Consider the following 221286-nt stretch of genomic DNA (forward strand, 5'->3'; position numbering starts at 1 on the left):
AAAATACCTGCCCTTGGACGACTGGTGACTTAATCTTCGCACGGAGGGAGACTTAATAGTTGATGAGAGCGAGAAAATGCAAACTGGCAAGCTGCAGAGCCATTTACAGTAGTGGTTTAGGGTATTAAGGAGGTGCTGGAAAAGGGATTGAGAGGGGATAATGGTAATGGCTTTATGAGCCGTAACCCCCTCAGTGGGACAATGCAGGCTGTATGGATGCCTTCATAGGTACTTTGTTATTTGGGAGATCAAAGTGTGGGTTCTCCCGCACCATTCATGCAGCCTCCACTCACAGCCCTATGCAGGTGCAGTGTCTATTATCGGGATAGACGGTATCTTCATTCACAAGTGAAATTGATTCCATGGCCAATTGTGCCTTTGAGTTGTGAAAAAAAAATCTGTTGGGGCACCTGAAGTGACACTAAATGGGTGTTTAATTTGAGATGCCACGGTTTTGACTGCATGCTTGACTTCTGTCAAGGAGTAAATACATTTCATCTAGTGGTGGATTGCAATTTTTTTCTAGAAGCGATATGTCAAGGAAAATGAGTGGACTTTAAATGTCACTCCAGTTCGCTGGCTTCCTTCCATCTTTCTCAATAGGGAAGTCATTACAGTTGTGTGTGTGTTTTCAATGGTCACCGAGGTCATCAGAGTCATTCCCCTCACTTGTGTGCAGGCTACATCATTCAGGGCAGTTATCAGCAGTGTAAACTTCACTTCCCCTCCAGATCAGATAATCGGTCCGCGGGGAACGGAAAGCTTGAATGAAGTGGCCAAACCCGGACTGGGATTTCAAAGAGATACACTTTAATTGTGGAGCTCTCCAAATCTCTTTTTACTCTCTCTCAGCCCCACCCAAGCTGACGCTCTTGCCCCAGTGAACTTGTCCTTAGGACAAGTCAATCTCTCTGTGCAACGAGTAATATAAAACTATAACCTTTTTAAAAAAAATAAAATAAAAACAAACACCCCAGCACTTAAAACAAACTGAATAAAAGCAAAATAAAAACAAACTTGTCCCTGTCGCAGACAATTCTATTTATTATCCGTCTCAAGCATGCATGCTTGTCTGCTGTAGCTCTATGTGTGTTAAAGCATTAGTAACGTGACCGCTCACTTAATAAATCTCATCTCAACATGGCAGCAATTAGTTTCAATCCCAGCGATACAGACACATATGGCTCCCCAAAAACCCTGCAGGCATCAGAGTACAACCACAGTCAAACACATACAGATGGGTACGAGCATGTTCCGCCATCAAGCTCTGACACATGTCCTCACTGTTTTAATAAGCCCGCCGGCGCTTCTCTGTTGGCCTTGGATAGTTCGACACGTGAAGAGCAATTACTGTATTTGAAAAGCTCCGCAAAAGAAGGTCCTGAACACTGCTCAAGTGGTACAACAGCTGTCAGCGGCTCCCACCCATGTCAGAACAATCTCCAGATTCTTTATGTCTTTCTGCAGATAGTGAATGACATGTAACTAATCAGCTCAAGAGAAAACGTCAACGATGCAGCGTGGCACGGCTTGGATGTGACGCTCATACGAGCCGCTTGATCCCGGAGTTCCAGCAGCCCTTCGGTACTTCCAAGAACGACTTTGTTTACAGCAGTAAAAGGCTCAGTGAGTCATTGGCTTCACTTGTAAAACGGCATGGCTTTCTTCATAACACATAGACGTTGAGTGCAAGATGATGGCGAGCTGATTAGGTTACAGCGATGAGAGCGCATTAGAGGTGAAAGTGCCCGTTTGGTTCAGTGATATGACCGAGGCCAGCCAAATTCTCTCTTGCTGGCGTTTGGACCTAGCAGGCTACTTACTTTACATCGTTGACCATACGCTATTGTACTTTGAGATGAGTCCTTCTTCATCTTGTTGAATTCTGAAAAACAGGGAAAATAAACAAGTAAGAAAGGTTCTTTGCGGCGACAGAGCGGAGTCACGCTTTCAAAGCAATCGTGGCTAACTAGCATGAAAATTCATCACAACCATGTGTGGTACCTCATTGTTAATCACACCCTTTCAGCACTGCACTGGAAAAACATCTGTACAAGAACGTTTTAATATTACAGGAATGCAAACTTTGACACAAAACACAGTGCTAAAACGTGAGAAGCAGCATGTGATTCGACTGAGTCCGAAGCAGCACAAAGCTACATTCTTCGGGCATGTGTGGGAGGCTCTGCTTTTGACATTAGTCCGTAAAAAAGTAACCGGTTTTGTCGGGTATCTCACCCTCATGTCACTATGGTATGTTGAACAATATTACAGCAGGCTACAAAGACGGCAATCCACTCCAAATCCGACTCCCTTTTAATCAGCGAGGAACAACCCTTTGGTTGATCTCAACGCAGATGTGCCCGTCACAAACAACTGGATTGAGTTTTTGGAAGCTCACGAACAGTGAATTGAAGTTCTTACAGACAGACTTTAATAATACGAAGCAGGAATGCTTATTTGAATGAGAAAACCCCACCCCACTTTAGAGCTGTAAACTTAAACAGCTGCCTCTTTTAACAAAAATGAATTGTGTTTTGGGAGGGGGAAAAAAGGTCTGGGAAAACAATTCTGATCATGCTGCAAACATCAAACAAAAAACTCAATCAGCTGGCAGACACGCTGCTCGAGGGCACGGGAAGCAAACAGCACAACTACAAGAAATTGACAGTTTTTACATTATGGGCCACAAAGGTAACAAATCAAGAGAGGCTCCTCAAACCAAAATGTATACCTATGAAAAGAAGACAAATCCATCATTGCTGTATCTAACCATTAATTCATAAATATTCCTAACTATATTACCAATACGATTATTAACAATGATGATGATTATTATAATAATAATAATCAATTGAGCTTTTCACACAAAAAAAGAACTATTAATAAAAAGAAAAGCCATCCAAAAGAAATGTTGACAAAATTAACAAATTGTAACAAATTTTAGCCAATAACTGCATTTTCTGCTCAGTCTGAAAACATGACATTTTCATGAAAGTAATGCAGCATACTAGATTGCTAAACATATAATACATTGCAACCAAACTGATTTCTTCCTTCAGTTTGGGGAAATTTTGATATTTACACCAGAATTTCCCTTGCTCAGACATTACTGATTTAACGGAATGTTTAGCGACGGAAAAATTAATCTTGAATCAATTGAGCCTACTTCAAACCACTCGGCGGCTCCTGGCCATCCGTGCCGGTCTCTGTTATGCTCTCTCCACTGCTCGCTCGCAGTCTGTTGGACATCCTGCTGACACTATTTTAGCCCCTTTCACAAGGGTGTGCTGACCGCAGGCTGCCTTTGTAGTTTGTACACTAAATGCACAGCAGAGAGGGATCCCTTTTGGGCTCGTGGTTTCATGAACCAAGCCATCTGCAACTGCTCCACTCGCTATACATGGCCCGGGGAAAGTAGGATAGACCCAAATGAATTGTAATCATGAACTGAATGGGTCGCAACAAAGAAAAGATTGTATTTGGACTTTTTTTTTCCCTTCATCCTTTTTAGGGGCTCCACTGGTAGTTCGGACCAAGGTCAAATCTATTTAAAACTTTAAACTCATTTTTTGTCTTTTTTTTTTTCGGTATTACGGGAGGCCTGTTAAGGAATGAGCTCCTAACACTTGGATTATGGTTCACAAAAAGTTTGAAGATCAGATGACCAAACTACAGCATGCTGGTGGATTTAAGATCACATTTAGATTTACTTTCACCACTTATGACATGTCTTTTGATATGGATTGCACAAATTATGTCTTCAAATCCCCCACAGGGCATTACAAAACAAAAAGCATCCCCAGCGTAGCTCGTGTGATTGGGTTTTAAATGACTTTCAAATCTATTCTACTCTTATTCCTTGAGCCTGTCAAATTGCATGGTTGTTTATTGAAGAGAATACTTTGAATTGTGAAGGATATCCTGTCATTTTGTCCCGCTCTAAATGAGATTTTGTTGGAACCTGCAGAAAACACGCAATAAGATGCGTGCGATGTAAAACACGATTCTTGATCCAGCATTAAGGAAAAAAATCGGACTGTCTTCCACGAAGCCAACATTGATCTCTATCACGTTATTAAAATGACGGAAACAATGGCATCCTAAGAGACAGCTATCGTGAGTTTTTTTTGCTAAGTCAGGCGTGCTATATTGGGACAGTTTCGGTGTCACAATTCTAAAATAATAACTACAATGTTTAAATTCTGTAAGTTGGGATGATTTGAGGTCACTTGCATCACAGTTTGAACGCCGCAGGCATTACGCCGCACATGGCCCCAATGGGTGCAAGCCATTTTGGCCTTCTGATAGAACACAGATGAACCTAATTACATCATTTCCTACTCATCAGTTCGGGGCTTTTAAAACTTCAGTTTCTGTTTTTTATCTGCTCGGAGAGCGAACTAAGTGCCCTGTAAGAGTCAAGGGTATTAAAAGCTGGCTCACCACCCAAGATTAAACATCACATTTCTGTCTGACGAGAGTGAACGAAAAACTCAGTTCTTCTGATGTTGATCCAAGCCGTGAATCTCGAAGTGACCACACAGCTTTGTGAAGGCCACTTTCAATTTGCGCTCGTTCATTTGAAATGGATAACTAATCATGGCACTTAAAGTGTCGTTTCAGTTAAATAGCGTGTAAATTGGGTGTTGGTTGAGAAACTGCCGTTAATGTAGGGCAGCTGTCGTAGATGTAAAGCTTACATTAGGTGGTGGTTTGATACATTTGTTAAGCTCTACATACAGAGCACATGTTTCGGAACGATGTGAGGAGCCGCAGTTACCAGAGAAAACCACACGAGCACGAGAACGTACAAACGACACAGAAAGGCTTAAAAAGCTACGATTAGAATCGAAAACCGTGTTGGTGAGAGGAGACCCTGCAAACCATCAGACCACCATATTATACACATTGTCAAAAGTATTTAAAATTCGGAGCAATTCTTTGATATGTGTCCATTGTAGCCTTCAAGAATGGATTTCTTGTGGCTTTCTTTTTAAGGGACCCAACTTTGAAAGTATTCTGTCGATTAACAGGAAAATACAAACGATGCCAGATGTAACCACACATCATTATTATTATTATTATCTCATGCTTTGATTATCATGCGCCTTACACAGCAAGCTTAATTTTTATTTTACGAACACAAATCGCTTTTTGACTGACTTTGCACTGTAAAGAAACTAATTGTAACAATAAATTGCCTCAAATGTTTAAGCGGTGCAGCCATTCAATGTGTCCTCAAATAATGACGTCAAACCTAGTAGCATCATCTTCACACCAAAAGTCACCTGGGGTCAATTTGAGCTCTGAGTACAAGCAGAGTAGAAAATGGATGGATGGATGCATGTGTGAGCAGCAAATAACAAAAGCATACAGTCATTGATGGGAAAAAGTAAAACGTGTCGATTACTACAACTGACCAGCCAATGTTAAAAGCCAGATGAACTCCGTGCACTCAGCCTACCCTTCCACAGGAATCATCACCTCCCTCGCCATGATCCCACCCCCGTTCCTTTTGGCAGCAGTGACAGCACTGCTGGTGAACAAATCGCTTCCAGCTCAGGTCATATTCAGGATGTTTAATCTTGGGGGGGACCAGATGTGCTCTGTGAAGATGTACACAAGCAAAAAGCATTTCTTGTCTTTAATGACTGCTATCATTTTCCCCGTGACAATCAACAACAATAAACGGTACACGGGCTTTCATTTTCAGTCTTATTTGTTGCTTATGAGCACACGTAAACAAATAAATCAAGCACAATTGCTCAAAAGAAATCTCAGACACATCAGCAGTGCTGTCACTTAACAACACAAACTACCTCAAAGGAAAGAAAAAAATGGTAGCGCTTGTTATGGAGAAAAACTAACCACAATGCTTCGGCATTTACAGTCAAAATTAATCCTTTGGTTTTATTTTAAAAGCATTTTAATCTCTTTTTATCTAGGACGGCCTGTGTAGGTCTACAAAAACATTGTAGAAGCAGTAGGTAAGCTCGCAGTTAACTATTATTGAAATGGCTGCTGTGTGGGGAAAAAAAAAAAAGACCTGGCGGACACATTCTACCAACACATTTGTTTCTTAGAAAGGGGCTAATGAGGTCACAAGCAGCACAGAGCTGAGCCATATGTGTCATCAAGTTTGGACAGTTCTTGTGGGAGCAGCAGTGTGTCCTCCATGCAGCACAACTTGTGCCCCAGAAGAGTTGTGGATCTGCTGAGCACATTCTTGCTCGGTATGTACACCCACACCACACGCATAAGCATATCTAGTAAATGTTTTTTCCCGAAGAAGAAAACAAAATCGTTGACTTTTTTTTCTTCTCTGACAAAAAAACAAACAAACCTGACCAACCATCAGAGCACTGGCGGTTTAAAAACAGAAAGTCTCTTCAGACCATCATTTCCTGAAAGATGTTTTCCTGTCATTCTTCGGCTTGGAATCCTGTCGACACACAATGTACAAGAAACCTAAAAGGCTTTTAGATCCTGATGCATCCTTACTGAGGTTTCATACATTTATTTTGAGAGATGGTATATTGTGTTTCTTGAAATATTTGTATGCAGCTTGCCTCCATTTTGTGGATTTTGCTGTGTGTGCCCTCTGTGCTTGTGAGACAATAGCTGGGAGTGGATAAACAAGTCTTGAGTGATGACAAAAGAAAAGGCCTCAAGGAAAGCATGCAGTTGGAGTAAAAAATAAAACGATGATCGCAAAATTCAATAGTATATAATAAGCCAGCGCAAGTAGAAGTGTTATGAAATGAAAATGTACTTATTTGCAAACAGGACTGTTTCGTGAATCAGTCAGATTTCAAATTTGCCTTACAGGGCCAGATTGGTTGCTGATCGGGCTATTTTTTATTTTTTTTGCAAGCTCGATTGCACTTTCTGAATTACAAATTTGAACTAAATGTAGGCGAGCTCAATTTCACTTTGCTTGTGTATCTGCAGAGAATAAATCTGATAGATGGGTGACACTTGCAGTTTCTGATGGGAGGCACCTGGGACGATGTGTCATATAATTTCTTTGGGATGCTGTGGGAGTGACGGCCAATGCATAGACATTGGGTACGAATGACACTATTCTGTCAAGATTCTGATGTACTGCACCTTTCACAACAATGAGACAGAAAGACACTACACATGGAAAGGAAATAACTATGTATTGGGCATATTTGGGAGGACAATTTGAGGAAAATGTCAGATTTCACTTATCGGGTCCTTTAAACACAAATTCTCAGTTGTAGTTTGTAGACTATTATCAGAAAGCAGCACAATGAAGAAAAAGTTAGAAAGTTTGCCTCACAGTTAAGAGGTTATGTTCAAACGTCCCAAAACCGTCAGCTATCTAGATGCGGAACCGAGGACCAGTCCCACAAAGATATTATCACCGTGGCCACGGACTTCCCTGGTTGTCGCCTCCGCTCCTGGAAACATCGAGTATCTTGCGATCCGGCTCGAAGAACCAATTTATGTTAGGTTTATTTTCCTAAACAACTCACAAATAATGAAGTGAGAACGTTTTCTTGCAAGGAGAATAGGAAAGCTTATTGGTTCTCACAATTCTAATCAGCTTCTCCCATCCACCCCACTTTTATTCATTTAGAGGTCCCAAGTTACATAATAGGCGAGGCCCCTAAAAGTATGGGAAATCAACAAGATCAGCAAAATGGCCTCCGCCCCTGAAAGGTGTTTTTTATGTATTTCGGCAGCGTAAACACAAGCAGACATTGGCAGATAAGCTCTTTCACACCTCATGTCATCATAGAAAAACACTTCATTTCTTCATATCACAAAATAGCAGAAAGGTCGTCCTCAGCCGTTCCTCATCTCTTCGGTCAGCTTGGGGTCGACAGCTTTCGATTGCTCATCTCCTTCTGACCTTTACTCTACAGCAAAACACTCTTTCCACAATAATCATAGTATATTGTTAAGCCACTGCATTAATAAATGTATAATCAAACATAATGAAATCATTACTCCATCAAAAGGTTTTAACCAAACAAAGATGAGTAGTATTGAATTCAATTCTAATTGAAGACACAATTGAACGGCACCTTTACAGAAACGTCAAAAGAACATTTGGTCAACACATGACATGAATGGCATGAAAACAAACATGCACTGACAGTGGATCAGTCAACACAAGACAAGACAAGCATTCACCACAGTGAATCCGTTTGAATCCGTCTCATCAGGAATTATGTGCTTTCTCTAGCAGCTCTCAAACTAATAGACTAGTCTGCTGAGTAACATTTCTCTCAGAAAGTGATTTTAAACTTAATCATCAGATCCCACACTTATATGCAAGCCTAACTTTATTCTCCCCATCTGCTGACAACTTATCAGACACAACAGGAGGAAGACGTATTCCCAGAGAAAGAGTAATGAGCTGATAAGAGGGCAACGATAAACCTGTGAAGTGTGAGGAGAGACAGGAGCTGTACTTACAGAGCATCTGCGCCTTGTGTGGAGAATAAAACCTGGAGGATGACGAAGGGAACACAGATCAGAGATCATCGCTCACTCCACACAATTTTGCTTCAAAATTTTGCAAAGGAAGCAGTGAGGGGAAAGTCAGAAAAATACACAGAGGAATGGAGACAGATCAAACAATAGCAAGTAAACAAAGTTGAGCCATTGTCTTCCCGCACCGTTGCTCTCAGGAGCTGAGAATACTTTTCAAAGTCATTGTAAAGTGGCTTATTACATCCACTGTACACTTAACATGCAACTTTGCGTTATTTAGGTCACACATTTGATCAATTGCTGTCAAAACACAACAAAAAAAACAGATGAGGTTGTTTGGCTTTCCGAAGCTGGATTCAAAACTTGCAGGAAGCACATCCCCCCCCCCCCCCCCTTCAGCCCTCAAGCAATATTCCCACAGTGTATTGTTATTGATTTTTTTTTTTCCTTTTACATTCCGCAAAGGTATTGTCTTATTTGTGTGCTGAGATTTCTCAGTAAGTGGTGTAATGAGCAGGGGCTGACAGGGGAGAATTACTGCCTGTGGTGTCTCAGCCGGGAGCCAATGAAGGCCAAAGCTTTTTGTCTCCGCCAGCAGGCCCAAGTTTTGAAGAGAATCTCAGACATCCTCACGTTGGCTGGGGTCAAACACAAGGCCCAGGGGCCAGATCCGGCTTGCTTCATCATTTTATTTGGCCCGCAATAGCAACTCGTGTGTCAACTTAATGTCTTGTTAAAATACACAACCTGTAAATTGTCTCCCATTTTAATAACAGTAAGATATTGCAACATTTCTTTTGGGCTACAATTGCATTTTCAAAATAGAATATTCTTGTACTTTTTTTGTTGCGTGTATGTGATAATATGAGCCCATCCTTTTCCATTTCAGTCATTAAAAGCCCACGAGGGGGACCTTTAGCAAAAATGAGTTTGACAAACCTACCTTACAATGTCAGGACAATAATGCCTGCACAAAGCATCGCCTTGAGTCTGCATCACATCACTCAACACGTTCCTCTAATGGAGAGGGGCGATGAAGCGGGTGCAAAACACTTATGCAAATTCTAACGCTAAACATAAAATCATTTTGTTAGGTCACTCATGAAAAATTACACTGGAAAGCAGGCAATACAACAAACAAATCAACCAGGATTTAAAAAGAAAAATGAGCTGATGGTTACTCACCATTAGATATCGCTTCCACCTTGATGAAATCTTTTAAACATCTTTTCTGGGGTGGGAGGTAGAAAAGAAACAGGTGGTGTGACTGAGGACCAGAGAGGCAGATTAAAAGCTTTGTCGGTTGAAAAGGAGTTCAAGCAGATTGTGTAATAAGAAACTACTATTCAGGTGAGCTGGTCGCCAATGGAGAAATATTCATTTAGAGTCTAGTGTTTTTTTTGTTTTACATGCATTAAAAAAAAAAAAACATGAAACGCATATTTCAATGGACCAACGACATATTTCAGTTTCATGTCATTCAAGAAAAATATAACAACGCCACAAAGTTAATTCAACCCAAGCTTTTATTCTTTACTCTGCTATGCGTGGCATACTGTAAGCTACTTTTGTTTGCGGAGGGGGGTTGCCAAAACATCTGAGGGCTCCTGGCAAACGTCAAAACTGTGGCTTACATCTAAAAGCCCTTTGCACTGGAGTGACTGACATCAAGGTCAAAGGTGACCTGAAAAAGCCCTGTGGAGCAAAAACACAAAAAAACGCACACACATCACATTACAGTTAAGTCTGAAGGTAAGGGGTCTGTTCGTACTCAAGAGGGGGGAACTTCGTCCAAGCCGTGTAGGCGCGTGTGTGTGGGGGGGGGTGCTGAGTCAGCCTGGGACGGCTTATTTGACTACTCTCAGTCTGATGGGGTCGCCCATTCGGTCAAGGCTTAAGCTGTGCGTTGTGATAACCTCTGACGACCTCTGTCTGACATTACTAAAGAAAGGTCAGATAGCGGGTCAGGGCCGGGGAGACGACTGTGTGTACAAGAACGAACGCTAATGCATGTACGGGAGGGGGGACATGCTTTGGTTTTTACACGCATGTGACTTGACTTTATTTGAAAACGACTGAGCATAACAACAGCAATATGCGGAGTGCACTTGGGCTGACGTCATTGCACTCCAGCGCCTTCGCGAGTCGGTCACGTCAGCAGATTGAAGCAGGAGCGGGAAAGCCCGCACGGACGTAGTCTCCTGTGCGCACTTTGTCAACATGCGATTCACTATGAGAAGTTTGGTAAGTTTCTCGGGAGATTTACGACTCCTCGTGTACAGGACACAATGCTCTCATGCAACAAGGCTTACTTCCATAAAAATTAGAAAAGGGCACGTAACATACGCCACAAAGTGATCCGCTCCTAAATCATGTACAAATTTCAGACAAAATGAGAGGGACTATTTTCTGCAGAGGGTCCTCTGGGGTCCCTCCCTGGAGCACGCCGCAGGGGTCGCAGTGCACGCTCAATGCCATTTTCCCACAGAACTGGTGCGGTTTGCTTCATGTTCCTACTGTGTGACCCAAACTGTTGTCCCAGTGACATGCAATCTAGTTTGACCTGCTTCTCTTTTATGATCCCGTAGGCTGGCGATTCCCAACCAGCATGATTGAACCAGATTGAACTGGACAAATCTGAGGAAATTAACGTTGGCAACTGACCCTCGCAGAACTCAGTGATGCAAAATAATGTGACTGCTGGTGCAACAGGGTGCAATGGTCTGAAGGAAAAAAAGAGGAGATTGCCCTGGCTACTGCAAATATACTTTGCTATCAGGGAAGAATACTAAAGAGGAATTCCGGTGAGAAGAAAAGGGAGACATTTGAGAGGTTGTTACTAATCCATCCATCCATCCATCCATCCATCCATCCATCCATCCATCCATCCATCCATCCATCCATCCATCCATCCATTCCTGTGGAAGTGCAAAATGTGCCACATTTCACCCCACCCTTTTTAGGTAATATCCGAACCCAGCCCATCGTCTCCACCCGCATACGAGCTCTGCATTGTCCTCCTCAGGATGGGGGTCACCTTTCCGCTCTGAGGCAACTTACACACCCACGCGCTCACACCCTTGATTAGGTATTTAGTCAAAAGTTTGATCGCATTCTACCTCACATGCTTCCTCACTGTGCCTCTCAAGAGGATGCCGTGAAGAATTCATGGAAGGAACACACACACCCCTACTACTCACTACAGCGTTTGGTTAGCTATATTGCACAAGAAAAGTTACAAATCAACTCTTGGCACAAACTAATGCAGGAAATGCTACCGGTTGTTCTTCCTGTTCTTGTACATGTACGATAGTTTCTGATGTTCCCAACTGAGGAAGCTTGCGCACCATTTACGCTCAGTCCCGCCCCACTTCCAGTTATATTCCAGTCCTTTTATACGTACAAGTAGTTCTTCCTAGGCAAATGTTGTAATTATCGAATACGGCTACAGAATATTCAAAGTACGAAGACACAGGGAAATATTCTTACTTTATTCACATCCGTTTTTTTTATGAGTTAGGAATAACTTTCTAAAAGACAATATGGGCTCATACTGTTAATCTTTGACATCCATATAGATAGAGGATTTTGTTTCAAGGCAGCTATGTACATTCAAACAAAGCTTGAGCACACTGACCTGCGCTGCCCACAATGTGACATCAGCTACAGCTTCGGTGGGCTCAATCAATATGTTAAACAATGGAACCAGTGCCTATCATTCTGAAATGACCCTGAGCACGACCCTCCCCAGACACACAGACAGACCACTGCACACATTCCCATCATTTGGCATATTGATCCTGATTCCTTGGCCTTATTTGACACTCTGGCTTCTCATTTAGTAGCATCACTCACTCTCTTGGCTGTGAGTTATCACTGGGACGTGACATAAGGTGTGACAGAGGAAAGAGTGAGATGACTCACAGCTTCAAGGCCATTGCATTCTGTCACACGGCGGATTTGAGGGCTGGGAGAGGAAGGGAGGGGGCCGTGGCTACGAATCACCACTGGACGGCACTGTGGGACATGATGCAGATATTAGGGATGACTCAAACCATAGATCTGATTTCATCAAATAGTCTGCCTTTATGAATGCAGTGAGAGGTACAGACGGTATATTTCTGGAAGTCAAATGTTTCTGTGACTTTGGTTGGCACATCAGAGGTCGAATAAAAATTCATAATTATATATATATATTTATATAAAATAATTAATTAATGAAGTTCAGCAAACACTTTGATGACATTTATTCCGTGTCCATTTCTACTCTTTAATAGTGTCAAATACATTATACTTGCATCTTTGCTTTTCAAATAAAAAATATATATCAACATTCCAGGCATATACTGTATCATCATGCATAAAGGCTTCAGGTGAATGTGATATTGATTTTTACACTGTATTTAATCCTTCATCACATTCTTGTCAGATAGGTGATGGAAAGCGGCGGAACTTTATCAAAAGCAAATTCATTCAAGGGGCTGTTTACGACTGATAACTTGGATTACAAGCACGGCTATTCAAGGTGACTTTTTTTGGACAGTTTATATATATTTACACCTTAAGCTGTATTTTTGCATTTTGCAACCTGGGGGAGCAACACATAGGAAATATTTCACATTCTTCTATCGCCACAAAATTTAACTGAGAATTGTTTCTGTCAAAATTGGAGCTCTTATACTGTAATGTAACAAAATGGAATTGTTTTGATCCGTTTTGGAAAAAAAATATATACTTACTGCCCCATATTTAGTGTCAATGTTCTTGTTTGTTGTTAAAAAATAAAAGCCAGTCTGCTTTCCTTGCCTCCTTTGAGCAACTTCAGAGCATCAATATTTAACTTGACACTGGCATATCTAAAAAAAGAAACGCTGCTGACAAAGAAGACTGTTTGCCTCCTAACCTAAGCTAACGTTCGACTGATGTTCACCCAGAATTTGACACACACAACTAATTAGTGAGTATGTTCTCCCTCTTATTTCTTATCTATGTTCAATTTGGCTTTAAACATGGCAAACCTATAAAATCCATTTCAATCATCATCACTCGATTTTTCATGATGATTACACACATAAAATACTATAAAGACAAAAATATGGGCTCACTAGAGAGTCTTCCGAGAAGAGAGGAAGCAGTTAATGCCTCAATACTTTTATCCATGCAGTGTTTTTTTTCCCCCTAATGAAACATGGCTGCAGGCAGTTGAGAGATCAGGTCTTCCCAAGGACACACCATGACCGGTTGGAAATGAATCATTCAACATTGCCACAGAAAAAAAAAAAAAAGGAAGCGGACATTTCTGCAAGCATTTCCTCCTTCCTCTGGCTATTACTATTTCACTGGCCCGCTGCACTAAGACGGCTTTTAAAAAGGCTATTTCTTCTCTAAGAGAGGACAAGTCACTTTTCAAAAAACATCGTTTTGACTCGGGAGTTGACGATACCAAGAGCAGCCGAAGCGTGACACAAGATAAGAAGCTGACCCTGCTAAGGTTATGGATTTTGGACAAGGGATCATTTGCATATTTCAACAGGGGGGGGCACATTGTGGTGAATAAACCTCTCAAGCACTTCTGGGTCAATGCTTGAAATACATCTGTGGAAGTCAAAAAAGAAACAAGACTAATTTCTTAAAAGGCAAGACTGCTGAGCTGGATTGCCAATCCCCTCCCGTTTTTTTTTTTATACTTGAGTGCTTGAAAATAATTACTACATGTTGTCCAAGAGAAAGCATTATTGATCCCTGAGCCACGTGGGAGCAGAACAGAACAAACACTTAACTAATGTTAACACTTATTTACTCTTGTGTTTCCGACCAATTGACGCACGTCAGACTCAGTAAATTTGATTCCATTTCTTTTAATCTCTCAAGGCGCCAAACAACCCTCTGCTGTTGTCAGGCGTCTGCCTACAATTCACTTTGCGCACAAACCTCCTTCAGGACTAAACAAAGCCGATTTTAAACAACTTGACTTTCATTAACACTCACCTCCTGCGTGCTTCCTTTTGCTACATGATTTTTATAGACCAATGGCAACAATAGGAGGCAGGATACTGACGGCCCCCTCCATCATTTAATGTTGCCTCGGACCAATTGGCTGCTGCATAACACGTGGCAGTCCCATGTGGCTCGTGTGCCAGCCGTTACTGAATCTGGATGACACAATCCATCTGCGGAAAACACTTTCCATTCCCGCCACTGCCGAACATTTCTGCAGGTCACGAGGAGGGCACACAGAATAAGTGAAGAAGCGTACTCACGTACCATGCACTGGTCACACTACTGCCATTCAGAACAGGAATGAGAAAGCCACAATTACTGCATTCCACCTGTTGTTGAATCTAAATCTTGATGCATAAATATTACTGTATATATTGTTATATCATCGTGGTTTGTTAGTATTGTTGACACTTGACCCCTGGTCCTTGGTGTTCTGTGATGAGGACTGTAAAAAGAGGAGTTTTGCACAGCCTGACCCTGAAGCATCAGCACAAAGGTGGTCCTCAAATGTGATTTGAAGCAGTGTTAACATCCCCAGCATGTACGCCTTCCTTTTTTTTTTTTCCCTCACTCTGTCCTCGTTGACACATCTGCAACTCCACTCTGGCCCTCTGAAAAACGACCCTGCCGCATCGGCGTTTCCATGGCAACACAAGGGTCTCCAAGGTTGATGCGAGAGCTCCTGGAGCCGAGCCGAGAGGAAAATGGAAGCTTAACCCGGCGGGCCGGTGCCTCTTCGGGGTCGGAATTTTGTTGCTAGCAGATATTTCATTAGAGTTTCTGGCTCCTGCCAGATGCCCTGGTGATAAATTGTCACCAGATTCTGGTTGTTAATCATCTCTGGGGTCAAACGAGTAATAAAAAATAGGTGTCTGCATTTGATGACGAGGAGGGGCAGTGTGTTCTGATCAAGAGGGAAGGTGAGATTTAAAGAGGAGGGCGGAGAGTGTTTTTGCGTTTTTACTACATCCATTATTTAAGTCTTACTTCCTCTTCTGCGTATTTGTGTGTTGTGTGAAAAGAGATAGAAAGAAATGATTTGCACAATTCAAAATGTCCTTCACTTGCTTTTCTGGAACCATATTGAGATTGAATTCATTACAGTAAAAGAAAATGAAAATAATAATCCAATCGTCCAAAAGGAGTGACTAGGCCAGAAAAAATTCAGAAATGTTTATGTTTGAACTTTTCATCATCTGGACCACCATTTCCTCTCAAAAGACCCGCACAGATTGTGCCCGCAGGGAAAAACGGATGCTTGCGCGCGCGTGGTACTAATAAACTTCATTCAAGTCGCCTCGGCACAAAAACTGCAGTTGCATTAAGTATCAAAACTTCTAATTCTATTTGAGATGGGTTTGCTGAAGTGTCAAAATGAAAGGAGGAGTAGGAGGAGGGGGGAGTTCTGTTTCATTTTTGCACCATAAAGATGAATAACAATGAGGCAGACATTGAGACAGAGCCACATGATGATGAGAGAAGATGAAGAGAAACAAAGCGCCACAGAGAAAGAGCCACGCTGCTTCTCAGAGAGAGGATGGCAATCACGGACATGTCTTTTCATTTTAAACAAGAGACAAAAAGAAATGGGGTGCAGTATTACGTAACGGTTCGACAACCATTAGCATAAAAGGCAACTGTTGCGGGCTTGCTTAGTATTATCATTCATTAAATTAGCTACAGTCTGTGTACTAATTCATTGACAAGTCTTGAGAGAGTGAAACAAATGAGAGGTGAAGAGGTCAACCTTTTGCGGAAGTCGGAGCACGCTTGATTATTTGAACAAAGCTTTGGAAAGGATGGAAGAGGGAGAGGGTCAGGGGGCCCAAAGTGAGCGGGGAGATGTTGAGTCCGTCGGCACATACGGGAGCTTTGGTGTTTGATGAAGATGGAAGGAAGCGCTTTGCTTCAAAGAATTCATCTCTACAAACACGTTGGGCTAACAATGTCGTCATCCTCATTCCTTTGTCTTAGGGGGCTCAAATAATACAAAGCTCAGAGTCCACCGAGTCGATACGCAATCGTCACACCGCTCCACCACAAAATTACCGATATCATACTATTTGATATGAAATGTCTTTTTGAGGTTACATTTATAGGCACACTGCAAAAATAGCTTTCTTTTGAAGTAAAAATAGAAATTGTTTGGGCAAATCATTTCCTCTTCTCAGACAAGGTTTGTACCAAAAATGTTGTTGAATTGGGACAGACAGAAGAAAAGGAAAATAAATCAACGTTGTCAAAGATTGTGGAATATATTATTTTATTTTAACATCACCATCATTATAGTTTAACTTTTAATTTCCCCTTCATTCATTTAAAATGATCAGCTCTGAATGTACACATACTGCAAACTGTCAAAAAATATACAAATAAATGCAGGCTTGTGCTATAGTCTGGTCAAATGTATATAAAACAGTGGCAATGGAGAGAAAGAGAGACTGAAAGAAGGTGCAAGATAGCAAGAGAGTGAACGAGAGAAAGAGAGAGACCAGTAAAGACATGCACACCATAGGAACCTTGTGGAAATCTACAGACTTTTCTTTTTTCCCTTTTTCATCATGTGCAGCACAAAACACCTGCCAAGTATCAAATCAAAACAAACAAATGGTTGTTAATGGAACTGTTAGGCACATCATTGTTTTTATGGTTTTACATTTTATGGAAAAGTCTGGAGTATTCTAAATGTAGAATATCAATCCAAATCAAAGGGGGGGAAATAATACAATAAAAAAACAAGAGGAACCACCGTCTTGGTTGTAGTAACTGAATATTGTTACATCAATTTATCAAATCTGCGTGCAAGAGTGTGTGTGTGTGTGTGTGTGTGTGTGTGTGTGTGTGTGTGTGTGTGTGTGTGTGTGTGTGTGTGTGTGTGTGTGAGAACACAACCAGTGTTGACTTTGTAACATCTTGATGGGCACGGACACTTGAGGTGAATTATGTGTAGTGGCCGTGATTGGGTGGCTGCTGTCCAATCAGATGCTCAGGTCTCTGGGGTTATCCTTGTAGGTCTTCTTGGGCTCTGGAAGCAGCGGTCTGGTGGAGCGACTGTTTTCACTTTCCAACGTGGTGTAGTACTCTCTCACCCTAGCCGCCACAAAGTTGTCGTCATCCTCTTCGTCCTCAGAGTCTTCACGTCTGGGACTTTGGATAAGGGAGATGTCCCGTCCGAGGCTGCGCGTTCGGTACGGTTCTGGGGTAGATCCTCTGCTAGGGTAGTTTCTGTCCCGGTCCCTGTTGGCCCTCTCGGGCGATCGTCCCCTCAGGAGCGAGCTGTACCGGTTGTAAGCCAAGTCGGAGTCAGGCGTACGTACTCTGGGCAGGGAGCCGTTCCCGAAGGTGTCTCTCTGGTTGCGGGAAATGTCCCTCAGCAGGCTGTCCCCGCCGAAGGCTCTCTCCATGGTAGAAGCTCTGGTCAGGAGACTGTCATTCATAAAGGGCCGCTCCTCCCCGGCCACCCTATTGAGGCGGACCAGGGCGGGGGCCTCGCGCAGGACGCTGTCCTCAAAAGTGAGGCTCGGTTCGGTAAACCTCGACGGCGCCTTCGGTACCGCCTCGACGACGGCGGGCTTCTCGTTCCCGCGCTGCCTCGCTCCTTGCGGGGAGCCGTATCTGCGGTAGGGGTCGGCGGAGCGATCCTGGCGTCTGTTGGGGGAGCGCTGGCGAGAGCGTTGGGGCGATTTGTAGGGGGGAGGTGAGCGGTACGGCGAGCGTCTAGGAGAGCGGTACGGTGACCGTCGAGGCGAGTGGTAAGGCGAGCGTCGAGGTGAGCGGTAAGGCGAGCGTTGAGGTGAGCGGTGACGATGGTGGTGCCTGTCGGGGGAGCGTCCGTGGCGGTGTCCCCCGTGACGTCCGTCCAGGGCATTCTCTGCACTGCGCGAGCGTTTGTACCCCTTGTCAGGAGAGCGGTGGCGGCTGCGGTGGTGCCCACCGGAATGGTGGCGCTGCTCGGATTTTCCCTTTTCATCCTTCTTCTTCTTCAACAGATTGATCTTTCCGGGAGATTTTGTCCTTTTGTGTTTACCTGTGCTGGTTTTCTTATGAGGAGAGCGACGGCGGTGACGTGAACGGTGCTTGCCAGTGCCCGATGAGTGATGGGTCGTCTCCTTCTTGGTCCGAGATGAGCTTTGGGGTTCCGGGTTGTAACTTTGCTCCGACGGCTCATTGAAGGGCACGGAGCTCACTTCCGCAGCGTTTTGTAACCCTGAGGCTGCGCTGCTGTCGTTTGGGGTGCCGTCTGCAACACAGTGCAACATTCAGACCGGGCCGGATCGGGATGGTCAAACATGCTTGCAACCAACAGCTCATAACGCCCATGCTGAATGAAAGCCATTCGAATGAAGTTACCGGCAAGGATGGCGAGCTGTTAAATGGCAAAGCGGCAGCTTGACAGAAAGGATAGAAAAGCAGCTGACAAATCCAAAAACACCGTCACATCTGTGAAGCCAACGTTAGTAAGTACAAACCTGCTCGCGGGTCTATTTGGGTCACCTCGGAAAACACACATGGCTGACTGGTGGACACCAGTACCAGTTTGTTGCTTGTTGATGACTCAGCTTGTCTTCAGCCATTAGCCATGCTCTGACATGCACTATCATGATGCCCAAGACGCTATTCAAAGCAAGTTGAAAGTCTGAAAACGCAATGATTTTAAGGACCTAATGATTGAGATGGCAAGGTTAACCCGTTACCTCTGTCCAAGGTAAAAAAACGTGTTCTCACGAGAATGAGGAAGTCTTTTGAGATGTCATCACTGTATTGAAAACATGCAACGTGAGCTAAAATAAACGAGCTAATAATTCTTAAAAATTTAAATGACTACTTTTTTCATCAACCCAAACATGCCTAATCCTTGCAGTCATTTTTTTTTACATAAAATCCTTCACGATTCTTGTGAGAACAGGTTTCCTTTGCCCAAAACATATTATTGATAGTATGGAGGTAAAATTTTCGTATTCGGCACCGTTGCACGGACGTAGAAGGCTTCGAGTGCAGCGTGACCATATCAAATAACGTGGCGGCCGTGCTGGCAATATGGAGGATGGCGCTCGAGCACAGGCAGGTGATGCCACAGCACACACGCACACATATCAGGAAGAGGGGGGGGGGGGGGGCACTGGAGTGGAGGACTTTTACAAACCGTGGTCTGATTTTGGAGGACAGAGGCCTCCCCCATCTTGTCATTTCTCAAACATGCAGTGAGATGGGGAGCCACCACCCCTGAAGGAAGAACACAGCCCAGCGCAATACCACACCAAGGAGGATAGAAACAGATAAAAGACAAAGAGAATTGGTTTTAGATCACTCAGAAGGAAAACAGAAGAAACTGAAAGAAAGGAGCATTATTGTCGATATTGATTTTCAATGGAAAAAAATTGTTTATTTCACCACTGAGTCATTCAGTTTAAAGAGACAGTCCAGGAAGTTGCCCAAACCCTTCAGTGGATACCAGAATTTACAGAGAAAAGGCCCGCCAACAAGTTCACACATAACCCCCCCCTCTCCACACACACACATGCGCACACACACACACACACACACACATACACACACACACACACACACACACATGCGCACACACACACACACACACACACACACACACACACACACACACACACACACACACACACACACACAAAGCCACGAGCAAATATTTGGACATACAAGCAGCACAGATGCCACTCCTCTGCAAAAAAAGTGACACTCGCACACACACAGCGACAGCATATGAAGCAGTTATACATCACTGACAGGAATCAACAGAAACGTAAGCAAGGCTGTCAAAGATTGTGCCGATGAAAAATATCAAAATAAAAAAAAAACAAATACAAGGTCACATGATGCCATAGTTGTGCACGGAAAGACGAGCACATTTGTAGCGCAAATCACACGTCAAGACAGGCCAAGGTAGCGAAAGCCAACAAAAACAAAAAAAACCTGTACATTGAACATGACTATCAATCAAGACTGCTCAAACAATTTGAAAAAGAAAAAACTTCCATAAATATTATGGAAAATAGACAAAAGGAATTAGATCCAATTTACACTGTTGACAGATTCATGCAGAAATAGACTTTTATCCATTTATACGTGGTTTTGCTTCATGGCTCTGTACACACAACAAAAATACTTGTAAAAATGCCTCTATCTGTTATCTCTGTACAAAACTCTATATAGTGGGAGTAAGTTACTTTTCAATGTGGATGGGTGGAGTTCCTATCGTCACAGCTTTTCAATGATATTAACAGTGGGTGCAAAAAAGGTGGAATTTGTGAGAGTCATGTCAAGCATGGATGCGAGGTTCGCTCTTTAGCCTTGCACTTGGAATCCTTAGTTCAGTAGCTTACATTCACCTTCAATAAATATCATAAATATTTTATTGTGACACATCCCGACAAAAGCTGTGTTTAAGAGTAACTTCCATTTTTTTACGGGATGCAAGTATGATGATGTTTTTTTCTTTTTCTTCAAGCTCAGTTAGGGTTTGCTGAGGAGCCACCACAAGAAAACATATTTTTCATCATAAGCTCATTGAAATCTTGTAAACAGTTTGTCTGGTCACAGACCCCACCACTGATGTGTAAAGTCCCAATAGAGAGTTTCTGCTTGAAGGTGAAAGGTGACAGTGGAATGACATGGAAAGTGGGTGACAGCAGGGCGGGCGACAACAAATCCCAAAGCGCAATGCAAGCGTGACCTCCACCAGAAAGACACCAGACAACACCAACCCTGTCACTCCCTGGGAGGGGGGGGGGGGGACTGTCCCATGAGGTGGGCGAAGGATCCCAGGGAGGCGGATTGAGTTCTCTTCCCCTCAACCCACCACCGTCCGCTGGCTCAGGGTGTGAAGATGGGGGAAAATGGAATGTTTTCATAGATTGACCCACCATATTCGGGGACCGAGCCATCGCCCCTCTTGAGCACCAGATGAACACGTCGCCCTCCGCTCTTAATGAGCTCGATGGCTCGGGAGTGCTTCATGCCCTTGGTGCTCTCTCCGTTGATTTCCAAGATTTCATCGCCGACCTGGGCGAGCGGAAAGAGAATTGAATGAGAATACGAGTGAGTGGGAGGGGATGCGGTGTGACAAGGCGGCGAGGTGTGAATCAGAGGAAGAGGAGGCAGCGACGGAATAACGAGGAGAGCTGCTGTAAAATACGCGAGAATAAAGCCGACAAGAAAGATGTGCCGACGGTGGGAAGTGCGAACCGGTGGAAAAACACTGAGCCTATAACATGCAATCGTCTAAACAGGTTTTGATTTTCTCTCCGGAAAACGGTACTTTCAAGGAAGCTAATGTGATGCGGCGAGAGGAGCATGTGAAAAAAAAGGTCATAAAAACACACAAGATAACACTTGCTTCCTGCCAACTTCCTTCCCATGCCCTTATCTCACAATGCTAAAAGGCCCGAGGGAATTCCTCAGAGGCACAATATGGAATATGGATTTTGGTGATGTTTCTGTGCCTCAACGCAAAATAAGTCTTGGATCAGATTAACGTACCATACATTCAAAATCCAACAAGCAAGAACGGAATTGAAATAAAAGCTTTCACATCTCGTTTTAAATTCAAGATAGCAGCTACAGGTCGTATGAGACCAGTTATTAAATATATATGAATATTTTCTGGAGCTTGAGCCATCAACTGACAGCATAAATCGAATTTCGACGCCGCGCTCACACAGGAAGTGTTCAGTCGAGTTTGCTGTAATTGGAGGCAACGCTGCTACGCACAAGTAATTATATTCACGAATAACTGTCGTCGCATGGCTGGAAAATTGATCAAGCCATTTCAGTAACCGTTTGATGACCAACATCAATTCATCATTGCTGGTAAATATGATATCTTTGCACTTGTGATTATTTGTGCTTTATATGACAATCCATACCCTCATTTTCCCGTTGCGGACGGCTGCTCCATCTTCAGCTAGCCTCAGTACGTATAGGTCCATGTTGTATTCCCTGCCGCCCCGCAGACTGAAGCCAAAGCCTTTGCTATCCCGCTCCAGGTCTGCCGAGTAAAACTCAGAATCCTAATGGAGGCAGAGCAACACAAGAAAGAGGGGAAAAACAAAGTTGCATCAAGGTCACTTTTGTGAATCAAATACAAAGGCATTGTTGTTTTTTTCAGGTGGGCTCCAATTTCAGCTGCACGAAACAAAGAGCAGCCTCCGTCGGGTCACACCTGTACACACGCTGGCGTACGTGTATACATCAGATGTAAGAATTCTGAATAATTGATGCACCGAGCGAGCTCAAGGCGGAGCGCGCAAGTGGTGTCGCAGTGCAACGCAAGGACAGCCCGCCAGCTCCTCTCGTCCTCACACCATTCTAATCTTCTCTGCCGAGCGATCAATGCTATCTGGAGGAGCCATCTCCACATAGCACCGCATTAATTCAGTAGGGGACACGGCAGAGTGAGAGGTTACGTTAAAAGCATGCAGGATTTTCTTAATGCCCGAATCAAATGAAAATAAATCAAATGTGATAATGCTGCCTGGAGAAATACATCAGTAAATAAAGAAAACGCAGTTGCTCGTCCTTGAGTCGGGAAGTTGAGGGATTAGTCGACCAACTGAGGGTTGGTGGACAAATGAGTTGTGTGGGTTCTATGCAGAGCAGGAATGTGATACATGGAGTGGACACTATGTTGCATCCAGATGGATGGACGGACAGACGGATAGTCAAGTGGCTTCATTTTTATTACCTGGGCGGACACTTGCGTCGGAAGCTGCGGGGGAGGCGCTTGAGGGGCTTTAAAGTCAAATGATTCCTGTTTTGGTTTGGTATTGTTTCTGAAACAGAAACACGCATTTTTATTTACACAAAAGAATTTTTTTTTTCTTATATCGAGATTAAACAGCCAAAGTTGACATTTACCTGGCTTCTGGTGCTGCCTGTTGCTGGGCTGTGTGAGTGGTGGTAATAGTGGCAATCTTTTCGGCGTTGGTCAATAAAGACGCATTTGATGACTCTGAAGGTGAAAGATGACGGCAATCATTTTCAAAATATGTAGTATATTAGTCTAAACTGTTGCGAAAAGATTTGTTTTCAAGCCATTTGCATCCAACATGGAAGAGAGTTCTCGATTCTAGTAAGCAAAGTACTACAGCATGTGCTCATTTATTCTGTTGAACAGCATTTGATCTGCAAGAGGAACACGTCTCCATCTCTTTCTGCCAAGCTGAGATTGATCAAACAACAAAACATGCACTCGTAGCCTTAGGAGACACGGAAGCTCTCGAATATTCAGCCTGTTATCGTCGCACGGCTTCAATCAAAGCACGTTATCAGTGAAACTCAAAAAACATGGGGCACCGCCATCATTATTCTTGCTCCGAGAACAATGTAATCTTTATCAGGTGTCTACAGGTAGCCTGTGATTGGAATTCTTCCCCGCTCCTCTCATTTCTTTTCTCGGCTTCAGTATTCATCTCCACATCACGACCCGTTGGTTGAACTTGTCACCACATCCAAAATGTATAAGGGAGGAGGATGAATGGCTCTGTTTGCTCTGTTCCTGCTGAAACCGCCTGATTTACCATTTTCGGGCATGTACGGCAAAATCGGCCACACTCATAAAATAGCCGTTTGTCTGTGTTGGTCAATTTATCCCCAACGCCACCTTCTGTGCTGCTGCCTCTTTCCATTTAGCTCCCCCCCAGCTGCCCAGCTGCTTTCCCTCCACAAATTAATTGAATATACTCCCCCCCTCCATATTTTTCCACTCTTTTGTCCGACTACATTTCATACTCTTTGAGCTGCCTCTTTTCAGATGTCTTCTACCTTGACAGCTTGGACAGAGTAAAATGAAATAGGAGAGTAAAAATGAGAAATGTGAGCAAAAAAAGGCGGTTAGCGGTCACTGTGCACGAGAAGATGCCCCAAACCGGATAGTCATAAGTCAGTGTCGTGGAAAAACAATCCCAACCTCGCTTATCTCGACGAAGTCTCTTTGCTCTGCTATTTATTTACGTTAGAAAGTTATAACAAAAAAAAAAGTATAGGGATGATCAGCCATGTGGAAACACCGACTAGAGAATTTAGACACACAGGGCACAATTTTCTCCCCGATACTCTTTACGTTTCTGTCTCGGTCTCCCCATAAATACTAACTTTTCCACACTATTCCCCGCTTTGTCTCCTTGGCAGAGCAATTTTGGCTCACTGTTCTCGTGAGCGGGCCAAAAATCTTCACCCATTAGAAATGAGCTGGAAGTGAGTGAGTGACGGGCGAGTAGACAAATAGCTTCAATTTCTACCCGCGAGCAGATTGACAGGGACTATTGGCTTCGCTGCGCACACAAACGCGCTTAAACAATATTTGTATAGCATTCCAGATTCAGCTGTCAGTGCAAAGCGAAGAGAACAACACCAACAAAAAACATCAACTTTCACCACAGAAGAGAAATGCAGGAAGGATGAAGGTCATGTCCATCACATGCATTACGAGATGTTCTTCTAAAACTGCTGAGCGGCAGTTTCTACTCACCGTCTCCAGGAATGATGCGTAGTGTAACAGTATTCCCGGCCTCCTTGATGAGGTTGACAATGTCCGAGTGGGACTTGTTGGTGATGGAGCACGAGTTCACTGCCAGGATGCGATCTCCCACCTTCAGCTTCCCGCACCGGTCGGCGGGGCTTCCCTCGATGATTCGTCCTATTTTGTGAGGCATGGCCACACAAGCATTGCTGGCTATCGTCACCAAAGACGTGATGTGATGCACATATCAAGAGTGTGCGTGCGTGTGAATGTGTGTTGTGGTGGAATTTGGTGGGGGAGGTGGGGGGATAGGTGGGAAATAGGGAAGGGAGCAGAGACAGAGAATCAGAAGGTTAAGCGTTAATATCACCAGCAGCCAAAGGTAAAGCCAAAGTCACAGAAGAGCTGATCAGAAAACTAGCAAAGCAGAAATTGGCAAAGAGAGGAAAATGTGCGTGCACTGCCAATAAATCTATCCCATTGTAGTTTCCCTTATTGTCTATGAAATAAGTCACAAAACAAAAACATCTTCTTCGTGTCCTTGCACCAAAATTTTCAAATGTGTTTTTTTTTTCCATAAACCTCTGCAGTGAAAATCTGATCTTGAAAATAAAACTGTGCTGTGTCTGCATCGCAGAGTCTCACTTACTCGACGCAGGTGACAAACATACATCTAAGGGGAAAATCTCTGCAGCTGCCTTAAGGGCTCACCAAGGTTTGACAGCTGTCACCGTCAAGTGCACTAACTCTACTCCATCGCGAAACTTGCTTTTCATCAATGCCACTTCAAGCACCATCTACGTTTTTAGCCTGTTAAACAACCCAACTTGGGTTGCAAAATGTCAAGTCGTGTCAACACAAAAAAGAAGCTGCATGTAAATTTAGGTTCAGAAAGATTTGCATCTGCAGGAACATTTTGCTGTTATCCCCAACACCAGGGGCACAGCAAAGTTTGCTCCCACTGCTTTCCATTATATTTTACACGTCTTTTAAAATGAAATAAAGCTTTTCAACTGGCCAGTGAAAGGGAGCCTTTCTGCTTTGTGAGCCAAATATGAAGAGTTGTGCAGTTTCCATTCCACCCACACAGAGACAAGGTAAGCATGGAGAGGAGTAAAATACTTAAGTGGTGAAAACAGGAAATCACAAGAATAGGGCCAAGAGTGTAATGCATACACAAAGATACAACTAGCTTACAAAAAAATTTTGAAAAGATTCATGCAGCTTATAACAAGTAAAAACTTGTCAAGGTAATCATGTATTCATTAACAGTGGATAGTGCTGTTCATTATGTTGCTAGCAAGGATCTATTTAAGTTCGGATGAATAATACAGGTGTCTCATCTAAGGCGCATTTTGCTCGTGATCAATTATGAAGGCCGTGTGTGGATAAAGCAGCAACTGCAAGTAAAGAAAAGCTTTACAAGTTGGGACGAATACAAGATTGAAAGATGAAGATGAAACATTTCTTTGAGCCCTGGTTGTATTTCTCTTGCTAAAACACGGTGTTTTATGGATGACAACTGCCCATAAAGATAATAGGAAGATAAAAGACCTCGGTGAGAAAGAAAAGCTGACAAGTGTGTTTCATATTTCATATACAAAAAAAAAAAAAGAATCAGGTGCACTTACCGAAGGTGGTACCCGCCTCAGGACGGGAAACAGATGACACGATGACAAATCCAAAGCCTTCGTTCTCCCCGCGGCGGATCTCCACGTCATAAGGCTGCAAGGCGGAGGAGACAGGGATGCTGGAGTTCACGTTGGGAGGCTGCGATGAGGTGGTGGCCGCTGCGACGGCAGCGATGTTGGCGCTGCCCCCGGCCCCTCCGCTGCCGATGCCAGAGGTGGAGCCGCTGCCGGAGCTGACGGTGTTGAGGGAATTCTGACTGCCCTGTGGAGTTCGCTTTCCAATCTCCTCAGTCAGGCTGGGCGCCTGGGTGCTGCTGTGTTGGGACGAGGCGGGCGACGGGGGCACGTCTCCTTCAGCTTTAACTGCACATGACAGAAGAGGAAAAATGTGGATGGGTGAGGACACAGACGAGACGCGGATAACAAGATCAAGAGGTGGATGAAACAAACCAAAGGCAATCAGGCTGTGTTCAGTTATGCAAGAAGTTCAAGTGAGTGGAAGACTTTTTTCCCAGCCAAAAATCGGCATCGGCCTTATAAAAAAAAATAAAAAATCTGTTACCATCGTAGCACAACTGCTTTTAACTGAAAGTTGGCCTCTCCAGCAACCTCTCAACAACTAATCTGTTTTTTTTTTTTAAAAGAAAAGAGTGCGCCTGCTTGATCTATCTTGACATTTCATTCCACATTTCATTTCCTGTGCAGCTACCAAAGGAGGGCATTTCATATTCTTTACGCTAGAAGGCAGCCGCTGTCGTCAGGTCAAAGGTTAACCGGCCACTCCATCATATTGTGTTTATGTTTTCTTTTTCGATGTTCCGGGTACCGTACCCTGACACACATCTGGCCAATAAAAAAAAGAGACATGTGCTGCTTCCACTCTTCATGGTCTCAGAGAGCCAAAGTTGGACAATAATTGTCAGCATCTCCACTGGATTTGTTACTTGGTTAGAGAAGAGAAGCAGGGCTCCATACCGGCGTAACTGGTTTTGCGTCGCACGGTGAGGTTGACATGGCCCTGCTTGGCCGCCTGCTGCATCAGTTGCACCACCAGCTGGTGCGACTTGCCCACCACGGCGGTGCCATCCACACATATGAGCTCATCGCCGGACCTCAGTCGTCCATCCTCATCTGCCGCGCCGTACTTCACGATGTGGCCGATGTAGATCTGAAAGACAAACGGATGCCTTGAAACACTGATACAAGAAAATAAAAAAAATATTTATCACAGAAAGTGGGACACTTACTGGCTCTCCTTCCTCATTCCCTCCAAGAATTCTGAAGCCAAACCCTGTGTCCTTCCTCCACAGGAAAATATCCTGCTCCTGGAAGTCTGGAACTGAATAAAATCAACATATTTTCATCAGCAACACATAATTCAGCCAAGAGATGGATTTGACACCTGCAAGCTTAATACAAATGCAATATGAATCTCAAGAGGCTTCCCATAATAATAACAACAAAGACCGATATTGATATGGCCATAAGGTAAGCAAGCAGTGCTCATGGAATTGCAAAGCAGCTCGTTGTTAATTTAGATGAAAAGAAGTGGCCACCTCGGAGTGTGTACATCTTTGTGCGTTGTCAACGCTGCATAAATGCACATCAAATGTAAAATTTTTAATTTTTATACACATAAATTTTAATGCTTGCAGCTGTGCAGATCTCTGAGCAAACGGGCAAGGAGATTTCCATGCCAAAGTCACAACGAGTGGTGGGCGACAGAAGGCTGAAGAGTCTGCTTACAATCCTTTGGACGACAGCTAAAATCCCAGCGGAGGGCGACTATCTCTTTCAATCTATCACAATGCAACAGTGGAGGAGAGGCAGATTCTGACTAGCTTGATAAATGATCCACCACACAGGCGGTTTGGATCAGATTAGATTTTACGGTGACTGGTGAATATTTGCAGTTTATGGCTCGCATACAGAATATGGTAAAAAAAAAAAAAAAATGTTCCTTTCAAAGAGCAAGTCAAACTTCAATAACAGACAATAATGTTAAAGAAGTTTCTGTGTGTTGGCTTCAACCTTGACGTCAAGGGATAAATAAAAAAAGGTTTTCTTGGAGGGAACCTTGCGCTCAGAAATGTATTTGCCTCAGCGAATGTCTGAGCGTGACGGGATTTTCAGGCACCAAAGCTCAATGCAGCGTGAGAAAAGTGAGGATTTTACCCTACCGGTACATCCAGGTCAACTTCCTTCCATATGCAAGCTGCTTTTCTCAGGCGTCTCTGCTATCACCAATTTTCTTTTCCTCATCTTTTCTAAGCCCCACACTTTCTCCTGGGTTTTTCCCGTAGTTAATTGTCATCCTTTTTTCTGATTCCTTCATGGCCCTTTTTAAATTTTAAAATACTAGCATATTTTATATACATTTTGGATATATTTATATTTTATAAATATTTAATATTTTCATATTTCATATATATTTTTCTAGATTACATATATTTTTACATTTTATATATATATATATATATATATATATGTGTATAGATTTTTTTTTATTCCTGATTGTTTATATTTATATAAAATATTAGATTAGAATGTACATATGTAGCTATCGGTTTATTGTTAATTCAAATAAAAAAAGGGTCTACTTGCAACTGGACTTGCATGTGCACCACTAGCCCATGGCCTTCTCCTCTTTTCATATTCTTCTTCATCTAAATATTGGAAGGCTTTGACAAGTGATGCCTGCCAAAGCGATTAGATGTTAACGTAACTCACTCCTTGAAGAATGTTGCTTTTTCTCCTCCCCCCATTTTTTTGGGACACTAGATCTGAGAGCTTTTTAATTAAAAGTTTCTTCATGCTTTGGTAAGACAAGAGAGGGAGGCACGCAATCCGCTGACATCCACCCCGCCATTGAAACTAATTATACATCTGTAGAAAGACGTCTGCTGCATCAGAGCAACTGACGGCAATCGAGTCACAGTGACTATATGCGAAAGAATGTTTGAAATATTGGCCTCTTATGATGGTGAAAAACTATAATAAGGCGGAATGTATGGCATTTCTTGTTCTGGAAATTAAGTGCAAAGGCAAGACTGTGACCCGAAAGTCATAATAATCACCAGCATGTGGGAAAGAGCACAATAGGTCCCTCCAGAAAGGTACTTACATACATCAGCATAAATCCTCACCCCCTTTCAAAGCCAGCGCAGGCCTCCACCAAGCCACAGACCTGCATGCAGCATTCATCCAAACCGCCACCAAAAATATTATACTTACGCCTACTTTCATACATGCTCCTGGACTGGGCCCAAATCTTAAAGGGATCTGGTTTTCTCTGGATGGTCCCGTCGGCTGTGAAGTCCTGGGGTGGAAGGCCCGGTAGGGGCTGAGATGGTACCGGGGGAGCGGCGCTCTCGCTGTGCGGAGGTGCAAGCGACGAGTACAAGGGCGAGTCGGTGTGGGCACTCCGGTGGCTGGAAACGCTGAGCTGGGAGCTGTTCTGGCTGTCCTTTCTTGACAATGGCTGTTGGGGAAACACATTGATTGGATTGGGCGACTCGAAAGCAGGCATTGTGGAGCACAAAGAAGCATGGCGGCAATGCTGACAGACAGGTGAGAGAGAGAAAAAATGTCGGTGTGGCCGTGGTTTGTAAAAGATACATCAGCGTAATGAAGAAAAAAAAGACAGCAGCATGGTAAAGGTCAAAAAGGGGATAAAAATGGATGCTTTGAAATTAAGGTCCAAAGTTTCTGTTCAATTCAGAACACAGTTATGAGCATATATAATATTAAAGCTGTTATATTCCCAGAAATATTTCAGGAGATATTGTGTTGGGAGAAATGGTTTTTCCATTATTGAAATTATTCAGCTCTAGGTCAAAACATTATTATGGCATTCCCTTCCATTGTTGTTTTTCTGCAATGCAATCACAGCTGCTTCCTTTGCAGCTTAGGGGAAAGATTTACAAAAAGCGGGGCTAAAAAAAAATAAACTCATTAAATTGCCACTGGCCACTCTCAATAACATCAGGTTACCTGCTCAAAGATTTGAAGAAGAAAACAATCTTCTTGATTTTCCTCTCACATTATTTTCATAACGCAACCAAAATGTCAACGCAGAAGGCAAGACATAGCACGAGAGCAAATGGCAAATCAGACAAAGATTGCAAGTGACAGCAATTGCATCTCACTTAGCATGACCGTGGAGGGCCAAAACACAGCAGAAAGACATAGAGGCAGCCAGCCTCTCGAGATAAACCATTTTTAGGACCCTTACCTTCTGATAATACCTTCTACACCTTGATAATTAAAGGGAGAGAAGATTAAGAGGAAGAGGGCTGGCTGGATGAAAGCAAATTCTGATGACTGATTCAGCCTCAGTCCTACTTTCCATCATCAAGGTCCAGTATAGTTGGCTTGAATTTCAATACAGCCCATGGACACATTAGGCAGCTGGTAACTACACTGCACTCCAAATGATATTTTTCTCAGATATTTCCTAAATAGCCCATGCAAATGATAGTCAGCATAACTTTGGACGCAATTTGACAATTCTAGCACCCATTAAGATTGTTTCTGCTTGAATGTCTTCGTAAGACTTCCGCTTAACGTCCCGGAGCTGCCGTTTGGAGGAGAACCAACTCTCGCTTGAGGATGCTCCACTGGTTCTCAATAGTGTTGAGGTCAAAGGAGGACAAAGCTCACACAGTTGAGTTTTTCTCCTTTTTCAATCTCCAGCAGCCAATGATGCGGAGGTATTCCATGCAGCATGAATTTGCGCATTGATGAGTTGTTGGATGGCACAGATGGGTGGCCGCCATCATCTCTTCAACGAGGGATACTGTTACCACTGGGAGTTTGGTTCAAAAACATTCCACTTGATGATTTTGATGAAATTACGCGGGCTGTCATTTGCACAGATTATCTGGATAATCCAGGAAAAATATCATTTGCACAAAAAATTGCAACACAGTAATAGAACACAAACCCATCACCATCATCATCTTTACCCAACACCATTACTCCCTCCCCCCCACCCCCACCCAAATGACATGACATACCCTCCTACTGTAATCTCGGTATGGAGGAGCCAGCTCAAAATCATCCTGCAAAACAAAATTGACAAACACGTCCAGTCAGGCTAAATCAACGGGGCTCTCTTGCTTAATGCGGCACACATCACAGGATGAGGTCGCCTCTCCGCCGTGATCATATATTCAACACTCACACGGCGCACTTGGAACCAGGCGCTCGAGCATCAACAGAGTGTTAGCAACCCAGCTCACGGCGCATCAAAGCCCCTCACCCGAGCCACCCCCCCATCTTCTCCCCCTGATGGGGAGGAGGAGGAGGGGTGGCAGCTGCGAAGCTACAGGGACTCCACCCCCGCACTACATAGCATGTCTATAAACAGACAGCTGACACCAGCACAGGTTGTACCTTGCACAATTCACTTAAATGCTGGAATGAAAAGTGATCAAAGTTCAGAAAAATGTCCCTCAACCAGACAACAGCACACAGGATGGAGAACAAAAGACAAATACAGAAATCGTGAGACAGAGGATTCAAATATAAAAGGGAGGAGAAAAAAAAACTTACCAGTTTTGGGCTCTTCTTTGCAGGTGCCACTCCTGTGAAGACCAGAAAGAGGAGAATATGATATTCTTCAAATTGCCATAAAACGACTTCAAAACAATGTCAGAATGTTCGTATAGCTTGTGCACTTGTCTCTTCCCCCTGATCTGCCTGACTGGCATTTAGTGAGCTTGTGTGTAGTGGGGAGGGCAGGCGGCACAATCTATCTGCATCACTGCCGCGGACAGCGCTTGCCTTGACTGCTGCAGCGCAAGAGTGGGGCCAGCCCGGGGGGCTAACCCTGCGCTCTCTAGTTCCTGGCTATTTCATGCATGCATGTGCGTGTGTGTGCGTGTGTGTGTGCGTGTCAAAAGGAAATTCTGAGTTAAGATGAGAGGACAGAATCCTGGAGAGCAACTAAGCTGGAGGAAGAAAAGAAAAAAAAAAGAGCAAGTGCAAGTGAGGAGCAGAGCGGGCTGTGCTCTGGATTTCCTGGCCGTAGCATTACCCATGGAGAAGGAATCCAAGATACTGAACATTAAATTATAGGCAACCGTCAGTTCCCCTCTTACTGAGACCATCTTCGCGCGTCCGCTGAGCGCCACGCTCCACTGTCGAAGGCTCCAGCATCTATAGGCAGTTGCCGCGTCTTCTTCGGCTCTCCCTTTCCAGCTGCCTTTTCCTTTTTTCACCCACTTTCTCTCACTCGCTCGCTCACTCACTTCCTTGCACACGGTCCTCCCTCCCTCTTCTTTCCTCAGCATCATCAGCCTCCCTCTCTCACGCCCCTCTATCCAAGTCCCCCCTCCCTCTCCAACCCATTCCGACATTCTGGTAAACATCCATGCAGTCGCACACACCCAACAGACAGTTTCATACTGACTGCACAAATCAAAGCGTGCTTAAAATACAACAAAGGGGGCCGTCCGTGATTGATCAGCGACCAGAAATATCATGATCGCAGACAAGCCCACAAAGACACAAAGTCGAGCGTATAAATGAGCTCCCGGTCTTGGTGCGGCGGAAAAATAGCAAGAAGTTGTGGAAATGACAACAAGAGAAGGAATGTCAAAACTACCGACAATGTGCTATCGTGTGAGTCGAAAATGCGTCAAGCCTGGCAGATTTATTGTACAAAAAAAAGGTCAATATTGTTTTTACGTTCTTTAGATAGATCTGAAGTGTTCATACGCCATCTCCTAGACATTTAGGCTCATTCATGAATACAAATGTCTACACCCCCCCAACACTTCCTCTCTTTCCATTATTTCCCTCTGCCCCACTGTTCACTTATGCTCAATCGATAACAAGCCTTGCTTTTGGAGTAACAGTACACAACAATCTCATATAAATCAGATGTATATATAGATCTGTGAAGCATGGCGTCAAAGCACCACACTGGCTTTGGATTACACACCACTTTACCATAGGACCTGCTGTCCATCAACCCTTTACAATTACGTAATTGGTCTTTACCTGAATCCTCAGGACATGTGATGTCATTTTCAGACAATATCAAGTGGCAAAATGTTTTTAAAGGTATAAAATGAAAGACAATGAAGTTATCAATTTTAAAGACAAACTATAAATATATATATGAAAGCAGGCCATTCGCTGTTTGCATTTTTAATGCTCTGACCAGCTCTAAAACCAGAATAAAATGTCTCAAAGAGGTTGTTTGACATAAAATCAACAAGCTCTAGAGAGAGAATGCTACCTAAAGGGTGAAGCTCGACGCAATGTTGTCCATTGGTTGGCTGACTCAGGAGATCAAGAGTGATGTGGAGGAAACCACAAATGCTGAATGTCCTCCATTGTTTCCCTTTCTTAATTGCTATTGTTGTTCCAACTGTTGGTTGAATTTATTGGTAGATAACAACATCTCTTTCTCTCGCTCTGTCTTTCTTTTTCTCTCAGAATGACGTCATGCTATTACTGATGCAGCTATCATCACTTAGCACTTGCTGGAAAAACTCAAAATACTGTATATCAGTTGACATGGGAGAGATTTAAAGGAGAGGATATATTACCATTGATAGTGCGTCAGCTCGCTTAAACAACTTTTGAGAAACGGGTAGAGAGAAAAGATATACTAAGTTGTATAATTTCACACTCGATGGGTGGTCAGGCACTCCAGGGACCCACACATTTGCATGCAAGCATTAAAAAGTCCATTTTCCTTCAGATGTGCCTTTTAAAGCCTTTGCCCTGAATTATAAAACCCTATTTTGCCAGCCAAATCTTAATGCAATATTTACAGTTAATAATGGACTCCTCAAAATGTGGACCCCTTTAGGCACCACATTTCATACATTTCATTTTTTGGAATTAATGACCCATCAGATATCAGATCATAATGAATTTTACTATGGGCCAAACCATTACTTTTGCGGTATATTATCCGCCTGGAGAACAAGCTTGCTTTCATAGGCAGGGGAATAAGTGCATGAGCAGTGAAAACATGTCAGTGTGACAGTCCCACTCATGGTTAAAAATAGCATTTGGATGTATTTACAAACTGGACTATGTAAAAACATAGCTACTGTGGCTTACTATTAAAAAGGCTTCATTTTTGGTGAGCTGATGAAAGTTGTATTTTCCTGATCCCAGTAAATGTTAAAGATCAGCCATGCAGTTAAGTGTTACACTGTTTTGTCAAAGCCAAACTGGCAGTGAGTAATAAGCAGATTAAGATGTAAGATGTGTGCACACAGTATGGGCACATATTGGCAAAATTTGCACTGGTCTCCAACAGCCAGCTCCATCTGTCACCATAGCAATGAGAGCCCAGTTACCGTGGCAGGCAGGCAGACAGACAGACAGACAGACAGACAGACAGACAGACAGACAGACAGACAGAATGTCGCCCAGCAACAGTTGTTTTGTGAGTTGCTCAATGCACAGTAAAGGAGTCACAGGCTCTCATTAACATGCTTGAAGTCAGGATATGACATTTCACCTTTTGGAAATTCGTGACCAATTATACCCAAATGACATTATGAAATCGTCTTGCATTTTCCTTGAGGTTGATTTATCATGCTTAATGCTTGAATTTAGTTTTCTATGGGTGATATATAGCTTCCTGCATGGTCTTCTTTATTTATTATTATTATTATTATTATTATTATTATTATTATTATATTATCTACATATTTTACAAATATTTCTTTTTTTTTAAGTGGGTAAAATCCCCTCCTCCCACACGCATCTCTCTCCACCCGGGAGACCCCGCAGGAGATTAGCAGTAGAGCATTGTCATGGAAACAAAAGATTTACGATTCAACCAGTAGCTGCGGAGGTGTGACGACAGAGCGAGATCGGCTGGGCTGAGGAAGACTCACCTTGCCCTGCGCAATAAGCAATGATTCACCAGCTCAAGCCCCCTGGCATCCCAAATGAGCAGAGGTGAATTGTGAGCGTACAGCGGCTTGCCTACCGTTGGCTTTTCACAACCGCATTGCTGTTGGTTATGGTGCCACTGGAAGGTGCAGTCAGCAGAATTTTTAATGCAAAGTGGGCAAGAACAATGCTTCCTGCCCGTACAGTGAATTGATTTCCCGCTTTGGTCTGCACGGGGACTCATCATCCACATTTATCTCTTGTGAGTGCTCTCCACTGTCTGCATTACACGGCGCTTGTGAATGGGCATGCCAGTAACTGAAAGTTGTTTTTTTTTTATATGCGGGTCACGTCAAGTTCACATCGGTGAACACGCCGACGCTCGTTGTTAATAACTTGCTTTTCATTATAATAGTAAGAGTACACAGGTAAAGACCCACTCGTGTGTGTCTGTGTGTGTGTGGGGGGGGGGGGGGGTCTTATTTAATGCACACCTCCCAGACAGACAAAGAAAACACACATTGCTTTCTTCAAAGGTGCAATCAATCCCTTAAACTGCACTTGAGGGCAAAGGGAGGAAAATAATCACACGTAAGCATCAGGAAATACACCTTCTGGTGTTATGTTGTAAGAATGAGCATGCCCGAGTGTATCCTACGTCTGACTTTTTTTTCCGGCAATTGACTCTTCATTTACTGAAGACCTGTTTGAATGTAATTCTTTTTACTTTGCTCTTTATCTTCTCCTGCATTTCTCCATGACAGTGCACGGCCACAGGCAGCTGCCCAAGCCGAGGAAAAAATATCTTCCATTCATTGGAGGGCCGTAACCCCCCACAAAGAAAAGCAGAAACAACGAGGCTTCACGTTAATGACTAATGACAAGCTGCTGGGGTACTGAGAGGCTATATTTCAAGAAAACCCAAACTAGGTTTTGCTGACAAAGGACTTTTTAGTAGAGGTGTGCATCACTAATGGACCCGCTAACTTAAACACGCAACTTCGGGTGCTGGAATTTACATTTTGTACAATGGAGGCACAGCGAGGCTAAATATCACACGGGCGGCGTTTAATTAATAACAAATCACTTTAAAGACATTCTCAAACATTGTGATCATGAGTAGTTCTCAGACATATTACTGCGACACAGAGGCCAGCGGAGAAGGGAAAAATCAATAAGATGAGCTGATGCGTGGATGGCGAGATGCTAGCAAGAAAGTCAAAGAGAGGAGCGCTTTTGTGCAGCACTGCCATAATAAGCATGTGCGTCCCTGGCGGCCCACGGCCACTGGCTTATACATAACAGCAGGGGTTACAGAGTAAAGGAACAAAAAAAAAAAGCAGAAATTGATGGAAGAATGATTGTTCTCCACCAATTAAGTTATTACAGTTTAACATCTAACGTTAAAAGCGTGACTTGGCACACATGCTGCAAGTGTTGCTTCATGGAGAAGAAACCTTTGATGGATGGAAGCAAAGTGTGCAAAACAGAATGGGAAGAAGATGTATGTATTTAATAAGCAACGTTGACATCGGGACCCCAATTAAAGGCCAGCGTGCTACGTGTTGTTTGCTGCTGCTGCTGGACTATAAAGTGTTGGAATAATCTCGGGGGAAGCCTTGGCCTGCCAGACCAGGAGGCCTTATCTTTATGAGTTTACGACTCTCCTTTAAACTAAATGCTTTCTATTTGGTTCAAGGAATGTCTTTTGATCCCCGTCAGCCTTATGTTTCCTTCCTGTCCTTATGTTACTTTTGTGTTTGTTTTGTAAGAAGTCTTCAATGACAATGAGCAGGTCTTCTTTGCTTGCGAGATGTTCCTTGTTTAGGGACTTCATTCCTTTTAGTTAACTGTAGCTTTGATTCATAGATTGTAGATGATAGAAACTGGATATATACAGTTTCTAGTAGTCACATTAAAGTTATCCCATATTTACTCAATGTTCGTTTAAGGAACTGTATACCAGTTACCTTACATTTACTTAATATGTGTTGAAATGTTTAAGTAGGGTTAGATATTATTATTATTATGTGTTGTGTTAGTTTACTAAGAAGATAAACTTAGCAAGGGTTTAGTTGCATTGTTCCACAGGTAAGCGACATTCAACGTGCTTCAAGTTATCTGATCACAGTCAGGAGGAGTCGGCCACTCATGGAGAGGACAACTGGTTGGGGGAAGAAAGCAGACTCTGCAGTCCCAATGCGGGGGTCAAAGGCCGACGAGTGCTAGATCACACTACACTACATTCCTTAGCTAATCAGCGTTGCTACAGCCACTATCTCCCCTCCCTTTAGTGTAGCAACGCCTCTGTAACCAGGGCAACCAAGACATTAAAAAGAGGAGCACGTGGAGGAGGAACTCAGAACTGGTGGAGATTGTAACTGAGCTTCCTTTCTCTATCGTTCTCCTCGCGAGTAAACTCATCCTGGTTGTCTTCTCCTCTTCGTTCCAGCATGTGATTTAATGTCTGATCATATTCAGACCCAACATAAAGGCAGACAGTGGAAAGCGGGAAGGTAATTAAGGCACCGTGATGTTTTCACCTAAATGCTAGTGTGCCTATCTGCAAAATATACGGTTAAGATAAAAAAATATTTATAGCCTAGCAAAATGTGACTGAAAAATGGTTGCGACTTAAAAATTGTAACACATATTCTTATGGATTTAAAACATTAGGAAATGCTTTTATTGAAAAGGGTTTTCAATCATTGACTTGTTGAATAAAAATTTGCCAAGATATTTAAACTAGATTAGCCTCTGGACTTTAAACTTTTCTTTAAACAATCAGATTTTGAACTCGATCTGATGAGTGACAATGACGTCAGTATTTGTCTCTCAATTCCAAAGAGCTAGCAAAGGAAGTAGTTAATTTTTTTTAAATAATTATTTTTTATTGTGGATCCAAATACTAATTTTGCCATTATGTGTTCGTTCATTGGACCATTCCCTCAGAATGTTACTAAAATGTTTTTTTTTAAAGTAATTCAACCACAAACTGCAAGGCTGATAAAGACAAAGCAATGCAAAAAATATATATCTGTAGTGAGTCATCTGCAATAAATCCGATGTAAGCTGCAGTCATGTTTTGCCTCATTTTGAAAAACGTCACCGTCGTGCATGAAGCGATGCTGATGAATGCTCCATTGACTTCCTGCATTCTAACACTATTTCATTCCCTAATTGCAGGACATAAAAAGATACGAATGCAGTGTTTACACAAGGCCATAAAAAAGGCTCCCTCTTTTAGCACATAACGAGAAGTCTCGTTTACATCATGGGATCGTGTACTCCTGCGTGTTGAAGCATATAGCACTCGGGAGGAAAAGTCAGAGCATCAAAGAAAATGATGGGGGGAAAAAAGCAAGCAAACAACATGCCAGGCGGCAGCGTTATTTGGCTGCCTTTCATCTGACAAGCTCCTTTTGACATTTTTGGCCATGACCAAAGAAATCAACCAAACACATTCGCACACATTTGCCCGCACAAAAACACACAGCCAAAATGGTTCAGTTGTCTTAAGTAGCCCCAAAGCAAAGTATGGACAGTTTGACACAGAAAGTGGTCCAATTTGTATCAAACAACATTTTAGGCCACTGGAGGTTTGAGAGGAGAATGAAGGTAAAAGTTATAGAATTTTACTTTTACCTTCTGCTACCCCTTAGCGAGACAAAAAGCTGAAATATTCAAATTAATCTGCTAATAACGTTTTACGTGTTGACAAAAAAGTGAGAATATGTCTGGACTCACCTCTCTGCACCAGCATGGTGACCTCGCTCCCCTTCGGACATTTGCTGAGCAAGTCAACCACCTGGTTGTGCGACATACTCTGCACGTTCCTTTTGTTCACCTCCACGATGATGTCACCCTCTCTGAGACCGCGACAGCGCGGATAGTCCACAATCTGTTTTACTCTCTGCCCGCCGCCGCCGAGGCTGTCGGCGATGGTGAAGCCGAAGCCCTTGTCGCCTTTCTCCATGTGTACGGTGATGAGCTCCGGTTGTGTTGCGATGGATGAGGCCAGGGTGACCACGTCACTGGGGTAGCCGTGTTGGGATGCGAGGTCAGAGGTCGCCTCCGCGGAGGGGCTGTGAGGTCGCGGGAGGCCATTGAGGGCTGCCCCGCCGCCGTTGGTGGAGCCGCTGTTACTGTTCTGACTGCTGTGACTGGGCGGCAAATCGTAAGTATTGTTGGAGGCCTCTTGACCGTTGACTATGATGGGATCTTTGTTGTCAAGAATGGCCACTGAGGTAACCAGGCTTGTGTTGGGGTCATCGGGATCAAAGGGCAAAGGGTAACCTCGGCACAGCTCCAAATTGACCATAGAGCCAATTGGGATCGACTGGAAGATCTTCACAACTTGTGCGTGGGTGTAGCCGAGCACGCAAGTGTCGTTGACACTCACTATGACATCACCTTGGGGAGGGAAAACAACAAAGACGTGAGAAGAAATTAGAACGTTGCATTTGTAGCAAACAGTAGCCAGGGAATGTAATTAAGAAGTGTTTGTGATCTTCGATCAATAGAGCGCCCAAACCTGTCTCCATCTTGCCGTCGAGGGCGGCCGGTCCGTCAAGGACCAGACTTTTGATTTGCAGGAACTCATCTGGCTCGTCGCCTCCCACGACAGTGAAACCAAAACCTCTGCGGCTCTTTTTCAGCTTGGTATTGATGAAAGTCCCCTTTAGTTCAGATCGGTTCCGGGTAAAGAAAGGCTTTCCTCCTGAAAAGAAAACATTGAGTTCCCGGTAATTACATTTCAATGCAACAGATGCACCAGTGCAAAAGCCAAAAGGGAATGACTCAGTTTGGGATTCTATTTGTGTCATCCGAGCAATCCAAAATAGTATTTTGTACAGGCCGTGTTAGTGGGTAGCCTAATTGATGAAAATTTGAAATACAGTACATACATCCTATATGAACATACACACAAAAACACAAAACAGTGAACTAACTAGCCTCAATTTCATTCAAAATCCCAAATTGAAACATTTCGACACAGCCTCTTACTGTATTTAGACGAAGACGTATGGAAACTAGAAATGAACCCAGTTACTCTACCTCTGAGGGAATATCTCGGACAAAACAGCAAGCTGTCAAAATCCCCTTTCACACTCTGCCAGCTTTTCCCCAGCTTGCTGTGCTACTTTCAAAGCAGCAGCGCAAGGCGGAAGGGTTGAAGCCAGTTTGCAATTTTCAATGTCTTATTAGAGGCGCCGTAACCTGTCTACAGCCGTGAACACTGTGTGACATTTAACGCCCAAGAATGGCTGCTCCTAACACTTAGCTTCCAGACATCTGGTCCTAACTTTAGAACATCAAAACATTTCTAAGCAACAAGCCCCAATTTCACAAAAACAAATCAAATTGAAAGGAGGCAACCAAGATCTGTTCCACTTACAAATGCATATATGACATTAAAAAAAAAACCTCTACAATGGAATTCGCAAATTAAAAAACACATCAACCCACGCCACTTGAAACGTGTCGATTAATTGAACGAAAAACGTACGTTTTTGTCCCATTGGCACTGTGGGCCCAGGTTGAGGGTCCCTGTAAGTCTCTTGGTGGTTGGCAGTATAACTTGTTAGAGGGGCCCCGGCAAACGTTGAGTCTTCGATCCATTCTGCAATAGAGAAAGGCATACAGTGTGTTTTCTCGTAGAGGCCCGGAAAGACACATTGGGTGCCCTCCATCATCAAAACAAAAAAAGTTATGTTTATAAAACAGGAACAAAGGCTGAAATATGAAGAAAAGCTGCTTTAAATAGAGGATATTAATTATACAAACCTAAAAACTACACGTTGATTTCACATCTCTCCACTGAGCAACATTTAAGCGTGTATACCCAGATTAAAATAAATTGTGCAAACATCATGAAACTTTTAACACTTGACGTCTCGCTGTTGAATAACAATGTAAGTGCACCAAAATCTGGCATGCCCCGTTTTCTTCATAGCATCTCTGATTAATGACCTTGCAACTGTATCAAGGCACAGACCACACTACCATCTTCATTAATATTCCAAGAGCAGGCGACTGTATAATCAATGCCTGGGTGAAAAAGTGGTTGAAAGAGCTGCTCAAAGGTAGTGAGGAGGAGGGGGGGGACTCAGATGGGAGAAAAGCCAGCTGGTTATCGAGTGGAATCGAAGAATTTCTGCTGAACGGGCAAAGGTTGGAGCTTGACAGGAACATTGTAATGCATATAAAATAACTCTGACTATAAGGCAAGGAACTTTGGTTAAATATTGGCAGAATTGCTACATCATTAATGTTATCAATATTTTAATCATTAAGAAACAAATTATGAAAGGCGCCAGATTGAAAGTTTTCAAAGACACCTCCTACGAATCCCAACAGAATCCTTGCATCACAAATTTGAAGTCCAAATGGCTACAGAATCTCTCACATATGCTTCCAGACGAAGAAGCAAGAAAGGAAATGATGCCCATATAAGTTGGTGCTCACCTTCAGGTGGCTGCTGGCTTTGCACTTGCGGCTGTTGCTGTTCCACTTGTCTGCGCCGCTTAGCCTCCAAAACGGGATTCTCGTACTGAGTCTTCCTGTTGATATGACTTCAACCCAAAAGGAACGGTACGAGGAAATTGGAATTGGAGATGAGGGCAAAGGTCAGAGAGGAGAAATGATTACAATGAGAGCATGAAGGTGATGTATGTAATTATGGAGAGAGTTAATGATGGCGTAGTCCCGAGAGCTATTATGAGCAACCACAAAAAACAATAAAACATATTTGAATTCATGTTTAGTCTCACACAAGGGAAGCATGCACGTGCACACACACACACACTTCGACACCGCATGTAATTCAAACCACGTAAAGTAAATGGCCTACATTAAAGAAAACGACCAAGTGTGGCTGCGCATGTAATGACTGAAGCCATTATCAATTCTCTTGTTTGGCAGCCAGTGCATCCATTCATTGCGTGTGCTTGGTGAATTGATACACGACAGTCACTTACTCAACATAGTAGACGCCATAGACTGGATCATCTATTTTCTCCCATCCAGGTGGAAGTTCTGAAAGGGAAGAAAACACGGCCATCCGGGTAAGATTAAGGAAGCTAACACGGCTTCCAGTAGAGAAGCTTTTGCCTCTGCATCGTCTGTCAGTGGCTCTCCAGGGCCAGAGTGACCCCTCAACTCCCTATGCTGTCTGCTTGTCCTCTTGTCCCTGCACACTGCTGACATTTCCACACATCAGATAACTACTGAACAAGTCCCCTTGGGCAGATGGACAAATGGCACAGGAGGTGGGTACATGAACGGTTCACAGCAAAAATAGCCCTGATTTTTTTTTTCTTTTTTTGGTTAGTGTTGTTTTAAGTGAATAAAGCTGCTTGCCAACAGTAATTGTTATGGATTTCCTCCATAATGTCGGAGACAAATGTTTACCCACCAGTCAAATTCTATGAATGCGCGTCGTTGCGCATTCCGATAGTCTTAATGTGAAAAGTCGTGCTGTGCTTTTCAATGAGGACGATGGAGTCAACCGCAGATGCTAATAAAAGGTCAAATGCGATCAACATCATGACTGATTATGTCGTCACATCAATTTGTAATAATTTCTGATACGTGATTATTTTAGTTTGCGGAAGCCAAAGTAATCCCTGCACCTTTAGATCTGCTTCGTTTTTCATGTAAAAAAAAAAAAGTGATTCCTATAAATTGCATCCAATATAAAGGCCGCACAGAAGGTCAGAAATTCAAGACTGGAGTGATGCGCAGGAGGCGAGCAAGGCGAATCATAATCCAAATGTATTCAAATGGAACATTAAACGGAAAGCCGCTACGCATCACGCTGTGAAAAATTGTAATCACCCGTGTGATTTCACACCGTGCCAGCTCCACTCCACGACGAGTATACGTGCCCGTCCAGCGTTTGCTCGCCTTTGTCCTTCAGCGCACCCCACGCCATCTACTCGATCCAGTAGTGATGAATTACATGTTTTCGTTGCCTCTCATTCTCTGGATACACCCCTTTGATTGATTTCTCTCAAGAAAACACCCGCCTCAGCGAGTGAATTTGTGCACGCGTGAGCTGCTGACATTCATAAAGTGCCAAAGACTGCTCATCCTCATAGAACTGCACTTAATTGCATTCCTTTTGCCCACCTGTATTGAATTGCGCTGATCGATAAATATCGAGCACGTCTTACAGGAAGGAGCTTCATCTGATCTGATGATTTTAATATGGTCGCCGCCTAAGATGCTTAACAAAAGAAGCTGCTAAGAAGACAAAAGTTAACTGTCAGAGTTGCGTCTCCACTTTTGCAGCTTCTGGAAGCTATAGACTGCTTCAACCCACTCGTGATTAAATGTCAAATCATGAGGGATTTTGTGTTCTGTATTATGCCACTTCAAGGGATGATGACAACAAAAAAATCCTGCAGTAATGTCTTTTTAAAGGGAAAGAATCATTCTTAATTTCACAGCTGGGTAATGGAACGTTTCTTAAGCCTACTGCTTATTAAAATTGCATTTCTGTCATTCTAGGTCCAGAAAAAGCATGACAGCCACATCAAGTGCTGCTATTATAATTCATCAGAGCTCACCTAACATGTTTCATGTAGAGTGTCTTCAGACACTTCCTATCACAAGTAGATGATAGGCTACTATGTGCTGCCAACATGTTCCCGTTTGCCTCAAACAAACATCCGTTAAGAGATGCTAATTATAACGGTCTCTCCCAGATAAATTATCATCTGTGATGAATGAATTCATGTGCGTCGGCGTGTGTGAACATGACTGGGATGTGTCACACTAGCTTAATGGTCATATTTGTAAGTGCAAACTGTTTGTGAAAAGTCAAAATCCCAAAGAGTGGGCCGTATAAGGTCAAGTTCGTGTTTGGCAAAATGTCTCAATCCGAGATGACAAACGAGTGGCACTGTCATTAAAATCTTTCATTTTCTGAATGGGGTTTTTTCAGGTGATGTTTTTATTAGTTATGACTGGAGACATTTAAAAAAAAATGCTTAATGATGACTGAAAAAGAAAAACTTAAATATTGACGAGCGGATGAGGAACTTAACATGTGACTAAATATTCAATCATGGCTTAAGACTTAGAACTGGAGGCAAATAGTAGCGAAAACTAATTTGATGGAAATTCACATTTAAGTCACCATCCAAACTGCATTCTTAAGCCACTACCTTTGTAAAAAATATATATATATATATATATATATACGTATGGAACTTCACAGGCTAAAATTCAGATTTTGCGATTATGGATTTAATGCGTATATATGAGCAAAATGCAAATAAAGTGGTGACAAGTGGAAGTGGTTTGGGGGGCTACCCACCAAGAAGATCGTTGTCCAGCTCCTCTGTGTGAACCCCTTCTACTCAGCAGGTGGACAGACGCCACAGCATCACAGGTCCGAGTGAAGAAGATAGAGGGCACAAATGCATAAATGCATTAGTCAAATGTAATAGTCAAATCTGACCACTAGGTGGCAAGAGTTAATCAAATCCAATACTGTACAGTGAAAACCACACAATGCACGTGCTTTGAGTTGTGCTACAATCACAAAATAAGCATTACCATACAAAGTGTTACCAGAAGAAACGGAATTCCTGCATACATCGCAAAGTTTCGTGCACAAATATAGCATATGTATGAGCTATTTCGTCTAAGAAACTCATATTTTGTTTTGACATAAACACATTAAAATTGAAAATGTGTCATTGGCGACTGCTGCTGTGATCGTGGAACGAAGCCTTTGCTCTACATTCCGAGTCTTACATTGAACTTAAGGCACAGTCCCATAACCAAAACATGAAAACACGCAAGCACAAAACACAAACAGAGATTTATACCATCATCTTCACATTCTTCCAGGGGTTTCTGAGGCTTGTCCAGGCAGCGAGGGTCTATCCAAGAGGTGGTCTTTGTATTGTGGCTGAAAAGAACACAGAGGAACGCCAGAATGGTTTTGTTGTTCCTTTATATGATGCATATTTATAGAGAGACTTTGTTGTATGCAGTTTGTTGAGAGTCCTTACTCTATAAAATAGACCTCTCCGTTCTCAGTGTAGGCCATTTCCCAATTATCGGGCAGAGGTCCCTGAGGGTCCTCCAGGGGAGGATGGCTCAGGTTAGGGTGAGTCTGCTGAGTGCTCTCCGTGGTGGCCGGTGGTAAGGGGGTCGTCCCAAAGTAGGATGGGTCACTCCGGCGAGGGGTGAAGGGTCTCACCGAGCGATGAATCTCGTCGAGTTCGCTTGATTCTCCTGGTAGAGACAAGAAACGTGAGACATTCAGGTTCAACTGTCTTCCGGTTTAAGGACGGGTGAGGTTTTTGCATTTGTGATGCCGCAAACCAAAATAAAGCAACTTGCTGAGTCAAGTTTGCACTCTTTAGCAGACAACAGCTTGCTAGGGCCACATAGCCAGTCCACTTAAATAAAGACAGCTGAGTGGGCAGTTCACACGTAGCGGGCCCGTGGGGTGCTATCACCTTGCTTCCTGTTATCTCGTTCTCACACTTGACTGGCACCTTCGCAGCTCACACAGGCACAGACGGAAAATAAATAACTTTTGGTGCCACCTACCGAGAACACAAACAGCTTTCTGACATTTGACCGACTAATCGCAGAAATTATCACAACACTTGAGCACTAAAATAACTAAAGAGAAAGGATGGAAATATTGTGCACGCAAGCATTTTAAATAATACAAAGCTAACTTAGTCACTCTTGAAATGAACCACCAAGTATTCATTCATCCTCTGCTGCTTGCAGCCAGATGGCACTATTTCATATTTTTGGTTGGACGGATAAAGAGCGACTTAGTCAAACCCAGAGAAATCCTCTACTCACCAAAGAAGCTCTTCTGTCTTCAAGTGCTCTGCCACAATTCCTTGATTCTTTTTTTTTTTTTTGGGCTTATCCTTCCTCGCTGCCTGCGTGCGTCTCTATAGTCACTTGCTTGCCTTCACATGTGCCCCCATTTACACCTTCCCAACCACTCCCTCTTTGGCTTTCATTTCCTGCCACTTTTCATGATCGCCTCCCACTTTAGCCATCACCACTCAAAACCTCCCGCTGATTCCTTCTAAACGGAGCGGCAAGAGGATAAATCCCACTCTAGTGTTACAGTCTACACTAAATAGACCGTGACTTTTTTTGTCAGGTTGCTGTTGAAGGAGGTTTTATATTTCTTCAAAGTTTGTGCACTCACAGGATTAAAGTATTTTCTATTTAAAGGTGCCAGCCCAAACTCAGATGTGGAATATGTTTACGGTGATTATGAAAGTTGTTTAGACGAGAGAGGGTGTTTGAAATCCTTTTTACATGAATTATAAGAGCCTAATATTTTTGCAGGTGTTGAATTGCAGGTGTTGAATGCGATTGGGTGGATTGGACAAATACATGATTGACCTTTGCCCCATGAGATAAATAAGATTTGTCCAGCAAACATATCTAGAAAGAGACTAAACTTTTAAGATTTGACATTCCTACCAGACATGCATACCTGTGTAGCTACTGTTCATGTCAGGGAGGTCCTCGTCGTCCTCCAGCGGCAGTTCTCCAGGCACTATTCCAGCATTGTGCATGTCATTGTAGGACTTGCTGCGTCGGGGAGTGGATTCTTGCGAGCCCGGCAGGCTATCGCTGAGCCCGTCTGGCCGTGGGGCATCACCGCCGCTGCTATTGGTAATCACTTTCCCACCGGGGGGCTGCACCGGCGGCTTGGGTGTCCCATAATAGTTTCCTAGGCAACCAAGGAGGGGGGGAGGAAGGGAACAGGATTAAAAAAAAAAGAGAGAAGAGAGAGAAATAAGGGTATTTTAGTCAGCGGACAACAGGGGAGGGGTCAACGTTTTTGTTAGGCTGTGTGTCGGTGTGTGCATGTGTGTGTGTATGTGTGTGTTGGGGGATTTGCCAAAGCCTTTGTATGCAAATAGAGAGTTTTGAGTTTGTCTGGTGGAATGTGACGGACTTCTTTCAGAGTATTATGTCAAACAAATCAACGGGGTTGGGTTGCTGGAGGAATTTTGGACGACATGTAAAGCGCTTGTCGGAGTCTTGAGGCTAACGCAAACGTCATAGTGACCACGCCAAATCTTGCCTTGCAACTGAACTGAACAATTGGATAGAAATGTTTCCTCTTCAAAAGCATTCAAATTATTTTGAATTTACCTTCATATGTTCCGATTTCCAACAAGGTTCCACTTTTTTCTAATTCCAGAAAGTCCTGAACTGAAAGGAAGTTGTAGTCGACACCAGAAACTTCTCCTTCACGAGGGGGTCGGGTTGTACCTGAAGAAAAGAGTAGGAAGTAAATAAACAAAGCAAACAAACAAAAAGGACTGCCGCTTCAAAGATCTTCACAAAGAAGACAAAAATATGGAGACACTTTTACATTGCGGTTGTCGTTGTTGGAATGTGTCTCGAAAAAGATTCCCAAATTTAACTAAGCCGACGTACCAATTTTTCATTACAAAAATCACATGGCATACCACCAAACAAAAATATATAAAAACTAAAATAATAAAGACCATCTCATCTTAAAAACTTATTCTGCTATCTACCGGATGAGCATCACTTACACATTGCTGACATACACAGCAAAAGTAACAAAAACACTGTTCGGCAGTACAGTACATCAATGTTGCGCAATGTCTGTTTACATTATTCCTTTACACCGGCTTCGAAGGTGAAGAATGAATGTAGAGCTCCCATGAAGGTGCAACATTTGCCATATGTGATGCGGTGCGAGTACAGCTTGGCATGTAAAGACTGAGACCTGGCACTTGCCTTTAATGAGATAGCTGGCCAGTGTGGTGTCAATGGTAAACATGTTTACTGCGAGGCCACTTCAGAAAACAAAACAAACCACACACTACCAATCGCGCCCTCTTGAAATGTCAGATACAACTTTCAAATTTGCTCCACAAAGCTCGGTTTTCCCGTTTGTTTCATTTCTGTTAACTATACCGTAGTTAGCAATACATAAAAAGGCAACCCCGACCTCTGATTCAGTTGTTATATCCCACAATCACTCTGTTACAAGTGTGTTGGTAATAAACCGGTAAAAATAGATGTGTGGGGATTTTGGGACAACCTCCCACTGCAGCCACGTTAGGTGAGACAAGCGATTAATCACAGATGTGAGGTTGCAAACGCTACGTTGGGCTAAAGCATGCGGCACATGCAAAAGGCTTGCCGAATCTTTTGAATGCAGCAGTTCTCATTTGTCACAATAATAGATTGATTGTTTGTTATATATTTGATTAAAGCTGCAATATTGGGCCTTTTCAAAAGAACAATAAATTGGTTAATTGGTTTGGCCAATTAAGAGCTGCGATAAATCATATCAAAGGTGACAAGTCTTGGCAATAAAGGTGTCTTGTTGTTGTTTTTTTCTTGAAGTCATCGCTTCATGGCAGCAAAAATAATGGTTGATGAAATGTGATTTTGTCATTTCATCAGTTTTCGATTTTCTTACCCCCTGCCAAAGGTCGGAATTTAGGTCAGCCTATAGAAAATAACTCAAATAAATATTTAATACAAACTATGTGATTGAATTGGTAATGCTAAGATACTAATTCAATGGCACACACAGAAAAGAAAACCAAACAGAAAGCGGAAATGTGGTCAGTGTTTCAAATGAGATTTAGAAGAAAAAAAAGTGGAACCTTGGCTCAAACTCAGGAGGTTAGACACTATCATCTCTATAGACTTAATCAATTCAATGCCTCCAACAAAAGCTCCTTTGACCAAGCTGTTAAATGAAGGCTAGCCAAAAGACAGCCATGCGAGCCACGTATAGAGAGACTGAGATGGGTCCTGATAAGTTTTGAAAAATAAATAACATCTTCAGAAAAGGAACACTTCTGAAGAAGGAAGAATTTGAGAAGCTAGCGCTGAAATGAACATCTCACCACAAAGCAAACCCTGCAAGAACAGAGAAACAGGTATGGAGGTCACCACAGTCTGAAATAAGTGGGACAATGTAACAAATCGTGTCATCTGTAGCAGAAGCAGTGTTAAGAGTCTTTTGCTGGTAAAGAGCCCATTCTTTAAAAGGCGACACAGCATGACACGGGGCACTTGTTAATGGCCATGTTGTAAAATATGGGTGTAAAACAAGCTCATGTGCCTTGTCCTTCTTTTTGGAGCAGATGACAAAATACAGTCGAAGAGTGTTGGCAATCAAATGAGTCATTTTAAAAGTATACGCTGAAACGGCAATTTTTGATTTGGCTGCTTCAATTTGCAGCAAATAAAACATAGTCTGTTGTTTTCTTACATGATGGTTAAAGAAGGCGGAAGGTTGTTGAGTTAGACCAGAATTGCTTGCGGCTTTGCAACTTTAACATCATGGCTAACGGGTGGGTGGCGTTAAAATGCATTTCCATTTCAAAAGGTGGATCAGAGAATCCAGTAGTGAGATCTTAGGGGTCATGCTGTGGCACATCAAAATACACTCAACATGCACAAAATATTAGCATTCAGTAAGATGCTGTGCATTTTTACACCACAGCAAACAACAAGTCGACAAAAAAAAAAAATTCTAGCCAGACAATTGACAATCTTCAATCATAGATAACTGAGCAATCAGCATGGCTTGTCCGTTTATCTCCTGTTACTAATTCCCCATCCTCTCTTTGTGCAAACAATACTCAGAAGAATTTCAGACAAACCAATTTGCTCCATGGGCAAACTCAAGTCTTTACAATTTTCTGCACAATAGATTTTACCAAGCTACAAAGTTATACAAGTGGAAAGCATGCATACTAGTTCCTGTTCTATGCTGGCTAAACGACCGTACATTTATGATTCCATGCATAGAAATGAGAAAGATTTAGACGCATAACTCAAAGACTTGATATCCCCAGGAGAAAACATACACGATGCATACATATAAAAATGAGAGAGAAGAGGCTGAAAGGAAATGTCAGTTGAGGAGCTAATCAAACCAGCATGCCATAAAAAGAAACAACAACAAAAACCATTGAGCATAATCTTTTTCAGTCCTCAATGCTTCACCTTGAGATGCATGACAACAACTTTTATCCTGCTCATTTAAAGAAAAACAGCTAGTCTGCCATCTGGTAGGTTGGAAGAATCTACAATCTTATGAACTCACTGACTTCCCGACTTGAGAGGATAGTTAGATTCATCTGAACTAATAGATACGTGCGCAGCCTTGTATTTTTTAACAAAATCAGCAGTAAAATACAGGAAAACACAAAAAGTAAATAGATTCCTCTTTGGCAACATGTTCTATTCATATTATAACATGTGGGACTTGACATTTTAGTTGACTCGAGTCATTCTCCTCAAAACCTGCTCGTGGTAAACAAAGACCTTCATTGCTTCTTTTTTCAAGCACTGTGTGCGTTGGAAAACAAATCCAAGCATCTCATCTATATTTAAAGGCCCAGGGACTATTTTAGGGGCGTGTATGGCCTCTTATTGTAGATGTGACAAGTAAAATTCCTTCCAATTGTGAAGGAACGGAATGACTAGATAGTATTACAATTATCAGTTTATTTTCCATTCATTAAAAATCTCCAAAGCAAAAAAAAAAAAAAAAAGGCACCCTGTGCCCTCAGACACGACATTGCAATTTAGCGCTGACCTACATTGTATGTTTCGCAGAAGAACGATGTTGGCCTTGGCTACTCGGATTTTGCGTTCATGGCTGTGGGCTGGCAAATTTCGCGAGGTAACCTTCGAAGATCTCGCTTGAAACCGCAAAGCAGCCTTGCTCCCAATCTTGTCTTCTTTTTGTCTAATTTCAAAACATGCAAGGGAACCTGACTCATACACCTTCCTAAAATTAGTTCCAGGCTTCTTTCTCCTTTTGCGAACTCCAAAGCAACCACAAGGCGACAGAGAAGAAAGACTAAACATGTCCATATGTTACTAATTCAAAGGAAAACACAGCTCCAGGTCAGTGTGTCCAAACATTCTCGAATTTGATGACCACATGAAGCAGGGAAAATAGGAAGCCCACACTTGAAGAGATTACTTTCCATGAAAACACATGCTGCAACATGTTGGTGTGAATTCAAAAAACAATAAATAAAACTCTGACTAATAATGGGGAGGCAGATTGTCAGTCTGTTTACTAAACTTGGAGGAGGACCTCACTATACCCCAAGGCTCCAAAAATAATTGCGTATTAATGGCTGATAGATGACTCCACCCAAAGTAGGCTTTTTCAATTCTTTATACAAAATCATTTGAGAGCGACATTGTGATGAAAATCAAAATTAAAAGCACTTAATTTATGTATCTTTTCCTCACACTCATTTTTTCAAAAAGTATTGGTTGTAACAAAACAAAATTGTAAGGTCTCATCAGCCTACTCTGCAGTCTTGCCATTATTACACAAACTATTAAATTTCACTTAATCCAGATCATCCTAAAATAGTGTGATAGCATTTTAGTTGGCATGGACCAAATCCTCTTGATTTACATCATCACAGGGGGAATGCATTTCAACATAAAATGTATTTATTCAAAAAATTAAAAAAAAATAAGGATGGAATTTGGAGCAGAAGGGTTAAAGTTCAATTTGCTGCAGATAAAAACAATGCAAAATATGTCAGTTGTTGGAACTGCATGACAGTTGTCTGACGCTAACGACTTAAGAAGCTCAAATGAATGTCAAAGCTTTAAAAAAAAGCTACCTTTCTAAATTTAAAATCCCTCGGTTGTATGATGTAAAATGGCACTGCGATATTCTAGTGTGGTGTGAAGTCTAATATTTTGATTCTGCAAAACCGACGATTTTACTCAAACATTCATACTGCAACTTGCAAATCTGTCCTTTTTCTATTTCCTACATCTAAGACTCACTTATGTGTATCCAACATAGTTGGAATGTTTTTCCTCAGTGACTCGGGTAAGTTGATTTGGAACTACAAATGATGTCTGTCAAGGCAAAACTGCATAAACCGGATTTGGACGATCCAATTAAGATTAGGTACTAAAACATTTCAACAGGAGGAAGGCTAACCAGCTCGTCTAGCTTTAAGATAAACACACCAATCCAAACATTGAGTCATGTAGGAGAAGCCTGAACACTTGATATTTTCAGAGACTATCATGTTCATAGGTTTTGGTGCAAAATCTTTTTTTTTTTATAAATCTACACAATATAATTTTTATATTTTATAACCAAACTTTTGGATTTTTCAACCATCAAAGACTTTCCATAATAATGCACACTAATAGACCCCAAAAAAAGCCACCACGGCAATGATTAGTAAGTAGGACATCATAAATGCGTTTGGCAATGGTTCATTATCATAATTGTTCTAAAAATAGATGCCTCTATTCTTATTGGGGCTTGTGTGTAGGCTTGCGGGTCATTCAGGACATGACTTGATGAAAGAGTGCATTTTAAGCAGTTTGGCATACAGATGGCAGTGCTCATAAATTTGCATGGAATACAAAATATAATTGATTGTATACATTAAGGTTTTGTGCAACACTTTAAGATGGTACAGGACTGTGGTACTAACTCGAGCTATTTGAGTGTCAACTGATGACGTGCATTTTCTTGGCTTCCGTAACAATAAAAAACGTCCCTGCTTTCATCTTTTGACTGTTCTGCGATCAGGTTTTGCCTCAAGCCGCCAATTTTTATATGTAATTCAATCTCAACGTAGTGTTTCACTGAACAGATGAGAACTGATTGCAGAGCTTTCAAATATATCTACAGGTGAGAACAAGAAAGGTGCGATGAGTTGCATATCCAAAGCAACATGAATCATGTCTGCAAAATGAACCTAGAAAGATTTTCTCGAAGGCTCAACACAAGCAGAGATTATCATAATTTTGCATTAAGGTGGAATCAGTCGGCACATTTTTTGGGGAGGGTTAAATAGTCAAGGAAGTTATCTTTCACTATATTCCACCATGAGTAGGTGAGCAGATTTGAGTCAAATCCTTTACCCAAATCCTCCTACAATGTATCTGACAGACTGAAAAGCAATATACTGTGCTAAAATAAAGGAAAAATTGACGTTTATCACAGGCACTTGTAAATATCTATTCATATCTCTAAATAGAGGAGATGAGAGAAAATTCAGAGACTTCAGACTCTGCCTTAAAAAGATGCAAACCGTCAGAGACCTCAACTGTTGTGCAGAAGCTTTTACAGAATCAATTTGCTAAATAACCACAACAAATATGCTCTACCGATAAGACACACATTTCCCAGGAGAGGCATGGATCCAGAAATATACACATAAACACACAGAGTATACAGGGGAAGGCCAGCAGACTGTCGTCATTCCGCAGAGCCAAAACAGATCCGTCCACCATCTTGGCCACAGCTCGTCTGCCAGTTATTTTGGTTGCTGTTTTTGTGTGTGCGTGTTACAAATACACACGCATAGCCATGATGACAAACTGACTGGGGTTTGTTTGCTCGCCGGGGGGTTGCGGCCATCTGTCCCAATAAAGGGTTAATCCAAGCAAAATTACCGGCCACAGAATCCAACAATTTCCAGTCTTCGCATGGCCTTGCTTAGGGGTCAGAGAGTGATGGTGGCGGTGGGGTGGGGGGTTGTAAACACCATCACCATCAAATCTTCCCTCCCACCATGCGAGGCTCTCAAGAGAACCCCCTTCGTGGCAGTTGTGGAGAATGAAATATCAAAGTGGCTTTGGCTTTTCGGACATTGGTGCGGACACCTTTCATGCAGGACGGAGTGTTTTGAGTAGGGGGAGGGTGTTTTCAGTGCTCCGGTTGACTGACACGGAGGGGCTCGTGGTGATGAGAACATGCACACGACCACCGATTGGGGATCAAAACAGGCCTTTTGCCTCATTTTCCTCTTGGCAGCGGCCAATGCTTTGTTTTCAGCTGTGAATGATTTCTTCACGAGGTGAATAAATAAGGTTCTGAGACCAGGGAAAAGAAAAAGGTTGAGAGATTACAGAAAGAATAACCTGAAGGGCCAGTAGTGCAGAGTAAAGCTAAATCGGCCAGAAAGCTGCCTGAAAATGCTCCCCCACCATCAACATGCACACATGGCCTTTTGTCTCATGATTGCACCCAGTAAAAAAAAAAAAACGCACCGTGGGCTAGCGGATACCTACAGCAACATGGAAAATGGAAAAGAAGGGCTCTAAAATGATCCATTTAGAGGGGCGTGGAGGGAGCGGGGATGGATGGATGGATAAAAACGGGGAGGGGGAGGTCATGCAGGCAAAAGACAGATTGAGTGGAGAAAAGACGAAAAGAAAGACTTAATAAGAAAACGGGAGGGTGAAGGAGTGGAAAGGCTCCAGACAGACAAATATGCAGATGCTGGACTGGCTTCCTATAATACGAAGCATGTCAACAGATCACATTTAACACAACCTTCCCAGAGGTGGAGTGTTTCCACCCAAAACATATACATGTGGGAAGTGGCACTTTCTTCTCAGGCGTCTACCTGTGAGACATGCAGAGATAGGCGATACCTGAGAGACAGGCAAGCGCACACGCACACACACACACACACACAAATACACACACACATACACACACACATACACACGCGGCTTCAGTTTGACCACAAAACATCAGCCTCCATTACTGCCAGCAATGTGCCGCCACTGCCGCCACCGTCTCCCACTGCTCACTCCTGATGCCTTCCGCCTAATGCACAGCCATCCTCGCCGCCTGGCTCCCCAGCTCTCCATCCCAACCCCCAACCATTAAATCGCAGCATCCCCTATTCCGATGAAGCACAAAGCGACATACCTCCGTCAGTCCTTCTCTCCTCCTTCCCCCTATCGTCCAAGGAGCGCCGACAAGAGACAGAAGGAAAGAAAATCCATTCAGGTGGGGAAGAAAAAGCAGTGCAGATTCGCAGCCCCTTCGACGCGTCACCCTCCCCGTCCTCCTCGCCAGCGTCTGTCCTCTGTCCAGCTTTGTGATGCTAAGCTAAAGTGAGCCAAGCTAGGCAGTGTCCGCACATTGGCTCTGAATGCACTCCGTCTCATTCCCAAACACACGCACGCACAAACAGCAATGCTAGGCTTTTGTCTGTCTGTCTCTCTCTCTCTCACTGACTGATCCCCGCTGTCTCCCGTCTCACGGGCACCCACATGCACCCGCCCACCACCCCTCTTTTTCTCCCTCTTTCTGTCCCACCCTCCCCTTTTCCTGGTTATGCACCCCCATTATTTCCTCTTTTTGGGTCCCACCTCCCTCTCTCTCCCATGCAAACTCAAACTCCCATCAAGGTGCACTGGTCAATTGGTCAGCTCAGACCGACTGACCCAAGAAAAGATGCAGGTTGTACTACAGAGTGCCACTGTACAGTATATACAGTGTGCATATCAGGGGTCCCACTTTATTGGCTAGAATCACAAATGAAGCATTAAAGTGCTACAGCTGTTTAAAGACAAAAGTCTAGTCAAAACATTTCTATAATAGTTCCCCACGAGTCACAACCCTCTATTCTGATTAATACTGCGTTTGTGAAATAGGAGTTAGGCAGAAAAAGCTGCACCCATTTTCATTTCAGGCAGAATGGCATTGTAGACTCAAAATGACATCCCAGTGCCCAATTACAATCCCTGACGTTTAAAACAGACTTGTTACCTGAAGACTTGAGCACTGCGACACCATTTTCAGTCGATCGCAAAAGGAGGCAAAATGAATCAGAACACTGTGTTTACACTGGTAGGGCCACAACATATTTGGACTTCCCCTTTAAATATCAGTCCAACGCCATGTTTTGTCTAACTATAGATTGCAAAATATCAGAGCGAGCCCACCATTGTTCTGAAAATAAACATGGGTCAAAGTGACCTTTCAACACACTCCGCATAAAGAACCTTAGTTAAGGTTCTGCCGCAGCAGCAATTTTTTGGTTCGTACTTAGGAGTAGGTCCGATACAATGTACAGCTCTATTTGCTGTAATATATTAACTAGTGTAGGTTTTTTTCAGTATCACACTTTGTACGACTTTTTGTCGGGGAAATCGTACTTTGCGTCAGTGGGTGTAACGCTCAGCAGCAGGCACGCCGCCCGTTTGCTGATGCTCACAAGCCAAGTCCAAGTGTTTACCTCAGCTTTGCTAGCTCACTGAAGCCAACATGCATTGGAGTGTGTGAGAGTGTTGTTGCATCTCTCCATCTGTCTTTCCTTCTTCATCTCCAGTTTACTGCCCCCCCACCCCCTTCACACACCCGAACACCACCCAACCCCCATCTCCATCCTTGCCCCCCCCCCCCCGTCCTCGCTGTCCTCTTAGCCTATATACGGACCGCCCAATCGTCTGCGCTGTTAGCGCCGCGAATCCTCACTCAGAAAAGCACAAGCAGCACAATGTCTGCAAACATCCCTCATTTAAGACGCTCAAGCTGCCTGCATCTTTTCGACCACAGACCACCCAACGTTTTTTTTTTTTAATGGTACAACTTGATGACTGGCAAACAAAAACGAGATTAAGGAATGCAACTACCCCAAGGGGGAGAGGGGGGACGAGAAGCAATGATGTCATGAGTTTGGGTCGGGGTCAGCATTGAGAGCGAGAGGGAGTGGAGGGTCGGCAAAGAGAATGGGTGTGCTGAATGTGCATTTGGGGAGACCACAAGGGATGGTCGCCTTGGATAATGGGGGAGGGTGGGAGACCCGTGGTTTTCACATGATGGAAACAACTGCACTGAAAAACTTATACTACTAGCTAGTGGTTAGCCGACATTATAACTTCATAGCATTAAGGTGTCACTATTCTGTAAATGGGTTTTATTTTTTTAATCTGGGTAAATGTTGTTGTTGTTCGACTAACTTATGTTTTAAGAGAAAGTTAAACTTTCTACTTCTAATGTCCAGCTTAGAAGTAGAAAGCTGGACATTAGACTACGCTGGACTACTTCTAATGTCCAGCGTGAGATTTTTGGCCCTTTTTTTGTCTCCGTAGTCAATCAAGTACTGCATCGTTTTCTCAAGACACCTAACGTGCGATGAATGCCAGCACGTTCCACAGGCAGCATGAGAGAATATGTGAAGGCCACAGCAGACTTGAATGAAACTCCCTTGGAGTTTTATAACCCCTTCGAGGTCACACACGTCGCCTCAGAACATAGCACACAATGCTTTGTTTACGGCAAGCCCGTAAAGCATCACACGCTGGAACGTGCCGTAATGACGGTAACAAAACGGCTCCCGGACACATTTGCTCTTCAAATAAGACCCTTAAAAAGTAAAGGCAAGATAGAACTGCGCAAAAGACTGAGAAAATGCTTTTATTTTTTTCTCACGCGACAATTCATGGCAACAAGGCAATATGGGCCAGGGTACGCTTTAGTTCGAACCAACGACGGCGAGCTTTTTTACGAGAGGGCCATAGAACACTCAGTGATTAAAATGGCCATTAGAACAAGACCCCCACCCGCTACCAGCAGTGTCTGCCTGACATATGGCAGAGGAGGTAGTAAGGCAGATAAAGTCTCCTAAACAAGCCAACAGAAAACATTGAGTAATTTATGAGGCGGGCTTTGAATAAACTCATCGCAAAGCCATCAGATAATGAAAAACTGTGTATAAGCTCCTTTGACTGTAAAATGACTTTGTAATGTAATTTAAAACTTTGTAACAAGTTGTGATCGGGTACCACCAGTCTTCTATTTGCCATATCACAATGTCTCCTTTGAATCAGAGCAAGAAGTCATTGTGAAGAATAAGACGAAAGAAAAGGTGTCGGGTGCTCGCAAACTCACAAGGCACGGCGTGGCGGTAGAGGTTGTCTCGGATAATTTGCTGCAGCTCATGGTCAGGCGAAGATTTCTGGAAGCGCTGGCTGAGATAGTGTTTCAGGTCCTTGTTCAGCTTATTTCCTGTCATTGTGGACACAAACAGGAAAACGTATGGTCACGGCATCAATGTAAAACCCTTGGTTGAACGTTTGGCTTTGATTCGGGCGGCTGGATAAAATAAACGGGTTGATTTTGGAATATGCATCGTACGCTTTCCATTGCCACTTGAAGGGATGCAGCTGCTTGCAAAATCACCCTCTGCAGCTTGCCTGTTAGCCAGAACACTCACTGCTAGCATTAGGGCTAGCAACTGCAAATCCGTCATCCTACCGATTGACCATCTGGACCCCTGAAATGCATTTAGCCTTCTGAATGTGCACATACACGCATATTCTCTTTCCAAGTGTCCACATTACAATGACAGAGTGACCATCTACCTTGCTAAACATGTGCCAAAGACACAACAAACAATGACAACATGCATAATCGAATGGACATGATTCATGTAATTATGATGCAGAATCTTTCATAGATGAAGTCAGTGGCTTCGGAAACCCTTTTCCAAATCAAATTTCTTTGCATTGCTGCTGAGGCCATCGTTGGTTTTCCTGGGCAAACAGCTAGTCATAAAGGCCCTGGATTCTGTTTCCATGGAAACTGTGTATGTGCTTGAGTGTTTAATAACATGATTGATATTGTAAGCATAGTACAGGGAAGTGTCATGCACTGGTTGGAAGAATAGCGCGAGGTTTATGCAAGCTAATACAGTTGAATCTTGCATGTACAGTCCAAGTTGCGGGTATGATATTTTACAGAACAGCCTCATGTATTACGTATGTTTGACTTCTTACTTTTATTTTGAGACCATCACACTGGTAAGCCATAATCGATTTCATTTCATTCATTGTTTCAATTCCGACCATTCTGAGCGGTGGAAAAAGGTCGACACTCAGCCCCCACGGGCAAAACGACTCCTGAGAGGAATCCCTGCTCCTGGCGCCGTCCCATCCAGACAAATCTCGCAGTGTTGTAATCCTCACCACAGGTCACAGGCAAGCACTCGGGCCAACAGAGAGTGCGTAACACACACGGACAGCAGCATGCTCTCGGAGACACACACCCGTTACTGGAGAGCGATGGATATTGAACCACCGATAAAATGTGGCCCAGAATGAACGCGGGGGAATCTGTAACTTGACTAAATGAACATCAGCTCTTTGGACTACAGTGCCTTCTTATTCTTTTATGCCTACTGAACCGGTATGTGGAATATCTGTACATATGTTTTATGGCCTAACTTGTCTCTTTGACGTTTATAATAGTTAACATGCATCTCATGAACAAAAGGCACGGGTCATGTCCTCCTAAGCCTTTAGCGCAACTAGTCAGTTCGTTCAAATGGCTGCCAAGTACGTTAAGGCTGTCGTATAAGCCCATTAACTACGACTACAATGACCACGATTACTGTGTGACAGCAACCTTTTGTGCCTTGGTCTGTTTTGGTGCACATTTGGAAATGTCAGGGAACCGTTGGACTCATTTATTCCATCATGGCTGCACAATTTCAGGTTTTGAAATCAATGCCGGCTTTATTTTACTTACATTGAATTAGAGAGACCTGGCTAGGAGAACATTAGTAACGCTTCAAAACCAACCCACCCCCAATTCTTTTTGTTGGATGATAATTAAATAAGACATGTCTTTCAAATGCGGCACACCTGTTTTACATTTTCCATAGGCGTCGAGGAGGGGGGTTTCTAATCCATGAGCAAATTTAAGTGAAAGAGGGATAGAAATCGCCACAGAGAACAGAACAGCCAGTCAAGCAAAACATGAGCATTTTTTTTGACAAAGATGAAATGTGAAAAGTTTTGTACGTCACAGGAATGTCCGAATGCAACTGCCAAGAAGCCCCTGCTCTGCTCCCACACCCACCAAGCCAAGGCCAGACATGGGACCAGTTCTTCATTGTAATTGGTCACACTTAAGCAAACCATCGACTGGAAGTTGACATCTGTATTTATACCATTTGGTGTGTGTGTGCGGGGGTGGGGGTACTCTGAACTGAAACTCTATCCGTTGATGGTGGGGGTGGTTTGAAACCAGAGTTTGAGTGATTTCTTCAAGTTAGGAAGAGGCAGTTAACGTTTGAAAATAATTCTGTTGAACCACAGAAATCAATAGCTGATTTGCAGTACATGTTTATTTATTTTGTCAGTTTTAAGAAAACAAGTTTCAATGGCAATTGGATTTCTGCCATCCTGTACAATCCCTCTCTAATTTGAGTTTGGTTTAACCATGAATTATGCCAAGCTACATCAAGACGAATCAATCTCCTAAGTGAAGACTTCGTCCTTGGCCGCAGTTAATCAGATAATCGCAGCTAATCACCACTTAATTGATTCAACCAGTGGTGACTATGTACTGCACTGTTAACATTCTGCATCATTCTGATCGGGGGCTTAACCATATGTTCTCCTTGTCGGGGAACAGGTGGAGAGAACTCGTGTGACTCTTAACAGTAGAAAATCTTGTATTTTATTACTACTTGTAATGGATTACAGATGCTGAAAGTATGATGTGCAAAACCACAAAGACCCCACCCTGTAGAATTCTGAGGAGAGGGCACATGGCTGTACACTTCCAGATTCCTTACACTAGGCACAAGCAGTTCCACAAACACACGACAAGTATGCAAGAATGCCAGTATCTGATCTTAACACCTCTATACAAGTCCCTCCAATGTGTCTTATATTACAGAGATGGCTGCGCTCTGTATCCATGGCAACAGCTGCCAGATGAGTAAAAACACTGGTGTATTTATCAGTAGTCCGTCATAGTCTGCTGCCTCCTTCTGGACTAACAAGGTATTACAAAAACAAAAGACAAAGAAGGCACATGACGGAACTGATTTTTTGGTGAGATGATGTCATCATTGTGAACAAACCTTGATTTGTAAAAAAACGAATCTAGGACAGTCCCAAAATTGTGAGGAAACATCCACTACAGTCTGTCACGTCATCAAAACCGGTTGCCTTGATGATCCCCTTGAGCTTGTGGAAGGGTGGGTATCGCACTAAGCCAGGTCAGATGAGTAGGGATGCTTCAGCATATCTATTTCTCGGGTGAGCCCAGTCCTGAAACTTATCTGACGCACAGTATGCCACCAAAATGGCTGTCAAATTTGGCCAATCATCAAACAATCTGTAGTGTACCTCTGAGAATCAATCAACAATCATCTAAATTTCAATTCATGTCAGAAAAGCCGAAGGGATACGGCAAGCCACAACGATATTTTACACTTAGCGCCCAAAAATCTCCACAGAGCACTAAAAGCCAGAGCGAAGCATGATTAACCTCCTTGATGCAAACTTACCGTCAGCACCAGCTAATGATGTGATTGTCGGGCTGATGTATAAGCTAGTTGGAAGGCAGTACTTAAAAGGTTAATTATGGCTCCATCGAGGGCTCTCCCTATTGACAGACAGCATTTCAACGGCAACATATTAGTCTCACGTGACAAGCCATCTGATTGACTGCAAGACTTAATGTAGGCCTGCAGCTAATAACCTAGTTCAGCACTTTTACACACAGAAAGACGTCATAACCAGTGAATACTAATCAATACCAAACTAGTCACAAATCTGAAAAACAAATGATGTGGAGGGATTGTTAATGGTTTGGCACTACAGATAAAATGTTTTGTTGGGAGGCAAACAGTGATTCTAAATGGCTGGGCATGTATAAAATAAATACACTGGAGAAAATAAGTGTCGTGATATCAGGCTGGCAACCGATACACGCCACGCTCCGCTCCCACCCAAAGTGGGCTGGCTTGACCACCCCTCCGGGCACCTTTATGAGGAAAAGCGGGGATGCAAACGGTGCAAGTGATTCATTAACACTGCCACCAGAGGGTGCATGTTGCTCAGGAAGTGAGGGACGGTGGGCATTGTAGCCCTGTTTGACCTATTGTTGCCCTGTCAAGCTGCATACTATTTATTGGTTATACAGTAGGTTATAATAGGCATGAAAGACCCCCTGAAAATTTACATTTTCTTTCAAAATATATACTATATTTTTTTGGACTCAACATATGTATACAAGTATATGCCAAAGTAAACACATCGGGAGGGTAATTAAAATCAATCGTTTGAAAATTGCCAATTTGTATGAGGATCAGTATTTTGCTAACAAAAGTCCTATTTTACCGTTTCACATATTCCCCTCAAAATAGAGCTGCAATTGAAATTGACTCCACTTAGTAGCCAGGAGAAATTAAGAATGGGTGGGGTGGGTGGGGGGGGGGTTACCTAATATCTTCACGATATATCTTTAGTTATTCCCAACCTAATTTTCTCATCCCATACATTGTAAATTCTTTGACCAACTACCTTAAGCAGATAAAGTTAAAACTAATTTAGAACACATAAACAAGTTTTGGCCCTGCAGGTACAGTCTCATTAATATTTGTAGCTGCAAACTACTAGCATGGCTTTGAGTCTGCGGGGAAATTAACTCTGATGTTTATTATGAGCTCCCACGGTTTAAAATGTCACCCCAGTTTTATTTTTTCCCCCTGAATTTAAAATGCAGCCTAATCGCACTACTTGAGTCCAAGCTTCTCTTGCCTCTTCTCCGTTTATGTAATCCCCCAACTAATGACCCCCTAAACTATTTATTTTCCCTCAGCAGCACCCTTTGAACCACCTCAAGTCATCATCCTACACATATCCACCTCCCTCATGCCATCAAAGGGCACAACTGACCCAGTTTTGAATCGTCCGTCACCCCGTCACACTGCTGACTCAAGACTGGTTCAAGCTGTTGTGTGAACACACAAACACACTCACATGCCGAGCTTTGTCCCCACGCATGAGTACATTTGGCAACACTTCCATACAAAAGGGACTCAACTCTCCACATCTGCTCACTGATCTAATTTTAGAAAGAGGATGGGAGCCCAAACGTATACTCACATGATCAAGCAGAAATGGGGATTAAAGGGAAGAAAGTATATCCCAAAAATGCATCGTTTCCTCATGCACCGCTCACATGTGACATTAACTTCATATAATATTCACATTATATTAACACTTATGTCTTTCATCTGAAAAGAAGGCAGCCATTAATTTGTACACATGAAGCTGTGGGTTATTACAGTGTTGTGGGCTAATGTGAGAGCAGTCACTGCTGATTACATCCACAGTCCTTTCTGGGTCAGCATCAGGCAACACTCATCCAGCGCTAGCATCCCTTCACAGCCGACTCCAGGCCAGACATGGCCACATACACACAATGAGGTTGCTATAGTAACACAAGTTGATATGGACTGATGGTTTTAATCAAAATACTATATGCAAACTCAAGCATTCACTGTTTATGATGTGAAATTGTAAAGTAGATATAAAGTTACAGTCCCTCCAGTGGATTTAAACTGTCATGACATGCTTGTCATTGGCTTCATTTCATGCCATGTGCGCTTAGTCAGAGGCTCATCAGCATAGAACACACGAGAAGATTGATACTTTATATAAAAAAATAAAAACTCTTGGCGTTGACCCAGGTTAATGCCGTCGGTCTGATGAGCTTTAATCTCTTAAAGAGGCCTCCACTCCACGGTGACGACAGAGTGACGCAGAGACACACCCACATCTCTTCGTCACTGAAAATTTGCTCACCATCTTGTGGGAGTATCATCTCTAAGTACGACAGAAATTGTCAAGCATCAGTAGCAGCCCAGAATTCGGACCGCATTAGTTATGATGACCTTTTTTGGATTATTTGTTTTGACTGTAAAAATGCAGAAAAATATGATTTATCCTTGCAAACAAATATGATTTATCCCTGCCAACCAGAATAGGAAAAAATAACTTTTCAGAAGCAGTTGTCACTTTTAACTCCAAAACTTTTTTGACATTAATCTTAAAAAACAAAATTCTTGTTGAGACAAAGACGCAGAATAAAAAAAAGGCTTTACACAAGACAATTGAACCGCTGCTTCTTCATTCAGTCAAATCCATTTGCATGCTTTTTTGATTTTGCGTGGTAGCTTCACTTGGCGACGGCATTTTAGTCAGAAGCGAATCTCGTGTTCCTTGTCATGCTCCCAACTTGTGTCACTTTATCACAAACCACAGCACTTATAATTGTAAGCCAGCTCGACACAACCACATTTTGGGGGAGCCTGACAAAATAGTAACATTTTGACTTCTGTTTCAAAAAAAGCCTGTTCATTTTGCTCACATGCTCGTCAACACAAATATGACTGAGTTCAACTACACCCAAGGAGAGAGGGGGAAAAAAAGAAAAAAAAAGGAACAAGTAAGGTTGAGAGGCTTGGGCTGATGCCAGCTCACTGCAGATGTGCCTCAACTGCTGTACCTGAGGGGAAATGAGCTTAGTGGACAGAAACTACACACATGAAAAATTACCCAAAGCCAAGTTTTCCATCATTCAGCTTGTCATGGGGTAAACACGTGATCCCTGTTTCCTCTTGAAGGTTTGTAACCTGACGCCAATAGTTACGTCAGCTACATACGGTAAGAAAGTCCAATCTGACTAACTTAGCTTTCAACGAAGCTTTCATTGCAAGAATACAGTGAACCCCCCCCATTGTCACAGTGGATACATTCCACCCCCACCTGCAATAGTTTATATCCCCTCTCGTGAGCTTTAAACACATTAAAACTTTATAAAGTATTCCTTAGTGCCCCTTGTCCTGACACCTGAAAGTGAAATTGGATAATTCCTTGCAGAGTTCGTCAAAATCCGCTACTTGCTGAGAGCCAAATGTGTGATGTCAAGTTTAAAGTTGTATTGACAAAAGATCCAACAAAGAAAGAATCATAATAAATGGAATATCAAAGAAAGACAGAAGCTCAGTAGCCAATCCAGGATCAATACAGCGGACATTGTGTCCACCGCTGAAGTGCTGACTGGATCTAATCACATTCATATATTGATTCAAACTGCTTGGATCTCCTTCAGATCTAGTAAAGTCTAGTGAAAAAAAAGAGCAGATTTAGCCCACACAAAAAAAAAGTCAAGACAAACAAAACTTGACAGGCCAAGCCACAAATGGAGATGATGTATGCATGCAACACTCATAAAAGGTAATTTCATGACATAAGATTTATCAGACTACAAAAGTGTCAGAAAGCTTCACAGATGAAAATGTGGGTCACGGTGGAGACAGAGTTGTTTTAATTCTCTAGTGAGGGCTTATGGTGTTAATGTTAGCAGTCGAGCAAAGTCCTGGGACCAGTCAGAAGCCATAGCATTAACTTCAGCAATATCCAACCCAAAGACCCAAAGAGCGAGGTTGCTGTGGCTTACAGGGGTGTTTACCTTGGAAGCTGCAGAGAGGTGGAACAAAGCCACACTCAACTTCTAAAAGAGGAAGACAAACATCAGGCCTGGAGAACATTGACACCACATGAAAGGCCTTCGTGCAAACATGTAACCACACTCGGAGGTTCTACTGTACTGTCTGGAAGAAATGACAAATGATGTAACACAGAAGAGAGGAAATGTGAGAGGCAAAATGCAGCAAGAGCCAATATATAAAAAATATCAAGATTGGTGTTGAAATAAACATCTATTAAAACATGGTTCTGTGTCAATTTATATGCAAATGACTTTCAATCACTTAAGTGCAGTGAGGTGTGCCTAACTCCTCAATCCTCTGGACATTTTTTAAATATATAAATATATATTTAAAGGAGGGTGAGGATCATGTCTGGAATGTCTACTAAAGTCGTCCCAACCTTTTATGTCTTGCGTGTCCCTGAAACTTTTTTGTCATTCCCCGAGTACCACTTTTTTCTCCAAATATCGAACGTAACAACTGACTCTTCTAAAGTTAAACATTGAATCCTCAATGCATTGTCTTCTTTTTAACTCAAACATGAAAATTAATCATATGTTGTCTTGAAAACAAATATTTGTTGCAAAAAAATGAGCTCTTTTGAAAAAGTGCCCCTTGAGCAGGCATATCAGTTTTAAATATTAAAAAAAAAAAACACTTCACAAAAATAATATTCTGACTCACTTCGGGCTGTCATAATTGAATCTTTTCAAAATCAATTATCCCGGCTGTGCCGCGGGTTATTTACTCCACGGGGGAAACAAGTTGTAGTGCACCAATATCGTTTTATTGACATGCTTCTGAAATGCCTAAGAATATTTTCTTATGATGGAAATAAGTGATTAGAAACAGTCTATGGAATGTGCTCGCATACCCTTAAGGTTATTTTCTTTTACAGTCTTTGTATGATCACTATTCAATTCGGTCAATGAGAAGACATCTCAAATATATTTACACATTCTGTCTCATGGGTCAAAAGAATGACAAATATTCTGGGAAGAATAGCAGCATTGTTAGAACAGTACCTCATGCAGAGAAGCACATTTATTTATGACCACAAAAAAGCCCCCTCCCTCCCTTAATTTTTTACTGAACCATACAGAATCACAAGCATGGACACTGCCCAAAGCTGAAATTAAAGTCAGCACGAGTTGAAGAATGCAGGGAATTCCAATTGGGAAAATGTAGAAATACAAACACTACGAAAGTGAGTAAAGCTTTTGATTCCGGTTTTGAAATAACACAAAAAGGTTGCTTGGATGCCGCTCATTTGTGCATGCGTGCATGATCAAGCGTGCATTCCAGTCGACTGAGGACAGAAGCACTCAAAGGTAAGTTGATGCGGAATGGCATAAAAGAGTCGGAGCCGTGCACGCTTAGACCACATTACAACAATTAGTGAGTTGCACCCCCCCTGCCCTCCAATCTCCTCCCTTCCCGAGCTCCCACAATACCCCCAACCTAGCCTGCAGCGAGCAGAAGGCTGCTGAAACTAGAATTTGGTCTCCAAACAGCCTCCCTGACCATCACACTTCAGCGAATGTTGTCCATTTGTAAAGAGTTGCATACTCCATGCGGTTATAAACGGAAGCATCGATGATGGATGAGCTTTTCCGCATTACATATACGTATGGACGGAATAAGGACAAGAATGTAGCCAATCTTGTGCCAAACAAAACATCTTATTGTGCACCACAGCTGAGAAAACACATTGGAATTAGCTTCAAAGTCAGCCTCAAGGCACCTTCCTTATCCCTTCTGCAACATTCTGTCTCCAATTGGCGCAGCATTTTATTTTTTTTGCTCTGTCCACCGTTCCAAACTGCAAAGGGTCAACATGATCTAAAACTGCAGATGGCCATGAGCGTCAGACAATGCTTGAGGACCAATGAGTCTGGCTCCATCTAAATCTTAAACAAAAAGAAATGAGCACACAATTGAGTAAATCTTAACAGAAAAGGAAACTATATCTGCTGCACAACCGTCTGCATTTTAAATAAACTAATTACCCTTTTGCTGCCGATTTGAACAGGCAGCATTTGTGTTGCAAATAACGATGGCGGACAGTTTGGAAAAATACACTCTGGCAACTGACCAATCATACACGCTCGCCTTCGGACAACACAAAAGTCCACTACGACACAATTCAGCATGCATCTGCATCACTTCTCCGTCATTCTGGGACAAAAACTGAACTCGCAGAGCTCCACTTCGGGAGGCACAACTCGGGCAAACAATCATCTCTGTGCCCTCCTAATGAAGCTCTTTAATTATTTGTTAAACACACCTACCAGCCAGCGATGTTTATCCTCTGCTCCCTCTGATCGATAGTTCTGTTTTTAACTCTTCTAATCATGTTTAAGGGAAGAACAGGGGACGGTTCTGGCGGATTTGTTTACGGTGACTATGCCCCCTGGTTGTGCACTAACTTTACTTTAATGAGCAGTTTTGACTGTCGCTTAATGTATGCATACATACAGTATGCCATCAAGTTGAAAAGCTTCCACATACACTAGTAAAACGAGGACAGACAGAAATTGATTGGTGTAGTTGCAGCGTGACATGTTTTCCTATAGATTCTCCTCTCACCCTGTATACGAGCTTGTTGACAGCATTTAGTGGCCGGTGACTGAAGCGTCTCCCATGTGATCAATTAAGCGTATTCCAGCATTGTTCTACGTTCGCAGAGATACATGTTCAAATAAAAAAAAAAAAACAGGACCAATCAGATTTGATATTCTTCAATTTACTAAAGCTAGAGTAAAGAATATTAATGGAAATTATTTCACACAGTGATGAACCATAATTTAGTTACAAGTACATCACTGCTCATCTGCAATAAATAAATAGATAGAAATAGATAAACAAATATTTAAAAAAAAAAAAAAAGAAAAAAAAATTATATAATAATAAATGAAAAGTAAAAAATGCTCCACAAAATCAAATAAAAAATTGCCGCTTAGGTCATGCTTGCAAAATTGGAACTATTCCAGTTTGTCATGTACAGTGAACTTTCCTGCTCGGCTGACCAAGCCCTCAAGAAATGACCACAACGTGACCACAATCAGTCTTTACTCAGTATATTACATCACTTCACTTTTGAAGTGACCACGTCTCAAAAAAGCAAAGCAGAGGGATTAGTGGCCGTCTCATGTTGCACCACCACCTCTGGCTTTTTAACATGTAACCTATACGTGACCTTGACTTTCCTGAAAGCACTGCTGCAATAATAAACAAATAGCAAGGCAGGCACTACAAAAAAAAGCACGATGACAGAAAAAACTCAATCAAACAAGTAACTTGTCATCACTAGATTCATAATACGTTTCTTGGTATCATTAAATTCGCTAGGATTCAAATAAATTCAAGTAAGGGATGATGTATCATAAGGATAATGTCTCCTTCCACTGTACCTAAAGCAAACTTTTGAAGCACTGATCATTCACAGATGGCAAACACTGCTAATGAAAGTTTTTATTTACCTCAGCTTAAGCCCGGGGAAAATGTCAAAAGGATGACCTCACCCTCGGTCAGCATAAAAAAAACGGATTCTTTGTGTCTCAGTAGTGTGGGAATTCACAAAGAGATCAGATGACTTTCCTGTATCCTCAGCCAAGCAGCGAGTGAATACGTGAAGGTGGTGTAAAAAAAAAAAATACAATGGACGCATAAACATAGTCCTTTTAACATGAAGGGCAGTTTAGGTATGAAAACATTGCTCGGGTTTAAAAGACTCAAGACAAACATGTCAGTTGCAATATGACTAGCCATGGGTGGAGTTTTGTTTTGATTTTGAATTTAAAAAAAAGTTCTCTCAGGATATGTTTCTTGTTAAGTAATGTCAAGGGGTTGAGAACATAGCATTCTTTTGAAAATATAAGTGGTGGTCTGGGAACAGAGCACATCTGTTGTTTGTGCAGATACCCCCCCAAAAAAAAAAAAACTAATGTTCATAGGAGTCGAATAGACAAAGGCCTTGAAAGCAGCCTAAATGCCTGAAAACTTGATATGATGGAAGATCAAAGCCGGTGCAGGCGGAGAATTCAGCACATGCATGTGCAATTGTGCACTGAAACCCAAGCTGGCCTGTGTAGCGTGAAGACAGAAACAAGCTGCATGTGACATCAGAGCACTCTCGAAAAACAGGTCCCACAACATACAGTATCAAGTCATCATGTGTGTCCTTTGAACACGTATTTTTAGATGGCGTGTTTCAATTTCACCTTTGCTAAATTGACACTGCAGGTCCAAAATGCTTCATTCTGACTGAGGGAGGATTTTAGATTTTATGATTTCCATGTGCCACGAGACACATACAACTGCATTTTCCTGATTTAATGATCCCCACACTTAATATTTATTTTTAGACTTTATTTAATTGTGTATAGCAGCAGTATAGCTTTAGAGCTGTGTTTTTTGTGCAGTCGATGGTGTGCATACATCACTCGTGCACGGTTATCACATCTGGTTCTTTACGCTGTATCACATTGTCAGATATGCTATATGCAATTTTCATCAACATACCATATGCCAAGTTTTCATTTTCCTCCGAACGCTGCCGTGACGAAGAAAATGAATATACGTCACTATTTTGTCACATGAACCATGCCGTATAAATACAACTTTTGTGTTCTTTTTATACCTTGGGCAAGTGATGATTCTCTGTTGAATCAATGAACAGACTAAAGTGTGACCATCACTCCACCACTGTGGATGGCTGTACTTATAGTAAAAACAACCACAAAAATGTTATATACCGTAATTTTCTGACTATAAGCCAGCGGCACTATAAGCCGCACCAGCTAAAACTCGTGATTCCCGGTTCAAAATTTGTGAAAAAAGTCTTGGCTTATAGTCCAAAATTTACTTTATCTATAATATTTTCATGTTTGTGTTTTCAGTTCAAAATGCTCTCGCAGATGTAGTCCCTTAAGTGGCAGCTCGGTCCTTTTTCAAAATCGAGTATCCCCTGAGGGAAATAAATACAGTACTGTCTTCTGAAGAAATACTACACAGTACACAGGTGCATTCAATCGTCAACTAAATCCTATTTTGAAATGCCAAGTCAAGTTTATTGATGAGGAGTCCTCGTTTTTCAAATCTATCCGCAGGGGGGTGATAAATGTGAAGCTATTAGCTTACTAAAAGCAATCAATCAAAACCAGTGAAGACACAGCAGGGGGGAGAATAAAGTATCAGACAGACATGAGCGATGAAGAGAGTAGAGGGATGACCCCCCCCCCCCCACACACACACACACACACACAAACACACTCGCACCATCCCGGATCAAACTAGTGAATTGTTGCTAGTTGTGAGGGCGAGAGGTGGAAGACCCAGGTGGCCCGAAATGGGACAAACACACACAGTTACCATCTGTTGGCTGCAGTGGTCCGCTGTGCTGTCCTCAAACAACCTTCCTCTCTAATTAAGCTATGAGAGGAGACCTCGTAGTGAAGCCATGCTGTTAACAAGGCAGGGCAGAATAGCCCTAATTAAAAAGTCATACACAATACGAGTTGTAGGATTGATTCCTTTTCATAAAATACGTTAAAAAAATTTTTGCTAGCTATCCTGTTGTCCATCTAGCTGTAAATGCTAAATAAAAAGTTAAAAAAAGAGCTCAATCTTCTCCCACACTGTCACCTTTGTTTGACCTTTCCACAATTAAGCTTTGCCTGATGTGTGAGGGGGAAAAAAAGTGACGGGGTCCACAAGAAAAATGTCAACATGGCCACTGTTTGGTTTGGGAACACAAAGAAATTTGAACATCTATGCCAGGGAGGCGGGGCCTTGAGGTGACACTGACCCAAGATGAAGGCCAAAATGAGTATGTTCCTTTACTTTAATGCTGGAATTTACAGCTTTGAAGCCAACATTCTTTCAGAGCTACTTTGCCCTCATTAGACAACAGCCACGAGTGAACATGGGATGATCGGTCAAGGATGAAAGATCCAACTGTGGGAGTCACGGATAAAAAGAGGTGGAGGAGCACAACGTGACAAGGAGTGATTTCAGTTTGAATGGTGGAATGAGTCCCGGGGGAAGAGGGCGGTTTTGGTTTGAGAGGTAGGGAAACCCCGATCACAGTTGATTTGTTTCGGGTGTGCGGCCCAACTTCGGCTAAAAACGTTTGCCATCTCATCTTGTACGCTCGGCTCTATTTCACCTCATTGTCAGTCCCATGGCAATCGTGTGTATTTATTGTGCAGCAAAACACTTTATGGTCGAATGTGGGGTGCGCCCCCTAGGGGGCACACAGCTATTGCAGGAGGCCATAACTCAGCACACACACCGGCCGGGCCAGCCAACGGTTGAGTAAAGATTAACCAAGTTGAACAAAGCTTTCTTTGACAATGGAGAGCAAAGATATCATTTATTTGGAGCCCTCTTGAATTATTCAACTATTTTATTTGAAATTAAAAGTACTACTAGGAGCATTTGGTGTTTTTTTATAATCAAAACATTGGTGCTATTGCAAGCAGTCAAAGAGTGTTATCCTCACTGTGGTGTCTTTGCGCTTATTGGAAACATTTGTTACATTGACGCGTTCCTGAATTCTACAAAGTCACTCTCACATCAAAGTTACACTCCATTCTAAGCAGATGTGGACAACAAGTTTGTTGTACCTCTCTGTCTGTGCAAAGCAATGACAGGAATGTGGTCTGTCCATACTCACACAACTAAACAAAGTTATCTAGCTGCAACATCACGGGACTGAAAGCTTCTGCTTTGGCCACCAATGTTTATCTACTGGTTCCCAACGTCATGCGCATGGGAGTGCACACGCATCCCGGAAGATTTTATTTAGTTATCGGCCAAGCCCTTGGAGATGACCGGCGCCTGTGGATTTAAGACCTTGTTGCCATGGAAACTAAAATGTCACCTGACACCAGTCGAGGACATGTTTGCACTCACTTGATCCTATTGCCACATGTATATGTCAAGTTTTGGAACCAGGGTAGGGAACATATCTACTACATGTGTGGAGTCTAATCTCCAGCTCAGGTATTGCCATGATAATATAAATCATGTTGTGGAGCACCGAAGATTTTTTATTTATTTTTTTAGTTGGGTGGCGGCAGTTTCCTTCTACATTGCTTTCAGCGCAGTCGCTGACAGGTGCAGCACAAGTATGCTGCAGTTTCACTCCAACCTGCCAGACTGGCTTTTCCACATGAGGAGATATAGAACACTTTAACCAAACGGACAAGACTATTGAAAACTTGGCTACTCAGCAATAGTAACAAAGAAACAAGCTGAATACATCTTAATGTTATTCACTGTAAATTAACTTGCAAAAAAAAATGTAAGGAAGGCTACAACCTTTTTTTTTTACATATAGTAGAAATGTGCAAACAAAGAGCCAAATTGACAATTTTCCTCAAAATTTACTTGGCCCAGTGTTGGGTAAATAACACCTGAATGATAACTGTATCTAAAACAAAAACCCAAACTGGTTGACCAGGATTCCAACAGTGTCCTCCAAAGGGACATCCAATTGGGACACTGACTTCACTCCTGTGAAAGCAAAGTGGAGTCATTCCTCACCCCTCTGCGACAGTGAGAATTTGTGTGTGAATGTATGTCTGCAATCCTCCTTTGCTACCTCACAACAACAATTGAGTACAGTCTAAGCTACAACTCATCTTTGACAGAACATCTTTTTTGGGACGGCGTGATGCCAGAAGTGATTTGAAGTTGTGAAAATGAGAGGCATTTTGTTGGTGCCACTGAATCACTCCTTGTATAATTAACCAAACAGCACAAGAATGACGACTGATTTAAGGAGTCACAATTTTGTAAGACATCACATGATGTTGATCTTGAAACACACCCGCCGGATAAATCCAAATGTGTTCAAACGCACCATGTCCCAACTGTGTGAAAAACCTCCGCCCTACCATGCAGGAAATACCAGGAGTACCTCAGTGTAGAAAGGCAACACAATGGTTTGAGGAAGCAAAGCAGGAATTAGGGGCGGGGGATTAAAAAAAAAAGCCCTTAGGAGAGAAGAGAAAAAAAAAGACGAGAGGCTTGGTAAAACGACAATGCTTGACACGACTCGTCTTATCACCTCTCCAGTTGTTTTCCAGCTGTTGTCTCTGATAGCATTGTTCGAGGCGGAGTTGGAGGGAGGGGGGGGACACACAATTCAACACCTAATAAACCAATCCTCCCCCAAAATCCACTTTTCTCCACTTGTAAGGAGACACCGGCAGACAGTCCTGTCATGCACTGGTTAATCCCCAGAGCGGCTGTGACAGAGAGTAGAACTACCACACGCATGGTGACTTAGCACGCAAGAACACACCAAGCCAGTTCCAGCCATATTCTTATAAAGCTATCACCATCAAGATGAATACAAATCAAGTGCCCCTGAAAAGAAACAGCGCATCCCTGTGCCTAATTGGATTTCTTCTCCAATTTATGAGTTTCAACGCCTCGTAGGGCTTGAGGACATGACAACACATCTTGGCTTTGAAAACAGGTGGCTGTTAAATAGATTGAAGCGATACATCTCAGGTATCTAAGATTTAAAGAGAAAAATGATTTATTTTTACATTTCTTGTATACTGATGGATCACATTGCATTGACATCACAAGAGATTCAATTCTAGCAGGAAAGATACGAGATGAGTCTCCGCCGCCATCAGGATTCCCAGCCCAGTCCCTTTTGATAAGCTATCGCAAAGAACACAAGTGGCAGATGTATGAAAACTGTTCTTATCTCCAAATCATGTCAAGTGGGGAAGTATAGACTGGGTCACTATGACATCATTTCAGACTCACTCAAAGCAAATCAGAGAAAATATTAAAACTTTAAAATGGGATTGTTTTTTCTATTTTACGCATCTTTAGATCCACTGGCAAAACGGCAATGGTGGCTTGATAGCATAATAGATGTCAGTGACACCCGGCAGACACCTTAAACAGTAAAATACTGACGTAGGATGGTGCCGGCTGTGTAAACAGTGCATTCCTGAACAGTGGTGAGCAAGGGAGGGAGGGGGGGGGTCACTTTTTCATACGTGTGCCTGAGCTTGTGTTCTTGCTTCTACGTTTGCGGCTACTTAAGTTGAAGACCAGAGATGTAATTTGTGTGGATATTAGCAGCTTCACAAGAAGACCCGCTTCAGTCTGTCAATGTGCTCCCGATTAATGAAGAGATGGTGGAGGGGGGATGATGATGAGTACTAGTAGCTATGTGACAAGTCATAATAGTGCTTGGCACCGTTTCCATTTGGGTATCAGACTGGACTTGTCATGGTTGCAAGCGGTGACACACAACCCCCTCCCCCCCCCCCCCCCATTTAGTCGACACCACATTTGTTGCAGCTGTCACTTAATATTGTCTGTAAAGGCAAGAGCAGGCAACAATGGCAGCAGAGCAGCTATGTGTCTGAACGGAAACAAATAACCAACCTAAAGCAGCTTACACGAGAGATTTTTTCAACAACAAAACATTTTGAAAACAGGAGCCTGAATTAAAAAATATTAGAAAGTGAGATTGTGATTTTTTTTCTTTATGCAAACTGTATCTGACATGACAAATGTTTGTTTGATTGGCCGTATTTATGATTGAGTCAAATTATTATGTAACGTACTATTTTAAAATATATATATTTTGTTGCTTTAAAGCATTTTGTTACTGCTGCAACCATTGTGAAATGTGCTATAGTATAAATAAAGCTGGATTATGTCAACAAAATGCCGCTTTGAGATACCACCAGCACAGAGACAAGATGGCTACCAGTGACCTCCTAATCAAGATTCAATTAAGACGCCATCATTTTCCTGTCTTGGCAAATTAGAAGCTACTCATCTAATTAAAATTCTATCACTAAGCTGTCACGCTTAACGCATCCTGCGTAGGTATAACCTGACGCTTATTTCAAGCGAGGGCTTCTGAAATAATAACGGGGAGTATTTCAATCGTGGTAATGGGTGACAGTTTGATGTCCGCGGTTAGGTTGCCTCCATCTATGGGCACCTATGCCTGGGCAGGTAATGAGGGGTGTTCTGAAACTCTGCACCGACCTAAAATGTCAACTTCTGCAGCCTACATTTGAAAATCACAGAGAACCGTCAGAGAGATGAAAATGTCTCTGGTGATAGTTCTGCATGAATTCAGCAAAGTCTCAATAAGGTGCTTAAAACCGTCATAGGAATTCTATTTCTTGTTTGTTTCATTTTTGAAATTCAGATTACAGTAACAGATGACTTTATCAAGTTCCCCTTCCCTCATCTCGACGGTGTAGCTGATATGTAACATATGGTGGACCTGTCTTTCTTCCCTGCTTCAGATCTTTCTCGACTTATTTATTTTACTCCTGACCTAACAAAGTCTCTCTTTCACAGCCACCCACAGAAAGATGCATTACGCATGGTGCTGTTCACCATCAAGCAGAACCATTACAACGTGACACTTGACATTTTTCTGGGTGTATCGAAAAGGGAAATTTCCCATCAATATTACAAAAATAAAGCATTTCTCGCCAAGCCCTATGAAAGCATCACCGTATTGTCAACTGTTGTTTTTTTTCCCCAGTAGCTGAGCTAACACAAATTCTTGGTCACATTAGCCTGGGCTGCCATGCACACATTTCAAACGAGAGCAGACCCGTATGATCCCATTCCTGGACACGGTACAAAGAACACAGGAATGCTCAACCCATGTGACGGTGGACAATAAGAGGAGCTTGTGAAGCATCCGCCTGCTGCTTCATATGTAAATCCCTTTTTGAATGTCTCCATAAAGTGTTTGGTGTCCGCCGCATACGTTTTCATGACTCATGATATAAGAGTAGAACATTTGTCATGAGTTTCGGGATTGAAATATTGCACATGTGAGAACTGTGAGATTACGCAACATAGAAACCAGAGGAACCCCCTGGGATAGATTTGTTTAACTCATGTTGAAGCTCATGACTTTAATTAACCCAAGTGTTTCAAAGATGAGATTGGGAGACTTGACTTTTTCATCCCATGAGTTTTTTTTAAATAAAGAAACTATTTACTATGTCAAAATATGGCTTGCTGGTCTAAAGGGCTAAAATTATTAAATAGATTTTAAGGGCAACAGACAAAAGCAGTTTCCAGAAAGTCAACTCAGTGTTCTCACCATGGCAAATTAGTTTGGCATTCTCCACCTCTGACATCGCGTGGAAGTGCCATGCATGACCAACTCATCCGCTCGCACAATACAGTTGCCTCTAATTGAGCTAATTAGGAAAAGAAAGTCAATTCTTCAGCAAACAGCGGCTTTGCAAATGTAAGTCTTATGAAAATACGCAGCATATTAGTCAAAGAAAATAGCTGGAAGGTTTGCTAGGTTTCAATGGAGAGCTTAAAATGAAGCGACGACAATTTCACCCTGAGCTAGGTAAGGTGCTTATACTTAACACATCTTACATTTCTCACTGCTGTCCACATGCTCATATATGGGGAAAAGGAAAAAAATAAAAATTACGTGGGGAAATTAAAGCCAGCTCAGATCAGAATAAGAAACTAGGAGTCCCTGAACCGCGGTTAGAGGATACAAAGGCGGAGGAATTGTTGAGGGAAAGAAGTGGTGTCGAACTTCCGCCTGAGAGAAAAGGAAATAAGCACTTCCACAATCAAACTCTGTCATGAACAATGGCACAAATGCACACACGAAAGACCATTAATGGAATCATCCTGAGGCTGTCTAATTAGCAAGCCACAATTTGAAAAAGATTTATAATTTAGTCCTCAACAAGTTTATGGCTGATGGGGTGTGACACATCATCACGCCATCTTTGGAAAACAAATCAAACTGTGGCTTCCCCATTATCCCAGTCTGGGATCAACCTTGATTGGTGTTAAATGAAGAGGGCTCAAAAAGTGTGGTTACACCTGTCAGATTTTGGTGATGATGCACATAACACATCCACATATTCCATACAAACAAAGCACAAGCTGCACCGTCATAATTTTGAGAAGTCATATTATAGTCCTTATCCATTTCATTTTGGAGCATTTTCAACATTAAAATCCCACAAAACATAGCATTATTATCAGTTTATTTGTATGCCAGAGTAGCACGATTACATAATCCTATCAAATAGCCTTGTAGGATCAATAGACAGTAAAATTGACACAATCGGAACGCACTTGGCAGTCAGCGAACGCAGAGATTCCCGAATTGTAGGGTGCCGCTGCAGACGTATTCCCTCTTCGCATCTCACTTGATTAAAGTGAGAAACTGGCACAAGTTGTGGGTAAAATTAGGTCAACCTGATTTTACAGATGGCCTTCATAGTCAAGCATATTTTCCCAATTAAAAGCGATTAGGGAAGGAAATTCCCAGACAGCGTGAATTATTAAAAGCTTCCAAATGGAATGAGATCACGTGATGTCGTCGTATGGCAGAGACACCCGACATTCCCAGATGGGCCGGAGAAAAGATGCAATTCGGAGCTGGCAAGAAGTAGAAAAGTATGTTTTTGCTTATTCTTAATTTAACTGCCTCAGAGATTTGTGTAATACGTTTCAATTTGGAGTACATTTATACATGACAACTTAGTTTTATTGCAGACACTGTGCTGGCTCTTTTCCAAATCATTATGAGAGAGGAATATTCCTGAGGAGTCAAAATGCGCAAAAACTGCAAATTTTTGTTCAAATGAACACCATTTTCATCAAGAAGAGCTGTTTTGATCAGTTTGTCCCTCGAAGACTCTTTTGCTAGTAATTCCAGTACGGCGTGTGTAGGAGGTGTGGTTACTGAATCACTACATGTAGTGTGACACTGTTGTGTAACCACCCCAAAGCAAAGAAATAAAGAAATAATGGGAAAAAAATGTAATTTGTTGAAAAGGGTGAGGCATGCTTTGTTTACCTTTGTTTACCTGAATTTCGTTGTCACGTCGAGGTAACTGGAACGTTAATGTTCTTTTTCACCTTTTTCACGCATGGTCGTCGTGTTCACACATTCAAAAACTCATCCTATAGCTCTTTTTACTGTCGCAACATGAAGTTAGCATAATTCCGAATGGAGTCCCGCTCGTCCCTTCAGCAGTTTGACATGCTTCGCTACGAAGCTGTCACAGTGGCTCAGTGTCAAACCAACTGGGCCCTGCCGGGTCAAGATGACCATGAACGAGACAGCCACACTAGCTTGCTATTCCCTATTCTTGTAATAAAAAAAAGAAATGTCAATCTATCAAATAACTAAAATAATCCACAGGCCCAACACTTTCTTTGAGCATGCAAAATTAACTTAAAAAGATTTGCATGTATTCATTCCTTCCCTTAATCAAAAGTAGTAAGGTGCACATAAAAAGGCAGAGTGAACACCATTGACAAATTTTCTATTTGTCTGGAATCGATTATTCGATTTTCAAAATGATTGCACTCTGGGTGCCATTCAATTGTCATTTGTGATAACTTTTGCTATTAAAAACATTGCAATGGTTGACTTGAGGATGACAGTCCTCAAGAAGGACCTTATTTGGCTCCGGAAAAAAATTGGGTTGTATTAAATTACCACTTTTCAGTTGATGATGAACAATTTTCAAAATCTTTGTGAGAGTATTCCCTGGATAGAGGTGAACATAAGTTATGCAACTAGCACAAATTCCATTTGTTCTCGTTTGCTTTGCCTAATAATGTCTTGATCTGTTTCGTTTGTTAAAAAAAAAAAAAGTGGATTGAGTGAAACAGCTTTGACTTGCCTGCCAGGCAACGTAAAGTGTCACAAAATTGTAAATTACAAAAGCAGAAGTGGCCGAGTCACCTTTAGTCCTAATTGAACAGTACACCGCTTGATTAAATGCATTTAGATAAACATGCATGGGTCGGCGTCAAGGCCAAACAACTTTTAAATCTGTAATTCCATGAAAAGTTTGCATTTCTTATGCATGTGCAATTTGGTGGCTTTCACGTGTGTCGGTGACAGCTTACCTGGCCTGACAGTTTTTAACCTGACGGAACCTTGACAGTTCTTGATGAGGGTATGCACGTCATACAGGGGTAATCCTGAGATGGGAAGGTTCTCCACCTCCAAAAGAAGTTCTCCGTCATTTAACTGTCCACTGTTGTAAAGCACTTGATTCGGCTTGAGTTGCCCGATAAACGCAAACTCTCCGTTCTCCGCACCACCGCGCAGTGGGACGTTCAAGCCCCCGTGGACATCTTTGGACACGGAACACTCATTAAGCCGGGAGGTCCAGTGGTTCTTCCTCAACGCAGTGTTGTACATTTTGGGACAGCGGCACACGAGCGGACAGACGATGCCGCTAGGGTGTGTTCAAATAGTCACCAAAAGAAAAGTGGCTTTATTTCCAAGTGAAGCGCAGCAAACTTTGTGTCGCTTCCACAGAAACATGAGCGCCTCTGACAGTAGTATTGCACGCAGCGTTGAATCAAGCCATTCCCGATCTCTTGGAAATCACTTCTCACGCTGTGGATAATCTTCGATCTTCACCATGTCTTTAGATTTAGTCCCTATTTGAACGGGCCATAATAACATTGCATGAACTAATGTCCTACTGACGCCTGGACTCACTTCTATTTGTCTTTTCTTCACTTTTGCAAGAAGTATTTGGCGTTATCCTTTCCCGATCGTTGGATCCCCGGTCCCGGGCTCAGGGCTGGTTTGACCAGGTACGACGCTTGTTCTGCTTCTGACTCGGGAGCTCCTCATAAGCGACGCACTAGGGATGTGCTGTGCTTGTGCTACATTCAAGTGCTGTGGGAAATATTGTATTTGAGGTTTGTGCGTCGGAAATACTCGTGGGACGATCACGTGAAAATATATTTTTTTTGGGGGGGAGGGGGTAAATGTACAAAAACATGATTTGTGTTAAATGCATTAATATCCATTAATTGTGGAGAAACTGTTAGTGATAACTTTAAATCCGCCTGTCAGGAACTGCGCCAGCTACACTATCTGACTTGCGCCTACTTGCGGTAATTGCGGAATTGCGGTATGTGTAATGTGAGTTCACATTTTAGGAGACTTTAAAAGCAGCATTGAAATAAATAGCAATTATATGAACAATGTCTCTTGACACTTGCATACACGTGAGATTTCAATTGTTCATTCAAAATGATTTGAATTTGACGCACACTATTGGGAGGACTTGAAGGCAGCGTCAATACAAATGCGCATGTGTGGCTGTCAAAATTGAGTCGTGAGTGCAAGCCAATCAAAGTTACAATAAACACATTATAGTTTTAATTGCCACCCTGCTACAGAACTTATGAATGCCATGGTCAATATCAATGAAGTGATATTTCACAAGGAACTTCTCCATATTTGCATTATCTGTTGAGAACTCAATGGTCCTCGGTTACACTCACTGTGGTGCTACTCAACAAGATTGCCACATTTCAGGTTGGATAAGTTGAAGTGCATTTTTTATTTGAGAACGGAAGTTGCTCAAGTATGTCTGTCGCAACTCTGTCTATTGTTCCCTTTGAGGAATATTTTCCTTACATTAATGAGCTGAGGAAAAAATATTGATAGAATTTCTAATCTACATGAAGATAAACTAAAAATAAGTCTTGACATTAATTGAAGACCCCAAATTGCCTTTGCATGCACGGTTGTTTGGCTATGCCCAGCGATTGCTCGGCGACAACGCCCCCTCATCCGAAGAGCGACCTACCTCACCTGCGAGGAAGGTATGAGAGAAAACGAGTGGAAGACAAGATGGGCTTAATTGAAATCGAATGGAGAAACTTCTCACCTAGGGAGCCTCAGATGAGCTTTTACCAAAATTAAAAATACCAGTGAAAGCACTCTTGGTCTCCTGGGTCAGAAGAATAGGCCAGAATTCATAGAAAAGCGAAGTTATCTTTATTTATTTATCTTTAATCATTACCAACTCAGCCTTTGTAATAACATTTGAGGGACAAAGTAGCCCTTTAAGGCAACTGATGATCAAATAAACTATAATAATTAGAGACTTTGAGCACAACCCAAGACTCGAGCATGATAAATTATGAAGACCCTTGTTCTTCTGTAGGAGACGATTGAGTAAAACAGCACTCGCATGGTTCTTCACTAATGAAAAATACATCAAGCAGAAGAACTACAGAACGGTGCAAGACACAAAAGCTTCTGTGCCAACTTGCAGTTACAAATATCACCCAAATCGTATCGACACAAGCCACTGGCTCCAACGTTCTTCCTGTACTTCATCCATCAGTCCAGATATGTCAACATATTCTTCCTGGCATTTGCTGTTTCACTGCAAGTCAGTGTCACGCCATCGCCTCCTTTCACTCTCATGCATGCGTTCATGAATTTCACCATTAGACATCTGTGCCGTTGTGCCTTCCGTGTGAATTGACCTTCGACAGTAAATTGCATGCTTTACATACGAAAGGTCTTCCGCGCGATATGGGATATTGTAAGCTAGATTTACAAGCGAAATACTCTATCTGCAAAATGAGTATATAAAATCCCACCATGGTGCACGCGAGCTTTCAGACTGCCATATTCAGCTCTTCAGCCGACTAAGTAATGAGGAATTCTTGAATGATTATCTTAAAACTGTCCATTCATCGTTTCCTTTCCCTTTGGCCTGTGAAAACAGCAGATTTGATTAATGTTGTTCATGTGGATGTCTTTTTATAAGTACACAAATCACAAAGCAGTGAAGGCACAAACAAAGTGACAATAAAATTCAAAGAGAGCAACCCAAGCCCAAACCACACAGTAGTCACAGCAGTGTAAAACCAGGGGCGGAGCTACAAGGTGTCCAGGGGTGGGCAGAGCCTACTTTTATCACTTTGAGGCTCCCTCCCCTGGCCACTTTTACGGATGGCCTGCATACTTTTTCTTTCCAAGACTTGGAACAGCGGATTGTGACCTCTGCCCTGCGGTGGGTTGTGGTTATAAAACGGCAGTTGGCTGATTCAGGGTGTAACCCACCTCTCATTCATAATCATCTTGGATAAACTTGAGCTCACCTGTGACCCTAATAAGAAAAAATAATGTAGAAAATAGAAAAATGAATGATAGGAATAAAAGCACATACAGATTTTCTTCAAATCTAGACGGAAAGTGCTTTTTGATGTCTCTAATGATTAAACTTGCCATCCGTGTAGTCAAGCGTTGTGTTTAAGCCCCACGTGACCGCTTTGCTCAAAGTGGCGTGACTGTCCTCTGATGCACCATTTCGCACATCTGTAAAGCCGCATTGGCATCATTCATAAATAAGTCAAACCACGCAATGCTCTTATTGCCGAAGCCTGCCCCTGCACTATACTGCGACTCAACCTAAAGCCCCTCCCCCCCTTGCTGGATTCAAGTGAGACTTGTAGAAATCACTGACCCATAATTTATTTGCTCATCACTTAACAATTGGCCCTGTAAATGCACAGAACTTTTTTTTTTTTTTTTTGCTTTAAATTTCACTTTAATCTTCTTTACCTCTGTGGCCAGATAATGCCTTCTCCATTGTAAGCATTAGAGAGAATGAGAGAGTAGATTGACAGAAAAAGGGAGAAAGAGTGAGAAATCCTTCTTTGAACCAAAGCACCGCTGTAAAGCTCAGTAAGATTAACGATGAACCCAAATAGGCCATTAGATTATGAGAGTGGGTTGTCATATGACATGGGGGCTTTTTTCGGAGATATTTCCACTATTGTAAGTGTCGCAAAATGTGGCATTACTATCCAGGAGTGAATTATGCGCAGGATGCGTACGTTTTTATTGCTTACAGTCACGTTTGCAGACCTGGCAACTATTCCAGCAATAAAACATGGACTGGGCTCCAGAAGCTGCACATATTTGGCGCTTTCATTACTTTAATGACGGACAGGACAATAGTCTTTCGGAATTGCCTTAACGTAGTAAAACTTAAAATGCTGTCTGCGGTTTAAAAGGAAACGCCAGATGTCTTGATTTGGTCGCCGCACCACCATCGAGTTTAACGGAAACCAGTTAAACTTGTTTTTACCACCTCTATCACAGTTTTATGAATAGCAAACAACATTGCCTGGTTGAGCTGCATTTCTGACTGAACTGAATGTGAAACCGACTTGACTGCTACTGTATGTATGCAAAGGGTGTTTTCCGTCAGTCAACATAAGATGGTTGTGTTTGCACGTGTAACCAAGGCACACCTAGAGTACATAGTAGTTCGGATCTCGTGCTTTAGCAGCAGATTTTTTTTGACCTAGTGAACTCTGTCCCTGCAAACTAATTTTGACCACTAGACAGATAAACTTGATCAATGGAATAAATAACTGCTGGGTTCTGTTCTTGTTCTTAGCAAAGTAGGTTCATTGAAATTATTTTGTAAATTAATTTGTTGCAATAATTTATTAAATTATACATAAATAAAATACTAAATACTTGTCAATTTAAAAAAAAAATGCATATAGATTTTAAAAATGTATTATTCAGGTATTCAATCAATTTCAAAAATATTAATTTAAATGTAATATGTGCATGCAGCCTTTGTTCCTCCAATGTCGGAAACAGCTAAATCAAATGTATCGGTTCACTAATGACAGTGACAGGGGCCCTCTTGTGGCCATGATGAACAAAGCACAGGAGAAAACCAAGTCAATTAAGTCTTAAACCTTAAGTATTAAAAAGCTTTGTGGAATTGCCTGTGGAAATACACTAGCACAGATAAAAACTGAAGGATTTATGATGCGGAAACAGCCGTCTGGTCCCAACGCCCCATACGAATAAATATTAGTCGTGCTATGAAGTGAAATGATACAATTCAAGGGGAGTGGCTGAAATTACAGTAATGGGTTGAGAAGTATGGGTAACATTGGTCATTGTGTAAAAATAACATCTTTATTGTATTTCAACAAAGTCACCGCCACGACCTGACATGATCTCTATTTTTTTTCCACACACGCGCTCACAAACACTTCACAGAATCAGAATTCACTCGCTACTACAAAGGCAGTACATCTGCTTGAGGTGAGACATAAAAGCCAAGTTAGTGGAAACGACCGAGGTCATTTCTTTACAGTGAATAAGCACTTCATATACCTAAAATATTTTATAATACCAGGTACACTTGGTTAGGAACCTTCAAATAGCATATGAGACATTGAGGACATTATCACAAAAAACAAAGATTGCACATTTAAGTGATTCAAATATAAAGCAAATTGATCTTTGGATGGATGGAACCCATAGTGATAATTAAAAAAAAATAGAATACTTAATAAACTCTACTGCACAAAAGTACAATCTTAAGGACACACGGATACCACGCTGGAGCAAATTGTGAGGACAGTGCAAAACGTCAAATGAGATGAACTCCTTCAAATGGTACCTTAGAGCTACAGAGGTGTGCTTTTGCATCGGAGGAGGCACTTCAGCCTGGCAGTCACCCGCGTCAACAGGAAGTGCATGACACGGGAAAAGCAACGACGGGGCACCTTGCAGGAAACACGAGGCTCGCCGGAGGGCCGCACACATTGGCGTCAGAAGTGAGCGGGGACAGTCTGCAGGGCGTCCTCTGTTGTTCGATGGACGTTCACGTTCTGGAAAGAGCAATGCATCAATGTCAGAGCTCTTATGGACATGTCGGTTGGAATTGAGAGGATCTTGTTGGATGTTGTTTGCATTAAAGCGTTTCAGGTTCTACTTCAGTGGCTTGAATGATTTTGTCCACTTGGGAATTTTTCCGTCTTAAAATTTGACAGTATTAAAATGTTGAGTATTCAATTCAGGTTGGCAGCACTTTATTTTACATTTGCATATTAATGATGGAATTAATGTAATATCTGTAAAACCATATTGTGTCAACAAATGTAGTGTCGAGAAATGATTGACGAGAGTGGACTTGGAGTAATGTTGAGTGAAAGTTTATTTCAAAACAATTAACAGAAACCGCTTCTTCATTGGAGTCACATTGTCAAATAATCTGTTAACATACTGTAGTTCCGACTTTCAGGATTTTTTTTGTTGAGTACGAATGAGATGAGACATCCTACACATTTTGATAAGAAACAAAAATTGTGCAATATTGCAAAAAGTACGTGTAAAAAATAAAAAAAAATCAGCACTGTTACATCAGTTCACTCATGAGGGAAAACAAAGCACACAAAAACTTCATCGGACGACGTATTAGTCTTGTTACTTCACATTTCGGAGCCTCGTGTCCACTACAATTATTTGCTCTCCAAAAAAAGGAGAATGCACACGACACGAGGTCCGTATCATATTATTCCAAATAATCGAGAATTAACTGGATTCCAGTCAGCTACCACTAATGGACACACGAGTGCAGGAAGCGCAGACGACGTTGGACGGGAATAGGATCAGAAAAAGTTGGAGAGCAAAGAGGTTGGCAGGTGCAGTGTGCAGCGGAAGAGTTACAGTGAAGTGTGCAATGAGGCCTAAAGGAGGCCAAAAGGGGGTTGGGGGGGCAGGCAGTGCCTCATTGGTGAGCTGGCACTGTTAGCAGAGCCTCCTGTGACATCCGTGACACTTCTACGTTCTGTTCCACGAGGGGGGAAAAGCACACACAAACGGGGAGGGATCAAAACAACGTGGGCAAACATCAGGATGATAGATATTTGCCATAACAGTTCAAACTGTTACAGTTGTCAGTTTAGCGAGGCATGACATCACCTTATTCGAGAAATATTTTTATCAGCGGGGTGCCATTAGGGTCCGACTCCCTTTCTTTCCTTTTTAAGCTATAAAGAGGACCGACGTTGTATTTAGGGGTTTATTGTGCAATTTTAAATAGTCCAATTTCTCATGTTCACATACTGCTATCAAATTTCATTAGGTCAGGTTGTAATTTTTTTTTTGGAAGTCATGTTTTTCACACCGGCTTTGTTTGCTCTTAAGACGGACAATTTTGTATTCATTGTTTGTATTGTGACGCATGTGTAAATACTAAGAGGGGGAGTTTTGGTTCAGTGTTGAAAACTAATCATGTTGCAGCACAACGTTCAGTGCCTGAAGCCACCGAAACAATCCGGTTCTGTCTGGTCTCAGCACTTCATGTGGGTCCGCTGATGTGTGTGCGCATGCAAATGAGAGATTGTGCTCACCTCTGGTTTCTCTCTGTGCGTGGTGACAGCTTCGACGTTGAGGCCGATGGACTCCACTTTGCAGCCTGATGGCAGAAGGATGGCAGTGTCAGACCAGTGCTGGTCACGGTTCCACATTGTGCACACTTGAAGCAACAAAGGCGTCTTACCGTAGGCCACTGGCGTGAGCTTCAACACGGTGTGCAGCGGGCACTTCAGGTAGGGCAGCTCCTCTGTGTGGATGGAGATACAAACACAATTGGAACACCTTGACAAATTTTTCTTTTTCTTTTTTTAAAGAACATATTTATTCTCAGCTCTTAACAGTGACGCCATCGGGCGGTCCCGTTTCCCAAACTCACCTGCCGTCTTGTCCAGGAAGTAAGCCAATAGGCAGCGCATGACGGCCTGGTGACAGATGACCAGCACGTTCTCCTGCCTCTCCAGCTCCATGATGACCGGCTCCAGGCGCTGCACCAAGTCCTCATAAGACTATTTATTATAAGAATACAAAGTTGGTTGTAAATGTCTACCACCACTCTGGATACCGATGGAGCGCATGAAGTTCAGTTTCACTTCACGTCTACATCCATGTTTGTCAATGATCATGACGTGACTGACCTCTCCCTTAGGGTAGCGGTAGCGGTACTTGTCCTGGTCTCGCAGTGCAAACTCCAGAGGGTAATTATCTTGAATCTCCTCATACATCATCTCCTCACACACACCCTGAAGTGGGAGACACACACTCTTTAACACTTTGATGGGAGCAGGAAAGGATGGAAGAGAATCACTTGAGCTGGCGCTCAAAGACTCACAGCGTCAATCTCGTTGAGGACCTTCCACTGTTCGTAGGGCACGCTGAGAGCTTCTGCAGTCTGGATGGTTCTCTTCATTTGACTGGTCCACACCTTCAGATCACTGATGCCCTGAGCCTCAATGAACTGGCCTAGCTTCTTGGCAAACTGCAAAGAGGAGAACAAAGCTGACACGTGTGTGTAGGACGGTGGCAGACTTATCCTTCACCGATCATGCATACCGACGCCACAATTTGGCGACCGCATCTTGCGTACCTCTTTGCCTCTGGGCGTGAGGCCCGAGTCGCCTCCGATGCAACCCTTGACATTGAGCTCACTCTCTCCATGACGACACAGGTAGATGGAGCGAGGTGTAATGTGGATGTTCATGAGGTAGTAGACGATTCGACTCTGGATGTGATCTAACACCCGGTTGACCAAATATCGCTGACCCACATCCATGATTTTGATGTAGGAGAGTTCTCTAAATGGAGAGCATTGAGAATTGTATTTATTTGGGGAGCGATTCTGTTTTACGCCACAAGGTGACAGCACACTGTTGTGTCTATTTGCAAATTTGAAAGAAGAATAAAAAAAAACAGGTAGTACCTGTCCAAGACCTCATCTAATGTCTCATAAGAATTTTCATAACACTTAATCCTCTTCATAAAGTCTTCAACCGCCTCCTCGGTGTTGCAGTTAGTGTAGTCGGGGCTGCCCAGCTTCACTTGCTAAACACACAAAAAAATAATGAACAACTGATGGTCCTGATGTCATCAGAATTACAAATCTACATGCTCACCACAATGTTCTCCTGGATTACATCTGGGTCTTCACACACGGACTCCACAAAGAACACCTGAAGATAAAAGCACGCACGCAACTTTATCCTTTGCTAGATGGAGCAGCATGTATTTGAAAAGCTTGTCTATTTACTGAGCATGCAAACATTGTTATTAAAACAGCCTTATTCTATTTGACCTTGAAGCCATTCTGCTCTGCAAACTCAATGATGGTTTCCCTTCTTTCCCTGGTGGTGTTTGTTGCATCAAAAACCTGCGGATCCACAAAAAGAGAACCAACCATGAAGGTTACGGCGCACACAGCAGCATGCAATCGCCGAACCTGACATACCGCAACTTGGCCTCCTTCTTCTGTGAGGTACTCTCGCACATCATTTAAAGCTGCCGAAGCACATTGCCTGCAAAGTCTACACGTAAGTCTATTGGCACGCATGGAAGACTTCAAAGTGTTTGAGAACAATTAGAAACTCTTACCTTCTGATCTTTAACCCTTCTTCATTGTCTGGACGGAAGAACTCAAAGGACTTGTAGATCTTCACACACTCTCTCCTGTACTGTCCTACATTGAACTCTGGAGAAGATGATTGATGATAATCCAATTTAGCATCGCTCCCAATGATCCTTTAAGGAAGTCTGCCTTCAGTAACATTTTGCAAAAAAAAAGTGTACCTCTTGTGGGAACCCCTATCCAGTTGAGATAGCGGGTGAGCTTCTTGGAGATGTAGGTCTTCCCTCTAGCAGGAAGGCCCACCGTCACAATCAGGGTAGGACAGTTTGTCATGCAGACTGCAAAGGAAGACAAATAGCAGTGGTAAAGAACTATGCTTAATTTACATTGGATCATCTCAACAGTGTGAAGAATGGCGCCAAGCGTTGTGAAACAACACAGCACTTTTATCATCCAAAAAGTGAGCACATCAAGAACAATTCGTTGCTTAACTGGGTCAGTGTTTGCACAGATGACTGGGTCAGAGGGCAGAGCAGCTGAATGCCATCTCAGTTTTGAAGTCTGCCATCATTGAATTGCTTCAACGCTAGCAGAAGATCAAGCTAGTTTATATGTACAATGCACAACATGGTTAGATTGTTCAAAGGCGTTGCGACGCGTAGCTCGTATCTCCGTCGTAAACCGAGGATCACCGTGCACGTCTTATCGCGGATAAGCATCTCGTGGCTTGCTTGGCACGGCGTTAACCGAGGCAACTGTCACTCGCATCACACACAATCACACGCTGCATACAAAATGTAGTATTGTGTTTCTCAACAGTCGGGTCCGTGACGTCACGTCTCCTTTCTGCTCGGCCACTCTGAAGTGTGACGTGAGGCGCTGGAGGACCGCATTAGCAGCTAACGGTTTAAGCTAGCAGCACATCACGGGATTCAAAGCAGGCTCGACTGGTTTAGAGCATAGCGAGAAAAGCAAACAGTTTCTGCAAACGAGTTGCATTCTTCAAGAGAGGAAGAATAACAACACGTCAGAGCGACGCCGTCAAGATACGCACCCTTCCTTTGAGAAATGTGACTCTCGGGAAGGCCATTTTTACACGGCATCCAAATTTTTTTCAGGGGGTTCTGGGTTAGTTCTCGCGGATTCGGCAGAGGAGCGTCCTCCATTGCGTCTTGCGGCGACGTGGAGGCTGCTGCAGGAGGGACACGGGGTCTTTTCCCGTGATGCTGCTCCGAAGGTGACCGGGGTTTCATGGTGGTAGTCAACGAGGATGCAGCCTCCCTCCAGTCTCCTTCTCAGCCTCTCACTCGATCGCGCTATGTTACGTCACGTGCATTGTCGCCTCGTAGTTGTAATGACCACAATGCACGCGCAGCCATATTTTTTGCTGTTTTACCGTAATCACGTCATAGCCAGACGGAGGATGACGACCACTCGAATAAAAAGAAATGTACTTGCGGAAATAAACAAATTTAAAAAAAAATTGTAATCTCATGCTTTGACAGTATATCACAAAAAAAACGGTATTGAACGGGGGTGAAGATACAGCCGTGACACGCATATAACGCATATTATAATAAATATTTCAAAAACTTGACAAAATATTAAATTACATACTATAATTCTGTCAACACTATTCTTTTTACTCTACCCATGTTGGTGCCAACTATATCATTAACATTGTCAGTGAATCAATTACCCAGAAATAACTCTGGCCAAAGTCCCATCACTATTTTGATTTGTCTGCCTTTCTGTATGACACAATGCAAGTCGACAAGCTATTAAAACAAGCCACATTCATTATTTACATTAAGTATTTCCCATTTTTCACTTTGTTTTAAATACCCTACTGTATCTTTACAGTGACAATAAAGTGTTATTGTTTTTACAGTGGTGTTGATAACAAGCGCCTCTTTTGATTGCAACAGCTCACTTTGCTCATATGCTTTTAATTGCCTGATTATATTAAACTTGAAACGGCGGAGCAACAGGGTATGTGACCTACATATGACGTGCTTTCAATTAACTAAAATGTGTGTCAGCACGCCACTTTTGCCCATCTTAGCAGATAATTTATATAGCTTACTATATACTGTATATATTCCGTATATATAAAGGAGGCATACTGTTTTTATTGGGGGGAAAATAGCAATACTATATACAATTTACAAAATAGAATTCCTACATTCAAGCAACACATTGTTAACCATTGAATATAATACGAATTAAGTATAACTAATAGTTGTGACGGCGCGCAATGAACTAGTTTGCGCAGCGGTGCAAGAATGCTTCCCTGCGCGACAAATAAGTCAAGCAGCACGCTCAGTTACGGGTTTCAATTGTTTTTCATACACAACCTGTCCTACTTTCCTATTGCATTGGCACAGTTTATTGTATGTCAGGTCCGAAAGTACACATTTAGATTAGCTTCCGCTGTTTGAGCGCAACTCCGCAGTCGTAAATCGGGGTTCCATTTATAGGGCTACCCCCTCCTTCCAGCGGCTAACAGCTTTTAGCCCAAGCTGTACTGACTGACTCAATGAACGGAACCAAACCAGTGTCTCCAGTCTTTACTGGTAATAAAAAAAAAAAAAACCATGCATCCATCCCCACTTCACTTCAAACATGCACGTTATGTTACACAGAAGGCTACATGTACAGTACGATGCTGTAAAGCTACGCAACAACGAGCCACCAGAATGAGCGAGAAGCTCTGCATCAGCAAGGCGAACATCAAAATAAGCAATCGAGTTGCATTTCAACCACAACTCCACGTATTGTCAACTGTTTGTGTTCAAATAGAAAAGCATTTCGGAAAACAGTGCGTGCGCAACGCGAAAGGCAGCGTTGGGAGATTGTTGTTGTTATGTAGGGTAAAGGTCTCGATGACAGCGCCAGCCCAGAGACAACACGTCCACTCCTGTTTACGTCTCCTTCACGCGCCTCTGCTCCCACGCTAAGACGCAACATTACAGCCCACGACAATAAACGAGAAGCGGAATCCTTCTTACCCGCTCTGCTTTGGTTCTGTGGTGGCTTGGATCGGCCGGAGCAGCCTCTCATCATGGACTGTCAGTCTACGGATGGAGTCCCGAGCCAAGCGCTGCACGGATGCTTATTACTGGCAACACACGCTCACACACATATACACACTGTTACACACTCATCGAGTGTGTAAAGCCAGAAGCTTCCTACAAAACCGGACGGAATTAGGTAGAAGTACCTGCCCCCCTTTGCACCCTCCCACAGTACACTCATGCATACGTGCACAATACACACACACACCCTCCCACAGGCTCCAAGGAAGTGTCCCCACTAGGGCTGACAAGTTGCCATGAAAGTTACCTACACTTAAATATAGCTCCCGTATGTACACTGCAGAAAACCATGTAATATACACTCACACACAATCAGAGTATTGTTACTTATCAGTTCTCAACTTCAGTGCAGTTTTTCCTCATCGGTGACACGTTTTCTTACTCCCGAGGACAAAGAGCAAAGTAGTGCATGGATCTAATCTTTTCCATTCATTTGTATCGAGGCAAATGTTTGTAAGCAATCAGAAAAATCAAGCATTCAGTTTGATATCAGATGATTCAATTAAGGTCAAAACTGAAACAGGCTCATCTATTTTGGATAACCATCGTCACATGTCACGGTCATGAACTTGAAAGAACGTCACTGACGATTCGCTTGTGGCAAACTCCCACCTCTGTCTCATAAATCAACTTCCAGAATGTCCATTTGGCATATCAAGGAAAGGACAAATCAGAGTAGCTAGTGGAGAAAATACACAGCGCTAACCTTATACCAGAGAATTGACACAGTCAGGGGTCCACTGGTACTTGACCTAAACACATTCTTCTGGAAAGGCCAACATGTCCCACTGCCCTCCTCTCACATCGCACGTAATATCCTTCACTCCAATTTGCATGACAGCCATTCTTCAGACATCTTGCCCCGCACACAACTCCACACACCCACACAAACACACACCAGTCAGACCAGTCTCATTGTGGCTTATCGCAGTCAAAGACAAGACACTTTTTTTTAACATTCTCATTCTTACCAAATGGCAGCGCCACCAGGAAGCCAGTTAAATAGTTTCATGTTCGTGCATTGTTGCCATACTATGGATGACTCAGTCATAAATCTGTCAAGCTTCTCTGACTCGTTCCAAAAAATCACCAGCAGAAACACAAGAATATATTATTCCTTGTTTAAAGAGGGTAAAACTTTCTAAACCTGACATTGTGACTGAATGGTACCTGTTTCTGAATCTTGCATAGTTTATTTAAATGGGTTGGCAGCCGTCTGTCCGTCCATCTGTCCGATCACCATAGGTCACCATGACGACCCTTGGGAGTTCAGTGGAATATTACAAGCCACATATGTGTGAAGGATGTGTTCTTTCAGTATGTTGTCATGACCAGCCGGTCTGGTCCTCACAAAACATCTGAGTAATAGTGGGGAAAAACAATGATGCACTCCGGTGACAAAATAAATTATTCGCAACACTCTGTAGAATTCCACACATAAACACGACAGTCCTGCAGTGACATGTCGGTCTTGTCTCTGTGACAAAGACTCAAGAGCGGCAAACAACAGCTGAGGGGTCATGCTCTATTTGGGCCGCATCTAACAGTGGCCACCATCCCGTATTTACACCGGTGATGTCGAGGTAGTTTAAATGCTCAGGTTACTCCCAACCCTTCCCCTAAATACCACAGAGGAGCATGTGATGAGAATTGGGGAAAGGTACTCAAAGAACAACATAAGCATGATTATGTTGACCTTTTCTTCAAGTCACATGGCTTCATTCCAAGTATACATTCTTCGCTGCATAATCTAGAGCAAGAAAGCCGCTTTGTAAATTCTGACTATACAAATAGCAGCACACAATCATGACGGTGCAACTCCACGTCAATCACACTTTTAGGACATTAACCTCTCAAGGATGCAACAAGGACTGCGGGGCAAGAAGTGGGAGGGGGAGACCATTAGCAACACAACTCCTATTAAGGCTAGATAGAGGCATCTTGATTCACAATGAATGGGACTTAAAGCTTTGGTGCCTGCAAGTCAGGAGAGTAAACCAGGTCAAAAACACCATAGCAACTGCATAGCAACAAAAACAAGATGCACAGGCTACGTAGTGCTTTGTAAGATACACGCTCCTGCTGCCATCTTGATATGTGACCTGAACCTCTATTTACCTGAAGCCCTGACACTCATTAACACACACAAAAACTCTTTCTCAACAGTGTCACAACTCAGCCATGTCGCACAACCAAACCACACCGGACTTTTGTAAAGCGTGCTGGCGTCATATTTACAGGAAACACACAAGCCTCCCAAAGCTCACGTTTGACCATTTTATTGTTTTTCTGAAAAATAGTCAGAGTTCGGGAAAAGGACATACGGGTCAGACTTCGCTCTAAACTCCGTGACAAAAGCATGTGAATGCAAACAACACAGCACAAGAGTACTCAAGTTTCACATTTTGTCTGCAGTAAGTTTGATAATGCATCAAAGTGGAACCTCCGAGGTCAAAAACAATTTGTTATGAGATGCTGCAAAAAAAACATAAGCATGGTGAATTCATTTTAATTTCACAATCAAATTTTCACCAACACAAAGTCTCATAACTGTACAGGCAATGTTTTGATTAACATTTTAAGATGTTTAACTGAATACTAAAATAAAGTATATAAGTGAGCAGTCCAGGGTGCAGCCTACCTCTCTAACAAGGATAAGATAATGATAGGTGCAATTTCATTTCTGGTTGAAATGACACTATTCACCTATAACACAAATTAAAAAAAAGAAAAAAAAAAAGCATATGAATTGTGGAGTCAATCATTGCTGATTTTTAAAAATAAAAAACATTTCCAGGAAATGTTGAGCACCCCAAATTGCTCAACTTTAGAGGCTCCCCTGTATGGGAGCCATGCTCACCGATTATTAGTGCATGGTCAAAAATGAGACCTTAACTAGAAAACATTACAGTACTTGCACAGTGACAAAGAGACAGGATCTAAAATGTCATTAAATATTTTAACAAACACATTGGCAGGAAAAGGTACAGTCAGGCCTATTTATTTTCTGCTGTCTTAATAATTTTGTCGTCTCTTTACGTAAATCTCTTCACGGCTCGATTACAAAGAGTGACAAGGAAGTCTTTGGACCTCATTGTGAGACTGAGCTGCCACCCCTCATTGACTTTGGCAGACAGTGGCGCCGCCCTTTGCCCCTGCGGCAGCTTTCTTGCGTCTCTTGACGAGGAGAGGGTTGCTGGACGTATCCAGGTCCTTGATCTTCACCTGGTCGTAGTCGACACGCATGGTCGCCAAAGCGCTGGTCATTTCCTCCTGTGATACAGCAGATAGATTCTGTTGACTCAGTGCATTCACATCAACAAAATGAGAAGAAAAAACTTGTTTTGTATCAGGAAACGAAAGAATCGGCTAAATGATGCCAGGAACAGCATTCCAAATTCAATTCATTGATTTTATCATGTTGCAAACTGGTCAACTGAAGTAACATTTTTTTTGGAGAAGTGGTTGAGAAAGGAAATGTTTACACAACTTACACAGTACTATTGCAGAACAGTACGCTATTGTGTGTCTATCGTTGAAGGCGATTGTGTTTGGTGTTCTCGTTACATCAGATTTCAGCTGTTGGGAAGATTCAGTCACGCACGATTGCATCCATTGAACGTTCTGAATAAACAATTTCCTCATATGGTGCTGGAGAAATAAAGCTACAGCAACAAACGTGTGTCTTTGTTTGTGATAAACTTAAGTATTTAGTTCAAGCCTTTAGTCATTGCTTCCTCTAGTGAACGAAAACGGAATGACATGAGGTTGACTGCATTATTTTATTGAAACCTATCACAGGACCTTGGTGGAGACTTTTCGTCTTCCTGAGGTATACAATAAGTTAATAATATACAATATATAAATTATATATATATTCATATATTGGTACGCTAGCAGGCCAGAAAGGTCTAGTTTCGTGTTTTTTAAACTGTATATTTATTGTTGTCAGCAAAAACGAGCTAATGTTTAAGTATGTTTTGTTTTGACAATTTGATTCTTATTTTGGAACGCTGCAGATTTGGGGAAACAATTGCATCTGAAAGTCTTATCAAAAAAGTTGATTTTCCCTGTAATGCCGCACAACGGCCAGAAGAGGTCAGTGTTGTTAAGTTACAAACCTTCACGTCTTCCCACATCTCTCTGTCTTCTGTCAATACTCGGGTGGTGTGGAGCGGCGTGGAGGGGACCACCGTGGATTGCTGCAGAGCATAAACACATGGCTGCAGATGTGGAGAGCAACATTAATAGGAAGTGGGCTCCTGTGTCAAAAACTTACACTAATCCAGGGGTGTTCCATAAACTGACTGATGCTCATTCTCTCGTTGGGGTCAGTTTTCAGCAACTGGTGAATCAAATGTTTGCCTGTGAGAGTCAAAACGACATAAACCTTCACTTAGGTGATCGCAAGTGGCCCAAACACACATCGGATATTTTTTCAAAGGTCATAATGCGGAAAATTCCACTTTTATTTAATAGTAGAGATCATCAAGTGTGATATTGTATCTTCTCTTACCCGCTTAAATCCAGCAGAAGATTTACGAATACTTAATGAACTCACCTTCCTGTGACACATCAGCCCACTCCGGGTTAGGAAATTCATATTGACCCATCCTGATTCGCTTCTTCATCCCTGGAGAAATGGCTTGACCCGTGTTGGAATAAAACGGAGGGAAGCCGCACAACCTGGGGAAGAACATGAGAGCGGATTATGCCGACACTTTTTCTTCTGGATGACTTCAGTGACAAAAATGAGCTACTCACAGGATGTACATGATAACGCCCAGAGACCACATGTCACATGACTTGTCATATTTTTCCGGACCTAAAACCTCAGGTGCTTATCCGCGACCACATGAACCATACCAAAGAAATGGGAGGACAAAAACAAATGCAATTTAAGTGTGACATGAACTTCAAGGTCAATCCATTTGGTAGGGCAGGAAGTGAACTAACCCACGTAGTACGGCGTGTAGCAGGGCGTCTGGAGAGGGTTGTGTTGCGTGGTCTCCTTTGCAAAACCAAAATCCGTTAATTTGAGAACTCCATTCTTGTTCTTTGATGTGTACAGTAGATTCTCAGGCTATTGAAACAGACATCCAGTCAAATGAAGTTAATTACGTTTTTTTTTTTTTGGAAACCCGAAGCTGATTGTGGTTCAAACCTTGATATCTCTGTGCGCAATATTAATGCTGTGCAGGAACTCAATGGCCGTGCCGATATCTCTCATGATCTCAGATGCCTCTGGGATGAAGGAGGTTAAAAGACACAGTCTCAAACCAGGAACTCAATCAAAGAATTTAATTTGACCATCTCTTAACTTTTGAATGTCCAACTGTTGAATATTTTCAAAAGGATCTGTTCTGTTTGCACTGAATGGCAACATTTTCACACCAGCCGTTTGAGCCATGAATGAAAGGACACATTTTTCTATGACTCGTGCAGTCTGGCTGAATCTCTGTTGCAACCTGCTGCTGCTGATTCTCGGTGACACTCGAAGCTCAACGGCCACTTCCCTCTAAGAACATCCGGTTTGATAACCTCACAGTGGCGAGCTAAGCCACCAATAAAGTATATTCGCGCCAGAGCGTATATTCTCTACAATCACTCAAGCTGCGGCTAGTGCTATTTGAAAACTCAAAAGTTAAAAAGTTGTCAATTTAGAAAGTTGTTTATTTGTTCAAAGTGAATGAAACAGCTTTTGAGGAGACCGTTTATGGCATTCTGCAAAAAGTTCTCACCTTTCTCTGTGAAAGCCTGGTCTCCTCGAGCTTGGATGCGACTGAACAGCTCTCCACCCTCCATACTGCGTGAGCACACAAATGGAAACACACACACACACACACACACACACACACACACACACACACACACACACACACACACACACACACACACACAAAATCGGATGAATAAAAAACACCAATCCTTTGTGATGTGTACTCAATCTGTAGTTAATCAACACAGAGACAAATAGAGAGGAATGAATGCGCTTTTTATGCTCGAATGACAGAACTAAATGTCGCCTTCCGCTGACCTCCACTGTCACAGGAAGCAGCTTACAGCCGCGTGAGCTCGCTGACATGTGCATGGTTACTACAAACAGTAGGAGATAAACACTGTTGTGCCAGCACTCGCCAATAAATAAAATCCTGGCCCCGTATCAAATAATGTGACGAGATCAGTTTCAGTTCACATTTGCTTGTGCGTGGGGGGCTATTTGTAAGTAAAGACGTCAATCAAACATTTTCTCCTGACGCACTTTTCAATCGCGGGGACATATTTTCAAAAAGCGTCCTAAATATCGGAGCATTCTCAAGTAAAACTGCTGACTGCAGCAGTTTTTTGCAGGAAACCACACACCACTATGTGTCTTTTTTCCTAGGCACTTAAAAGTTCAATTAAAAAAAAAAAATGAACCAGCTAGACTAACCAGGTCTAACCACCCTAACCCTAATCCTAACCCTAATCCTAACCCTAATCCTAACCCTAACCCTAACCCTAACCCTAACCCTAACCCACTTTATGAATAGTCACCAATACAAAAGGAATTTCCCCCAGGACAATTTTAAAAATGTCATTTGAAATCATGTTTACGTGGTTTCTAATTCTTGATATTGTATTCCTTTTTGGAGATGGATCTCCAAGATAGCAAACAATTCTAACAATGCAAAGAAAATTAGTAATGGCATTTCAAACATTTAGACTTCAACTGATACTCGACCGCAAGCTAATGAGCAAGCGCGTACCATTCCATGATGATGAGCAGGCACTTCTTTCCATGATACATGTTCTCATACAGGTTTATGATTCGGACAATATGCGGCCCGCTGGACACCCTCCAATGAAGCTCCACCTCCCGCCTTGCTTTGGGGTTGTCATAGAGGATCTGGAAGACACAGAAGGAAAGAGTAATTCAAAATGTGCTGCAAGTATGACTTCAACCTCAGAGAAGAACCTAATTATAACGTGTCGTACGTACACAAACACACTAAGACAGCAGGTGGGTGCTGACATGACGTACATGTGCAGCCAGTGACTATTTTGGGATATGACAGCAAGGGGGTGACCTGATGTTCACATTCGCAAGAAGGCTTATCTGGTCACAGACTGGGAAAGACTGACTCACGGTACATGTTAGAAAGACACGCAAACTTGGAGAGGTTTCTTCCAGCCACTAGAGGACACTAGGCTATGAGTGCAAAACACACCCACAGCGCACACAATCACTGATTATTAAGTACACTGCTTTTTGTTGATTCGAGAAATGTAGATGTTATGGGGGACATTTAAGGGGAACTCCACAGAGAATTTCAATAACCGCTCCTCACTGTGAGTGTGTGGAAGAGGAAGTGATGGCTGGAAGTCTCAGGTCACTCAACAGCAATTCCAAAAAACTACGGAGTTTAATGTGGCTTGTCTGTAAATGTGCGTGACTCCCCTCCCTCAATTCTGTCCACCAAACATTACTTTAATGAGAAATGTTGCTGTTGTGTGATCATTTATTGCTTTACTATCCTCATTTCCTGCACTGCACCGTACCAATAAAAGAGAATAGATACAAAATGACCAGAAAGAGCACAAAAGAGACATGATGGTGACTGAATACACGGACTTCCCCGTAATTCGGATCAAAACCAATTAACAGCCTCATCACACTTCTTTTGAACCCTTCTCGTCTCCCTGGAAGCCGCGGTTCACATAGAAGCTCTGGACCTCTCACCAATATACATATATAGTATATTAAAAAAAAAAAAAACGTGGAGCTACACAGGCCCGACTCCTTGCAGTCAGACAAATCCAGGTACATAAAATCCTGACGACTGTAAGTGAATTAAATTGAATGAATGGCATCCATCCAGCTCCTCTACAAAGTGGATTAAAATTAAACACATCCATTATGTTTAGCTCCTGGAAGAATAAGTTAATTAAAAAGCTCACAAGATGGTGAATTACACTCACCTCCATCCACGTTATAAAGTCCTTATCATGACTTTTAGCTTTTTATCTGCCCCAATTGTTACCAAAATTGGCTGAAGTGATAATTGGGTGATTGGGCAACAGTCGGTCTGAATCACAATCAACAGAGATTCACTCATTTTACAGCCAGGACAAGTATACAAGTGATTAGACAATTGTTTGCTCTTCTCACCTTTGACCTGAGTTTAGAGATAGCAGTAAGAATTAACGACCAACTCGAGAATGTGTGTCGCAATGTGTTTCTCTGAGAGCAACATTCTCTTTGGCCATCTGTTTTGTTTCTAATTTCGGCATCCTATGCTTTGTTTGCTCTGTCTACTCTAGCAATTTAAATCTCTACGGATTACTGTACAATTCTCAATCTAAATGCCTACAGGCAAAGCCCGAGTTGTGCACCAAGAATAAAAGTGTCAGTCTAAAAGTGTCATATGATAGCTGAGTCTGAGTATGGAAATAATATGAGGTTTGATAGTGTGCATTTCCCCCACCCTTTCACATGTCTTTGAGAGCATGAACACAATTTCCTCTGCAGCATCAGTAGAATCTAATTAAGAATATAAACATAGGACTGTTTACACACAGACACTTCATTAAAACATAGACAACGGAAAAAGATATAAGCTCCATCAAGAATCGTGCAACTATAGAGTTACTCAGATCCGTCTGCGTTATTAAAACTGTGAACAACAAAATGAAACCAAAGTTTATCAAGAAAAAAAAAAAAAACGGGCGGTGAAATGTAAATAAAATTTTACGATTGAATTTGATTGATTTGAATTTATTTAAATTTACGATTCAAAATACTGAGATGATACAGTGATTGGTCGATGCAGCCAAAACATGCATTAATAATAATAATAATAGTAAAATTATTTGTCAGTGACAAAGGCAGCGCAAGATGGCTGCCCTCTGGCTTCAGTCACAAGAGCCAACCAGCTTTTAGCAGGTGATTACCAGGTAACAAAGGTGACTGGTGAAAATTAGCTGGCAAGATAAATGCAACTTACTAACTTGCTGAATATTTACCAATTCAGTCTCTTTTTTTATGAATTCTATTACAATTTGGGAAAAAAAAACTTGGATAACACCACCTATAAGTTTGTCATTGGTTGTGGATGCCACAAAATGGCGACAAAGCACTAGTTTTGTCTAAATGGAAATCATCAACATTTAATTAAATCAAATACGTGTCTTGGTTTGGCCAGGGCGCAAAACCAGCAAGTAGGTAAGTTTTCAGGGTTGCCCCACCCCTAAAAAAAAGTGTGATGAGTGGTTGTGAATTGTTCAGGTCAAAAAACAAAAACAAAACATCTTAGAAATCAACTCTTAAGATATACAACCACAATTACAGTTGCGTAATGTTTTAAAAACGAGAATCTGCTGACACAGCTGTTGTAACACGTGCAGGTCAGCGTTACCTTAAGAGCGCATTTCTGTCCGGTCTTCTTGTTGAAGCACCCCAGAACTTTCCCATTAATTCCCAAACCCAGAACCTGGCTGGAGACTTTATAATCGTTTGTCACTGCGTGTCTTTTGATGTCCAGCTTGGTGTTTCCAGGCAAAGGGAAGAGCGTGTCCTCGGGGCCCGATGCGGCGGCAGCGGCTGCGGCTGCTGCCGGTGGAGGCGGCGGTACCAGTTCGGCGTCACCGGACGGCGAGTCGTGCTCGGCTTCGGCTTTCGGCGATCCCTGCGGGTTCTTTCCATTGCCATCCTGCAGCATGTTTCAGGCAGGAGTAATTCGCGTAACGACGCGATGACAACTGCTGTCCGGTAAATGCGTCAAGTCGACGCGCCCGGTTGTCCTAGACACCGCTCCAAAACTTCGTTATCTACTCATTCTCTGTAAAAAGCTTAAAAATCAAAATCTAAAATAGCAAATCCTCTTCAAACTTCTTTCCCCAAAGAGGGATCCAAACATTCCAGCAGGTGTGCTGACATCAAGCCAGTGAGTCCAGCTCGAGAAGCTTGACACGGACTCACATGGGCAAGTGTCAGTCAGTGTGGAACTGGAAGCAGCCATAAGCACCACCCACCCTCCTTCCACTGACTGATCTCATTTCATAACTCGACCCAAGCGGCTCCTTTAAAGGTGCAGGACCATCCCGTCAAATGCTGCCAATGTTGAGTTCCTTCAAGTCTGGACAAAGAAAATCTTGTAGTTTGTCACAACTTGACAAGACTGTCTTTGCCAAGTCCCTTTTTTCACCTTTATCCAAATCCTCACGAAAATGTAATCACACATTTATAGGAGATATTTTATGTATTTCTGTATCTTTCTTTTATTTACTTTTAACCGCCGTCAAAAAGATGACCCAAACTTCTTTCTACACAATTGCCTTTTTTTTTAATAGTCCAAAGCACAAATGAGGGCCACTCCCCGTTTGATCCAGTGTCCTGGGGTGAGATCTGTCGGCAGCTCGACTGCAATCACATAGTTGGTTGAATGCCCAGTAGTAGACAGCGTCCCTGTAAAAGCACATCAAGCACTTCAGAGTCGGTACAGTGTGGCAGCGAGCAAAAAGGTGACGGGCTGTGGTGTGGATAGAAAATACAGCACGGCACTTTCTAGGCCATGAAACATGATACTGTCTGACGTCAGTCTATTTTGGGGTAGGCAACAGAAGCACACCACAAGGAGATACAACGTGAGCAATCCACACTTGTTTAACTCAACTTGAATACAAAAAGATGACTTTTCACATCATGCTCACATACTAACCGGCACGTGTAAGGGTCTTGTAAATGGGGCAGATGTAGATCCCGCCGGTGGGAGGTTTGCGGTTGGGCACTGGGATGAGCCAGATGGCAGCCATTTCTGTGTAGAGCTCCTTCGCCCTGGACTCTGTCAGCTGAGCGGCGTCATTATCCCAGCGAGCACCCTCGATGAATAAGCCACTGATGTAGCAGCCCGTGTCTGGCTTCTCGTTTATGTCGCACACGGGTTTCAGCACAACCTGAAGAAGGCGAACAGGGCCCCGGTCAGATTCTTGCAAAAAAGATCAACAGGGTGATTGATAAGTAACTAAACTTTTCTATTTTCTTCTGTCTGACCTGAAAGTCAAATCCAATAATGTCGATGGAGATGCGGAAGCGACGGGCATAATTCTGCAGGGTTCCGGTGAGAAACGCTTGAGGGAAGTAGAAGCCGCTAATCCAGAAGACTGGTGGAATGCCATTCAAGATCCATCCTTGAAGAAAACGGACCCGCTGCAGCAAATCCGACACCCAGGAGGCTAGAGGCTTGAGAGATGGGTAGGCCTGCAAAATCACAAGCAAAACAGTCCCTGGTGGTCTAGTGGTTAGGATTCGGCGCTCTCACCGCCGCGGCCCGGGTTCGATTCCCGGTCAGGGAATGAAATGTTTTATATATGTGTTTTTAGTTGTAGTCAATGCAGCATTTTAGGCCACAAAAATGTCCAGGGGATGAATTTTGCTGATAATCTTTGCTATATGCAAAACTATAATTAGAGATGTCTATGTCTCTTGCACAGAGGAACAAGGCCAAATGAAGAAATGACAAAGGGGGAAATGAGATCCACCCACTGAATCATTTCCTGTGCACTGCCGAGATGCCCTTGAGCAATAAATAAAACCAATGGAACGGCGTGTAGATTGACTTCCTCATTTGAGAATAATAAAAGACCATTTTTGGTTGTTGAGGAAGTAACTTTAGTGTTACACTGATAATTTGGTTATAATCAGCGCAAAGAGCAAAATTTGTGAGAATCTATGTTGCCCATGCTGGCATTGTTTTGTATTTCAGAAGACTGAAATGTTTTTAAACACAAAAATAGGAATTCATCCAATCATGAGACATTTCATCAGCGGTGTATCAAATGAGGAATGTAACAAATACGTGCAATGTGACCTTTGGAGCCTCATATCTTTGTGACGATCAGAAGGGTTGTAAATGTGTGTGTGAGCATTTATGTGTGTGTGTCTTGCCTTGGCCTTCCACATATCTGGCACACCATTGTTAAACAAGCTGTTGGCCATCCGCTCCAGTTCCGAAGACATCACCACTAAACCTTTCAGAGCCTTCACAATATCAACAAGACTGTGAGCGATGACCTCCAACAAATTGTTATACCTGAAGGGTAGATAAGATACAAGGAATGCTGACTGTTTATCTGTCAGTGACCTGAGTTGACCAGACGACTGCAGTTATTGGCGTTGAGGTTATTATTTGATTAAATGCTATCTTTGGCGCACGTTTCATTCTTTTAACGACAGAAAAAAAACTGCAGAATAAACATCTGTAAAATATGCCCCATGTAAACATACAGCATATGAACCAGTCTTGTTAACTACCGCAATTCAATGTTACCTGATGATCTCCTGCATGAGCACTGTGTTCATGGACTCTTCGTAGAGCACGGGGTATTTTTCCATCACCTCCTGAATATTAAAAGGCTTTGGGATCTTTACTACGATACCTGCTACAATCTCCTCCACTATCTGTAGTGCAAGAAGAAGCCAGTCAGTCACATGTGAGATGACAGCAGTGATGTGGTGGCATAATGGAATACCTCCTCCTGGGTTTGGCCTCCAGCAGATGCAGTTCGAGGCTGGAGGCGCAGAAGTATTCCCAGCAGAGTAAAAGTCTCATTTTGAGCAAAGCTGATGTTAGCGTTGTCGTGGAGACCAAAGATCTCTGGTGTATCATTGATGGGTAGACTGTGGACGTACGTCAGGTAACCCTAAAGTGAGAAAGGATACAAAAAAGGTCTGAGCATTCTATGTAGACGTTTAAATTGACCTACAAAGATCATGTTTCATTTGTGCAACAGACACCACACAACCTATTTTGCAATCTGACATCCTTGGTCTCACAAATTTGCTTTGTGAATTGGAGCAGAATATCATACACACTGACACTCGGTGCAAATAAAAACGGAAATATCCAACCTTGATGTCCACGTTTGTTTCAATCTGCCGGTAAACTCCGGATTCAGAGTAAATATGTTCCTCGCTGAGAACAGCAGGACAGTAGAAATCTTCCAGCACACTAAGGAGACAACGTCTGTCCCACTCATCCGTCACACGGCCCCCATAATTGATCTCCCCTGCGGTGTATTTCAAGACCTAGACGGAAAAAAGGCCAGTGAAGGACACAGTGTATGCGCTTGAGTGGATAATGTGAGAACACATCTGTGGGTGGCACAAGAAAACAAGGACTGATAAACAAGTGGGTCACAGTCACCTTGTAAGGAATGTTATCATACTCGTCCAGAAACATTTTGAGTTGGCTGATGCAGATGTTTAGATCACCATCGGTGAACTCGTAGGGAATATTAAAGCCCAACGGGCCAAACTTTCTTCGCTCAAGAGCAATTCCGTGGAACAAACACAGAGACAAGAGCAACGACTTCAAGTGTGATACCTAGCACAAACAAAAACCAGAAGCATGTTTAAAAAAAAAAAAAAAATTAAATCAACATAAATGTAAAAATTATCACGGGAGGATTGTAGGAAAGCAGCACCTTGTTGGATGAATTGATAAAATCATTTGTGAGCTTCAGGTAAGTTTTCTGGAGGTTGGCCTTGATTCCTTTGGGTAACTCAATAGTCATCTTTGTCCCATTTTGAAGAATGGACACTGGGAACCTATTGCTGGGAAGACTTGTGAGCCACAAACGGAAATCTTTGTGGACCTGTGACAGAGCAATTGGTCAATTCTGAGGGGAGTGGGGAGCTTCAGTTTCAACTCGCCCAGATTCAAAGTACCTTTAGGTCAATGTTCTCAATAAGGCTCTCCAGTGACGGCATCCAGCTGGGTGCCAGGTGACAATTCTGAAAGAAGACCCATTGACCTCTTTCCATGGCTGTCCGCATCAGGGCTTCAGCCAAGGGGCCCTGAATCCCACAGAGAGTAGAGGAGGATTGTGCATCTTAACACAGGGCTTAATCTGCAGCAATAATGTGTGAGTTTTATGTGTGCGAATCTTCAACCTGGCCTTGGCCCAAGGAGATGGCAGTGATTTTCTTGGAGAAGTGCATGACGTCAGCAAATTTGTAGAGGTCAGAAGCTGGGTCAGTGCCCGGAGACAAAATAAAGATGAGAGGGGAGGAAGGGGACGACTCCTTAAAAACCACCGCTAGGTCTGATGTCTACAAAAGCAAAGTGGAGAATACTGTCACACAAAAAAAACCATACAACTCAGCTGAAAATATCTTCATCCATACAAGAATAAACTACTGAACTGTACAAAAATGGCCCACTTTCAGATGGTGTTCCACAGGGTTCAATTTTGGGGCCCCTGCTGTTTTCATTGTATTTACTACCCAAGAGTTCCATCTTAAGAAAGCATGGTATTTACTTTCACTGCTCAGATCTTTGTCCAGCTGACATGCTTTGAGAAAATGGCTGCCACAAGGGACAAAAAAAGAATACCTGAGGTTCTATGAAGCGCTGTCCCAGTTTAAGGGCGACAAAGTCCTGTATGCCTTGAACCAGACAGTCAGCTCTCAGGCAGCGCAGAACTAACAGCTTTTGAAATTGGTCTAGTGTTGTGTTCCAATTGCCAGGCAGAGGTTCTCTAAAACACAAAACAAAAACACAGTGGTTACATACGAACATCTATAAATTCAATTCGAGTGATATTGTAGCGTCATTGTTTGCCTGTGAGGAATGTTGCTATCAAAAATGTTTTTAAAGCCCGGCAAATGTTGGTCAAAGGTTGATGCAAGGTCTTTGTAGGTCTCGAGTACACTGAGGCCCAGGATGTCTTTCCAAGCACGGTCCGATAGCCAGCTTACGGCCGGGTTGGGAAGTTCTTGGTTGGGCATCCCTCCAGATAACAAGTTACGCCACTCAGCCTGGCAAAAAAAATATACCACAACCACTCTGATTAATTCACCCATTTGCTTTGTACGTAAAAGTGGCGAGTGAGTTACTGACCATATTAATTTCACCATCATTCATTAGAATGCGAGCGCAAACGAGAAAAGCAAACATGAGCTTGTGTTTCTCAAACAAGCTGCGACACACATTGCAGTACAGACTGAATGTGAAATATTCATTAATGTTCTCGATTCGTTCCTCCACCGTATCTGTAAGTACAGAGAAAGAGTCAGTAAATGTTGTTTAACAACCTATTAGCCAAATGCAAAACTCCAAAATCTCTGCGACTGATTGGCCCTTTCCACAACACACCAAACACGCAAGAACTTAATGAGATTTTCTCTCTACCTGCTCTTTTAGCGTTGGTGATGCCAACCATGAAGATACCAAGGAACCACTCCAGGGAGTATTGGTACATGGGATCAACGTTGGACAAGTCTGATACACAAAAGAAAAGAATCTGTGTGCGCACGGCCACCGGTACGTATGTCAGACGGGTGGTGTCAATGTCCTTCTCTGTCTCTTCTGCCACAAGCACTTTGGCCTGACCCAAAAAAGAACAATCGGTGTCAAAGAACATTTTAATCACTCACTTCACTTGTGGAATTATTTGGGAGTGAATTAGGAGAGGAGAACCAGTCCTTCCAGTGTCTGACCTGGATCTCGCCAGCTTTGACTTTGGAAGCTTCCAGCACTTGAATGAGCTCTTCATTGTCCACTGGGTTTCCTTCCGAGGAGCTGAGACGGTACAAGATCTCATCCTCGATATCTTTCAGCTCTTGCTTCATTTTGGCATTGCTGACGATCAATTGGTTCTTAGCCGTTTCCAGTTCTGGACGTTCTGCTGCCACCACCTGGGCCAGCAGCTGGTCTTCCAAGCCACTAAAAACACACAACATGCATATTCTTATCAATTTGAAAATAAAATGAATACACTTCAAAAATTAGTTGACTGTTGTTAAACCTTTTTAAGCCATAACTTTCAAGGACTGTTGGAATTAAATTTGCAATATTTGCTTGACCACTGTGTTGTAAACAAAAAACAAATAAAGCTGTATGAAATAAGTGTTACCTAGGCGACAGGGTGAAGTTGATGAGAGTGACTTTAGTGGAAACCTCTGGGGAGTAGTGCGGGTTTGGTAACTTGGTAGTGATGTAAAACGTGAAACTCTCATGGTATGGAATGGTATTATCTCCCAGCTTCAGTTTTAAGCTGCCTTGCTCCTTAAATGTCTGAAGACCAACAGTTGTGTCATTAGTGAGACCAGTTGCAGAGTGTTTGACAACAAGAATAATAACAGGCGACGTCACAATACCGGCCAGACCTGAATGAAAGTCTTGTTTAGTTTGCAAATATTTACATTGTTTTCTAATTAGTATGCGTTCACCTGCTGCAGCAGTACAGGTTCAAGAGCGGGATCCATGTCCTCTTCTATATTCTCAAGTAAACAGGGTTTACCAAAGCGAATTGCATTTTCAAGACTGCGGAGGAAATCCCGGTCACTGAGTTTTATAATCTCCAATCCACTGTCACGTTCCTGGTTGACAGAATGAGGCGGACGAAACGTAATTGCAAATACCGAGTAAGGCTTCAAATGTAAATGAAAAAAGCAGGAGCAGATTCTCTTTGTTTCCAGTTATAAACACACCATGGATTTGATCCACGAGTTGGCTTGACCTTGAGGATCAATGAAGAGAGCCCAGCGAAGCGAATACTGAGCAATCACAGCATTCTCCACCGAAAGGTTGTCCTTAGGTAGACCTGATAGCTGTTGACATCAAAAGTGTGAGATGCTTTCATTAAAAAAAACACGCAATGATGTCAGTTCTGACCTGCCAGGAGCGAATCTTGACAGGATCTCCAAGAGTGCTGATGAGACTTGGTGCGTCAGTATGTGGAACTCCTAACTCGTTGAAAGATCGCAGCCACTCCTCTGCCATGGCTGCCCTGTAGGATCCCTACGCGCACAAAAACAGAGCATTCCAATTATGCAACATTTTATTCTAATCAGCACTGACATCAGAAAATTCTGGTTTGTCAATTTTCTTTTTTTCGTGGCGAGACTCACAGTAAAGGGTCCCAAGTAGGAAACATATCCTGCAGATAAGAGCACATCGCCGGCTACATTATTGACCATGAATTCCAGATGTTGCACCGTCTCTTTCCAGCGAGTTTTCTCATCTGCTAGTCCAGCGATGAGCTGAAGAACAAAATAGTGTCATCAATCTGGATTGGCCAGGTCAAAGGAGAAAGGTACTAATGACACAATAAAGCAAAATAATAAATAATATCAATCAAAAAATATAATAAATAATTCCCATGTTCCTCATCCTTGCTCTGACCTTGTCTGCTCGAACAAGTCGTATCTCGCACAGTTGATACTTGTTGTCCAGCTCATTTTTCTTGGCCAAGCAGTCTTGATACTTAGCCTGCAATAAAGCAATACCACTCTCCACAGCTGCTTGCATTTCTTTTGCAGCTTTCAAACTTCTCTGAGACTCATCATACTCCTCTTGAGCTGCCTTGAGAGCTTGCTGTGTAAATAAATCAAATTTCATTGTTTACATTATACGTCGTCATACTGGATGATCACAGTGGCTCAAACATCATTTTACCCTTTTAGGCTCCACCCCCTTGGCCACAAAGTGATAAAGGTGCATGGCTCGAACCCACTGACAAATCGAGGTACAGGCTTTGGAAACTTTGGCAATGGCAGCAGGTTGAAATTCTTCATTATCGATATAAGGCTGCACCAAAGCTATCACTCGTTCTGGGATGTTGTCCTGTGCAAATATTACATGGAAGAAATAGTGTAGTAGTTATTAGAATACAAAGTAAAAAGTCAATGCTTACAACAAAGAGAAAGGTTTTGACCTGTGACTAAAAGTTCCTATGAATTATCCTGCATGGATTACAAATTAAATAAATAAATAAATAAATAAATAAATAAATAAATAAATAAATAAATAAAAATAATTTAATAATAAAAATGATAAATGTATACAAATATTTAAAACATACATATGCAATAGTATATATGTTATAATAAATGTGACAAGGACTGACAAAATCAAGACAACACATAGAATTTGCATCTACGCTACCTTATCATAGGCAAAAAGGCTCTCCAAAAACTTGCCAGGGTCCTGAAGCAATACTTTGCCAGGTTCCCAGTAATCATCAATCTTGCTGCCAGGTTTTTCTCCAGGCACCTTCTTTGGTTTGACGTCCCTCATAATGCACACAGCCTCAATGACCAGCTTCACCCCCGCAGGAGGTCGCTGCATGGCTCGCACCTACAGAAGCATTCCAGAACTTTACAACATGTCAACTTGTGGTTCAATACGAGTAGACAGATGTTTCTGACCTCAGTGACATCATTCTTGTTGAGTGACTTGAGGCTGGCAGTGGCAGCTTCGAGGGCCGGCAGGGCCTCATCCAGATCCCTCTGCGCATCCGTGGCGATTTCCCCGGCTACACGGGCTTTCTCCGAAGCTTTGGCTTCTTCTGCTTGCACCGACTTCTGTGTCTCCTCTGCAATCACCGAGTCTTTCTGCCATTGTAAATCACAAGGTTCGTTTAGTCGGGTTCACCGCATGTTATGTAGCATACATTCAAGACCTTACCTTGATGGTTTCCATCGTGACCTCGGTTTCCCTGGCAGCCTCCTCCAAGAGAGGCCTCATCACCTCCTGCTCCTCTTGCATCTTACTCACATCCTCTGCTGTGCTCAGGAGCTACACATCGGAACAAACATTTGACTTCAGTGAGGAATATTTACGTCCAAATCAGAAGCCAATAAAGACAAAAGATGTTCCTTGCCTTGTCCAGACCAGTCCTCATGCGCTCACGAGCAGAACATAGTTCCTGCTTCTTACGTCCAATGAGATTTGAGAAGATATTGAGCAGTTCCAGGTAGCTCTTAGGGGTCACGTAGTTTTGTCGAGAAAGCTCTGCCATGAACTGTAAACACTTCTGGGCTACCATCTGGTGGATGTTCATGCACATGAATGTCTGGGAAACAAAAGTGACTTATTAGTTGACAGCGCCACCCAAGGAATACAAACTAACAAATTACGATGCAATTTCCCCCGAAACACAAATAGCAGCCTCACCAGTCCACTCAAGACTTCAGGGCTAGCCTCTAGCTCATACAACTCATTGAGGAACGAAGTGGCCACAGCTTGCAGAGCCTCATCTGGCCATGCACTGAACCAGTCAATGGTGCAACATGTCACCAGGGAAGGAAACTGCCTCAGCCTTGCACGAAATACTTCCCCAATAGGACTTTAGAGAATGACCCAAAATGAAAAGCAGAATTTTTTTTTACTAGCTTTGAAAAAAATAAAATAAAAAAAGGTACTTACCTCATGCAGAGTACAGTGTGGATATTAGTGCGAACTCTTTTGAGGTAAGCAGCCATAAGGTTTGGTTTGGTGGGCTGCAGGGCCAACTCTTGGACCACTGGCTTCATGGATGCCAGGATGCGCTCCTGCTCATCAGACGCATACAAGTTGGGAACGTCACCCGAATTCAAAATGCTGTTTATGTCTTCCAGGAATGATTCGCTTTTTATCTGGTGAGGAAATTATGCAAATGATTAGCAATCTGAACAAACTTCAGATCAATTTTGTCACACTTTGAATTCACACAGTTGGCGGGAAGTGAAAAAGAAAGTGAAAACCTGAGTGTCCACAAAGAGGAAGGTGATCTGCTGGTTATGGATCCCAGCCTTCATCATAATGCTTTTAATGTCTTCCCGCCACTCAAGCTGACCGTAGTTCTTTGACAGCTCAATCTGGAAACACTTGTACTCTGATCTAAAATGTAAACAATTTGCAAAATGTACATCTACCTTCCTGAACGGTGTGTTAAATGTGCCGTTCTCACATATACGAGGCGAGTTTAGTGAGGGACTGGCGTCCACTGCCGCCGACTCCAAGCAGGAGGGCATTGCCCAACGGCTGGCGCAGCACGCGAGCGATTCGGGAAACATGCTCGATGGCATCCATGAAGAGCACGAGTTTCATCTTGGGGGTGCAGTTCTGGTTGTAGTCCTCCATGTACTCCATCATCACTTCTTCCAACTGGAAAATGTCATCACGTCATCACGGAGCAGGTAACTCATCAAGACACGTTTGATTTGTTGGCTGTGCTCACCTTCTCCTTGTCATCTATGAAGGTGTAGACTTTGTGCAGTGCACCGGGAACCATGAAATCTCCGTAAAAGACGGGCTGGCACGGCACGACCACGTCAAAGTCGCAACCAAACTCCTGAATGAATTCCTTCAGGAGGGAGTTGAACCATTCCCTGTCTTCCGCACACACCAAGCGATCTTGGAAAACCCGGCAGTTTTCGTGGTACCACAGCCGAAGCAGCATGTCTTTGTTCTAAGATGAAGCAAACAGAATTTTAGAGGAATCTATTCAAACATCTTTATACACGGTGCATTAGAGTTCTTGATAAAGTGCTTTGAAAAGATTGTTTTGTGCCATTTAAAAAAAAATGAATCATCATCTATTGGGCGTTTTACCTCTATCATACAAGTCTCAGCCATGAGGATACCCTGGAAGACCTTGGACAGGTCTCTAAGGTTGAACGTGTAGTGAGACTTTGTAGGGGTTGGGAGAAGCTGAGAGCAAATAGTTGCGTACACGCGGATAGTGACGCTGACGATTGCATTGTTCAGTGGGATGATTTCTGGCACTGTTCCTGGTGGGAAAGAAAAAAAGTGACATTCAAGGGCTAATCTTTTTCCATACTCTCGATACGCTAAAGAAATTTGTGGGGGGTTTTCTTCAAGTCTATTAAATTAGAAGACAGTATGGGTGAAGTACGTAGCACTTTCAGCGTCATTGACTTACTGCCTGGATTCTTCTTGCTCATTCGTCCGTCTGAAAAGAACCAACATTGAATCAAAAAGTGTCTGATCTTGTTTACAAAGGCGTTACTGTGGAAAAGTCTCGGGCCAACAAGCGTTTTGGTGTTTTGATGACCCAGAGGTCAAACTGACATAGGTAGAATGTGTTTAATTAACCCTTTGGATGTATTTCTTGCAGACACAATAAATCTCAAAGTTCCCAAGACTTGTACACAGTACTTTCTGTATTATCAACAAACGCAAGTCCATATTTGTAACTGTGCGGCATAACCAACTCACTCATCCAACTGCCTAAAATGGTGGAGAAAATCTTGGTCATGCTGGCATCCTCCAGTTCAGTGAAAGATAGAAAACTGAAGTGGCGCGTGAAGCGGGGTGTGATGGGGTTCCGGCCTCCCCCCGGAGGTCCCATGGCGCAGGCAAAATTGATATCCACAATTTGCTTGAAAGCGCCTACAAATAAAACAATGATGAAGACAACAGCCAGTTGATATAATAAACCCATCTGCTCACCTATCATCTTCCTGTCATACCAGCCAGCGTGGTCCATCCACTGCCGGAGCAGTTCAATCGGCGGCTGCGCACCATAAGTCTCCAACAACGGCATGTTGAGGTCATCAATGAAAAAGATGAAGAATTTGCCTTTAGGAGGTGCAAACACACCTTTTCGCCTAACACAACAATTCGATGGTGAATTTGAGACGGGTTGTCGATCAAATCATATGTGAAAAACTTCTCAGCCTACCTTTTGTCCAGCTTGCTGTCTATAAAATCTTGAGTCTGGTTAGCTGAAGTTCGCGCTGAGAACATGAGGAAGTGTGTGACAAATTTCTGATGCATGTTCTTTAAAAGCTTGTCAGATAAGGCGAGGGTCTTTCCGGTCCCGGTGGGCCCGATACAAAGCAACTAGGTCACAAATGTAATCAACAAAGTCAAGTTAAGCTTTGCCGTCTTGGTTTTGAAGCATTTGTGGATGTTTGGGGTTCACTCACAGGCTTCATGTTAGATAAAAGCATATCCATGAGGAACGTCATTCTCACTGTATCAGCAGTGGGAACGATGATGTCGGAGTAACTTGTATCTGGAGTGATTTCAACATCCTTCGCATCGTTCACCCAGTTGACCCATTGCACCTGTTGGATGAAGCCAACGAAGGTTCAACGGCATGAAGTCCCGAATCATTTTATGTTTCCATTCGACATTACCTTTCTGTCCTCTTCCTCCTGTTCATTCCAGCGACTTATACCTGCATCATCAAGCCTGTAGTCATAGACAAGGCCTTCCTCTGGGAAACATAAAGTCATCTAAAAGAAAAATACTTTCAGATTCATACCAAATATATTCATCAAAATTTTCAATATTGTGTCACTGAGTCGTGGGGTGACCTTTTCTTCCGCCATCTTGATTCTTAGCCAGGCGCTAAAGCGCTGGCGACTGGGTCCATCTCCCGTGGCACCGACGCTCCATACCAGGGAGAAAATGAACCACGGCTCAATCAGGTCTTTCACGTGCTCAAGTTTACCTCGTTGTGGTGTCTTCTGATTCTAAGCACATAAGAACTTGTGATGTAAAACACTACAGTAAATAAAGCTATTGTGAGGACTGAGGTAGCACTAAAAAGTACAATTCCATCCATCATATAATGAATTAAAACAGTCTAACGTGCCAAAAATATACACTAAATAGATTTTTTGTTTCTAAATATATTTGAAATATCTTTCAAATATCAAGGCTCAATCCCCCATACAAACCTCACAAGACTTGAACGGCATGAAAAAGCAGTCCATAAGTTTTAGAAGGCTACAAGTCAGATTGCTGTCCAGCGATGTGATAATCTCCTTTACTGACGCGCGAACAAAATCGACTGAGTCCTGGAAAAAAGAACGATTTCACATACTGCACACCGCTTGGAGCACCTTGTCATGTTCTTGTCACTCTCACCTGTAGGAAGCGCTCAAACAAGGAAGTGAGTTGTTCTGTGAAGGGTTTCATGATTTTGGGGACTTGTCTGAGCCAGCAATCGGTAAAAGGGACCAGGCCCAAAACACTGGGCTCCAGGTAGATCATACCACAGCGAGACACCGTCGCTGGTGACGCCACCGCCAAGTCTTGCACCTCAAACATCATAGTCATGCACTGAAAAGAGTCAAACGACCGTGTCATGTTGACGTTTGTTTTTGAAATTGAGTCCACCGTACCTCAGTGAGCTTGATGATTTCTCCGGAGCTAAGGCAGAGTTTTTTGTTGTCATCCAGCACGGTATTCATGTTCTCGATCCAGACGGCATCAACCGGCCCATCGAACATGTACCATTTTTTATCATTGTCCATAACTGACGTACCCATCCGGATTAAAGACGACAGGATGCCGTCTGTCCTACAATGATCAAGTGTGACTTCTCAACCGTCTTGCCATTTGCAGTCAAGCACACCGTTTTCTTACCACTCGTGCGTGAGCAAATCATACTCCCCGTAAAGTTGACCCATAGTGATGGACTTGGGGTTGAGCACGTATGTCTGAACGGCCTCATACTGATCACCGCTGGCAGAGGGCTGACCCTTTAGAGCTGTTAGCGCCGCTCCGAGAACTTCATAACACTAAACGGCAACAATGACAACACTTACCATAATTTTTGGACTATAAACCGCACCGGACGATAATCCGCACCAGCTAAAACCCGTGATTCAGGGTTCAAAATTTGCGAGTCGCAGTTTATAGTCCGAAATTTATGGTATTTCCCTGACTAAAAATTAAATAATAATAATAAAAGGCAAACAATGGACATAAAAAAAGACTCACCTTGGTTTTACCTGATCCGGAAGGTCCCACTAACATCAATCCGTGTCTGACTACAGTGGTCTCATACAGTTGAATACACTTACCAATGTATTCTGTAACCACAAATGACAACCGTCAACACACATAAGGTCACATGACAATATCCAGGTCAGCCGAAAAACTAACCATCGACATCTTTGAGGTTCATCTTCATACATATATTACGCATAGATTCCTCAAGTGTGCCGTAGTCAATCGGCTCCTGTTTTGTCTTTGGGAAAAGGTCGGACACGATGCCGTTGAAGAGCTTCAGGTCATCCCGTAAAAATTTTGGCACGTTGACATCTTTGATGGCCCTCAAGCAGATTAACTCCTGCGAGTTGGCAGCATTGTTAGCGAGAAGCTACTAACGCACTCTTCTTTTTACGGAGAATAAAATAAAAGGGCCAAACCTCATCCATATTGGGATTCTCTCGTTTTAGATTTCCTGCTGCTGAGATTACAGACTTCACAGATCTCATCCCAAAATCGTAGTGATCCTGAAAATAGAAGCAACTTGCTCATTACTGTATATTTCATGTACAAAGCCAAGAGGTTAGAAAAAAATATTAAAAGCCAGTAATGTTCACCTGAGAGCTAAGTTGTTCCGAAGAGAGCGTGAATGTACTGGTGATTTTCTGGGAGAGGACTTTGGCATCACTGAAGCCAAAAGAGTAGAGTGAGATCTCAGCTATCATGGCAAAGTTAGGGACCATCATGGCCACAGGACGAAACAGAGCCTGTGGAAGCAAATTGTTACATTTGTTCGACAGGAATTTAAAAGGCAACTTGAAATTTGAACCTTGAGATTGTCAGGTAACTCTGTGCGGCCAGCATAACCAGGATTCATAGTGATGAATACGGCACAAGAGGGGACAAGAGGGATCTCGGAACCTTCGAAAATAAACCTCTCAGCCTAAAAACACAAAATTTGCAATTATTTGTTGATGGCACACAAGACTCACAATTTATGTGAGGGAATTATATCGTGTGACCAAAACTTGAACGTTTTTTTTTTTCCAAAAAGCCTGTCGGTATTTTACAAATCCATTTATGGAGATCAATACCTCTAAAATATTTCAATAAAATACAATCACCCTTTGTTGTTGAGCCTTTTGTATGGTAGTGATCTGTTGAGCCACCACAGACAACACCTCCACATCAATACGATTAAACTCATCAAAGCATGCCCAGGCACCAGAGCTGCAAATAAAACATATTTTCTAAACTGAGCCATTCCTGGAATTTTTCTGATACCTCATACATGTTTGAGTAAAAGAATGGAGGTATCAACAGCTACCTAGCCAAGCCTTTGAGGAACTTGCCCATTGCCATAAAATCCAGCTGGTCAGAACAATTGAAAACGACCGTCTGGATAGCAAGAGCCTTTCCCAGATCTTTAGTGGTTTCTGTTTTTCCTGTGCCTGCTGGACCTGCAGGGGCTCCTCCAAACTTGAGGTGAAGGGCACCTGTCAGGGTGAGGTAGCACCTGAAAGCGACAGAAAAATGAATGAGGATGGTCTTGGCCTTTGTGAGGTGTGCTCAACGCCAATCAATGTTTTGGGGATTTGGCAGTACAAAAAAAAAAGATGCTCATTCGTAAAAAACGCCTACTTGTCTGTGAGTGGGGTGATGACCAGTCGTCCAGAGTTTCCAAGGTACTCATATCCATACAAAAATTCTGCATTTACTGCTCGGATGTACAAGTCTTCTCTGGCCCAGTAATATCTACAGAGTATGCAAAGATAAATATCATGACATCATTTAGGGGAGCGGACTTACATGGAGCGACTTAAACCTGAGCTGACTAATCCACTCAAAGTCGTTGACGCTCATCACTGCCAGATCCACCAGTTTGCCTGCTACGTCTTTAGCGTGCACCTCAATGACGATGAGGGCGGAGAGCACAGCTCGTTGCATTTTGGATACACCTCCTCTCACCAATTGCACCAGATTACCCAGCTACGAGAAAAGAAAATTGCAACATGTGCTCTGATGTGTGCGTCCCACATTCAAAAAGGTTGGGCACCTGTTTCTGTAGTTGAGGAAAAAGACGGTCGGCCAAGTCCCCTTGCTCCAAAGCCTCCGACACCTCGGCGGTCCAGTAGACCTGACAACCAGCTATCACCACTTGGCCGGGCCATGATAAAACCCAGTCTTCGCGAGGTTGCTGAAATTCCGAGATGGCGCGATGAACATTGGGAACGAGAATAAATTTGAAGTGAACTCACAGACCTCAGGGTAAACTTTGAGGGAACGGTCAATGTAATCTCTGACTGTGGCTGTCATGGATCTTTCCACCAGCCTCAGCCAGTCCTCCACATTCCCAGAAGGCATAACGGTCACAGATAGCTTCACCTCCTCTCCTTCTCCAGAGTACATATGTGTGATGAGTAGATCCTCCTGGAATTTAAGCTGAGGAGCAACAGAGTAAAGGTCTCAAATGCGTTTGCAGTCATTAGATGAAATTTTAAACCTTAGTTAAAAAAAACAAAAAACAAACCCGTGCAATATTCTCAAAGCATTTGCGCAAGTGTGGCTGTACAGCTGTGGCATCTTTGGTCTGAGACAGAATCTCCAGAAGCTCATCATCTGACAGAAAGTAGAACCTACAAACACAAAAATATTTGCTTGAATGTTTTTGGAGCAGTGTTTATGGAGAAAAGTGGGTTGTTGTTTTTTTTTAAATAATCATCTTGGACACAAGCCAAGAAGCAAATAACTAAAAATCATTGAGTCATAAATAATCTTTTTTTTCACAAATATATCAATTTCCTAGACCACTTAATTTTAATGAGGCGGTCATTGGGTTTCATATTTTCTGAATTTGGCCACACTTTGAGAGGGTTTACCTGGGGAAGGCATTTCGTTTTATCTCCAAATATTCGCTGAGACCTTTTTGCACAAGTTCTAAAAGAACGTTGCACTTTTTCAACTTGTCAAGCAAGTGAGGACCAGGGCAAAATTCAATTATCTGGAGATGAATAAGAACAAATTATTATTTATAAAAAAAAAAAAAAAAAAAAGCTCACATGCCCCCTTGTTACCATTCACACTGACCTTTGGGTTATCAAAAGCACCCTTCATGATTTTCTTCCATATTTCCTCCATCTGTTGGTATCTCTTTCCCTCCTCGGGCAGTTGTTCGTTGATATCGTCCGAGCTGAAGATGGGCTCCAAGTAGAGCCAAGAACCCTGACATAACAGCCACTCCTCCAACACATCCTGTAATTACCACAAGAGGACAGCAGCACATCAGTAGTCAAATATCGATTGACCTAGCCATCCATCACTTGAGCCCAACATGTGTTTGCTTACTTGAGTTGTTCTGAGTTTGCTCTCCCACTTGTTGATATCGGCTTCAAATGCCTTCTTATATGGGGAGAAGGACATGCTTTGTGTCATGACAATATGGTCATCTAGCAACTGCAAGGCTTCATCAGGACTCTTCATAATGTAAGTGCCTGTATCCTTGTAGGCCATCAGTTCAAAGAGAATTTCTGACCACTCAAATTTCATCTTATTCAGGGCCTAGATGAGGAGACGCGTGGATATAGTTTACTCTCTGAAAAATGTAAACAACTCAGCAGGCAGTCTGGTAAACTTTGATGAAGTTACCTGTTCAATGGTGTACTCTTTCCCAGCTGTCTCGGCCACTTGCGCGATGGCCTCCATGTGGTTCTGGAGGCCGATATCCAAACAGCGGGACAAGGTAAGTTTAGCTTGGGGTACGACTTTTATCCCGATGGTATCTGAAAGTGCCTCCCAATGGTGCATTCTCATCCCTGGGTTTCTCAGACCCTGAATTAGTGGAACATAAGGACGGAATTCCTCAATTCTGGCACGGATTAACTCCGCCACCGTCTTGCAATCTAGAATAGGGGTTGTAAAGAGAAAACAAGTTAATACATGAAAATGAAATGAGGTCAGAGACAACCGCATTTGATCGGGTGGGAATGGTCATCGAGGTTACGCACCGACGTTGCCCTTAAACTGTTTGATACATTTATTCATGGTATCAAAGGCTGCTGAAACATTGCGCTCAAGTAGCTCAGGGTCAATGGAGGTCAGCGGATCGTTGAGCCAGCTCTCGACCCGGTTGGTCCAATCGAAAGTGGTGGTCCACAAGTCAAAGAACGGCTGGAACTGCTTTGCCATTTTGTGCAGACGATCATACTGACACAAGTGACACAAAATGGATGATGGAATGTGTGCTGACTCCACAGTTTGGCATTTTGTATGTTTCTATACTCACATTTGTGACAGGAGTACCAAAGAGGCGTTCTCTGGTGTTGTAAGTTTGCGCCAAAGCCTGGCACTCTTTGAGCTCCTTGCTGGTACGCCTCACATCATTGGCCATCTCAGTCGCATGATCAATATCTGCAAAACCTACGAACTTTCCAACCATCATCTGTGAAGACAGAGTAAGTGACTTTAACGTCATTACAACAAACAAAGAAAAAAAAACAAAGGAAACATTGGCAACTGTTTTGGATGGTGAAAGAAGTAAGCAGACCTCAACAGCTTCAATGCGCTGCTCAAAGATGTCCTGGTCGGCTATCTGAATCTTCTGGAAGCGCTCTTCTTCTTGAACAAGATTGGCGGTGATGTCGTCGATCTGTCTGAGAATCTTTTCGGGCCACTCAATAGCTCGCCACCTGGGAAATAAATTGAAGGTAAAAAAAATAAAAATAATGTCTTGTATTGAAAATGTGAGCCCTATGTTGAGAAAAGACAACATACTTACTTTTTCGTAAAATCCTCATTTGATAAAGGATAGTTAAACTCCTCAAATAGTTCATACTCTGCTAAAATTTTCGCAACACGTTCCTGAGGAAAAAGAAGATTCTGGTATATGGATATGTTTACAGGGATAGGTGGCACGAATAGTCAACCTGATCGACACCTTGCAACTCTTGAGCTGGCTGGGGATTTGTTTCATCCAGTCCCTCTTCTCCGTCAGGTCCTCAATGGAATTGGGACGCTCGCCTAACGTGTGACCGACCGTGCAGTACTCATCGCATTCCTGGACACGCACAAAGACATCAAGTTAATTTACAAAATCAAACCTTTCAGACAAATGACTTACATCATCCATCTGCTTTCGTAACTTGTCGGCATGGTGCTCCAATGTAGCGATGGCTAAAGCCTTTTTTTTGTTGATGAGCGTCTGACGTACTCCCTCGACGTGTACGATAAATGCGCCAATGATGATGGAGGAAGGCAAAGATTTTTGGAGCGTTGCCTTGTCATTGAGATGCTGCTCCACTTCTTCCTTCACTACCTTGGATGTCTTATCATCCTCGCCAACGGGTCTGCAAAGACAGTGGAGGTCTGATTAATACCGCCATGGGGGTGTAGTCAAAGTCTTCTACAGCAGGGTTGTCAAATTCATTTTTGTCGCGGGCCGCATCGTAGTCGTAGTTTCCTTCGGAGGGCCATTATGACTGTCAACCCAAATAAATGTATTGGCTACACAACAAACTGATGAATAAGTTATGAAATCAGAGACTAGTAAGAACTGGTCAATTTTTTTTTTTGAAAAACAATGATAATAAAGATTTATAAAAATATCAGTATTTTTTCAAAGTGAAAATATATTTGCAATTTTGGTATTGACACAAAGTCAATGCACAATTTGTCTTTGCGGGCCCAATGTAATTACATTGTGGGCCATACTTGGCCCGCGAGCCAGTGTTTGACACCACTGTTCTACAAAAAAAAAAAAAAAAACACAATTACAGAAAGTGCTCTTCCATGTTTAAGCTGTACAGGTCGATGTATTTGGTGTATTCAGCAGCGTAGGCCTTGAGGGGTATGACTGCTTTCTTGAGAGCCGTGCAGATCTTTTCTCTCAACTGCGCTACTTTAGGTTCACAAAGATGCACCGACCGCAGCACAGGTTCGTCACCGAATAACAGCCTCTTCATTAAAAACTGGCATGGACACAAAACTCAAGTCAATCCAAAATATTGTTTTCAATCCTATCACAAGCAGTATTTGCATACATACTGTAAACTTTGGGTTTTAGTTGCAGTGAAATGATATTCGGCTTTACCTTATCAAGCATGGGTATATTGTGTGTGACCAGAATGCCCTCGTTGAACAGGTTTATAATAGACGCCTCAAAATTCTCCAGAGATGTACTATAATGTACACCCGTGTCATTCAAAATTAAATCCACTTGGAACAGAGGCTTGTTCTTGGGCCTGCAAAGATACAGTAAATGGCAACTCAAACATGAATCACATAAATCTGTGAAATTGATATTTATTATTAATGAATGCTGGAGAAAAACATTTTCCATCATGCAGCCATTTTTTTTAACTTGTGTGTGAGTAACCCACTATGGGTAAAAAAAAAAAAAAAATCCTGGGAACTGCACATATCAGACTGTAGTTTTAAGATGTAATATCACCAATCACCACTATATGGCAGTCATGTCTTTGTTGATCTTATAACACACCTTACCCTATAAAACAACGTAAGTAGGCCTACTAGTTTCTTTTAGATTTGCAGTTGGTTTCCAGCGTAAGTTCCCGAGAATGTTTGCACTTCCTTACTTGTAGGGGCTGGTGATGTAATCATCGCCCCACACCAAGTCATCGGGGCATGTGAGCACACTGCAGCATGCATCCAAAATCAACTTGCTCAGGCAGAGAAGCGAGTCCTCCACAAGGTTGCGCAGAGTGTCCTGCAGGCTGTAGTGCACCACAGCCAACAGTTTGTTCAGCTTGGAAACTTTGTGCATACCCCAGTGAGTCTCGTTCATGTTGTACGCGCCTTTGCCAATTGTTTCAAGGTTGTGTCGGAGACTGTAAGTCACAGTGAGCATCCATGCCTCTCGGAGAAAGAAGCTTATCTGAAAGACAATTTAAACATCATCGCAAATAGTTTGTGTTTTATACTCTTTTAATGTTGACAATTAAATTACCTGAGTTTGCATTTGGGTCTGGTTAGCTTCAAACTCGTCCAGTCGCATAGGTTTGGTTAAGGAGACATTGAATAGTTTCATTGTTAAGAGTTTGTTGCACTCGGACCGGATTTCTGATAATGTATAGATCACTTTGGGTTCTGTTAGCATGGACTTTGCAAGGAAAGCAGCTTGGTTCTTCTTGTAGTCGAAGGCAGGAACTGTCACACACCCTGAACAAGGAGAAATAGGTCGAGTGGTGAGACTCAAAACATAAGCCCAGATTTGACACAAATAAATGCCACTTGTACCTTTCAGTGGCACGCGTTCAGGTTCCTTCTGCGGCACCACGATGTGCGAAAACTCGTGTGGGTGGCTTGTTACGCTTTTATCCAAGATGAAGCGATTCATAGTACGGTCATATTCCAGCTTCACCTCCTTGGCAAGTCCCTCTATACATTTTTTAACACTGAAAAGTCAAATAAAACAAAATAAATAATTATAATCAAATAAGATCAAATACAGAGGGACAACTTACATATCCAGTTTGAGGCCAGAGCCTGAGAGCGCACGACTTTGGATACGGCTGAGACATTGCGGATCGATAGATGGCGTTTCATTCCAGATGGGCATGCAGTCCACAGTCAAGTGGTAGAGAATGAGGGCCTCGGAGCGAGCTCGTAGGTACATGGCAAATTGGATACGGTCGACAAACACACGCGGGTCCTCGGCACTGAACAGCAGCCTGATTCTGGGAATCCAGTGCCTATTGCCCGTTAGTAAGCAGTTCACATCTGAACAAGAGTGAGGGGAACACGCAAATAGTTCTTATGGCAAAATCCAAGGATGGGCATGTACTGTACATGAGCAAATGAAATTACCAGGGCAATTGTGTTGTGATTCTTTTAGGTTGCTGTTTGGGAAGACCTTTTCAACCAAGTACTGACATTTCTCCTTATTGTAGTCAAGCACTCCTACTAAATGCCAGCTGTAGTTGAATAATGAGGGAGCTTGGCGATTGTCTGATGAGATGAAATTAGCTGTTAAAATCCTCCTGATTTTCCATCCGCATGCATTTAAAAAAAACAACAACAAAAAACATTTGCACACAACTTACTGAACAACACTCTGTCATCTGAGGGCAATAACGCTTTTGCCGGAATTGGTTTTATAAACGGTGATCCTTCAATTTTACCCAGGACCATCCAGTCTTCTGCAGTACGGCAGTCAAACTCCACATTGTCAAATATCTGCCAGGAAATTTTTGAAAGAAGATGCCAAAAACTTCAAGACTCCGTCATGTCGTGAATTACTGTGCCAAACTCACCTCAAGCGGAAGATAACAAGACACGTTTAGCTGTCCGTCATTATTATCCAAAAGACACGGCATGAGAAGATTGGAATCAATTTTTTTTTCTGTCAGGAGCCACTCAAAATCAATCTTCAAATATTCTCTTCGCCGCCTTTGGAAAAGATGTAGGATTTTCACAACAGGTTGCAACTGCATCCTTTTTAGCATTTAAATGTAGTAGCTACAATATTATCACAATGAAGGAGAAAGACTAGTGGACAATTCTTGGCCACACGCGAGCAGTACAGACCTCTCTTTGGTTAAATCGCGAGGGCTTCTACCAGGAACAGTTTTGAAGGGCATTTGGACCTTGGGCGTATCTCCACCACGGTTGAAGTAGGTCGTGAGTAATTGCTTTGAGAAGGTGCCATAATATTCCTTGTCATCAAACTTGTATTTGGCAAATGGAGACTTTGAGCTTGTGTCTAAAGAAACAAAATGGGAGCGAAGGAAAGCATCTCATTGAAAAGCTTTCAATACCAACCCATTGAATTATTTTGATGAATTCTTTAGTTTTTCACTTGTGCAGCTATAATTTTTGTGATTATTTCATTTAATAAACACAAATGTTTTTTTCTCAATTTATATTTTCATTTCATTAACCCTAACCCTAACAAAATATTTAGGACTGAATTTGAATGCCTGCTGTCCCTTCCAGACTTTGGCTTTGTTTTGTTTTTTTAATTGAACAAACTTGTCAGAAAAGGCTTCTTACCTTCTGAATCATCATAATCACTGTAGTCAGAGGTGGATAACCTCTCCTGGGCGTCTGCTTCTTCTGCACAAGTCTAACCAGTAAACAGAGATTAAAAATTATCACGCACACCACACTAAGATTGAAAGAATTTAACATCTGTTTTAAGAATAATTACATTCTGTGTGTAATTTTACCTTAAACCTTAAAGTAGTGAAGACATCTGAGTAGAGACCCTTCTGTTTAGTCATTGGACCTTTTTTGACTGGAGGTAGTGTGTTTCTGTGATTTTGAGCAGGTTGCTTATCTTTCGGTGTTGCTTGGGAAAAATGGGGCCCAAATGTCTCGAAACCAGGCAAACGTTTATTCTCCATTTTAAGCTTTGGTAAAATACCTTGGATATGGACAAAAAGCATAGTCAGCAAGAATGAGTTTGTCTGTACTGAAGAACTAAAGCAGATACTTGCATATGAGCACAATAAAAGAGTATATCATAGTATGTTATGATAAATTATAATGCTTTGACAAAATGTTTTTTTTTTTATATATATCACTCAAAAGCCCAATATGTGTGCGCTTAAAATTGATTTTGTTTGCAAGTGCATAACAATGCATTCTCCAAAACGTCCTTGTTCTGCATTATTCAAATTAAATAAGTGCAGAAGAGCCATAAATGACTCCGTGGTGAGTTAGTTTGGGAAAATCTAGCGTTAGCAACAATATAATTGTGACATACCTTTTTTGGAGTGTTATTTTAGAACTACTAAAAAGTGGGGCGCGTTCACTGACGTTCACAAGTTGTGTCGACACAGTGAGGTAATGGCTGCAGGCATCACAAAGTAAAGTTGCCAAATTAGTATCCGACACTTTACATACACGCCCATGTCTTTTGTTCATTCTTCATAGCCCGAGGTTTCCTTTTTTTTTTGTTTTTTTGTTTTTTTAATCTTCTTGACTGCCCATGCAGTCACCGATGACGTCGTGGTTTGTAGACGCACTTTGTCATAGTTGACGTATGTACGTGCACACAATTTATATGTAAATATGTTGGATGAACCCGTTGGTTATTTTCAATATTATATTAATTTTACGCAACTCCGTATCATATTTTTATCTGCTGTATATTTAACAAGTGACTTGAAACTTGCCTACAGACCAAATACTATCATTTTTGTTGTCAGAATATTTTTGCACTTAGAAAATGTCAAATGTACCTGCAGTGACGATGAGCAATTCTCTCGGGGTAGAAACAAAAAGGACGCTATTTGGGCATCACTTGTCTTAAAACAGGAGGTCCTCCACATTCATTCCTCATTTCACCACCGCTTGCAATAAAACATTTCATTTGATTACTTTCACACAACTTAAGAAATCTCAGTTTGCAAGTGCCAGGGAAACTTGCACGCGACAACGGTTGTCGTGGAGACGGAATCACGTGACGCCATGTGGGCTGCAGCTCGCAAGCGCGCCGCGCGAGGACCGGAGGGCATGCAAAAATAAATAGAACAGCTCCTACTGACCCGTGAGCTCGTGGATCACAATCTACTCCGTTTCCTATGCATGGTCGATCACAGACATCATGCACTGCAGCTCCTGCTCCAGCTCCTGCCCTTGGCCTCTTCAGTTGAAACGCATCAGAGCAGCCTGAGATTGGGTAGCCCCATGCACAAGTGAACTTGCAGTCTCGTGAGTTGGAAGCCTCACGTGTCCCTTACGAACGACATGCTGCTTGTTTTGGTCAAAAGTTATGTTGGGTGGGGACCATGTGAAGAGAAGATGCATGGGAAAGTCAGTGATTAAATTACGAGAGGTGTTACACTTCATCACTTTGGTAGTGGTGATCCAAATTACAAAAAGCCTGAGGTGACCTTGCGCTCCCATCAAGTAAAACGAAAAAGTCTTTTCAATGGAGCCGAATAGCAATGCCCAAAGATTGGCTTAGCTCAGATGTCATGGATAGAGAAATTTAGTTTCTGGGGTGATTCTCAAAACAATGACCTCATTTAACAACTTCAAACATTCACTTGGCAAGTGCTGCAGCTTTCTTTGGAGCCTAAAGCTGCTACAAAAATGACAAACTACAAACATAGCTTGCAGCTCTATAAATGTAACGGAATAACAACTAAACAGAGCATTAGAGCTTTGATTAGCCAAATAGTCATTTTAACAAGAGAGGAAAGGAATTGCAATCCAAATATAAAACACATGTGTTGCCAAGATGAGCTCCTAACAAGGATCAGATCTTGGCAAACAGGTCAATAATAACATTCCCCACTTACTTACTGTCAGGCTGCACCAACAAGAACTCAAAGCTGAGCCTTTTCCTCGTATTATTAGTGAGGCCTTGTGAAACTCTTTGCACAATTAAGTGAACGTCATGCACAAGTGACACTTAATTAGACTTGCTGCTGCGCCTTTAATCAACCAATAGTTCGAGCGCTTGAAAGGGGCATGGTTAGTGTCAATGGTGTGACTTTTAAAGATGAAAGCCACTGAAATAATGCAGCACATTCAGCTGCCTGCATGCAACTGATATTCTTGATGGCTTTAGCAGTGAGCTAGTTCTTTGGCTCAGCATTGAAGTCGGCGTCCTGAGTTGCCGGGATCACAGATGAACCCTGTGCAGTCCATTAAAGACACCGGTAATGAGTTCAGAAGGACCTTCAATAATCACTACCATGTCCAAGATGAGGGGCACACTTAAACCACAACAAGTAGTCCAGAACTTCAAACAACTGCATTTGATTTTTTTTCCTCTCATTTCTTCAATTTCTATGGAGAACGCGCAAGGAAGAAATAAAGTTTTACATTCAACCTAGTGGGAAGATACCCAGTTATGGCAAATTATAATCATAACCAACATAAAACTGTGCAACCATTCTTGACTGAAAGGCTGTGCTGCCTTTTTGCAACCTTCAAAGAGTTTCACGTGAGGTTAGTGAGTGAGGTGAACTTTTTTTGTTTTTTTTATTGGACACGGGAAATGGGAGCAGGTAGTTCGTCTCTAATTACGTGGTTATTAACCAAGTATGACAATAGACGGAATAGTTTTCAATGAAAATGTGCAAAATAAATCCTGCCAAATGCAAATTCCAAACTTCAGCTCCTTCCGCAGATTTCATATTGTTTTGATGTCAACCATATTTATGATTGTATTATTTGATCAGTCAGTTCATGGAAAGCCATTTTAATTTGTCAGATAATTGTGGTTTCTGTAGTTCGACTGCACTGGCGGCTATTTTTTTGTCCTCGTCTCGGGTTTCCCCACATCACGCTTCAAAGAGACGCGTAAATTAGAGTTAGTGCAGATCGAAAGAAAACAAGAGAAGCAGATGCAGCTGAGCTCGTTACTTTGCAAAATAACTAGCACGTAGGAGTAATGCAGAGCAGAATAACACGTCGACATTTTTTTTCCCCTTCCTTCCCACGGTGCGCGCATGTGTGTGGGGACTTTCTAGTGGGTGGTTTGCGTGGATAAAAAGAGCGCACGCTGCACTCTAAAGCAGCTTTGAACCTGACTGGAGGAAATAACGCAAGTTGGCCACTCAACTGAGACATATGTATTTTATTTGGTTTCCTCCCGTGGAAGGATTCATGACTTCATCTGGACAAAATGAAATTAATTTGCGTTTAATGCTCATACGGGATTTCGGGCAGGATTATAATTGCAATGCTTATTTTTAAATTGGTGTTTGAGGATTTTACCCGTCCAACATCAAATTAGAAACAGACTTTGGATCTGCTACGTCCAGTTTAAGATGATATTGTCCTCCAGAAGGTTTTTGGTATGGAGGTTGTAAATAAGTGAAGACGATACAGAATGTTTAGAATGTTTGGGAAAAGTGAACATCGGTTGCTGTTGCTCATTTGGATGTTTGCGGTCTTGGCGCAAAGTAGAGCAGGTGAGCTCTTTGTTTTTTTTTGTTTTTACGGGTGGCGCATTTTGTAAAATGTCTAAAGTGAGTCATCAGGCACATCTTAACTTTCAGAAACCTACGTCTACAACCTACATTCTTTTTTTTTCTTTCTTTGAATGGAAAGGTTCTTCAGTTACAGTTGACATTTTCACTATTGTTATATACATCTGGTAAAGGTAATAGATGTTATGAAAGGTAACCCGAGTGTGTATTTGGAGAAAGCCAGGGGTTGTGTGTAACATGAACAAAGAGAGAATCAAATGAATTGTTCAACAATTAAATCTAGCTTTTGTATTTTTGGTGTGCCTTGTCCTAATGGATAATCATAAAGCGTGGCAAAACCGCACCGATTTGTGTTTCAGTTTCCAGATGTGCACAGCACGCCTGCGGTCCACCCGTCAAGAACCTGGCCACAGGCAGAACTCTCATCACCCTCTCAGGGAGCTCCTCCCGTGACCAAACCCCCTGTCCCCACCCAGTTAGTCATATGACAGATGATTCTTTCTTGCATCCAAATACCTGGTGGGAATCAAGTGCAGAAGCCACCGCGGAGGAAATCCGTCTGGACCTGGAAACACACTTCTGCCTGTCCCACGTGGTTTTGTCGTTCCGGTCTCCGCGGCCCGCTGCTATGATCGTCGAGCGATCGACAGACTTTGGAAAATCCTGGGATGTTCTGAAGGTCTTTGCAGACAATTGTAGCATGGAGTTTGGTTTGCCCGATGATTTTAATCGGCCCGGCTCTTTGTGTACATCCCGCTACAGCGGCGCAGCACCCTGCAGTGGTGGAGAGGTAAGAGGTGTCATGATCATCTTTCTACACACCGGCAGTCACATTTGAAATCATGCACTGTCTCTTCCGAGGTGATACTACGGACACTCGACCCAAACAACGCAAAACTACTTGACCCCTACAGTCCGGAAGCGCTTGTCCGTATGACCCTCACCAATCTGCGTATCAGATTGCTGAAAACTCAGATTTGTCCTCTTCAGTGGAGCTCAAAGCAACAAACACAGCCAACGCCTGCTCCTTATGCTGTTTATAATTTGCTGGCACAAGGGACGTGCCTGTGCCACGGACATGCTGAGCATTGTGAGGCACCACGTAAAGGTCAAAACATACATGGTACTGCGGTGAGTCTGTTTTGTTTTTTTTCTATAAAAATAATGTTAAACATTTGGGCTGTCACTAGCAAATATTTTTAGAATAGATTATTCTATCGATTATTCCACCGATTAATCGAATAACCAGATCCCAAAAAAAAATATTATGCACAAATTATGGATTGTAAAATATTTTTTTCAATGACTGTGTGTTAACCAATTGTATTGTTAAGTAAAAAAAAAAGTGAATCTTGCAGGTGTCCGGTCGCTGCGTGTGTACTCACCACACGACCGGCTTCCACTGCGAAAAGTGTGCGCCGCTCTACAACGACCGTCCCTGGAAACCCGCCAACGGGAGCAGCGGCGAGGCAAATCAATGCCAGAGTAAGCGGAAGGTGATACGAAAGTCATCCAACAACTCGTAATCCCCTCACGACAACTCAATGCTCTTCCTCCTCTCCAACTGTCATCAGAATGCGAGTGTCACCAGCACGCAGACAGCTGCCACTTCTCCCGCCGAGCGTGGCTCTCCACCGGTGGCCTGAGCGGCGGGGTCTGCCACGGCTGCAGACACAACACATTTGGACGCAGGTGCCAGCGCTGTCGTCACGGCTACCGCCGTCACCCAAACCTGCCTATCAACTCACCCCACACTTGTCAGCGTGAGTGGAACTCAATCATTGTTGAGAGAAAGAGACAGAAAGAGGAAATGTGTTTTGTCTTTCAGGATGCTGGTGTGACCATCAAGGCTCCTTGTCTCCACATTCTGGAGCTGAGGAAACCTGGTGCCACCCTCGCAGCGGGCAATGCAAATGCAAAACGGGTGTCGGGGGCACAAGCTGTACTCATTGCATGCCCGGCTATTGGGGCTTTGGACCTGAAGGGTGCAAAGCCTGCTCGTGTCCCAACAGCTGCAATCCCACCAATGGGAAGTGTCTGGACAGGTGAGCGCTCTAGACTTTGTTTCTAGTCATTTACAAAATCACCAAGGAGATGACATTCTAATTCCTGCTTGGCAGTTGCAGCCATTCTAATAATCAGCTGTTCAACATACCCATCGGTGGAAAAATCCCTGCGTTGGATTCTCCATCGTTTATGGACCAAGAGACACAGTGGCCAAAAGAGCAGGCAGTCTCTGTGCTGCACTCCTCAGGTGTGTTCAACTGGAAGTTTTTGTGTCATATGCAAAAATCCATGCGGTACCTTCATGAGCCTATGAGAATTATACTTGTCTTAAAATTTGTTTTTAATTAATTTAATTAATACAAATTAAAGAATTTTCAGAAACTGGTTTAAATTAATTAATTAAATAAATAAAATGAAACCAGCAGTCAATGTTGTTTGTGTGTGTGCACAGGTAAGTGTAGCTGTAAGGAGAAGAAGCTAAAAAGAGTTTCTGACCTCTGCAAAATTAAACATGACTATGGTAAGATTTCATTTCCATGCCTCTATTGTGACTAATGTCATCCGAGTACATACCGTGGACTGGTGTCAATTCTGACAGCGATGAAAGCGATTGTGGTGTCAGCTCATGACAAAGGCAGCCATGCAGAAGTGCGGGTCAAAGTGCGCAAGGTCCTACGATCAGGTTTGATGGCTCTGAGCTCGGGAACAGCCAGCATCTTTCCTGTGTCCTGGACCAGCCGTGGATGCACCTGTCCCATCCTAAACCCAGGTAAGTCCATGTGCACTTCTAGCACATCACCAGAAAGTTAGAAGAAAATGTTTTGTCCGCAGGTATGGAGTACCTGTTGGCAGGCCCGGAAGAATCTGTCACAGGCCGTTTGCTGGTCACGATGCAGAGTGCAGTGGTCCCCTGGACCCCCAGATTGGGTCACCTCGTTACCGAGGGCCTACGACGTGGATGCCCATGATGGCTCAGTTCAGAAAGTCAGTTAAAAAGAATGGAAATGAATAGAGACAAGTTCACCAATACAAAAGTAGTAAAAAAAAAAAAAAACTTGCAAGGCTGAGCAGCAAGCAAAGAAGGAGAAGACAAACTTGAAAGACAGAAAACAAGTCAGAATACTTCCACTACCAGTTTTATTCAGAATAATGGATGTAAATTCCAGTCACGGTTGTTCAACGCATAGCAGTTACAGAAGGCGACCCTGAATGTTTAAATGTCTGGATTTTAATAAAGTCTCCTTTTGTTTTGACAAAACCTCGAAGGAGAAAAGATGTAATGTCCCGTCACACAAATCACGGTGCATCGGAGAGTTTGTGTTTAAAGGGTTCTGCCCAACGTTATTTGCATCCATGATCCTCGGCCATTTCTCAATTGACATTTTTGTCTGTTCTTACGTCCTTGCCAAAAATATGCCTTGTATAAAAATAAATAATCAAGGATGCCGGGAACCAGAACTTTTTGTTGTTGTTTCAGATGGATAAAAAACTCACTCAAAACAATAATTAATGAATGTAACATTTTCTAGAAATGTCAACTGGTGACCTGGCAGCGAAAAAGCAAGGGAAATAGTTTTAAATGATCAGCTCAAACATGACCACACAAATCACAAAGGGGGCTGGAAATATCCATTGAAATCATTGATTGTTTACATTACACGAGGGGAAGAAACAAACTTGTATGTTTGACAAATACAGGATCTGTATTTGCCTATGAATGGCATGTAAGGCAGTATAGAAGTGGTTCTGAGAGCTGTGGTGTTAGAATGGTTTGTGTTGTAATGCACATAATGGTAGTCCAACTTCCATGTAAGCTTATTTGGAAAGTTTGGGAATGGAAATGAGCTTCTTTTTTTTTCCATGGGACCTTCCAGGAATGGTTATGCATATTCACCACCACAATACCATATATATACTTCTATTTCCGCTTCAAGTCATTTTCTGGTGCTGCCCATGAAAACCTCCACAGTACTGGCAGGCCTTCTTCAGTGGTTCTAATGACTAGAGGGCATCAAGTGCCACACAGTGTTTTTCACACTGAGATTTAAGAGCCCGTGGATTGACGGATGATTTTAGCTGGTAGTCTGGCTGTCTGTTGGTGAGTTTAATGGAACAGAGTCAGTTTGCGACGATAAGGCGGTGCCGTCGGTGGAGTCGGAAGCAGAGTTTGCCTCAGGCTGGTTGGAACTTTCTTTGTCTTCCTCCTGAGGATAGAGCTCAGGGTACCTCTGCATGCACTCTTGCATGTTACGGAAGTGGTCGATGCACTCGGAGCCCTTCACCTCCTCCTTACTGTAATGGAAGCAAGAGAAGGCATCCTTGAACTGAGCGCCGCAAGGTCCGCTGGCCATGCCGCCCAGGCACGGGCAGTTCCAATTGATGGCGCCATCGGACAGGATGAGACCTACAGACACACAAAAACCACAGGAACATCTTAGATGTGAAGCTCATTTAATATTAATGGAGGAGAGGTCACTGAGGGTTGTTTTATGTGTTTCATAAATGTAGGCACATTCAGGATTCCATGAAACTAGCAATAAGTTACTGGACTGTTTATGCAAATAAAGATATGTTTACACAGACAGGAAGTGAGTGACCTTGTGGTGTAACAGAAAAACTATAGAGTTTCTTACATATAAAATTACGAACCTTGTTCCTCATAAGGATCATGTGGATCTTCTGCAATCAGCTCGGCATTGCTGGGGGCCTCATGGTCCTCCTTGGTCACAAAGATAATGCGATCTTTACCTGAAAACAGAACGTCCAACAATGAAGTTAAAGCTACGAGCACTTGTGTCACGACTAAGGATGCAGATAATTGATTTAACAACTGAACATAACACAGAAGCAATGTTGTCAAATGAAAGGAAGCGTGTACTGTGAACAACAAAACGACTCATTTCACTATAAATCCAAATCTTAAGCGAATCAGTAAGACATGTCAGGGGGGCAGTAGAAAGTTAGCTTAGCATGGTAGCACCACGGTGACATTGCACAGACACGCGCTCAAATGAATGAACGGTCATCATCTTTACCTTCTTGCCTGCAGTACGACATGTCGGCCACTCTTTGCGTCCGTCCAACCTCGACCGCCGAGGTGAGAAATAGCCAGCCCGAGACAAAAGACTCCACAAAGGAGAGGATTTCATCTGACAATCGGGTCTGACTGCTGGCCTGCGCCGCTGCCACAGCTCTCAACTTTTTGACCCTTATCTGCTCCGACGGCGTCGCAGTGTGATGACGTCACGCAGGTTGAACCTCTATTTATATTCATTCATTATTGCGTTTGCCTAATTAATAATTCATGCTATTACGAATGAATTCATTTGTTGATTACTAGTCGATATCTTTGTCCTTTAAAACTAGACGATTGTAAAAAACTGACATGAGACAAAAACCTTCAATGAAAGCAAATAATTTCCAATTGTTGGAAAAAAAAAAAATTCATTTTTAATAACACAATTATGTTCGGTACATAAGTGTAAAAACCAAAATGAACCCCCCTTTGCATCCATATCAAACCCACCCTATTACTGACCGTTCGGGCAGTTTTGTGCAGTGATTCAGTCTGGGAATTACAGAGCAAGACAATCACATAACTGTACCAGCCAGTGATATAGGACAAACAATACCGTGTCCTACATATGACCAGAGTGAATATGAACAGTCCACCATAGAGAATATAAACATAAAAGTAAATGTTGGCAATTTGCCTAGATAACAGAAAATACATTTTGTTCATACTCTTCACATCCCGCTAACAAATCCCCATGAACACTTAGCATGATTACTAACATGGCTTTCCTTAACACATCCAAATGCTTGACATTTATGTCGTCGTAGTGTTCTTGGTGAAAAACAACCAAGGTGAGTCTAAGACAGCGCCACACGCTCGTGTGTTCACCAGGATTCTTCACCTGACGAAGCAGTTGGTGGGCACCGCGGATGGTTGCGGGTGGAAGAAATGGCTAAAGACATTAAAAAGCTCAAAGCAGAGGGAAAACAAAATAGCTCTCTTGACAATGCCAGAGACACAAATGGTGTAAAACCATCCCAGATGCAAAATGAACTGATTGTGCATATTGACCCCCCCCCCCCCTCCCCCCAAAATAAAAAATAAAACTAAGTCAGAACGCAAAATTGTGACACGGTATGGAGGTGCTGTATATCGTCGACTTGGCATTTTCTAAAAGAGCAGTGCTCCCATGCTTCCCACTTCGCTTTGCTCTTTCACAAAGATCTCAAAGTACTGGTAGATGATGGTCACAGCCAAGAGGATTCCTGTGCCGGAACCGATGGCTCCCAGGAAGTCAGCCATGACTGATAAGCCTCCTATACAAAGGCCACCAAAGGCAGCAGCAGTGGGAATGTACCTGCAAACAGGGGAGAAAAAAAACCCCAAATATAATTATGGCTCAATTTGCTCACGACATACAGTTAACCCAGGTTTATCGCGAGTGACCATCTGCAAACAACCAAATCAAAACTTATAAAGATAAAAAATTCCACCTGGTGCACTTTGCTACTTGAAAAAAAAAATCACTGGGACCACATGAGTGTGAATGATGAACCGCAAAAAGAGAAAAAACATGTTGCACGATTCCCAGGCGGATCTTTACCTGTTCAGCTCATGTACCATGGACGTCTCTCTGTGTCCCCTCATCACCATCTGCTGCTCTTTCAGCTGCTTAGCCACCTGAAGTAAAAGAAGGTGAAAACAAGTCCTCCATAAAATCTACAGTGGCACATAGGCTCACAAAACATACATCTTTGGCAGAGGATCCCGAAACTTCGATCCAGGTCTTGGAGAAGAAGGCACAAGAGCCGAGCATGAAGACAATGTAGATGACGGCGTGGACCGGGTCATCCAGAACAGAACCGAAGGACTCCGGAGGAGACAAGTAGTAGCACAAGCCACCTACTGGGTAGGCTCGAGCTGGTCCACCAGTTGATGTGTCCTAAGAAATCAAATTTGAGATGGGCCTGTCCCGTCTTGCTGCATACCTTCACGAACATTCAAAGACATTTTTTCCCCCCACTTACAGACCACGTTCCCAGGAGGTTAACCAAGAAGTTCCCACTGAAGCGCGTGGACAACATTTGGGAGATGACGTAGAGATTGGAGACCAAAGCCGACTGCAGGATGATGGGGATGTTTGAGGTGTAGAACAATTTGATGGGGTAGGTGTTGTATTGGCCGCGATAGCGTGCTGACTTGATCGGGAGGTCCACCCTGAAGCCCTGATGAGGTCAATGACATACGTTCAAAGATAATTATTACTATATACATGAACTTTCTTTCTGATCTTATAAACTATCTGGGTTTTTCTAATCTGACAGGAAGATTAATTATGAAGATGAATTTCATCCTTTGTGCCTACCTGGAAGTATATGACCACTGCGAACACGAAGACCGTGGCAATGAGGTTCATGAGGTTGGGCAGGTTTTGTCTGTAGAAGGCTTCTCGCAGGGCCCGGACCTTGTCCGTGCGAGTGGCCAACAGATGAAAGAGGGCGATAATGGCGCCTTCAAATTCGGTGCCTGTCCAAACGAGACGATGACATACATCACCATCCCGTTTGACATCTGGTCAATGCGTGCGGGGAAAAACGGCCAAACCTCGTCCGGTGTTGACAGTGGTGGGACTGAAGGCCTTCCAGACAATGGTCTCACAAATGTTAGTGGCGATGAAAAGAGAGATACCAGAGCCCAGACCGTAGCCTTTCTGGAGTAGCTCATCAAGCAAGAGAACTATCAGACCTGCAACAAAGAGCTAAACAAACACAGATGGTTTCAGCAAATGAGTCCTGCATGTCAAGCCACAAATTCTTAAAATCTTTCTGTTGTAAGCAGAGTTCAAGCAAGAGGATGATTCTTTGTTTTTACCTGGATGATGATGAGTAAGCATATTCCAGCACCCATCTCTGAAGGGTCACCATACATGCCAGTCATGACATATACGATGGCCTGTCCGATGGTGATGATCATTCCAAACACTGCAACGACGTATTGGATTATTTATGACTGCAAATGCAATGAAAGATTTTGTTCGAAAAATAGCTTGTGAAAAACACATACATTTCTGGGCGCCATTGAAGAGAGCGCGGTCCTTGGGGGTGTCTCCCACCTCAATGATCTTGGCGCCGGCAAGCAGCTGCATAATGAGGCCTGACGTGACGATGGGCGAGATGCCCAACTCCATCAGAGTACCTGAACATAGCAAGTATAGTCAGCAAAAGGAGTCGACCCTAACACTGACAACCTTTGACCCACCACGTGATAATGAAAATGCGTCACGACTGATAACGAGTAAAGAAGTTGCAGTATTATAAAGGTAGATGGTTTTTACCACGAGTTGACAATGCTGCCCAATGGTAAAGTCAAACCACATATTTAGTTCAAGCACCTCGGTTGGAAGCCAGAATGACTCTCATCCAGTAGAAGGGATCGGCCGAATCCGATGACATGATGCCAAATAGAGGGATCTATTTTATAGGGGGGAAACATTGTCACAAACAACATAAGAAAAAAACCCATAACGATTTAGAGGCTATGGAAAGCCATAATATGAATAAACTCACCTGGCAGCACACCAGGAAAATGAACAGTGTGATGGCTGTCCATAGTACTTTTTCCCTAAACTGAATCTGTAAATTGGACAACAATTGCAATAATTAAGAAAAAAAATATTAGATCATACATGCAAATTAGGTACGAAAATCTTACCTTTCTTTCTGGTTTCTGAATTTCTGGTAAGACCGCACAGAACGGCTTAATGACCTCCAAAAATTTTACTGCAAAAGAATCACAATAAAGTTTGTTTAGAACAACCACGGTGAAGTCTGTTCAATATGTTTCGATACTAGGTGACCTTCTATGCATGCTACGTCATCACTAAGCCAGCGGTTGCCACACAAACCAAATGTGAATTGTCTTTTCAGTCATAGATGCGATCGGAATTGCATTTCATTTTAAATTGATGCTGAGGTAATAAACAATGATTCTGAAACAACAACAAACAAACACCTTGTTTGCTGGTCCTGATCATCTTACGTGGTAATAATGTCCAGGCAACACACAACGGAAGTTTGACAGTCATTGAATTTTTTCATTAAATGCCTTTTCGGCTGCCGGTAAAAAAAAAAAAAAATATTAAAAAATGTTTCGAAGAAATAAGTAAGAAAAACAATCTCATTAAATACAATTTTAACGTTGCGAGACTTTAGCGTGTGGCTAACTAGCATTCAATAACAAGCATGCTACAAAATGACTTAAAAACTAACGTCAGATAAAACCGACGATGTTATCACGCAGTGTTTTACTTATTAAACATTATGGAGTAGACGTGAGTTAAAAACTTCCCAATTAGCTCTGGCATAAGCTAGCTCAACTTGCCACCTACTGAGCCAAGGTTAGCCAATTAGCATGCCGACCATCCTCTTTCCATTTGGCACCGCTCACTAGAATAACCGCAGTTAATCGTACACAACGAACGACAACCGACATTTGGAGGATATTGCAAGAATCCATACGTACTTCCCATGGTATCCTCGGGTCGACTCCAGCTGAGTTAGTGCTACCAGTTGTCGTGTTGCCTTGAGTCAGTGTGGCTCCATCCAGCAGCTCGTTGAGAAAAGAGCGAGCAGTAGAGACACGTCACCACACCAGCCGCTAAACACACGTCACTTCTCAAGCAGCACACGCTACTCCGTGGATTAAAAATCGATAGTACAAAACAAAACAAATTGACAAAAAACACTTAAGGCGAGACATACAATTGATGTAAACAGCCGAGCGATTTGTTATATTTTGCATATTTGAAATTGGGTTTGTGACGTGGATGTCGCCACGTCTCTAGAGGGCGCACTAGTCTAGCGTGGGCTGTAAATCCTTCATCAGTCATGAACACAAGAAGAAGACTTGTGTCGGCTTGCTGTTTTTCAATTACATATATTTTTATTTTCGTGTTTGAGTTCAACATTATTATTGATTTATTTTTTATAGTGACATTTTTGGTCGTCAATACAATTTGGTGCTAAAATTAATTTAACCGAGTCCACAACAGACGAGGGACAATTACGCCATAAAACCACTAGATGGAGCCATTTCCCTGGCGTTAAAAAAAAACAAAAAAACTGACGTTTGTTTCGTTTGAATCAACAATAAAATGTCATAGGTCATTGTGACCCACTGCACTTTTAACCATACAAAGTTACATTCCGACTACGTTCAATTTATATTGAAACATCATACAAGGAGAATATATGCATTGGATTGAAAAATGAATAAAATATGTCCCAGGCCCAGAGTCCAAGACGTGCACAGCCACAAATGTGACTCTAAGGAGCGGTGTAGAAAATGCATTGCGGTTGCATGCAGTTAAGAGATGCTTGCAGAAGTAGGCTTCTCAGGCAATGTATTGGAGTTGCATTTTCCTGCCACACTACGTCTGTCATCAAAAAGTCTTTTCAACCAAAACAAAACAACGTCCGCAGAGCCAGAGGAGGGATGTCCCAGAGCGTGCTCGTGTGGTCCCAAATAAAGAGACATTTGTTCATACCGTTGCGTAATAACCACAGGCCAGGGTTGTTCGCTGACATGAAGGTGAGGACAAGCAACAAGCACTTTATCATTTGCTCAATACACAACTCAGAGCCTCTGTTATTGTTATGGAGTACTTGCTTGAAAACATTTGAATTTTTAGACTTTTTAGGATCTTTTTCAAAATATTGTTTTATACAAATTTGATTTCAGATTAAATTACATACATTTTATCAGCCCTATTAAATAAAATGAACACTAAATATTGTTGAACTATTTGTCTCTGTCCTTTCACTGATGACAATGTTAAGTTTTATTCTAAATGTAGTTTTTTTTGTACTCTATGTTAAAATAACTTAAGGAATAGCATTCCTTTTATTTATATACTCTACATACATTACATAATGCATCATAACTCACAGTATGAAATCTCTGGCCACACTTTGGAACGCGCACACCCTGACCGCTGATCTTCACATACATATGTGTAACTCAACACACGTGCAGTCCGTGGAGTGACGCAAATTTGACCGAGCTTGCAATCTTAATATGCAGCGACTCGGCTAATTGGTGTTTCCTATCCCTCTCTCTTCTTATTTTTAGAGGTGACTCAATGCAAAAAGTGCATGTGATGATGTGGAAACCATATGTGTTCAAAAGTCATCAGATGACAAGTCTGGCAGTAAAGCTAATCTAAACTGTTTGGTCAGTTTACTTAAACCAACGACGTGCTTAAAAGCATGTCCAAAAACACAAAAGGATACCAATTGGTTCATCCATGCAAAACATGCACTACATGACAACACGTCAAAAGCAAAGAATATGTCCTATAATTGTCCTGAAATCATATCAGACCAGAGACTAGACTCTATTTTCCAGCCAGACCACAGGCCACCATATTAATCCCCAACTAATCCAATTGAAGTCCGGCCGCGGAACAAGAGGAAGAGTATAGCACCCAGCGACCGATTTTACATGCCAGAGTCTTTCGTCATTTGACCTTCAGGCTAAGCTAGAGCAGAAGGGGCAATCGAGAGCTAATCTGTGCCTCAGATAATTCATTAGAGGAATTAGGAGGTCAGTGTAAATGAGCCGGGAGGGAGCAAGCGCGTTAGCGTGTGTGCGGGTACGACGGGAGCCTGAGGCCGTGCACGCAGACGCCTGGCCTAACGTCACTGACTGTCTTATATAACGCTCTAATTATGACACTCCTCTCGATCTAGCGGCGCAAGGTGTGTGCTTTCGTGAAAAGCAGAGCACACACGGATATCCGGGTTGAATTTTTGCATTTCCCACCGCCTTCCGATTGAAATCCAAAAGGGACGTTTCTCAGCATACAGCGCATGCTTGCACACTAAGTAGTGTGCCAAACAATGGAACAATTCTCTGATGGCCATGAAGGGACGATCACATGTCGGACTAAGCTGGCCAAGCCAGGGATGCTCGTGACCTTCTTGCATGAATGTCCTGGCCTATCTGTTTAAAAAAGCATTCCTCGTTTTACGAGTGTGTTGTAGTTTCTTGCTAGTGAAGCCAAAGAGCATATGAATGATGATGCCCACATGTTGGGGTGAAAGGAGAATATGTTGTCCCAAAAATCTTTGACACTATTGCCTTCCCTCTTGTCGCCATGGTGATAAAAAAAAAATATATATATATATATATATATATATATATATATATATATATATATATATATATATATATATATATATATATATATATATATATATACATATATATATATACATATATATTTATTTTTTCTATCCGCTGTTACGCAACTGCTCCACTTTCAACAGCACTAACCCTTACAAATCGAATGGGCCAAGGGAAGGTACACACATTTATGTACTGTAGATGTGTGATGGTTTTGTGTAACATACATTTGCATGGCCACTGACTCTGTCACACGGAGCACATGATGACAGAACGGGATCATTTTGATGGGTGAAGACAGCCCATGAGTGACCCGGCCCAAACTGTTACATAAGGCACCACCACCCCCATCGCAGCTTCCCAGTTTTTCAGTGGACAGTCGAATGAAGCTAATAAAATTTATTATTATTATGATTATAATCTCCTGCATTTCCCTTTCTCTTGTCTGTCATTCTCACTGCACAAAAAAAAAAAAATCATATGGTTGCACTGCTATTGGGACTTGCAGCTCTCAATGTCATGATCACGGTGACATTCTGAAAGTGGGTCTTTAAAGGAACCGTTAAACTCCCTCTGCAGATTAAAGAGTCTCTTGGCTCAGTTCAAGTCTTCTGCTGGGGTACCGAGATGATGCCCTTTAATTGTTAGGTTTCATAAGAAAACAAAACCACCAACACACAAAAGTAATCACCATAAACTTGACAAATTTTATGTGATAGTTCTTCTAGTACAAGTTGACCTTACGTAGGCCACGTTGTCACATAAAAACAAGGCTCCACTTTGCACAACAGCATTACTGTTGCTTTGCCTGAGTGTGCATGTGTGTGTCTCATACTGGTTGAGGCGATCTGGACTGGCTGGAAGATGCTCACTGCTGGTTATCCTCGGTTGGGCAGAACCTCGTGTGATGGATATGACATCATCACCAAACGCGCTTTTCTAGAGGGAAAAGGAGGAAAGCACAGTTATAGTATGTTGGAATATACAGTAACTATGAAATACTTCATAGGCCGAATGAATATGTAAATGAGTCGGATTCATTATGCCTGGCCAATCATAAGATGTAACATGAGAACTTGATAAGGTATATACAGCTTTAGTACGTACGTCACCTTAATTTGAATGGAGTTCATGTAGCACGTTGCATTAAAAGTTTATTTTTCTTCAGAAACGTTTCTTCGATTTTTTTTTTAATATACAACGCCGCTTGTTGTAGCACATCGTAATTATCAAGCGACTTGAACAAAAAAAGTGTTACAAGATCACAAAGAAAAAAAACAAAGAAAACAAAAAAAGGCAACAAAAAAAACCAAGATCACAAAGATCTTAAATTTAAGAATTACGCAGTGATGAAAAGAATGATGGAGACCTCCATGCCGACTTGTATTATGTTGCAGTCTTGTCATATTTTCCATTTGTGGTGATATGAATGAATCTAAGCTCATGAGCTCTTGCTCTCTTACCTCATACACACGCGCAGCTATCAACGCTGCATTCTCGACTCTGACTCATATGAAATGCGATAGCAGCACATTTAGATTTGAATATCTTCTGACCGAAAAAGAAAGAACACACAGGGGTTAGCACATACGAAAGACTTTAATTCTTACCCAATCGACAAAAAAGAAAGAAAAACCAACATTGAAGTATCTCCAATGATGCAACATTTAAGTATGCAAACATGTCATGTAATAATATTAATGAATATCATTATTGTAATTACATGGAATGTAGTACTCTCCCTTTTTACACCTGGAGAGTTTGCTTTACTCAATGGGACTGGTCCGATAAATAAGTCTCTCGCTTCTGTCTCTGACAATTTATGACCCCCCCTGGAGACTTCTATTCACATACAAATACAGTAGAACGAGGACTGGCACACGCGTGTCCCAGCTGAAGGTGTTTTAAGTGCATGTACTTTTTGGGTGTGCAAAATCTTTATATGCTCTTTGGAACAACGCAACAATACAAAATACCAATCTGTTTTCTAAAACAACCTTTTTCTTTAGGTCTGTGTAAATTTTCCGTTACGGTAATCTGTTAACATTGAACCGAGGCAACCGGACATTTCTTGGTTGATGGATTTGTTGTGTATTTTTTCCCCCCCTTGTTTTCCCCAAACACCCAAATATGACTTGGGCAACTTTGCTATTAGGCTATTAGCAGATCTGATCCAGAAGATATTTTATAGTCAGCACATATTCAAACAGCACAACAAAATGGCAGAGAGTGATTCTGAACACAGTCTTAGTGTCTGACGATTCGACTAGTTGTGGTTTTCCAGCTCGGAGATGATGGTGATCAGATTCTGAAGGCCAAAGATGTATCCTGTGTCCTGGCCCTCATGGACAACGCTGTCCTCACGGTAATGTCTGCAGGTGGTGTGGGCAAAGTCTATCATCCGTACGTCCACCGCTGGGTTGTGTGGGCCCGAGGTGGACAGACAGCCGCTGCTGCTGCTGCTGCTGCTGCTGCTGCTGCTGCTGCTGCTGCTGCTGCTGCTGCTGCTGGAACAACTGCTGCTGTCATCACCACAAGCGCGGGGGAAATCAAGTGCAGCCGCTAACCCCGCATCTCCCCCTAGCTCCGTTTCTGCTTCGGCTTCCACCTCCTCATCCTCCTCGTCCTCTTCGCTCTCCTCGTCTTCGTCGGAAAGGCCACTCCTGGTGCGTCGACGTGTGTGCTTGCGGTATGGCGAGCCGTCGTAAATGATGAGCAGGGAGCTGGAGTAGAAACGGTAAGACTCGCAAGCCTCCAGAGCGGCCTGCATGTCCCGAAGTCGGCGCAGCACCGGCGACAGGAGTTCGTGACGTAGGCGGCGACCGCTGTGAAAGAACTGGACTAGAGCCTCCTTGAAGTCGGACAGGGTGAGCTTACGACCGTGGTACTTGTTCATGAACATCAGCTGGCCTGTGTCGGATTGATACACCTTGTGGGATGGAAAAAAAACATGGCCATATTACAAATCAACATCTAAATTAATTAATCATCTCATAGTCAACATTATCCAAAGGTCAAACAGGATTGTAGTCGTAGGGCGTGGGTAATTCTGTGCTCAAGGGCCACATTTACTTTTTTCAAACTGACAGATGGTCTGAGCCATTTGCAAACAAGGATGTTTATTTCTTTGGTGCAGCAAGAATGTTCTTGGGTCAAGATGGCCCAGTTTTTTTTATTTATTATTATTTTTGTCGTCATTGGAAAATGCCCTAAATGAAATCATTGGGTTGTACATCCCATCTGAATATTCTTATCTTGTGGATTGTGTCATGGCTGTGTGTGCATGTGAAGGTACATACCTGCATGCCACAGAGTCGAACGCCGATGGAGGCCGACGTGCTCTGCTGGCACTTGCGGATCTGCATGGCCTTCTTCTCCTCGGAGGCGTCATCTCCGTGCTGCCGCGTGCCCATCTTCAGGTCCAACACGCATGGCACCGTGTGCTGCCACGTAAGGTTCTCCAACAGGATGAATTCTGGCGTAATGAGTCAAGGGAGCATCTGGAGGAACTGTGATGTGGATGTCACGCAGACACAAACTTCGGTGGATCTTCAAAGGGTTAAAAGATGAGGGACTTGTTTGTATCTTTTCAGCCAATTAAAAAAAAAATCACACACACAATCAAAAATCTAGACCCTTTACGTGGCGGTATTGCAGATGGTCCGCGAGATTGGAATTAGAAAATAACATAAATAATATTTTTAAGAATAAAATGGATTCATTATTTAGACTTTGATTTATTTTCCAGCTCATTTTGTGAATCATTTACCCCTCCAAATGATGTCAAATGTAGCTGCGATTCCTAAAATAGACAATTATACACATGCAAATAAAGAGCCTGTATAAGTCTATCCTCCTTTGGTGCAAAATAAAATAATATTCCACCAAAGCAGTGGTTCCCGAGTTACATGTTGGTCCCATGGACCAAACCAACTGAAAACCCCTGATCTAGATAAAACCTTCTCGTGACACCTGTGACTTTCCGTTGTTGTATCTTGTGTCAGTGACAAGGTCAGACGAAGTCACTAACGGGCGGGCTTCGGTAAGGAGACACCGAGTGACAATGACATTGATAGTTGAATATTGTGTTAGACGGTCCGCCCGCCCTATAAACCTTCACCAGGCCATTGTGTGCTATAAAAGGCAGGCCGTCACGTGTCATTTCATGAACACGTTTGTGACATTGGATTGTGGCAGCGAAAGGATACTGTATTGGTTGCGGTTCTTGGCATTGTCCTTCATCCTCTGTAGGTGCTGTTGGTGACACTTGAGGCTCCAAGGGTTGTGTTTGAGCTGCGGGACAGCGTTAGTCTGGCTACGCTCCAGGCGGTAGTACAGCACCTCGGCCTGCTGCAGCCACTCCAGCTCGACGTCCTCCTGCAGCTTGAGAGCACTGGATGGTGAAGAAAAAGAAAAGTCTATTCAGTGTCATGTTTGATTGAGTCCAAAAGGTGACATTTTGATTTATACAGACAACCAAAACGTTTGAAGTGAGCTTATTCACATGAAATCATTGCATCAGCACCGTAACAGGACACCTTTGCCTTTTCAGCAAACATAACAGCAGGCAGGCAGCTGGCACAACCAGATGAGCCGATAAGTGACAGCAACATCGGCTGTGACAGACTAGTCAGCAGGTGTTAATTGCTTTCAACACAACAAACCAGGAGAAGTGACTCACGAGTGTTAAACGTCACACCACACAGAATTCCCCGCGTGGCACACTTTTGAAGTCGGTTAGTTGCATTTGTAAGATCAAATTGAAAAGAACCACCTCTTCTCTTTACGCAAATGGCGGATTCGTCCTTCTTTGCTCAGGTTTTCGCTTTCGGCGAGCGGAGAGGATGTCGTCACGTTGCCCCATTTGAGCATCTTGCTCTTGGGCTCGCTGTCGGCCGAGGGGTCCTTGTTTTCCAGGTCGGCCGACGGGTCGCTGTGGAGGGGGTAGGCGATGAGGCAGAGGTTCCCTTCTTCATCCTCCTCGAAACTCACCGACACCACGCCTGGTACAAGATGGACATGAGTCAATCTGGGCAATGTTACTTGAATACCAATCACTCCAAAGATCCCTCAAAGAAAATGAAGAATAAAGGAATTCTAAACAATCCCTCAATGACACAAAGTTATCGAGTTGAAGGACAGCGGGAGTGGGAAAGGGTGTGAGAATAAAAATAAGATGGGAAAAATGCTGACAAAGAAGCAATCAATGCTGGCAAAGCAGCAAAACAAATGGGAAAGATAAGATGGAGTTTTCCCACCCTTTTAAGGTCACGTAATTTCGTTGTTTCTTTGAGCACTTTTTTGGAATTGGACGCGAAAAGCAAGTCTGGCTGGTGGAGAAAACAGCGATATGTTTAGGGTTTATACAATCGGGATTTTGCTGGTGATCAGCAAGTTATAAAAAAAAAAACACACAACTAATCACCGATCCGATTAGAAGACGGACCAACCTATTGATTTATTTAAACAACTCTCTGGTATTCTTTCATTTCTAATATGATAAAAAAAAAGGAGGCAGTCATATTGACGCAGAGTTATGAAAAGTAGCAAGTGATAGACAACTACTTAGAGCTTCTTAATTAAACATTAAAAAGAAATATTCTGGCAGAGCTTCGTAAGGGTGCGAGACAAAAACAATGGGTTGATGCAAGGCCAACGTGTTCAACCAGTCTTACAGCACTCTTTGCAAATGTCACTCATCAGAAGCGAAATCAGACGTGGTGCGCGTCAGCTATAATTTTGCTAACATTATAATCTCCAGATGACCTTATGACCCCTCGCCAGCAGTTCCTGGGAAGCCTAAAAGCAAGCAGCTTGTATCTGTTTCATGCGTAGGCTGCTTGTCAGGAAACAATCAGACCCCCCTAGCCACCTCTGCTCACCTGATTTACCTGTGCAAATACAACTGAACACTAACGAGACACAATATCCTGCTTTCTATTGCTCGCAGCGCCCCCCTGTGGCACTATTTATTAAAATCCCATTCGTTTTGCAGCATGCCCAACATAACACAAACCAAGAAGTAAAATCGGTTACCTCTATACTGGGGAGTGAACCGTCTCATCTCCGCGGGCAGGCTCTTGTAGAACTGATGCTCGCGGGGGATGAGGGGCTTGCAGATGGTCTGCTCTCCAAAGCGCAGGACGCATGAATGTCCCCCCACCTGGTGTATGAAGGGCTCAAGTATGACCCCTTTGTTCATGTAGCACTGCGGGTGCTGCTGCTGCTGCATCTTCTGCTTCTGGATCTCTGCATCCTTGCCTTCTTGGGCCTGAGCCTCGACAGCCGGACTCATCCTCCACGGGCCCTGGCCACACTTCGACGGGCATTAGCCTCCTCACGCACGCACGCACAATGGGGTGGAGGACGGCGATGTGCACTGCGGATGTGCACAGAAGAGGCGCAGTCCTTTGATTGATTATTGTATAAGCTCGGAACTGTTATTGTCTCCTGAGGTCGTCGCTGTGCAGATGACCTGCTTCTCCTGAGCAGCCGAGGACAATGCTCATCAAAATAAAGGAACTGGAGCAGAAAGAGATGAAGCTGTTTAGATTTCATGGACCATAATCCCCCTTCGCCTGCTTTTCTGACAAAGCATGTAGATTTTAAAAAAAGAAGAGCGATTATTGAGCTGATAAGATCCCGTTGGTGACTCCAAGGCAGACTCTCAGGATCTGTGACAGCAGAGAGGCTGAGCTCACGACTTGAAAAGCTCTTACCAGACAGGCACAAGCCCCACCCCTTTGAGGAGAATCCCACCAATCAGGAGAGTCCAAAGCAAGCGGTTGGGTGGCAACCCCAGGAGGAGAGGGAGCAAGAGGGGGAAGGGAGCGTCAGGGAAAATAACAACAAGAGTGAGGGCGGAGCCATGCTCAGCTGCGTGACAGAGGGTTTGAACAGCCTGACAGATGACATGCAACATTTTTAAAGACAAAGCAAAGAGCAGAGAATGTAAAAAAAAAAAAAAAAAAAGGCTGAGTGTGCAGTGCAACAGTGCAAAAGAGCACTCGCAAGGAGCTGTTGTAAGCCGCAACTCACGCCCTGGCGCTCACACAGACTATCAGTTAGGTGTTTAAATGCATGAAATCACCCACATTCATACGACAGAAATTGATTAAGTGACTAATTAAGAACAGGAAATGTGGCGAGATGTGTCGTGTGTTTCAGGAGACGGTTGCCAAGATCTTGTGCTGTGACCTCAGCGGAAATTTAAATCCTACCTCATCTTGACCCAGATTATTAGCTGGCACAATCACGTTGGATGAAACAAGACTGCTGTTTTCATTCAAAAGCATCCTTGTCCAAAACGGATAAAGACAGTGTAGACATATTGAAGTATCACTATGGAATGTTTGACAGTTGTTTATGAGTACCAAGAAGTCCTTAGGCTTTTCCTGGTGCGTGTTCATGTATGCGTACTGTACATTAAAGTTGGCTCGGCAGAGCAAAGAATAGAGCCAGAAAGATCGGCACTAATCTCTCTAATCCGGCCCCGTGGAACACGAAGAAAAAAATAGCCCATGACAAACAAGTGCAAAATAGCCTGGAAGTCACACTTGAGCAATTTAAACTGAAAAAGCTTTTTAATTGTGGACAAAGATGGGACAGCCATTATGAGTCCTACTCTTGCGTTCACATATATTGTAAATCTGGCCTGCCACAAAATACCTTTCATCAGAGAACTCACGGATATCGACCTTGTCACGAAGAACACCATACTTGCGCTGTCAATCAGGAAACAGAAACATCATCTTTCAACACGTCAAATGGCGAAACTTAATATGACAGAGGACATTCCTTGAACAACCCTCTTCAAGTTATCAACACCCATGATCCCCATTGGAATTTGAAAATGTCCATTAGCAATGTCCAAAAAAAACAAAAACATTGTGCAAGGATGTGGCATGGGCCAAGTCCAAGAATAACAAGAAGAAGAAGAAGGGAGGGGCAGCTGATGTAACAGTTCTTAAGCAGCCCGGCAGGCTGTGCACCATGAGGTGCCAGGTCCGAATAAGAAGCAGAGAAGGGTAGAAATGGAACATAGTGTGGTACCAATCGATATACTTTTGTCTTCTTAACAGAACCAGTGCAGATGGGAGTGGTACATAGTGAAAGCGCATTTGACTGACATGAAAGTGGGTTGATGTATTATTGAATCAAGGCCGTGGTAGCTCCAGGGCTTTACAGCACATTCGGGTGTCCCAGAAATTGAAATGGCACACCTGTGAGGACCCAGCAACATTTGTGATGTCGCCCCCTAAAAGGGATTAAACCGGGTTTAGGATCATGCGAGAAACAATCTGTCGGATTTAGTCTGGAGATTTACCTGGAATCATTTTTGCACTGGCCAGGTGGAAGCATGCAAAGCTCCACTGAGTTGCATAGTATGTATGTACATATATAGGATCTCATCCAGACAAAACAGGAATGGATTCAAAAGACCCCAAACACGTGCCAGCTTCTTTGGCATTGGACACATACGTAGTGGAAAAGGTTTTACCTGCATCGTGATCTGACGGGTCATTGAGCAGACTGATCCTCTCATCTCACATGAGCTAAATCCCATAGGCAAATCCTTCTGGGTCACCAAACATATACACTATAAGTGCATACTAAATATACGACACGCTATTGTCATTTCGTATGGCTGGGTATCTATTAATACGCAAAGTCTGCTTCACACACGAGACCAATTAACAAGGGGCTCACACAGATGAAAGTATTTGTTGGCTGACACCAATATAGAAGATTTGGAGGTCACGTTTGTGAATGTTTGTTGACGGAACCTTGGCTCGCAAAGGGGATGCTGACAAAATGTTTGATATTTGTAAAAATGCCTCTACTCACATGAAACTACAAAGTTGCCAGGCTGACTGTAACGGCATACTTGTTTTGCAGGAGGGCATTAAAGCCATCCACAGCCACACGTGACATAGCTGTAAGAAGAATGAGAGTGGCCTGTATATCTCAGCACACTGGCGACATCCCTCGAACCCGATATAAACACATGCATCTCTCCCACCACCACAAATGACATTCCTTACACACCTTATCGCACACTATTAAAAGCTAACACTGGCCTAAGCATAATGGAATGCCCCTCCGTTGTTACAAAGCCAAAATGAATTTGCATACAACTCAATCTTACCCAAAAAGGAGAACTCACAGCAGGCATCAAACTCCACTTAAAGTATCCATTCTAGATTATGTTTCAAAAATAGACAACCGATTTTGTATCACAATGTAATTTGACCCTGAAAGTAAAACAGGTTAACCCAAAAGGAGCGTGAAACCAAAACTGCTGGAAATGCGAAGCCGTGAAGCAGAAAGCTGATATCATCATGTCGCCAATGCAATAATTGCCATGAGAAGGCAGCTCCAGGATATTCAATATTGTAAAAGAATACTGCATGCAGAAGGGCAAACAGTCTCACGCACCACCAGCCATGCCAGATGAAAACCAATGCTCGGAACAAGACCCAACACATGCAGCGCAGTCACATATTAAGATAATCGAAGATAATCAAAGATTCTCTCAGAAACGTATGCACATATTTTTGCACATAGGAGTGGTAACAGTTCAGACAGGTCGTGTAGACTGCCGCCAAGATACATCCAATAAACGATGCACCCTAACACCTGCTCTATAAATCATGCCCACTCAAAGTGTAAACTTGAGTGGCTCACCCCCCACTCCTGGCAAAATGCATCGTAAAGCTCATTTTCATGTAGGCCCTGCTTGAGGGGGATTTATGAAATTACAATGTAGCACAAAAGGAAAAGTTAGCGAGGCCTGTGAGGAAAGTGTAGCTGTCTGTTTCTGTGCCGCAGACCACTTGGCAGTGTGGCACGTGTGAGGAAGCTGGAAAGAGCATGTCCATAACCCGTCTGAAGGCCATCCCACTCGACAAAATCTTCACCCTTTGAAATGTGACGCGTGTGTCTGAGAACAGAATGAATGTGAGAGTCAAAGGAAAATCTCTCCAATAATTACACAGTTTGGGTTTTGTTTTGGTTTTTTCAAATGAAACATAAAGCAATTTTATCAAGCGTTACTCGGAGGAGATGCATCTGCAGTTTTAATAGTTGGGATTTGACAAGTAATTTTATATATGCTGCCCTTTGGATAGTGGCTGAAAAGTGAAAGTCATGGTGTATGCGTCATGTTTTTGTCACTTCATATTAGACCTTGAAGCAACCTGAAGGCACTGGCTGAGGCTGATAGATTCTATTATTAACTTCTATGCCTGCTGACAATATTAGGACTATATCAGCGAGTCTGTAGAAAGAAATAATAAGCACGCTATGTGAGCAAGGCCTTCGGCAAGATGTTCATTCAAGCCAAGAAGGCAAATTTATCAACATAGATGCAAAAATTGCAAACTTTTGCATCAATAGGCATGAACCAGACAAGGCCATCACGTGGGGAACAAATAGGGAATGACAAGGCAACTCATTTAGGGAGACACTTGCACAAACCATGTCTTCAAGACACACAAATATTCTGGAATCAACACAGAGGCCAAATAAATCAAACACTCTCACGCACAATTGCTAAAAATAGTAATTGTATCAAAACCGTTGGCCTCATTCACCTTGAAAGTGTTATCAGCCTGAAAATTTTGCATATTAGGAGCTTTTAACCTGAGGCCAAGCAAAAAAAAAAAAAAGAAGAAGCTGGTAACCAATTACAACTTTCTCCAACTTGTTCTCACCTGCCTATTAAGCTTGGAACAAAATGTTCTCGAAGAAGAATCGCAGACAAAATAGAATATATGGACTACACGTGAGCACATGCATACATACGCACAAAATGGATACACGTGATCTCCATTGGAACAAATGAGGCCTTGTAAAGGCAAACAACGAAGAATGACACACATTAGTCATTCGTCTCACAGCATTAAGAACATTGACCTTGAAAGATGCAATTATTTTTGGCAACTCACGCCGAACGATTGACCACTTGTGCTAAACATGCATTGGTTTATAAGGGCTACATATGCAGTAATGTTTTTATTGAATCATAAAAACAGTAAACAGATTGCTACAAAGAGAGTAAACCCGTGAGAACAAATGACAGCACATAGTTATTTTTCAGAGGTTCTTGGCAATGATTCATCTAAACATTCCATAACTGAACCTATCCTTTGCGGCAACGGAGGCTCTTCACACTTTGCTTTTACATCTTCCATGTTCTGAGGGAACTGCGTGCTATGTTGTTCGCTTTGTAAACTTGGTTGCAGGGAAGGTATCTCATCTTGGAAAAGATAGTATGTCCAGATCATCTGCAACAAAAGGGCCTTTAATGAGAGGTAAGATAGAGACTGAATGTGTCTGGCATACTCTGAAAATGAAACAATCAATTGAAGCCAATCTGCTTCGCTCATCCAGCCTGACAAAAACACACCTTACTAATCAGTCCGACTGGTTTCTGCAACAAAGGCCAACAACATTTCTCAAGGTGGCCAACTGCTGCGGATAAAATCTGTATCACCCTGTGGAACCAAGATTGCACAATCACTCCATTTGTGATTGGGTAAATATAAACAAGGAAGAACTTGACGCATCAACGAGGATCCCCCGAGAGTCTGGACCTATGGCAGCATAACAAGGAGATGAGCCAGGACAAGCCCAAGACATCCCTTAACTTCATTAAGGAATGTTTTAAATGAAGGCAGTGCGTCTGCCCTCAGGTCTGCATTACGATGACGATTCCACAAGAGGTGGAGGGACGATAGAGATTTACTAGATTGATAAAGAGACATCAACACTTTAAGTCACAATGGTCAAGTCAATACTTTCAAATGAAGAAGCTTAAAACTTGACTCGGCTGCCGAGCAGAAGAATTAAGCAGCAGACGAGATCAGCTCATGGAGTCTCCGGATTATAACTGGTCACACTTTCCATGACTGAGACACGGTGATTCATTTGTAAGTCCCACCAATCACGGCAAGATGAGTGAGGGACAGCCCCCGTCAGTCACTTGCACAAGGCCGAAGTCCAAGCGGCTCAGAGCTTTCGTTCTGGTCTCATACTTGGTCACAAATGGTGTTACAGTCTTTCCCTTTTACGTGGAATAAGCGGTATAGAAAACGGATGGACTTGACACGTTTATGTCCACACAAATGTGAACGCAACTTAAAACGGGAAGTGTCGGCGAAATATCCCCCACCGTGATTGATCTCCAGTTCATCGAGAGAGGACGCTTGGTCATCAACCAAGCATCCGCCTGCCGTCAGTGTCCAGTAACACTCAATCACAGTGTGAGGGAGTCCTCCTTGCATTCTGTCTTATGTAACAGCCACACAACTGCCCTCTCGAGTAGACTACGGCTAGTCTGACGGACAGCTGTGAAGATCTCTTTCCATTTTGAAGGAATGAATATGGGAAATCTTATACGGATACTGATAATGTGCTGAAGCTTAAATCATGTCCACCCATGAAAACAAAATAAAGTCTCAAGGGAGTTCAACGGATATCACCAAGACATGAAAAGAACATCCGTGCATGGAAGCAAAAAAGCACCAGCTATGATCTATGTCTTGCTGTACAATATTTCCCTAAGAGGAGAACGCTTCCAAATACATCCAAATAAAACGAGTACAGTACATCCAATTGAACCATGGAAATGTTCTCTGTGTTTTTCTTCTTAAACTGAGTCCAAAATATTACATCATTTTTCTGAAGCTTGTTGGAAGGACCTAGCAGGATATGAACGTTTGCAAATTTTCTGGGGACCAATCAGTTCTGGGAGTACCACACCTCTCGCCCAAAGTCAGCTGAGATAGCTCCAGCTCACGAGATGTTACGTTACGTTACGTTACGTTTTTGTTACGTTCCGTTCTGTTCCATTACGTTACGTTGTTACGTTATGTTACATTATGGTATGTTACGTTGCGTTACGTTGTGTTATGTAACACTACATTGTATTACATTTTGTTACGTTGTGTTACGCTATGTTGCGCTACGTTACGCTATGTTGCGTTACGTTATGTTGCGTTGTGTTACGTTATGTTACGTTATGTTACGTTATGTAGTGGGTTTGTTATTTTACACAACATAACTTATGTTATGTTAAATTACAAAGCCAATCAGAAGTCAGATTTTCTATATTTTAGACTTGTGGTTATCTGGAACTTGTTACATAAAAGACCAGTTACAGTGTGCGTCTGCAGAGAAAGACAAGCAGGCCTGCTCCAGACTGATATCACCTAACAAAGTGCTTCAGAGGGATAGCCAATCCTGCCAGGTGGATTTACAGCTTGTGTACATTGGAGAGGGAAACACTTTCATATTAGAAGGGAAGCTTTACTTTCTGGATCCTCTCCAGAAGATGACTCTTCACAGTGTGTCCCTGATGTACATTTGCATGCAGTCTATTTTGAACTGCCTCATTTATAAAGCAGATGGTGCAAACAACACTGATGCGCCAACAGCGATGACAGAAATGGAAGTCTGGCAATAGATGAGAAACAACCTGCAATGCAACGACGGTACACGGAAAGCTGCTTTGCTGACGTGTCGCCATGGTGTATTGAGTAACCGCGATAAGCCTTGACCACTGACCCATTGATGTCACTGATGGGAGTGTTCTCTTCATCTAAGAAAATCAGGGCACCTTCTCATGGCCCATCTGGAGGTCAATCATCCAAATGATTTTACTGTTTTGTACTTGTTACATATGCAATGACAATATAATTTGATTTCAATCCAAGCACAGGTGCCGTAGCTAAGATTAAATTCCCAAACTCAGAAAACAAACAAAATCTCACTTGTAAACTAATTTTGAGTAATGTCAATCATATCAGCTTTGCGATTAGTTGATTTTTTTATTTCTGTGTAATTTTCACATGAATTTCAAAATAAGTAGAGGATTTTTTGAACTTTGTTTCTTGGAGTAGACGAATATTCTAATCAAAAGAATTGTTTCCATTTCTGATGTGGAAAAATATTGTTGAAATCCTGACGTACCGTAGCTCAGCGCACATGCATTTGCAACACAGTGGATTATTCTGAGAAAAAAGCCGCCTCCCAATTCTTGGAGTTAGCTCAAGAATTGGTGGGTGGGTTCATTACTTTCTCCTCAGTCTGGCAGGACAATGTCCCTCTTTTGTCTCAAAGGACACAAGTTGCACACACTTGGGCTGTATGCATAATGGAGTGTTATGTCACAAAATGGTGCACAACGGCGTCTTCGTTAAAAAAAACAGCTTAGCTTTCTCTTTTCTTACGCTGGGCTTTCAGAATCACAACTATGCAAGCCGCGCAAAACAGAATCGCTACTAGACGAGGGACTGGCGTGACACCTTTATCAGTGTTGTGCCGTCAAGCTTAACTCATCCGTCACTGCCTGTAAAGCTGCTCGTAAAGACGGTGACCCGAGGCATCCTGAGAATTGAACTCCTTCCGAACATGCTTGGCCTTCGAGTGATTACAGCATGCATGAATCACTCAGGAGAGAATGTCCAAGTCAAGACGTCGTAATCAACGAGTCAATATGAACACATAAAATGGCCACTAAAATTCCGACTCACATGACAGCGTTACAGAATATTAAAACTAAATGTTTTCATTAAGCAGTTGTTTTGGTGAGTCTCATCTGAAATATTATACACTGTGTACTGGACTAAATATGATTTTAAAAGAGTAATGTAATAAGCCACTGAAAGTAGTTTTAGGCAGTCATTTTACAGATGGTGTTCAGAAGTTAAGAAGCAGACTGAATATTAGGCCTATGTATCATTGTCAGGCTATAAAGTCCTTTTCTATGCTTTTCTGAATGGATGGTTGGAACAATATGGCGCAACACTGATTTATCAAGCCAGCAAAAATGACACGGCATGGTGCACAGCTAGTCATCATCTACAAAGCAAAGTTTGTTCAATGACAATGTCAGGCTTCCTTTGTGACCACCAGGAAACCAAATTACAGCAATGGAAAAATGCAGCGGCTGTCACAATGAGAGGAGCGAGACCTTACATAACCCTGCACACAGGATATTACCTTGCTCCAAATTACATAGCAACACATTAAAGGGTGGAACAACCATCAATAAAAGTATGCAAATACTTTTCAATCCGTGACCCATTTCCCTTAAACACAATTTGACTGACTTTGTTAAATGAAGTAATTACATTTCAATAAAAGTACTTTCAAAGCCTGACGTAACACATCTGGCTTGAAACACTGGTACCACCCAACGAGACTAAAATGCGCGAAAACACGCACAAATAATACCTTTTTATTCTTCTGTCAGTCTGTCCACAATGTGAGTTCTCTTTACTTGTTGGTTATCAATGGGCTGTTGATTGGTACATCAGCACACAGCCAAGTGGCCATTCAGCCCAATTTCAATGGGAGTGACGCAAATCCTCCGTGTTGTTCAGGTTGCTTGTGGCCTGGGCCTGTTGTTGGACTGTGGCCCGCTACAATATGTACAACATGAGCCAGCACCAGAAACTTGCAAAGTGGGCCTGGGGATGTTAATTAGATTTCAGTGTTATCATGCAAACAGCAACTGCAAGAAAGATTTTGAACAACATTGTTATGGAAATTGAATATTAATACGCAGAATTGCTTGTGGAAGCAGCACCTACACAACAGACATGACCTGTTCTTTTGCAAATATGAAAAAATGGGCTCAACTCCCACATGTGCAAGGTTGTGCTTTAGTATTCAGATCATTTTTTTATGGTTGATATTATTATAAGACATTCATTTATATTTTTGCACAACCATGTGATCTACTTGTTTATGGACAACCATCATTTGTATTTCATGGAATTATAATAAATGTAATATTGTATATACGCAGTATGTTAGAGTGAATTGAGGATAAATATTGATCAATACTGCCACCTACAGCTCAAACAGACTGTAACACTTTATTGTCATTTATTAATTTGGCCATCACGTGATGAAGAGGTCAATAGGGCATTTGGAAACAAGTCACAATGTAGTAATGTAATGTTCTTGGTACAAAAGCTGTCACCCAATGCCGAAACCCGGGATCGAACCAGGGACCTTTAGATCTTCAGTCTAACGCTCTCCCAACTGAGCTATTTCGGCGTGCTGCTATCTTCTGTCCAACAGAGGTCAGTGTCAGGAAGGTGGATTTTCAAATCAAGGTCTTGCACATCATAAAAATGTGATTATCTAGCATATTCAAGTTGTTTTTCCACAAAGTTCAATTAACAGCAGTTATGTGAAAGGAAACAAAGAAGGGGAAATAAAAACTAAGTCCAACTCACTGTCGATGACTCTACGATCAATGCAAAATTCGATTACTTACATGTTAGGAAACAGACTCTCCACAGTTTGCTTCTTCCAGCCTCGAATATTAAATCCCATTCTTTTCTTTCTGTCAACAGGCTCACTCTCGCTCAGGCAATCGTAGTCCCACGAGAGCCTTTACCTGCCCGTGTTGCATGTCTCTCTGCTGCAACACACCTGATTATCATTTGAAAAAGGTGTGGTGCAGCAGGGAGAACCTGCAACACGGGCAGGTAAAGGCTCTCATAGGACCAGGGTACCTGCTCTAGTTAGTACCATCCAAATTTCCAACACTCATCCCACACTATATCATGTTTGTAATTGAATAAATAAACATGAGCAAAGACCAGCTGGTCATTTATTCATAGCCTTACTTCAGATCAAAATAGAGTACATTCACATTAGCACATCTTTAAAATAAAATAAAAAAAGGAAAAACATGTTGGAACAGTATCAACATACATCTTTCTGTTCTTGTTTACATTCAGCAGCGCTTTAATAGCGTGTGTGAGACATCCCATGGCCTCTGCGACGAGCTTCAGTGTGTGCAAAGCGTGAGAGTGGTGAACACACAAGTACGCTTCACAAAAGTCAAGAGCCAATACAGGTTCTATGTAACCACTTCATCTGCGGTGACACTTTTAGTTGTGCTTGCACCGGCTGGCCGAGCTATGGGACCAGATAGACATCTGACATGAGCCAGCTGCAACCCAAAGAAAATCTCCAATATGTCTGCATAAGATCACATGTTACATGAACATTGCGACTCTCCACTTTGTATATACAGTATGTACATTTGTGTTATTCTTCAGGAAGAGCTTTTGTCATTTGTAATTACATTCTTGGATGATGCAAGACAAAATGCTTTGATTTATTTATTGTGCTCATATAAAATCTCTTTTACTTCAATTTCTAAATATATTCAATCAAGGGTCTTATGATACATCTCTTTAAAATGATTTTTTTTTCTCTCACACACTAGTTTCTTAAAGGTCAGCATCAATATACATTTTATAGATAGAAAATTATGAAAGTTACACTTCAATAATAACACTGTCATCTGACCATACAGTAACAACTCCATGTTAGGTCAACACATTTTACTATTTCACAGTTGCTCATAATGATCCTCTGACACCCCCCTCCCCCTCCCCCCTACACCACTCTGACATAATTCAACCTCAGCGCCATATTTAATGCGGTACACACTGTTCGCTCAGTAAGCTTGTAAATATACAACCGGGGTTCAGCCGTGTTTGTGATAAACGACACGTCAGAACACGTCATTAAAGTTGAGGTCATATCAAACAAAACTTTAAATATTTCTACAATCATTAGCAAACTTAGTCATTCTTTTAAAGCTGTCTTTGAGCTTCCCAGTGGGTGGCGAATGTGATCATCTGACGGCTAAGCGTATTTTTTTCGGGAGCACTTACATAAGTGCTGTCGTGAGAAGCTTCATCATTCAAGTCCAGATGTAAACAGCATCTAACAGATTAAAATACAGAATTCCCCAGCTATGTAGGTCATCGTTGCTGTTGCTATTCAAGCGATCGTTGATGATTGGTTTCAACAGAATGTGTGATTTTCGATCTACTGGAAGAGTCGAAGCGTCGTTAAGAGCAAGACGAAGGACGCTTTAGCCTACGGATGGTAAATACCGTACCACCTATTGCTATTCCAATATTCATTGCTCCCACAGAGCAGAGAAAATTAAGACCAGGAGCTAAGGAAGTCAGGTTTAGTGCCTTTAAAGCATGTGGGGGCAATAAAACTACAAATAAATACTTTTTTTAGTCTCCAAGATGTTCACAGATTTCGAATGGTACCGCAACATGTCTCCCCGTGATAAACGGAGGTCCCCTGTCTTACAGAATATTCATTTGAAAGTTTGCTGCTTTGTGATTTTGTTCAGCTGCAGCGCACAGAGACGACGACATCGCGCCCGAGGTGACTGCTCGCTCTGTTTTGCTGCTTGTTCAAAACCCCATCCCATACGTGCACGTGTGTTTGTCACCAGCTAGCTTCCCGCTTGAGTGAGAGCGAAGTTTCATGATCAGCAACCTTGCATGCGTGCATGCGCTTCACACGGCCTCCGCCAGGCAGCGGTCCGAACCTTCGCTGGCTTCCAGCCGCACCTGCCGGCCGTTTTTTCGGTTTTCCACCCAAGAGTTGTGGATAACAGTGGCACCTGGTGAAGGGTCCACCTGAAGCAAGGACACCACTCTCTTCTTAACCTTGGCCCGAAGAGCACGTCGGAGCTTCTGCCGCGTGAAGGCGTAAAGCAGAGGGTGCGACACTGTGGTGCCGTAGGCCAAAGCTAAGAACCACATGCGTACGCTGACCAGAGGGTCACTGGGACCGAGGACCAGGATTAGCGTGTTGACCACAGACAGGGGAGCCCAGCAAGCGAGGAAGGTGGAGATGATGATGAGGGACATCCTGAAAACGCGGCGCTGGCGTTCTCGCCGATCTCGATGTCGCCGCACCGCGCGTCGTAGGGTGATGATAGCCGACACGGAGGCCTGGACGCCCATCGTGGTCGGCACATGGGAGATGGGGCCTGCGTCGGACGTGACCAGAGGGGCAGAAGACGACAGGGCGTGGGAGGAGGCTGCTGTGTGAGTGGCAGATGAAAAAGGGATGAGAGGCGGGTGGCTGAGTTGCTTCGTGGCATCTGCGGTGCATTGTTCCCCTTCTGGCCTGCCGCTACTAATCATTCTGAGCTTGGTCTTTTTTTTCGGAGATTTTTTGTGGAGGCCCGTGCAGGAGGGGCCTATGAGCCTCTGTGTTTTCTTCATGTGCGTGCCGATTCGGAAATTTAAAGCCCTCAGGATTCGGGAGTAGGTGAACAGCATTGCTGTGACAGTGGTAAAGAAGATGGGAACCTGCAGAATTAGGTGGTAATACGTCCCCGGGCTCAAGTGGTGGCCCTGCCCACCGATGCACAACAGGGTCCGATTACGCCACGCCGGTACCATTGTTAAGGCGATGTCGCCGGAGGACACAGACAAAGGCGGCTCCTCGCCACCTGACAGTTGATCCTCCAGGAGCGGGATGAAAAACACAGCGACGGACGTGAGCCACACGGCCGCCAGGATTAGCGCCGCCTTGCGCGTGGTCAGCAGCCTGTTGGCCGGACGCACCGAGATGTCGTATCGGTCCAAGCTGATGACCAGGATGTTGACGGCCGTGGCGACGCTGGCAAAGGTGACGCAGGCTTCGTGAAAGCAGCACAGCACGGCCAGGTTCGGCCCCGGGGCTAGCAGTATCACTACCAGCGTGAGAGGCAAACATAGCACGCACACCGCCACGTCCAGCACGTGTAGGCTCACCGTCACCATGTTGCTGACAGAGTCCACTAAATTAGACTGGGAGCAGTACAGCACCAGCACTGTCAGGTTGCTGCTGAAACCCAACAACAGCTCCAGCATGAGCACGGCAGCCAGTGACACCTGGAACCCGAGGGAGTACGGCACGGACCACGACGCCGGGTCGGAGGCCTCATCTCCCTGCTCCTCCCCCAGGCCGGCCGGGCTCGAGGTGTAGCTGTCGGTCTCCATGGCCGCCTCTCAGTCCTCAGATACTGAACCTGTCATCCTGTTGATGAAGTCCCATGATACACCAGGCCGGGCTTCCATAGCGCAGGGACGAGCGAGCGAACGAGAGAGAGAGAGAGATAGAGAGAGAGCGCTGGAGACACACAAGGCGGACACATGAGAAATGAACGGTGCAGGAGAGAATGAAAACACATTCTTCTTTTTCAGCATCTCCGACATCAATCATTTGCGACATGTGCACATACATCTATCTTTCTATCCATCACTCTATATAGCCATTCATCCAACTATCCGCTCCCTTCTTGTCGGTTCCTCTGATTACCATTTTGGCACAGCTTGAGAAGAGAAGATGTCGCTTTGCGAACGGTAGGGCGCCACGATAAGCCACTACGCTGATGTGGACTGGAGCTCCAGGCAAATTGAATGAAAGTAAGTAATCAGACCCACAGGCAATCAACTGCTCCCTCGGTGGATCAATAAAAACAACAGAGTCGGCAATTTGGCCCAAATTGGTTACATTGCAAGTCTAATTATGCAAGACTGTGTCCATTCGAGAAAAATAACACTTTCATTAATGAAGTGTTTGAAACAAAACACAATGCTCAAAATATGGATTCAAATAAATGTTGTTGCATTATCAATCTACTCACAATTGACGGATCGCATCGAATTAGGCAAATGTTTTATTGTACCAGAATTCACCCGAGGGGGGGGGGGGGGTGTCACTCTTATGTAATGTAATTATAAGTTAAATGAGATGCTACATGGTACATTCTTTAATGGGTTAAAAAAAAAAGGTTGAAAATAAACAATTTCTCAGGCGTAATTAAAAAAATAAAATGAAAAAAAGGGTGATGTGGAGCTAAAAATAACTGCAATAAACAGCTTCCTCCCTTCATCTTATGATGTTTAGTCACAAACTAAATAAGGGAAGGCCGCAGTACAGCACGCAGTGTACTTTCAGTGAGGCTTTTTAATGAAGAATAAAATTAACACATGCCATGAGTCAACATTTGACATCATAGAAAAAAAACATTTCTTGTTAGCACTTCTCTGTTTAGAATGGCAAACTTACTGTCAGTTGTTATCTTGCTTGCTGACTGACAGGTGCTCCTTTGTATCCCGCGTAGGTTGACATCACAGCAGTTTCATGGGGCGTTGCTATGACGACCAAGCTGACTGAAGAAGAAAACGGAAAATCCTGGAACCAAAAAAAGACCAAAGTCAATTTGAGTGGAAAAGAGGTCTAATTGGTGCAATAGTTGAGGCTAACGTCAAAGGATGTTTGTTACGGCACAGTGACAAATTGCACGATATAGAGGGCATCTCGTATCTTGTTTCGTATTGACGGGAGCGAAGGAGAAAGAGATGCAAAGCCTAACGTATTTGCTCATCACTGATTAGAAAAGAGGCTCTTGATGGTGCCTACGGGAAATCAATAGGACGTTTTCAAGAAAAATCACAGTTCTATTCAGCTTCAACGACTAGGGGGGGGACATTTTGGAGTCAAGTGACGAAGCAGTTGATGGGGAAGCTGTAAATCAAGAGCGCAGAAAGTGAAACTCAAAACAACTCACAACTATTAATCTCAGTGTTGCTCAGTTACCCTTCAGCAAACTAGTCGGGTTGCCACGGCAGCCGCTCGACGAGGATGTCGACAGAAGCGCAGCGGAGTTTGAGGATATTTCAGACACACTTAGTTTCAAGCCCGTGTCTGACATCGAGTTGGAAAAAAGACACAGTTTGTCAACAGGAAACTGCAGCGATATTTTTTCGAATGTGGGCCTCAAAGTAAAAAAAAATAAAAAATTCCATTCCAGCAAAACCGACTGCTTTCTGTTGACGTGCGCTTTGCTCTCCCTGGATACTGTAAAGAGCAGTTGTGGGAGGAAACGGAAGTCCCTAAAGATCAACAGTACACTTGTCCTGATTATTTTTAGTAATGTAAGCAAATTATGGACTTTTTGACAGGCCAGCCTTAATAACGCAAGTGAGAAAGCAGAGTGGGACGTTCAAACCCAAAGTGTTTCCTAAATGGAAGGGAAAGTTAGTTACTAAAAAAAAGCAACCCGAAAAAAAAAAAGAATGCTACTTTCCAACTATTTTTAAAGAATTCTCCCCAGATGGATCACACGTTTGTTAACACATCTCAACCAACTGCTGCAATTCATTATAGAAAATGAACAGCTGAAAGAAGAAAGTAGAAAGGAGGAGTGAGAGCTGGTAGACAAGGTCTCCTGGGGAACAGAGGTGGCAGCTTCCCCCCCCCCCCCCCCCACCCCCTCCCCTCTACTACAAAATCTTACATCAGTCTTACCCGCGGAGCTTCTGGTTTCCTAGTCCCCAGCAATCCCCGACAGGCCTGCCTACTTTCCAAAAGATTCATAATTACCAAAGTAGGCTGCAAGTTACAAAGCTGTCAGGTGTACGAAGCACAAGTCTCACTTTATACCTTAACACTAAAGAGATCGGTTTTTGCAAAACGTAGCACGGAAGGACCAACACAGGTTGTGACACATTTGGGAATGTTTTGGATAGTGTTGAGATTTAATCAAACCAGCGTGTGATCAATAACGGGAAGATTCCCTAATTGTCCCTAATTAATCAAGGATAATTACATTGAGGACAGTGAGCCATAAAAAAAAAAGATTTGCCCTCTTCTCAAATGATTCTTTTTATGTTCCTCAGTATTTAAAATCAAACATATCAGACAATACAAGTACTCACAGTTTTTAAATGAGGAAAGCTCATCACCGGGGACAAAAACAATGCACGCAAATAGAAATGCAACAATCGGGAGACTGTGAGGGGGCGGTGGAGAACAAGAAAGAAAAAGAAGGGCTGCGGCAGATACAAGAACACACAACATGTACTCTCTGTGCACGTGTGTGTGTGTGTGTGTGTGTGTGTGTGTGTGTGTGTGTGTGTGTGTGTGTGTGTGTGTGTGTGTGTGTGTGTGTGTGTGTGTGTTTGTGTGTGTGTGTGTGTGTGTGTGTGTGTGTGTTTGTGTGTGTGTGTAAATGGGCTCCCTATTGAGACATCAAGCTGTTATTAAAGCGCTCTCTCTCTCTCTCTCCAGTCAGCACACCACGATGGAGACAATCGTCATGTCAGAGCATAACATTTGCTCGCCACTGCTTGGAGTCAAGCAGCGCGTGAAAGGCACAGACACACACACACACACACACACACACACACGCACAGACACACACACACACGGAAGACAGCTCGCCAGAGCACCGGGGCCCCCACTGAGAGCAATTGTAGGTATACGTCCAATAGAGTGAGCGCCATGGTCTCATCCGATGTAGCTCTGGAGTATATTAGGGGCCTGCGGAGGTTAAGCGTCGTGAATGAAATGGAAAACAAATACGTATGTGAGGGCGACTCTCAGCTGGACGTCTGCTTTTAAGTCGCTGACTCTTTGGTACAGAAATTCTCATGTGGAGGAGGAGTGCCATGACTTTCAATTGACTTTAAGCGTGCGAGTAATCTTGAAGATTACTTGAAAACAAAAAAACGACGACAGAACCTAACGATTCTTAAACACAAAAAATTAAATGAGTTGTATTTTATTTATTTATTTATTTATTTATTATATTTAGGTGTTTGTTTATTTACTTTTTTTTTTATATGGATGGCAATTCTATTTGCGATTCACGGGCCCGAGAATCCATGTAAATACGTTCTCCCTGGAGAAGATACCCAGACTCATCTCCTGAGGTTGAGACGGGGTCCGCACACCATTGAATGTCCTTTGATTCATCTCTATTAGAAACTTCATGTTCTAAGCCATCCAACTGGAATAATTAATATTATATTTCACTCATATTTAAATAATATTTATTGCTGTGTCACACACACTAACACTTCCATGGGTCATCTTAGACAATTTAATGAGACCCAATAGAAGACGTCTGTTTTTATGAATGACGCTTAGTTTTGATTGATACGCTAAAGAGTTCTCATCATTATCGCGTTATTTTTTTTTCATGTCATATATAGTGTGCAACTGGAAGACGCCAGTATGAAACATGGAGAAAAACAGATAGGAGTATGTAAGGCAGGAAAGAGCTCATTTTTGCTCTCTTGAATCACATCTCCTTTAATGCTGACTCAAGGAGATAAAAGGACAACGAGCATCCATTGCAGCCATTGAACATTTTTACAGATCCATTATTCAGGTAGAATTTCCAGTTGTAGAAAGGTGCAGTTTTGAACCAATCACGCTCGGCACTGGGGGGCCTTTGTGTTGTCCTGCTATCTGAATTATTTATTTCAGAGCTGAAATAGCCAGCTATTGAAAACGATCATACTTTGTCAACTATAGTGGACTTTCATTTTATTAGAAACACAGTCCATGAGAATAAAAAAAGGGGAAAAAAATCTAAATTTGCCTGAAAATATACACTGTACATGCATGTACAATGTAATGACTCCATTTTGTCAATAAATATAGGACTTGAGTGTGCAAAATGACTTTCATAGAAAAATATTTGAATAAATTCACCATTTTCTGTGTTCTAGCTGACCGCCACTAGGAGTTGATCACAAGTGACCTTAGAGCCACACTGACACGCACACAAAAGATAAACAACACACAGCGTGTTAAGTGTATTCGTTTTTTTTTTTTTCCCCTTTCTCTCTGCTGCATGGAACATTCTCTTGGGAGCGTGGGAGAAATCCACAAGCCCGAAGCCCATGACTGTGCCAAGACCCACGTACTCCCACATTCAAAGCGCCCCCAGACTGGAAATAAATTTAGGCTGCCAGCAAATCAATATTTTGCATTGTGAACGGCGAGCAGCGTGCAATGCTGTGTGCGACGGACCGTGCAAAAAAAAAAAAAAAAACACTCCAATAACCAAAAGGACAATATTCAAACGTGGTATTTACGGCACTGCAAAATTCATATTTATACACATACGTACAACACATCTAAGTTCAAATCGTGATCCAAAAGTTACAAATCTTTCCCAACTATGTCACCTGCATGTTTGTTGCCAAACAACGTACCCATTTGTTTTAAAAGGAAGTAAAACAGTACACATGGTAAGGAGACTTGAGATGCGCTCCTTACCTTGAAGCGGAGTGCTCAGCAGCTCTCCATGTCCGCAAGCCAAGTGGGGATGGATGGGAAGTCACTTGTCCGTCTGAGTACATGGTGAGCAACAGCAGCTTCTCAAATAGCCAGCGAGATCCTTACTCAGCTCAGAAGGAAGGATGCGTGCACCGATAGAAGGATTCAGTCTCCCTGATGAATGCACTTTGCACAGAGTAATGACACGGAGTAGGAAGGGGGCGGGGCCTGTAGGGACCATCATCATCATCATCATCATCATCAATCAGTGTAGCTGCACTGCAAGCTTCCATTTTTTCGTTAAGACTTGGTGTCTAAAGATAATGCAACAAAGAAAATGATCTTTTTGAGCTATGATCTCATTTTATTGGTATCTTTACGTCAACATAGAAATCGCAATATACAAGACATGAGATTTGAGTTCTGTTGCGTAGAACAGGACTAAAATACACTAGATCACACAAGAAGGATGTGTGACTTTTCATGCAGCCGACCTTGCAGGCAATTTGTCAAAGATCCATCCAGCCTTTTGCACTTTAACACATTCAGTAAGATTTCCTTCCTCCAGCCCTCAACTGTCTTTTCTTTCTTCCTCCGGCCAGCTGCAGCTGACAGGGCAGAAGCAGCCAGGGGACAATTAGGCAAGCGGGGTGGAGAGAGACAGCTGAACCTGTTGCCAATTACGCCGACTTGACCGAGCTCCGCTTTTCCCCCCACACGGGCTTGAGACATGAAGAAAAGGGGGGGGGATAATAAAAAAAAAACTTGGTTTTATTTGCTCATCTCCAGCAGATTCAATTGGACATCCAAGAAGAAGATTATGTGACTTAAGCAGATAAGGTAACAGAAACTCCATCATCAGTAAGTTGCCCGACGCAGGAGAAAGCGCTGTAACTGACAGATTCGGCTTTCTCGATGGAGCAACAGGGCCTTCTCTGGTCTGTCCTCCACTTGCTCGATCTCCTCCTCCTCCTCCTCCTCTTCCTGTTCCATTAGCTGCTCCATGTACCAGGAGGAGCTTAGCAGGATGTGGCCAGTAGCCTGCATGGAGAAGACGGTCCATCGCAAAGCCTCCCTTCGGGCACCACACAAACAGGCATCGTATTAGTCTCAACAGAAAAGAGTTGATTAGACTATATATAATATAATATGCATAACACCAAATGGTGGTGATATTGGCTAACATTATGTGACAAACATTTTGCTCGAGTCACAAACAATTCCAAAATGCAATCCTCTGCCGCAAGGTCTGTGCCAGAGTTGATCACCAGCAACTCTGGTGATGACATAACTCCTCACAAAATTAATCTCAGAAAAATCTAGCCCATTTCAACTCTGCCGCCCACACTGCGTGTTGTCTGCCCAGAGAACAGTGTGAATGCTATTGTGCAGATGGTTTTGGAGAGCTTACAAATATTCTATTTGTTGCATCATCACAGAGGTAAACAGAAGGACACTCGACATTGATAAGAACCTGTGCATTTTGAACTTCCAATCGAAAAATTCAGCAGGATCTCATTCACTCACTTCAACATCTTCTTGGCCTCATAACAGCGCACTTCATAAGATAAGGAGTAAACGCCGTACAGTGTTGCTTTGACGTTTAAGCAGCCGATGAAATCACTGGGATTGTTCTTGTACAGGTCAAAGGTCAGTTTGGCCACATCTGTCCGGTGCTGTGGCCTGCGTTTACTGAGCTCGTCTCTGGAGAGGCCGTTCTGAAGAAACACAGGGTCAAAGGGCGGCCGACTTGGCTTTAGCTTGATGGGGAACAAAGTGCCTTGCTCAGTTGCACAAAGACAGCAGTTGGCAAGCAGACTCATTTAACCAACTATTAGTTTACTTTTGTCTGCAGTCCTAAAAACTTAACCCTCTGGTATCTTGGGCCAATTTTTATTGTCAACCTGTGGTCCGTGGCTCTCTAGTGGTCCGTGTCAGTATTGCAGGTGGTCCGTGTAATTGGAAATGGAAAATAATTGAGTTTAAAAATAAAATAAATTTGTTATTTAGATTTGATTTATTTTGCAGCGTTTAACCATCTAAATGATGTCAAATGTAGCTGAGATTCCCAAAATAAATAGTCTATATAGGTCTATCCTCTTTGGGAACAAAATAAAATAATATTCCACCAAAGCAGTGGTCCCTGAGTTGCTTCTTGGTTATAATGTTAGTTCCTTGGACAAAAGCCGTGTTGGAGCCATCTGATCTGCAGTGCCACCTAGTGGTGCATGCAACACTGTACCTGTAATGGGGTCCACTTCTCTCCTTTCTCCAGCACCATGAGAACGGTGTTGTCAGGCAGTGTTGTGAAGAAATCCTCAGTGTCCACACCTGTGCCATCTTCATCCAAGACCAAACCACTGGCACACAGCACATTTAATGAGTCGCTCACCTATAAAAGACAAAAATGGACTCCCTTATTTGGCATTGCGGCAACACTGCTTGGAAACAAGAAGCAAACTCGTGACATCACCACTACTGTGAGTCCATTTGTGGACTCTTTGCTTTCCTTTCCTTTGTCCACACCTTGTTCATCAGGTCTTCTAACGCATCCGCCATGATGCCCTTCTTCAAACTACGATCGGCATTAGTCACTCGAAAAGGTTTCGGCCGAGATACTTGTCTTGATAGAAGCTGCTGGGTTACGGATGCACTAGCTGACACACACCTGATTGAGGATTACAAAACCAGAAGATTGATGGGGGGGGAAAAAAAAAAAAAAAAAAAAAAAAAAAAAAGAATAGCTAAGAAGAACAAATATGCCCTTTCTTCTATATTCACCCCAGGAACTGATATCTTACTTTAAGGAAGACTGAGTCAGGAGGTTGAGAGACTTCAGAGCATAATCCATCACTGAAGAAGAAAAAACTCGGCAACCTGGATGACAAAGCTGGAAATGAGCACAATTGTTCCAAATGACTTCTCCAAAACAATCTTGCACTCTGGTCAACGTTTTCTTTGACTGCAAAGCTAAATTTAAGCAAAAAACGCACATCACACACCCAGAGAAGTGTAAATCACGGCGACAACTGGCCAGTGAACCTTGTGCTGTTGTTAAGCAAGTCAAATAGCGTCATTGTCATTGCGCAAAACTTCATGGCCGCCCCCCGACTTGATTATCCTGGCCCGACATCAAGTATAAAGTTCACCATTATTGCTTTTCTATCAGAATGCGTGTTGTTTTATTCGGGAAAGTTGACACTGCTAGGAATAGCTTCATACCAGGAAAAGCAGCATTGGAGTTAATTGGACAAAAATAGAAAAATGTTGCGCATTTCAGATGCTTTTTTTAGCTTGCCCGTTGATTTGATGGTAGTAGATTCAAAACGGTCATAAGGGACTAAAGTTCTGTTTTTATAATCCATATCGTAATCGGAATGTCGAGCACAAAAATGCTCGGGGATGTTTGCAAACAATCTTAATTCAGATTAGAAAATATATTATATTACCAATAGAATTATTTCCTTTACTAATAAAAAATTCAAATACGTTCTAAGGATAGCGCATTTTAAAGGAAAAAGGAAATTTAAATAATCACCCAAATTCAGTCAACGCTACAGGGTTTGAGAAAAGTGCATTAAGTGATATAGAATATTTATATTTTTTTAACTAGTCCAACTTACGTGTTAATTGTATGCTCCCTGCAGTTGCCCGTATACAGCGTTTCATTTAAAGCACCCGTTTCACGTTTCCAACTAATTGCAGCATGTCATGTGACTTCCGTTCATAACCGGAATTTAAGTGGTTTATTGTGACAATTGTTTCTAGTAATTATTTATTCCCCATCTAGTAATTGACACAAGCCACTTTGGAAATAGAAAACCACTAATTAATCATTAACTGATATTAATAAATTGTGCTGTGAATTAAACACCAGTGACAATGATGTCCAATAGAAATATCAAGGCGCATGGTGTGGTGTTTTCCGCTTGTTATTTTTCTGCCGCTTTTGTGAGCTTTAAGTAATAGTCTGGAGGTCACAAAGTCCAGAGAGAATTAGATGACGTTTATTTCACTCTGTAAGATCATATTTCATGCTCATGCTGTGCAGATGAATCACGCAGCAAAATGGTTTTCGGTGGAAAGCACACAAAAAACTAAACATAGCCCAAATATTGTAGACAAAGGCTAATATGAAAGATCTACCTTTTCTTTTATAAATGTGCTTAATATCTTGCTGGGGCGGAAGCGTTCATTTGTTTTGAATAGTTCCTGATGCACAGTAAAATGAACAAGACTTGAACATAAATAAATAAATAACATCATTTTTTAATTTAATACGTTTTGCTGGAATTAATGACATGCAAAAACACAAGGGAAATATTTCTGCTGAGAAATGTGACCCGGTCAAAGTGCATATTAACTAGTGACGGGATCTAATTGAATCTGAGCTGCTAATACTGTCAGTGATGAAGTGCATTAAAATTAAATGTTTCTTTTTTTTTTTCTCTATTTGCAGGTATGTCCCGCCCCCCTTTGCTGGCATACTATTTCCTCTTGCCAACCCGCGCCATCAGTTCTGCATTGGCTGCCGCTTTGGTCCTCATGTCCTGGTTCTTGGCCAGATCTATGAGGACGCTGAGAATACGGGTGGGGACATCAAGGGACAGGGCGAAGCGGGATCCCGGCTGGGTTCTCTTGGGCACCTGCGGAGCTCGCACCGGCCGCAGAAGCACGCGATGCTCGGAGCGGAGCAACGAGTCCAACATCCCGCCGCGGTTTATGATGTCGATTGCCAGTGCGCCTCTCCTGATGGCCTGGTCGAAGTCAGCGACTTCTGACTTCTGACTGCCCCCCTGAGCTTGGATCCCGCAAGGGAGCAGCAGAGCCAGGCAGAAGCACAAGCCCAAGGTCCTCATGCTCGCAATTCTGTTGCCAGGCACATAAAATGACGCAAATTATTACAACGCGCTTAAAAACTCAAGGACGCGTGCGTGAAAGGCGAGGCAAGGCGCAAAAAAAAAATAAAAAAAAATCAATATGCATCACATTTGAAGGCAAAATACATTAAAATCCGATTTAAGACCATGAAAAGCAAATTATTTAAAGAACTAATTTTGCACAAATTCATGATGCATATACAGTTTTTAACTTGGATTTAAAGGATAGTCAAAAAAGGTTTCAAAGCATTTGACATATTAGAATGCACAGTACAACACCAAACAATCCAAGTCCTGCTAAAGTGTTGCTGATGAGGACTACTTACTCAGTGTCACTTCAGTAGATTGTTGGTGACTTGGAGAAAAAAAAAAAGTCACTGCAATTTCCAGCGCTGGAAATAATCTGGATATTTGAAGAATCAACCCAAAAATGTTTTCTTTCTCCTCCTCAGTAATGACAGGAGCGACTTGCGTGTAAAGCAGCGGGACGTTCAAGTGGCTGAAAGTCCAGCACAACCCCGTCTTCACTGCTGTCTCCTCTCTCTGTTTATGTCCCCCCTCCCTTTGTTTAATCTCATTTCCTTCACCCTTGTTGCAATTTCTTTCTTCCATCTAAAAATAGCACATTCACAATCATTCACATAATGACACAGACAGTCAGCACGCAGAAGAAAAGTGCATTTATCCAAATGTACTAATAAACCTTTGATGCCAAAAAAGAGGACGTGTGAGATTCATTTGATTCATCATGCAGAAAAGCTATCAAATATGATTACAGTGATAAGGCAGGCCATTGAAATTACGATCATTTGTGTGCATGGTTTCCAATATGCGATGTGTAGTGTGTCGATACAATAAGATGCTTCAAGCCAAAAATGTTCTATGCGAGCACGCTATGCTAAAGACCAATATTGCATTTTTGGGAAATATGAATCAAGCAGAACAAATCGACCTCTTTTTAATCCATCTAATTTTGCCTTGTACTGCCACGTGACCTCAAGGTCATTTTCGGTCAACAGCAAGTGGCAGCACAGGGCAAAAAAAAAGCCGCCGCCCCTCTGAATGCTTTAAAACGAGTAGGGTGGGGGAAACACACACATCTTCCTACTAGCTTCCTTTTTTTTTATACACCAATGTTAAATGGTCACTGTGCATGAGTAATGTGCACTTTTCGAGGATGGCTGAGATTTCCCAAATACTGTAAAAGCATCTGAGCATGTATTTTATTTCCATTTTTTGCTCTTTCATCCTTTTTCACCTGTCACGTCACAGTGACATTTCCAAAAGTGAGCTGCTTACGTCAATGCCTCTAAAAGAAGCGGTTCTACATGACGGAGCATTCCTAACTTTTGTGAGGAGATTTTACTGGCTTCATTAGTTTGCAACAACAGCTGCTCAACCATGTTGTTGCTTCTTTAAAACGGCAATTGTATTGTTTTGTTGCATGATGCAGTAACTGACTCATCTTGAGTTCCAAAGGCCATTTATTGAACTACAATCATAACGTAAGGGACTCCGGAAAAACGAGGAAAGAGATGTCAGGCCGAGAACTACCTCATCTCTTGAAGCACCTCCGTTGCATCCCATCACCGGAGCGATCCTCATCTCACTAATGACTTAAAGTTAATCGTCGGCCCTCGAGGGTCCTCTGGCGAGAGGAGTCATCGTGGATGGCTAGAGATAAACAAAGATGCGTTACACAGATGTCAGGCCTCCTCCTAACAAATGTTCACGATTTGTACCAGTCAGTGGCATGGCTGTCATAGATACAGCGCACATGGATAGAAAGAAGACGAGGTCATGATTGGAAGAAGTGCCTGGCCTATTAACCACGCAGCTTCGTAACATAGACGTGAGTCTTTGTGTTTACTATATAAATCTGTGACGTAAATCGGAATTCATCTTGTGATGTTGGCATTACAAACAGAATGTTAGCAGTTTTCTAAAGTAGGCTGCCTTGGCACACTAAGTCTGTTGTGACATCATGAGTGACACAATAAAATATAATAAACTAATAATTACAATAAATCTCTCCATAAGTTATTCACTGAGTAGACTGATATGAGATCAATATTTTGTTGAGATTTTTTTTCTACTGTAAAATTGGGTTGCTTTTACAATACATTGCAAATTAAAGGACAAAATTGGGCAGTTTGGCAGACCAAGATGGCCGCAACAGTGGGCACAAGAGCAGCTACAGAGTGTTGTATGACAAACATACACCATTCAGCACCAAACCAGATCAAATAAACAAAAGACTCCATCTTTTACATTTTTATTTTTGTCAGAATGTGAGCTTCTGTTATGTACAATAGAAGACATAAATTGATTTTACAGACATGATAAATATACTCTTGCTCCAAATGGGTTACATTTAGGATCTACAGAGTCCTGATTTCAATCGATGACTTAGGTCCGGCCCCCTTCCTCTACTCACATCTGTGCCAGCTGTTGAAGTCATGTGCAGATTAAACAAGGTTACCTGTGAACTGCCACCATCAATGACTAAAACAGCGGGCATGATAAGAGGGAGGTTGGCGGGGGGCTGGACCCATCGATGGCTGTCTGTGTGGACACTCGGTGAGGATGAGGAGCAGGACACGGATGGACACCACGATGCAATTTAAAACCTCAGCCAGTACATTGCACTGCGCATTCTATTGTAGTCGGGCAGTTGCTCAATGGGGCCTAAGGAAAAGATGGGGACAAAAATTGAACAGGTTCAGAAATCGTAAATGGTAACAATCAACAGCTATCGTTAAAAGTGCGGTTGAAAGAAGGACTCACCGACAGCTGCAACAGCCGGACATTTATCGTAGATGTATTTGGAGCAGATGTCACGCACCATCCTGGGGGTCACGGCCTGTGACCAGAGAGTCAAAGTGTGCTCAGCGCAACGGGCGGGCATTTGCTGGTAAACATCTCAAAGAGACTCACGTCGATGTGAGCGTCCCACTCGGCCAGGGGGATGCGCCGGCCGTAGTTCAGAATGTGCCTGCCGATTTCATCGCAGATCGGTGTTGTTCCTACGGAAAAAAAAAAAAGAAAAACCCACTCGTGATTGAGCTATCTTGGAGTGAGTTTGTCAAGTGCAATGACAAAAGCGTGACGCACCATTGAGCTGTCCCACCAAACTGGCCTTCAGAGCTTTCTTGCCTCTGGCGACATCACTCTCTGTGACCGTGGTGCACAGATTCATCCTGCGTGAGGCACAACCTGACTCAGTTCTCACAAGTCCAAATGAACCGTGCAGTTGGGGGTGATCTGTGTGACTCGGTGTCATTTTCTCACCAGGAATTCTGGGACCAGTGCATCATGTCGTCAATGCTGAGCTTATCTGTCACAAAGTAAATGCCCAGCAGGCCGGTGTCACTGTAGGACGAGAGGAACGTCTGGAAGCTGTGACACAGGTTCTCCTCCGCCGCCAGGCGAGCCAAACGGCTGCTCATGTTCTTCACGTGAATAAAGAGTGGACATGGGAAGGTTTTGTCAGACGAGTTTCATTTAAAACCGATTAGTTGGGACAATGAAACAACGCTTTGGCGACGTCACTTCACATATGACACTGGCGTCTAACCTTTCCGCCGCCACAGGTGAGGTCATAGCTTCCGATGATGGCGTTGGCCACCATGAGAGGCACGATGTCCGGGCTGGCAGCGCCGGGGGCTTCCACAGCGATGGCGATGTGAGCCAGGGGTAGACCATCGTCACGGAAGCGGATCTGGGGAGAAACATAAAATCTCAGTTAGCATTGGCTATTGTTTTCCCACTTTTTCCTAGTAGCATTTTACTACTACTCCAAACATAGAAGGGCAAAGCTAAGCGTCAAAAGCCATTAAATATATCGTTGCAATACCAACTCACCTCGCTGCCTGTAAATCTGCAGGGTGACAACACAGGAACGGCATCTCCCTCGTATTCGAAGGACAGTCCACTGAAGTGAGTCTGGGCCAACGCCACTAGCTCCTCATGGTTCACACCTGCATATTTAGCACATGACATGAAGGGCCAACCTTTGCACAAATGTTGTATGTGCCGACAGAGAGGACCAACCTCCAGCTGCAGCCAGAACCATGCGGGGAGCCTTGTAATGGCTGTTGACGTATTCCACTAGATCCTGGCGGGTGATAGTTCTAATAGAATTTCAAATGATGATTCTTAGAAACTTTAAGGATTCGTGCATTGACAATTGACCAAGTGGTGAAACTCAACAACTTGTGGCGGCAAAACAGTTTTACCCCCCCACCTGGCGGTGTTGGATGGTCCAAGTGGACTGTGTCCCAGTGCAGTCCCCTGGTAGGCGGTTGCATGCAGCAGGTCCAGGCAAACTTCCTGATGATTGTTGTTTTCTACTTCTTCCAGTTCGCGCAGCACCACACCCCGCTGCTGCTCAATCTCCTCCTCGCTCAGCGAGCAGCCTTGCACCATCTCCGCAAGCAGCTCCACAGCTGGGGAAACACAAGTATGTTAAAATGTTTGAGTATTCCTCAAAACATTAGCTTACACATTGCACATTTTCATGCATTGTTCCAAATCTGCATGAACAAAAGATTTTGTCGAGAAATCCAAACAAATCAGAAGTGTAACGGAATAGCTTGTGTTCTCCTGTGTAACTACACTGCATGCGTGGACGCTAACAAGTCACGATACCTTTAGGCAAGTCTTTAGCCAAGGTCTTCATGTAGTAAGCGGTATGTTCCCGGGATGTGTAAGCACTCAAGAGAGCACCCATAGACTCCACCTGCTGCTCTAAAGCTGTCTGAGGGTACTTCTTGGTGCCCTAGAAAGCAAGGACAAAAGTCACCTTGTTTAACTGTTTGACATTTGAATAACTACAGTGGAGGATGTTCCTTTCCTACAGTGGTGATATAAATCAAATTTTTACCCAAGTCAGAATCACTAACTGATACCAAGGCAGTAGTAAAGTTACAGTAAATTGTTATCCATCCTGCATTTTCTGTGTCAATTGCCCATCCGAGTTTACATTAGGTGACAGGTGGGTTACACCAGGAACTGTTTGCTAGCCAATCAGAGGGCACATAAAGACAAACAATCATTCACACCGAAATCCAGACTGTCATGAAAAAGTTCTCAATGTATTAACATTCAAAAAGAGTGTATCAACCTACCTTGAAAGCCAGGTGCTCCAGGAAAAACCCTGTCCCATTGTTCTTTTCGCTCTCATAGCGACTGCCAGCACTGATCCACAGTCCGACCTAAGAAGGAGAGAATATTTGGAAAGTGAGAGTTGATCATAGCCCAAAGCCATCCACTATTGTATTTTAGGAAGTCCTTACAGTGCACGTAGCATGTCCCGTCTCTTCCGATGCGACCCTCAATCCATTATCCAGGGGAGTGAGACGAGTTTCAGGGGCTCCCAGCAGGCTTTGGGCATAGCTGACTGAGGCTTGGCCACGCCTCAGAGACAGCAGGAGAGGCTACGATGATAAGACAGTAACTTTCAATGTGCTATTATTATTACTGATAACACAAATAAAAATGCATTCACATCAATCACCATTGAGAAACGTATCGGAACTTAATTTGACTTTATGAGAACTGCTAAAAAATATATGTTAAATCTGACAAATCTTTGAATTGCCTTCAAATTGCAGGTGACATTTACAAATATGTCACCTTTCAATGGCAACAGGGAGGCGACAGAAGCTGTTGGCCGCTTCGTGGTTTAGTGCTTATAAAACTTCATTTGTGAGATACAACACAGAATCTAAGGTCACAATACAGAAGATACATTGACAACCGATGGAAGTGCATCATTACATTATTTGGTCGAAATTACCATACTTAACAAGCTATTTGGGAAGCTAAGCTACATTGAGGGCAAATCAGGACATACTGTTTTTGACAAGAGTAGACAATAAGAAAATCCCTCATAGGAAAATAAAACATTGAATTTACAAATATAATCTTTAAAGAGCAACGAAATCATCTATAGCAAACCCTGCATTATTACTTGATCAATTGACCTTGTATTCACTCAAGGCTAGCCAATGCTAATATGCTAACTGGAGGTACCGCTTGCGGAAAGCTAACCAGGACAATTGCTTCTTCCATTTCTTGTGCCTTCACTTTCACAATAAGGAGTACCCGAAGCGCCTTGTTCTTAGACGCGTCTCTTGAAGGCTTACTTACACTGCGGGTTTTGGCGAGCACACGACCCACGGTGCTACCGACTCGGCACACTGACGCCGCCATTTTTCACTCCAGGTTAGAGAAGGCAACAGATTCCGCTGTCCTCGAGCAAAGGACTCTTCTTCGTTTCTGGGTTTAATTGTGTCATCCACCTCAAAAATATCTATCGCCGCCACGTGTTCACAATGTATTATTGCAAGTACAAACAACAAAAACAAATACTCGGTCCTTGATTTATAATTGAATTTATAAGCCAAAATAAGAGTCGCCGACTGTTAATTGCATTCATATAGTTTCTTGTCAAGGTGGCACACATTTTGGGGTTGAATCTTTGTCAATATGAGCGATTGACTAGCTTCCAGTCCACGGTAAATTGCTTCAAATGAGGCATAGTCCACAACTTAAATGTCAAGTAAAGCATCAATGAATTGAAAATACCTCGCAATTAAATTGTAACTTTATTGAGAGATAAAACATGTTTGAAGATTTTCGGTCAATAAATCTCCAGCACAGCAACAAATATATGATATTTTCCTGTACATTTTGCAAAATATTAATGGCAGCCTTGAAGAGATTCCTTACCATCCACCAAATGAATTTCAAGCGGCCGCTGAGTTTTTTGGAACGTCATCCTGTAAGTGCTTTTTGTTCTTCTTGGCATTCGGTACTCACTGAGGACCTACAAGCCCCTTCGCCACAAAGAGACAGAATGCGAGCAAGCATCAACCGGTAGGTGGACGGACCTGTGTGCCGTCTTCGGCAGTTGAAGTGTGAATGTTTCAAGAGGGATGGGCACTGATGGCTGAAGAACAGGAGGAGGAAGAATTCTGTTTGAGATGTTTTTGACAGGAGTATTGTCACTCTTAACAACTTTTGGCAGAGACTTGACTTTTTCTGAAGCGATCTCCTTTTTGGTGCCATGATACTTTGGGACTGAGCGCTTGAATGATCTCAGAGGAGGAAGCAGACAGGTGCCATTGAGCCTGAAGCCCTCAATAAATAAATTGACTCCTACATACTGCGGTATATCAACTCCTGCCTAGAAAACAAAAGAGACAAATGAAGTCATACAGTCAAAGGATTCAGTAGGTGCGAGCTTGCCTACCTGGTGATATATGAGCTCAAAGTCTCCCGTGTCTGCTGATTTGTCTGCTCTGCGGTCGAGGACGACGCGCAGCGTGTCCTCCTGCACAGCCGCACAAAGACGGGCTGTGACGGGTGTAGAGGGGGCCATGGTGGGACTGGCATTGATTTCAATCAGCCATGGATGGAAGTTACGGCCTGGAAAAGATAACTCTGGGTTTGATGATTTCTTATTAGTGTTTTTAGTTCTCTCATGCTCATACCTAACATAAAGTCAGCCCCGTAAAGCTCAAAAGTGTTTTTTCGTGAATCCACAAGATCTTGCGCGCTCTGCAATGCATGGATGATAGCCTTCTTCATCCCGGGCACAACCACATTTTCCCACTGAGTTTTGTAACCCCGACCAGACAGGAAGGTCATGAATTCGTCGTCTGACCACATGTTGTCTTCTGGGATGCTGGGATGGCGTTGATGAGAAGGCCTCAGATGCTTTTGGATGGAATTATTGCACAAGTGCACAGAGCTGAAAAGAAGTTGGGAAATAGGTGACCCAGATAAGTTATAACATACATTCAAGTCTACATACATTTAGTGATTTTTGTATTTCCAACATACTTGTCCAGCGTATCCAATGAGTAAGGCTGCGTAGAGAAGCGCAAGTAGCACTTCTTATAAAACCACACGGTGAGAGGATTCCAATCTGTTACCAGAAACCACTGGCGCACATCAAACTTGGTCCCCTCCACCAAGAAGGGACGCTCCAGGTACTTCTGCACCACCCACTTGCTCTCCTTGATCAAGGCTGAATCGCTCTCCACCAGGCTGAGGATTTGATCCAAACGCTTGGCACATTTAATACCTGTAAGACCGAAGGGATGGATTTGTATTTTGAAAAAAGAATGCACCTGACAGGGTCAAGACCAGAGTCCCACCTCTGCCTCGGGACTTGGCTCCTGGCTTGATGATCCAGATGTTGTGGATGCCATCTGTGTCTAGTTGTGGACTGATGTCAGCCAGTCTCTGCAGCATGGACTTACAACGGGTGACTAAATGATTGCTGACCTCAATTTTGGCTCCGGCACTGAGTGAAAAAGCAAGCAGAAGAACCGCTAGTATGTATACACACACACACACCGTGGTATACTTACTGAACAAGCAAGTAGTAGTTGTTGATAAATTCCCCCCACTCCTCCTTGGTAAGGGATGGCGTTGTCTCCGAGCTAGCGTCAATGTCAGCGTGCTCCAAACTCTCAAGAAAATCCCAACACACTTTGAGAGCCGTGCCGATCATTTTGGAAACCATGACGGGCTCCGATGATTCTACAAATGGAGGAAGGCAATCAAGCCTAGCCACAACGTACGATAAAAAGATTGCCGGCTACTTTGAGTGTGCTGGTTTTTCTTCTCTTCCTGAACATTATGGGTTGTCTCCACAATGTACTTCAAAAGACTGGTGCAGGCTGTTCTCCTGTAGTCCTCTTCAGGAGGGAAATAAAGTTTACAGACATCTAAATGTTGTACTTTTTCCAGACAGTTATTCATAAAATCTAACCAATGAAAGCATGCTTCTCATCCCGGGCTCCAAGTCTGTAACAGCGAGGAAAGAAAGTGTCCGGGTCTACTGAGTCAAACCAGTGCAGACTCCTCAGGTTCACACACAAGCCCACCTGGAAGAGGTTTTATGATGAGGTCCTGCACTTTGACTTAAAAGTTGAATCCATTCCATAACTCAATTGACTAAATTAAATTTTAGTACCTTGGTGGTGAAGCTGCCTGCTTTGGCAAAATGGTTGATCATTTGTTCTTTCTGCAAGATACTGTTGTTGATGGCATCTCTTTTATTTGTCCAGTAGAAATAAACCATTTCATTCCGCACCATGCGAGACTGAGGGATGAGAAAAACATCTTTTAACACTAGATGTTCTCACGTTTGGTTTCTTCAAGGTTTTACCATAAGACTGTGCAGTCCGGCCGGATCCTGCTCTTGGTTGACATCATCTGAGAAGAAGGCTCAATGGTAACGAGTGAGTAAAGAAATAAAAGAGACCAAACATCTTTAACATCACATCATCAACTGACCGTCTTCACCGTCGCTGTCACCGGCATCGTTCAAGCGGGCCTCTTTAACAGGACGTGAGGACATGTGGAAGCCGGGGCGACACATCCGCTTCTCCAACCAGCCTCTGGCCCGCAATGAGGCCCGAATTACCGGGTAAGGGCCCTGAATGGAGAATACTTTATGCAACTAAAAGAAAGAGACAGACATGGCATAAAAAAAATGGAGGTGAATGAAAATAAATATGAATATTTTCAAAATCATACAAAGACATTTTTTTTCTCTTTTTGACTGACCTTGACAGTTTTTTCCACGATGGCCTTGGCTGTCTTTAGTCTCTCTGTGTTGAGAGCAGGCAAGCGGACAGTGTGTCGAAACGGTAGTGGCGCTGTCTCACACACATGCAAATGAAAGAGAAAAAAAAAAAAAAAAAAAAAAATTCTTCCTGAGTGAGTCATCTGTACAAGTGTATTGTGAGATGACTTACTCGTTTGCAGTGTTTTGATTTCAACTTGACTTTGGCATTGCTGGACCATTGTTACTCGAGTTTGGTCCTTCAATAGGCCCCCAGATTGTCCCTCCTGGAAATCCAAGAGCATTCATTCTTTTACACATCTGACCTTGATGAATGTAGGTGAAGAAAAAAACTCAAGTGAATGTAGATATTTGATTATGTCAGCGAAGACTAAGAGCCAAAAAGAGAATGGTAACTTCATGAATCTTTAATCGATGGCCTGCGGGTTCAAACATTCGTGTCTACAGTGTGACCTCATGATTAATTCAACCCTTGTGATCTATAAACTGACTCTAACCAACCGAGGGTAGAGTTGAAAGTCACAAACAGTAACAGTGTGAACTTTTTCTACTCTCCTATAAACCTTTCCTCTCATATCTAATCATAGATATTTTTTTATTCTAAACCACTGTGGATTAATACTAAACTACACTGCACTCCTTACATAGTAGTTTATGCATGACAATTTTTTTCTATTCTATTGGGAAAATTGCTGCATGTATTTATTTTCCTGTTTCGTGATTCAGCCACTCATCATTATCAATCTGGGAAATAAAAGCATAAATAATGTATGTGCATGTGCATGCTACACATGGTCCAGAATGTGTTTGTGCAATAATCTGACTTTCAAATAGCGTGTTCAGTAGGGCGCATAATGTGATACAGTGATTAAAACTCTGACAGCAAAGACAGGTTTACTTTGTCAATGTGAGGGTCAAATTGCAGACCGCTTGACTACACCAGTTAGCTTTGCATCTTGACATGGTGTGAGTATTTGTTACACAACTGCAAACACATTTTCCAATATATTTAATTTGCCATAAATGAAGACAAATCTAATGTTGAGAAATAGCAGACTATAACTCATAAATTACAGTCTAGGATAAACTAAAATAGCAATTACCAGCTATCTACTAATATTATGTCATACGTGATATAATCCCCATTTCAAATACAAGTTTTTTTTTGTTCCTACCTGCGGTGCTCCAAAGATGTTCTGACTTTGTTGTTGAGTTTCACCGGAGGAACGCACGCTCTACCCCAACTTGGTTTACTGTTGCCATGGCAACACCAAGGGGGCCTGATATGCAACAGCACCTGAACACATTTATTATTTTAAATCTCATGGATTGCATTGAGTTTTAGTTTTTATTTTCAACAACATATTATGTAATTTATAATGTTGTTTTAAACTGACAAAAGTAACAATTTTATGATACATATCAAGTTACAAAAACATAATGCTGCATTCCAGACTGCTGTGAAATATCCAGTTTGAAACTTAGTCCAGAGTGAACAAAAAACATGGCGAAAGGTCCTTAAACATGTTTTTCCGAAAAGTTCATTGAAAATAGATACGCTCAAAACCAGTTGGACACAATTTTTTTCAAGTTGTTTTCATTTTTGTTAAGATAAAGCCTAATTGTTATTGTGTACTCAGATGCTGAGACAGATATAATACTGCTGTTCAGGGTGCAGTGCTTTGTTTATGACATGAGAGGGCGCAAGTGTACATAATAGAAGTTGAGAAACCTTCATTTCCGGTTGTCAGGTTTTTGTTTTGTTTTGTTTTGTTTTGTTTTTGAGCGCTTGTCATTTCTTAATCGAAGGTTGAAACAAGTGAATAAATTCAAGACCATGCAATAAAATCTAAGCCCCCGCTAACAACAACCGACATAGTAAAGGCAGCTTTGCCCTTTTATTATAATGTATCAGTCCTTGACAATGTAATAATTTCACATTATCATACATATTAATATCACACGCTCAACTTATTCCCATTTATGCCGCCATCTTGCATGACCGTGACGTCATCATACGCTCTGTGTCCGGACAAATCTCATCCTCGTTGACTCCATCGAAACAAACACCAATACGCTGTCAAATCTACTACTTAGTCACGCAGCCCAAATAAAACGCAGGAAAACAAATGGTAAACTTCGCTTTTTCGAGGAATGTTAAGCTAACATTACATGCTAATGATCATTACGAGACTAACATGGCGTGTTAGCTTACGGAGTGTGTCACCAATTTACTCCCAACAGAACGCCGGGGTTTACCGGTGAAATGTGTGGAAGGACTGCGTGCACTCTGGCTCCGGATGAGGTGAGCCGAGCCTGCTCGTACAGAAACCGGCGTGGGCAGCGGAGACAGCCTGGCTGGAGGGAGGGAGATGCGGACAAATACCGACCCTCCTATAACAAAAGCCCCCAGACCATGAGCCCAGTGCTGCTGTCCCACAGGCACTTTGACAAGGTAACCTGATCGAGAACTAAATCCCCCCCCAAAAAAATGCTCTCGGAAATTATCAGTATAATTAAGCAGTGTTTTGCTGACTTTATTAGGAACATAACACCCAAAATTGTAGGTACGAAACAAGAAGTAAAATCAAACTTACTTTTTTTAAGTAACTTGCTTTTTTTCCCCCGAGCAAGTTCAGTGTCACATCAATATTGAAGCATCCAATTGACGTTCTTTGGAACAAAGAAAAAAAGCTATATCTGTTTTGCTGATGCATCTGATATATTTTTGTGTTTGTGTAGAATGCACCTGTGGATGAGTGTGTTTTGGCTTCCATGCGTTGGGGCCTGGTTCCTTCCTGGTTTAAGGAAAATGATCCAAGCAAGATGCAGTACAGTACCAGCAATTGTCGCAGTGACAACATCCTGCAGAAAAAGACTTATAAGGTACTTTGTGGAAAACACTCAAGTCTGTAATACATTTTAAACTACTACCCAAGCAATAAGAAAAAAACCAGATTCTATAAAATGTCCCTTTAAATGGCTTTTTTTTTCTTACCAAGGACCCTTTACTGAAAGGACAGCGCTGCGTCATCCTCGCTGATGGCTTCTATGAGTGGAGGAGGCAGGAGAAAGAAAAGCAGCCATTTTTCATCTATTTCCCTCAGACTCACCGATCCTGTGAGGAGAAACAAGATCCTGTCAATGAGTCAGGGGAGGCAAGTCAACGTTTTATGCCAGATGTGACCGTGCTATAATGTTTCCCCGCCATCTTAGAAGTTCTCAACAGTACATGGCAGGTTTTGATCCACTGTGGGTCTGGAATTTACCTCCCCTGCGATAAATGGTGGTTCACTGTTTATATTTGCTGGGTCTTGTTAGCAGGCAGAAGAACCATCAGATGAGTGGACAGGCTGGAAGTTGTTGACCATGGCAGGACTATTTGACTGCTGGACACCTCCATCTGGTGGCGAGCCCCTCTACACCTACAGTGTAATTACTGTCCACGCTTCCACCAATCTGCACAGCATCCATGACAGGTGAGGAGAGGAGATGAAAAGCTTTGCTTCAGAGCTAAGGGCGATATCCGTTTCAGGATGCCAGCCGTCTTAGCCGGAGAGGAGGAAGTAAGGCGGTGGCTTGATTTTGGCGAGGTGAAATCTGAGGATGCTTTGAAACTGCTCCACTCAGAAGACATATTAACCTATCATCCCGTCTCATCGCTTGTCAATAATTCTCGCAACAACTCTCCGGAATGCCTTCAGCCTGTAGACCTCAACCAGAAAAAGGTACACTGATGAAGACTTGGGTTAGGGAAGATGCAACGTAAGCTATAATTCTAAAAACAAACGTGCGTTTGTGTGTATTCCCCACAGGAGCCCAAGGAGACAGCCAGCAGCAAGATGATGATGAGCTGGCTGGCGAGTGGCTCTTCAAAGAGGAAGGTGTCGGATGCCTGCAAGAGTCAGGAGAAGGACACGGACAAGAAAGACACTCCCAGCAAGTCTACTGGGACACTTCAGCAGTGGCTGCAAGGGGCCAACAAAAAAACAAAAACCTAGTAAAGCGGAGTTACTGGATTTCTGTCATTCTTTTAATCAATTCTAATGGGACTATATACTGTTTAGAGGTTCAAATAAAGTTTTCGAAATAAACAGGTAGCTGAATTTGAGGTTTTTATTACCCTTATTACTTGAAAGGCAAAGACATTTTGAAACATTGCTATGCATTTATCATATTTATAATACAATGATGAATGCCACTACTTCCACCATTTCATTCTTTTCTGTTAGCGATCTTCAAATTCGTAATGCATTTCCGTTTTACCGTGATTGAAACAGACAGATCTGATTGGTTAAAATAAATGTCAAGGACTTAAAGCAACTGGCAGTAAGATATACGGAAACTGACATGGTTGTCTTCCCCACAAAGTGATTGCAATTGTACAAAGTCTTTGAAACAGTTGTCAATAAAAAGAAACACATTGTCTAAGAGTACAGAGTTAGAAACCAGAGTTATACTTCTTTTTCCTGGACTGTCAAGGAATTGACGTGCTGCCTTGATTTGTTTCATCTTGCACCAGGAAGCGATAACTGTACTACAGAAAGTCAAAAGAGGAACAAAACTAACCTGTGTGCCAATTTCATGTCAAGTTCAAGGTTATTTTGAGTGACTTCAACACAGCCTGAACTCTTGAGTGGTGGGACTAGCAATTTGTCTTCATTTTGTGTATCAATTAGCATCACAAACTGCAATCTGATTATCCCAAGTTGAAACTCAGTCCCTACATGTATTTCTACGATTTTAAGGTTGCGTGAGGTGCGTAGCGTGACACAAAGCCACAATACAAATCACTTAAAGGAGGGGGGGAGCAGTGTTTCTTCTATTCATGCAGTTGTGGCGCCCTGTAAAAGTAAGACAACAACCACCACAGCTACAAAAAAAAAATCCTCAATGAAACACAGACATGTAGGATGTTTGAGCTCAATGTAAAACAAGTGATTGTGAAAGCAGCGATATTCATAGAACTGAAAACGTCTGTTGCCATTTAAAGGTGTGTGGGGGGGGGGGAATAACACTGGACAGGAAGAATAAGCATACGATGTTTAAGGTGTTCTTTGGGCTAAGAGAGCGATGCTTAATAGAAAATGTGTGATTCCCATAAACGAGGAGGAGGAGGCTGCAGCGTGTTCACGTCGTATTGTCGTGAGCAAGATGCTGCTTGTATGGTGGGTCGTGGGTAGGGAGGATACTCAGACAAGGCATGACGGGGGAGGCGACGAGGGGCCACGACGACGCAGATGTCGGCGGCCCTCAGCAGCTGCAGGTCTCCGCCGAAGGCTTGGCTCGCTCGTTCCTGTCCAGCTTAATTGGCTCCGGGAACTCGTTGTACAACTCCACTTCGGTCTCCTGGTTGAGTAAACGGGCAGAGGGGTTGCGGATCTGTGCCGAGAGGTGCCGCGTCAGCGTAAACGCCGTACCTGTTTGAGAGCGTTGCGTGCGATCGTCTGGAAGGCCTGCTCCACGTTGATGGCCTCCTTGGCGCTGGTTTCAAAATAGGGGATGTTGTTCTTGCTCTGACACCATGCTTGTGCCCGCTTGGTTGTGACCTGAACGTACACGGGAGCACGTGCAACATTTTAGGGCCACGGATTCAAACGCATAAAGAAAGAAAAGCAGAAGTTGACGGGCCACCTGTCTGTTCTCTAAGTCGATTTTGTTGCCGAGCACCACAAAGGGGAAATTCTCCGGGTCTCGGGGGCTGGCCTGGATCAGGAACTCGTCCCTCCAGCTATCGAGGGTCTTGAAGGTGTTTGGGGCCGTCACGTCAAAGACCAGAACGCAGCAGTCGGCTCCGCGGTAGAACGCCACCCCTAAAGACTGGAACCTCTCCTGACCTGCCGTGTCCCAAATCTGAAACGGAGTTGAAAGTTTCATGATTATGTGTTTGCAATGACGGAAAAAAACGCTGCAAATGAATTCTCAATCAGTGTGGACAAAATACCTGCATGGTGACAAGTCTGTCATCCACCATGACTTCTTTCGTCAAGAAGTCTGCACCTATCGTGGCCTTGTACTGGTTACTGAACTTCTTATTCACATACTGGTTCATCAACGAGGTCTTCCCAACTCTAGACGGGAAGCGAGCACAGAGCACGAAGCAGAGTTCAAGGTCGGGGACAGAAAAACTTCATTTGCGTGCAGTTCCGAGAACCGAACAAGCGGTGCTCTCAAGTGGTGCTAAGGCATCCATTCCAGGTGCGGTGGAAAGCACTTGAGCTATAAGGACGAGGACCACTCACCCGGAGTCTCCGAGGATGATGACTTTGAGGAGGACTTTCTTCCTTGAAGTCATTGTGCCTCAGCTGGAAGGACATGAGAAAACATGAAGGGGGTTGGCATGCCTTTAAAATGGACAAAGAGCTCCAAAGAAGCACAATTGTTGTAGACATACGTACAATCAGCCACAGGAAAAATATTGACGGAAAAGTACTTTTACACATGACAGTTACTGTTTTATATTTGTCATACCTACCTCGTTCTTTTTTTTTTTTTTTGCACTTTCACTTCTGCCTAATCCACTCAACACTGGTCTGGGGAATTACATTAATTTGTTTCAAATTTACATAGAATATTTTCTGCAGAATTTTACCCACTGCAGACAGTGTGGTCAGTTTAGTAAATAACGTAAATAAGTAAGTAAAGTAGTAAGTAAGTTTAGTAAATAATACGTTTTGTAAATAACTGCACAATTGACAATACAGCTTCTCAAATATTGAGACTTGAGAATGTTAAAATGTGCAGTGGAAAGAACTTGGCTCCCCCTTCTGCAATACTTTCTCTACAATTTTCAGTTTTCATGTTAAAATATTACTGGACATGTATGTAAGGAATATGAGTAAGCGTTATTTTTTTCCCCCCCATGTATAAGATAGTGTTCAAATTACAACCGATGGAAAATCGACCAGCATAACCATATGGACTTTGTTTGACTTTGGAGGTTCCACTGAGTTCAATGTTGTTAAAAGGATACCGAAACCGAACAAACACCAGTCACAAGACAGCATAAAGAATGGAACCATAGTGTTAATCGTTACATGTCCTTACTCTACAAGCGGGGATAAAAACATGATTGCATCACTTTTTTGTTCTACATACACTGATTGATTCTTGTTGGACCATTCAACCACTACAGTGCCTCTACCTGGACAGTCCAAAGTCCAATATTCCTCATTTGACTGGATCCACATACTGTCAGGAAGCATACGTGCCCCCATTGACACTTTGTCTTATTTTGATGAAAAGAAGGCAGAAAGAGAGACCAAATGCTTGTAAAAGGGTGTGAAAGGGCTCGAGCAGCGGCGCTCCTAATCTGCACCCCATGACACATTGTCAGGGACTGATCACATGGTTGGTCAACACACGGCTAACGGAATCATGACTTGGCAAGCAACATTTGACCCGGGAAAATATGGCATCGATAACAATCGGTGTAACTTGGTAAACGAATAGCACAAGTAAAACCTGGTAAACAATTACACAGAATGCTTCGTCATCATTTTACAGCCGTGAAAACACTCGAAGGTGACAACACAAAACCAGAACGCGACCAAACAAAACAAGAATGTAACATCTCGAGGGCTTACATCATGGATACAAATGGAGGTTTTGTTTGATAACAAGCAGAAGCGTGTTGTTTAAGTCAAATTTTTGCTCTTTGTGTTAACAATTTACCACCGGCTAAATCGATTCGGCTAACATTTAGCTCAACAACGGGTCTAATGGAGAATGTAGCATGATTTGCAACAGCCTTGTTGTTCATATTCACGAAAGCAATGTGTGAAAATATCGGAAATCATACCTGTGAGACGATCTTGTGGTAAAAAAAATTATCAAAAGTGGACGTTTCCTCTGCCTCGGTTCTTGGCGTTAGTGAACGCGCAGATTAGGGAGAAGAAAAAAAAGAGAGGGGGGCTAGCAGTTCCTTTTAAATGTCTGTCGTCCCTAAAGTGTCCCTTTGAGGGCTCGACACCACTAATATACGATGTCTATCCGTTGCGACTAACTCTCCGAATCGAAGTGAGCGCTGTCAGTGGCAGCGAAAATCTTATTTAGCGATGTGCTACAATGGTGTCTTGTCGTTGACGTTGGCTTTTCCTCTCCGTCAAGCTAATGTGTTAGCCTAGCATTTAGCCTCGCTCCCTATTCGTTGTCCACTTCCTCCAAAACAAGCTCCGTCGGGGATGACGTCACACACTGGCTACGCCTTTGCTCAGCTGTTCTTGCTTACTTTTGTGATAAATCCAGTGAATAAAAAAAATACTTGTGAGGACAGATTATGATATAGAAATATGATATAATACAGTATTTAAGTTGGAGACTGTAAGTTTACTGATTTAAAGTCGGGTATTGTGAATATGTGCCTTTTTTTGCACGGCTCTAAAATATATTTTTTTTATTGATCGTAATGTGGCAGCATTGTACTACGCTTTACTGAAGCAAAAGGATGTCACTCACTGCCGAAACCCGGGATCGAACCAGGGACCTTTAGATCTTCAGTCTAACGCTCTCCCAACTGAGCTATTTCGGCTTGCGGATCTGGGCACGGAATTATAAATATAAAGCTGAGTACGACATGAAACACCGCATTCTTGAGTTTCACTCAAATCTTTTACTATATACAGAACGAACGTTCGTTTTTTTTTTTTAAATTCTCATTAAAAAAAAGTAAAACAACTGAGACGAGTCGCGTTCAGTCGCTTCCGGCGCAGGCCTTTGTGACGTAATGACGTTCGTATGAATGAAGCGTCATCTCTTCTCATGCAGTAGGAACGGCGCGGTGCGACGGCCTTTCCACTTTGTTCACCTCCAACCGAGCGCTCTTTTCCCGTTATTCGTCGCCTGCACCTCCGCAAACATGTCCCTGATCGGCACTTTCCTCCTGCTCATGGCCGGCGCGCTGTGTTCGGCCACTTTGGTGAACGACGAAGTCAGGAGGACTGTGGACCTGAGCACTCATTTGGCTAAGATCACCGCGGACATTACACTGTCTAATTTCGCACGCTACGACGTATCTAGCTTTATATTGACCGTGGATCCGGAGCTTTTCCCACATTTGGCATACATGGGAGCCTCGGTGAGTTGAAAATGAGCACATTACCACGCTGCAACGGGCTCTTGTTAGCGGTTAGCCCACTGGCTATTTTGTGCAGGAGGCACGCGATTGATGTTACCCTCTCATACCTCAGCCAAATATTTTTTTGTCAATCGTTTATAATCTGCTTGTACACTTTTGTCACAATCTATATTCTTCAAAGAATTGCAGCAAAACTATGCTAATCAATACCAGTGGCCCGATAGGTCTAACTGCTAATCGTTGCTCATAAGTTGTCCATGGCCAACATTAGTTTGTTAGTTACGTTGTCAGGATTATTATGAAACAATACTTTGTTTCGAGTAGCTCTTGTTTTAATTGCATAATATTAATTGGTTGACTTCCTTAAGAGTGCACATATGCTTTAGCGACTGAATGACACGTATGCGCTGAACGGCACACTTCCGGCTACGAGCGCGCAGAGGAACCGCCCACTTTCATAGCCTTTAAACGTGTTTTTTTTTTTTTTTTTACTTAAACAACTCAATACGTACAAAGTCGTGAGCGACACCTTGAATAATCTACGAGTTTTAATATATAGGTCTTACTGACATTTTAGACATGTCCAAACTGCAAGATCCTGCAGGATGTTATCGGAATGAATGAATCCAAGTGCTTCCTCTCAGAAAAAAATGCCTGCTTGTTTTCCACCACAAACACCAACAGTGAGAACGAAAAACGCTATGCAAAAGATGAATGTGCTCTTAGTTAAAAATCAACCTGTATTTTCAGGTGCAAGGTGATGAAGAGGATGATGGCCAACTTGACATCCAGGAAACAAAAATCAACGGCTTAACGTAAAGGACCATTCGCATCCATTTGTAGCAGAAGCACTTGTTGATGTACTTCCAAGTCATTTGTGTAACCTTCTTTTACAGTGGAGAGTTTTTTAAAGTAACTCTTCCATCCAAGTTGGTCGTGGGGGGTAAGGTCAAAGTCAAGGTGGAAATGACATTCAGCCACGTCCTCCAGCCCTTCCCCTCGGACATCACCCAGGCTGAGCGCCAGCTCGTCATTTTTCAAGGCAACCACTACTTCTATTCGCCGTACCCTACCCGAAGCCAGACGACACGCGTTCGCCTGGCGTCCAAAACAGTGGAGAGCTACACCAAACTGGGCAACCCCACTAAGACAGATGATATCATTGAATATGGCCCGTACGAGGACATTCCCCAGTTCAGCCAGGTACGGCTCATCATTCGCACGGTGATGGTCTGTACTGGTATCTGGCTCAAAGTTCTAACCGTGCATGTCCTTTCATGTCTAGGATCCAATGAAGATCCACTTTGAGAACAACGCGCCCTTCCTGACTATCAGTAGCATTACTCGCACCATTGAGGTGTCTCACTGGGGCAACATCGCTGTGGAGGAAACCATCGACGTGAGGCACACCGGAGCCGTCCTGAAGGGCCCGTTTTCACGCTACGATTACCAGCGTCAGTCTGACAGCGGCATCTCGTCCGTCAAGTCCTTCAAGGTATACGCGTTTGCGCTTAATTGTTCCTATTTGTGATGTGACAATGAGCTCCCCCCTTCTGCAGACAATACTTCCTGCCTCTGCACAAGATGTCTACTACAGGGATGAGATTGGGAACATCTCCACCTCCCACCTGCAGATTCTGGATGATTCTGTGGAGGTGGAGATCAGGCCTCGCTTCCCTTTGTTTGGGGGCTGGAAGACCCACTACATCATTGGCTATAACCTTCCCAGCTATGAGTATCTCTACACTCTGGGTGAGTGGATTGGAAACAAAGCTAACTAACATCAGCGTTTTCATAAATGCCTTTTTATTAATGATTGTGTGCTTCTAACATCCTGTATTTCAGGCGACCAGTACGCACTGAAGATGAGACTGGTTGACCACGTCTATGACGACCAGGTCATTGACTCTATGACTGTGAAAATCATTCTGCCCGAGGGAGCCAAGTGAGTGTCTGCAACAAACGTTTGAATTGATGAATTTGACAAAGATATTCTTACTTATTTGTCTTATTTTACCGTCTGTTTCCTCTAGAAACATCCAGATGGATACACCATATAATATAAATCGCAAGCCAAACGAACTGCACTACACGTACCTCGATACCTTCGGCCGCCCCGTGCTGGTCGCCACCAAGAACAACCTGGTGGAGCAGCACATTCAAGATGTTGTGGTAAGGAGCCTTTAGATTCTCATTCATCCATTGACTGAAGGGTGACTCGAGGCAACTCTTGTTTGTTGAGCAGGTTTCACCTTTATCTGGAAAGGATTTTTTTTCATTAAACATATTGAGCCTGTCGGTTGTGGTCTATATAATTTGTGACTAGATTAGCATTGGTGTCTCAAAGTGCTTCCATATTAAAAACCGCCACTGAATAAATTCTGACGAGTGCTCGTGTTTCATTATTTACAGGTTCACTACAACTTCAATAAGATCCTGATGCTGCAGGAGCCTCTGTTGGTCTTTGCAGCCTTCTACATCCTCTTCTTCACTGTCATCATCTATGTTCGGATGGACTTTGCCATAACAAAGGTTTGTTTTCCACCTTTTTTTTCCCCAAACAAATATTATCTGTCCCAGCCTAGATTAGTGATAAATTCCGGCATATTCTGAGTTATGTTGTACAAATTGGTACTTTGTTACCACTGTAGGAACACCAAGCCAGTAAGCCCCACAAACGATTGATTCTGAAAACGGCAACAGCACCATCTAGTGGACGAACATTGAATTGTTCTGTATGTTCCAGAGAATGGGACAATTTGTGCCTGCTTACCTCTTATGATGAGGTATGCTTCCCGTGTTTCTTCTTCAGGACCCTGCGGCCGAGGTACGCATGAAGGTGGCTTCCATCACCGAGCAGGTGCTGACCCTGGTCAACAAGCGCCTGGGCCTGTACAGACACATGGACGAGGTGGTCAACCGCTACAAGCAATGTCGCGATACGGGCGCACTCAATAACGGCCGGAAGACCCTCGAGGCGGACCACCGCGCACTCACCAACGAGATCAGCTCGCTCCAGGCTCGCCTCAAGGCCGAAGGCTCCGACTTGGCCGACAAGGTGCGCGGCGCTTGCGTTTTCAGGAACGTGGTTAAATAACGCGGAAGTCGAGTGAACGGTCATCTCTCCGCCAGGTCGCCGAGGTGCAGAAGCTGGACGGCCAGGTGAAGGAGCTGGTGGGCCGCGCGAGCCAGGAGGCGGAGCGTCTGGTTGCCGGCAAGGTGAAGAAGGAGGCGTACATTGAGAATGACAAGGCCGTGTCCCTCAAGAGACAAGATCTGGTCAGCCGCATCGACAGTCTGCTGGATGCTCTCTAAGCGAAGACGTCAACGCTCGTCACGCAGTCAAGTATGTTTTATGTATGACAACCCCAATGAATGTGACAAAAGACGTGCTTTTCACATCATGTGGGCTTATCCAAACACTCGTGCCTTGTGATCAACTGAATCACAGGTTGTTGAGCGATACTCCCTTTGTCACATTGTCAGACTTTACACGTCCCCTAAGTTTGAATCTCGACTTTTTTTTGGGTTTTTCTGCTTTAAGTTTCTCGTTTTGCAAGATGAATAACAAGCGCTCAAGTCAGTCACTCATGTCTTTGCTCACATAGATGATTTTTTTTTTTTTTTTTCCCAAGCCGTTAGGTGTGGTTTAGTTACTTATCATTGCCAATTGTATTCAGTTTGCACTGTTCTTTTCTACTTTCCCCTGATAATATCGAAGCTCAGATTTTTGGACGTTTGTCACTTTTCTTTGTAATTTTGTCCCATTTTCTACATTTACTGATTTTTGTAAGAAGTGTTGTGTGCACTGAGATTAAAGAAAGACGTGAGACTAAGTTGTGTGAGAAAAGACATGGGGATGGAAAACAATGTAAAGCTTTCAAATTTGAAATAAAAATTGGAGAACCAAACTCGTAAGTGTATTTTGTCAGTTATGCCAAGTATAGACAACCATTTACATATTTCATACAATGTAGGATGAAACTAGAGTACCTGAAGAAAACCACAAGCATGAGGACAATTTGCAAACTTGCAATTCAGCAGATTAACCTCAAAACTGAGACGTTTAACAGAAACTACTAAGGTCATGGCCACTGGGGGGCGCGCTTGTGTTAGGTTTGTATCCCTCTTTCCACGAGTGTGTTGCATTTCATTTCGACATACTAATCAAGGCATTGATTGAATGAAAATAAGCTTTAGAATAATAAACAGGATGTGTAAGAGCACACTTTACAACACCAGAGGGGATTTCCAGCGCATTGTTCTAATAGTGTAGCGGAGTACAGCACCTAGTAAGCCCACGGAGGTCAGTCTGAGGTCACCGCTTTCCCTCTGAGGTCATCATGGGTCCCGGCAGGTCATTTCCTGCTCCATAATAACAGGCCCCCTTCCCCTCACAATACTAATGTTAACATTGTATGCGCATACAATAATCATTCTGAAAGTACACGGCAGGGGAAAGCAAAGACAATGTCCGTTCGCGCCGATGCTCGTTGCCGCCGAAAGGCCACACAATGGCATTTTGTTTGCGCTCCAGCGGATTTTTTTGCGGTAGACGGGGGCACGCTCATTCTCACAGCAGGAGGGCCGGCGGAACGGTGAAGGGGAATGTCGGACAGAACACTGCGCGTGATCACGTCTGCTCGCTGCAATGCGCCGATGCTATCGGGCCGCTGTGACTTAACTGCTGGCCTCACAACTTATGAGCGGGTGCCAGCGATGATTAAAAGGAATTCAAAAGACGTTCAACCAAACTAATCATTAGGATCGCCATGAGAAATGATCCGTGTCACTGAAAATACATGTTTGAATAATAGATGAATGGAATTTATCTACAGCCTTCAGTATCACTGTTATTATAGAAACAAGAGCATCCATCAAAGACAGACTGCAAAATGTGTTCAACTGAGATCGAGTGCCAAATTGGACCGAGATGACGATTAAAAATGTCAAACTTGGGCTATTTGGTGATTGATGACTTTATTACTTTTCACAACTTAAAAAGTCATTTTAAATTGTGGTGAGAACTTGCGCAGTCAGATTTTAAAAGCGGGACAACATTTGTAAATATTGCATTGAAAGCAAATGAAATGAATTGTTTTCACTAACTTGCTCACACTAGTCAAGTGCCCTCGGGTTCACATTGGCAAGCGACCGTATTGTCTTTTGTTAAATATGAAACAATCCACTTAAAAGTAGCTCTTAAAGGTCATCTACTCAATGTGAGCCCTTTTTTCCAGTCTTATATTTTTACTCGAGCCTGGCGCAGATGCTGAGTCAGAAGTCGAGACTTTGATAAGTAGATATCAAAAGCCTCACATTAAAGCCTTCAAATTTAATACCGCAGTGACTCCCATCTTGACTGCTGCCTTTCACCTGACATTATTGACGATGAGGCCCTTCGCTTTTTCGCTCAGCCTCGTGATGATTCGAGGCCTTTTTCGCCTTTTTTTCACTTCCAGTCAAGTCCTCTGGTCCAGGATGTGATTACTGGTCACAGAAGAAGTGCGGTTTATCTGTTGGCGTCAGTCGAGCAAAATTCTGTTTAAACCGGAATTCGTGTGCAGCGCTGTATCCTGATGTGGCGTACGCGTGTTTGAGGTGGATGAGGGGGTTAGTGCAAGGTGTGGGACGACTTGGCCCATGTGGTTGAGCTGGAAGGTAACCCGCATGCATGAAGCTGATTATTATCTTCCTTTCCCGAAGGGGAGTAATGATGCAGAGTGCGCTCTTTCTTTATCTGCCAGAAACAATGAATATGCAAAAAAAAAGTAAAGGCAACTCTGGAGTCAAACAACATTGCAGCTGAAGCGGGTAATTCGCAAGGTTTTGGCCGCTGTGACGTGGTGGTGATTGATTACACGGGTGGGGGGGGGGGGGATCACCTGCAGCTACTTCCTTCTTAATCTCCCTGGCTCTGAGAAAATGCCCACGAGCTCACCGAGATGCACAAAGAAAAGCGAGCGGCAGAAGTCACCAGTCAGGGAACAATATCCTGCTCAGAAGACCCTTGGCGGCACGCTCTCATAAATCACCCAGACAGAGCCGCCACCCTCACTGTCACCGTGTTATTATGTGCACACGCGCTAGCTATCACGCACTCATTCAATCCAACTCGGCCCCCGGCATAAAAGGATGTCAACGAAAAGGGGAAATGTGAACCTACAACCTTCCCCTCCAGCACACCTAGGCTGTGTTGAGTCCGTCTGGCTCATCTTAAAACGAAGGCCTTTTTCCTCACATTCCCCAGTGACAGGCTGCCGGGATGAGAGGTCAGCCATGGCCGAAAAGCCCCGCCCCCTTCAGGTACCGGCCTCCGTCGCAGGTGGCGGGTGTGATCCGCCGGCGAAGTGGCCAGAGCGAGGGTGGAGGACAATGGTGGAGTCTGTGGCCCTCATCCCCAGCTGAACCAGGCTGACAGACGCCCCTGACAGACGCGAGGAAGGAGCGTCGAGATGGGACTTTCAAGCCGAGGGTGCGGAGAGATGCATTCTTGTCTAGCTCGGAAGACAAGCCTGCTGCCATCTTGCTCCCCAAAAGCGGATGTTTACACACTTCTACCCCGAGCTGGGCCTATCCGCACGCAAGCCCGTGTCAACCTCTCTCTCGGTGTGGATTTGTATAGACCAGACAGTAATCCTCTTCCCTTGTCGCCCTTGTTTGCAACTGTCCACAACTCCCACTAAGACCCGCTGATCTCTGCCACATGGCGCTCCATCAAAGCAACCACGGTCATGCCTCTCAGGGCAAGTTTGGCCGAAAAAACAAGGCAGCGCGGCTCATAGAAGTCCCTCGGTGCAACGGATAAGCGGCAGATGAAGCCCTACTTTAGATGCTGTATCGTCTTGGATCGCATGACGCTGGCAAAGCCTGTCGAGCTGCTCTGTGTTGGCCAGCGCACACACACACAGACACATTTCCTACTTTCTCTATCGGACCCTGAGTCTAGTGACAGGGGCACTTCCCATTAGCTGTGAGAGTGGCCCTCTCCTTCCCAGGGCAGCCAATTTCCCCTACTCCACAGCTGATAGGAAACTTTGATTGTCCACCGAGCTCACCCGAGACAAAGAGATTTTTCCTCTCGCAATCCACATATCTCACCATCGCATCTCCGCTTTGGATCTAGCCTTCTCCTATAAATCCCTTCCTCTTCATTTTTCTTGCATGAAGCAACGTTTGCAGTCTGTGGAGTCCATCAAACTGACACGAACTACTTTGATGGCGCCGCAAGTTTCACTTTATGTGGCCACATCTGCATCCTGTGACGCAACACTCCCCGATATGTAGGATTAAAAGAAAAGTTGCACCAAAACTTAGCGGTCAAACACCACACATCGATGTGTCATCTCAAACGGGGTACGGCAGTTTTTTTTTTGTACAGGTGTTGTCGAAGTTTGTTTGTTTCGGAATTGTTGTTTGCAAATGGACTGCTGACTGACCCAGATTTGTAAACCAGTTCACAAATCCTATATTATGTGAGAGAGCACAGAAGAAAATGGTGGTCCATTAATAATGGTAAATCTAATTTACAACCTGCTAAATGGGTTTTAGCAATAATTTGATTCTGGAGCAGATGATTCCATCCATTCTTGGAGGAGAACCAGTTGAATACTTTCTTTGAATATCACTTTTCTAATCCTGTGCAGACTCACCGCCGAGCACGCAAAAGGTCGTCAGGTTGAGCTATCGAGTGACCTGAAAAAGCAAAAAGGGCCATAAGACTGCGAGCGAGGCGTCTAAACATGTGGCGAGCGCCAACAGGAAACATCTCGCTCCCTCTCTCGCAGGCCCAAATGCTGACCCACTATGAGAACACACTTCCTGTCAAAGCTCCTTTAACTTCCCGTGCAGCCACCGGGAATCCCAGATGGAACATTCCAGCTGTGCAATAGTCGCACACCCATTTTGGGGTGAGCTTCATTGTTATGAGGCCTAAATGGCTCGATCCCTCATGGACATCTTTGCATAAAGTCCACTCTCACACTTGGCTGCTCTTCATGGGTGCTGTTACGTCCTTTCCACGCTAGAGGTCGCTACATAACAGTTAATTTGCTCTAGTAGTGGGTTGGGGCGCTTGAGCTGGAATATCAACGAGCTCTTCTTTCTGCTCTGTCAACTTTCAAGTCCACGGACACGCGCGGGACTTTTAGTCTAATTTCATCAAATGAAACGCACATGTAATGTTTATAAATGTTGGTTTGTGCTGGGGCCATGTAGCGAGAAGATGGGAGGGGGGAAAAAAAGGAGGTTTGGTGACTTTGCGTCTGACCTTTTCAGAAAAGCTAATCCCGCGCTATAATAGACTCCAGGGCCGATATGGAAAACTGCTGCACCGTTATCTCGGTTGTCTAGGAGACCATCAGCGCACCACCAGGGCTCCTGGAGATGCCACGGTATTAAAAGGTGTGTGTGCGCAAATGTGTGCGTGCGCCCGTGTGTATGTTGAAGGGAAAAAAATGCCTTTATTTTTTTCACAAGTGTCACTCATAAATAGTGCATTACATCTCATGCTATATTATAAACGCAGAGTGTTTGGTTCCCTGGAAGCATTTTATACGATTTTAAAGGTAGTGTAAACGGAAAAAAAGGTCACATTTGAGTAAGGTGAATGGGAGTGTCCATTGAACGCCTGACATCAATTAAAGGATTTGGTCGAGGAGTAAATTGAAGCAGACAGTGTGTGATGACACGCGGAATGGAAAATAGATCAACTGACCAAAGTAAATATTTTCAAGGGCGATAACTTTCATAAATAACCTAGTCGTGCAGTTATAATTAAAATATAGCCTAGCTCATACATCTCATTTTGGAGGGATTTTGTGCCTCCATACACGCACGCAGAGTGAAAAGGTGAACCGAAATTCAAAAACCGAGATGGGACTAATCAGAGAGATAGGCATCATATCACCGTGATGTATATTTAATATAGCTTGTATTGATATGTTAAGTGTGTGTGTACAGATGACCCGACCAATAAACGCCAAATGCAGCTTATATTGGCTGCACAGCTCGCATCCGTGTAAATATTTCTCATTCTCTGCGCCTATCTGTCTCTATCGACCTACACGATCTCCCCCCGCACACAAATGATGCATTAGATGCATTCAATGTATTTGTTGTGCAAGTTTGAAAAGGCGGCGATAATCTGGGAGCGAGAGATAAGGAACACCAATTTATTCAGCGGCACTTTGGACCCCCGCTTCCAGCCTCGGTCGGTGCTGACACCCCCAGCAGTTTGCTGATAACGATTAGGCCATTTATTATCTTCACAGGGAACAAAGATTGCGTGGTGCCCATGAAATATTACCCGTGGTAATAATCAGAAGGAGGGGAAGAAGAAGAAGAAGAAGAAGAAGAAGAGCCCTGGCATCTGACGCAGTGCATATACTATTTGAGTCATCTCAAGAGGAAAGAGAATGCACAGAATTATTATTATTATTATTATTATTATTATTCATTTGTCATTTTTTTGTAAATTATGAGCTCTCGGGTCATTGCTCTGCATGGTGAGTTTAAACCCAGAAACAAAAACAATTAATTCAATCGAAACTCACATTTATTTATTTTTTTGTTCCCTTTTCTGTCTGAGCCTTTCAGCCTTTCTTTCGCCTGTTTTGTGAGCGTGTGCACTCTGGGGAGCACCAGCCCGGCATGAAGGGCTCGCGAGGTTTGCGGGACTGCTTGCATGGCTCCTCTTTTTGCACCTGCCCTGCATCAGCGACGCGCACGAGCGCAGGTCGCGTGCAGGAGATTTGAGGGGCTTTGCATGTTTTACAAAAGTTGGGAGATGCTGTGGCATATAAAACACATCCACACACACACATGAGGAGGGAGGGAGGGACAACCGTCTTTCTTATTTAATACGGCGGGCGGATCTCTGACCAAAAAGGACAATAACATTTTTATTTTATTTCCACCCCCCCCCCCCCCCCAAAAAATAAACAGGATAACATTTTGAGGTTTTTTGTTTGTTTGTTCCTTTTCAATTAAGATTTAAAAGTTTGTCAAGACAGTCTGTTCAGTCAAAATATGACTTTTGTCCATAATTTGAACGACCGCTATTAGTGCCTAATTGGCTTCGTTGAGTTTCAGAAATATACAATTGAGTAAAGTTATTTTACTTAAAAAAATGCGTCACGTACACCACGAAACAAAAATGTCACAAAAATTGGTTGCAATGCGCCAATTGTTCTGCCTGCATAGCGTCGATGGTGGAGAAAGAATTTGTAGTGAGTAAACAACTTTGATCATTGTCTGTATTTCGAACGTGTAAGCAAACATAATAATATAATACAAATAATGAGAAAAAAAACAGATATATTCATTTGAAAAAAATAAATAAAAGATAAAACGAAGCAAAGGAGACACAAGTTCCCATTCTCAAAAGTCGACGTCGTTGCAAAGTTATCTGTCGGATTAATTCAGTGATAGGTAAAAAAAAATCCCAAAACGCACTTGATGATAGTCACTAGGGAATCAACACGACCACTAACTCGTCCATTCTCGCGAGATCTAAAAAAAAAAAAAAATCAGTCACACCTTCAGATTGCAATGAATTCCTCCATTCCAGCCTTTTTGTGCTGCAGCCAAACATATTAATGAGTAAAGTTTTTATTTTTAGGCAACTGGTCGGCGGGTGACTATCGCTTTAAATGACACTTTACTTCCCTTTTCAGATGACTGCAAGTGGAACTGAAGATGCAAAGCTGCCAGGTGGAGGTTGAGAGGATGTTCCCTTCAGCCCATATCACTGCCTGCATTTTTTTTTTCTAAAAAGGATGCCGAATGCTGCTGCCTTGCACAAGTGCCTAATTGTATGGACGCACAAGTTTGTGCAGCTATGACTGAGCCTGCAAAGCCAGCGCGCACAGACGAGCGCCAGACCGAGCACACAACATCACACGCACACACACACACACACACACACACACACACACACACACACACACACACACACACACACACACACACACACACACACACACACACACACACACACACACACACACACACACACACACACAGTCTCCATGTCGCACTCACACTAGCCGCATGCATATACGCATGTAAACACATCTACTTCGCGGCCGATTCGATTCAAAGCTACAATTACATTTCCTTCAGTGCAGCTCTTGGAAAGAAACGTCTCCCAGCAGATGGCGAGTTTGTTTCTTTTTGATGACATGACGGAGAGAAGCCTGAAGCATTGAGTGGGTGAGTCTGTCTCGTTGTGAGGCCATTTCGGCATTTAGAAAGTCTTGAAATTTATGATAAAATAAAACCTTGTTTGATATTTTTGCTTTGTATATATATATAAATCAATACATATAAAATATATTTTATATATATATATATATATATATATATATATATATATATATATATATATATATATATATATATATACATTATTGTACTTTAAATATGAAAATATAAAGTACTGGACTGTATGTTATTTATGGATCGTGTAATAATATATACATTATAGTTTCCTGAATAAAAATAACGCTATAAATCATTATAGTAGTGGAGACATGCTGCCTCAGGCTTTGCTCAAACCAAAAATAGTCATCATAAAAAGGATGACTGTATCATCATCCAGATATTAATGACGACAACATCTCCAATTGTTACGCCTCACATTGCATAATGAGTGCTGTGGCCAGCTTTCACGAGTAGAACATGAGAGGCTGCGGCGGGGAGAATAACAATATGTTGTCACTCCTTCTACTGTCTGCACGCTTGTAGAATGCCTCAACCTGACATGTCTGTGAAAAGAAAGAAAAAAAAAATGGAAAAATGGCTCGTTCTCCAAAGGCATTTCAAGTTCAATGCATTCGGAACTAGTAATAGTATGACGGTGAGCTGACAGATTCCTCATAGCACCCACCCAGGCCTCATTCACGGCAGATAGATGCTCTTGTGACTGGGTGCTGGTGGCTCCAAAGCCCCTGGGTGCCCCGGCTCCATCTAATTAGGCGTGAGGAAAGGGGACAATAATGCTTCAGCTGCTCTGTGTCATTCTCCTCTCTCTCTCTACCTCTGCTTATCTTCACAAGCCCCACATGGCTCTTCTCCCCCCCCCCCCCCCCTCTAGCTAAACACACACAAAGAGTGCACACTTTTGAACAGTCACCCACCTCCACTCTGGATAATGATGGATGACCGTGCCCAATGGGAGCAAACAGGTAGATAAAGACGATCCCATTTAATAATAATACCAATGTGGATGGGAATGTTAATCTTGTTGTTCATTAGTGGCTGTGGCGATACAGTTGTTACACACACACACACTTTGAATCCCTTGCATAACATCCCATTATTTAGGATAGCATCCCTCAGTGAAACAATGCTACTATGTCCTTGACAAAGACCCCCCCCGCGTCCACACAATCACTTCAACCTCGACTCGTCTTTTGTTCTAGCGCAGATACAAATGGGATTAATGAAGGTAGAAATGACAGAGGGCTAAATCCTGCTGAGTAATCCATTTGGCAAACATGACAACGACAATGGGAATGCAGCAGCATGTCTGACGCTCCCTCCCTGGAAGGTCTCATTTAAGACATGGAGAGTGCTGCGGCTCTTTCTTCCTAACAAGCAGAGCATTATAATTCACTCATTTCGAAGCGGGAGTGCATTTAAACACGCCGGCTCCTCACTCCACCTGTCAGTGTGGCCTGGTCCGGTGGAATGTGAGTTATTCAGGTGGTCACTATTCTACACTAATTTGTTGGTTTTTAGGGGTTGACAAGCTCTTAGGACTGAGCTCATCAACTCCCTCCCTCTGGCAACATGCCAGTGATTTAAGGACTGTGTGCTGACTGACACACACACACTACAGACATGCTGATTGTTGCACGGTCGTTAGGGGGAAAAAAGGGGTCTTTTACCTGAAGAATTTGTCAAAGTATCACAATCAACCCCCCCTCTGTCCCATTCTGTGCGATCACGTGACGTCAAACTCCGGCGTCAGCGTGGCGCGAGCCATTCTATACTACCCTCCAAATTATTCCGTCAATCAAATGTCCCGGCACCTTAATGAAATAAATAGAACATTTGGTTTATATGCGATGCAGACATTGCGGTGCATAGCGTTTTTTTGTTTTTTTTGTTCTTTTCCACTATAATGTGCATTTGATTAGTGAGGGTAATGACAGTTGCAGACAGAAAAAACAGGCAGCCCCTTAAATCATTTGTTTGGAGTGTTTTGAATGGGGCCCTTATGGAGACACTTCGATGATCAGCATATAGGTGAGACCTTGTGCCCATCCCTGGTGCCAGACGCAGAGAAAAGGACGCCATTAGTATGCAAACGGTGTTTGATAGCCCAGTCCCCCCACCCCAGACAAAAAAAAAAACCCTCTGTTTTCACAAGTGGAATGCTCTGCTACTAATTAAAGACAATTAGACGCTGTGAACAATGGGCCAGAATGTGGGGTCATAAATCGACTCCTCCTCTTATTGGTTTTAGAGGTGCTAAACATTTGCATAACAGAGGCATACCAAAACAACACGCGCAATTATCGCCCGCTTTGTATGGTTCATTCAGCAATTGACATGATTAGATTTTTGCACGTGGGTGTGAAATCTATCAAGATTCCTTTAAGTGCTGCGTTCATTGACGGCTTCAATAAGGTATGGAGTCGAATTTGCGTGGAATTACATTTTCTAAATAATCATATTAAGGGGGATCAGCGGTTTGTGCGGGAGCGGTGTTGAATGTGCGTCTTGAAAGCGCTAAAAAACGATTATCGGCGGCCGATTGCGTCCTCATTGTGAAGCTTGCCGAGAGACTGGAGATATTACGCTGCTGATTGAGAAGTCTTTCATTGGCATCGAGAAAGAAAGAAAGAAAAGGCAGAGAAGAGCCTGGATGCTGCGAGCCAATTGCGGCAGTGAGGCTCGCTATTGGGCCGCAGCACAAAGCCCCGCCCCCGTGTGGCTTGATATGGGAATTTACTGGCGCCAGCCGCATCAGTCCGCGCCACATCTCATTAATGATCCCGAGCGGTGCGCGGATCAGGAGGCTGACACGTCCAAACTGCAGTCAGCTGATCGAAAACTGCAACAGGTTAGAGAAACGCAAGAGATATTTGTCGTTTCATTTTGGAAAACATTTTCTGTCTTAATCTACAAGCGCGTAATGCATCTTCTGTTCCATCGTTAGCCATCTATTTTTGTGCGCTTTGATTTTTAATAACGTGATTTTTTTTTTTGTAGGTGAAACGTAGTCGAGCTGGAGAAAAAGGAAGACCGCATTGTTTGAGGATTCTTTTTTTTTCTGCATTGAAAAAACTCGTTCAAGACTTTCACAGTGGACGCAAAGAATATTTATCAGGAGGATTAAACTTTCAGTGGACGGCAATCTAGCGTCTCAGCCATGGAGGTCGCAGCGGCAGATCAGTCCCGGTGGATGGCGCACCATCATGCCGTACTCAATGGCCAGCACCCGGACTCGCATCATCACGGCCTGAGCCACAACTACATGGAGCCCATGGCGCCTTTGCTGCCCCAAGAAGAAGTAGACATGTTTCTTAACCACTTGGACTCTCAGGGGAACCCCTACTACACCAACTCTCGGGCCAGGGTCACCTACAGCCAAGCGCACGGTAAGATGCGCAACTTTTGGGAATGATAGAGAATATGGGGAAGAAAATATATTTATTTGGAGAAGATGCTATTAAGGGTTGGCTTTTAAAATTTTATTCTATAGCGGGAAAAAAATGAATAATAAATCATGTGCGTAAGCAATTCGGCCCAAAAGTCGGCGGTGACATTTGCGTGTATATTCAGCAACATAAAAGGAATTTCTATGACAGCAGGAGGAAAGGGAAGTGTGTCATTTAACCCCTCTGTGCTGGGGCAGGAGTTTTGTGAGGGGGGAGAAAGAGAGAGAGAGGCACTTCCCGGATATAAAATAAAAACCGCAAAATTACTAATAACAATCGTTACTCCGAGAACTGCACGCGATGTAAAGATACCGTCCTGAAGGAGAGACGCGCTGTGCTTCGAACGCGTAAAAGAGCATTTTGTTTTATTCTACTGAGTGTGCGTCTTCTGCATGTCACGATAATTTCGTAGCAGGATAAATATTCGATTATCTTTCGATCATTTTGACAGCAGGGAAATTTTGACTGTGAATTTTGTCTAATTGCAATTATTCAGAGGCTATTTTAAGATTTCCTTTGGACGCATTTCGTCAAACAACAAATATGAGTAAGATGTCTGCGATTTCAGCTCGCCTCGCTGGGAATCAGGTCTGCCGACCACACCTCATCCACAGCCCTGGCATTCCTTGGCTGGACCCCGGGAAGGCAGCCCTGTCCGCCGCGCACCACCATAACGCATGGGCGGTGGGCCACTTCAGCAAACCCAGCCTGCACCCCACCAGCTCCGGCTATCCTTGTAGCAGCAACACCGGCACTGCTCCGGTGTCTTCGCTCACACCGGCCACCCACTCCAGCCCGCACCTCTACAGTTTCCCCCCCACCCCGCCGAAAGACGTGTCCCCGGACCCCGGGCCCACATCGCCCACCTCCACGTCGACCCGAATGGACGAGAAGGAGTCCCTCAAGTATCAAGTGTCGCTGGCGGACGGCATGAAGATGGAGAGCTGCAGCCCTCTGCGCGGCGGCCTGGCGTCCATGAACGGCCAGGGCCCGGCCACGCACCACCCGATTCCCACGTACCCGGCCTACCCTCTGCATACACCCCACGAGTACAGCGGCAGTCTTTTCCACCCCGGCAGCCTGCTTGGCTCGTCGTCCAGCTTCACGACGAAATGCAAAAGCAAAGCCCGGTCGAGCTCAGGTGAGTCTCTTTATTACATTCAGCTCGTTTTCCAAAACTGTCATTTTGAGATTTAGTGCACGGTTAAAATTGGAGAAAAAAATATATTGCTTCGAAAAATACGTTTTAAAACGGAATTAAGTGAGGGGAAAAAAATACCAAGTATATAATTCAGTGACACACACTTTCCCTCGCAGAATCTCGTGCAATTGGAAAAAAAATGCTCATCTTTTTCGATGTAAAATTGTTAAAATTTTAAATTAAATACGTACACACAAGACATATAATGGAGTATTCAGTATGCTGATATTTTTTTTTAAATTTGGTAACATGTATCAGCGTTAACAAACGGGATCATGTCGCCCCTAAGGCATGCACACAGGCAAAAACGCAAAATCGCAACAAATGACTTTTTTTTTTTTACAATTGGAATATTTAAAAAAAAATATTCAAAATGATTTCCAAGCCTGCACTTGAGAGCTTGATGCATTTTGCAACAGCCACTCAATGGGGTCAATTAGTGTAACAAAATGTACGTCTTGAACGTGACACTTGAGCAGATATTTGCTGGTCGTGCAAAGAGCTTGTTTTGGTTTTAACGTGCCCTCCATTGCACTTAAAAACCAAGGAGTCACGACGCCCTGGCTCCTGCCATATCCTGTATACCTTCGAGTGAACAAATCACGACCTCCACCCCTCCCCGCAGCCTCCCCATGCTAACAAAGAACAGGCGACAGAGCCCCGCTGTTTGTGTGCTTACAAAAAAAAAAGAAAAAAAAGAAACGCGGAGTCGAGTAAGAGACCGCAGCAGGGCAGCGGCGTTATCTTCTATTTTGTATTACACAATCATGATGAACATGCATTTGTTTACTGAACGCAATAAAATGTTATTTGCTGCAAGCATTGATTTGCACAATTAGTTAAATTAACACACAAGAAATGCTTTATGCATTTATTGTGTGATCATCTAACTTGTCACTATTTTATTTTTATTTTTTTTTAAACTGCTCCCCCTCATTCCTAGGCGATGCTGCCACTCGGACCATCTGACTGATGTGAACTTTTATAGGTCAAAAATGTTGTCTTGTGACATTTTAATAGGAGCTAGTTCATAATCGGGAACACATCGGAGGTGGCATTAAAAGGCGCTTATCAGTTAAAGTGGATGTCCAGTGCGGGTAAAAGTTGATTGACTGGTGTACAAAATGCCACACTGACATTTCAGCTGTCGACACGAATACCTTACTGTGGCTTCCTGTTGAATTAGCCTATTAAAAAAAAAAACCCCTCCTCTCTGCCTTTTTTCCCCAGCTTTCATCTTCTCATTTTTAATTTCAACACTAAATGTTGCGTAAGACGTCAGCGCTCGCTGATGAATATTTACAGCTCTAATGACCCATCTTAATGTGCTCGCCGGACTTGCGAAAGACTCGTGAAGTAGACGGGGGGGGGGGGGGGGGGGGGGGGGGAGCAAGAAAAAGAACCGTGGCGCATTTCAAAGGGAACAAGGTTTTTCGCTCCATTGTGGAGCGAAAGGGTGGGACGTTGGGTGTCGCTGCCATTATATTAGTAATAATGAGGTCGTACTCTTGGGATAGGGGGGATACTTGAATTAGAAGAACAGTTGAGCAATAGGCCATTTGAAGTCAACTGCTATATGAGAAGGAGAGAAAAGGAGAAAAGCGTGTTTCGCGTCAGGTTTAACCGAAAGACAATCGTTCCTCCCAACAGTGGCCGTGAACACGTTTACGTACTAAGATTTCTTATCTGGGGAGTCCCCTCGGCAGATGAAGTCCCGCGCTGTATTTTTCTCGTTCTCGACATCTCTTGACATATTCGGACTGGACTCCCCTCCCTGCATCAGTATCCATGACTAAGTTAATGACACACATATGCAGTGTGATATGTACACGTCACGAGACCCAGGCTGACTTCTGGGTCACTTGGGGTCCGCTGAGGTCACCCTGTCCATCGGCAGTGAACAGCCACCATTGTGTGCTTGCCCAATTCATACATGTTTAATTATATAAAATTTCTTTTTGTCCCCTCTTGAATTATACGCAGAGGGCCGTGAATGTGTAAACTGCGGTGCCACGTCCACTCCACTATGGCGGCGGGATGGTACCGGCCACTACCTGTGCAACGCCTGCGGACTGTACCACAAGATGAACGGCCAGAACCGACCGCTCATCAAGCCCAAACGTCGATTGGTGAGTCCCGCTCGTACGTCCGAAGGACCCCAAATATGAGCAAAAAGCAGATGCCGTCGACACAATTGCAGGAAAGTTATATTTTCCCTATCATCTTCCTGGAATTGTTTGTCCCTCTCACCCCCTGATGATCCACCTACATGGTTCGTTACAATACTGCTACTATTGCTATTGTTCCTGCTATCATTATTGCTGCTACTTCTGATACTGTTACTGATAGCGATGCCCATGTTGCTTTCGTTAACACCACGTTGGAGTAAATGACAGCACGCACATGGCCGTGGAGCTATCACACCTCCGTGGCAAATATAATTTGGGAAAACACAGAAAAGGATTATTACTGGATTTGAAAAGGATAAGAGTAAGATTAGAAAGTAATGATGTGTAATTAGTAAGAAAGCTGGAAAATATGTTGAATTATTAATGACAAAAAAAGATGTCTTTTTGATTTATTCCTTCAAATTATGAATTATGATACACTGTAAAAAAAACCAACTTGGATTAGTTTGTAATTTAAGTCGGAACAGCTTTAAAAATATATTTTTTACTATTAAGGCAACATTTTTGGCTAGCACAACTAAGCAAGCAAGTTGTTTGTTCCAAACTATTTTCAGAATTCTTTATCTTGTTGATCTTTAAGTTGGCGAGGAAAATAAAAGGGACGATAGTAAACTGCAAGTAGAATGTAAACTCCATTTTCTTTGTTGTGAGATGCGGGAAAGATGATTTTCACAACTCAAAATTGCCAACGTAAAATATGAATCAAAGTTTGTTGCCTTGAAGTTACGAATTAGCGTGTCCGACTCGGTTAAATGAGCTGTACGGCACATTGTTTCCATCAAATTTCCCCCACACACACACTGTGGCATTTTGTGATGACAAAATTCCTTGAGGTAGCCTTCCTAGTCAAAAAATCCATTCCATTTTCCATTCGGCCGGCTGCAGCTTTTTGCATTTCCAACTCAAGTGTTTGTCAGAGCCGTGTTCAAAGGGGCATCCAGTTGTTTCCTATCCGGATATCTGCCCGGCCCAGATAAGGAAGTCAGGCTCCCGGCTGTTTCCGCTTTCACCCAGCACGCTGCATTCTCTCTGGCCAGACTGACATATACTGTAAAGAGATTATCGCAACACTAGAGGAGCCGCTTATGCGCTCCGAAGAGATGGACCGAGAGGGGCGGGGATTGGAAAATACACGGATTTATGCTCTTCTCGTGTTTATCATTCTGCGTGCACAACCGGGATGTTCGGCTTTCTTAAAATGTTGACTTGATTGTATTATTTCGCATAAGAATATGAATCGGAATGCCGTCGGTTGGTACATGGGTAGAAATACTCGCACCTGGGTTTGATTTAAGAAGGGGGGGGGGAAGGATGCTTCGCTAACACAGCACCCGCGGGGTTCTTGCATGTAAAGTTAATGTTTCTTATTATGTGTGTAGAATTGATCTGCAATGGACACGGCACTCTAATGCCAGGTGGGGGCTGCGGGTTTTCTGTGGCTCGGTTTACAAATAGTGACAATTTTTTGTACCCATCCTGTATATCTTGACAATTTTTTTTGGGGGGGGGCTTAAAACACCAATTCAAGTTGGAATAACTTTTAAATTATGGACACGGTGGCAACAATTTTAGTTAGTACAACAAAGTAAGCAAGTTGTTTTCTCCCAAACAATTTGCTGAGATGTTTATACTTATATCTTTAAGATGTAGGTCATAAAAGGGGGCAATTAGTTCTGCAACTTCTTATTGCAGACAAATCCTCAATCGCAACTTCCTATTTCTTTGTTAAAAATAAGCGAAAGCCAATTTTCACAAGAAATGTTTTTTTTTACTTGAACTGTCCAGCTAAGAATTTTACCCAAATTGTTTGCTTGGACATTTTTATTTCACTTATTTTGCAGTGATGGGAATGATCTATTATTCACTTTTAATTCTTCTGCATTTAAAAATAAATCTTGCAAAAATTCACGCTGTATTTAATTAAAAAGAACTTTCCGAGCCTTCAAAAAGAATCATTATATTTCATTGGACAAAAATCAAGCCAGGAAGTTTTTTTTTTATTTGTGACGAGCCGGAATATTCATTGCGCTGCATCGTCAACAAATGAACGGATGTTTGAAGGCATTTTCTCTTTTCCCGCAGTCTGCCGCTCGACGTGCAGGCACCTGCTGCGCTAACTGCCAGACCACCACCACCACCCTGTGGAGGCGCAATGGGAACGGAGACCCAGTGTGCAACGCCTGCGGCCTTTACTTCAAACTGCACAACGTAAGTAGCCCCCCCAAAAATACACACAGTGCACCGTTCGGGAGGGGAGGAGAGAGGAGGGGGGGGGGGTCGTTAACTGGTCAAGTGGGCGGACAGCTTGTATCGATTTAGGAGCGGAGAAAGTGTGAGCGTGGAGCAAAGCCAGCTCGCCCTGTCGAGCAGAACCCACTGGCCGTCCTCCTTTTTTTTTTTATTATTATTAATCCATCGTTGTTTCAATGGGGGGCGTTCCTCCCCTGAGAGGCTGCGGGGTGGGACCGTCATTCAGTCTAACGGCGTCGGTTACATTGACGAGGATTTGTCTGAGGCTGTTCCTTTCAGATCCAGCCAGGCCCTCATCCTCATGTATTCAAATTGAGCAAGACCACTGTTTGCTTTTGAATTAAACAAAAGCCAAACGCTCCCCAGACTCACCTTCTAATTCAACTATAGTTTATGCAAAACAGCTGCTCATTATTTATAGCATACCCGGTTTGAATTAAGCATTTGAGTTAGACCCGCTGAAAGGAAAAGCGATGCGAGCCGATTCCTTGAAAAAAATACATGCGGGGGTCAAGAAATTTGGACGTAAAAAAAAAAGCACAATTAAAACATGGTATTCGTGTGCAGCTTTTTTTTGTCCGGGCCGCGTGGCGCTAATGTGCCGCTCCCCGCAGGTCAACCGACCACTGACGATGAAGAAAGAAGGCATCCAGACGCGTAACCGCAAGATGTCGAGCAAGTCCAAGAGGAACAAGCGATCCGGCGACGGCTTCGAAGAGCTGACCAAGTGCATGCAGGACAAGGCCTCTCCCTTTGGCGCTGGCCCCGGCCTCACAAGCCACATGACCCACATGGGTCACTTAACCCCCTTCAGCCACTCGGGACACATGCTGCCGACACCCACGCCCATTCACCCTTCATTCGGGCCCCCCCACCACACCAACCGCTCGCCGGTTTGGGCAGAGCCTCACTGAACTTCTTTCTCTGTTTGAGCCACCGCGTTGCCACGAACAGTCAAGGCCCACTTTCCCTCACGAGAAGCCGCAAACCGAGCAGACTTTCACAGCGGTCGGACCCGAGCGGCGCTCAGTCGGACTTGATAACTGCAGTTTAGTCGGAAAACCACAAGGAGCGGGACTCTGTGAGGAGCTCGCTTGTCGTTCTTTACCGCTCACTGTGGTACCCGCCTCTCCTCAGCCATCAACGAAGGGCTCCAAAGGTTGTCCTCCCCTCCCCCCTCCATCCTCTCTACGCTTCAGTGCTGGAAATGAAGGCCTGGCTGGACATAAGCGGCAACAGGGCCAAACACACAAAGCTGTGCTCTCGTCACATGCTGGATTGTGCACCAACACACTCCTTTTTAATAATGGCCTTTCATGGGGAATACAAGACAGTAAATAGAGTGTTTATAAATGCTTAATTGCTATTATGGTTGTTATATTTGATGTTATAATTATTGCTACGATAATTTATTTTCACTCTTTAAGCTTTTGTCAAAGACATATTGGAAAGTGTTTTGAGTTTGATTTCACGCTGATGACGCAAAAGGAAAACACTGACTTATATAGATAAAAATTCCCCCGAGCTGTACGTTTTTATCATTTTTCCATCTCACAAAAAGTGACGAAAATAAAGTTTAATACTTAAAAGATATATCGTCGCTTTCTTAAATGTGGTCTGCCTCTTTTTTTTTTTAACCTGATTTTTCACCACTGCTCTACTGATCCCAAGGAACCTGTTCTTTGCAATAGGGGAGTAAATTTTAATTGCACATCCACTACAGTAGGTGGCAGTCATGGTCTCATGGGTAGAATATAAAAAGACTCTTAGATCTAAGATATAAATTTGTTTTTTTTGGGGGGGGGCACAAGCATGCACAAAACCTTAAACGTATTCTCAAATCACATTTGTGTTATTTTAGCGGACTTATTGAGAAGTAACGGTTTGAATAGACTGTTGCCGCTGAGTCATTCAATTTTCAGTTTGAGCGTTGGAGGGGCTTGAAATATATTCTCTTTCCTGTAGGGGGGGGAATAAATCAAATGTGTAAATTTTTACGCTTCTAAACCTCAATGAAGGTGATACCACAAGACAACAAGTTGTCTCGACGCAAACCCATCAAAGTGGCTAAACAAAGAGCGAAGAAGGCTTGATTCTTGAAATCATAAGTGATATCCGATGTATCAAAGGGAAGCTCTGTGACCCCCAAAGCGTGGAAATGGGTTGGTCAGGCTCCTCCTCGATCTATGATGGCGTGTTGTTAAGAGAAGGCGTCTTTGTGGAACTGGGCCCCAGGCTGGTCCATTAGGCAGACTCCAAAAATATGAGCACATGCTGGAATATGCAAAGCCCAGGTAGCTAGCGCACACTATACACTCCAATTTGGGCCGACAAATACTGAGTCATGAGAAAAGTTCAGCGGGAGTCTCTGTGTCTCCCCTTAGCTGGCTGCCGGCTTTCTTGGCGAGGGTGATTGGAGTGAGAGGAAGGACAGCGGGTCTTTAGCGGGATGGAGAAGAGGAAGGAAAGGCAATCAGGCGACCTGAGCAAACACGTGGGGGTCTGCTCTGACCGTTTACTCACAGATGTGCACGCAGCTGAGGCTGCCAGGAAGCAGGCGTCGACTGTTTCTCCCTCATCTCATCCTTTTTTCTTTCTCGTTGTTTGTTTTGTTCATGTTTTTCCACTCTCCCTCATTGCTTTCTTTTGTACTTTTGAGTTGGCAACGCTTCTCTGCTTCTCTATTTTTGTTAGTATCCCCCCCCCACCCCCACCCCCTCGCCCCTCCTCTCTCATTTGGAAGATTACAGTCAAATAACGGGCTGAAGAGATTTTGAGCAGAGCCAACCATTAATGAGAGCTCGATTAGGGACAATTAAAGGTCATCGTCATTGAGTTTAGTGTGCCCTCGCACACTCGAGAGACAAACTGACCGATTAAAGAGTCTAAACAAAAAGTTGACCATTACCCCTCATTGAACTCTCCACCCCACTCACATCTGCTGCAGAGGTTGTTCTGTTGGGGTTTCCCACAGGCTTGATAAGATTCGATTGGACAAAAGTGGCCTTAAAGAGAAAGTGTCCTTTATTTCTTGGCTGGACAAAGCATCTACATTGCAGTGAAAGGAAATACCAAGCTATCTTAAGATGGAAAAGAGGCAGTAAGTACAGAAGGGGCCCCAAAACGGAACCCTGTGGAACACCATATGACAGTGGGGCAAATTGGATCTCCTCTGAGCAACCAAGGCTCACAAAAGTAGTCCCGCCTGTTAAATAGGACCCAAACCACTCAAGAACGCCATCGCTAATGTCGCCGACGAGCCAGAGCCATTCATGACGAACATTTTGATGGCAACACAAGGTCAAAAAAACGATACGGGTGACCTTTCTTTTAAAAGCCACCATACAAGTTTCACATCTTCACTTTCTCGCCAACTAAATATTTTAATATGACAATTTATGGTCGTGATTCAGCAAGTCTTTCTAGAGCAACAAATAAAAGTGAACAAGACATCCCTTTGTAAACTCACCTCATGAATTATGTGACACAAAAGAGCCATAAAATAGGATGTTACTTATCTGTCCTATCAGCTGCCTTCCACAGCACAGATGAAGTACAAAGATCTCAGATGCATTGGCGGGGTGAGCTTGGCGGCCACCTAGATCAGAGCAAAAGAGGTTTACGACCTCAACCTGGAACTGGACGTTTGGGCTCATTCTGAATCCCAACCTCCCTTTCTGCCTCCCACCCATCTCATCCAGTTTGCTCTTAACAAGTCCCACTGCCACCACAACTCCTTCTCCAAATGTAATGCTCCATCTCTTTGTGTCCCCCCCCCTGAAGAACTCCCACTCGTTTCTTGTCTCCCGCTCCCCCAGAGTATTTGTTTTTTCATCAAATTAAATTAGAGGAATCAAAAGGTATCCCGGGCATCCTTTCACTAAGTTGAGTTAGGGAGAGAGGGACGGCGAAGATGAAAGGAAGTGGAGTGCGGTTCAGACGCAGGTCTTTGTGCGTGTGTTGCAATTTGGGGGTTGACCTTTGCCTGGGCCTAACTTAAAAAAACCACCGCTCCTGCCAAAGACCCCTAGAAGGATATTAAAGCAGCAATGGAGGACAGTATCGAGAGAATACAAACAAAAGGCATGTTTTCCTGCCGTTTTGTTTATTGACACTGTGCAAAAGCAGTTCTACTTAAGCTATGACAAAGCACTGACTAAGCTCTTAACTGCCTCAAGCGTAAGAGTCACCAGTCACCGTGAACATGCTATAAAAAGAGCGTTTGGATTTCATGGATGACGAGAAATTCATAGAAATAATGATGCCATGGTTTCGAGCAGAAGAAAAAATATAAGTATCACCGCTTTCAATGGAAAGCAATTTTCAGATCAGTTCACATCAATTTGACGTGATCGAAAAAATGTCAACAGTAAAAAGTGATGCTCAGAGAAGTAGAGCTGACAGCAGATAATGTGATGACCTCTGTTGACAGGAAACAACCGCATCCTGACCTGCCAGAAGAGCCAATCTCACTACCGATCTCTCAGAAAGTCAGAAATTATGATGAAAAAGTCAAACGTGCTGAAGATCTTGCATCATTTTTCCTTTTAATGAACAATGTGGCCTTTACACCTTATGACCACGTTCAGAGTACAACCTGTTTGCTACTTTAGACAGAACAAACTTGACAGGTACAGGGTTAGAATACCTTTTGATTTTTTGTTTTTATTTGGTTTGGAGTTTTTCTTTTTAAATGTGAATTAATTTATTCAAAAAATAACATTTAGGATGGCCGATAATTAACTGCTGAGCTACTTTGCCCTGACTATTCTTGGCAGACATAATAATGATCCACTTGGCTGTGCTCACCGAGCTCCGACGGCCAACCAAAAATGGTCACTGTCCAGGCACAATACAGCCTAAAATGAACCATTCAGTTTCCATAATCACATGAACTGAAAGCAATTCAAATTAAGAACATTATGAATTAGCATCGGTCATATGACTGCTTTTCACATTCTTTTCAGTTCATCCATTCTTTACCTGATTACTCAAGTGTGAAATCAACTACAAGCTAGGTAGCTGTCGGTGCAGCATGGCCATGCTTCCTCCCATTTTAGCCCACAAAGGAGGTCAGTCTTCTCTCTGAGGGGACAGCGAGCATTTAGGATGTTCACCTGGGACAGTACAGGTAGTATTCAGGCCTCATTGTAGCATGCTGTAGCCCCGCCCCCTGATCACCTGCTCTCGCGCACAAATCCATCACTACAGTCTGAAAACAAATGAGCCCATTCAGACCAGAGAGCAAGTACAGTACTAATGTCTTGGAGGGCTCAAGGGAAGGGAGTCTGAACTTGCCATCCTCTTACATGCCTGTATAATGTCCCCCACCATTACCAGCACTCCCATCCACGCAAATCACTTTCACTGGCAGGTAACTGGAGAAATGTATGAGTGGCTTTAGGAGAGTTTGGCCTGTTTCCAGGAAAACCAAGAGGAGGACCCTCCCCTGGATGGATCCCAACTCGTAGGGAAGAGCGAAGGAGGGAAAGGGAGGACAGTTGCCGCCCACAGAGACCTGCCGGGCCTCGCTTAGGTTGTTTCGGCTCTCTATAGTGGGCTAATGATGCTTGCGAGGGATTAAGTGACATGGCCTTTCTTTGGCTCTCCAAAAGTCATTCTCAAGCTTACCTCTTTCATAGCATTTCCTGTCAACAAAGCCCGGTTGCATTTAAAGACCAAGGTTAAAGCGAAGCCATGTTGAAGGTGAGATATGGATGGAGAATTTTTGCAGATGCTTAAATGCTATAGTCACATGTTGAATTGTGAATCATAGAGGTCATTCCAATGGTAGTGTTGAACTTCAAGTAAGTACTTAAAATTTGGGGGAATTAGCGTGTAGTTTCAGTGAAAACTCACTTTCTGAGGAAAAAAAGGCAACAGCCATTTTGGATTCTTAAGTGGGATCTGGAAGGCCTTTGTTGTCTTCCCTTTGCAAATGGTTGGAAGGGGTTTCCTCCATGAGAGAAGCCACAGTGACTCACTACATGGAGTGGCCTCCAGGTTCATTTATATTTCTGCAATGAACTGATTGCTTAAGATAGAATGTTGGTCCCAGCCCTGAACCAAAATAAAATGTACAATGTAACTTGACATGCATATGAAACCTCCTTGTGTGACATCAAGCACCTGTCATGACGGAGGAGAAAACTTTTTTTCCTCCCCACAAACATGTTTCAGAATGCGCGTCCGGTCCAGCAGCCATTACATAGTAGAACATTTTCCGAAATTTTCAGAGGCACAAATTATCAGCGGCATCGTGTGCATTTACACACGCACACGAAGCCTATCTGTCGATGATCGCTATGAAACGGTATTGTGCTCACTCATTGGCCCAGTGGGATGTTGCAACCCCAGCACCTTACCGGTTCTTATCTCTCCAGAGCAGACTGCGGCCTGATATGAATCTGTCATATTTGTCGGAAAGAAAAGACACCGTGGTGAGAGCAAGATGAGCAAAAAAAAAAAAAAAAACAGGCCAGTGACAAACTCACTTGCCTGCGGTTTCTGCATGACGGTGATAATTTGCTAGCTTGTCAACGCAATGGTCGAGAGGACTTCGCTTCGGAACGACATGTCCGATCTGACACAATAGCATAGGTGTCAAATTTTAGGCCCGGGGGTCAGATATGGCCCGCCACAAATTGTGCATTGACTTCATGTGTCAATACTAATATTACAAATTGTCTTTACTTTAAAAAGGAATAGACATATTCCTAGCAATGTTTATTACCATTCATCTTTTTAAAATATTTCAAAAAATATTTTGATCATCTTCGATTTCAAAACTTGGTCCTTCGAAGGAAATTATGACTACAATGCAGCCCGTGACATAAATGAGTGTGACATCCCTGCACTAAAGGAACAACTTGCCTTTGACTTGCATGTGGACATCATTCTAATCCTGATGATTGGAAGCATCTGCTTATATTTATATATACCCCAAATATCAGTTCAGATTTTTAAATAAATGTGATTGAAACAAAGCACAAGGGCTAGAAAACCAAAAGTTGATCCTTTCTCATCAAAAGAAGGTCAAGTGAGTCCCAATCCTCTCTCTGTGCTCCATTTATCATTCCTGACTGCTTCTTAGCTTGCAAGTCCATCATTAATTGGCATCAAACACACTTCCAACCACACGACACACACAGAAATACACACGGGGACATTTGTGTAAGGAAAACATCTAATCCATTTTATCCATGCCGCCAGCCCAACAACTAGTGACACAGCTAATCACCAACATAAAAGGTAAAGACAAGACTAAATTGACTGATAGAATTATTCAATTTGCTCGTCTGATTAAAACATGCTGCCACTGTTATGGTTCAGTGCCGGTCGACTACGAGAAAGGAAAAAAAAAAAAAGAGGCCACAAGGAAATTAATTTAAAAGTCAGTCATCTAAATGGTTTCATTCAATTACCGGCGCAAATAAAAATGAATTATAAAAGGCAAGTACAAAAAAAAAAAATATATATATATGAGCTTCATGGCGGAATAAGGAAAGCACTTCAGCATTCTTGAAACAGGAGACGAATTATCCAAACAAGGGAAGTTCTCTACTGGAACGCAAGACGGAGACTCGTACGAAACTGTCTCCAATGTAGCCGCCACGCATGGCGGATACAACTCATGTGACCTCGAGTCACATGATCCCGACGGCCTTCGCTCATGGTGTGACCTCACGGCACGGGGGTCAAAGTGAAGTGCGCTGAAACGTTAGGGCGAACGGGCGGTAGGAAGGCAGAACGGGACGCGGGCTCTCTGATTTGTTTCCCTGGCAAGATGACAAAACTGCACGGAATGTTGTGGAAAAGGGAAAGAGAAGTGATCAAGAGCTCAAGGAAAAGGGGGGGAAAAATAGATGACAGACACGGGGAGGGGAGAAAAGCTCAGGCTGGCAGTGCCTTCCATTGATTCATTTCCCCTTCTCCTACTCTATTAACATTCTTTCTTTGTCCTTCGTCACTCTTTTGTTGCACAAGCAACTCAACTGCACGCCGGTTGGTATTTTCTGCTTCTTTCCGTGCTTAATGAAAGGAAAAGCGTCAAGGCGAGGCGTTTCTCTGACACATCAGTTGCAAACGTGTTGAACACAGTTAAAATTGTAATTCATCTCCGATAGACACACACACACAAGCACAAGTGCACACACGCTCACACGCTCACAGACACACGGGGAGACTGGAAAGAACAACAACATGAAAAACTGAAAAGGAGTCACGAGCGCAAGCGGCTGCCTGTGTCAGCTGCATTTCACAGTGGTCGATCAGAGCGCTACCTCTTCGAAAACACACAAACGGAGCGTCGGCTAACACACAAACACCCATGTCCCAAGCTGCGTGATGAATGCCAAGCGACAGCAGGAAGAGCCAAAAAAGCAGCCACTCTGCTTTTAATCTCATCATTTCAGTTTACCAAGTGAGAAGTATGGAAATAAATGGGATATTACTCAGACCTTCTCATAGTAAGGAAAACCCTCTTCAAATTTGATGAGAACCAAATGATTGTTGAAATATGGGCAAATTATTCACACCTTCAAAACAAAAAAACAAATTTGTCGGCCTTTGTGAGATCCAAAGTACATCCTCTAGCTTTTTTTGGGAGGACAAAAGTCATGTTTACACAATGCGAGCAAAGATCACGAGTAACCGGCCCAGTTATTCAACAGTTTGACTGTAGTTTGTCTTCATTATATGCCCATCATGTGACAGCAAGTCAGGCCGAGTCCCCCCCTCTGTGGCTCCACAGTGCCGCGTCACAATTCTGCATCTTCTCATGCCCGTCTCTCGCCCCCGCCGACCCATCTTTGCTGGCGCCTGTACGGTTAGTTAGAGATCGCCACAGGGCATCATGTGACAAACAAGCAAAGCAACACACAAACACCAAGTTCAGGCACGCACACACACACCCACGCACGAACGGACGCGCACGCAGTCGCTCCAGCTTCGCAAACTGGAAACACCAACACATTCATTCGTCATTCTGCCTCTCATTGACTTCTTTCATGTGGCTAACTTGAATGAGCAGCGGCGCGCTTCGACAATGGAATCCATTCTACTGGCAGTGTCGTCCTTGCTAGTCCATGTGTCTTAAATCCAGTTATGGCCAGACACACCTTGAGGCATCGTTGCAGGGGTGTCAAACTCATTTTTGTGATGGGTCGCATCGTATTCCTAGTTTCCTTTGGGGGGGCCATTATGATAACCCAAAGAGATGTATGAACGTCTCATATCATATACGGCATAGGCGAAACAACAAACCCATGACTAAATAGTTTTTGAAATCAGAGACTAATAAAAACGGTACTGACACAAAGTAAATGCACAATTGGTCTTTGCGGGCCTAACATAATTACACTGCGGCTCAAATTTGGCCCACGGGCCAGAGTTTGAGCACCGTGAGCTTGCCAAATAAAAACTGATTCTCGATTGTTTTTGCGTGACAAGTTAATGTAAGCTTATATATGCTTATATATAATATATGCTTTGTCATTTTGGATACTGTCAGCAATAATATTTCTTGGAAGGAAGACAGTCGAGGGCTACGAGTACCTTGATTTATTCAGGCGGTTCCTTCATAATGATATATAGATGTTGAAAGAACGGGAAATACGATTGTCTTGAAAGGGAGCCACGATGATGATCCCGCACTCATTACTCGACCTTCTTACCGCCACTATCCGACCCAGCCCGTGCTCGCTCCCCTGAACATCCCCGCTGCCCCCACCCGCCCTTCTTGTCTGGCAAGCATCCAGAGGCTGAAATTCAAGCCTGAACTGGTTCTGCCTGCTGCAAAATTTAGGAAGCCATTAGCAACATCAAATCATTACTTCTGAGAAAGAGAGAAAACGTTGCATGGGTGGCTTGAGGAAAAACACAAAAAGAGAAAGAAAAAAGCCACATGGATCAGATTCCTCCCTCCCTTTCAGATGCACACTGAATACAATCGCTTATTTTGTTTACACATCCTAACTATTTTGGGAAAAAACACTGACTGAGAAAATAATACCAAATGATTGACCTTCCCGCTTTAAATACTCACATTTGATCAAACTTCAAGACCCAACCAGCTCACATTGTATTTGTGTAGTGACAAGGAATGCAAACAAACTGGTAAAGGTGACTATTGCGTTTCCAAAAACAGCTTCCGCCATGTGCCTGAACGCTTCTCCTCACTCTGCCCCTTCCGTTGCCGCGCCATCACCCCAACACTAATCCAGTTCAAATGTAAACAGACTTAGGTCTTCATTCCTCACTTAAACCGTATCAAATGTATCAAAGCAGAGGCTCACTGGTGTCCCTGGTTACAGAGAGGTCAGGCCAGGGTCAGACAAGGCCACACACTCGACTCAATTAAGAGAGCCAGATTGTCTCTCGGACTAACCAAGTGTAGATTTCTGCTCACGAGTGTGGCAAAAAGAAAACAGTACACGAGTCTATTTGCAAGCGTCTGCATGTGTACACAGTCCGATTACAGAGTGTAATAAGATGTGAGCGCGTGTAAATGTTGCGATGCTCTGGGTTAATAGGTCAGCTCATGGATATAAGGGGAATGTGTACATAATTGTGTGTGTTTGTGAGTGTGTCATTCCAGCAGAGACATGAAGTCTCAAAGCTTCAACACCCAGAAGGGAAAATATGTGAAAGGTTGTATGTGGGCTAAAGACAATAATACAGTCAGTGTCTGCGACAACATTTCTTTTCTAGTTAAGTTGGATGCCCTAAAGGAGTTCTTGATGGGCTTGCAGAGTATTTGACTGAACATCTTTGTTTTGCTTTTTTTTTTTTTTTTTTTATAAAACACATCCATTCCCAGAATCCATGGGCAAGAATTTAACAAGCAGGATAAAAAGGATCTTCTGCCTTTCATCAAGTGTTTTTGCACCATGAACAATTATTAGTGCCAAGAAGCCACGGGAAATGGCTTTGTTTATTCAGTACAAACAAATGCTTTTAGTATTTCTTTTATTCTGGCTTTAATTACTATTTTAGCCCATTCAACAGATGATTTAGTCTCTTTTTGTTCTTCCCTGAAGGTGAGTCGCAGTTTTTTGAAGATAAAATCATTTATTTACCCTTTGTCCCCTCTTAAAATGCATCACTTTATCAATGGTCAAAGCGAATGTGGGAAGCAACCGCGACTACAGCTCCCAATACGCCACCTTGACAATGAAGAAGTGGCGTCCCAGGAGACACGGCAGTTTTGCTTTTAAAGTCCAATCTCACCCGCAACAAATAGTAGCAAGTGAAAGCTAATTGGATACAATCCTACTAATTAGCTAATGGGAATGACTAAAGCAACCGTTGCCATCTTGGCAAAGCCAAATAACAGACCAAAAAAAAAAAAAGGATACAGATGAAACAATACTATCCAGATTTCTCCCTAATCAAGTGCTACGTACAATTAGAGTCAACATATATGGTGGCCTCAAAAGGTCCCTAAGGGCCGTTCAAACAGAAGGGATCTCCGCTCAATCCCAAGCCCATCACTCTTCTCCCGGCACTCAACTGTCAGTTTGACCCTGATCTGGGAACCCGGTCTTATCTGATCCCTCAGGGCTCCCTCAGGGGCTAGTGAAGAGGTAGCGGGGCTGGGACACCCCAGCCCAGCCAAGCCAAGCCATGATCACATACCTTGCTATAAACAGTCAAGCGTCTGACCCCGAGGAACCTCCGAGCGGAGACATGCATGCTACCGTGCTACAGTGAATGTGCAGGAATGAGGAGAAGCAAATATAAATACACAAAAATCTGGATTAAGTGCTTAAGGTATCTTGTACTTAGACAATTAAATTAGTAGAAAAGACACAGAGGGCTTTATTTTTACGACCGGCGTAAATCCAGTGTTCTCCGTGTATTTCCGCAGAGATGCGTTAGCTAATTTTGCAGACAAGAGGGATGGCTGCTCCGCTGTGGATGTGGTTACAATTCAATTATGGTCCTTTCAATCTGTTTAAATTTCACATGCTGTGTTATATGTGGAGCGAGCAGTTTGAATTAATAGGACAGCCCAAGAGATTCAGCAGTGATGCGTAAATACAGCAAATGAAAGTCAACTGATATTTTCTCTATCGCATGAGTGAGGGTCACAGGTGAGCTGAAGTCGATCCCAGCACACTGTGTTGGGCTGTAAATTTAAAATAACTTTATACGTGTACTTTTC

General features: G+C 43.0%; 16 protein-coding genes and 3 non-coding genes across 37 annotated transcripts; 5 read left to right on the plus strand and 14 right to left on the minus strand.

Annotated features, from left to right (window-relative positions):
• Positions 1–16701: 16701 nt before the first annotated feature.
• Positions 16702–80292, minus strand: magi1b (membrane associated guanylate kinase, WW and PDZ domain containing 1b). 5 transcript variants are annotated; one of them, XM_085923235.1, is made up of 24 exons: positions 79509–80292; positions 58175–58291; positions 47629–47748; positions 46961–47200; positions 45492–45717; positions 45306–45388; positions 44789–44827; positions 42444–42501; positions 41932–42038; positions 40973–41086; positions 39998–40183; positions 39211–39876; positions 32149–32180; positions 31611–31655; positions 29827–30073; positions 27840–27931; positions 27568–27760; positions 26593–26955; positions 24971–25174; positions 23359–23452; positions 23186–23273; positions 22368–22511; positions 21366–21504; positions 16702–18712 (listed from the first exon to the last, which is right to left on the minus strand). In XM_085923235.1, the coding sequence occupies exons 1-24, from the start codon at positions 79804–79806 to the stop codon at positions 17451–17453; spliced, it is 5157 nt and encodes a 1718-aa protein (XP_085779361.1). In that variant the 5' UTR covers positions 79807–80292; the 3' UTR covers positions 16702–17450. The 5 variants fall into 5 exon arrangements, 4 of the variants coding, with proteins under 4 accessions (XP_085779361.1, XP_085779362.1, XP_085779363.1 ...); XM_085923236.1 differs by having other exon boundaries at positions 29833–30073; positions 79509–80291; XM_085923237.1 differs by having other exon boundaries at positions 24971–25138; positions 79509–80291.
• Positions 80293–84353: 4061 nt separating this feature from the next.
• On the minus strand, positions 84354–92582 carry pfkfb4a (6-phosphofructo-2-kinase/fructose-2,6-biphosphatase 4a). Of its 4 annotated transcripts, none has more exons than XM_085924257.1 (14): positions 91633–92582; positions 88843–88959; positions 88648–88744; positions 88505–88571; positions 88352–88426; positions 88173–88229; positions 87980–88101; positions 87647–87854; positions 87392–87538; positions 87198–87302; positions 86939–87068; positions 86747–86809; positions 86598–86662; positions 84354–85073 (listed from the first exon to the last, which is right to left on the minus strand). In XM_085924257.1, the coding sequence occupies exons 1-14, from the start codon at positions 91685–91687 to the stop codon at positions 85014–85016; spliced, it is 1368 nt and encodes a 455-aa protein (XP_085780383.1). In that variant the 5' UTR covers positions 91688–92582; the 3' UTR covers positions 84354–85013. The 4 variants fall into 4 exon arrangements, with proteins under 4 accessions (XP_085780383.1, XP_085780381.1, XP_085780382.1 ...); XM_085924255.1 differs by lacking the exon at positions 91633–92582 and adding an exon at positions 89676–89977; XM_085924256.1 differs by lacking the exon at positions 84354–85073 and adding an exon at positions 85382–86032 and having other exon boundaries at positions 91633–92579.
• A 1416-nt stretch (positions 92583–93998) lies between these two features.
• On the minus strand, positions 93999–101742 carry mapkapk3 (MAPK activated protein kinase 3). The gene is made up of 10 exons (XM_085923888.1): positions 101118–101742; positions 98469–98608; positions 97461–97525; positions 96884–96963; positions 96676–96802; positions 96484–96559; positions 96281–96405; positions 95999–96084; positions 95841–95921; positions 93999–94992 (listed from the first exon to the last, which is right to left on the minus strand). The coding sequence occupies exons 1-10, from the start codon at positions 101418–101420 to the stop codon at positions 94837–94839; spliced, it is 1239 nt and encodes a 412-aa protein (XP_085780014.1). The 5' UTR covers positions 101421–101742; the 3' UTR covers positions 93999–94836.
• Positions 101743–101974: 232 nt separating this feature from the next.
• Positions 101975–125493, minus strand: dnah1 (dynein, axonemal, heavy chain 1). The gene is made up of 79 exons (XM_085924652.1): positions 125417–125493; positions 124400–124596; positions 124224–124296; positions 123759–123933; positions 123485–123620; positions 123275–123407; positions 123039–123179; positions 122696–122951; positions 122469–122626; positions 122179–122390; positions 121808–122106; positions 121303–121453; positions 120987–121180; positions 120334–120559; positions 120151–120270; positions 119992–120074; positions 119761–119902; positions 119500–119655; positions 119222–119420; positions 118863–119116; positions 118563–118775; positions 118305–118469; positions 118097–118218; positions 117748–117853; positions 117480–117659; positions 117274–117414; positions 117043–117206; positions 116859–116972; positions 116545–116733; positions 116342–116447; positions 116047–116160; positions 115835–115984; positions 115658–115744; positions 115392–115578; positions 115227–115318; positions 114870–115024; positions 114626–114803; positions 114369–114563; positions 114179–114298; positions 113813–113971; positions 113633–113731; positions 113420–113560; positions 113173–113333; positions 112941–113098; positions 112707–112880; positions 112411–112440; positions 112080–112258; positions 111706–111936; positions 111436–111632; positions 111230–111365; positions 110913–111121; positions 110661–110832; positions 110368–110559; positions 110172–110282; positions 109913–110098; positions 109650–109841; positions 109161–109328; positions 108888–109079; positions 108614–108745; positions 108378–108503; positions 108194–108313; positions 107933–108082; positions 107617–107777; positions 107201–107426; positions 106893–107088; positions 106602–106753; positions 106323–106519; positions 106095–106239; positions 105653–105811; positions 105428–105556; positions 105184–105354; positions 104904–105083; positions 104609–104785; positions 104230–104400; positions 104028–104158; positions 103646–103790; positions 102752–102958; positions 102420–102654; positions 101975–102166 (listed from the first exon to the last, which is right to left on the minus strand). The coding sequence occupies exons 2-79, from the start codon at positions 124574–124576 to the stop codon at positions 102045–102047; spliced, it is 12582 nt and encodes a 4193-aa protein (XP_085780778.1). The 5' UTR covers positions 124577–124596; positions 125417–125493; the 3' UTR covers positions 101975–102044.
• trnae-cuc (transfer RNA glutamic acid (anticodon CUC)) lies at positions 102982–103053 on the plus strand. Its single transcript has one exon. It is a non-coding gene; the product is annotated as a tRNA-Glu (tRNA).
• Positions 125494–128031: 2538 nt separating the features above from the next.
• LOC147049038 (netrin-4) lies at positions 128032–131615 on the plus strand. The gene is made up of 10 exons (XM_085924953.1): positions 128032–128104; positions 128482–128912; positions 128984–129253; positions 129481–129607; positions 129697–129885; positions 129951–130167; positions 130249–130376; positions 130581–130649; positions 130728–130898; positions 130961–131615. The coding sequence occupies exons 1-10, from the start codon at positions 128032–128034 to the stop codon at positions 131095–131097; spliced, it is 1812 nt and encodes a 603-aa protein (XP_085781079.1). The 3' UTR covers positions 131098–131615.
• On the minus strand, positions 131249–133351 carry chchd4a (coiled-coil-helix-coiled-coil-helix domain containing 4a). The gene is made up of 3 exons (XM_085924954.1): positions 133165–133351; positions 132779–132877; positions 131249–132533 (listed from the first exon to the last, which is right to left on the minus strand). Exons 1-3 carry the CDS (start codon positions 133184–133186, stop codon positions 132202–132204), a joined length of 453 nt encoding a protein of 150 aa, XP_085781080.1. The 5' UTR covers positions 133187–133351; the 3' UTR covers positions 131249–132201.
• A 177-nt stretch (positions 133352–133528) lies between these two features.
• Positions 133529–137936, minus strand: LOC147049040 (protein transport protein Sec61 subunit alpha-like 1). The gene is made up of 12 exons (XM_085924554.1): positions 137667–137936; positions 136857–136924; positions 136712–136777; positions 136537–136615; positions 136209–136340; positions 136017–136126; positions 135750–135903; positions 135511–135671; positions 135173–135370; positions 134896–135087; positions 134749–134825; positions 133529–134502 (listed from the first exon to the last, which is right to left on the minus strand). Exons 1-12 carry the CDS (start codon positions 137671–137673, stop codon positions 134316–134318), a joined length of 1431 nt encoding a protein of 476 aa, XP_085780680.1. The 5' UTR covers positions 137674–137936; the 3' UTR covers positions 133529–134315.
• Positions 137937–141910: 3974 nt separating this feature from the next.
• On the minus strand, positions 141911–155644 carry LOC147049041 (inositol hexakisphosphate kinase 2-like). 3 transcript variants are annotated; one of them, XM_085925099.1, is made up of 6 exons: positions 155571–155644; positions 146367–146852; positions 145105–145333; positions 144539–144723; positions 143630–143805; positions 141911–143259 (listed from the first exon to the last, which is right to left on the minus strand). In XM_085925099.1, exons 2-6 carry the CDS (start codon positions 146623–146625, stop codon positions 142597–142599), a joined length of 1512 nt encoding a protein of 503 aa, XP_085781225.1. In that variant the 5' UTR covers positions 146626–146852; positions 155571–155644; the 3' UTR covers positions 141911–142596. The 3 variants fall into 3 exon arrangements, with proteins under 3 accessions (XP_085781225.1, XP_085781224.1, XP_085781226.1); XM_085925098.1 differs by lacking the exon at positions 155571–155644 and having other exon boundaries at positions 146367–147020; XM_085925100.1 differs by lacking the exons at positions 146367–146852; positions 155571–155644 and adding an exon at positions 146006–146163.
• A 684-nt stretch (positions 155645–156328) lies between these two features.
• trnaf-gaa (transfer RNA phenylalanine (anticodon GAA)) lies at positions 156329–156401 on the minus strand. Its single transcript has one exon. It is a non-coding gene; the product is annotated as a tRNA-Phe (tRNA).
• A 1379-nt stretch (positions 156402–157780) lies between these two features.
• LOC147049043 (G protein-coupled receptor 22-like) lies at positions 157781–165383 on the minus strand. Of its 2 annotated transcripts, none has more exons than XM_085924222.1 (3): positions 165246–165383; positions 161241–161366; positions 157781–160298 (listed from the first exon to the last, which is right to left on the minus strand). In XM_085924222.1, the coding sequence occupies exon 3, from the start codon at positions 160166–160168 to the stop codon at positions 158690–158692; it is 1479 nt and encodes a 492-aa protein (XP_085780348.1). In that variant the 5' UTR covers positions 160169–160298; positions 161241–161366; positions 165246–165383; the 3' UTR covers positions 157781–158689. The 2 variants fall into 2 exon arrangements, with proteins under 2 accessions (XP_085780348.1, XP_085780349.1); XM_085924223.1 differs by lacking the exon at positions 165246–165383 and adding an exon at positions 161743–161867.
• Positions 165384–165631: 248 nt separating this feature from the next.
• Positions 165632–168964, minus strand: cidec (cell death inducing DFFA like effector c). 6 transcript variants are annotated; one of them, XM_085925123.1, is made up of 7 exons: positions 168869–168964; positions 168047–168122; positions 167772–167913; positions 167488–167637; positions 166773–166963; positions 166145–166320; positions 165632–165967 (listed from the first exon to the last, which is right to left on the minus strand). In XM_085925123.1, exons 1-7 carry the CDS (start codon positions 168912–168914, stop codon positions 165702–165704), a joined length of 1047 nt encoding a protein of 348 aa, XP_085781249.1. In that variant the 5' UTR covers positions 168915–168964; the 3' UTR covers positions 165632–165701. The 6 variants fall into 6 exon arrangements, with proteins under 6 accessions (XP_085781249.1, XP_085781248.1, XP_085781250.1 ...); XM_085925122.1 differs by having other exon boundaries at positions 166773–167005; XM_085925124.1 differs by having other exon boundaries at positions 166773–167005; positions 168047–168135; positions 168869–168961.
• A 3422-nt stretch (positions 168965–172386) lies between these two features.
• On the minus strand, positions 172387–176422 carry uqcrc1 (ubiquinol-cytochrome c reductase core protein 1). Its single transcript, XM_085923922.1, has 13 exons — positions 176279–176422; positions 175423–175563; positions 175255–175341; positions 174776–174905; positions 174372–174573; positions 174179–174258; positions 173990–174105; positions 173703–173846; positions 173417–173577; positions 173240–173325; positions 173063–173151; positions 172913–172988; positions 172387–172813 (listed from the first exon to the last, which is right to left on the minus strand). The coding sequence occupies exons 1-13, from the start codon at positions 176339–176341 to the stop codon at positions 172749–172751; spliced, it is 1440 nt and encodes a 479-aa protein (XP_085780048.1). The 5' UTR covers positions 176342–176422; the 3' UTR covers positions 172387–172748.
• A 329-nt stretch (positions 176423–176751) lies between these two features.
• Positions 176752–182075, minus strand: LOC147049046 (tubulin monoglycylase TTLL3-like). Of its 2 annotated transcripts, none has more exons than XM_085924109.1 (15): positions 181948–182075; positions 180908–181029; positions 179905–180037; positions 179714–179805; positions 179441–179582; positions 179313–179359; positions 179118–179246; positions 178914–179028; positions 178744–178839; positions 178510–178681; positions 178294–178442; positions 177977–178220; positions 177625–177884; positions 177384–177559; positions 176752–177317 (listed from the first exon to the last, which is right to left on the minus strand). In XM_085924109.1, exons 3-15 carry the CDS (start codon positions 180014–180016, stop codon positions 176958–176960), a joined length of 2094 nt encoding a protein of 697 aa, XP_085780235.1. In that variant the 5' UTR covers positions 180017–180037; positions 180908–181029; positions 181948–182075; the 3' UTR covers positions 176752–176957. The 2 variants fall into 2 exon arrangements, with proteins under 2 accessions (XP_085780235.1, XP_085780234.1); XM_085924108.1 differs by having other exon boundaries at positions 179441–179606.
• Positions 181545–184165, plus strand: hmces (5-hydroxymethylcytosine binding, ES cell specific). Of its 2 annotated transcripts, none has more exons than XM_085924111.1 (7): positions 181545–181864; positions 181977–182187; positions 182475–182618; positions 182735–182894; positions 183061–183211; positions 183268–183460; positions 183548–184165. In XM_085924111.1, exons 2-7 carry the CDS (start codon positions 181999–182001, stop codon positions 183731–183733), a joined length of 1023 nt encoding a protein of 340 aa, XP_085780237.1. In that variant the 5' UTR covers positions 181545–181864; positions 181977–181998; the 3' UTR covers positions 183734–184165. The 2 variants fall into 2 exon arrangements, with proteins under 2 accessions (XP_085780237.1, XP_085780236.1); XM_085924110.1 differs by having other exon boundaries at positions 181548–181864; positions 182735–182890; positions 183054–183211.
• rab7a (RAB7a, member RAS oncogene family) lies at positions 183835–187950 on the minus strand. The gene is made up of 6 exons (XM_085924112.1): positions 187534–187950; positions 185975–186037; positions 185677–185803; positions 185367–185585; positions 185153–185281; positions 183835–185081 (listed from the first exon to the last, which is right to left on the minus strand). The coding sequence occupies exons 2-6, from the start codon at positions 186025–186027 to the stop codon at positions 184986–184988; spliced, it is 624 nt and encodes a 207-aa protein (XP_085780238.1). The 5' UTR covers positions 186028–186037; positions 187534–187950; the 3' UTR covers positions 183835–184985.
• Positions 187951–188189: 239 nt separating this feature from the next.
• On the minus strand, positions 188190–188262 carry trnaf-gaa (transfer RNA phenylalanine (anticodon GAA)). The gene has a single exon. It is a non-coding gene; the product is annotated as a tRNA-Phe (tRNA).
• A 205-nt stretch (positions 188263–188467) lies between these two features.
• rpn1 (ribophorin I) lies at positions 188468–192719 on the plus strand. The gene is made up of 10 exons (XM_085924924.1): positions 188468–188808; positions 189559–189623; positions 189705–190011; positions 190094–190303; positions 190368–190560; positions 190654–190753; positions 190842–190980; positions 191221–191340; positions 191621–191866; positions 191941–192719. The coding sequence occupies exons 1-10, from the start codon at positions 188473–188475 to the stop codon at positions 192121–192123; spliced, it is 1899 nt and encodes a 632-aa protein (XP_085781050.1). The 5' UTR covers positions 188468–188472; the 3' UTR covers positions 192124–192719.
• A 10076-nt stretch (positions 192720–202795) lies between these two features.
• On the plus strand, positions 202796–210711 carry gata2a (GATA binding protein 2a). 2 transcript variants are annotated; one of them, XM_085924782.1, is made up of 6 exons: positions 202796–202882; positions 203032–203420; positions 204049–204621; positions 206665–206810; positions 208953–209078; positions 209735–210711. In XM_085924782.1, exons 2-6 carry the CDS (start codon positions 203192–203194, stop codon positions 210032–210034), a joined length of 1374 nt encoding a protein of 457 aa, XP_085780908.1. In that variant the 5' UTR covers positions 202796–202882; positions 203032–203191; the 3' UTR covers positions 210035–210711. The 2 variants fall into 2 exon arrangements, with proteins under 2 accessions (XP_085780908.1, XP_085780909.1); XM_085924783.1 differs by lacking the exon at positions 202796–202882 and having other exon boundaries at positions 202903–203420.
• The last annotated feature ends 10575 nt before the right edge of the window (positions 210712–221286 follow it).

Source organism: Syngnathus leptorhynchus, chromosome 11 (assembly GCF_054491065.1).
Source record: "Syngnathus leptorhynchus isolate UIUO chromosome 11, UIUO_Slep, whole genome shotgun sequence".
Classification (NCBI taxonomy): Eukaryota; Metazoa; Chordata; class Actinopteri; order Syngnathiformes; family Syngnathidae; genus Syngnathus; species Syngnathus leptorhynchus.

Bases quoted from the DNA above. Each gene is read 5' to 3' on its own strand.
- LOC147049040 (XM_085924554.1), bottom strand. The intron at 135,672-135,749 runs GTTTGGCCGTTT...TCGTTTGGACAG, and splicing joins CACTGTCAACACCGGACGAG to GCACCGAATTTGAAGGCGCC. The intron at 135,371-135,510 runs GTAGGCACAAAG...TGACCTCATCAG, and splicing joins CAGTGGTCATATACTTCCAG to GGCTTCAGGGTGGACCTCCC.
- rab7a (XM_085924112.1), bottom strand. From the start codon at position 186,027: ATGACTTCAAGGAAGAAAGTCCTCCTCAAAGTCATCATCCTCGGAGAC. The intron at 185,804-185,974 runs GTGAGTGGTCCT...CTTCCCGTCTAG, and splicing joins ATCATCCTCGGAGACTCCGG to AGTTGGGAAGACCTCGTTGA. The intron at 185,282-185,366 runs GTGGCCCGTCAA...GTGTACGTTCAG, and splicing joins TCGACTTAGAGAACAGACAG to GTCACAACCAAGCGGGCACA.
- LOC147049046 (XM_085924108.1), bottom strand. From the start codon at position 180,016: ATGCTCTTGGATTTCCAGGAGGGACAATCTGGGGGCCTATTGAAGGAC. The intron at 179,360-179,440 runs GTCAGTTGATGA...CCTTCTTCTCAG, and splicing joins TGACAGCGACGGTGAAGACG to ATGATGTCAACCAAGAGCAG. The intron at 178,682-178,743 runs GTAGCCGGCAAT...CTCCATTTGTAG, and splicing joins GAAAAACCAGCACACTCAAA to AATCATCGGAGCCCGTCATG.
- LOC147049043 (XM_085924222.1), bottom strand. From the start codon at position 160,168: ATGGAGACCGACAGCTACACCTCGAGCCCGGCCGGCCTGGGGGAGGAG.
- hmces (XM_085924110.1), top strand. From the start codon at position 181,999: ATGTGTGGAAGGACTGCGTGCACTCTGGCTCCGGATGAGGTGAGCCGA. The intron at 182,891-183,053 runs GCAAGTCAACGT...GGGTCTTGTTAG, and splicing joins CTGTCAATGAGTCAGGGGAG to CAGGCAGAAGAACCATCAGA. The intron at 183,212-183,267 runs GTGAGGAGAGGA...TATCCGTTTCAG, and splicing joins CTGCACAGCATCCATGACAG to GATGCCAGCCGTCTTAGCCG.
- uqcrc1 (XM_085923922.1), bottom strand. From the start codon at position 176,341: ATGGCGGCGTCAGTGTGCCGAGTCGGTAGCACCGTGGGTCGTGTGCTC. The intron at 173,326-173,416 runs GTGAGAAAATGA...TGCCTCACGCAG, and splicing joins CACTGGTCCCAGAATTCCTG to GATGAATCTGTGCACCACGG. The intron at 172,989-173,062 runs GTGAGTCTCTTT...CTCTGGTCACAG, and splicing joins AGTGGGACGCTCACATCGAC to GCCGTGACCCCCAGGATGGT.
- chchd4a (XM_085924954.1), bottom strand. From the start codon at position 133,186: ATGTCGTACTGCAGGCAAGAAG. The intron at 132,878-133,164 runs GTAAAGATGATG...TTCTGTTTTCAG, and splicing joins GTCGTACTGCAGGCAAGAAG to GTAAAGATCGCATTATCTTT. The intron at 132,534-132,778 runs GTTCGTAATTTT...GTGTGTCTGTAG, and splicing joins TGATCCTTATGAGGAACAAG to GTCTCATCCTGTCCGATGGC.
- mapkapk3 (XM_085923888.1), bottom strand. From the start codon at position 101,420: ATGCTGCAGGATGGCAATGGAAAGAACCCGCAGGGATCGCCGAAAGCC. The intron at 98,609-101,117 runs GTAACGCTGACC...TGTGTCTTCCAG, and splicing joins GACAGAAATGCGCTCTTAAG to ATCCTCTATGACAACCCCAA. The intron at 96,803-96,883 runs GTTTGAACCACA...CTGTTTCAATAG, and splicing joins TTGCGCACAGAGATATCAAG to CCTGAGAATCTACTGTACAC.
- gata2a (XM_085924782.1), top strand. From the start codon at position 203,192: ATGGAGGTCGCAGCGGCAGATCAGTCCCGGTGGATGGCGCACCATCAT. The intron at 204,622-206,664 runs GTGAGTCTCTTT...AATTATACGCAG, and splicing joins CAAAGCCCGGTCGAGCTCAG to AGGGCCGTGAATGTGTAAAC. The intron at 206,811-208,952 runs GTGAGTCCCGCT...CTTTTCCCGCAG, and splicing joins TCAAGCCCAAACGTCGATTG to TCTGCCGCTCGACGTGCAGG.
- magi1b (XM_085923235.1), bottom strand. From the start codon at position 79,806: ATGTACAACACTGCGTTGAGGAAGAACCACTGGACCTCCCGGCTTAAT. The intron at 45,718-46,960 runs GTATGCATGTCT...TGTCTCTACCAG, and splicing joins CATGAACAGTAGCTACACAG to GAGAATCAAGCGAACTCGAC. The intron at 27,761-27,839 runs GTAAGTGTCCCA...TTTGTCTTTCAG, and splicing joins GGAATGAGGAAGGAGAGCCA to ATCTACATCGGCCACATCGT.
- rpn1 (XM_085924924.1), top strand. From the start codon at position 188,473: ATGAAGCGTCATCTCTTCTCATGCAGTAGGAACGGCGCGGTGCGACGG. The intron at 190,012-190,093 runs GTACGGCTCATC...TTTCATGTCTAG, and splicing joins ACATTCCCCAGTTCAGCCAG to GATCCAATGAAGATCCACTT. The intron at 190,981-191,220 runs GTAAGGAGCCTT...CATTATTTACAG, and splicing joins AGCACATTCAAGATGTTGTG to GTTCACTACAACTTCAATAA.
- cidec (XM_085925122.1), bottom strand. From the start codon at position 168,914: ATGAAACGCTGTATACGGGCAACTGCAGGGAGCATACAATTAACAC. The intron at 166,321-166,772 runs GTGAGTGAATGA...TGGTGCCCGAAG, and splicing joins GAGGCCAAGAAGATGTTGAA to GGAGGCTTTGCGATGGACCG. The intron at 165,968-166,144 runs GTCAGTTACAGC...TCATGTCTCAAG, and splicing joins CCATCGAGAAAGCCGAATCT to CCCGTGTGGGGGGAAAAGCG.
- dnah1 (XM_085924652.1), bottom strand. From the start codon at position 124,576: ATGGAGAATAAACGTTTGCCTGGTTTCGAGACATTTGGGCCCCATTTT. The intron at 115,745-115,834 runs GTGAACATTACT...TTCTATTTTCAG, and splicing joins CGGAACAACTTAGCTCTCAG to GATCACTACGATTTTGGGAT. The intron at 108,314-108,377 runs GTCAGAACTGAC...TGATGTCAACAG, and splicing joins TCAAGATTCGCTCCTGGCAG to CTATCAGGTCTACCTAAGGA.
- LOC147049041 (XM_085925099.1), bottom strand. From the start codon at position 146,625: ATGAGTCCGGCTGTCGAGGCTCAGGCCCAAGAAGGCAAGGATGCAGAG. The intron at 145,334-146,366 runs GTAACCGATTTT...ATCTTGTACCAG, and splicing joins GTTCACTCCCCAGTATAGAG to GCGTGGTGTCGGTGAGTTTC. The intron at 143,260-143,629 runs GTATGTACCTTC...CCATCCCACAAG, and splicing joins TTCGACTCTGTGGCATGCAG to GTGTATCAATCCGACACAGG.
- pfkfb4a (XM_085924255.1), bottom strand. From the start codon at position 89,874: ATGAAACCCCGGTCACCTTCGGAGCAGCATCACGGGAAAAGACCCCGT. The intron at 88,572-88,647 runs GTAAGAGTTTCT...TAGACTTTGCAG, and splicing joins GAAGGGTTAAAGATCAGAAG to GCAATGTGCTTCGGCAGCTT. The intron at 86,810-86,938 runs GTGAGTTTGGGA...CCATCCACACAG, and splicing joins CTTCCTGGACAAGACGGCAG to AGGAGCTGCCCTACCTGAAG.
- LOC147049038 (XM_085924953.1), top strand. From the start codon at position 128,032: ATGTTTGGGAAAAGTGAACATCGGTTGCTGTTGCTCATTTGGATGTTT. The intron at 130,168-130,248 runs GTGAGCGCTCTA...TGGCAGTTGCAG, and splicing joins AATGGGAAGTGTCTGGACAG to CCATTCTAATAATCAGCTGT. The intron at 130,650-130,727 runs GTAAGATTTCAT...CAATTCTGACAG, and splicing joins CAAAATTAAACATGACTATG to CGATGAAAGCGATTGTGGTG.